The sequence below is a fragment of the Lolium rigidum genome, unplaced genomic scaffold (genome assembly GCF_022539505.1).
Source record: "Lolium rigidum isolate FL_2022 unplaced genomic scaffold, APGP_CSIRO_Lrig_0.1 contig_1215_1, whole genome shotgun sequence".
In the NCBI taxonomy this organism is placed as follows: domain Eukaryota; kingdom Viridiplantae; phylum Streptophyta; class Magnoliopsida; order Poales; family Poaceae; genus Lolium; species Lolium rigidum.
Genome location: NW_025899820.1, coordinates 29719 through 292740, shown reverse-complemented (window position 1 = coordinate 292740; position 263022 = coordinate 29719). Strand labels below are relative to the sequence as shown.

The 263022-nt window shown below is 44.6% G+C and overlaps 7 protein-coding genes across 9 annotated transcripts; 6 read left to right on the top strand and 1 right to left on the bottom strand.

Annotated features, from left to right (window-relative positions):
* Nucleotides 1–19644: 19644 nt before the first annotated feature.
* LOC124680299 (BTB/POZ domain-containing protein POB1-like) lies at nt 19645–22853 on the top strand. The gene is made up of 5 exons (XM_047215370.1): nt 19645–19843; nt 21194–21261; nt 21355–21418; nt 21622–21901; nt 22019–22853. The coding sequence occupies exons 1-5, from the start codon at nt 19645–19647 to the stop codon at nt 22851–22853; spliced, it is 1446 nt and encodes a 481-aa protein (XP_047071326.1).
* An 872-nt stretch (nt 22854–23725) lies between these two features.
* LOC124680298 (BTB/POZ domain-containing protein POB1-like) lies at nt 23726–29511 on the top strand. Its single transcript, XM_047215369.1, has 5 exons — nt 23726–23912; nt 27779–27846; nt 27923–27986; nt 28300–28579; nt 28689–29511. The coding sequence occupies exons 1-5, from the start codon at nt 23726–23728 to the stop codon at nt 29509–29511; spliced, it is 1422 nt and encodes a 473-aa protein (XP_047071325.1).
* A 2043-nt stretch (nt 29512–31554) lies between these two features.
* Nucleotides 31555–40428, top strand: LOC124680308 (BTB/POZ domain-containing protein POB1-like). Of its 3 annotated transcripts, none has more exons than XM_047215380.1 (10): nt 31555–31741; nt 34757–34824; nt 34901–34964; nt 35341–35620; nt 35726–36813; nt 37130–37284; nt 37376–38019; nt 38860–38976; nt 39145–39423; nt 39911–40428. In XM_047215380.1, the coding sequence occupies exons 1-5, from the start codon at nt 31555–31557 to the stop codon at nt 36555–36557; spliced, it is 1431 nt and encodes a 476-aa protein (XP_047071336.1). In that variant the 3' UTR covers nt 36558–36813; nt 37130–37284; nt 37376–38019; nt 38860–38976; nt 39145–39423; nt 39911–40428. The 3 variants fall into 3 exon arrangements, with proteins under 3 accessions (XP_047071336.1, XP_047071337.1, XP_047071334.1); XM_047215381.1 differs by having other exon boundaries at nt 37130–38019; nt 39145–39292; nt 39378–39423; XM_047215378.1 differs by having other exon boundaries at nt 37130–38019.
* Nucleotides 40429–119504: 79076 nt separating this feature from the next.
* Nucleotides 119505–219609, bottom strand: LOC124680297 (BTB/POZ domain-containing protein POB1-like). The gene is made up of 6 exons (XM_047215367.1): nt 219522–219609; nt 219013–219016; nt 195877–195902; nt 195347–195616; nt 167045–167054; nt 119505–120354 (listed from the first exon to the last, which is right to left on the bottom strand). The coding sequence occupies exons 1-6, from the start codon at nt 219607–219609 to the stop codon at nt 119505–119507; spliced, it is 1248 nt and encodes a 415-aa protein (XP_047071323.1).
* A 2070-nt stretch (nt 219610–221679) lies between these two features.
* LOC124680296 (BTB/POZ domain-containing protein At2g46260-like) lies at nt 221680–227053 on the top strand. The gene is made up of 7 exons (XM_047215366.1): nt 221680–221857; nt 223154–223272; nt 223348–223411; nt 225822–226091; nt 226221–226390; nt 226427–226556; nt 226638–227053. The coding sequence occupies exons 1-7, from the start codon at nt 221680–221682 to the stop codon at nt 227051–227053; spliced, it is 1347 nt and encodes a 448-aa protein (XP_047071322.1).
* Nucleotides 227054–237461: 10408 nt separating this feature from the next.
* Nucleotides 237462–242866, top strand: LOC124680301 (galactokinase). The gene is made up of 13 exons (XM_047215372.1): nt 237462–237768; nt 237866–238038; nt 238953–238999; nt 239084–239178; nt 239291–239373; nt 239897–239965; nt 240456–240641; nt 240948–241082; nt 241439–241573; nt 241902–241972; nt 242161–242238; nt 242361–242502; nt 242600–242866. Exons 1-13 carry the CDS (start codon nt 237576–237578, stop codon nt 242708–242710), a joined length of 1518 nt encoding a protein of 505 aa, XP_047071328.1. The 5' UTR covers nt 237462–237575; the 3' UTR covers nt 242711–242866.
* Nucleotides 242867–245536: 2670 nt separating this feature from the next.
* LOC124680295 lies at nt 245537–247253 on the top strand. The gene is made up of 2 exons (XM_047215365.1): nt 245537–245764; nt 246266–247253. Exons 1-2 carry the CDS (start codon nt 245537–245539, stop codon nt 247031–247033), a joined length of 996 nt encoding a protein of 331 aa, XP_047071321.1. The 3' UTR covers nt 247034–247253.
* The last annotated feature ends 15769 nt before the right edge of the window (nt 247254–263022 follow it).

Below are 263022 nucleotides of genomic sequence, written 5' to 3'. Positions count from 1 at the left end.
TTGTCTCACGGTCCGCCTGCAAGGATGGGCTAGGTGGTTGAGCTGTACTGTTACTCAATACATGCTCCACTTGTATATATCCGTGTCCCTCTGGTTCTTCGCAGTTCCTGTCAGCCACCCATCGATCTCTCGCCTATTGTGCAATGTGCAATTAACACATATTCTTCTCCTTTTTTTGTCCGTAACCTCTTGGAAATTAGAGTATGTTGCTACTTTTTCGGATGCTACAATCAATAACCCTTTTTCTTTTATTAAAGAATCCAAATGTGATGTGTCTTTTGTTGGAATTTTGGCCCATATTTGATCAACACAATAAATATTCCATAAATTTCTAATAAATCCTAGAGGCCCACTTGGTCCATTCATGCATGGCAGGGGGTAGGACAAAAGTTTAGTCCCACATTGCTAGTTGAAAAAGAGTTGGAGCAACTTATAAGGAGAGATCTTCATACCATTTGTATGAGAGAAATAATAGGAGGAAATAGGAGCTGACCACACGCGCGCTCCTCCTCCGACGCCGCTCGCTCGCCTCGTCACGTCGCGCCGCGGGTTGCGACTGAGGCATTCCATCCCGTCTACCGGCGTGCACCGCTGGACGGAGAAGTCTTGCGCCGCCGCTCAAGACTTCTCCATCCCGTCTACCGGCATGCACCGTTGGACGGGACATCAGGCCCCCGGAATCCCGTCTCTTGTGATCCTGTATGGGAGAGAGGCGATAAGGTTTTTGGGGAGCGCTCTAGCGCGACTGCTGGCTTCGACATCGACACAGAGGCCGACGACTACTTCCCCAACGACGACTTCTTCCCCGACATCAGCAACCTCTTCAGCAACATGGCTCTCAACGGCGACAACACCACCGCTGGTTCCTCTTCTGGACCGTATGTGTTCTTGCCTTCTTTTTATGAGATCATGATGTTCTTCCTTCTCCTAGCAACATGTTCAGGCTCATTATCAGGAAACACATTACTCTTATCAATCTGTTTAGACTTGTTGCTCCTTTACTCTATGGTGATTTGCATGACTAGTTTAGTCTCAAACTTTTTAGTCATGTTTTATCTACTGTTTTATTTGATTAAATCATGGGGAAATTTGCTAATATATTTAACAATCCAAAAACCTTATAGGCATTATTCCCTGGTTAGCTTTGCTTCATCTCTCAAGCCTCCTCCTTTCGAGGGCGTGAATTACAAGAGGTGGCGTGCGAGAGCTATTCTCTGGCTTACAACCATGAGATGCTTTGACGCCACTAAGGGCAAGCCTGAAGGAGAGCTTACTCCCCTCGAGGAGAAATCTTTTGAGTATGCTGACACCCTTCTGAGGGGTGCTATCATCAGCGTTCTTGGCGAGAACATTGTTTAGTCGTATTTGTCCGTCTCTACGGGCAAGGATATGTGGGACGCAATCGAGGCCAAGTTTGGGGTCTCGGATGCGGGCAGTGAAATGTATGTCATGGAACAATTTTATGACTTCAAGATGCCTAATGAGCGCTCCATCGTTGAGCAGGCTCATGAGATACAGTCCATTGCTAAGGAACTTGAGCAGTTTACTTGTGTGTTACCGGAGGCATCATTGCCAAGCTTCCTCCTTCATGGAGGAATTTTGCTACTTCTCTGAAGCACAAGAGACAAGAGTTCTCCACTACGGATCTCATTGGTTCTCTTCTCGTGGAAGAAAAAGCAAGGGCAAAAGACACACGTGCTCGAGGTGTTGAGGGAGGTTCTAGTGCCAACGTGGTATAGAAGAAGAACTTCCAATCCTACAAGTCCAAGAACAAGAATGATGGCAAAGGAAAATTTGATGGGAAGAACAAGGCCTCACAGTCTACCAATTTCAAAAGGAATACCGATAAAAAGAAAGGAGTAGTCACGTCTGTGGTGATCCTGATCATTGGGCTCCCAATTGCCCAAACCGCTTTGACAAGCGTCAACAAGGAAAGGGCGGCAAGACTGCCAATGTTTTCATTGGAGACACTGAGATGAAGAATGCTGGGTATGGTATATTTCCTACTGTCCTTTCAATATGTCATTCTCCTGAATGGTGGATAGACACAGGTGCCAACGTACACGTTTGTGCTGATATCTCCATGTTTTCTTCTTATCAGGTCGCAGGGACTTCCTCCGTGCTGATGGGCAACGGCTCGCATGCTACTGTTCGTGGTGTTGGTACGGTCGATCTGAAGTTCACTTCGGGGAAGATCGTGCGCCTGAAGAATGTGCATCATGTCCCTTCTATCAATAAAAATCTTGTTAGCGGATCGCTTTTGTGTCGTGATGGCTACAAGATTGTGTTTGAATCCAATAAATTTGTTGTGTCAAAATTTGGAACCTTTGTTGGTAAAGGAGTGCGGAGGCTTGTTCCGCTTATCCTGTCAGACGTTTGTAATAAAGTTGTTAATCATATTTGCACCAACATTGAGACAAATGTTTGGCATTCACGTCTTTGTCATGTTAATTTTGGGTGTATGATGCGCCTAGCTAAACTTAATTTAATCCCGAGTTTCACTAATGTAAAGGGTTCTAAGTGTCAAGTGTGTGTTCAAGCTAAGCAACCCCGCAAGTCTCATACGGCTGCGGAGGTAAGAAATTTGGCACCTCTAGAACTCATACATTCAGATATTTGCGAGATGAATGGTGTGTTGACAAAAGGTGGAAAGAAATACTTTATGACGTTTATTGATGACTCAACTAGATATTGTTATGTGTATCTTCTGAAATCGAAAGATGAGGCGTTAAGTTTCTTCAAAATCTATAAAGCTGAAACAGAAAATCAACTTGAACAAAAGATCAAGCGGCTTAGGTCTGATCATGGTGGAGAGTATTTCTCCAATGAGTTTGACTCATTTTGTGCGGAACATGGTATAATCCACGAGAGGACGCCTCCCTACTCACCTCAGTCAAATGGGGTGGCCGAAAGAAAGAACCGCACTCTAACTGATTTGGTTAACGCCATGTTAGACACATCGAGTCTCTCCAAGGCATGGTGGGGGGAGGCGATATTGACTGCGTGTCATGTCCTAAACCGAGTTCCCACAAAGAATAAGGAGATAACTCCATTCGAGGAATGGGAGAAGAAAAGATTGAAACTCTCCTACCTACGGACTTGGGGATGTTTGTCTAAAGTCAATGGGCCAATTCCCAAGAAGCATAAGCTTGGACCAAAAACTGTTGATTGTGTTTTTCTGGGCTATGCTTTTCATAGCATTGGCTATAGATTCTTGATAGTAAAGTTTGAGGTATCCTACATGCATGTTGGTACAATCATGGAGTCGAATGATGCGACTTTATTTGAGGATATATTTCCCATGAAGGATATGCCTAGCTCATCGAATCATGGAATGCCTAGTACATCTATCCAGGAATTCGCTACAATTCCTGAATCCACCATTCCGATAGAACAACTTGATAATCCCGAGGAGGATAACAATGAAGCTCCTAAAAGGAGTAAGAGACGGAGGACTGCGAAGTCCTTTGGTAATGATTTCATTGTGTATCTCGTGGATGACACTCCCACTTCCATTTCAGAAGCCTATGCATCTCCAGATGCTGACTACTGGAAGGAAGCTGTCCGAAGTGAGATGGATTCCATTTTGGCTAATGGAACTTGGGAGATTACTGATCGTCCTTATGGGTGCAAACCCGTAGGATGTAAATGGGTGTTTAAGAAGAAGCTTAGGCCTGATGGTACAATTGAAAAGTACAAGGCACGACTTGTGGCCAAGGGTTATACCCAAAAGGAAGGTGAAGACTTCTTTGATACTTACTCACATGTAGCTAGATTGACTACCATTAGAGTACTACTATCACTGGCTCCCTCATACGGTCTTCTAATTCATCAAATGGACGTTAAGACAGCTTTCCTAAATGGAGAGTTGGATGAGGAAATTTACATGGACCAACCAGATGGATTTGTAGTAAATGGTCAAGAAGGAAAGGTGTGAAAATTGTTGAAGTCTTTATATGGTCTCAAGCAAGCACCTAAGTAGTGGCATGAGAAGTTCGAAAGAACTTTAACTGCTGAAGGCTTTGTTGTAAATGAAGCTGATAAATGTGTGTACTATCGCCATGGTGGGGCGAAGGAGTCATTCTTTGCTTGTACGTCGATGACATACTGATTTTCGGAACCAACCTGAATATCATCAAGAAGACCAAGGATTTCTTATCTCGCTGTTTTGAGATGAAGGATCTTGGTGTAGCTGATGTAATCTTAAACATCAAACTACTGAAGGATGATAATGGTGGGATTACACTGCTTCAATTTCACTATGTGGAAAAGATCTTGAGTCATTTTGGGTATAGCGATTGCAAGTCTTGTCCAACGCCTTATGATCCTAGTGTGCTGCTTAGAAAGAATAAAACGACAGCTAGAGATCAACTGAGATATTCTCAGATTATTGGCTCGCTTATGTATTTGGCTAGCGCTACGAGGCCTGACATCGCCTTTGCTGTGAGCAAACTTAGCCGATTTGTCTCAAATCCTGGTGATGATCACTGGCATGCTCTTGAAAGAGTGATGCACTATCTAAAAGGCACTGCGAGTTATGGCATTCACTATACCGGGTATCCGAGGGTACTAGAGGGTTATAGTGACTCAAACTGGATTTCTGATGCTGATGAGATTAAAGCCACTAGTGGATATGTATTCACACTTGGTGGTGGCGCTGTTTCTTGAAAGTATTGCAGCAGACCATCTTAACAAGGTCAACAATGGAAGCAGAACTCACAACACTAGACACAGCCACTGTTGAAGCAGAGTGGCTTCGTGAACTCTTGATGAACTTACCCATGGTTGAGAAACCAATACCCGCTATCCCAATGAACTGTGATAATGAAACTGTGATCATCAAGGTTAACAGTTCTAAGGATAATATGAAGTCATCAAGGCATGTGAAGAGGAGATTAAAATCTGTCAGAAAAATGAGAAACTCCGGAGTTATTGCATTGGATTATATCCATACGTCTAGAAATTTGGCAGACCCCTTCACAAAGGGTCTATCATGTAACGTGATAGATAATGCATCAAAGGAGATGAGTATGAGACCCACCGTTTAAGTTGTCCACAGTGGTAACCCATTCTATGTGATCGAAGATCCCGTGAATTAGAACTGGGAGACAAGCTGTATGTCAACTGAGAGGAAAGTATCCTTACTTTTTGTATGATACCACTCCGTAAAAGATGTAATACTTTCCTAATCTGCACGGTAGGCTGATTTATCTTAATGTGTTCTAAGTGGCTTATTTAAGCACAAATGTTGTCCTGCAGAACATTCGTTGAAGAACACACCTATATGAGTTTGGTTGTTAAAACATCGCAACCAATGAGAGTTGGGTGCTCTCTAATAAACTCATGAAAGGCCATGGAGTATGACGCATAAGCTCCACCCGCGGGGAAGCCCTGCGACGGCCTAGTACCGGTCAAGGCTCTTTGTGAAGCTAGATTAGCAGAAAACTTGCAGTTCAAGGCTTAGTCCACTGTTCAAGTAGCAGTCTAGTGTAGCATAGAGTTCTGGTGAAAATTCAACTTAACAGTCTTCACTATAGTACCGGTATATAAAACAATATTTTGGAATCAAATGCAAATTCTATGTGCCTCTAGGATCTGGTGGGGGATTGTTGGAATTTTGGCCCATATTTGATCAACACAATAAATATTACATAAATTCCTAATAAATCCTAGAGGCCCACTTGACCCATTCATGCATGGCAGGGAGTGGGACAAAAGTTTAGTCCCACATTGCTAGTTGAAGAAGAGTTGGAGCAGCTTATAAGGAGGGCTCTTCGTACCATTTGTATGAGAGAAATAATAGGAGGAAATAGGAGCTGACCACACGCGCGCTCCTCCGACGCTGCTGCCGCCGCTCGCTCGTCTCGTCACGACATGTCGCACCGCGGGTTGCGGGAATGCCTCGAGCCGAGAGCCTCTCTCTCTTTCTTTTTTCCACTCATGAACGGGTAATGAACAGACGCAAGAATCTGAAACGTTTTTTTAGTGGGTGATACGTCCCCGACGTATCCATAATTTCTGTCGTTTCATGCTTGTTTTATGACAATACTTACATGTTTTGCTTGCACTTTATGATGTTTTCATGCATTTTCCGGAACTAACCTATTAACAAGATGCCACAGTGCCAGTTCTCGTTTTCTCGTCGTTTTTGGTTCGAGAAAGGCTGTTCGGGCAATATTCTCGGAATTCGACGAAACGAAGACCAAACCTCCTATTTTTCCCGGAAGCGTCCGAACACCGAAGAAGAGTCGGAGAGGGGCCGGAGGGCCACCACACCATAGGGCGGCGCGGCCTGGCCTGGGCCCGCGCCGGCTCGTGGTGTGGCGCCCCCAGTGCCCACCGCGCCGCCTCTTCGCCTATTTAACCCCTTTCGACCTAAAAACACCGGAACTCCGGACGAAACTCCGGAAAGACTCCGGGGCGCCGCCACCATCGCGAAACTCCAATTCGGGGGACGAAGTCTCGTCCCGGAACCCTGCCGGGACGGGGAAGTGCCCCCGGAAGCCATCTCCATCAACGCCATCGCCTCCACCATGCTCCGTGAGTAGTTCCCCCATGGACTACGGGTTCTAGCTGTAGCTAGTTGGTATTCTCTCCCCCATGTACTTCAATACAATGATCTCATGAGCTGCCTTACATGATTGAGATTCATCCGATGTAATCGGTGTTGTGTTTGTCGGGATCCGATGGATTGTTACATTATGATTGTCTATCTACAAAGTTTATGAAGTTATTGTTGTTGCAATCTTGTTGTGTTTAATGCTTGTCACTAGGGCCCGAGTGCCATGATCTTAGATTTGAGCTCTATACTTATTGCTTAGATTGTATCTACAAGTTGTATGCACATGTCACTGTCCGGAACCAAAGGCCCCGAAATGACAGAAATCGGGACAACCGGAGGGGATGGCGGTGATGTGAGGGACACATGTTTTCACGGAGTGTTAATGCTTTGCTCCGGTACTCTATTAAAAGGAGTACCTTAATATCCAGATAGTTTCCCTTGAGGCCCGGCTGCCACCGGCTGGTAGGACAAAAGATGTTGTGCAAGTTTCTCATTGCGAGCACGTACGACTATAATTGGAAAACATGCCTACATGATTAATGATCTTGATATTCTGTCTTAATGCTATTTCAATCCTATCAATTGCCCGACTGTAATTTGTTCATCCAACACTTGTTATTGGAGAGTTGCCACTAGTGTAGATAGCTGGGAACCCCGGTCCATCTTTAATCATCATATACTCGTTTTACATGTCAACTGTTTTCTGGTGCCATTGTTCTCATATTACTACTACTGCTGCTGTGTTACTGTTACCATTGCTCTCATATCATCGCTACTTTCACATCACCCCTGTTGCTAGTGCTTTTCCAGGTGCAGCTGAATTGACAACTCAGTTGTTAAGGCTTATAAGTATTCTTTACCTCCCCTTGTGTCGAATCAATAAATTTGGGTTTTACTTCCCTCGAAGACTGTTGCGATCCCCTATACTTGTGGGTCATCAAGACTATTTTCTGGCGCCGTTGCCAGGGAGGCATAGCTCTACTCATAAGTTCACCTGGGGAGTACACTCTACCTCTCTCTCTTCTTTTATTTTGTTTAGTTTACTTTTGTCTAGTTTATTTGTGCTTAGTTTATTTCTGTCTAGTATTATTTTGCTTAGTTTACTTTTGTCTAGTTTCTTTTTGTCTTGTTTTATTTGTCTCATATACCCAAAAATCCATAAAAATTTGAAAAAAAAAAAAATTAAAAATTGCTGTTATGGGAGAACCAACAACCTACTTGGAGCTTATAGAATGGTATAATTGTTATAGAGAATCAAGAACTGGTAAAATAATGAGTGCTATGATAGAAAAATTGAATACAATTGCTAAAATCTTGCTTGAACGCCATAATATAAACTGTTGCTCTCAACAGGATACTAAACATCTTAAATTTCAATGTGGCTTTAGTGAGGAATTTTTAATTAAGAGCTATAATCGGAATTGCTACATTCATTATGGGTTCGAAGAGGTAGAACAATTTGTCTTATTTATGGGAGCCTCCGAGATAGAATCCTTCATGGTTGAGAATTATGAAACTTGTGTTGTTTGTAAGGACCTTAAAGATTATGTCTCTACTATCCTTAATTCTTGCATAGAATGCTACAGTAGGAATCCTTATATCCTTGATTATAAAGAGAGACACATTAATGCACAAGAATGCACTCACAATTTGCGGGAACTCGTGGAAGAAGAAACTGATGAACCTGAAAGCTCATTGGATGAAAAAGAGGAGGAAATTGTTGAACCTGAAAGCTCATTGGATGAAAAAGAAGAGGAGAGCGACGAACAAAATGAGGAAGAATGGATTAGCTACCCATGCCAACCTTCTAATGAGAGTAACTTTTTATCTCTTACACTATTTGATTGTCCTCCATGCTTACCGGAAGAGGTTGAATGTTATGTTCCTGTGGATTCTCTTGAAATAGTACCTATGAGTAAAACTTGTGAAAATAATTATGCTACTGTTATTTATGATAATCCATGCTACTTTGATAAATCTTATGATAATGCTTTGTTTGTGCCTGATGTCGAAATGCATGGTACTAAAGAATTTTGCTTGGCAAATGTTTATGATAAAGCTCTAGATGATGGTCCTATGTTACTTGACAATATTAATTGTGCTACTAATGAAAATGGGATTGGAGAATTCTTGACTTATTCTATGAGTCCCATATCTATTGAGATTGATCAACTACCTTGTTATATTATTAATAAAAGTAAGTTTGAAAGTTTTAATTCCACTATTCTTGAACTTGATAAAAATTATGTGTTTGGAAATCATGAAAAGTATGCTGCATGTGATAGCTATATTGTTGAGTTTGTTCATGAAGCTACTGAAAATTATTATGAGAGAGAAAAATATGGTTATAGAAATTTTCATGGTACTAATACACCTCTCTATATGCTGAAACTTTTGAAGTTATCCTTGTTTTATCCTCTTATGTTTGTCACTTTGTTCTTCATGAATTTATTTGTGTACAAGATTCCTTTGCATAGGAAGCATGTTAGACTTAAATGTGTTTTGGAATTGCCTCTTGATGCTCTCTTTTGCTTCAAATACTACTTTCTGCGAGTGCATCATTAAAACTGCTGAGCCCATCTTAATGGCTATAAAGAAAGCAACTTCTTGGGAGATAACCCATGTGTTATTTTGCTACAGTACTTTGTTTTATATTTGTGTCTTGGAAGTTGTTTCCTACTGTAGCAACCTCTCCTTATCTTAGTTTTGTGTTTTGTTGTGCCAAGTGAAGCCTCTAATCGAAGGTTGATACTAGATTTGGATTTCTGCGCAGAAACAGATTTCTATCTGTCACGAATCTGGGCTGTTTTCTCTGTAGGTAACTCAGAAAAATATGCCAATTTACGTGCGTGTTCCTCAGATATGTACGCAACTTTCATTAGTTTTGAGTTTTCTGATTTGAGCAACGGAAGTATTTTATTAAAATTCGTCTTTACTGGCTGTTCTGTTTTGGCAGATTCTGTCTCTGTTTTTTTGCATTGTCTCTTGTGGACTTTAAGCGAGGTTTTCTAGACGTAGAGGGCTGTAGCTAATGTTTTATTGAGTTATTGCAATGTGCCACTACAGGAGCAAGGTGGATTCAAATTTTTTTGAGTACTAACCCCTCTAATGAAGTTTATGAGAAGTTTGGTGTGAAGGAAGTTTTCAAGGGTCAAGAGAGGAGGATGATATATGATCAAGAAGAGTGAAAAGTCTAAGCTTGGGGATGCCCCCGTGGTTCATCCCTGCATATTTCAAGAAGACTCAAGCGTCTAAGCTTGGGGATGCTCAAGGCATCCCCTTCTTCATCAACTTATCAGGTTCCTCCCCTGAAACTATATTTTTATTCGGTCACATCTTATGTGCTTTACTTGGAGCGTCTGTATGTTTTATTTTTGTTTGTGTTTGAATAAGATCGGATCCTAGCAATCCTTGATTGGGAGAGATACACGCTCCGCTTTTTCATATGAACACTCGTGTTCTTCGTTTTACTTTTAATGTTCAATGATAAAAGTTGGAAGCTATTGCACTTATTTATATTTGGTTGGAAACAGAAAATGCCTCATCATGTCTTGGGTAATTTGACACTTGGCAATTGTTTTGAGCTCTCAAGTAGATCATGATTAAGTTTTTTCATGTAGTCTAAGCCTATTAGTGGAGAACTACCGTAGAGCTTGTTAAAATTGGTTTGCATAATTGATCTCTCTTAAGGTCTAGATATTTTCTGGTAAAAGTGTTTGAGCAACAAGGAAGACAGTGTAGAGTATTATAATGCTTGCAATATGTTCTTATGTAAGTTTTGGCTGTACCGGTTCATACTTGTGTTTGCTTCAAATAGCCTTGCTAGCCTAAGCCTTGTATCGAGAGGGATTACTTCTCATGCATCCAAAATACTTGAGCCAACCACTATGCCATTTGTGTCCACCATACATACCTACTATGTGGTATTTGCTGCCATTCCAAAGTAAATTGCTTGAGTGCTACCTTTAAACAATTCAAAATTTATCACCTCTGATTTGTGTTAATGTTTTATAGCTCATGAGGAAGTATGTGGTGTTTATCTTTCAATCTTGTTGGGCAACTTTCACCAATGGACTAGTGGCTTCATCCGCTTATCCAATAATTTTGCAAAAAGAGCTGGCAATGGGATTCCCAGTCCCAAATTAATTAACCAAAATAGACACTCCTCCATGGTATGTGATTGTTGGACGGCACCCGAGGATTCGGTTAGCCATGGCTTGTGTAAGCAAAGGTTGGGAGGAGTGTCATCATAATAAAACTAAAATAAAAGGGCACTCCTTCATGGTATGAGATTGTTGGCAGGCACCCGATGATTCGGTTTAGCCATGGTTTGTGAAAGAAAGGTTGGAAGGAGTGCCACCCAAAAATAAAAATAACTCATGGGAGCCGCTCTTTGAAGGTTTGTCTAGCAAGGGGGTTAGAGTGCCCACTACCATTCGTTGACAACAACAAACACCTCTCAAAACTTTACTTTTATGCTCTCTTTATGTTTTCAAAACCAAAGCTCTAGCACAAATATAGCAATCGATGCTTTCCTCTTTGAAGGGCCATTCTTCTACTTTTATGTTGAGTCGGTTTACCTACTTCCTTCCACCTTAGAAGCAAACACTTGTGTCAACTGTGCATTGATTCTTACATACTTGCATATTTGCATTCATCATATTACTTTGTGTTGACAATTATCCATGAGATATGCATGTTACAAGTTGAAAGCAACCGCTGAAACTTATATCTTCCTTTGTGTTGCTTCGATGCCTTTACCTTGAACATATTGCTTTATGAGTTAACTCTTGTGCAAGACTTTTGATACTAGTCTTGAAGGTATTATTCATGAAAAGTTTTGCTATATGTTATCTATTTGTTAGCAACTATAGATCGTTGCCTTGAGTCACTTCATTCATTTCATATGCTTTGTAATAGTATGATCAAGGTTATGTAAGTAGCATGTCACTACAGAAATTATTCTTTTTATCGTTTACCTGCTCGGGACGAGCAGGAACTAAGCTTGGGGATGCTGATACGTCCCCGACGTATCCATAATTTCTGTCGTTCCATGCTTGTTTTATGAAAATACTTACATGTTTTGCTTGCACTTTATGATGTTTTCATGCATTTTCCGGAACTAACCTATTAACAAGATGCCACAGTGCCAGTTCCAGTTTTCTGCTGTTTTTGGTTCCAGAAAGGCTGTTCGGGCAATATTCTCGGAATTCGACGAAACGAAGACCAAACCTCCTATTTTTCCCGGAAGCGTCCAGAACACCGAAGAAGAGTCGGAGAGGGGCCGGAGGGCCACCACACCATAGGGCGGCGCGGCCTGGCACGGGCCGGCGCCGGCTGTGGTGTGGCGCCCCGAGTGCCCACTGCGCCGCCTCTTCGCCTATTTAACCCCTTTCGACCTAAAAACACCGGAACTCCGGACGAAACTCCGAGAAAGACTCCGGGGCGCCGCCACCATCGCGAAACTCCAATTCGGGGGACAGAAGTCTCTGTCCCGGCACCCTGCCGGGACGGGGAAGTGCCCCCGGAAGCCATCTCCATCAACGCCATCGCCTCCACCATGCTCCGTGAGTAGTTCCCCCATGGACTACGGGTTCTAGCTGTAGCTAGTTGGTATTCTCTCCCCCATGTACTTCAATACAATGATCTCATGAGCTGCCTTACATGATTGAGATTCATCCGATGTAATCGGTGTTGTGTTTGTCGGGATCCGATGGATTGTTACATTATGATTGTCTATCTACAAAGTTTATGAAGTTATTGTTGCTGCAATCTTGTTGTGTTTAATGCTTGTCACTAGGGCCCGAGTGCCATGATCTTAGATTTGAGCTCTATACTTATTGCTTAGATTGTATCTACAAGTTGTATGCACATGTCACCTGTCCGGAACCAAAGGCCCCGAAGTGACAGAAATCGGGACAACCGGAGGGGATGGCGGTGATGTGAGGGACACATGTTTTCACGGAGTGTTAATGCTTTGCTCCGGTACTCTATTAAAAGGAATACCTTAATATCCAGTAGTTTCCCTTGAGGCCCGGCTGCCACCGGCTGGTAGGACAAAAGATGTTGTGCAAGTTTCTCATTGCGAGCACGTACGACTATAATTGGAAAACATGCCTACATGATTAATGATCTTGATATTCTGTCTTAATTCTATTTCAATCCTATCAATTGCCCGACTGTAATTTGTTCACCCAACACTTGTTATTGGAGAGTTGCCACTAGTGTAGATAGCTAGGAACCCCGGTCCATCTTTAATCATCATATACTCGTTTTACATGTCAACTGTTTTCTGGTGCCATTGTTCTCATATTACTACTACTGCTGCTGTGTTACTGTTACCATTGCTCTCATATCACTGCTACTTTCACATCACCCCTGTTGCTAGTGCTTTTCCAGGTGCAGCTGAATTGACAACTCGGTTGTTAAGGCTTATAAGTATTCTTTACCTCCCCTTGTGTCGAATCAATAAATTTGGGTTTTACTTCCCTCGAAGACTGTTGCGATCCCCTATACTTGTGGGTCATCAGTGGGTTTTGAATACGAATTGAATACGAAGGCTGTTCAGGTTCGGCTGCTGCCTGTTCGGTTCACCTCCCTGACCCTTCGTTTCATCTCCTTGCTTGGCTTGTCCGGTTCCTCTCTCTGTGACTATAAAAGAGGTCGCTCCTCTTCAGAAACACACGATGAGACACAACACCATATGCGCCTACCACTCGGTTCCACAGCTTTGCGCCGCTCGAGACTTCTCCATCCCATCTACCGGCGTGCACCGCTGGACGGGACAGCAGGCCTCCGGAACCCCGTCTCTTGTGATCCTGTACGGGAGAGAGGCGATAAGGTTTTTGGGGAGCTCTCTAGCGCGACTGCTGGCTTCGACATCGACATAGAGGCCGACGACTACTTCCCCAACGACGACTTCTTCGCCGACATCAGTAACCTCTTCAGCGACATGGCTCTCAACAGTGACAACACTACCGCTGGTTCCTCTTCTGAACCGTATGTGTTCTTGCCTTCTTTTTATGAGATCATGATGTTCTTCCTTCTCCTAGCAACATGTTCAGGCTCATTATCAGGAAACACATTGCTCTTATCAATCTGTTTAGACTTTTTTGCTTTACTCTATGGTGATTTGCATGACTACTTTAGTCTCAACCTTTTTAGTCATGTTTTATCTACTGTTTTATTTGATTAAATCATGGGGAAATTTGCTAATATATTCAACACCTTTAAATTTTAAACTGCTAGTTCCATATATGAGTTGAATAGGAATTGATTTTACCATTTAACTAAGAAAAATAGTAGATAAACGAGGAATATAGGAAATAAATTAGATATGCCATCTACATAGTGCGATAGTATGAATTCTAGACAAGATACAAGAACTAGAAAAAACAACACAATCTCAATTAGAAGATTTTAAGATAACGTACAAGACGTAGAAGAAGACCCGTCCACATTGTCGGTGTTGTCGTCCATGTTGTCGATTAGGGTTGTCGATGTTGGGGAAGAAGTCGTCGTGGGGAAGTAGTCGTCATCGTCCGTGTTGCAGAACATGCCAGAAGTCGCGTAGTCGCACCAGTGCTAGAGCCATAACTGGAGAAAGAGTGGTGCTATCTTAGTTTAAGTGTAAGGAGAAGAGGCATGCACTCAATTTAGTATTAGTGCTGCCTTCATAATCTTTGCAGTTTACACTACAAGTTCAGTACATATTCCTTTAGCTAGTCATCTTGACCTGTGCTATAGCGTCGGTAGCACCGGCCGCAGCTCCACCCCTGAGTCGCGCTACCAAAAACCTTATCACCCTTCTCTCGTATAGGTCGTAAAGAAGCAGTGTTTCAGAGATCTATTGTCCCAACCCGCGGGGCATGCCGCAAGACGGGGTGGGGAAGACCTGATCGGCGATGTAAAGCTCTGGAACCGAGTGACAGACGCATATGTTGTTCCAGAGAGGAGCAACCCCTCTTATTGAGATAAAAAGGAGGAGAAACGAGGAGGTGGAAGGTGAACCAAACATGCGTCGACTGAAGCCAAACAACCTTCGTATTTATTTTCCACTACAACAAAACGTTTCAACTTTGGTGCAACTCTTCAAATTCCACTCATGTGTAACAAAACGAAGTCGAGGCTCGGGGCTCATACCTCCAGCCCACGTCGAGGCGAGGCGTGGCGGAGGAGGAGTAAGAGTAGCGTGTGTCTATGAGTCCTCTTCTCATGAGTGTATAATAAGTAGAACACCCCCCTTAAGGAGGTCCAACTCTTTCTAAACTAGCAAGGTGAGACTGTATTTTTGTCCCACCTGATTCGGAAATACTTCATGGGTATTCCAACGATGTAGACAAATTCCGGCAATCCCGGATGGACCATAGATGGTGGATGTGCCTATGGCTCAACTGGATGGCCCAGTTGCTAATTGACCAAGATGGGGATCCAGGATCAGAAGCTCTAGGTGGATCCATTAGCGTTGTAGCAAGTCAGATCTGCACCGATATAAGTTAGTCGGATCCTTACGTGTAGGGCAAGTTGTACCAATTAGGTTAGGGCTAGTTGAGTCTGACCTGGACTACTCCTTGTAACCCTAGATCCTAGCGCCCTTATAAGCCATATCACGGGAGCTCTTGAGGCAAAACCAACCATCTTATTGTAGATACATACCAAACTCATATATATGACGAGGCAATAAATTTTAGTACTGAAATTATGTCACTCGACTGTAACAACAATCATTAAATATAGCAAAGATGTATCAACACCATACAAGAATATCCTCAAGATAAACAACTCAAATCTCGATACGTATGTATGATTACATGATCAATCCTACCCAATCCCCATCCACCTCACATGCCTACAAAGAACTACTCACTCACTCACGGTGATGGAGAGTGAGCACATAGTTGACGGAGACGGTGTTGATGACGATGGTATTGAAGATGACGTCGAAATCCCCCTCTCCAGCGTGGAAAGCAGAACCATTATGACCCCCGAAATGAAGATCGTGGTGGTTGTCATGGGCATACCATTTCGGTACCCATAATTATTATACCTAGCTCGACCCATTATGGAGATGACCCAACACGATGACTCAATAAAGCTGGACATGCAAGTAATATCGACTTGGTGTACAAGAAAGATGACTCTCAGAAGGCCCAAGAAGGCAACTCCAATACGTAGTGACTAGGACCCTTGTAACCCTAGCTTGGTTACATATATAAAGCCAGGTAGGGGCACCCCTTGGGGCATGCCATATTATATCGCAACATAGATAAGATAGACACAACTCCGCCTATGGCGGCTCCTTGTAACACAATTATGATCATATAATGGATTGCTAGCAGGATGTAGCGATTCTACACCAAGGGAACGTGAACATGGGTACGTCGTGTGCCTACTCTCGCTCCTGGAATCTCCATTGTTGTCTTCTCCCTAAAACCTAAGTCCATGATCCATGGGCATTGCCGATGTCACCCCTCGTCAGTGGCGCTCTGTTTTGCAAAAAACTCTGTCCTACCAGGAGAATAGGTTTTCGGGGTATATAAGGAGGTACGCGAAAGGAGGATGCGAGACGACGTCCGAGGGCTGAAAGAGCGCAGGTGGCACGACCTGGGGTGGGCCCACGCCACCTGCTCTATATCCCATCCCATTGACCTCATGGTGGCCCACTATAGCTTATTTTGTTCGTCTCAAAAATTCCGAAGTGGCCTCTGACCTTGCCCTTTTTGGAGCCCCGTAGCTCCGGTAATCTCAAAACTACTAACATAAGGTTTTTATCCTAGGCAGAGTTAAAACCAAAATAAAGGGACTTTATAGGAAAGTCCCATAAATCATCTAAAAACGCTGAAGTAATGATATATTAATGCAAATAACAATATAAACTATTCGTATAAGTCATTATTATGATGATACAAAATGCACATATGAAAGGGCTAGTAGGGATAGCCGGTGAGGAGAACCTTGACCACAACTAGAATGACATAACCAAAAACCCTAGCTGTGGTACATCACCATAGCCATCAAGGCACCTCTTATTCGTCTTCATGAATCAAGGACATAAAAGCAACACATAGGGGTTTTCCCTCCGGGGACCTGAAGTTGGGTAAATCGTATCCTCTGTGTTGGTTGTACTCCGATGAAACCACCAGCGCATTCCTTCCTCAAAACACAAGTCCATCATCCATAGGCATTGCCGTGTGATACGTCCCAAACGTATCTATAATTTCTTATGTTCCATGCTACTTTTATGATGATACTCACATGTTTTATACACATTATATGTCATTATTATGCATTTTCCGGCACTAACCTATTGACGAGATGCCGAAGAGCCGATTCTTTGTTTTCTGCTGTTTTTGGTTTCAGAAATCCTAGTAAGGAAATATTCTCGGAATTGGACGAAATCAACGCCCAGGAGCCTATTTTTCCACGAAGCTTCCAGAAGACCGGAGGACTTACGAAGTTGGGCCACGAGGTGGCGCCACACTAGGGCGGCGCGGCCCAAGCCTTGGCCGCGCCGGCCTGTTGTGTGGGGCCCTCGTGTGGCCCCCTGACCTGCCCTTCCGCCTACTTAAAGCCTCCGTCGCGAAACCCCCAGTAACGAGAGCCACGATACGGAAAACCTTCCAGAGACGCTGCCGCCGCCAATCCCATCTCGGGGGATTCAGGAGATCGCCTCCGGCACCCTGCCGGAGAGGGGAATCATCTCCCGGAGGTCTCTTCATCGCCATGATCGCCTCCGGATCGATGTGTGAGTAGTTCACCCCTGGACTATGGGTCCATAGCAGTAGCTAGATGGTCGTCTTCTCCCCATTGTGCTATCATGTTAGATCTTGTGAGTTGCCTATCATGATCAAGATCATCTATTTGTAATCCTTCATGTTGTGTTTGTTGGGATCCGATGAATATTGAATACTATGTCAAGTTGATTATCAATCTATCATATATGTTATTTATGTTCTTGCATGCTCTCCGTTGCTAGTAGAGGCTCTAGCCAAGTTGATACTTGTGACTCCAAGAGGGAGTATTTATGCTCGATAGTGGGTTCATGCCTCCATTAAATGCAGGACGAGTGACGAGAAAGTTCTAAGGTTGTGGATGTGCTTGTTGCCACTAGGGATAAAACATCGATGCTTTGTCTAAGGATATTTGTGTTGATTACATTACGCACCATACTTAATGCAATTGTCTCGTTGTTTACAACTTAATACTGGAAGGGGTTCGGATGATAACCTCGAAGGTGGACTTTTTAGGCATAGATGCATGCTTGGATAGCGGTCTATGTACTTTGTCGTAAGGCCCCGATTAAATCTCATAGTACTCATCATGATATATGTATGTGCATTGTTATGCCTTCTTTATTTGTCAATTGCCCAACCGTAATTTGTTCACCCAACATCTCGCTATCTTATGGGAGAGACACCGCTAGTGATCCGTGGACCCCGATCCTATTCTTTACATCTGAAATACAATCTGCTTGCAATTGTTATTTACTCGTTCTTCGCAAACAACCATCATCATCCACACTATACATCTAATCCTTTGTTTACGACAAGCCGGTGAGATTGACAACCTCGCTGTTACGTTGGGGCAAAGTTCCGTGATTGTGTTGTGCAGGTTCCACGTTGGCGCCGGAATCCCTGGTGTTGCGCCGCACTACACTCCTCCGCCATCAACCTTCAACGTGCTTCTTGGCTCCTCCTGGTTCGATAAACCTTGATTTCTTTCTGAGGAAAAACTTGCTGCTGTGCGCATCGTACCTTCCTCTTGGGGTTCCCAACAGACGTGTTAATTATGCGCAATCACCGTGGTACCCCCACCTCAGCAGCCTTCTCTCCATTGCCAAGAGTGATAGAAGAGCAAACAACAAAGTGGCCTGGGATTTGCAATCCTTCGAAGGTCTATTTTGATCATCCCAACTAAACCACGCTGTGTAGAGCCCTTTCAGAAAGTTAAATATTTTTACACTGAGCCCTCCCAACCTTTTCGGTGAGCAAACATGTGCCCAATTTACTAGGCATTTTCTTTCGCTAGTTTCCTCTTCAGCACTCCAAAGGAACCCTCTTCTCAACTTATCAATATTTTCAATTAACCACTTGTCAGCAGGGAAAGCTGTTAGGTGGTAGACTGCAATCAAAGTAATAACAAATCTAACAAGTATTAGTCGGGAGTCCATCAATTTCCCTTTCCACACTTTGAGCTTGCTAGCAATCCGATGCAAGATGATTTGGAGCTCAATTCGCTTTGGTTTCTTTAGACCCAATGGCAGCCCCATATATTTTGAAGGGAAAACCCCAAGTGTGCCACCGAAATCAGCCAAGATCTAGTCAGAGTCGATCTCACCAACTCCTACAAAATAAGCCACACGTTTCTAGATATCTGTGTCTCCAAATAGTTTCAAAGTCTGAACAACCCTAATATCCGCAGCATGCGGTCTAATGAAAATTGCGGTGTCATCAACTTAGAAGCTTGCCCTCATCCTAGATGTGTTTCGAGCAGAGAAGATGGCAATTCTTGTTCAGTAGCTAGCATGATGTGGAACCATTACCAAAATGAATAACACAAGGGAAAGAGGATCCCTTGACTCAATCCCCTCAAATGCCTGAAGATCTTCGCTACTTCCGATTCAGCAAGACTCTTGACGAAGAAGAAGCAAGAAGCAAAGCAACTATGTCTCGATGACGTAAACCCATCCTTTCCAAAATCTAAAGAAAAACCTATAGTCAAAGGTCTTAGCCAAATCGAGCACAACTAACATATTAACTAGTCAAAATTTTGGTAGTCACTCCGATCGATTTTAATTAACTCAGATTTAGTATATCTTGAGGAAACATCGAAAAAGTTATAAATAAAACACATACGCACCAGATTGTCATATCATTTGCAATTCAATCACTTTCTAGGGCCCCCTTGCCAATTTCTTACCTCCTCGGGGGGTTGGGGGTTGCTTCTCCAAAATGAAAAAGGTTCGCGGGTTTTGCAGAAGTCCATTCCTCCTCTCGCCTTGTCGCCTTCTCGAGCTAGGGTTTACCGTACACGCTCCCTCGCCTCGCGTCCCCCTCCCCCGATTTCCAGCGGTGGTGGAGCGCATGGACGGCGCCGAAGGGCCGACGGCGGCGGGCTCGGAGACGGGCCTGGAGCTCTCGTGTGGGGGCTTCGATTTCGCGTTCAACTCGCAGAACTTCTCTGACAGGGTGCTGCGGCTGGAGATAGTCGCGGGCGGCAGCAGCGGAGACGAGGTCGCCGGAGGATCCCTCGCCGGCTCGAAGCGCGGCCGCAACGAGGAAGGTGCGTAAGTGCTGCCACCCCCGCCGTTGGGTAATCGTGGTTGTGTAATTATATGCTGTTTGATGCGATTTGGATGTTAATTTCCGTGGGGAAATTCGCGGCTCGTTTGCGACGCATGCTCGGGTTGATTTTGTTTTCCACGGGGAAGCGGTAGAGGGGAATCCGTGAGTTCTGAGCCTGAGCTGATGTGGTGTTGATGTAAGAGTTACTGAAATTGGAAACTGTCCTCCATTGAGACAATGTAGTGTGGTAGCAAAATGTGGTCCTTCATACGATTGTTGTAGGTGCTCCCTAAAACTCTAGTACTCTTCTGTCTCCATACCATAAGACCATAACCACATTACAAGGTATAAGTTCAAGGTTCAGCATTTAGGGTCAACAACTCAACATCATGCTGCCATTTTGCTTGTTCACCTCTTGTGTGTGTGTGCCGAAATATTAAGGTTATTAGTAGCCTATTTGATAATCGCTTACTTCTAAGAGGTGCAAATACGGAGTGTATGCAGGTATATTTGGTATTGGCACATTATGCTGATAAAAGGTACCTGTTGGTTGCGTGTTCCGCAGTATGCAGAGGTCCACAGACCACAAGCCACAGTATGCTGATCAAATGAACTGCCCCTTCCCCTTTTAGCTATGGACTTGCTTCTGCTAGAAGCACTTTGTATATTCCATACAGCAGATCATCCATTACCGGTTTCGGATTAATTTAATTTAAATCAACAACTTAATTTTATCAGAGGGCCTGTAGATCCATATCCAGACTTTCTGCACGCACTCCTCCACAATCTATTCCACCCCAATCACTGCTGCTCTGCCCATGTAACTCTACCTCACAAAGAGAGCCGGGGGGGGGGGTCTGCAGCCAATGTCTGAACGACCAGATCACATGCCCCATGATTTTCTTTCTGTTCACGCACAGTCTAGTTTCGCTTCATTCAGAGGATCAAGAGGGTAGATGATTCTTAATGTTTGCATCAATATGTGATTTTGGCGTGGAATATGGCTGATTGGTTCATTAACCCACAACCTTTTCATTCTTACTTGAACGCGTTCGTACAGAATTCTATAGGATTCTTGGGGTAACATTTATGAATGCTTCACTGATTGAGCTACATGCTTGCATAGGTCCCTGGATGCAGCTAAGTAAGTTTTTGCATTTTCCTGATGTTATTTTAATCATTTTTCCATGTTGCTGAAGATCAGTTAAATGAATCTGCACCCATAATAGAGCAGAGTGTTCCCAGTATTTTAAACAGCAAGGAACTTGTCTAGTGAATCTACTCTGTACTACATCCTTTCCATGTTTCTCCTTCATTCCTCAGTCTTATCTTTGTATTTTTTTGCCAGTTTTACGAGTAAAGACGATGTATATCAACTCAGCGATTCTTGCTGCAAGAAGTCCTTTCTTTCTCAAGGTTGCCTTCTTAAATACTTTTGCTCTATAATCAGTTCATCCTTTCTAATAAGATTTTTGTAGATCCTTTCTAATATGATTTAGTGCTTCTCAGCTTTTCTCAAATGGCATGAAAGAATCTGATCAGACATGCCCAACGCTTAGGATAGCTGATTCAGGTAATGTGATGACTCAGATGTAACATTTTTTCTCTGGAACCTAATTTTCTATTGTAATAGTGTTACTTATTGAATAGAAAATTATCATTAGTCACACTTACATAGCCATTTACACACCCAAAAGGCTTTCCCTTGTTGTTTAGTTATTTATTATTGAATTTTTTCCTTGATTCGTTTTCCTTTTTGTTTTCATTCTGAAACAGATGAAAATGCCCTTATAGAGCTTTTAAGCTTTATGTATAGTGGAAAGCTTACAACAACTGAGCCCACTTTTCTTCTTGACATCTTGATGGCCGCGGACAAATTTGAAGTCGTTTCTTGCATGAGGCACTGCTGTCAGTTGCTCAGAAGTTTGCCTTTGACAACAGAATCTGCACTGCTCTACCTAGATCACCCATACTCTTTGTCAATGGCAGCTGAAGTTCAGCTTTTGAAAGGTGCTGCCAAGGAATTCCTCGCCAACAAATACAGGGATTACAATAAGTAGGTGATCCCCATTGGATGGAGCCATCTTTTCTTCCTTTTCAGAGAGAAGTGTAGACATTGTTGTCACAAAATCATGTATGATATGTATTCAAGGCTTGTTTTGTCTTATTTCAGGTTCCAACTGGATATGATGAACATTTCTCTTGCTGGTATTGAAGCCATACTTTCAAGTAGTGACCTACATGTGGAATATGAAGATCAGTTATTCTACCTCATGCTCAAGTGGGCCCGTGTGCGATACCCAGAATTGGAGGAAAGACGTGAGATCTTGAGTTCTCATTTGCTCCCGCTGGTTCGCTTCAGTCATATGACCTACAGGGCGTTTCAGAGGATCCTAACTTGTACCGATAATGACATAGACCATGAGCAAGTAACTAAGCTTATCACTGGGGTACTTCTGTGCAAAGCCTATCCTGCACACAAGCCAGGTGCTCTTGCAGCGTGTGCGACCTCTTGTTTGCCAGTTGCAGAGCGAGCTTACAAGTATAGACATCTGAAAGTGGTTGTGTTTGATAAACCCCGCCCGCAGGTTATAGCTTACATGGACCTGAAGCATGAGGAATGCGCCCAACTTCTTCTGTCACAACATATATTCTCGCAACCACTCCATGTTGCAGGTCAGTGTTTTGTTCTTATGGCAAGATGTAACAATCATGAGCAGAGTGGGTCGTACAGATTTGGCCTCTACTTGTGGTTCAACCCGGTGCTGAAGGGCTCAAGGCGTGTGACAGTAGATTATGAGTTTGCTTCAAGGACAATGCCTTCACGGCAGTTTGTGAGCAAGTTGAATGCTAGTCACACCTTCACTGATGATGTAGCAGTTGGACATAGTGATCTCTTCTCGGTTCCATGGTCAACGTTGATGGCTGACGATGGCTTCTTCATCGATGGTGTACTACATCTCAGACTTGATTTGACGGTGGTTGGGCAGATGGAGCCGCAAACGTGATATCTTACTCAGCAAAGTTAGGTTTATGGCTTGCTTGTGATCCTTGCTTAATCCCGCCTGCCAAGATGATTTGAGGTCCTGCCCAAAGAGGAAGAAACAGCCAGGGTCCATCCGCAGATTGCTTAGCCACTGCCAACCGAATGTGGTTCTTCTCCATGACCATGTTCTTTCAATAGTTAAGATGTTGCAGCATTTTTTGGTACATTTTGCTCCTTTGTCTGTCAGAGTTGTAACAGGCAAGACAGTAGCTGGGTTCTATGATCTTGCTGTTCCTTTTGTTGGATATAGGCAAGGGGTTTAAGCTTTTAGCGTACGGCTTGCAGCTGAGTCGTATGATGTTTTACCACCTGATGTGTAATGTAGACCTGAAGATGCATGCCACTTTGCTCTTCTTTTCTTTTCTGTTGAACCCAACTATTAATGGAATCTGTCTATACTTGCTCAATTTTTTTTTTTGGTTTTGTTGTTTGCTTGGAGACATTTTGTGTTTGTGTATGCTTCACCTCCATTGTATATTATAATTTCTTATCATCTTCCATTTTGTCTATTGGCATGATGTAGATGCTACATGTGTCGGCAAAGCGGTAGCTCTGACCGTGATGTCAGATGTTAGTCGCCGCTGGCTCTCCCTAGGATTTGTGCGCAACCAAGCACACAAATGAACAGTGTTGCATATTGTCATGTTCGTATATGAGTATATGACCATGTTGTCTAACAAGTTGCAGACGTAACTGCAATTCATCCACTTTCTGGGGGTCCTCTCGGCAAATATTGGGGTCCTCAAACGAAAACAAAGGCTCGCGGGTTTTTGCGGCCAGGAACTAGGGTTTACGGGCCGCGGCGTCCTCCTTCTTCCGGAGGCGGCGGAGCGCATGGCCGGAGCGGAAGGGTCGCCGACGGCGCGGGCTGGGGCGGAGATGGACATTGAATTCTCGGTCGGGAGCTGGGGCCCTAGCTTCGAGTTCGCGTTCGACGCGGAGAACTTCTCTGACAAGTTGCTGCGGATAGAGGTCGTCGCCAGCGGCAACGTCGCCGGAGCTCGCGACCCCGTGGAGGAAGGTGCGTCGCCCCTTCTCCCCCGCTGTTGGGTAATCCATGGAGTTTCCTTTTGTAATTAAATTATTATATGCCTTTATCGAAAAATTAAATTCTATGCTACTTGATGCGATTGGGATATTAATTCTGTGGGGAATTTCGTGGTTCGTTCGTGACGCATGCTTGGGCTTATTTTGTTTTCCACGGGGAAATGGCCGAGGGAAATCCGTTAGTTCTGAGCCCGAGCTGAATGGTGTGGTGTGGATGTAATAGTTACTGACATTGGAAACTGATCTCCTCTGAACCAGTAATATAAAATCCATTGAGACAATGCAGTGTAGTAGCAAAATATGATCCTTCATACAACTGGGGTAGGTGCGCCCAACAGCTCAGCTATCCTCTATCAAAAAAAAAACAGCTCAGCTATCCTATCTCCACACGATAAGTGTATAACCATTTTACAACTTACATGTTCCATGTTCAGCATTCAAGATAAATATTTGTCTGCCATTTTCCTTGTTGACCTCTGTTTTTTTTTTGTGTGTGTGTGTGTGTGCGCGCGCGCGCGGAAATATTAAGCTTAGTCTTGTTCATAATCGCATTTTAAGTAGCACAAATACATGTGTATGCTAATCAATTTTGGTACTGGCACATTATTCTGATCAAAAGTAGCCCTTGGTTGCTTGTTTTTAAAGTATGGGTAAAATGCCCACAGGCCACGGCATGCTGATCAAAGTGCAGTGGCACTACTCTGCTGTATGGCTCTATGCTTTTCAATTAATTTTTGGCTCCAATCCGAAAACACATATTTATTTGATGTGAAGGTTAAATCGACAATTTAATCTTATCAGATGGCCTGTAGACGTATATCCAGACTCCAGACCACATCGCCCACAATCTCGTCCACCCCAATTACTGCCACTTTGCCCACATACCTCTACACCTCACGGCCAAGCACCATCCCACATGATCTTGCGCTGCCGCTACAACTAAGATAAAGTGCTGCTGATGCTACCTTAGTTGGCCTCTCTTGCTAGATGTCTCCTCCAAAGAAGTTTGGGAGGTTACAGTCAATATCCGATCGACCAGGTCGCATGCCCTGGCTTTCTTCTATTCATGCACAGTCTAGTGTCGCCTCATCCGAGTCCAGTGTCAAGTTTGTCCATGTCTCTGGCAGAGCATTCAAAGAAATGAGCGTAGTTAATTCTTAATGATGGCATCAGTATGTGATGTTGGTGTGGGTTATGGCAGAGTGGTTCATTCAATTGCAACCTTTCATTCTTACTTGAACATTTTGTACAAAATTTTGTTGCATTCTTGGGGTAAGATTTATGATTACTTTACTGATTGAGCTACAAGCTTGCGTAGTTCCCTGCCTGATGTTATTTTAATCATTTTACAAATTGCTGAAGATTAAATAAATGAATCTGCACCCATATTAGAACAGAGAGTTCCAAGTATTTTTGACAGCAGAGAACTTGGGTAGTGATTCTACTCTTTAGCACTTCCTTTCCACGTTTCTCCTTTATTTCACAGTCTAATATTTGAGGTTTGACCAGTTTTACATGTAAAGACAATGTATGTCAACTCAGCGATTCTTGCTGCAAGAAGTCCTTTCTTTCTCAAGGTAATTCTTGGAGCCTTCTTAAATACCTTTGTCGTATAATTAGCTCACCCTTTTTAATGAGATTTGTTCTTATCGCAAGATGTAACAATGATGAGCAGAGTGGGTCGTAAAATCCCACTCTACTCATCATTGTTAAGGTTATTATTAGTCTGGTTGATAATCCCTTACTTTAAGTACTCCCTCCGCCCCAACATGCCCTTGGTTACGTGTTTCCCAGTAGTGCAATATACCCACAAGCCACACTATGCTGATAAAATTCCACCCCCTCCCCCATACCCTTACTCTTTTAGCTATTGACTTGCTTCTCCTACAGTACTACAACATGATCGACTGTATGGAGTATACTGAGTGCTTCTATGATTTTCGACTAATTATTGCACAATCTGAAAGCACATACTGTTAATAAACGTGAAGGTTAAACCAACAACTTAATCTTACCAGAGGGCTTGTAGATCCATATCCAGACTATAGACCAGCTGCATTGCCCACAGTCTCGTCGGGTGGTCTCACTTGCGGGATATCTCATCCAAACAAGATGGGGAAGGCTGCAGCCAATGTCTGAACGACCAGGTTGCATGTCCCTTGATTTCCTTCTGTTTGTACACAGTGTAGTGTCGCCTCATCCAAGTCCAGTTTCAAGATTGTCCATGTCTTAGGCAGAGCATCCAGAGGAACGAGAGGCTAAAGTGAACGAGGGTAGATAAATATTAATGATGCAATCAATATGTGATGTTGGTGTGGGTTATGGCTGAGTGGTTCATTCAATCACAACCTTCCATTCTTACTTGAATGCATTTACATGAAATTCTGTAGGATTCTTGGGGTAACATTTATGATTTCTGTACTGATTGAGCTACAAGCTTGCTTAGATCCATGGATGTTGCTAAGTAAGTGTTGAGTCTCCCTGACGTTATTTTATTCATTTTACCAAATTGCTGAAGACTAATAAAAGAATGTGCACCCATGACAGAACAGACTAACAGAGTGCTCCAAGTATTTTAACAGTAGGGAACTTGTTTAGTGATTCTACCCTGTACTACTTTCTTTCCATGCTTCTCCTTTATTCTTCAGTCTGATTGGTATTTTCGGCCAGTTTTATGAGTAAAGCATGAAATAATTAAGAACAAAGGTATTTAAGAAGATTCTAAGAACTACCTTGAGAAAGAAAGGACTTCTTGCAGCAAGAATCGCTGAGTTGAAAGAGCCCAATGCAATCTGGGAGCAATACGCCAATACCAAAGTGTTCCAAAGGTGGATTACCTTGACTTAGGTCTGCCTCCAGCCTAAATTAAATCAATCCAAGTAAAATGGAGTCCAAGAGTTTACTATGAGACTTCATACACCTTAAAGTTCATAGAACGAAAAGAAATCTTTTGGAGGCCCTTATCCTCATTACGCCTAGCATTTAGTGGGTTGGATATTTACCTTATCAACTAGCAAATCCATAAGGGTTCTATTTGATTAGGCACCTGAATTGGCACCTGAATCAGACTGAACCGACTGTTTGTCAGGCTACTGTTCTCCTATTCTCCAGATCTCTTTCACAAACTCCTCCACATCGTCCACAATTTTATTCACCCCTATCACTGCCACTCTGCCCACATACCTCACAGTCAGCACCGTCACACTTGAACCTCCGCTGGTACTGCAACTAAGCTAAAGTGCTGCAGACACAACCTTGGGTGGTCTCTCTTGCTGGATGTCTCGTCCAAAGAGGTTGGGGAGGCTGCAGCCAATGTCAGAATGACCAGGTTGCATGCCCCTTGATTTCTTCCATTCACACACAGTCTAGTGTTACCTCATTCGAGTCCAGCGTCATGATTGTCCATGTCTTCAGCAAAGCATTCAGAGGAATGAAAGGCTAAGAGGAACGAGGATTAATAATTCTTAATGATGGCATCAGTATGTGATGTTGGTGGGGCTGTGGCTGAGTGGTTCATTTAATCACAACCTTTCACTCTTGAATGTGTATATGCAAAATTCTATAGGATTCTTAGGGTAACATTTATGATTACTTGCTGATTGAGGTACAAGCTTGGGTAGATCCCTGGATGCATCTAAGTAAGTGTTGGATTTTCCTGATGTTATTTTAATCATTTTACCAAGTTGCTGAAGATTAATTAAATGAATATGTACCCATTATAGAACAGAGGGTTCCAAGTATTTTTGACAGCAGAGAACCTGTCTAGTGGTTCTACTCTGTACTACTTCCTTTCCACGTCTCTCCTTTATTTCTTAGTCTGATCTTGGTATTTTCGGGCAGTTTTACAAGTAAAGACGATGTATATCAACTCAGCGATTCTTGCTGCAAGAAGTCCTTTCTTTCTCAAGGTAATTCATAGAGCCTTCTTAAATACATTTGTTTTATAATCAGTTCATGCTTTCTAATAAGATTTGTGTTTCTTAGCTTTTCTCAAATGGCATGAAAGAATCTGATCAGACACATCCAACGCTTAGGATTGCTGATTCAGGTAATGTGAAATGCAACATCTTCCTCTTGTAATGGATTCTAATTTACTACTGTAGATGTGTTACTATTTCTATGTTTTCAAATAAGAACATGATTAGATTTAATAATGAAATGGCTAGTTTCTTCTTCTCTTTAATTTTACCTACCAAATGTATATTTTGTCAGTCTTTACGGACATCTCTCCTGAATATAGAATGACAGTAGCACCCTTAAATAGCCATCTACACTCCAAAAAGGCTTTCCTTTTTTTATGAGGTTTATTGAACTGTTTCCTTAATCCTTCTTCCTTTTTGTTTTCATTCTACTTGAAACAGATGAAAATGCCCTTATGGAGCTTTTAAGCTTTATATACAGTGGAAAGCTAACAACAACTGAGCCCACCTTTCTACTTGACATCTTGATGGCTGCGGACAAATTTCAAGTCATATCCTGCATGAGGCATTGCTATCAGTTGCTCACAAGTTTGCCTTTGACAACAGAATCTGCACTGCTGTACCTAGATCACCCATGCTCTATGTCAATGGCAGCTGAAGTTCAGCTCTTGAAAGGCGCCGCCAAGGAATTCCTCGTTAACAAATACAAGGATTACAATAAGTAGGTGATCTCCATTGGATGGAGCCATCTTTTCTTTCCAGCTTAGAGAGAAGTGCTGACATTCATGTACGTATGAGGTGTACTAAAGGCTTGGTCTTCCTTATTTCAGGTTCCAACACGAAGTGATGAACTTTTCTCTGGCTGGGATCGAAGCCATACTCTCTAGTACTGACCTGTATGTGCAATCTGAAGATTTCTTATACTACCTCTTGGTCAAGTGGGCCCGTGTGCGGTACCCGGAATTGGAGGAAAGGCGTAAGATCTTGAGTTCCCATTTACTTCCACTGGTTCGCTTCAGTCATATGACCTACAAGGCATTTCAGAGTATCCTAACTTGTACTGATAATGACATAGACCATGAGCATGTAACTAAGCTCATCACTGGGGTACTTCTGTGCAAAGCCTATCCTGCACACAAGCCAGGTGCTCTTGCAGCGTGTGCAACCTCTTGTTTGCCAGTTGCAGAGCGAGCTTACAAGTATAGACATATGAAAGTGGTTGCGTTTGATAAACCCTGCCCACAGGTTATAGCTTACATGGATCTGAAGCGTGAGGAATGCTCTCTATTAAAACCGATATTCTCGTACCCATTCCATGTTGCAGGTCAGGGTTTTATTCTTATGGCAAGATGTAACAAGGATGAGCAGAGTGACTTGTTCAGATTTGGCCTCTTCTTATGTATTGATCCGGTGCTGAAGGGCTCAAGGGCTGTGACAGTAGAATATGAGTTTGCAGCAAGGACAAGACCACGGCAGTTTGTGAGCAAGTTCAATGCTAGTGAGACCTTCACTGATGGAGTGTTAGTTGGATGCGACAATATCTTTTTGGTTCCATGGTCGACGTTCATGGCCGATGATGACCTCTTCATCCATGGGGTGCTTCATCTCAGAGTTGATTTGACGGTGGTGGAGCAGACAGAACTGCAAGCTTGATATCTTAGCATGAACCACGAGATCTGCAAAAGAGGAAGAGAAGGCATGGTTCGTCAGCAGATTGTTCATGGGGAAACTACTGCTGCTGTCCAAATGTGTTGTTTCTTCATGACCCTGTTCTTGTTATAGCCAAGATGTTGGGGCGTTTTCTGGTGCGTAATGCTTCATTTGTCTGATGAGAGTTGTAACAGGATAGCAGTAGTTGGGAGCGTTCTGCTGTACGTCTATCTGATGTTCCTTTTGTTGGATATAAGCAAGGGGTTTCAATTTGTAGCAAACCGTTTGCAGCTGGGTCTTCGTGTGATCTATGGACCTGATGAATGCAACGTTTTTCTGTTCTGCTAAACCTAGCTATCAACGTGATCTGTCTATGCCCGCTCTATTATTTTATTTGATGTTCTGCCTGGAGATACCTTTCGTGTATGTCTGTTGTTCCTTCTGTTGGGTGGGCAAAGGGTTTAAATTTCAAGCGTGTCAATTTGCTCTTCTTTTCTTATCTATTGAACCCACCTGCTTCCTCTGTCTCACATAAAGGTGTTTGACTAGATGCCATTTAGTGTGTAGATATATCTAAATGTTCTCTGCTGCTGCTAGTTTTGGGTACATCCACGCAACCAAGCACAAGAAAGTAAAAGCATCTCCGGCTGTCTCCCCGGGAAGGCTCCTATGACGCTTTTTTTTCCATCCGGATGGACGAAAATGGCTCAGTCGCGTTCCCGGTTCCTCGTTTCCCCCGGATTAGACCTTTCATCCATCCGGCGAACCCAGGCCATCCCCAGCCCCCCGGGGTGCGATCGGGGACTCCGGACGAGAGAAAAACGCGGGAACCGTCTGGTGGCCCCGACTTGTCGGCAACAAAGGCCTGAGTTTCTACGGCAATATCCTCGTCTTCCCGATATACGTTTCGGGGGAAATTTTTAATTCTACGGCAATACCCTCGTCGAACAAGAGATTTGAACTCAAGTGGTGCAACATAGACAAATAATATATAAAACTTCGAATGAACATAAAAATTACATATAAAAACTTTAAAACAAACTTAAACTACTTCTTCTTCCTAGATGGCCCCGCCTCATCGTCGTGGCGGCGACGCTTCCGGCTTGTCACCTCCTCGTCGGAGGAATTTGAGTCCTCCTCGTCGTCGAAGGTGGTCGCCGGCTGAGCCTTCGCCTTCGCCCGGGCCGCCACGTCCTCAGCCTCTTCCTCCTCCTCCTCCTCCTCCTCCTCCTCCTCCTCCTCCTCGGCCTCTTCCTCGGCCTGCTCCTCGGCCTCTTCGTCCTCCTCGTCGTCGTCATCCCATTCGTCCTCGCTGGCCCGCCGGCGGTGGGGAATCGTCGCTGCTAGACGATGTAGTTCGATCCCACCAATGGCGCCATCCAGGCGGCTTCCCCTCGCTGTCGGTGTCCGATGGCCAAGAGAGATCGCTCATGGTTGATGACAGAGGATGGTGAGGAGAGAATAGATGAATGGCGTCGGCCGTCGGAGACCGTATATGTAGTTCTATCGACGAAGAGAGCGGCGGTTGCTATTCCGCGGAGTTCATGCTCCATTACGGCGGTTTTCGCGTCGAGGCCACTTCGACCGTTCCCGACGAGGCGTTTGGGCTCTCCAGACCACTTCGCGTACCATTACGGCGGTTCAATGCAACGAGGGCACTCCGACGGTTGTCCTTCCCGGCGACTGCACCGTCGATATGCACACGGTGGGTGAGCGTCAGCAGTTGACCATGGGCTCGCCGTTGGGAAAATGGGCCTCGACCAAACTTTCATCCAATTCGGCGCTAAATAGCGCCGGATTTCGGCCTGGGGAGCCCAACGGCTGGGATGCTCTAAGCAGGCGTGACTGTAATTCATCCATTTTCTAGGGTCTTCTCGGCAAATATTCGGTTCCTGGACCCAAAAAAGAAAGGGCTCGCGGGCTTTGGCAAAATTGAGATTCGAGTGCCCGACCGCCGTCTCGCTTTCTACCCTTACAAGCAGCCGCGGCCGGGAGCTAGGGTTTACGGGCGGCGGCGTCCCCCCTCTTCCGGCGGCGGCGGAGCTCATGGCCGACGACGACGGGTCTACGATGGCGGCGGCGGGGGCGGAGACGGACATTGAATTCTCGCTCGGGGGCTGGGGGCCCAGCTTCGAGTTCGCGTTCAACGCGGAGAACTTCTCCGACAAGGTGCTGCGGGTACAGGTCGTCGCCAGCGGCGACGTCAACGGAGCGCGCCATCCCGTGGAGGAAGGTGCGTCGAGTACGATTTTTTTTTTTGGTTTGTAAAACCGCGATCCATCTGCGATGCCTCGGCATATTTCGTTTCTTCAAGTATCTCGAGTCGATCCTATGTTATGGTAGTCTTTAGGGCGACTGGGAATCCATGTATTTTGGGCTAGTTTGGTTCGTGTCCACGTGAATTCTCGTGTGGCTTGGAGCGTCCCTGGGAGTAACCTGGTATCTGTTTTGTTGCTGTCCTGGAAAAAGCCTGGAATAGCCTGGCCCGGAGTAGAATGGAGCCAGGTTGCTTTTTATTTTACCAGAATTGGAGCCAGCCTGGCCCGGCGTTGCAATTCGATCGCCTGGTGACCAACTTAGGCTGCCTGGGAAGCTAATTACCAAATGTATAGTCTCCTTAGATAGCTCATGGGCTTAAATTGTAGTCCTAATAATTCCCCAGGCCAGGCCACCAACCAAACACTCTTCTGTCTAGGCTGCCTGGCCAGGCAACAATATACACAATATTCAAGTTCAGGCCAGGCAATGCTTTTGCCCAGGCATCCAGCCGTGAACACGAACGAAACTAGCTCTTTTGTGCCTGAGCTCGTGTGGTCTACATGTAATGGTAATCTGACATTTGAAAGATGTGCCTGCCCAATGGAACTTGGACTTACCGAGGAGTAGTTAATTAGCAGATTATGCATTGCCTGTTCATCAAATATTCCAGCTGTTATATCGAGTAGAGTGCTGCCACCCCCGCTGTTTGGTAATCCTGGGATTTTCCTTTTGTAATTTAATTATATGCTTTTTGACGCGATTGGGATGTTAATTCCGTGGGGAATTTCGCGGTTCGTTTGTGACGCGTGCTTGGGCTTATTTTGTTTTCCACGGGGATGTGGTAGAGGGAAACCCGTTAGTTCTGAGCCCGAGGTGGTGTGGTCAGGGGCGGAGGCAAGGGGGGGCGAGCAGGGGTCAGACCCCCCCCAATGGTTCGCCCCCCTCAACAAATCTCGGCAGGTATTACCCTTAGTTCCTTCCAATGACAGTAGATAATCACGTGAATAGTTTTAAGAGCTACCTTAGTCGATGTAGCTTTGCTCATGTGTACCGTGACTACGAAGACCAACTAGATAACTGGCCCATTTACGAAGAATAGGCCATCGTGGCGGCCTGGGACTTGCCCCTTCTTTTACCTATACCAAGCGTGAGTCTGGCCGCCGCCTGGTATTCTGCTCGGATCGATCCAATTTTGCATCTCCAGCGTCTGCTGGCGCTCGGCATCCGCTCGCGCCAGGCGACTTCCGCTAGCGATTCTGATCAAGCCTCCCTCTGGCGCGGTGCGGTTGTGAGGTTGAGACCATCTTGCCATCGGAGATCCCCCTCATCCCCATCCGTATGTGTATCTGTTTACTTGATTAAGCACTCTGTCTTAAAGCCATTGCTGTATACATGTGTTACCGCTGCTAGTATTAGCTTGCTTTTCTGATCAATCACAACCGGTTTAGATACAGACCAGCAATAATTTCTTTACTAATCCAATGAATTATTGTATCTATTCCCCGCAAAAAAGACGTAATGTATATGTATTTAATTATTTTATGCCTAATGATAAAGAGTAAAGCACCAACAACAATTACAGACTTTTTTGATAAATCTCTCACTGTCCCATGAAATTTAATTTTGCGATATATATAGTGATATTTTTCTCCCTTGTGTGATCAAAAACAATTTCGCCCCCCCTATAGTCAAATCCTGGCTCCGCCCCTGGGTGTGGTTGTGTGGATGTAATAGTTCTGACATTGGAAATTGATCTCCTCTGAATCAGTATCATAAAATCCATTGAGACAATGCATTGTAGTAGCAAAATATGATCTTTCATACAACTGGAGTAGGTGCCCAACAACTCTAGAGCTATCCTGTCTCGTCACGATAGGTGTATAACCATTTGACAACTTACATGTTCCATTTTCAGCATTCAAGAGGTCTGCCATTTTCCTTGTTGACCTCTGTTTTTTTTTTGTGTGTGTGCGAAATATTAAGGTTATTATTAGTCTTGTTCATAATCGCATTTTAAGTAGCACAAATACATGTGTATGCTAATCAATTTGGTACTGGCACATTATTCTGATCAAAAGTAGCCCTTGGTTGCTTGTTTTCAAAGTATTGGTAAGATGCCCACAGGCCACGGCATGCTGATCAAAGCGCAGTGGCACTACTCTGCTGTATGGCTCTATGCTTTTCAATTAATTTTTGGCTCCAATCCAAAAACACATATATTTATTTGACGTGAAGGTTAAATCATCAATTTAATCTTATCAGATGGCCTGTAGACGTATATCCAGACTCCAGACCACATCGCCCACAGTCTCGTCCACCCCAATTACTGCCACTTTGCACCCATACCTCTACACCTCACGGCCAAGAACCATCCCACGTGATCTTGCGCTGCCGCTACAACTAAGATAAAGTGCTGCTGATGCTACCTTGGTTGGCCTCTCTTGCTAGATGTCTCCTCCAAAGAAGTTTGGGAGGTTACAGTCAATATCCGATCGACCAGGTCGCATGCCCTGGTTTTCTTCTATTCATTCACAGTCTAGTGTCGCCTCATCCGAGTCCAGTGTCAAGTTTGTCCATGTCTCTGGCAGAGCATTCAAAGGAATGAGCGTAGTTAATTCTTAATGATGGCATCATTATGTGATGTTGGTGTGGGTTATGGCGGAGTGGTTCATTCAATTGCAACTTTTCATTCTTGAACACATTTTGTACAAAATTCTGTTGCATTCTTGGGGTAAGATTTATGATTACTTTACTGATTGAGCTACAAGCTTGCGTAGTTCCCTGGATTGAGCTAAGTGTATTTTCCTGATGTTATTTTAATCATTTTACCAAATTGCTGAAGATTAAATAAATGAATCTGCACACATATTAGAACAGAGAGTGCCAAGTATTTTTGACAGCAGTGAACTTGGGTAGTGATTCTACTCTTTAGCACTTCCTTTCCACGTTTCTCCTTTATTTCACAGTCTAATCTTTGAGGTTTTACCAGTTTTACATGTCAAGACAATGTATGTCAACTCAGCGATTCTTGCTGCAAGAAGTCCTTTCTTTCTCAAGGTAATTCTTGGAGCCTTCTTAAATACCTTTGTCGTATAATTAGCTCACCCTTTTTAATAAGATTTGTGCTTCTTAGCTTTTCTCAAATGGCATGAAAGAATCAGATCAGACACATCGAACGCTTACGATTGCTGATTCAGGTAATGTGATGATTCAAATGTAAAATTCTTCCTCTTATAATGGATTCTAATTTACTGTTGTAGTTGTGTTACTATTTCTATGTTTTTCAAATAAGAACATGATTATATATAACAAAGAAAATACCTATATTTCTGGGTATCTGACACTCTAATTTCCCCCCTGTGCAATGAAATGGCTAGTTTCTTTTTCTCTTTAATTTTAACTACCAAATGTATATTTTGTCAGTCTTTATGGACATCTCTCCTGAATATAGAATGACAGTACCACCCTTAAATAGCCATCTACACTCCAAAAAGGCTTTCCTTTTTTTTATGAGGTTCATTGAACTGTTTCCTTAATCCTTCTTCCTTTTTGTTTTCATTCTACTTGAAACAGATGAAAATGCCCTTATGGAGCTTTTAAGCTTTATATACAGTGGAAAGCTAACAACAACTGAGCCCACCTTTCTGCTTGACATCTTGATGGCTGCGGACAAATTTCAAGTCATATCCTGCATGAGGCATTGCTATCAGTTGCTCACAAGTTTGCCTTTGACAACCGAATCTGCACTGCTGTACCTAGATCACCCATGCTCTATGTCAATGGCAGCCGAAGTTCAGCTTTTGAAAGGTGCTGCCCAGGAATTCCTCGCCAACAAATACAAGGATTACAATATGTAGGTGATCCCCATTGGATGCAGCCATCTTTTCTTTCCTTCGTAGAGAGAAGTGCGAACATTCATGTATTATATGTACTCAAGGCTTGGTTTGTCTTATTTCAGGTTCGAACAGGAAGTGATGAACATTTCTCTGTCTGGGATCGAAGCCATACTTTCAAGTAGTGACCTACATGTGGAATATGAAGATCAGTTATACTACCTTTTGCTCAAGTGGGCTCGTGAGCGATACCCGGAATTGGAAGAAAGACGGAAGATCTTGAGTTCTCATTTGCTTCCACTTGTTCGCTTCAGTCATATGACTTATGGGGCACTTCAGAATATCCTAATATGTACTGATAATGACATAGACCATGAGCAAGTAACTAAGCTTATCACTGGGGTGCTTATGTGCAAAGCTTATCCAGCACACAGGCCAGGTGCTCTTGCAGCATGTGAAACCTCCTGTTTGCTATATGCAGAGCGAGCTTACAAGCGCAAACACCTGAAATTGGTTGCGTTCGATCAACCCTGCCCACAGGTTATTGCTTACATGGACCTGAAGCGTGAGGAATGCTCACAACTCTCCCCGTCACAATATATATTATCACTCCCATTCCATGTTGCAGGTCAGGGTTTTGTTTTTATGGCAAGATGTAGCATGGATCAGAGTGGGTTGGGCAGATTTGGCCTATTCTTATATATCGATCCGAAGCTGAAGCGCTCAACCTGTGTGTCAGTAAAGTACGAGTTTGCTGCAAGGAAAAGACCGTATGGGCAATTTGTTAGTATGGTCAATTCTAGCTATACCTTCACTGATAGGTTTTCAGTTGGACATGGTGATCTCTTTTCGGTTCCATGGTTGACATTCATGGCTGACGATAGCCTCTTCATTGATGGTGTCCTGCGTCTCAGAGTTGATTTGACGGTGGTTGGGCAGACGGAGCCGCAAACGTGATATCTTCTCACTCAGCAAAGTTAGGTTTATGGCTTGCTTGTGACCCTTGCCTAGCATGGCTTGTGAGGCCCCCCAAGAAGAGTTAGAAAAGGGCATGGTTTCATCAGCAGATTGTTTGTACATTAGCCACTGCCAACCAAATGCGTTGCTTCTTCATGACTCTCTTCCTGTTGTAGCCAAGATGTGGTCGTTACCTTTTGGTACTTTGTCCTTCAAAGTTGTAACAGGATAGCAGCAGCAGCTGGGAGTGTTTTTGGTACGTCTGTCTGCTGTTCCTTTTCTTACATGCAAGGGTTTTTAAGTTTCTAGCGTTCAGCTTGCAGCTGGGTTGTGCTATCTTGGAGTGCCTGGTTTGTGCTATAGACCTGGAGATGCATGCCAATTTGCTCTCTCTCTTTTTTTCTGTTGTACCCAACTGTTAAAGAGATCTGTCTATACAGCTGCTATCTTTTTGTTGTTCTTTTTCCTTTGAGATACTCTGTTTCTGTATGCATCACCAAGGAAATAAAGCCTTTCCATTGTAAAAAAACTGATCATTTCAATTTCCTATTTTGGCATGATGTTGATGCTAGATGGTGCCAGCGAAGCGGTAGCTCGGACCGCCATGATGGTTGCCTGGTCGACCACGGCGATCTTTCGGTACATTGTTGGCAACAATTCAGCTGGTCGCTGCGTCCTCAGTTTCGCTCGCGTAGGATGTGGGCGCAACCAAGCACAATAAAAAAAAGTTAAATATTTTCATGTCTATGTCTTCGGCTCATTTGTATTCCTGGTCTTTTCACGCAAAGTAACTCCGTTATAATTTGTCCACTTTGCAGGGGTCTAACGGTGAACATTGAAAGCTCATGGGTTTTCAAAAAGTTGTGACTAATCGATTACTGTTTCGCCTCCTTCCCAAGCTGTTCCTTTTGTTTCTTCAAGTAGCTGGCGTATATTATTTCGTCAAGTAGCTCAGGCCGAGCATCCGTATGTTTCGTGCCTGAGCTGGTTTGGTCTACATGTACTATCTGACAGTTGAAAGATGTGCCCGCTGAATGGAACTCAAATTCATTTAGGAAAAGTAATTAACTAGCAGATTATACAGTGCCTGCACATCAAATCTGCCAACTGTTGTGTTTCCGAATATGACGAGAAGATGAAAATTACTTTATCAAATTTGTTATTGAATTAATTGGTGTGTATTTGGAACTATGGATATATTTGGCGATGATGGAGGGGCTCCTAAATCTTTAGAACTCCCCATTCTCCACAACCATGTTCCCTGTTCCCTGTTCAACATTTAAGAATTTAATGTTGACATTAGTCCGCCTTTTCCTTTGTTCACCTCTGTTCTTTCTGTCTGTTGAAAGATTTAATGTTATCATTAGCTTGCTTGATGATTGCTCACTTTTAACTTTTTATGTAGTACAATTACCTGATGTGTAAAGGCAAACTTGGTACCGGCACTATTTGCTGATCAAAGGTTAACGTTACTCTTCATTTTCCTTTGTTCACCTCTGTTCTTTCTGTCTGTTGAAACATTTAAGGTTATCAGTAGCTTGCTTGATGTGTGCTTATTTTCAAGTAGTACAACTACCTGATGTATACATGTAAACTTGGTACTAGCACAATGTGTATAGGTAGGCTTTAGTTGCTTCTTTCTCAATACTGGTTACATGGCAACTCTCGCATTTGCACAGTCCCACAATGTCTTAGTTAACCCCTTGTTTCCTTTTTTGGTCATTTGACGTGTTAAAATCTGCTGCTAAATGATACTCTGCATTAAATACACCAATTAATTAACTAAATAATATTGTACCAAATTCTGGTAGGACGATCCTTGGGGCTTGAGGTACCATTTATGATTACTTAACTGAGTGAGGTACACATGGTTTTTGAGTCGCTGTATAGTCGCTGAATATTCGTTGTATAGTCGCCGAGTCGTTTTCCAAAAATCATGGCGACTCGCAACTATACAGCGACTTATGGCGACTATACATCGTTTTTCGTCGACTATACATGAGCCGCAGCCTCAGGCGACTCACTTTTGAGTCGCGACTCAAAATCCATGGAGGTACAAGCATATGGCTCTGTTGTTGGATGTAGCTGAGTGAACGCATACAATTTATTTTCGTGATTTTAGTTAATCATTATTACTGTATTGCTGAAGAGTAATTGAATGAATTTGCACCCATAGAACGGTGCTCCAAATATATTTTTTAACAGCAAAGAACTTGTCTAGTGATGATTCTCTGTACTTTTTACTTCTTTTTTTTCCATGTTTCTCTTTTATTTATCTGATCTTGATCTTGGTATTTTACAGTTGATGCGGGACAAAGTATCGAATCTTCCTCAGCCATGGTAGATACCACTGCTGCGAGTAAAGACAATTTATATCAGTTTAGCTATTCTTGCTGCAAGAAGTCCTTTCTTTCTCAAGGTAGTTCTTCTGATATGTTTTTAGAATACATTTATTCTCAATTACTATTCATGCTTTCTGATAAGCTTCATATCTCTTAGCTTTTCTCAAATGGCATGAAAGAATCTAATCAGACAACCGTTTCCTTAATCCTTTTATGCCTTTTTGTTTTCATTCTACTAGGAACAGAGGAAAATGTCGTGATGGAACTTTTAAGCTTTATGTACAATGGAAAGTTGACAAGTGCTGAGCCTGCTCTTCTGCTCGACATCTTGATGTCTGCTGATAAATTTGAGGTTCTTTCTTGCATGAGGCTTTGCAGTCAGTTGCTCGCAAGGTTGGCTATGACCACAGAATCTGCGCTCTCTACCTAGATTGCCCATGCTCCATTTCAGTGTCTGCTGATATCCAGCCTTTGACAGATGCCGCCAAGGAATTCCTTGCCAACCAATACAATGATTTAGCTGAGTGAGTCACTCCTGATGGATCCATCTATTCTTTTCTTTCCTTAGATACAATGAAAGTTTTGTACAATGAAAGTTTTATATTTGCATTCTTGGTTAAGTGGGTTTGTGCGCAATACCCAAAACGGAAGGATAGGCGTAAGATATTTAGTTCTCGCTTACTTCCTTTGGTGCGCTTCAGGCAGATGAGCGGGACTGAACTGCGGAAGATGCACATGCTTCAATATTAATATAGACCACGATGATGTAATCAAGCATATCACCGAGGTACTTGTACAGACTTGACCCATCATGGCAGCAAAGCAATCCCGCAGCTGATTCAACAACCTCTTTGCAATCGGCAGAGCGAGCGTATTTGTACAAACCTGTGAAAGTGGATGTGTTCAATCAACCTTGCCCACAAGTTATAGTTTACATGGATCTAAGGTGTGATGAGTGCTCCCAACTCTTCCCATCAGGAAATAATTGCTTGTTCATGTTCCATCTTGCAGGGCAGCCTTTCTTTCTCCTGGCATGCTGTCAAATGGACCAGCCGAGTAACTACTGCAGCTTTGGCCTCTTGTTGGGAACTGCATTGAGTCAAACAACCCAACATCTTTGACAATAGATCTTGAGTTTGCTGCAAGGATAAAATCTTCAGGAAAATTTGTGAGCAAAGTCGAGGGCAAGTATACCTTCACCAGTCACACAATGGAGGGATGTGACAGCCTCTTCATCAACGGCGTGCTGCATCTGAGAGCCGATTTGATGGTGGTCCAGCAGCCTGAGGAGTTAGAGACTTGATGGTGTCTCACTCAGAAGAGAAGAGATACCTGGTATCGCAAATCATCACTTAGTATCGCACTCATCCTGTGTTACGGTCCTGCGTGCTGCATCAGCCGCTTGTGTGGGATCCTGTTGGTTGCCTGGAAATGTGGCCCGTTTTTGGTTAGTTCATTGTTCTGCCTATGTGGTCTCTCCAAACGCTTTGGCGCCTGTACGATGTAAAGAATTGACCTAGGATATCTCATCTTCATGCTGTACTTGACTCCTTGATCGCCTTGACTCATGTTAACCTGACTTTATGCCACCTATGCTCTACCTGAATTCTGAATGTGCATCCAGTTTTTTGTTTATCTTCTTGTCTAGTTGATCATAGCTATCAGTGGATTCAAGATGTACATGCTTTATTTTCATCATGCTGTGTTCCTTAATGTTTCTTTGCTTGGGTGTCATGTGATACAATCTGAAAACTTTCCGTAAGTAATGCATTGGATCAACTCGACTTGGCTCTGTACATATACTGTGCTTTCGAACCGCACAAGCATGAGGTACAAAAAGGTACGTGTCATGCAGGCAAAGCTGAATCTTTCGCTCTGTCATCAATCATTCCATCCAACAATTAGAAGAACAAAAAGAGAGTATATCTGGTCCATTACCAAAAAAAAAAATCTGTCTTCAAATATGCGTGTGGGATTTTTAAAAATAACAAATACATTCCAGGTCTTTGCAAAATATCTAAGCAACCAAACCCAAATCATTTGGACGTTCATAAGCAATATAGGAAATGACAACTTAATTTTTTGAACAACATATTATTTCTTCTAGAGTGAATAATCTGGCTTTTAGTAACAGCAGATCGTTCCATTCGCGAAGCATTTGGCTTTTCAATACAAAAGTACAAACTGTCAACTATTTTTCAGAAACCTTATCCTAGCACCTACAGTGGCTCTCTTACTAACTACTCCCTCCGTGCAGTAATGTAAAATGTTTTAAACATATTTAAAGTAGACTAGATAAAAATCAAGAGTAAGTCTACATACTAAAAATAGACTAGATACACCCAAAAGCAAGTGAACCTTCAAAAAACCAAAATGTCTTGTAAAACTAGACGGAAGGAGTAGTTCTGTTCAAGCCAAACTGCCTTGAAGACATTACATATAGAAAAGGCACAAGTCAAAAGCATGAATCACCTACTAGCAGGATGTCGTGTGCATCTATGGCCTGACCAAAGGAGAAAATGATAGCACGCAAAGCAAATGAAGAATGTGTACTATGGAAGAAAAATCGATCAGGTTATTTAAGGCCTCCTAACATTGCTTTAGTCAAATAGATGACAAAATTATTCAGAGTTTCATAGTACGATTGCAGGCACATTCAGATTTTACAGAGTATTTTGACAGCAGGTCCTCATGCCTGATACCATTATACAAGACTTTGAAAGCATCTTATAAGCAAGAGAAGTCTGTCATCACATAGTTATTATCACACATTCAAGTACCAATTGTGAAGGCAAACACAAGCAGTTGGATAGTGTCATGCTGAAAGTCTGAAAAATCACAAACTCACAAATCTACAAAATGTTCAGAAGCACGATTTAATCCAGAACATGCATTAAGCACACGTTTTCGGTTAGAATCATCACAAATTCAATTACCAATCATCAAAAACAAAAATGCTTCATCCCCTAAAAAGTTCAGAAATTAGCCCTACAAAGATTATTGAGCATCAGCAGGTTCAGTGGTAGTGGAAGAAAGGCGGGTGACCGTCAACAGCATCTGTGTCCTGCAACGGGAGAATGTCTGGATGTAGAAGGAGGCTTTCTTGGATTGTCTTCAACGAGAAGTAGACGCCGTCCTCGCCAGTATGCAGGACGTGCGGGCGCTGCATCAGATCACTTCGGTCCCGGGCGACGGCGAACACGCCTTGGTTGAGGGCAGCTTCCACCGGCAGACCGACGCGGTACGGGCGGCTCCAGAGGCTGGTGTCGTCGTCTCGGACCCAGACATCGACGGCTCCAGTCCGGGAGATGAAGGTCATAGCGAGGTGTTCGTGCAACACAAACAGCTGGGCGCCCATGCCGACGGGGAAGCGCTCGCCGTCCACTTGGATGGTCGGAGGAGGAATCAAGCGGAAGGCCTCGGCGACCGTGTTGAAGATGAGTATGCCGCGGATGCCCTGGGCGGCCTGCGGCAGCCAGCACAGGTAGACGAGGAAGTGGACGGGCGGGATCACGTAAGAAGGAGCAATGCCGTTGGCCAGCACAAGATCAAGGCCGAGCCCCGGGCCTGCGACCGGACGACCGATGTACCTCGCCGCCGCGTGCGCGTCCACTCTGAAGATCCAGTAGACGCGATCATGCTCCGGGCCGTCGTCGTACAGCACGTAGCAGCCAGTACCTGCCTCGTCGTCGTAGACGCCGGTCGCGTAGAAGCCGATGATGCGGTGGTTGACGTGGAGCGGCGGGAGGCGTGCCCAGCGGCGCGTGCAAGGGTTGCAGGCGTAGAGCCTGTTGCCGAAGGAGAGGAGGAGGATGCCGGCGCTGGAGCCATGGATATGCAACTCCCCGTGGTGCAAGGGAAAGCGCAAGACCGGTCGTGGTAGGAGCACGTCGTCGAGCACCTCGAGGGCGCAGAGGCGCCAGCGGGCGCGCTGGTAGAAGACGAGCGGCATGAGCGTCCGGGAGCTGTGGCGTTGGTGGTCGCGGCGGAACTCCTCCGAGCCGGTGATGTGGCGCCACAGCCTGCAGATCCCGCGGCAGCGGGCGATCTCCTGGGCCGGCAAGCGGAGGAAGGCCATGTAGAGGGCTCGAGTGGGGAGCATTGCGTTGGCCGCCGCCATGACATGCAATCCCCCATTCGCGACCAAGACAGCTCCGTCCAGCGCGTGGCCTCCACCGTTGGCGAGCGCGCCGTCGGCCAACGCGTGGTTCGCCTGGCCTGCTCCGTTGACCAGCGCGTGGTTCGCCTGGCCTGCTCCGTTGGGCAGCGCGCCGTTCGCCAGCGCGTGGTCCGCCGGTGCATGGTCGCCTACGCCGTTCGGCAGCGCGTGGTCGCCAACTCCGTTCGCCAGCGCGCCGTTCGCCGGCGCGTGGTGGCCTACTCCGTTCGGCAGCCCCCCGCCTCCTCCGTTCGCCTCCATGGCCGCCGAGCTAGGCTGGGGTTTGGACTTTGGAGGTCGTTACGCCAGGCTGGCCGACAGAGAGACGAGGAAAACGGAAATGGATTCCGTTGGATTCGATTTGGGATTGGGATTCGGGGATTTCTGTTGGCGAGGTCGGGAGGCGGCCGGCTTTTATAAGGGGGCATCTCCAGCCTCGCGACCCAAATCGGTGTCCGCGAGCGTTCGTTTGTGTCACGCGGTGGACCTGAGAAATACCTTCAGCGGCTCGACGCATTTCCGCGTCGGCATGAATTATGAAGTTTGAAAACAACAAAATAAAGAGTTTCAACGAAGTCATAGTTATTACATCCAAATTTTTAAAAGTCTACATGAAAATAAGATGGTATTCCTCTAGGTATGGTCTTTATGGCCATCCAATGTCCACTGATGCTCAATCAGATCCGTCAGTCAGTCGTTTGCACACGTTCTCGTCAGTAACTTCTACACTCATATGCAGATAGTTCTCCCAAGATAAAGCCCCAGGGAGTGCAACCAGCTCACCTTGGAATTCCCAGTGGTTCTCATTGCGGCCATCAGGACGCTCGTTTTCAACGATCATATTGTGCATGATCACGCAACATGTCATCACCTTATGCATGGTCTTCAGTGACCATGTTCTTGCCGGGTGACGGACAATTGCCCACCGAGTTTGGAGCACATCAAATCCGTGCTCCACATCTTTCCTGCAAGCCTCTTGCATCTTGGCAAACTTCCTCGTCTTCTCGGAGTTTGGATTCAGACAGTCTTCACCAGTGTGGTCCAGTCAGGGTATATGCCATCCGCAAGATAATATGGCTTGTCATATTCATTTTCATTGACCTCGTAGCTCACCCGGGGAGCTTTGCCTTGCATGAGTCTGTTGAAAACCGGTGATTAATGCAACACATTGATGTCATTGTTGGAACCGGCCATGCTAAAGAATGAATCCAAATCCATAAATCTTGAGATATGATAGCTTCAAGAATGACCACTACGGGAAAATGTTTTCTGCTGTGTTTATCCACCTTTGCTGTGTGTTAAGTACCGCGGAACACGGTAAAAAAGTCTTTGCCGTGTATATCTGAGAGAAGGCGCACGGCAAATAAAAAAACACGGTAAAACCAAGAATTAGATGAAGATCACATATGAATGAGCATATATGCGGAAAAAGAGGGGGATAACATCAATTTTAGGATAAAATGGAAAGTCAGGACTCGAACTCGAGACCCTGGGCTTTGATACCATGTAAAGCGTCATCTACTAGGCAACACAACGAAAATTCCGAACTAATGGAACAGGTTAGTACAATCTACTTATACACTTCACATCAACGATTTCTTGGTAGTTATGCATATGCCCGCGGTCTAATTTTGTTATTTTTGTATTTGAATGATGCAAGGAATGGTGGAAGCTTTTATTAACATTCAGAGTTGGCTATAGGGTTGTGGAGCTATCTCAATTGACTGTGAGCTCAATTTCATCAAGGAGATCTTTGTCTTGAAAGTATAATGGCTGCTTTATCACTTTAGCCCCAAAGAAATCTAATGGTGCCTCTGCAAATAATTATAGACCCATCTCCTTATTAAACTGCACCCTCAAGTTACTCACCAAGCTTCTTTTCAATAGACTTCAAAGGGTAATCATACAGTTGATTCATGATAATCAATATGGCTTCATCAAGTCCTGGACCATTCAAGATTGTCTTGCTTGGGCTTACGAATATTTACATCAGTGTCATAAGTCCAAAAAAGAGTTGGTGATTCTCAAGTTGAACTTTGAAAAAGCTTTTGATAAGATTGATCATGGATTCGTCCTTCAAGTTCTGCTAGCAAAAGGCTTTGGGACACATTGGTGTCATTGTATTAGAGATATAATCTCTTATGCTACCTCGTTCTTTCTTCCACTGTAAGAGAGGTTTTAGGCAGGAGGATCCTTTGCCCCTTTACTTTTTGTTCTTGCAGCAAATTTCTTGTAGACTTTAGTCAATCACACAATGCTCCAGGGTCATTTAACTAGGCCTCTTCCCTTGAATTGTAGTCACGACTTCCCAATTGTCCGATATGTTGATGATACCTTGATTATCCTTCTAGCCGATGAAGCGTAATGTTGCATTTGAAGGATTTATTGCTTAATTATGGACATGTTTGTGGCCTCAAGGTCAGTTATGCCAAATCAAACTTGATCCCCGTCAATGTTGATGATGCAGAATACATGGTCTCCTTGAAACTTTTCATTGTCAGAAGTGAAGTCTGCCTTTTACTTACCTTGGGGTGCCTCTCAGTAGCACTAAGCCTAAAAAATAGTTCTTCATGCATCTCCTGCTTAGCCCAAAGGAGACTTTCCTCTTGTTCCATGTATCTCAACTATGGAGATATGCTCAGACTTGTCAATTCAGTTCTATCATCTTTGCCCACTTTTTATCTGAGTATCCTTAGTATGTCAGATGGGTCCTCAATGAATTTGACAAGTATAGGAGGCACTGTCTTTAGAGGAAAAAGGACTTTGATGAAAGGACTACATCTCTTGCTCCTTGGGATCTTGTTTGTCGTCTAAAAGACCAAGGGGGTTTGGGAGCTATCAACCTTTGTGTGAAGAACAATTGTCTTTTGATGAAGCATCTTCATAGATTCTATAATAAGGCTGATCTTCCCTAGGTAAAGCTAGTTTGGGAATCTTATTACTTGAATGATCTGCCTCTTGTCAAATCTAGAGGTGTTTCCTTATGGTGCAAAGATTGCCTTAAATGTCTTCCAGATTTGAAGGATTTATCTCATTGCACAATTCAGTCTTGATCAACTATTCTTCTCTAGAAAGATCTTTAGTCTCAGCACACTCTTCAGAATAGCCCGCCTCACCTTTTTTGTTTCTCTAAGGATGAAGATATCTTTGCTGATATACAAGCTCTAGCCCTCCTCCAAGATCAATTTCACATGCCTCTCTCTGTTGAAGCTCTGGCTGAATTTCATCAATTACAATGAATACTTGGGTTGGTTCCAGCCACTTCTAATCCCGACCAATGGATTATTTTCGGTAGTAAGTTGGTTTTTAAGGTGGCTAAGGCTTGTAAGCACAGTATTGGACAACACATCATCCGTGCACTAAGCATCAAGTGTTCTTGCTTCTTTTGCATGATCGACTGAATACTCGATAGTTCTTAGAGAGGAAGAATTTTTCATGCCCACCCTACTCATGTGAGATGTGTAATGGTGCTTATCTTAAGTCAAGGAATCATCTCTTTTTCACATGTCCTTGTGCTGTCTCCTGCAGGAATTATATTTATCCTGCTTGGCAAGCCCCGGATTCAATGGAAATAATGTCCCTGTTCTCGGTTTTATTGATAGTCTTAAGAGGGTCATTAGTCAGCATTTCTCTCTAGAGATCATTGTGCTTATTTGTTGGGCAATCTGGACAAGTCGAAACAACTTTATTTTCAAGGGCATTGCTCCAAGCATCTACAAGGCTCGTACCATTAAGATGGAGATGGGTCTTCCCTTCAGAGGGCAAAGAGGAAGAAATACTCTAGCATGAAGCAATGGGTGGACAAACACTATTTGTATAGCATATTGTTAGTTTTCTTTTTCTAGGTGCTTTCCTCTAGCACCTCCTTCGTTCTACTTTCAACAAAAACGAAAACAAATAAAAATTATGCAGTGGGAAAACCTGTTCTACATACTTCAAAAAGAAATTGAATGTGAGCTCCTGTTGCATGAGAATTGAATCCTTGGGTAATATAGAGAATAACTGAACCCTGAATGTGTTTGTAGACCAAAGATACCACGTTCCCGCGTTATAACATCAACCAATCCAAACACAAGTAAGTTCAAAAATTATACTATCTCTGTCCATAAATAGATGCTCGAGGTTTGTCTAAATCCATGTATCTAGACGCCTCAAGCATCTATTTATGGACGTTTGGTCTTGACTTGTGGATATGAACCGTTGATGTACAGCTGCAGGCGGCATGTCGAAGTTCTTAAGATGCCATCTGCAGCTGCTGCTGGGATTCTCCTTGGTGACTTGGTACTTTCATCCATGTACACCTGTGTCCATTCTAGGCTCATCAAAGGTACTGAATTCTCCAGCTGGTAATCGATTTTAATAAAAGTCAATTATACTCCGTATAAACATTGTCTTGTTCAGATGAGATGGTATATTTTCCATTAACGAAAAATTCGAGGCAGGCAGAACTAAACCGCCTCTCGGCTCTGTGTGGACTGTGGCTGTTATAAAAGCCGGCTGCCTCCCGACCTCGCCAACCCAAATCCCCAAATCCCAAATCGAATCCAAAGGAATCCATTTCTGTTTTCCTCGTGTCTCTGTCGGCCAGCCTGGCGTAACGGCCTCCGAAGTCCAAACCCCAGCCTAGCTCGGCGGCCATGGAGGCGAACGGAGGAGGCGGGGGGCTGCCCAACGGAGTAGGCGGCCATGCGCTGCCGAACGGCGTAGGCGACCATGCACCGGCGGACCACGCGCTGGTGAACGGCGTAGGCGACCATGCACCGGCGGACCACGCGCTGGCCAACGGAGCAGGCCAAGCGAACCAAGCGCTGGCCAACGGAGCACTGGCGAACCACGCGCTGCCCAACGGCGCGCTGGCGAACGGCGCGCTGGAAAACGGCGGAGTGGTCCCCGCTCAGGCGGTGGCGACGGCCGACGTCCTCTACCAGGTCTTCCTCCGCTTGCCGGCCCAGGAGATCGCCCGCTGCCGCAGGATCTGCAGGCTGTGGCGCGACATCACCGACACGTTCGACTTCCGCCGCGACCACCAACGCCACAGCTGCCGGACGCTCATGCCGCTCGTCTTCTACCAGGAGCCTGGCGTCCGCTGGCACCTCCGCGCCGTCGACACGCTCGACGACGCGCCCCTACCACGACCGGTCTTCCGCTTTCCCCTCCACAACGAGCCGTTGATGATCCACGGCTCCTGCGCCGGCATCCTCCTCCTCTCCTTCGGCAACAGGCTCTACGCCTGCAACCCTTGCACGCGCCGCTGGGCACGCCTCCCGCCGCTCCACGTCAACCACCGCATCATCGGCTTCTACGCGACTGGCGTCTACGACGACGAGGCAGGTACTGAGTGCTACGTGCTGTACGACGACGGCCCGGACTACGATTGCGTCTACTGGATCTTCAGAGTGGACGCATACGCGGTGACGAGGTACATCGGCCGTCCGGTCGCAGGCGAGGGGGCCGTCCTTAATGTTGTGCTGGCCAACGGGATTGCTCCTTCTTACGTGATCCCGCCCGTCCACTTCCGCGTCTACCTGTGCTGGCTGCCGCGGGCCACCCAGGGCACCAGCGGCATACTCATCTTCAACACGGCCGACGAGTCCTTCCGCTTGATTCCTCCTCCAAGCTTCCAAGTGGACGGCGAGCTCTTCCCCGTCGGCGAGGGCTCCCAGCTGTTTGTGCTGCACGAGCACCTCGCTATGACCGCGATCTCCCCGACAGGAGCCGTCGATGTCTGGGTCCGAGACGACACCACCGGCCTCTGGAGCCGCCCGTACCGCATCGGTGTGTCGGTGAATGCCCTCAACCAAGGCGTGGTCGCCGTCGCCCGGGACCGAAGTGGTCTGATGCAGTGCCCGCGCATCCTGCATACTGGCGAATGGTTCTTCCTCTCCATGCACACAATCCAAGAAAGCCTCCTTCTACATCCAGACATTCTCCCGTTGCAGGACACAGATGCTGTTGACGGTGACCCGCCTATCTTCCACAACCAGTGAACCTGCTGATGCTCAATCTTTGCAGGGGATGAAACTAGTTGATGATGCTCAATCTTTGACAGCGACTTAGATGGGAAGTGTAGCACCTCTAGCTCAAAAATTGAACTGTTGCTTTTGTCCAATTCATGAAAGCTTGATGTAGGGATAAGCAACAGCTTGTGGTTACTTTCTCAGGTAAATCTGAAAGGTGTATCTGTCTATGTGTCTGTGATTACTTTCTCAGCGTAGGAACTTCTGTTAACTGAGTGCTTTGCATGTGGTTATCTCTCCATTCAATTGGTAGTTGAACTGTGCTATTTGTTACCTATCCTATGACGTGCCTTCAATTGTCATGTCTGGTTTTTTAAAATCTCAGTCTAATTATGCTACTGCTCCATCTGTCTCTGAATGTTGTTGTGCTTCTGAACTTTCTGTAATTGTTGCTTTTCAGACTTATCAGCACTTTTCTTTTGTGATAATTAGTAGTTTAAATTGTGATGATTCTAACTGAAACGGTGTGGTTCATGCATGTTCCACACGAAATCGTCCTGCTGAACATTTTATACATTGTGTCTCACCTAGAATTCCATCATGCTCTTGATACCATTTTGGGCCGTCCCTGTCCCTAAATTCAGGCAAAATCAACACATATAGATGGCTAAGATCGCTCATAGTTAGTCTTTTAGAAAACTAAATGCGAACGTACGTAGCCCTGTACAAAACTTGTATGCTCCAACTTATTTGTACGAATATGTGCCATACATATAGCTACAGCAAGGTGTATGTACGCCGTTGTGGATTCGTCGGTGGCGACTTTGCTGGGTGGTGCCGGTCTAGACCTGCGGGCGGGGGGCACAACAAGGAGGTTCTTCGTGACTGTGAGGCAATTCTGGCCGGCATGAGACTCGGGAGAAACTCTAAGGTGGCAGCGGCGTGTAGGGAGAGAGGTGCGCGTAAGGCGTGGAGCTTCCGGGACGGCGAGACACAAGTTACCCAGCTTCGGATCTCGCAACAGTGGCGAAAACCTACGTTCTGCTATAATTCACTATAAAGGCAACAAGCATGGACGGATCCAGCTGCAAGGCACGGGGGGAATGCCCCCACTCGATTTTCAGAGCCCCTTATACCTTACCGATAGTACAGCGAGTTGCCCCCACTCAGCCCAAACTTTTTACCCCCACTCAGCCCAAAAAATTTCCCCCACTTAATTTTCTGGTCTACTTTTCAAGGGAAACAAGAAGCACAGCCCATTAAGCATTTACTGGCCTGGTCACGTTACGAGCTGGAGGCCTGGAGCAACACAAACACACGTTCGGTTCAGTTCAGCGAAGGGAGGGAAAGTTTGGCGAGAAAACTAAGCGACGGAAGTTTCGCGAGAGACGAAGCGACTCGGTCCCCGCCTGTTGCCCTTCTCGCCGCCCGCCTCGTGCCGTCGCCTCCGCTCTCCGGCAACCGCCGTCTCCGTCCGCTGTGCACGCCGGCCGGACAACTGGCGACTGTCCATCCTTAGAACTTCGAAGATTGCCTGATTCGACATCAAGGTAAGCCCAACTCACCAAGTTCTTCACCAATTCCTCTTCTCAATCCCTCTGTTATGATTTCTTAATTATTTTCTGTTTCTAATTCCATGTCAGTATTGTATTAGTTCCCATGCAAATGGCTTGACTGAGCCTAGTTTTACTCTCTCGCTATAATTTCTGATACACATAAGAGAATTTTGTCTGTTTGCACTACGGCAGAACAGGGCGTTGCCGTGCAGCCAAAACGCACGGCAAAGGCCCAAAAACGCTCGGCAAAGCCTTTGCCGTGCGGCCTTGCACGGCAAAGAATGCACGGCAACGACCCGCCCGGCAAAGCCACCTTTGCCGTGCGTCGAGCGAAAATCGCACGGCAAAGGCTTTGCCGAGCGACGCTGATTTGCCGTGCGCTGCGAAGTCCTTTGCCGTGCGCACTCCTTTGCCGTGCGCTTGCAGGCTTTGCCGTGCGGCCGGCTTTGCCGTGCGCCTCCCCACGAAGCCGCACGGCAAAGACAAGGCTTTGCCGTGCGCTTCCCCTCAACCCCACACGGCAAAGACTCTACAGGTGGGCAGCTGGGCGGCGCAGTGCACAGCTGGGCACCCTTTGCCGTGTGCATGTGCACGGCAAAGAAAGCCTTTGCCGTGCGGCTTTCTCTTTGCCGTGTGCATGTGCACGGCAAAGGTGCTGAAAAATTTCAGCTTTTTGCTGTTTCCGTTTAATCCCTGCACATATAATTCACAAAATAGACATATATTTCCAGATACATATATAGCACAATATATAGACATTTGCACATCATCAACAACAAAGTTCAACCACTAATAGTCCAACAAAGTCCATACATAGAATGTTCCATACAATCCAACAACAACGAAGTCCACCAACAACAAAGTAGTCCAACAACAAATTCACACATAGAATGCTCCAAGTCACACAACAAAGTTCATACAAGCAACGTCAACCTTCGCCACTTCCTTGTCCTCCACTTCCTTGTCCTTCTCCACCTACTTGTCCTCCATCTCCTTGTCCTCCTACAAGTTCTTATATAGATGCATAAGTGACATGCAATGGCTAAAATTGACATGTAAGAACTAGAATTGACATGGAAGAACTAGAATTGACATTGAATGGATAAAATTGAACATAATCGCTAGAATAGACATGAAATGGCTAAGATTCAACATAATGGCTAAGAATGACATGGAATGACTAAAATTGACATGTAAGAACAAGAATTGACATGGAAGAACTAGAATTGACATGGAATGGCTAAAATTGAACATAATCGCTAGAATTGACATGAAAGGGTTGCCACGCACGGCAAAGGCATCGTTGCCGTGCCCGCGGCTTTGCCGTGCGCCTTGGCTCTCTCGTTGCCGTGCAGATTTCTTTGCCGTGAGCTTTTGGATTCTTTGCCGTGCGTTGCTTGCTTTGCCGAGCGCTGAACTGGCTCTTTGCCGTGCGCTGTTTGTTTGCCGTGCGTCGCCCCGGAGCCACACGGCAAAGAATTCATTGCCGTGCGCGAGGCGCACGGCAAAGAACTTCCGCACGGCAAAGGGCGCTGGAAGCACACGGCAAAGACCCGTGCACGGCACTGAGCTTTTTTCCTGTAGTGTTGAGTATGCGAGATAGTGAGAGTAGAAGAAAATCTATATGAACTCTTTGCCCGTGTATGACAAATTAATTTAGATACAGTATATGCAGAGAAGCTATGGAGCGAATTTATAAGGAAATATGTTCTTTTTGTGAACTTCACTTTCTGAAAATCTGGAATGAACTTGTATAAGGAAATACGTTCTTTTTGTCCTTAGTTCCTATGTTGTTGTGAGCTTGGTTTTTTTTTTTTTGCCCCCACTCATTTTTCATTCTGGCTCCGCCCATGGCAACAAGTGCGCGATTGCAATGAGAGAGTTGGTTTTGCCTCAAAAGCACCCGGGATCCGGCTTATAAAGACATCAGGATCTAGGGTTACGAGGAGTAGTCCAGATCGACCTCTACTAGCACTAACCAAATTGGTACAACTTGCCGTACAAGGATCTGGCTAACCTATGTCGATACGGATTTAGCCTGCTACGGCAATCATGGAACCGGCTAGAGCTTCTGATCATGGACACCCCATCTTGGTCAATCAGTAACTGTGAGTCACCCGGACTTGTCAGAACTAGTCTACATCGTTGTCATATCCATGAAGTATATCCACAACAATAGCTCCCCAGAGTTCTTCAAGTTTCAATATTCTTCCGCCTAACTCGGGTCACACCGTTTCTCTGCCTTGTATCTTTAGAGTGAATAATGCTTGAACGTTGGAGAAGTCCAGAATTTATAGTAGTTTCCGCCTAACAACCTGGACACAATCTTATCTTCTTCTTCAAAGTGGTATCCAACGTCTAGATCATTGGAATATTCTTTTCAATCGATTACTTCGCGGAAATTTAGCATCTTTGAATAGGAATGTATGGGAACTTACCCGGAAGCCGGGGCTAAAATTCCGCTCCACCTAACTCGGCATCAGATCCTAAGGTTCCAACGGTAGCAAATCTCTGCGTCCATTTTTACTGCTAGGGCTTTAGACACGTGTTAGCAATCCACCGGTTGTGACGGTTGTGTTCTGACCACAAGATGCAGATACCCCTCATTCTCTCCATTTGCCCACCATAAAATGCTCTCTAGCTAGCGCCGCCCCCAAGTTCGTCATGCTACCGTCCCGGAGTTTCGCTGCCGTTGAGCCACCGCGTTGTGTTCTTCACTAGTTCTTAACTTCGGCGAGCCATCGCGGCAAAACCTCGTCTCCGGCGTCTTGCTCCACCATGGCTGCCATTCCGGTAGGTTTTCTTTCTCGGAGATGCTGACCTGAGATTGTAGTGATGACTAGGTCAAATAGGTTAGTTGTGGTTCCGACATGCCTGCGTAGTTTTCTGACTAGTTTTTTTTACACTTTTTCATATACTTACAGAAATGGCGTCTCCTCCTCACTCCTCGTTGTCCAGTCCTTTAGATATTCCCCTATATCCACCGCGTCTCCACCTTTATCTCTCTTTTTTCTTGGACCCATCACTTGGGCAAGGTTCCGGCAAGAATTTGGAGGGCTAATCTGACATGCCAGATCTAGCTAAAAAGGCTGGTTCCGAGAAAATGAAGCATAAAGTAGATGAGGTAGCAAAAAAGTCTAAAGTTAAGAGGTAAAAAAACAATGGTGGCCATGCAATGTCAGTGAGAACGAGCTGCAAAATCTGGAGACGGAGGTCTGAAGCCGAAAACTTTGCGCGTGGTTTTGACTGCCTTGGTGCCCGCTCCAGAGGATGGGGAGCTGGTTCTGACCAAGGCGCTGGTAGATTGAGTTCTTGTTTTAGTACAACAACTTCTTCGTCGAGATCCTCACAAAGTATGGTCTTTAGCTGCACAACATTCCGCCTAACAACATTCTTGCTATCTCCAATTACGTGGCGCTCTGCGAAGTTCACCTCCAGCTGGAATCAGATCTCACTTCATTCCAATACTACTACTCCGTGAAGAAGGAGTCAGTTCCCAAGACCAACATGCTTGCCAATTGCAGCATCGTCACCTTCAAGATCCGGCCTAACCGGTTGTACCCTCAGCTAGATCGTCACGAGTTCGTGAGGTACTGATCGGGCGGTTTCTTCTACGTGATGGATGCCAAAGCTCCGGGTCAGGTTCAAGGACTTCCTCCCTTCAAAGACGGAGCTGCCGCGGAGAATGCCACCTGGAGCATCCTCCCCAACCTTGCAGGTCACCCGGGTCGAACTTTGTCAAATTTTTATAGGGCACACGCGCGCTGCACGCGGAAATGAACAAAGTGATGCTGGAGCAGAAACTTCGAATTGAGTATCTTAGCTTGGCTAGGGCAGAAAAGATAAGCTGATTGCCACCCTTGAAGAGCGGCTTAAGATTAGCCAATGTAAAAGTTCTAAAACCATTTCCGCCTTGTCTTCATACTGTATTCATTCTGGTGTAACGACATGTGGTTCTTTATTTGTTGTCAAATTCTTTGTTGAACAAGCCTTCTATTGATGAACTTCCCGCCAAACTCTAGATGCTCGAAGCTGAGCATGAAGCCACTGTGGTGATCCTAAATACCACTGCATGTTGTAGTACGCCAATTATTGACATAAAAATTTCGAAGTACGAATTCGCAAATAGTACGTCCCTTAGAGTGATAAAAAAGAAATGTCAATTAACATTACAAGCCATATATGTACATCATAGTTGAGCTCCTCCTGGTCCAGACAAGATAACCCAATAACTCTACTTTAACTATACCTAGCTTGAGAACAAAGTGGTACAAGTAGACTAAACACCATGACTACTCGAGCAAGATTATTCTATAAAGTTTGATGCTGCCCGACTACTAATTAGATGTGACTTCTACACTTCTTCTTCATTGGTCTCTTCGATGCCATAGGCTATTAGATAGTCCACCCCATTGAAGCTTCCATATAAGTATGGCTCCTCATAGCGGACATCTTCTGTGTCCTCAGCTCCTTCGGTGGTCTCTTCCAAGTTGTTCAGGTAGTCTAAGCATGTGGTTCAAAGAAGAATAAGTACAAACTTACTCAACAAGCTCATTATAGGAAAAGGGGTGTTTGATGCACTAAGTACAGCCATGGACCAGAAATCCTAGGCAATGCAGGTTTTGGTAAACATTTGTTCAAAATGTTGCTTTTATTCTGAAAATATATATCCGTCAGCCTTCACAAGGTGTCTAAACACTTCATGGAGTTCCTTTCCTGCCGTGTTCACGGTTCCTTCCTGGAACAGAGAGTGACAAGGCACAATTCATTACACTCTGCAGAGGCATGTTACTTTTCCCATAAGAGATATTATCATTGCTACTAGTCGTGCGTACTTTCCCGTCCACACTTCCATGGTGTGAGGCCTAGTATAAGGTCCTAACCTATCACTGTTCTTCTCCGTGACCCTACATACCCACACGTTATTATATCCATGACGAGTTTAGGTTCCAACTTCACCTTGGTTGCTCACCCCTTGGCGCATGACCTTCAGACACACCCTGCAACCCATCATAGATACATAGTACCATGGAAAGAATACGGGGCTCCCACCCTGCTAGACGTTAGCCAGCCTCCGATAAAGTTACCCCTTGACGTGCCAAAGGAAGAAGAACATCTGACTAATCCTTCTGATGATGTTGGGACTCCAAGTGCAGAGTGTTGTGTCAGCAGAGTATTTTTTCCACAAGGATAACTCGAGGGTTTATATCGAACTCTCAAGGAATGGCATAAAGAATTGTCTCCTCCTCTCTTCTTCTAGCAATCCTTCAAAATAAAATAAATCATTTTGTCCCCAACTCCACCGTGTGGTCGTCAGACACAAGGTTTCGTGTAAGTAAAAGTAAATAAAGTAGTAACTGAAGTAAAGTAAACTAAACAACCGAAATAAACTAAATAAAAGAGGTAAATGTTTGTTTATTTGGGGGTTTTGAGTGCAAATAAGAAAGATAAATATTTTTGTATTTTCGGATTAAATAGTTCCACAAATAACGAGTAAGATAAAAGTAATGGAAATGTGTTTCTTATGATTAAAATTGGACCAGGGTTCATGGGTTCACTTGACTATTTTATCTTTTACGTTGTAGTGGACAATAACAATTCATGAATGAGATATGAAGAAAATAACTTTAACATGTACACGATAAGCATTCATATGAGCATCACGTCCTAACATAGAGATGATGCAACACATATTTCTTACATTCCACAAGATAGGAATAATTTTAAGCAGTCTTGTATTAAGAATTTACAGAGTATAGCCATAGTTACTTTGACATGATGTGTGAATATGAAATATGCTACCTTGAACAAACAAGATCATTAATTTTGTCACGTAATGAACATATCACATGCGTTCACTTTATCTCTAGTGAGATAGCAAAAGAAAAGGCAAAACCATGATAGGCCATGAATTGGTTTTCACTATTCAATCACTAAAAACATGCTATTCCATCTAACACACACATCACCTCACATACGTTCTTGCATACAAGTTGGATCAGAACCAATACTTAAGAACATGGATACATAATATGCATCTATAAATACATCTTACACAAAGTATTGCATAATCTCATAGTATTATATCATAGAATAAAGATCCACCACATAAGTATTAGAAATATGACCATAATCATGTTGGGAAGCTCATATGGCATTAAGAACTATGAAGAACATGAGAGAAATAGATCAAGCTACTGCCACAAACCCATAGTCCAGAGGTGGACTACCCGGCCCCCTTGATCATGGTGATGATGAGGAAGACATTGTAGAAGGTGGAGATCCCTCGAGAGGCGGCTCCAGCGGAGTTTCCGTGTTGCGAGTTTCTGCAGTGCTCTCCTCGAGAGAACCTTTGGGGGCCATATATAGAGTAATTTTTAGGTTAAAATACGTTGATGTGCGAAATAATGAAGCGATTTGGACGATCGACGATCAAACGAGCCTAGGTGGCGCGCCCTCCCTTGCTGGGCGCACCACCTGGTCTCTTTCGGCCCTCAGGCCTCTCCAGGTGTGCTTCCAGGGCCCAGGGTGCTTCTCCCGATGAAAAAATGATGCTCCAGAAATCCTATCTTAATTTGACTCTGTATAGGTCTCTGAAAGTGAAAAATACACAATACATGGAATTCTTGTTATGCATAGTTATAAACCAAATAAAGGGGATCATTGGTAGATCCCCATAAATCAATGTAAAACATGGTAGTATCATCGTATATGTTACAAATATGTGGGAATTCAATATGATAAAGGAAAAAGTTCATGTATGCATTTTACATGTATCAACAACATAGAATAATTGTAGAAACTTGGAGCGTCTTTGTTTAGTGTTATGTCCAGTTTTCATTGGAAATAAATGAGACCACCATGCTAGATATTTTGCATGCTTAGGAAAGATCTATTGACATAAACTATCCCATGATTGGATGACTTGATTAGAATAAGTTGTGTGCTATGAAAAGAAAAAGGGAATGAACGCAAAAAAGATGAAATTCAATGTTATACTTAATATTGCTTGTGTCAAATACTTTGATGAATGATAATTTGCTAGTGCCTTATTTAGTTCTACCTTTTGCCTCATATACATGGATGCTTAATATTAAGGAGCCTTATTTGATAATTAATGATTAGCACTATGGACACTATGGCATGCTTTCAGATCTTTTTGCTAGCCAAAAATTCTCAAACAAGCTAAGACTTGTATCCAAACACCTCAAACCAAACATCCACCATACCTACCTATGTGGAACTTTCTGCCCCAATTATAATATTTGTGATATGCCTCTAAATACCTCACAATATCTCTTTTTTAGTTTAAAGCTCTTGAGAAAGTAGGGCGTGAGGAGACTCCACTATGGAAAGTTGTGTGTTTGACATTTTATAAGTTGTTTGTTGGCTTAACCATGTTATTCTGGAGAATGCTTTCAAACATTGCATTCTTAGTTGATATCATGTTATTTTTGCTATGGATGCTCATCGATGTAAAATGAAATGGAACACTATGGAGTATGCATATAATGAGAGAGACGTATGGGCCGCAAACCAGAGCCATGCTATGCATCATGGTGGAATTTTACAACATGAACATTTTGTGAAGCCTTTTTATAAAAAGGTATGCAAATAGTAAAGAAAATAAAGTGCTGAGTTGATTCATTTGTCTATTGTCTTGTCTTTTGAAGTATGAATAAGACCCGCTATAAAAAAAGAAAAATGAAAAAGTGCTTTTCCTACTAAGGGGAAGAGATACTACAGTTGACGCTCTCGAGGAAATTATTTGTTTACAATGACAAGCTTAAGTGATCCTAAGTTGATTAGCATGTGGTGTGGGTACTCATGGTGAAGGGGCATGAAACATTCAACTTGTAAGCACATAAACCATATGAATCTTTGAAACAAAATATGCTTAGAACCCCATCCTTATGATAACCCTTGACATGAACTACATATCTCAAAACTTTATTTTATGCTCTCACCTATCTTCTATTTTATTGGAGGACTAGCACATGTATTCCCTACTTACTTTCTATTATCCAAGAGTCAAAATATCCGGAAAAAAACAAATGAGTCTTCCAAACAATTCTATAGGTTCATATAAGTATGCTTTATGGCTTGTAATACTTTTCATTTGTTTGAACACAAGACCACTTATTATTGAGCATGTTTTGGAGAGTGTAAACAATATCACTTTATAGATCACTTGCTTGTTGTTATTCTTTAAAGATTGAACCTTTTGAACTTTGTGTGACAATGAAAAGAAGCAAAGCAACAAACTTCAAAGTCCATGTTAGTTTTATCACCTATATGCTCGAGGACGAGCATAGGTTAAGCTTGGGGATGTTGATGCATGTAAAATGCATGCATGAACTTTGTAGTTTGTTGACACATATTCCCACATATTTGCAACATGTATGATGTTATATCCATGTTTTATATTGATTTTCGGGGATTTACCAATGATCCCCTTTATTTTGGTTATAACCCTGCAGGACAGGAAAACCCTGTTTTGTGTATGTTTAGATTTCAAGGACCTAAACAAATTCAAATGGAGCTAAAACTTTGGGGATGTCAATATTTCATCAAGAGAAGCATCTGGAGCACTTGGACCTCACAAGATGGGTCAGGAGGGCCAAAACAGGCCAGGCGGCGCGCCTAGTTAGGGTGGGCATGCCACCCAATCTCTTTTCCTACTCGATCGTCCGATTCGCTTGATTATTTCGCCCACAGACTCATTTTGACCTAAAATCCTCTGTATAAAGGTTGTGTATGTTTTCAGGAATGAGCCAAAAACATTTCCTACAAATGCTCAAGTGGACATTGTTGGTCGGAGCTTTCTCCACAGACTTGGTGTCGGGCAGCGCCATCTTTGATCTAAGCTACTGCTGTGGCAGGGAGTCCTCCCGCTGGGGTCGGTCTGCTCAGTCGGGTTGTTATCGGGCGGTGCCTGTCCCTCCGTTTTGTTGCTGCTGTAGAGAGTATATCCTATTTTTTCGTTATGTTTACCTTTATTTATTTTCTTCTTTCCGCATTGGTTCATCTAAGTGGATACGTTGTTTCTTTGTGTGCTTTGTCTGCAGTTGAAAGTGCATATAGCCCCCATGTGTGGTTTTGGTAACTAATGACAATCCCTATGGACTAATGGTTGCATTGAGTTATATGTATAGGAGTTATCCATAAGGCAATGCTTGAACGATTAGTTGGCGTCAATGTTGCAATACGAAGAAATGAGGTACAAGTTCAAGCTGAGTCAACTCGAAAATCTCACATGCTTGAAGCTTGCCATTCATATGTGCTCATGGATATGTGAAGACGCACCGAAGAATAAGCTCTCCTATAGTTGATTTTGGGGGAGCAATCCGCAAGACATCAAGCAAGCACAATCAAGAACGACGTCCATTCTTGTTGCGGTCAAGATCTTCATCATCGAGCTCAAGTGGAAAGTGCAAGGTTAAGGTTTTGCTCTTGATAGGGTTTCTTTCTTACCGTTCTCATGGTTTAGTTGGGAGACCGATTTATAGGATAATGGTCGTACTTTCAAGGGGCTCTCGAGTGAGTAACTCGGTCGTATCGCTCGGAGTACGGTCAAACCTTTGCATCCTTGCATCATGTTTCTTGGTTGTTATTTGGATCTTATCCATGTGGTGTTTTAGAGCTTGTGGTTATTTCCATGACAAGCTCTGGTTCACCGAAAACGAATTTCGCATAGATCACTTGTTGTGTTTTAGAGTTTGGTGATTTTCTCGATTTATCGTATTGAGGTGTTGCACCTATAAAATTAATAGAAAATCAACCCCCACTAGTTTCCAACAAAATTGGTTTCGTCTAATTTGGATTTTCCAAGCTCAAGATATTTGCATTTCAAGTTTGAATTTCGAAGAAATGGAGAGGAGGGGCCAGCAGCCGGAGCTTCCACCGGCCACGGCTGGAACCACCGCCCTGCCCTGACCGGAGCCTCCAGGCGAGGTACCGCTCGCGGTACCGCTAGTGAGTAAACCTGGAACTGGATCAGAGTCCAGCTCCATAACGCAGATGTCCACTAGATGTCCAATCTCGGATGGTCTGATCCATCTCCAGTCCACGTAACATTGGCAAACATCCACGTCCGTCCACGTCCAAATAAATATAATGATGGATATCCAAGGTCCATTGGGTCCTAATCATTTAACTAATCCCATTCACTTATCGTATGTCCCTCGCGAGCGAAGCCACCCCACCCTTCGTCAACCTCCGGATCCCCATCCCCAAAAAAAAAACAGACTCTCGATCCCCACTTCTCTGCCCATCCACCGCCCCACCTCGTACCCGGTGAACTCCCCATCACGTGGGGGCTGGTCCCCATTGTCTCGTTTGAGCTCTTGTAGCCGTAGATCCGTGTTGCCTCTGTGGGTTGACATTGGCGAGCCGGCGAGCTGCTCCAGCCCTCCGGTGTCCTAACTCTCCCAGGTGGTCGGCCGCGCCCCCATCCCCATGCCCGCTTTGACTCCGACCTCGCCGTCTCAGGGACCTCCGGCCGCCCGATCCCAGAGGTCACCGGCGGGACCATGTGTGCACAGAGATGTTGGAATCCCATGGCAGTTAGGAGATAGCGACGGCGACCGATCGTGGGGCGTGTATGCCTAAAGCACGTGTCCAGTGGATTTTGAACGATCTGATCTTTAGGTCCAATGTCCATCCAACAACATCGGACCTTAATGTCCATTAATATCCACATCCAATCAGATCCAGTCCAACTGTGTCCTTCAAAATTAAGTCCAAAGTCCGTTGGACTATGCTGATCCAGTTCCAGATTTAGTAGTGAGGCCTGGCTCTCAGTAAGTGTCCAGGGGGGTTGGGGCTTCGGCGGTACCCGGGCCGGTACCTTGGCCGGAGCCTCCGGTCTCCCCTCCCGGCCCGCGCTCACCCTCTCCCATCTCGCCACGTCGCCTCCTTCCCTGCGCCCCGCGCCGACCACGGCCGATAGTACCGGCCCAACCTGGCCGGTACTACCGATCACACCATCCCCAACAAGCAGATTTTTGGGGCTGCCTATTTAAGGTTTTTTCCTCTCTCTCTTTGGCTGCTTCTTCTTCCTCCTCTCTCTCTCAAGCCTCTCTCTCCACCATTGTTGTTCATATTTGAGCTTGAGATCTTTCTCCCCATCCTATGATTTTTGCATCTATTTGAGAGAAAGATTGAGGAGATCTAGATCCACACTTTGACCAAACCAAATCATCTCTTTGTGAGTAAATCTTTGGGATCTAGATCTTGGAGAATTTTGTGTTCTCCTCTTTGTTCTTCCTCTCTTATTAACCCAATAGCTTTAGTAGCTTTGTTGGAATTTGAGAGTGAAGGATTGGGCATCTTTGTGGTGTTCTTGCAATTGCATTTGATGCATCGGTTTGACTTCTCCGCGGTGATACGTGGAGGTGAAAGTTCGTGAGATATTCACTTCGGGAGCTTGTTCCTCTTGGGTCTTTGGACCCTAGACGGCTTAGTGGTCTTAGTGGTCTTTGTGGTGTTCTTGGGGACTCCAATTAAGTTGTGGTTCTTCAAGGGCAATTTATTGGGAGCCTCCAATTAAGTTGTGGAGATAGCTCCAAGCTTTGTGCGGGTTCGGTGACCACCCTAAGGTTCCATAGTGGATCGAGGACTTACCTTTTGGTGGGAATTATCGAGGATAATTCGGTGGCCCTCGTGCATTTGGAGTGACTTGTCCTCCACACCGCTCCAACGGAGAGTAGCACTCGCAAGAGTGTGAACTTCGGGATACATCGTTGTCTCCGCGTCACTTCGGTTATTCCTATACCCGAGCTCTTTACTTATGCACTTTACTTTGTGATAGCCTTCGTGCTTGAAGTTATATATCTTGCTATCACATAGTTGCTTAAATTGCTTAGCATAAGTCATTGGTGCACATAGGTGAACCCTAGTTATATAGGTTTTGTGCTTGACAAATTAAACTCTAGTTTTATTCCGCATTTGTTAAGCCATATTCGTAAAAGTCCGCCTATTCACCCCCTCTAGGCGGCATCCGTGTCCTTTCAACAATTTGTCAAATTTACAGCAAAGTACACCTGTTATTCGCATGGCAAGAAGTGGGTGAAGAGGAGATGTGGTTTTATGCTGGGGAGAATCCGGCATGTGCATCGACCTACTGAAGGGTTGTTCTGTATGCAGATGTTGCTTATTTTTGTTCTTAGTGCAATAATTTTTGAGGATGTAGGCATCACATAGGCTTTACCCATGTTACATACCGTGAAACGTGTCAGGCTGGGGGTCTTTAGTACGATGACAGTGAGTGGTCTGGGCTATGCCACCTCATCTTAGGCATCTATTTGTGTGATATTCTGGCCCAGGGCTTAATAGGATTGATAGGATACTCATACCAACAAGTTGCAACTTCTTTTCCGGAAGCTCATCAGCAAAGAACTCCGAGGTTAAGCGTGCTTGGCCCGGAGTAATTTGAGGATGGGTGACCGACCGGGAAGTAGTTCCCGGGTGCCGCACGAGTGAGGATAAAGTGTGCAGGAAAGACATGTGTTGGTCTGTGTTGGTCTGTGGGGCTAGTCTAGAGATCCTAGAGAGCTGCCAGGGGTAACAGGCCCGGCCGGGGGGGGGGGTGGTCGGGGTGTTACATTTGGTATCAGAGCCGACCTTCGCGGTTACATGGGCGTGTGCGGGTCAGGGGTTCGGGCATGTGGCGCATGGCTGGTGTGGCCCGTCGTGGCACACGGCATGGCACATGTGCCGGCACTGGGCGGTTACACGGGCGTGTGCGGGTCAGGGGTTCGGGCATGTGGCGCATGGCTGGTGTGGCCCGTCGTGGCACACGGCATGGCACATGTGCCGGCACTGGACGCAAATACGTGTGCCAAGAGGGGACGTTCCTGGCTAGGGGCTGATCGACGAGGGCGTCGATCTTCTAAGGGGGATGAGTGTCATATCCTGGCCCAGGGCTTAATAGGATTGATAGGATACTCATACCAACAAGTTGCAACTTTTTTTCCGGAAGCTCATCAGCAAAGAACTCCGAGGTTAAGCGTGCTTGGCCCGGAATAATTTGAGGATGGGTGACCGACCGGGAAGTAGTTCCCGGGTGCCGCACGAGTGAGGACAAAGTGCGCAGGTGTTGCCTGCCAAAACCCACCGGCGAGCATCGACGAGCAACACGGAGAGCCGGGAGGCTCCCAGGACTGCTGGTGGGCCCTGGTCCCTCGGGCGACGGCCCGCAAAACTCCGGCACACGTCCTGGCTAATGCGAGGGCGTGCCACCTGACCTATACCTGGTCAGGAAGGTGATGGATTGCTTCAATTAGTTTCCTGCATGGCATACACGTAAACATTAAATACGAGCCCCGATCGGCTCTCAGGTTACCCTGTGAATCGGCTCAAAAAGCCGATTGACCCATGATTCACGTTGGATTTACGATAACATGGGGATCCTGCTTTATCAATACCAAGTTAAATCAATCTACGACAGTCTAGGGTTTTCACCGCATAACCGGAACATCCTACACGTAGTTGAGCCTGGCAGATACGAAGGATAGTAGAAAACTAGTCCTAAAAGAGGCCTAAAAACCAACACAAAGTCGATATCCGGAACAATCCCTCTAGGATCATCAAACCATACCTTACGCACTACTGGATCGTTCAACCCGTTTGTAAGGCCTAACCATGCGGATATCAAACTAATCCTTGGAGAACAAGGAACAACCATAACATATCAGATCTACTAAATAAAGACCAAGCAAGATACTGCCCTTACACCCAAGATAGGTGCAAAGGCAGCTAGATATTGAGGGGCAGCATAGCTAAGCAAGCATATCAGAAAAGTATCGACGTCAGCCCCAAAACATCTACGGTAACAGTATTGCTCGCCATCAACAAGGCTTCAGTACGAGCAACACCAAACAACGAATAAACTGATACTGCCTAGATCGCAAGATGCGATCTAGGCAGCATGTCGCTTACCCGGAAGAAACCCTCGAAACCAGGGGTGGCGATGCGCCTAGATTGTTTGTTGTGAACGTGATCGTCCTCCTTTCTCAATAACCCTAGGTACATATTTATAGTCCGTAGACTTTCTATCTTTGGAATAAACCTAGATGTGTACGACTAAACTCTATCTCTTAATTCTAAACTAAAACGTGATCTACTATAATGTACAGATACACGGGCAATCTAGCCCAAACTCCCGCACGAGGCCGATTCAGAGACACTTTATGTGCATGTCCTCTAAGCCCATCTCAATCACGGCCCACCTCCTGCTTTGGCTAAATTCTGGTGATAACACATGCCCCCTGGTTTTGGCAATAATAATTCCAAAACCACTATGTTTTTCCTTCATCGGGTCACGCGTTGCAGAGCAGAACCACTTCAGTATCCTTCCATCATGATGCCTTGTCTTCTCAACTTCTCCGTACTGCACGATTGTCAGTTTTGGCACCGCATGCTCGGAAACTGCCCGAGCATTGAATCATCTCCCACTATATCCCCTTTATTTAATCTCACCCGAGCAGTTCGCCTCCTCATCCTCCTGTTCCTCATTAGCCATCGGAAAAAACCCTCCTCTGCAACCATGGATTCCTCCTCCTCTGCCTCTTCGGGTCTCTCCTTCCAATCCTCTTCCTCCAGCGAGCCGGCGCCGGAGTACGACCCGATAGCGGCTGATACGTCCAAATTGCATCACTATTTTATATCATAATTTGCTGTTATTCATTGATATATTTCATATTGGGACACAATACTTATGTTATTTCATCTATTTTGCATGTTTCATGATTATTTGGAGATCGAGCACCGGAGCCGGGATTCTGCTGGAAAAAGCACCGTCGGGATGCAATATTTCGGAAGATCAACTGTGGAAGGAAGTTTTACCAAAAATCCTATTTTTCCAGATGACGGAGGAAGCCAGAAGGGGGAGCCAGCTGGACCCAGGGTGGGCCCACACCATAGGGTGGCGCGGCCCATGGCTCGGCCGCGCCACCATGTGGTGTGGAGCCCCCTCGGCCTCTTTCGCCTCCTTTTCTTCGCGAAACCCTTCGTCCCGAAGACCTAAGCCACAGAGGAATCCTCACGAAGGGTTACAGCCGCCTCGCGGGGCGGAGAACACCGGAGAGAAAAGAGCTCTCCGGCGGGCGAGGAATCCGCCGGGGAAATTCCCTCCCGGAGGGGGAAATCGACGCCATCGTCACCGCCATCGAGCTGGACATCATCTCCATCACCATCATCATCATCTCCACCATCATCACCGCCATCTCCACCGCTGGACATCGTCACCGCTGTAGCAATTTGGGTTTGATCTTGATTGTTTGATAGGGGAAACTCTCCCGATACTGATTTCTACTTGTTGTTGATGCTATTGAGTGAAACCATTGAACCAAGGTCTATGTTCAGATTGTTATTCATCATCATATCACCTCTGATCATGTTCCATATGATGTCTCGTGAGTAGTTCGTTTAGTTCTTGAGGACATGGGTGAAGTCTAATTGTTAGTAGTGAACTATGGTTGAGTAATATTCAATTTTATGATATTTAAGTTGTGGTGTTATTCTTCTAGTGGTGTCGTGTGAACGTCGACTACACGACACTTCACCATTTATGGGCCTAGGAGAATGCATCTTGTACTCGTTTGCCAATTGCGGGGTTGCCGGAGTGGCAGAAAGCTAAGCCCCCGTTGGTATATCGATGCAGGAGGGATCGCAGGATCTCAGAGTTTAAGGCTGTGGTTAGATTTATCTTAATTACTTTCTTGTAGTTGCGAATGCTTGCAAGGGGTATAATCACAAGTATGTATTAGTCCTAGGAAAGGCGGTACATTAGCATAGGTTCACCCACACAACACTTATCAAAACAATGAAGATTAATCGACTGTATGTAGCGAAAGCACTAGACTAAAATCCCGTGTGTCCTCGAGAACGTTTGGTCATTATAAGTAAACAAACCGGCTTGTCCTTTGTGCTAAAAAGGATTGGGCTACTCGCTGCAATTATTTCTCTCGCATTTTACTTACTTGTACTTTATTCATCTGTTACATCAAAACCCCCTAATACTTGTCCGTGAGCATTTACGAGTGAATCCTTCATCAAAACTGCCTGTCAACACCTTCTCGCTCCTCGTTGGGATCGACATTCTTACTTATCGAAGATACTACGATACACCCCTATACTTGTGGGTCATCAAGACTATTTTACGGCGCCGTTGCCGGGGAGTGAAGCGCTATTGGTAAGCGGAATTGGTAAGGAAAACCTATACTTGTTTGTGCTGATTTTATTTCCGCTCTGCTGCTATAAGTCATTATGGAGAGATCTTCTCTTCAATTTCTATTTGGGAAATCTACTACTACGCAACGGTAGTGGATGAGGCGCCGAGTGAGGAAGTAATACCATATAAAATACCTACGAAAATTATTGAACATGTTATGGATAACCGCTATGAAGGGGATGGAAGCTGTCCATCCTGGTGATCATTTACTTGTTTTTGCATGAATTATGCGGGTTATTCAAATGTGCGGTATTGCTATGAATGAAGTTAGGAAGAAGCTATTCTCTATATCGCTGTCTGGTAAAGCGGCGCATTGGTATAAATTGCTGAAGAATGGTGATTCTCTTGATTGGGAGGACATTGTGCCTTTATTCTATTCCAAATTTTACCCTCCAAGTGAAATTCACAAAGATCGGAACCGCATATATAATTTCTGGCCTCATGATGGAGAGAGTATTGCCCAAGCTTGGGGGAGATTGAAGTCTTTAATGCTCAAATGCCCCATTCATGAGCTTCCTGGTAATGTTATTATTGATAATTTCTATGCAAGACTTTCTTTTCAAGACAAGACCTTGCTTGGATACTTCTTGTTCCGGATCATTTACACGCAATAAAGAAGAGTTTAAAAGGGACCTTCTTGATCGGATCCAAGAAAATACCGAAGGTTGGGAGAACGACAAAGATAGAGAATCGGGTATAATTTATGATTATAAATGCATTGAAGCTTTTATGGATACTCGATACATTTCGTAATATGAGTGCTACATATGGTCTTGATTCTCAAGTTGCTTGTAAACCTTTATAAAGCTTTTGCCTCTCATTATGAATTGCCTAAGAAGTATTTTGATAAGTATCATGAACCGTATAAAGATAAAATTGATTCATCTATTAATAAGTGTGTTGTAGTTGAAACTGCTGATCGTGTCATTCCTGAAGCTTATATTGAAAAAACTCCTTTTCCTGCTAAAATGAGGGAGTACTCGTTATAAATAGTGCGGTTCATAAAAGTGAAAAGAAACCTATAGAACCCGAAGAACAAATAAAAGTTGAACCTGCTTGTTGCAATTGTTAAAGATCTTGTGACTGAAAATGTGGAGGATGGTCATATTATTTTACTGTGAAGATGCTTCTAATATTGTTTCACATCCTAATAAACCCAAACAAGCTAGTGTTCTATGCTATCTCGTTAGAATTGGTGATCATTGCTATTATGGTTTATGTGATATTGGTGCAAGTGTTAGTGCTATACCTTATGAGCTTTACACGGAGATTATGCACGAAATTGATTCTTGTGAACTTGAAGATATTGATGTGGTTATTCAGCTGGCTAATAGAGAAACTATTTCTCCAATTGGTATTGTTCGAGATGTGGAAGTTCTATGTGGTAAGATTAAATATCCTGCTGACTTTTTGGTACTTGGTTCTGCTGCTAGTGATTATTGTCCTATCATTTTTGGTAGACCTTTTCTAAATACTTGTGGAGCTATTATAGATTGCAAGAAAGAGAAAATTTTGACTAAATTTGCTGGTGAATCTTATGAGTTTAACTTCTCTAAATTTACCAAAACTCCTTATAAAGCTGATTTGCCTAGTAATGATTTTAAAATGGAGCGAGTGTGCATCTATTGTTCTTGTTCCTAATAATCCTTTGCAGCAACATTTGGAGGATAGCGAGAGTGAAGTTTTTAGGAAAGAAAGAGATGAGCTTGAGGAGATTTTTCTTCGCCAACCTATTCTCAAGCATGATTTACCGGTGGAAGACTTGGGTAGAACACCGCCACCAAAGGAAGATCCTGTTTTTGATTTAAAGCCTTTGCCCGATAATCTTAAATATGCTCATATTGATGATAAGAAAATATATCCTGTTATTATTAGTTCTAAGCTTACAGAGTTTGAAGAAGAAAGATTATTGCAAATATTGAAGAAACACCGAGGTGCTATTGGCTATACTCTTGATGACTTGAAGGGGATTTCTCCCTCTATTTGCCAACATGCCATTAATATGGAAGATGATGCGAAGCCTGTTGTTGAATCTCAGCGTCGTCTAATTCCTAAGATGAAGGATGTGGTAAGAAATGAGGTATTACGACTTCTTGAAGCTGGTATTATATATCCTATTGCTGATAGTAGATGGGTTAGTCCTGTGCATTGCGTTCCTAAGAAAGGAGGAATGACTGTTGTGCCTAATGATAATGATGAGCTCATACCTCAAAGAGTAGTTGTAGGGTATAGAATGTGCATTGATTATCGAAAAGTTAATAAAGTTACTAAAAAAGATCATTACCCTTTACCATTTATTGATCAAATGCTAGAAAGGTTATCTAAAAATACTCATTTTTGCTTTCTTGATGGTTATTATGGGTTTTCGCAAATTGCTGTTAAAGCTAAAGATCAAGAGAAAACCACTTTTACTTGTCCCTATGGAACTTATGCTTATAGGCGTATGCCTTTTGGTTTATGTAATGCTCCTGCTACTTTTCAAAGATGCATGTCTGCTATTTTCCATGGCTTTTGTGAGAGTATTGTGGAAGTATTCATGGATGATTTTTCCATCTACGGGAATTCTTTTGATAGTTGCTTGCGAAACCTTGATAAAGTTTTGCAGAGATGTGAAGAAACTAACCTTGTTCTTAATTGGGAGAAATGCCACTTTATGGTTAATGAAGGAATTGTATTGGGACATAAAATTTCCGAGAGAGGTATTGAAGTTGATAGAGCTAAAGTTGAAGCTATTGAGAAGATGCCCTATCCGAGGGATGTTAAAGGTATTCGTAGTGTTCTTGGTCATGCTTGGGTTTTATAGGAGATTTATTAAAGATTTCTCCAAGATTTCAAAGCCTCTTACTAATCTTCTTCAAAAAGATGTACCTTTTGTTTTTGATGATGATTGTAAGGAAGCTTTTGAAACTCTAAAGAAAGCCTTAACAACTGCTCCTATAGTTGAACCTCCTGATTGGAATTTACCATTTGAAATTATGTGTGATGCTAGTGATTTTGCTATAGGCGCTGCTCTTGGACAGCGAGTAGATAAAAAATTAAATGTTATTCATTATGCTAGTAAAACTCTTGATGTTGCTCAAAGAAATTATGCTACTACTGAAAAAGAATTGTTAGCTGTAGTCTTTGCTTGTGATAAATTTAGATCTTATATTGTTGATTCAAAAGTTACGATTCATACTGATCATGCTGCAATTAGATACCTTATGACAAAGAAAGATGCTAAGCCGAGGCTTATTAGATGGGTACTTCTTTTGCAAGAATTTGATTTACATATTGTAGATAGGAAAGGTGCTTGATAATCCTGTTGCTGATAATTTGTCTAGATTGGAAAATATTGCTTATGATCCTGTTCCCGTTAATGATAGTTTTCCAAATGAACAATTGGCTGTAATAAAGGTGAGCTCGCGAGACAGTCCTTGGTATGCTTGATTATGCTAACTTTATTGTTTCCAAGTACCTGCCTCCAACCTTTTCAGCTCAACGAGAGGAGGAAATTCTTTTATGACTTGAGGCATTATTTCGGGATGACCCACACTTATATAAAGAAGGAGTGGATGGTATTATGCGAAGGTGTGTTCCCGAATATGAACAACAAGAGATATTGAGTAAATGTCATGGCAGTGCTTATGGAGGACATCACGCCGGAGATAGAACCGCGCAAAAGGTTCTACAATCAGGTTTTTATTGGCCAACTCTCTTCAAAGATGCAAGGAAGTTTATTTTATCTTGTGATGAATGTCAAAGGGTTGGTAATATCTCCAGACGCAACGAAATGCCTATGAATTATACTCTTGTTATTGAACCGTTTGATTGTTGGGGATTTGACTTCATGGGACCTTTTCCCTCTTCAAAAGATTCTTTGCAGGGAAATTACTCTCGAAATGGGAAGGACCATATGTTGTTGAGGAGGTGTATCGTTCAGGAGCAATTAAAATTAGCTCTCTCCAAGGCAATGCTACGCAAGTGGTGAATGGACAAAGACTCAAGCATTATATCTCAGGTGATTCTTATAATGTTGATGTTGATATTATTCAAGTGGAGACACCAGAAGCTTTCATCAAAGGACAAATTGATAGTCCGCCAGAACTCGACTTTGAATAGGTAACAGTACTGGTAATGAAAAGTTCGCGATTTACTTTCCGAACATTATTTTTGATGTTTTTGGAAAATATGAAAAATTACGAGATCGAAACGGAGTGGAAAAGACGCACGAGGGGGTGCCACCACAGGCCGGCGCGGCCTGACCTGGGCCCGCGCCGCCCTGTGGTCTGGCCGCCTCGTTGACCATTTCCGACTCTAGTTCGATCTGGTACTTTCCGTTTGTTCTGAAAATTCTTATTATAAAATCCCCCGGACCCCTGGAGGTCCGTATATCGTTTTCTCGACGTGTTTTGTTTCGAGCTGTTTCTGCCAGGATTTGTTTTAGATCTAGAGCCATCATGTCTTCATCGGGAACTCCGAAGGACAACTCCTGCAAGGATGTTGGCAACTTGTACATGGAGGAGCTGAGGATGCATCCAAAGGAGTTGATGCTCGTCGAGGGAAAACTGCAGATCAAAGATGTTCAGGGTCCCAAAGGAGAAGGAAGATTGGAAGACAGGATGGAGAAGCTAGAACAAGAGGTCTTCAATTACAAGAAGATGGCCGAGCGTGAAGTGGATATCTTTCACAAGATTGTGTCTGAACTCATTGCTGGAACACGAGAAGGAAAGCGCAAAGCTATGGGGCGACATCCTCTTACTTCACGACACCACCAACAAACTCCAAGCTCAACTCTATGACATTCATAATCGAACCGTGAGTATGAAAACAGGTTTAAGCATATAAGCCGTGCTGCTAGTTTCAGGATTCCCGAGACCAAGATGTCATTTGTTGATGGAGAGCCTCTATCTTGGAAGTCTGAAGACGGGAATTCATCACCACCATCGCCAAAGGAGTAATTCATCATCGGTATTGGCATCCCCTTGGTTTGTTCCAAGCTTGGGGGAGTGCCGCGGTATCATATCATCATTACCTTTTACTTTTTACTATCAAGTAGTGTCATATCATGAGTAGGGAAGTTATCGTATGAGATGGGTTGCGGTGTGGAAGTATCTCTCCTTTAGTTTGTCTATGTATCCCTTGGTGTGAGTTATCGTTATGGAATATTAATGAGAAGTCTTATCATTTACATATTGCACACCTTATTCTAGTTTGCAATTCCTATTATATGATTGATCTTGATTTTAGTATTGGTACCACTTTGGGAGCATTGAGTTAATCTATTTGGTTTTGGCAAACTTAGCAATGGTCAATAGCAACAACACTTTGAGTTTTAGAAGAATAGAGGAAACAAATGTAGAAGATGTTATTATCTTTCTTATCAGTTCTTAGCTTAGTATTCTAGAAGTTAAAACTGTTTGTGCTTACAAGTAAGATGCATGATTGTTTCTATCACATGTATATTTGTTTGTTTCCCCTCAACTCCTATGCTTGCTATTTAACCTTGCTAGCCAAAGACCTGTACTGAGAGGGAATACTTCTCGTGCATCCAAACCTGAACCCAAACCTATGCCAATTGTGTCCACCATATCTACCTACTGCATTTTCTGCCATTCCAAGTAAATACTTCATGTGCTACCTTTAAACAATTCAAAACTTATTACTTCTTATTTGTGTCAATGTTTTATAGCTCATGAGGAAGTATGTGGTGTTTTATCTTTCAGTCTTGTTAGGCAGCCTCCACTAAAGGACTAGTGGCTTCATCCACTTATCCTATAATTTTGCAGTAAGAGCTGGCAACGGGGTTCCCAGCCCCAATTAATCAACTTTCATTAATAATTCTCTTCACATGTTTTGCCCCGATTCATCAGTTGCATTAGACACTCCTCCATGGTATGAGATTGTTGGAAGGCACCCGAGGATTCGGTTAGCCATGGCTTGTGTAAGCAAAGGTTGGGGGGAGTGTCATCCTTAAATAAACTAAAATACATGTGTAAACAAAAGAGAAGAGGGATGATCTACCTTTCTGGTAGAGATAACGTCCTTTATGGGAGCCGCTCTTTGGAGGTCTGTTTGGCAAGGGGGTTAGAGTACCCGCTACCAGTCGTTGACAACAACAAACACCTCTCAAAACTTTACTTTTATTCTCTTTATATGATTTCAAAACTGAAAAAGCTCTAGCACATGATTTAATCTCTGCTTCCCTCTGCGAAGGGCCTGTCTTTTACTTTATGTTGAGTCAGTAAACCTATTTCCCTCCATCTCAAGCAAGCATTTGAGTTGTTGTGATCAAACTATTATATTGTGATTTGCTTCATCGTGTCTTTACTCTTCTTGTTTAGTACAAGTTTTACTTGAATGAATATAGCTTTGAAAGTCATCAATGATTAATATGATTAAGTATGCAAGTTTACCATAAGCTTTAATATGAGAGCGCTGCTCAATAGATAAGTATAATCTGTTAACTGTTCTCTGACCAAGAACAAAGTTTGCCATCACCAACTATGATTTCTTATGCACCTTTATTTGTGATTACCTTATACTTGTTTCAAGTTGAGTTGTATGAGGAAGTTGTTTACTATAATGTCTTGTGTGAATGAATATGATGCTTCTTGTCCGTATTTTATTTATCGACTCTTCACTCCATAAACATGTGGTCCTGTTTACCGAGTTCAGTTTCGCTTGGGGACAAGCGAAGTCTAAGCTTGGGGGGAGTTGATACGTCCAAATTGCATCACTATTTTATATCATAATTTGCTGTTATTCATTGATATATTTCATATTGGGACACAATACTTATGTTATTTCATCTATTTTGCATGTTTCATGATTATTTGGAGATCGAGCACCGGAGCCGGGATTCTACTGGAAAAAGCACCGTCGGGATGCAATATTTCGGAAGATCAACTGTGGAAGGAAGTTTTACCAAAAATCCTATTTTTCCGGATGACGGAGGAAGCCGGAAGGGGAGCCGGCTGGACGCAGGGTGGGCCCACACCATAGGGTGGCGCGGCCCATGGCTCGGCCGCGCCACCATGTGGTGTGGAGCCCCCTCGGCCTCTTTCGCCTCCTTTTCTTCGCGAAACCCTTCGTCCCGAAGACCTAAGCCACGAGAGGAATCCTCACGAAGGGTTACGGCCGCCTCGCGGGGCGGAGAACACCGAGAGAGAAAGAGCTCTCCGGCGGGCAGGAATCCGCCGGGGAAATTCCCTCCCGGAGGGGGAAATCGACGCCATCGTCACCGCCATCGAGCTGGACATCATCTCCATCACCATCATCATCATCTCCACCATCATCACCGCCATCTCCACCGCTGGACATCGTCACCGCTGTAGCAATTTGGGTTTGATCTTGATTGTTTGATAGGGGAAACTCTCCCGATACTGATTTCTACTTGTTGTTGATGCTATTGAGTGAAACCATTGAACCAAGGTCTATGTTCAGATTGTTATTCATCATCATATCACCTCTGATCATGTTCCATATGATGTCTCGTGAGTAGTTCGTTTAGTTCTTGAGGACATGGGTGAAGTCTAATTGTTAGTAGTGAACTATGGTTGAGTAATATTCAATGTTATGATATTTAAGTTGTGGTGTTATTCTTCTAGTGGTGTCGTGTGAACGTCGACTACACGACACTTCACCATTTATGGGCCTAGGGGAATGCATCTTGTACTCGTTTGCCAATTGCGGGGTTGCCGGAGTGCCAGAAACCTAAGCCCCCGTTGGTATATCGATGCAGGAGGGATCGCAGGATCTCGAGTTTAAGGCTGTGGTTAGATTTATCTTAATTACTTTCTTGTAGTTGCGGATGCTTGCAAGGGGTATAATCACAAGTATGTATTAGTCCTAGGAAGGGCGGTACATTAGCATAGGTTCACCCACACAACACTTATCAAAACAATGAAGATTAATCGACTCGTATGTAGCGAAAGCACTAGACTAAAATCCCGTGTGTCCTCGAGAACGTTTGGTCATTATAAGTAAACAAACCGGCTTGTCCTTTGTGCTAAAAAGGATTGGGCCACTCGCTGCAATTATTTCTCTCGCATTTTACTTACTTGTACTTTATTCATCTGTTACATCAAAACCCCCTGAATACTTGTCTGTGAGCATTTACAGTGAATCCTTCATGAAAACTGCCTGTCAACACCTTCTGCTCCTCGTTGGGATCGACATTCTTACTTATCGAAGATACTACAATACACCCCCTATACTTGTGGGTCATCAGTGGCGTACGAGGCCCGCGCCCCAGAGTGGTGGGACGAGAGGGATTGGGACTCCGCCGTCGAGTCAGAGGACGACGAATCCTTGACCGACGGGGAGGACAACCTCCAGTTCCTCGTAGACGGGGAGTTGGAGGAGGAGAGCGACGACGACGCCTTCTCCTGGGGCGCGGACCTCTCCTCCGACGAGGAGGATGAAGCGGAGGATGACACCTCCTCCGACGAGTACCCGCCGGCGAAGCGCTTCCGCTCATGGTCGGAGGACGACGACGACGACGATGACAAAGAAGCCCCTGCCAACGGCTTCAGCAGCAGCGACGAAGACGTCGCCGGCAGCAGCGCCGATAGTGGCGAGGATGGCGACGACGAGGGCAGCGATGGCCCCTAGATTAGGACTACTAGCATAGGACTAGTAGTAGTACATTAGGCAGCAGATCCTCCTTTTGTGAGCAATCGGCTCTTCTTGTAAAAAACCCCTTTTAATCAATGAAGAACGCTTCCATGTTTGATTTTCCCGATTGTCAAAATAGGTCAACGCACAAAGAGCCGATGGCAACGCATCGGTCTTTTACCAAAAGCGCCAGCAAGGCCAGACTCAGTTACCCCTTTAGACCGGTCCAAGCGGTCATTCCCCCAAATTTCAAACGGTAACCTGTGACCTTCCAACGAGGAACAAACTCAGATCCCCAATTGCCCATCGAGCAGATTCAACTCGCGGCAACGCGAATCCCAGATCCCCAACCGCGCAGATTCATCTCCGCCGGCGAATCAGATGGCGGAATCGTCCAACGCCAACGCAACGGTCTCTGGCCTGAAGGTAATCCTTAACTGCCCCTCGCCATCCGAGCATAGTGTTAGAACTAATAGCAAACATCTGAATTAATGCTTTATTCCACCATTAATTTTAGGCATCAGACATTCTGTTGCCGCATCCTTCTCTTCCAAACTCCTTTTGTCTTGGCCCCCGTTCTGTCGAGAGTCCTGCCCATCTGATTTCTTGCGAGGCCAATAGGATCCCTTTCGTGAGCCAAAATTTAGATCTAACTTCTTGGGCCGACTGCTTACGAGCCTGGCCTAACCCTCCCGAAGATTGGGTTTCCTGGTATAGTAGAGTATCCAAAACTTACCAATCCACATGGGAAACCACAGGAATAGCCGATGCTCTGTCTTTATCATTGTCTCCCCTTGAGAAGCATGAAAACCTTCTAAAAACCATCGGCTACTTCTGTTCTGATGCTCTGAACTGCTTCATGTTTGGCCACGGCCCCATGACACCAACTCTGCTAGATGTGGCAATGATCACTGGTCTAGACATTACATCTCCCAGCCCCTCTGCTTTTATGCTGCCAAGGGTTCCTTTCAAAATCTCTTCTAAAACAGAGTGCACAAACTGGGGTGCTTACATTCGACGTCACATGAAAAATAAAGGCCCCGTAACAGAGAAAGAACACACGGCCTTCCTAAATTTCTGGTTGGAACACTTCATATTCTGTGGCCCTTCACTTGCTCCGACCAAGAATTATCTCTCCTTGGCCTATGAACTTGCCAGAGGCACCCAACTTGGCCTCGGCAAACTGTTCCTTGGAGAGGTCTATCGATATCTCCAACTAATGTCTGTCAAATTATTCTCCCAACAAACAGTCAAAACAGGAGGTCCCTGGTGGTTCATTCAGCTATGGGCTCAGCTGTATTTCCAGAACCATATCCCAAACATCCCACCTTTGGCTACTTGCACCTTTCCAGACGCTAACGGGAAGCAGATCCGATGCACCAGCTACAGCCAAGCCTTGTATAGCCTTCCAGGTAGTAGACTGATCCCCAAGGAAGCATCAAAGTGGTTCAGCATTTTCTTCCAAGGCCTGGACAATCCCCTCTTCTTTCCTTACACGGAGTCTGAAAATTTTGAAAACCCAGTCTCCTTCAGGCTAGACAGCTTTGCCGATGACACCAGCACCCGACAATTGTATTCCACCATGATCCGTCCCTGCTTCCTTCCAGTTGGCATGAGCACATCAAACATAATCATCAAACCTGGTTACGAGTCATATCAGCCGGTCGTAGCAGCCCGGCAGTTTGGTCTTGGGCAGGTGTATCCCCATTTCTTCCTCCACCACTTAACAGAGAGCAGAGCTGACTTGCCCGATCTCCTCACTGGTCAGAGGTGCTACTCTTTCTTTGATGCTCTAGCCATCCCAGTCCCTAACAATCTCTCTTTCACCTCGTCAACCGATGGTTTTGAGACATGGTGGCCAATGTGGAAAACTTATGCCTTCAGGAGAGCTCTGGGACCGTTGCTGAAACAACTCGATGCTGAATATAACATCCCCACAGAACAGGTACTACCACTCGCAAATTTTCTTGAAGTGGCTTACAATGATTTTTATAACCTTGCTCTGTCTCCTTGCAGCAACAAGATGGTCCAGAGCCTACACATGATGACGGCTCCCGTTTTGAATTCTTCCCACCGGTTCCTGTGGTCCTCTTCTGCAAAAGCTCGCCACCTTTGAAAAAGGTTTTGATGCAGAGCCAACCGATCTCACCAAAATCGGCTTCCAAGAGCAAAGTATCTCCCGGGCCAGCTGCCCCCCGAGCCTCAACCAAGGCGAGAACGACGGTGAGGAAAGTAGCCGTCAGGAAAACTTTGAAGCCCCGGAGCCCTTCTCCAGATCAAAAGAGCCTGCACGTACGTTGATCCATGCCTTGACTGATCTCATCTATCCTTGTGGGGCTTCTGCAAACATGCTTGTGCTTACTAACTCTTCTTTTATAGGCCTCCACCGAAGACAACTCCAGCGAGGCAACACAATCCGAGTCGAGGGATTCGAGCTCGGGTAACTCGGGAAAATCACCACGCGAGCCAGCCGGATTTGCCACCATCGGCTTCCGAGAAAAGGCCAGCTCCTGAACCTGCTGCCCCCCAAGTTCCGATCAAAGCGGGGCAAGGCGGCCTACGCACAAAGAGCCGATGTACCAAGAGGACTCGAAAGGAACCGCGAGCCCCTTCATCAAACCAAGAGGCTTCAAATGTAATTACCCTCCATACTCTCCCCAACTTATCTTTCATACTAATCCATTGCTGCTCGCATCGGCTAACCACCTCCTCTGCAGACTGATGACACTTCTAGTGGGGAAGTCGAGGAAGTGCCGATGCCCTCCGCAAGCCTGGATCCAATAATCCATGAAGGTGCCGTTGACAAGGTCGCCAATTTGGCCAAGTCCCCAGCAGAAACACAAGAGCCGATTGCCTCATCATCGGCTGTCCCCTTGGTCTGAGGAGAGGTATACTCCCTTCGTTTGGCTCACCCTTCCTTTCTGCTGCATACTGACGCTGTTTCTGTTTGTCAGGGTGATGGCCTCTTGGGCTTGCTAACGTTCGACCATGAATCCATCGAACCGGCTCCTTCTACGGCATGCGATGAACCACGACCCAGCGCTGTCCTCGGTCAATTTCAGCGTCTCAAAGCCCTGCTTTCTGATGTCTACGTTCCCCCTCCTTTCCTGTAGACAGTGTTGGGCCTCCAAGAGCAGAGGTTTGTAGAACAGCAGCAAGTTTCCCTTAAGTGGATACCCAAGGTTTATCGAACTCAGGGAGGAAGAGGTCAAAGATATCCCTCTCATGCAACCCTGCAACCACAAAGCAAGAAGTCTCTTGTGTCCCCAACACACCAAATAGGTGCACTAGTTCGGCGAAGAGATAGTGAAATACGGGTGGTATAAATAAGTATGAGCAGTAGCAACGGTGCCGGAAAAGTGCTTGGCGTGTAGTTGATGGTGGTGGTATTGCAGCGATAGTAACGCGATAGAAAACAGTAAACAAGCAGTAGTAATGTAGCAGTAGTAACACAGCAGTAGTAAACAAGCAGTAGTAACTCAGCAGTATTTAGGAACAAGGCCTAGGGATTACACTTTCACTAGTGGACACTCTCAACATTGATCACATAACAGAACAGATAAATGCATACTCTACACTTTTGTTGGATGATGAACACATTGCGTAGGATTACACGAACCCTCAATGCCGGAGTTAACAAGCTCCACAATAATGCTCATGTTTAAGTAACCTTTAGTGTAAGATAGATCAACGCTACTAAACCAAGTACTAGCATAGCATGCACACTCGTCACCTTCATGCATATGTAGGAGGAATAGATCACATCAATATTATCATAGCAATAGTTAACTCCATAATCTACAAGAGATCATGATCATAGCATAAACCAAGTACTAGCACGGTGCACGCACCTGTCACCTTTACACACATGCGGGAGGAATAAACTACTTTAATAACACATCACTAGAGTAGCACATAGATAAATTGTGATACAACATGCTGCAATCTTAAAGAGATATAAATAAGCACCTCACTATGCCATTCAATGAGTAAGTATTCTGTGAAATCTAGCCTAAGAGACCCACACGGTGCACACACTCGTCACCTTTACACACGTGGGACGAGGAGTCTCCGGAGATCACATAAGTAAAACTCACTTGACTAGCATAATGACATCTAGATTACAAGCATCATCATATGAATCTCAATCATGTAGGGCAGCTCATGAGATTATTGTATTGAACTACATAGGAGAGAGATGAACCACATAGCTACCGGTACAGCCCCGAGCCTCGATGAAGAACTACTCCCTCCTCATGGGAGCAGCAGCGGTGATGAAGATGGCGGTGGAGATGGCAGCGGTGTCGATGGAGAAGCCTTCCGGGGGCACTTCCCCGCTCCGGCAGGGTGCCGGAACGGAGATCCTGTCCCCGGATCTTGGCTTCGCGATGGCGGCGGCTCGGCGGTTTTCGTGGGTTTCGTCAATTGGTATCGGGTTTTCTGATCCAGGGGCTTTATATAGGCGAAGAGGCGGCGCAGGAGGGCTGACAGGGGGGCCACACCATAGGGCGGCGCGGCCCCCCCTCTGGCCGCGCCAGCCTAGGGTTTGGTGGCCCTGTGGCTCTTCTCTGGCGGTTCTCGTGTGTTCTGGATGCTTCCGGGTAAAATAGGAACCTGGGCGTTGATTTCGTCCGATTCCGAGAATATTTCGTTACTAGGATTTCTGAAACCAAAAACAGCAGAAAACAGGAACTGGCACTTCGGCATCTTGTTAATAGGTTAGTTCCGGAAAATGCACGAATATGACATAAAGTGTGCATAAAACATGTAGATAACATCAATAATGTGGCATGGAACACAAGAAATTATCGATACGTTGGAGACGTATCGGCATCCCCAAGCTTAGTTCTGCTCGTCCCGAGCGAGGTAAAACGATAACAAAGATAATTTCCGGAGTGACATGCCATCATAAACTTGATCATACTATTTGTACAGCATATGTAGTGAATGCAGCGATCAAAACAATGGTAATGACATGAGTAAACAACTGAATCATATAGCAAAGACTTTTCATGAATAGCACTTCAAGACAAGCATCAATAAGTCTTGCATAAGAGTTAACTCATAAAGCAATAATTCAAAGTAAAGGCATTGAAGCAACACAAAGGAAGATGAAGTTTCAGCGGTTGCTTTCAACTTATAACATGTATATCTCATGGATAATTGTCAATGCAAAGCAATATAACAAGTGCAATATGCAAATATGTAAGAATCAATGCACAGTTCACACAAGTGTTTGCTTCTTGAGGTGGAGAGAAATAGGTGAACTGACTCAACAATAAAAGTAAAAGAATGGTCCTCATAGAGAAAAAGCATCGATTGCTATATTTGTGCTAGAGCTTTGATTTTGAAAACATAAAGAGAGCATAAAAAATAAAGTTTTGAGAGGTGTATGTTGTTGTCAACGAATGGTAGCGGGTACTCTAACCCCCTTGCCAGACAAACCTTCAAAGAGCGGCTCCCATTTTATTTTATTTTTGGATGGCACTCCTTCCAACCTTTCTTTCACAAACCATGGCTAACCGAATCCTCGGGTGCCCGCCAACAATCTCATACCATGAAGGAGTACCTTTTTATTTTAGTTTTATTATGATGACACTCCTCCCAACCTTTGCTTACACAAGCCATGGCTAACCGAATCCTTCGGGTGCCGTCCAACAATCACATACCATGGAGGAGTGTCTATTTTTGTTAATTAATTTGGGACTCGGGAATCCCATTGGCAGCTCTTTTTGCAAAATTATTGGATAAGCGGATGAAGCCACTAGTCCATTGGTGAAAGTTGCCCAACAAGATTGAAAGATAAACACCACATACTTCCTCATGAGCTATAAAACATTGACACAAATAAGAGGTAATAAATTTTGAATTATTTAAAGGTAGCACTCAAGCAATTTACTTTGGAATGGCGGAGAAATACCATGTAGTAGGTAGGTATGGTGGACACAAATGGCATAGTAGTTGGCTCAAGTATTTGGATGCATGAGAAGTATTCCCTCTCGATACAAGGCTTAGGCTAGCAAGGTTGTTTGAGGCAAACACAAGGATGAACTAGTACAGCAAAACTCACATAAAAGACATATTACAAGTATTATAAGACTATACATCGTCTTCCTTGTTGTTCAAACACCTTACTAGAAATTATCTAGACCTTAGAGAGACCAATTATGCAAACCAAATTTTAGCATGCTCTATGTATTTCTTCACTAATGGGTGCAAAGTATATGATGCAAGAGCTTAAACATGAGCACAACAATTGCCAAGTATCACATTACCCAAGACATTTATAGCAATTACTACATGTATCATTTTCCAATTCCAACCATATAACAATTTAACGAAGAGGAAACTTCGCCATGAATATTATGAGCTAAGAACACATGTGTTCATTCGAACCAGCGGAGCGTGTCTCTCTCCCACACAAGCATGATGTAATCCAATTTATTCAAACAAAAACAAAAACAAAAGCACACGGACGCTCCAAGTAAAGCACATAAGATGTGGCCGAATAAAAATATAGTTTCGGGGGAGGAACTCGATAATGTTGTCGATGAAGAAGGGGATGCCTTGGGCATCCCCAAGCTTAGACGCTTGAGTCTTCTTGATATATGCAGGGGTGAACCACCGGGTGCATCCCCAAGCTTAGAGCTTTCACTCTCCTTGATCGTAGTATATCATCCTCCTCTCTTGACCCTTGAAAACTTCCTCCACACCAAACTCGAAACAACTCATTAGAGGGTTAGTGGACAATAAAAATTCACATGTTCAGAGGTGACACAATCATTCTTAACACTTCTGGACATTGCATAATGCTACTTGGACATTAATGGATCAAAGAAATTCATCCAACATAGCAAAAGAGGCAATGCGAAATAAAAGGCAGAATCTGTCAAAACAGAACAGTCCGTAAAGATGGATTTTATTAGGCCACCAGACCTGCTCAAACGAAAATGCTCAAATTGAATGAAAGTTGCGTACATATCTGAGGATCATGCTCGTAAATTGGCATAATTCTGAGCTTCCTGCAGGGCAGTGGGCTCAGATTCGTGACAGCAAAGAAATCTGGAACTGCGCAGTAATCCAAATCTAGTACTTACTTTTCTATCAAAGACTTTACTTGGCACAACAAAACATAAAACTAAGATAAGGAGAGGTTGCTACAGTAGTAAACAACTTCCAAGACACAAATATAAAACAAAGTACTGTAGCAAAATAACACATGGGTTATCTCCCAAGAAGTTCTTTTCTTTATAGCCATTAAGATGGGCTCAGCAGTTTTAATGATGCACTCGCAAGAGATTGTATGTGAAGCAAAAGAGAGCATCAAGAGGCAAATTCAAAACACATTTAAGTCTAACATGCTTCCTATGCATAGGAATCTTGTAAATAAACAAGTTCATGAGGAGCAAAGTAACAAGCATAGGAAGATAAAACAAGTATAGCTTCAAAAATTTCAGCACATAGAGAGGTATTTTAGTAACATGAAAATTTCTACAACCATATTTTCCTCTCTCATAATAACTTTCAGTAGCATCATGAGCAAACTCAACAATATAACTATCACATAAAGCATTCTTATCATGAGTCTCATGCATAAAATTATTACTCTCCACATAAGCATAATCAATTTTATTAGTTGTAGTGGGAGCAAATTCAACAAAGTAGCTATCATTATTATTCTCATCAAGTGTAAGAGGCATAGTATAATCACAACAAAATTCACTCTCCATAGTAGGTGGCACCAAAAGACCACTATCATTATAATCATCATAAATAGGAGGCAAAGTATCATCAAAGAAAATTTTCTCCTCAATGCTTGGGGGACTAAAAATATCATGAAAACCAGCTTCCCCAAGCTTAGAACTTTCTATATCATTATCAACAATGGTGTTCAAAGCGTTCATACTAATATTACTACCAGCATGCAAAGAAGATTTCATAGGTTTTTTAATTTTCGCATCAAACAATCCATGTTTTAAATCAGGAAATAGAATAAGAAGCTCACCGTTGTCCATTATGCCAAACTAGTGTAAACAAGAAACAAAAAGATGCAATTGCAGGATCTAAAGGAAATAGCTTTGAGCACACACACAACGGCGCCAGAAAAATACTTTACCTGAGACCGTAGTATGAGAGCCTTTTACCTTTCCTCCCCGGCAACGGCGCCGGAAAAGTGCTTGATGTCTACGTTCCCCCTCCTTTCCTGTAGACGGTGTTGGGCCTCCAAGAGCGAGAGGTTTGTAGAACAGCAGCAAGTTTCCCTTAAGTGGATACCCAAGGTTTATCGAACTCGGGGAGGAAGAGGTCAAAGATATCCCTCTCATGCAACCCTGCAACCACAAAGCAAGAAGTCTCTTGTGTCCCCAACACACCAAATAGGTGCACTAGTTCGGCGAAGAGATAGTGAAATACAGGTGGTATAAATAAGTATGAGCAGTAGCAACGGTGCCGGAAAAGTGCTTGGCGTGTAGTTGATGGTGGTGGTATTGCGAGCGAGTAGTAACGCATAGAAACAAGAAACAAGCGGTAGTAATGTAGCAGTAGTAACACAGCAGTAGTAAACAAGCAGTAGTAACTCAGCGAGTATTTAGGAACAAGGCCTAGGGATTACACTTTCACTAGTGGACACTCTCAACATTGATCACATAACAGAACGAGATAAATGCATACTCTACACTTTTGTTGGATGATGAACACATTGCGTAGGATTACACGAACCCTCAATGCCGGAGTTAACAAGCTCCACAATAATGCTCATGTTTAAGTAACCTTTAGTGTAAGATAGATCAACGCTACTAAACCAAGTACTAGCATAGCATGCACACTTGTCACCTTCATGCATATGTAGGAGGAATAGATCACATCAATATTATCATAGCAATAGTTAACTCCATAATCTACAAGAGATCATGATCATAGCATAAACCAAGTACTAGCACGGTGCACGCACTGTCACCTTTACACACATGCAGGAGGAATAAACTACTTTAATAACACATCACTAGAGTAGCACATAGATAAATTGTGATACAACATGCTGCAATCTTAAAGAGATATAAATAAGCACCTCACTATGCCATTCAATGAGTAAGTATTCTGTGAAATCTAGCCTAAGAGACCCACACGGTGCACACACTCGTCACCTTTACACACGTGGGACGAGGAGTCTCCGGAGATCACATAAGTAAAACTCACTTGACTAGCATAATGACATCTAGATTACAAGCATCATCATATGAATCTCAATCATGTAGGGCAGCTCATGAGATTATTGTATTGAACTACATAGGAGAGAGATGAACCACATAGCTACCGGTACAGCCCCGAGCCTCGATGAAGAACTACTCCCTCCTCATGGGAGCAGCAGCGGTGATGAAGATGGCGGTGGAGATGGCAGCGGTGTCGATGGAGAAGCCTTCCGGGGGCACTTCCCCGCTCCGGCAGGGTGCCGGAACAGAGATCCTGTCCCCCAGATCTTGGCTTCGCGATGGCGGCGGCTCTGGCAGGTTTCTGTGGGTTTCGTCAATTGGTATCGGGTTTTCTGATCCAGGGGCTTTATATAGGCGAAGAGGCGGCGCAGGAGGGCTGACAGGGGGGCCACACCATAGGGCGGCGCGGCCCCCCCCCTTGGCCGCGCCGGGCTAGGGTTTGGTGGCCCTGGCTCCCTTCTCTGGCGGTTCTCGTGTGTTCTGGATGCTTCCGGGTAAAATAGGAACCTGGGCGTTGATTTCGTCCGATTCCGAGAATATTTCGTTACTAGGATTTCTGAAACCAAAAACAGCGAGAAAACGAGAACTGGCACTTCGGCATCTTGTTAATAGGTTAGTTCCAGAAAATGCACGAATATGACATAAAGTGTGCATAAAACATGTAGATAACATCAATAATGTGGCATGGAACACAAGAAATTATCGATACGTTGGAGACGTATCACTTTCCTCCCCGATCGAGACGTTGGTCGAAGACCCCGAGGAAGTGAAGAGTGTTCTTGAAGGAATCCAGCACCACCTCCCGGTAACGTTGCAGGTGAAACTTTGGCCAGTTGTGACTCTGTCTGCCTACAGGTCAAGGGTGAAGTTAGCTCGTCAGCGAATCGATCTACGCCACGCCCAACTTCCATTGAAAGCCGATATTGCAGACAAATGTCAGCGGCTTAATGAGAAAAAGGCGGCCTTAGATGCCAAAGCTGACACCTCTGTCAGCATCGCCAAACTTGAGACCTTGCGAAAGGAACTGGAGGACCTTGAAGAGAAGGTCCGGGCAACCAAGAAGCTTATTCATGATATGGAAGCTCTTATTGCCCGCTCCCAAGAGGAAGCAGAAGGCCTCAAAGCTCAACTGAAAACTGATCTGGCAAAAATACGGGCCCTGAACAAACAGCTAGTGATGGGCGAGGACGAAGATGACGAGGCCGAGATCGCCGAGGTGGATCGTGTCCGTGCTGACGCACTTCGTGCCTTCGAGGAATTTCTTCAGTAGAGCTTATCCATGTAACCTGATACCTGCTCATAACAGCTTGTACCTCTAGAGTCGATGGTTGTGCATCGGCTTTTGTACTGATACCTGCTCGTAACAGTCTGTACTTCTAAAGTCGATGGTTGCGCATCGGCTGTTGTATTCTAAAGTCGATGTTTGCTTTGTATATTTTTTTTACTGGCCGATTTCGTGCATCGGCCCCCATATTTCACTGTCCGTCATCCCATATTAGGTGCCCCCCGAGCCGAATCTTTCAAGTAATTGAAGATATCGGCTCTCCAGTTATCCGATTCCGAGAACGTGCACCGAACATCGGCTCCACCTGCTACGTCCTTGTAGCCTGACGCCATCTGTGTGAGATCGTTCGCCTCTGTATTCTTTCAACAAAGCTATCATCAGGCCCCTCAGATGCGGATCCAACTTTTTGCTGATAAATGTTGGTCGTGGCTTGTCCCCAGGACCAATGTCGATTTCTTCTAGCTCATTGATACGTCTCCAACGTATCGATAATTTCTTATGTTCCATGCCACATTATTGATGATATCTACATGTTTTGTTCACACTTTATGTCATTATTATGCGTCTTCCGGAACTAACCTATTGACGAGATGCCGAAAGGCCGATTCTGTCGTTTTCTGCTGTTTTTGGTTCCGTAAAGGCTGTTCGGGCAATATTCTCGGAATTGAACGAAATCAACGCCAAACCTCCTATTTTCCCCGGAAGGCTCCGAACACCGAAGAAGAGTCGGAGAGGAGCCAGGGGGCCCCACACCATAGGGCCGCGCGGGCCAGGGTCTGGCCGCGCCGGCCTAGGGTGAGGCCGCCCTGTCAGCCCTCCTGCGCCGCCTCTTCGCCTATATAACCCCTTTCGACCTAAAAACGCAATACGAATTGACGAAACTCCAGAAAGACTCCAGGGGCGCCGCCACCGTCACGAAACTCCAATTCGGGGGACAGAACTCTGTTCCGGCACCCTGCCGGAGCGGGGAAGTGCCCCCGGAAGGCTTCTCCATCGACACCGCTGCCATCTCCATCGCCACCGCTGCCATCTCCACCGCCATCTTCATCACCGCTGCTGCTCCCATGAGGAGGGAGTAGTTCTCCATCGAGGCTCGGGGCTGTACCGGTAGCTATGTGGTTAATCTCTCTCCATGTACTTCAATACAATGATCTCATGAGCTGCTTTACATGATTGAGATTCATCTGAGTTTTGTATCACTACTATCCATGTGCTACTCTAGTGATTTGTTATTAAAGTAGTTTATTCCTCCCGCATGTGTGCAAAGGTGACGATGCGTGCACCGTGTTAGTACTTGGTTTATGCTATGATCATGATCTCTTGTAGATTATGCTGTTAACTATTGCTATGATAATATTGATGTGATCTATTCCTCCTGCATATGCATGAAGGTGACAAGTGTGCATGCTATGCTAGTACTTGGTTTAGTCTCGTTGATCTATCTTACACTAAAGGTTACTAAAATATGAGCATTATTGTGGAGCTTGTTAACTCCGGCATTGAGGGTTCGTGTAATCCTACGCAATGTGTTCATCATCCAACAAAAGTGTAGAGTATGCATTTATCTATTCTCGTTATGTGATCAATGTTGAGAGTGTCCACTAGTGAAAGTGTAATCCCTAGGCCTTATTCCTACTACTCGCTGCGTTACTACTGCTGCGTTACTACTGCTACATTACTATCGCTTGTTTACTCGTTTCTATCGCGTTACTATCGCTGCAATACCACCACCATCAACTACACGCCAAGCACTTTTCCGGCACCGTTGCTACTGCTCATACTTATTTATACCACCTGTATTTCACTATCTCTTCGCCGAACTAGTGCACCTATTTGGTGTGTTGGGGACACAAGAGACTTCTTGCTTTGTGGTTGCAGGGTTGCATGAGAGGGATATCTTTGACCTCTTCCTCCCTGAGTTCGATAAACCTTGGGTATCCACTTAAGGGAAACTTGCCGCTGTTCTACAAACCTCTCGCTCTTGGAGGCCCAACACCGTCTACGAGAAAGGAGGGGGAACGTAGACATCAAGCACTTTTCCGGCGCCGTTGCCGGGAGGAAAGGTAAAAGGCTCTCATACTACGGTCGCGAGTAAAGTATTTTTCTCGGCGCCGTCGTGTGTGTGCTCGAAGCTATTTCCTTTAGATCCTGCAATTGCATCTTTTTGTTTCTTGTTTACACTAGTTAGGCATAATGGAAAACAACAAAAAATTTAGTGAGCTTTTTAATCTTTTTCCTGATTTAGAATTGTTTGATGCGAAAATTAAAAAACCTATGGAACCTTATTTGCATGCTAGTAGCGATGTTATTAGTATGAATGCAATTACCGCTAATGCTATGAAGAAGTCTAAGCTTGGGGAAGCTAGTTTTTGTGGTCTTTTTAGCTTCCCATCTTTAGGGGAGAAAATTTGTTCTGATAATGCTTTATCTCCCATATGCGATAACTCTAATAATGCTTCTGATATTTTAAATCCACCTGCTGAAAGTATTCCGTATAAAATACCCATGAAAATTATTGAACGTGTTATGGACAACCACTATAAAGGGGATGGAACTGTCCATCCTAGAGATCATTTACTGTTTTTGCACGAATTATGTGGGTTATTCAAGTGTGCAGGTATCTCTATGGATGAAGTGAGGAAGAAGCTATTCTCTGTTTCGCTGTCGGGTAAAGCAGCGCATTGGTATAAATTGTTGGAGAATAGGCATTCTCTTGGTTGGGAGGAAATTGCATCTCTCTTTTATTCTAAATTTTATCCTCCGCATGAAGTGCATATTGATAGGAATTATATTTATAACTTTTATCCTCGTGATGGAGAGAGTATTTCTCAAGCGTGGGGGAGATTGAAATCACTAATGCTCAAATGTCCCATTCATGAGCTCCCCGTAATGTTATTGTTAACAATTTTTATGCGAGGCTTTCGGGACAACACAAGGACTATCCGGACGCGTGTTCGGAGGGATCTTTCACAAGCAAGGAGGTTGAAGCTAGGTGGGACCTCCTTGATCGGATTGAGGACAACGCTGAAGGATGGGAGAACAATGAAGGTAAAGAGTCGGGTATAAATTATGATTATGAATGCGTTGAAGCTTTTATGGATACCGATAAATTTCGAAATATGAGTGCTACTTATGGTCTTGACTCTCAAGTTGCTGCAAATCTTTATAAAGCCTTTGCTTCTCATTTTGAATTGCCTAAAAATAATTTTGATAAGTATAATGAACCTTTTAAAGAGGCTTGCATGAAGAATGAAATTGTTGTTAATTATTGCAATAAGCATGCTCAAACTCCTAAGAATGCTATTTCCTATAAGCATGTTAATTTTTGTGGAATACATAGACCTTGTGGAATTAATCAAATCAAAGATGAATATTGCATCCATCATGCTAATGAAAAAACTAGAAAGTGGTTTAGGGCTCTAGATGATCTTGGTAAAAAAGTTTGTGCCCTCTATCCTTTTATTTGTGAAGTTTGCCATGAAGTGGGTCATTTTAATTTTCAATGCTCCTCCAGTGATATTTTGAACCCAATGAGTGCTGTAAATGTGTATTGTGATGATGAAATTACTCCTAATCAGCATGATGAACTTACTTTATTTTTGGGGTGTGAAGAACTGTCGAGAAAAATCTCTTTGTTACATATGAGTGATCTTGATATTGATGATGTCCTGCATGGGTGTTTTTCTTATTGCATTGATAATAGCCATACAAATACTTACATACAAAATATTTTAGAAGATGACACCTTGCCAAAATATGATAGGACCGCTGTGTGTTTTCAACTAATTAACGAAAAGGAGGGATCCTCCCAAGTTTCTTCTATTGTTTCTGAAAGTAAATCAGGTTATGCGGACAAGCCACCCTTCAAGCCTCTTCTTCCTGAAGAAGGGAACGAGGAGAAGGAAGAGAAAAAGAAGAAGAAGGGAATGAAGAAGAAGAAGAAGGGGAATAAAAAGAAAGAGGTAACATCATATCCCCGCGTATATGAGATAACAATAGGTAACCGTAAGTATGTTGCTCCTAATGATTATTGTGATAATGAATCTGAATACGATGATCTTCCTATGCCCTTTACATACATTAGCGATCATGATTTGAATGAGCACACTACTTTTGATATTACAAATCTCTGGGAAACTAATTCTGAAAATGATGATAATAATTGCCATAGTGTCAGTGCTATCCATGCTTCCTCCCATAATGATATAGTAAGCTCTAAGCTCGGGGAAGAGGTGTTTGAAAATCCTTTTGCTACTGGTCATTATGTTCTTGATACATCTCCTTCTAATAACAATGATGGTATGGACACAGATAAACCGATCGTGAAAGATAACTATTCTATTTCTTATGATGACACTCGTGCCTCCGATCTTTGATGATTATTATAAAGAATGCTATGATATAGGTTATAACTATCCTTATGAAACTTGTCATAGTCATGATTGGGTTACCAAAAACAATTCCCTTAATATGCAACTTGTTTACCATGTTCAAATTCTTGATAATAATCCTGCTCCAATTACTATTAATGAGAATAACTCTTCTTATGCCAAATTTAATGATACTTCTATGCATATGAACCATGATAAGAATGTTTTAAGTGATGGGTATATTGTGGATTTCATCAATGATGCTACTAAAAGTTATTATGAGAGAGGGAAATATGGTTATATGCATCTTAATAATATTAAGTTTCCCCTCTTTATGTTGAGAATCTTGAAGTTACTCGTGTTTTATCCTCTTATGCTTGTCACTTTGTTCTTCATGAATTCATTTGTGTACAAGGCTCCTCTTCATAGGAAGCATGTTAGACTTAAATGTGTTTTGGATTTGCTTCTTGATGCTCTCTTTTTGCTCCGGATACTATTTCCTGCGAGCGCAACATTAAAACTGCTGAGCCCATCTTAATGGCTATAAAGAAAGAACTTCTTGGGAGATACGGAAATACTTTTGTACACCCACGCATGGGTGTGGGTGTTTCTATCACCATTCATTTATTCCTCGAGATTCGTGCCCACCATGGTAGATAGAAAGATTCCTTTCTCTCTCCTCTTTTTATCCGAATCTTAAAGCACAATGAACGGTGACGGAAACACCCACACCCATGCGTGGGTGTACAAAATCCACTCTCTTGGGAGATAACCCATGTGTTTATTTTGCTACAGAACTTTGTTTTATATTTGTGTCTTGGAAGTTGTTTACTACTGTAGCAACCTCTCCTTATCTTAGTTTTGTGTTTTGTTGTGCCAAGTTAAGCCGTTGATAGAAAAGTAAGTACTAGATTTGGATTACTGCGCAGTTCCAAATTTCTTTGCTGTCACGAATCTGAGCCCACTGCCCTGCAGGAAGCTCAGAAAATTATGCCAATTTACGTGCATGATCCTCAGATATGTACGCAACTTTCATTCAATTTGAGCATTTTCATTTGAGCAAGTCTGGTGGCCTAATAAAATCCATCTTTACGGACTGTTCTGTTTTGACAGATTCTGCCTTTTATTTCGCATTGCCTCTTTTGCTATGTTGGATGAATTTATTTGATCCATTAATGTCCAGTAGCTTTATGCAATGTCCAGAAGTGTTAAGAATGATTGTGTCACCTCTGAACATGTTAATTTTTATTGTCCACTAACCCTCTAATGAGTTGTTTCGAGTTTGGTGTGGAGGAAGTTTTCAAGGGTCAAGAGAGGAGGATGATATACTATGATCAAGGAGAGTAAAAGCTCTAAGCTTGGGGATGCACCCGGTGGTTCACCCCTGCATATATCAAGAAGACTCAAGCGTCTAAGCTTGGGGATGCCCAAGGCATCCCCTTCTTCATCGACAACATTATCAGGTTCCTCCCCTGAAACTACATTTTTATTCGGCCACATCTTATGTGCTTTTTTTCTTGGAGCGTCTGTGTGCTTTTGTTTTTGTTTTTGTTTGAATAAATTGGATTACATCATGCTTGTGTGGGAGAGAGACACGCTCCGCTGGTTCATATGAACACATGTGTTCTTAGCTCATAATATTCATGGCGAAGTTTCTCCTTCGTTAAATTGTTATATGGTTGGAATTGGAAAATGATACATGTAGTAATTGCTATAATGTCTTGGGTAATGTGATACTTGGCAATTGTTGTGCTCATGTTTAAGCTCTTGCATCATATGCTTTGCACCCATTAATGAAGAAATACATAGAGCATGCTAAAATTTGGTTTGCATAATTGGTTTCTCTAAGGTCTAGATAATTTCTAGTATTGAGTTTGAACAACAAGGAAGACGGTGTAGAGTTTTATAATGTTTTCAATATGTCTTTTATGTGAGTTTTGCTGCACCGGTTCATCCTTGTGTTTGTTTCTAACAAGCCTTGCTAGCCTAAACCTTGTATCGAGAGGGAATACTTCTCATGCATCCAAAATACTTGAGCCAACCACTATGCCATTTGTGTCCACCATACCTACCTACTACATGGTATTTTCCAGCCATTCCAAAGTAAATTGCTTGAGTGCTACCTTTAAAATTCCATCATTCACCTTTGCAATATATAGCTCGTGGGACAAATAGCTTAAAAACTATTGTGGTATTGAATATGTAATTATGCACTTTATCTCTTATTAAGTTGCTTGTTGTGCGATAACCATGTTTACTGGGGAACGCCATCAACTCATTGTTGAATTTCATGTGAGTTGCTATGCATGTTCGTCTTGTCCGAAGTAAGGGCGATCTACACCGAGTTGAATGGTTTGAGCATGCATATTGTGAGAGAAGAACATTGGGCCGCTAACTAAAGCCATGTTCCATGGTGGAAGTTTCAGTTTTGGACAAACATCCTCAAATCTCTAATGAGAAAAGAATTAATTGTTGTTGAATGCTTAAAGCATTAAAAGAGGAGTCCATTATCTCGTTGTCTATGTTGTCCCGGTATGGATGTCTAAGTTGAGAATAATCAAAAGCGAGAAATCCAAATGCGAGCTTTCTCCTTAGACCTTTGTACAGGCGGCATAGAGGTACCCCTTTGTGATACTTGGTTAAAGCATATGTATTGCGGTGATAATCCAGGTAGTCCAAGCTAATTAGGACAAGGTGCGGGCACTATTAGTACACTATGCATGAGGCTTGCAACTTATAAGATATAATTTACATGATGCATATGCTTTATTACTACCGTTGACAAAATTGTTTCATGTTTTCAAAATCAAAGCTCTAGCACAAATATAGCAATCGATGCTTTTCCTCTATGAGGACCATTCTTTTACTTTCAATGTTGAGTCAGTTCACCTATTTCTCTCCACCTCAAGAAGCAAACACTTGTGTGAACTGTGCATTGATTCCTACATATTCGCTTATTGCACTTATTATATTACTCTATGTTGACAATATCCATGAGATATACATGTTACAAGTTGAAAGCAACCGCTGAAACTTCATCTTCCATTGTGTTGCTTCAATACCTTTACTTTGAATTATTGCTTTATGAGTTAACTCTTATGCAAGACTTATTGATGCTTGTCTTGAAGTACTATTCATGAAAAGTCTTTGCTTTATGATTCAGTTGTTTACTCATGTCATTACCATTGTCTTGGATTGCTGCATTCATTACATATGCTTACAATAGTATGATCAAGTTTATGATGGCATGTCACTCCAGAAATTATCTTTGTTATCGTTTTACCTGCTCGGGACGAGCGTAACTAAGCTTGGGGATGCTGATACGTCTCCAACGTATCGATAATTTCTTATGTTCCATGCCACATTATTGATGATATCTACATGTTTTGTTCACACTTTATGTCATTATTATGCGTCTTCCGGAACTAACCTATTGACGAGATGCCGAAAGGCCAGTTGCTGTTTTCTGCTGTTTTTGGTTCCAGAAAGGCTGTTCGGGCAATATTCTCGGAATTGAACGAAATCAACGCCAAACCTCCTATTTTCCCCGGAAGGCTCCGAACACCGAAGAAGAGTCGGAGAGGAGCCGGGGGGCCCCACACCATAGGGCCGCGCGGGCCGGGGTCCGGCCGCGCCGGCCTAGGGTGAGGCCGCCCTGTCAGCCCTCCTCGCGCCGCCTCTTCGCCTATATAACCCCTTTCGACCTAAAAACGCAATACGAATTGACGAAACTCCGGAAAGACTCCGTGGGCGCCGCCACCGTCACGAAACTCCAATTCGGGGGACGGAACTCGTTCCGGCACCTCGCCGGAGCGGGGAAGTGCCCCCGGAAGGCTTCTCCATCGACACCGCTGCCATCTCCATCGCCACCGCTGCCATCTCCACCGCCATCTTCATCACCGCTGCTGCTCCCATGAGGAGGGAGTAGTTCTCCATCGAGGCTCGGGGCTGTACCGGTAGCTATGTGGTTAATCTCTCTCCATGTACTTCAATACAATGATCTCATGAGCTGCTTTACATGATTGAGATTCATCCGAGTTTTGTATCACTACTATCCATGTGCTACTCTAGTGATTTGTTATTAAAGTAGTTTATTCCTCCCGCATGTGTGCAAAGGTGACAAGTGCGTGCACCGTGTTAGTACTTGGTTTATGCTATGATCATGATCTCTTGTAGATTATGGAGTTAACTATTGCTATGATAATATTGATGTGATCTATTCCTCCTACATATGCATGAAGGTGACAAGTGTGCATGCTATGCTAGTACTTGGTTTAGTCTCGTTGATCTATCTTACACTAAAGGTTACTAAAATATGAGCATTATTGTGGAGCTTGTTAACTCCGGCATTGAGGGTTCGTGTAATCCTACGCAATGTGTTCATCATCCAACAAAAGTGTAGAGTATGCATTTATCTATTCTGTTATGTGATCAATGTTGAGAGTGTCCACTAGTGAAAGTGTAATCCCTAGGCCTTATTCCTACTACTGCTGCGTTACTACTGCTGCGTTACTACTGCTACATTACTACTGCTTGTTTACTGTTTTACTGCGTTACTACTGCTGCAATACCACCACCATCAACTACACGCCAAGCACTTTTCTGGCACCGTTGCTACTGCTCATACTTATTTATACCACCCGTATTTCACTATCTCTTCGCCGAACTAGTGCACCTATTTGGTGTGTTGGGGACACAAGAGACTTCTTGCTTTGTGGTTGCAGGGTTGCATGAGAGGGATATCTTTGACCTCTTCCTCCCTGAGTTCGATAAACCTTGGGTATCCACTTAAGGGAAACTTGCTGCTGTTCTACAAACCTCTGCTCTTGGAGGCCCAACACTGTCTACAGGAAAGGAGGGGGAACGTAGACATCACTCATCAGCCGATGTAAACCCATATCCTAGCTTCCCGTCGCCTGCTAGATCAATGCTGAACACAGGCAAAACGTATGGTGAGGATAATTTGGGCCGATTGTTGGAATCGGCCCCCCTTTTGATTGCATTGCTCAATGAAGTTTCACAACTTATTTGTGCTCTACTACGGGAGGGAGTTTCCCTAATACGACGACGTGACATGCTTGAAGTGAGATCATTGCTTTTTATTTTTTGGGGCCGATCGCAGGGATCGGCCTTGCCACGTACGTCCAGTGACTTTGCTGTTGCTACTCTGTCAGGCCGGTGGATAAGACCAGCCTCACCCCATTTTTTGTAGCTTCGATACGCTCACAGCCGTCCAAACTGACTCCAGAGAGCGGCCCTTGGTCTTCCGTGTCCCAAATATTCATGCCAGCTATTGAGATCTCGATCGAGTCATCTGCATGGACGACCTCCACTTCATCCCCATCCCATTGTATCAGGCATTGGTGCATCGTGGATGGGATGCAGCAGTTGGCGTGAATCCAATCCCTCCCTAGCAGGACAGCGTAGGTGCTTTTGCTGTCGACGATGAAGAATGATGTAGGGATGGTTTTTCAGCCTACAGTTAGATCCACGTTCAGAACGCCTTGCGTCTCTGATGCTTGGCCGTTGAAGTCACTTAGTGTGACGTTGGTTTTGATCAGATCTGCGTTAGAGCGTCCCAAACGCCGTAGCATGGAGTATGGCATTATATTGACTGCCGCTCCCGTGTCAACCAACATCTTGCCGACAGGCTGCCCGTTGATATACCCTCTTAGGTACAGGGCCTTCAAATGTTTGTAGCTCTTCTCTCGTGGCTTTTCAAAGATAACTGGCCGTGGGCCGCAGTCAAACTGTGCTACCGGCACTTCTTCGGTTCTTGGAGCACAAAACTCCGAGGGAAGTATGAACACCATATTCGTGCCAGCCGATGCCTTCACATCGGCTTTTGTCTGTTTGGGGCGCCATTCTTTCTTCTGTGGAAGAGTCTCCGCCTCCAAAGTTTGTTGAATTTTCACGGCCAGATCGGGTCGCGCTTTCGTCAACGTGTGCAGGTATTGCGCCTCGGCTTGCTCCAAGCTACGTAGCCGCTTGATACGTCCAAAACGTATCTACTTTCCCGAACACTTTTGCTATTGTTTGGCCTCTAATTTGTGTATTTTGGATGCAACTAACACGGACTAACGCTGTTTTCAGCAGAATTGCTCGGTGTCTCGTTTTTGTGCAGAAATCCAACTTTCGGGAAAAACCTCGGAATTTATGCAGAAGGCCCTATTTTCCAACTAACGGAGCCAGAAGGGCAATTGAAGTGGAGGCCCGAGGGCCCCACACCATAGGGCGGCGCGGCCCAGGGGGGGCCCGCGCGGCCCCGTGGTGTGGCCCCTCGGCCGGCCTCCGACGCCCTCCTTCGGACTACTTATTCGCCTCGACCTAAAAACGCCGGAAGAGAAGTCGAAGTCGCCGAAACCCTCCGAACGCCGCCACATCGCGAAACTCCGTCGCGGGAGCCAGAAGTCTCCGTTCTGGCACTCCGCCGGGACGGGGAATTGGAGGAGATCATCACCGCCATCACCGCCAACGCCTCTCCATCAACCAGCAATGTTTCCCCCATCCATGTGTGAGTAATTCCCCCGCTGTGGGCCGAAGGGGATGGTAGGGATTGGATGAGATTGGTCATGTAATAGCATAAGATTGTTAGGGCATAGTGCCTAGTGTCCGTAGATGGTACTTTTATGATATTGTTGCAACTTGTTATGCTTAATGCTTGTCACTAGGGCCCGAGTGCCATGATCTCAGATCTGAACATGTTATTATTTCATCATGATATTCGTTGTTTATGATCTTACCTGCAAGTTGTATACACATGTCGCCGTCCGGAACCAATGGCCCCGAAGTGACAGAAATCGGGACAACCGGAGGGAATGGCAGTGATGTGAGGATCACATGTGTTCACGGAGTGTTAATGCTTTGCTCCGGTACTCTATTAAAAGGAGTACCTTAATATCCAAGTAGTTTCCCTTGAGGCCCGGCTGCCACCGGCTGGTAGGACAAAAGATGTTGTGCAAGTTTCTCATTGCGAGCACGTACGACTATAATTGGAACACATGCCTATTGATTGATTAGTACTTGGACACCGTTTTATTATTATCTGCAAATGCCCTGCTATGATTGTTACATGAGTTTCTCTCATCCATGCAACGCCCGTCATCCGTCCCCGTGCCTACGGTATTTTAATCCTGCTGTTTACTATAATCACTACTGCTGTCTTTGTTACTCTGCTGCTGTCATTTCACTACCGCTATCGCTATAAAACTGTTACTACTCGATAAACTCTTGCGAGCAAGTCTGTTTCCAGGTGCAACTGAATTGACAACTCCGTTGTTAAGGCTTCCAAGTGTTCTTTGTCTCCCCTTGTGTCGAATCAATAAATTGGGTAATACTTCCCTCGAAGACGGTTGCGATCCCCTATACTTGTGGGTCATCAAGACTATTTTCTCGGTGCCGTTGCCGGGGAGCATAGCTTTATTTGGAAGTTCACTTGGATTAATATTGTTCGCTGCAAATTCTCCATCATGGGTAAACCTCGCGATACTAAGATCGCCATATTACCATCCACTACAAGAAAAGGTACAATTCGAGTACCTCCGCTACACTTGATTCACCATCAGTGATTGATAAACTTGTTTCACCGCCACATGCTTCGCATGCGGGTACATCTGCTGAATCTGAACACTCTCATAATATTGATAATGTTTCTGCTGTGCTTGATGATAGTGGTTCATTGGGAACTTTTCTAGATGCTTCCATTGCTAGGTCTAGACAAATTGAAAATGCTGAAATTCCTGATGCTACTACACCTGTTAATTCACCTGAACTTGAATACTCTAGTGATGATCTTGATGAAGATTATGTGGAACTTGATGATGATTTTATTGAAAAATGCAATGCTACTACTGATGCAAGAAAAATTAAAAAGTTGCTTGCAGAACATACTCGTTAGATATAAACTGTCTCCCGATCCTAAATTTGCCACATCTCCTATAAACATTAGGGATAAAGATTATGATTTTTCTCTTGATCTATCTCATATAGCTATTGTTGAGAAAACACCTTTTTGTGGTACTCGAAAAAGAAAGTGCTCGTTGAACACATGACTGAGTTATCTACTTTGAGTAGCTTGTTTTCTCGATGATGTTAAGAAGCGTACTTACTTTGTTGCTAAAATCTTTCCATTCTCATTAAAGGATGACGCTAAAACTTGGTATAATAGTTTGCCACCTGGTTCTATTAAAAGTCCAAAAGAATTACTTGCTTTTTTCTTTCGGAAATACTTTCCTGCTAGTGCTCAACATGCTGCTTTGCAGAGAGTTTATAATTTTGATCAGGGAGATGAAGAGAAATTGCCTGAAGCTTGGGCAAGATTTTGCTCTCTTATTAGAGCTTTGCCAGACCATGATTTGGAAAAGCATGATTTACTTGATATATTTTATAGTGGACTAACCATTGAGTCTAGGGCATACCTGGATAGTTATGCTGGTTGTGTTTTCAGGAAAAGAACTCCAGACGACGCTGAAGAATTATTGGCTAAAATAAGCCGGAATTATGATGATTGGAATACGCCCGAACCAATTCCAACGCCAATAGTGAAGAAGAGGGGTTTAATTAAATTGAATGATGAAGATATGAGGGAAGCCAAGAAGTCTCTCAAGGAGAAAGGTATTAAATCTGAAGATGTGAAGAATCTACCTCCAATAGAAGATATATGTGAGATAATTCCCCCTTCATCCATGATTGAGGTAAACTCGCTTCAACGCTTTACTAGGGAAGATATTCCGTATTCAAAACCTCCTGCGCAATGCTTAGATGAGTTTGATAATTATATTGTTAAGCAAGAAAATTTTAATATAAGAGTAGAGAATCATCTAATGGAAAATTCTCAAGCTATTAGTCAATTGCATGATATTGTGGAGAGAACCTCCAATGATGTTAAGATGCTTGTTAAACATTTTCATATGATTCAAACTCAAATTGATCAACTCACTAAAGTGCAAAATGACTTGTTAGGAAATAATGCTAAAGAAAAACATGCTTATGAAGTAACAACTAGAGGTGGTGTCTCTACCCAGGATCCTCTATATCCTGAAGGGCATCCCAAAAGAATTGAACAAGATTCTCAACGCACTGAACCTAAAGCTCATTCTAAGAAAAAGAAAAAGAAACATAAAAATGTTGTAGAATCCTCTGAACCTGTTAATGATCCTAATAGTATTTATATTTCTGATGCTGAAACTGAAAGTGGTAATGAACATGATAATGATAAAGATAATGATAAGAATGATACTCCTGATAAAGAAGAGGTTGAAGAAGAACCTGAAAAGCATGCTAAAAATAAAAAGTATACTAAAGAAGATTTTATTACTGAGAAACATGGTAATGAAAGAGAACCTTGGGTGCAAAAGCCAATGCCTTTTCCTCGCTAAGAAATTAAAATCAAAGGAAGAAGAACACTATAATAAATTCTGTGATTGGATGAAACCTTTATTCTTGCAAATTCCTTTGACTGATGCTATTAAATTGCCTCCTTATTCAAAGTATATGAAAGATATTGTTACTAACAAAAGGAAAATCCCCAATGAGGAAATTTCCACTATGCTTGCTAATTACTCTTTCAATGGCAAAATTCCAAAGAAGTTGGGCGACCCAGGTATACCTACTATTCCTTGTTCTATTAAGAATAATTATGTTAAAACTGCTCTATGTGACTTGGGCGCCGGTGTTAGTGTTATGCCTTTTTCTCTATACAAGAGACTTTACTTAGATAAGTTGGTACCTACTGATATATCTTTGCAAATGGCTGATAAATCTACTGCTATTCCTGTTGGTATATGTGAAGATGTTCCTATTCAAGTTACTAATAACTGCTTGATATTAACTGATTTTGTTGTGTTGGAAATGCTCGAAGATGATAATATGTCTATTATTCTTGGGAGACCTTTTCTTAACACCGCAGGGGCTGTTATTGATTGCAATAAAGGAAAGGTTACTTTCAATGTTGATGACAAGGAACACACCGTCTATTTCCCCAAGAGGATTGAAAAAGCATGCGGAGTTAATACTATCTCTCATGTGAGAACTATCAAAGTAGGAACTATTGATTGTCCTATATATGAGCCTAAAGAAGAATATCAAACTCTTGTGATTGGATCCATATCAATACAATTCAAGGTAACATGATTGATTTGAGGTTTATTTCTTCATATGCTATATAAAATTTATTTGGTGGCAAGACTTGATCAACCTTGTTAACAAATACCTTTTATATGCATAGAGGAGGTAAACAACATCTCTTTCTTTCTCCACTTGCTTTAGTTGCTGTAGCACTTTTAATTTGCAAAGTTTCTTAGTTGATTTGAGATTTCAAAAATTTTCCTGGCCAGTAATAATAAACTTAATACCCAGAAAATGTGCATTTTTCAAAGTTTTCAAAAATTCGCGAAAATTATACCGTTGGTCCTATTTTTCGACGAGGCACCTGGGAGCACCAGAGGATGACCTGTGGGGCACCAGAGGGCGCCAAACCACAGGCCGGCGCGGCCAAGGAGGTGGCCGCGCCACCATGTGGTGTGGGCCCCTCCTTGCCCCACTTTGCCATCTCTTCCTCCCAGCACCTTCTCTCTCCCGAAAAAACTCGAACCCATTTCCTCTCACTCGCGTTTTTGCTCAAGAACTCCAGATTTCTCGATCTCTTTGCTCAGCTCAGATTTCCTGCTGAAATTTGGCACATTTGCTCCTTGGTATGTGACTCCTCCACCCATCCAAGTAGAATTTTGTTTGGTTGAGTATATCCTGAATATTTTGCTGCTGTAGGTAACATGTTTGGTGAGCTTGCATGCTTGTTCTAATTGGTAGAAATTAGTTTTGATGCATGATTAGTACTCTAGCAAGTTCCTATGGTAGTTTCCCTCAATTATATGTCACCAAATCAAGTTTTATATTGTTTGTTAAAAATTTCAGAAATGGAAGGTGGTAGGTACCAACTCAACCAACATGAGTTGGAGGTGCCACAGGTTATGAGAGTTCACCGGGAAGAAGGAGTATATCCCACTTATTATCCGTGTGTGGATTTCATGAGAAGTGCAGGGATTTTGCAGGACGTCCAAAATTTAATCTCTCGTGCAGGATTGGATGATTTTGTTGACGGGGAACCATGCCAATATGTGAAGCTGACTATGTCGGTAGTGCAAGATTTTAAATTCAATTGGTCACGGTCTAACCCCATGGTTCAGTACAAAATTTATAATAAAACTGTCAACTTGCCATTCAGTGATTTTTGTGCAGCAATCAAAGTGCCGCAATGGGGATCATGCGAGAAGATAAAGGGATCGCCGCAAGAGCTCTTGGACCTCTTCGAGATGATTTGTCATGGAAGGAGTTTCTCAGGGGATGATGGTAAAATCAGTAGTATTCATTTCCCAGCTATTCGTTATTTCGCCTATTTCATTACCAAGTGCGTTCTAGCGAGAAAGATTGGAGGTAAAATAACTATCCCGGATCTAGCCTTTCTAGCTGCTGCATTACAAGGTAATAGGACTTATAACCTGGGAGCTTTGATAGCCAACAGACTTGCCACTAATCGTGATAAGGGAGGAATTTGTGGAGGTCTCATCGCCTCTCGTTTATTAGCTATGCATAATGTGAGACCTCACAGTCTTGATATTCCGCTCCCTATGGAGAAACTTGACATAGCTTCCATGATTAAGCATGAATTTCTTTCTAATTCGTCTAATGTTGGGAACCTGTCTTATAGAATAACATTTTACAAGAAATCTTGGACAAAGACTAAGAAAGTTGAAAAATTAGTAGGATTGCCTGCACCTTCTCTGTTTAACCTTGATTTCAGGGGGGATTGGTCAGTCACGGAAAGTGCAGTTAATGCATATATCGAGGGAGGAAGCCATCGTGCACGAGACAACAGGGATGAGGTCGAGGAACACCTTGACTCGTCATCCGATGCAGCAAGCTCTTCGCATCCACCAGCTGGGTATGAGGAACCCCCACGCTTTTCTTCTGCATCGGTACCTTATTATGACTACTCCACATATGATCCACCGGCGTGGAACCCGGGCCCTCGATGAGATTGAACTCCACTTAGGCCAAAAGCCTAAGCTTGGGGGGAGGTATACCGGCATCACTCATTCTTTGCATATTATGATTGCTGGATACTTGTATATACTTGTTTAGTCTCTTTGAGTGGTTTTCTAATGAGAGGAAGATGATGTTTGGGGAAGTGCTGCCTGAAAACAGATTCTGAGCTGTTACCGTAAAAATTCGTGTGCCCAGCCAGAACGTTATTTTGAGTTGCAAATTTTTGTGCATGTTCCCCAGGTTGTTATCTAACTTTCATTAGTTGAACACTTTTTGAACTGAGCAACGTAAGATTTTTGTAAAAATCGATTTCTGTACTGCTGTCAGGATTTGGCAGATTTCTGCCATCTCGTTTTTTCTGTGTTTCTTTTAGTTTGCTATTCCTTGTTTCCGCTTTGTTTCTTTCCCAAAACACAAAAAGACCAAAAATATTTCTGTTGTTTCTCTTCACCATTTGCTTATTTTGGTTTCTTGCATTTGTTTCGCTTTATTTGCTATTGCTAGTTTGCTATAAGAAAACCCAAAAAGATTTTGCTTTGTTTGCTTGTTTCCTTTTGTTCTTGTTCTCAAATTCGAAAACACCAAAAATATTTGCTGTTCTTCTTTGGTTTGTAAAGTTCATTATGAGTTCAATGGTCTTCGGTGGCTGGAGCGTGGTTTTCATTTCATATTATCCAAACGACACAAGTGAAAAGGCAATAATGACGATCTACGACAATCTGATTGTGGTGAGAGGATGGTATGAACTCTATTTGTTTTCATTTTTGTACATATACTCATCCATGTGAGCATGCTTAGTTGGTTCATGTGAGGTATATGTCATTTAAGAAAGTCTAGTAGTTCATGATCTCTCATGATTAGCTCCAATTTATTAATATGGGTAGCATGTCATGGATGTTTGCTTGCATTGTTTTATTCATAAGTAAGTATGGCATTGTGGTATCCTCCTCTGAATAATTCATTTATATCGACTTGGCACATGCTCACGCATGCATATGACTGAATAAGAGTCAATTAAGCCTCAATGATTTACATTGCTTCAGAGTTCTTGTATCACTTTTATGCCTCGGTTAATTTATTTTGCCGCAAGCATGATTATGACAAGTCATCGCTCTCTTGATTTGTCGCTCCCTAGTCTTTTTGCTAGCCTTCACTTGTACCGAGCGGGAACGCTGCTCGTGCATCCAAACACATGAAAACCAAGTTATTCCGAGTGTCCACCATAAATACCTATGCATGGCATTTCAAACCATTCCAAGTAAATTCTCATGCGCTACCTTTAAAACCTTCAAAATGCATCTTAATTTGTGTTAATGTTTCATAGCTCATGAGGAAGTATGTGGTGTTTAGCTTTCAACCTTGTCATTTACTTTTTACGGACTCTCATATGGACTAGTGGCACATCCGCTTATCCAATAATTTTGCAAAAGGAGCTGGCAATGGGATTCCCAGTCCCGAATTAATTAACTTAAATAGACACTCCTCCATGGTTTGTGATTGTTGGACGGCACCCGAAGGATTCGGTTAGCCATGGCTTGTGTAAGCAAAGGTTGGGGGGAGTGTCATCATCATAATAAAACTAAACTAAAAAGGCACTCCTTCATGGTATGTGATTGTTGGCAGGCACCCGAGGATTCGGTTAGCCATGGATTGTGTAAGAAAGGTTGGAAGGAGTGCCACATAAAAATGCAAATAATTCATGGGAGCCGCTCTTGAAAGTCCGGTTGGCGAGGTAGTTGGTGTACCCATTACCATTCGTTGACAACAACAAACACCTCTCAAAATAATTTTACTCCTATTTTACAAATGAAAAGCTCTAGCGCATGTTAATCCCTCGCTTCCCTCTGCGAAGGGTCAATCTTTTACTTTTATGTTGTGTCTCCATCCTTTCTTTGAGCACTTTCTTGAGAGCACAACTGTCATTCTTAGTATAATATGCTTGTCTCAAAATATGATTGATTGTGGTATAACTTTGATGCTTTTATCTTTGACAATCACTACTTCTAGTCTTTCTATGAACTTCAAAGGTGCCCGGGCATTTATGTTTTGCCAATCAAATACAGGCAAACGAGATACCACTTTATCATATTCTCTTATGAACATTGCAATCCTGCTTATGTACATGAATCTTGATGCTTATTATTAATTGTTGGTACCTCTCCATGATTGACATAGCTGTTAGATGATCTTATTTGCATGTGTCTCATTATGAACTGCTTAAGTATTAGCCATAACATGAGAATATATACATCATATGAGCAAATGTGTTCGTGAAAGTTCTTTTATCGCTCGGTTGTTAACCGAATTGCTTGAGGACAAGCAATAAGCTAAGCTTGGGGGAGTTGATACGTCCAAAACGTATCTACTTTCCCGAACACTTTTGCTATTGTTTGGCCTCTAATTTGTGTATTTTGGATGCAACTAACACGGACTAACGCCGTTTTCAGCAGAATTGCTCGGTGTCTCGTTTTTGTGCAGTAAATCCAACTTTCGGGAAAAACCTCGGAATTTATGCAGAAGGCCCTATTTTCCCAGGAAACTAACGGAGCCGAAGGGCAATTGAAGTGGAGGCCCGAGGGCCCCACACCATAGGGCGGCGCGGCCCGGGGGGCCCGCGCGGCCCGTGGTGTGGCCCCCTCGGCCGGCCTCCGACGCCCTCCTTCGGACTACTTATTCGCCTCGACCTAAAAACGCCGAAGAGAAGTCGAAGTCGCCGAAACCCTCCGGAACGCCGCCACATCGCGAAACTCCGTCGCGGGAGCCGAAGTCTCCGTTCCGGCACTCCGCCGGACGGGGAATTGGAGGAGATCATCACCGCCATCACCGCCAACGCCTCTCCATCAACCAGCAATGTTTCCCCCATCCATGTGTGAGTAATTCCCCCGCTGTGGGCCGAAGGGGATGGTAGGGATTGGATGAGATTGGTCATGTAATAGCATAAGATTGTTAGGGCATAGTGCCTAGTGTCCGTAGATGGTACTTTTATGATATTGTTGCAACTTGTTATGCTTAATGCTTGTCACTAGGGCCCGAGTGCCATGATCTCAGATCTGAACATGTTATTATTTCATCATGATATTCGTTGTTTATGATCTTACCCGCAAGTTGTATACACATGTCGCTGTCCGGAACCAATGGCCCCGAAGTGACGAAATCGGGACAACCGGAGGGAATGGCGGTGATGTGAGGATCACATGTGTTCACGGAGTGTTAATGCTTTGCTCCGGTACTCTATTAAAAGGAGTACCTTAATATCCGAGTAGTTTCCCTTGAGGCCCGGCTGCCACCGGCTGGTAGGACAAAAGATGTTGTGCAAGTTTCTCATTGCGAGCACGTACGACTATAATTGGAACACATGCCTATTGATTGATTAGTACTTGGACACCGTTTTATTATTATCTCGCAAATGCCCTCGCTATGATTGTTACATGAGTTTCTCTCATCCATGCAACGCCCGTCATCCGTCCCCGTGCCTACAGTATTTTAATCCTCGCTGTTTACTATAATCACTACTGCTGTCTTTGTTACTCTGTCGTTGTCATTTCACTATCGCTATCGCTATAAAACCGTTACTATCGATAAACTCTTGCGAGCAAGTCTCGTTTCCAGGTGCAACTGAATTGACAACTCCGTTGTTAAGGCTTCCAAGTGTTCTTTGTCTCCCCTTGTGTCGAATCAATAAATTGGGTAATACTTCCCTCGAAGACTGTTGCGATCCCCTATACTTGTGGGTCATCACCGCTGAACCCTACACTTTTGGGAGTGACTGAGTCCATCAGGGCACCACCTTGGCCGGTGGTATCTATCTTCTTCTTCATCTTCTGACTCCTCAAAATCTTCCTCTTGCGATGACTCAGCTCGTCTGTTCTGACATGGGAGAGGCCCTAGACGCTTGAACACTGAAACCTCACATGTGTCCTTCTTCTGCTGTCTACACTCCGGGCAGTTGTCGATTGTGGGCAATCGGCTCATTCCTGAATCCCAGCAATGCTTAAAGAAAGGACAATCCCAGTGCCTATCCATGTCTTCCTGCTCTCTTGACTTCCCCTTAGCGCGGTGCTCATGTCCTTCGTCGTCTCTATCATATCGACGATATCTTCCATTATCTACGTCAGACCGACGATATCTTTCGTCATCTCTGTCGTACCGCCGACGTCGGTCGTACTGACGCTCATATTTGTTAAGGAGATGCGCGGAGAGCGGACGTTGGTACCGCACGTTTCTCACTTGTTCCTCGGTGACGTACCGTCTGTCATCATATCGGGGCCGGTCGCGTGGGCCGGCCTCCTCCTTTTCCTTGCCACGGGAGTGACCGCTTTCTTCTTTATCCTTGCCATGGTGGAATACAGGCCATGCCATGTTAACGTCGAATGAGAAATCTAGCCGACGCCTCGTGGAGTGATCGAGTTCCACCATGTTGACGCCAGGAAACGGATGTGTGTCCACTTTCATGGCAAACTAACCAAGGATCAAACGGCCTTGTTTTATCGCTGTTTGGATCTTCCGACACAACTCTTTGCAGTCATTGGTGATATGAGTGAACGAGTGATGCTACTTTCAGTTTGGCTTCCCGTTCATTTCTTGCTCCGTAGGGATTTTATGGCCTTCGGGTAACTTCAGCTGTTTTTCCTTAAGCAATAAATCGAATATCTGCTCAGCTTTGCTTATATCGAAGTCAAACCCCTTTGCATGCCTTTGTTGTTTCACACATCTGCAGGACACGGGTACTGCCCCCCGAGCCCATTCAGCCACGGCTACTTCCTGGTCTTCTGCAGAGTCCTCAACTTCTTCTGTCTCGACCAGGCCTATCGGACGCTTGAACTTGTCTTGGTACAATTCTGGGTGATGCTGCTCATACAATGTCCATTTCTGGACCATGTGCGCCAGTGAATTGTATTCCACTTGGAAAGCCATATCCTTGATCGGCGCTGCGAGGCCCAACACTGCCAGATCGACTGCTTCTTTCTCAGTTAAACGAGCCGAATAACATCGGTTCCTGACAGTCCTGAAACGCTGAATGTATTCCGACACCGTTTCTCCCCGCTTCTGCCGCACCTGCGCTAGATCGGCAATGCCAGCCTCGGTAGCTTCTGAGTGATATTGAACATGAAACTGCTCTTCCAGTTGCTTCCACGTCCGGATGGAATTTGGTGGTAACGAGGTGTACCACCCGAAAGCTGGTCCTGTGAGAGATTGCGCAAAAAACCTCACACGTAACGGGTCTGATGCTGAAATCATGCCCAACTGTGCCAAATATCGGCTCACATGTTCAATTGAGCTAGACCCTTCTGATCCATTGAATTTTGAGAATTCAGGAAGCCGATACTTGGGCGGCAGCGGGATCAAATCATACTCGTTGGGGTACGGCTTGGAATAGCCGATTGTTCTCCTCTTCGGAAGGATGCTGAACTGGTCTCTCAAGATTGTACTGATTTGTTCCACGGTATGAGCTGCAGGGGCTGAGCTTTCATGACTCGTTCCGGTGACATATTTAGCTAGCCACGCCTGTTTATCGGCGTCCGCTCCAGAAATTCCTCCTGCCGCAATCTGGTTCGTGCGCGCCAAGTTATTGCAGTCTGGCACGTATGTGCACACGTATCCATGTGGGATTTCTTTAGGCGGCTCGTACAGGAATTGGCAATCGCCAGGATCGCCTCCAACCTTGTAGACGACGTACGCCGGTGAACCCTGTGGCTCTGGAGCTGCAAGTGCAAATGGCAGCGGCGGTCTGGTCTGGAACGGTATCTCTCCCTGGTGAGTCCCTAGGGCAGGTCCTGACGGAGAGTACTGATGCTTCATGATTTCCTGCACCACGCGAACCGCAACGCGCTCGAAAGCGTTCACCAGGCTCTCAGAATGACGGTGTAGAGAATGAGCTACCATGTAGTTAACTTCCTGGCGCAGAGCTCTGGTGCGTTCCTATGAAGGGACAGATAGATCTAATTCATCGAGAAGGCCTTCGGGTGAGAACCCTCTCCACCTAATGCCATGTTGGAGGGTCCTCTCGAAAGAGCCGATGAGATCGGATTCGAGGATGGCTTTAATCTCATCATATTTCTTCTTGTGCTCCTCAGGCAGATCTTCGTACGTGATTGGTTTGTCCGCCATCTCAGCTGCAGATGTTGATGTAGTTGCTGTAGAATGTCCCACCGGACGTGCCAGAATGTGTTGCCTGCCAAAACCCACCGGCGAGCACCGACGAGCAACACGGAGAGCCGGGAGGCTCCCAGGACTGCTGGTGGGCCATGGTCCCTCGGGCGACGGCCCGCAAAACTCCGGCACACGTCCTGGCTAATGCGAGGGCGTGCCACCTGACCTATACCTGGTCAGGAAGGTGATGGATTGCTTCAATTAGTTTCCTGCATGGCATACACGTAAACATTAAATACGAGCCCCGATCGGCTCTCAGGTTACCCTGTGAATCGGCTCAAAGAGCCGATTGACCCATGATTCACGTTGGATTTACGATAACATGGGGATCCTGCTTTATCAATACCAAGTTAAATCAATCTACGATAGTCTAGGGTTTTCACCGCATAACCGGAACATCCTACACGTAGTTGAGCCTGGCAGATACGAAAGATAGTAGAAAACTAGTCCTAAAAGAGGCCTAAAAACCAACACAAAGTCGATCTCCGGAACAATCCCTCTAGGATCAGCAAACCATACCTTACGCACTACTGGATCGTTCAACCCGTTTGCAAGGCCTGACCATGCGGATATCAAACTAATCCTTGGAGAACAAGGAACAACCATAACAGATCAGATCTACTAAATAAAGACCAAGCAAGATACTGCCCTTACACCCAAGATAGGTGCAAAGGCAGCTAGATATTGAGGGGCAACATAGCTAAGCAAGCATATCAGAAAAGTATCGACGTCAGCCCCAAAACATCTACGATAACAGTATTGCTCGCCATCAACAAGGCTTCAGTACGAGCAACACCAAACAACGAATAAACTGATACTGCCTAGATCGCAAGATGCGATCTAGGCAGCATGTCGCTTACCCGGAAGAAACCCTCGAAACAAGGGGTGGCGATGCGCCTAGATTGGTTTGTTGTGAACGTGATCGTCCTCCTTTCTCAATAACCCTAGGTACATATTTATAGTCCGTAGACTTTCTATCTTTGGAATAAACCTAGATGTGTACGACTAAACTCTATCTCTTAATTCTAAACTAAAACGTGATCTACTATAATGTACAGATACACGGGCAATCTAGCCCAAACTCCCGCACGAGGCCGATTCAGAGACACTTTATGTGCATGTCTTCTAAGCCCATCTCAATCACGGCCCACCTCCTGCTTTGGCTAAATTCTGGTGATAACAGCAGGAAAGACATGTGTTGGTCTGTGGGGCTAGTCTAGAGATCCTAGAGAGCTGCCAGGGGTAACAGGCCCGGCCGGGGGGTGGTCGGGGTGTTACAATTTGTCACCATCTTGATGTATTATGATGTGGGAGATGCTCGGCATTTATTTCTCACCATGTTTATGTATTGTGACGTGGGAAATTCTCTAAAGCTCTTTGAGAAGTACTGGAGGTACTTTATTGAAGACATCCTTTATGTTTGGAGGCAGTCCCTACGGAATCAGGAAGACAACATGCCTTGCAGGCTTCCAGTTGAGATATCTTCTCAAGGAGAATGGCTGGTTGTTTGCTAATAATAACGGGCATGCTCTTGCTTCTTATAATCTACCCGATGTTTTTGTGCCAGGCTCGGTTGATGGCAAATGGTATCTTGATCTTCACCTGCGACAGTGACTCAGCCATGGAAGCATGGTGTCTATCTTTTGGCTGTGACGGATGTGGAAAGATGGCGGAAGACATCCCGTAGGTTGCCTTCTCATAGCGAGCTCCAATAACTGAAGTATTTGTTAGTTTAGGTCGTTGACATGGTGATCGCTTTTGTTTTCATACAACTGTGTTCAATTATTGTAGTTACTATACGGTCTAGGGAGCAGGAGAAAGATCACTAGGTTCAGTCTCTAATCTAATCAATAGGGTTCCCTATTACGTTTTCTAGAAATCCAGCAGGGATAGTAGCCGCCTTTTCTAGGGCAAAAAAAAAAACAAGTTAGGCTATCCGAGATTCGCTCTTTTTTCTAGCTTTTTGGAGTGCAAATAAGGAGTGCCCAACCATCTAAAGTGCTAGTCTATGTTCCGCTCCAAGCTGCAGGGTAAAAGGGAGACACAGGTTCAGAGCGAGGGGAAAGGATCAAGGGTGCGTAGTATGCTTCTTACCCGCTTTATCTACTAGGTCTAGGATTGGTTTTGCTTGCAACTAGAGTGATGTCTTCCTATATTAGTAGCACCAGTGTTTGCTTTGTTATATGTGTTAACGACATTGTTTTATCACAATGTCAGTCGAAAATCTATATTCACCGCCTGTAATGAATAAGTTTTTCATCAAACTTTTACAGTTCTTTATGTTGTAATTTCATTTTATTTGTGCGTTTGTTCTGTATGTTCATCACGCATTTCGATCCAACTAACTAGCTTCTGTTGGTGCATCGAGAATGAACGGAATCTGGATTGCCTAACATGATAACTAGAGTAAAAGGGACAGGCGGCGCGGTGAAGCGTGCCTATCCTTCTAGTGAGGAATGGGTTCTTCGTGTGAGTTCCAACTGTTAGCAATTTGGTCCCAACAACTAAACTAAACCGCCTCTCGGCTCTCTGAGGACTGTGGCTGTTATAAAAGCCGGCTGCCTCCCGACCTCGCCAACAGAAATCCCCAAATTCCAATCCCAAATCGAATCCAACGGAATCCATTTCCGTTTTCCTCGTCTCTCTGTCCGCCAGCCTGGCGTAACGGCCTCCAGACCCCAACCCAACTCGGCGGCCATGGAGGCGAACGGAGGAGGCGGGGGGCTGCCCAACGGCGTAGGCGACCATGCACCGGCGGACCACGCGCTGCCCAACGGAGCAGGCCAGGCGAACCACGCGCTGGCCAACGGAGCTGTCGCGAATGGGGGATTGCAAGTCATGGCGGCGCCCAACGGAGTGCTCCCCGCTCGCGTCCTCTACCGGGCCTTCCTCTGCTTGCCGGCCCAGGAGATCGCCCGCTGTCGCATGATCTGCAGGTTGTGGCGTGACATCACCGGCACGGAGGACTTCCGCCGCGACCACCACCGCCATCGCTACCGGATGCTCATGCCGCTCGTCTTCAAACAGGAGCTCGGCGTCGCCGACTGGCAGCTCCACGCCATGGACACGCGCGACGGCGTGGCCCAACTCCGACCGGTCGTGCGCTCCCCCCTCCACCACGGGGAGTTGCGTATCCACGGCTCCAGCGCCGGCATCCTCCTCCTCTCCTCCGGCAACAGGCTCTACGCCTGCAACCCCTGCACGCGCCGCTGGGCGCGCCTCCCGCCGCTCCACGTCGACCACCGCATCATCGGCTTCTACGCGCCTGGCGACCCCGTCGCGTACGTGCTGTACCACGACCGCCAGGAGTATGATTGCCGCTACTGGATCTACCAAGTGGACACGCACCCGTACGCTACGTTGATCGGTCGTCCGGCAGGGGGCGACCTCGCCGCGGTCGGCCTTGATCTTGTGCTTGCCAACGGGATTGCTCCTTCTTACGTGATCCCGCCCGTCCACTTCCTCGTCTACCTGTGCTGGCCGCCGCAGGCCACCCGGGGCACCAACGACATACTCATGTTCGACACGAGCACCAACTCCTTCAGCTTGATTCCTCCTCCAACCATCCAAGTCGGCGGCGAGCACTTCCACGTCGGCGTGGGCGCCCAGCTGCTTGTGTTGCACGGGCGCCTCGTCATGGCCGTCATCTCCCCGGCAAGAGTCGTCGATTTCTGGGTCCGAGACGACATGGACGACCTCTGGAGCCGCCCGTACCGCATCGGTTTGCCGGTGGGTGCCATCAACGCAGGCGTGTTCGCCCTCGCCCCGGACCCAAGTCTTCTGGTGCAGTGGCCGCGCATCCTGATTAGTACTGACCACGGGGCCTTCCTCTCCAGGCACACAATCCAAGAAAGCCTCCTTCTATATCCAGACATTCTTCCGTTGCAGGACACAGATGCTGTTGACGATGACCCGCCTTTCTCCCAGAACGACTGAACCTCCTGATGCTCAAACTTCCTAGGGGATGAAACTAGTTTCTGAACTTTCAGGCGATGATGATGCTATTGACAGTGACTTTGATGGGGAGTGTAGCACCTGTAGCTTTTGTCCGATTCAAGAAAGCTTGTGGTAGGGATAAGGCTCGTGGTTACTTTCTCAGGTAAATCTGAAAGGTGTATCTGTCTATGTGTTTGTGATTACTTTCTCAGCGTAGGAACTTCTCTTAACTGAGTGCTTGCATGTGGTTATCTCTCTATTCAATTGGTAGTTGAACTGTGTTCTTTGTTACCTATGAGATGCCTTCAGTTAATTTTGGATGAATAATACCAGCTCTGATTTTTAAAAATCTCAGTCTAATTATGTCGGCATATTTATTATATTGCTCCATCTGCTTTGCCTACGATTTTTTGTCCTACCATGAAGATGGGGCGTTCAATCTGACTCTGAATGTTGTGCACTTGTGTTCTGAACTTTCTTAAATTGTTGCGTTTCAGACTTATCAGGACTTCTCTTTTGTGATAATTAGCACTTCCTAAGATACATATTTTTTAGGCAACTATTTTAAACTGGAGGAAGTAGTTTAATTTGCGATGATTCTAACTGAAACGGTGTGGTTCATGCATGTTCTCGATGAAACCGTGCTGCTGAACATTCTGTACATTGTGTCTCGGCTAGAATTCCATCATGCTTTTGATAGTATCATTTTGGCATGTGCTTCCAAAGATATCCCAACCCCCAATCCCCGCGTCCCAAAAGAGCCGCTAAACTCAGACAAAATCAAACACAAAAAGAGTTGAGATCGGTCGATACCCTTCATAATTAAGGGCACAATGGTATTTTAGAAAACTAAATGGTATATGTAGCCCTGTAAAAAACCGTATGGTCCAACTTATTCGTACAAATACGTAGCATACATATAGGTATGACAGGGTGTACTACAACGTTGTGGATTTATTGGCGACGACTTCGCTAGCGGCGACCATGCATCCCACCACGAGCTAGCGGTGGTGGTCTAGACCTACGGACAGGAGGCACGACAGGCGGTTCTTGGCAGCTACAACGCGGTCCTGGCCAGCACGAGACTCGACATAAACTCTATGGTGGCATCAGTGTGTCGCTAGGCCAGCGGTGCGGTGTCTCGCCTGACAGGCCGGTGTAGATTAGGTCGGCTAGTCTCCTAAACCTGGGTACATCCCGTGTACATCGTGCCTAATCCTGCATCTAGAAACCGCCGCTTGTCCATTTAGCTCCACTCATCTCTCTTAGACATCACATGGCTACTGCCATCACGATACGATGATAGTGCTTCTCCGACGTCCTTTGGCAACTGCTACATGTGCCACGTGGTGCAGACGTTATTTTCGTAATTGGGCGTGAGCTGGACAATGCACGGGCTAGACAAGGACCCTCGTTGGAAGGACGTCCGTCTTCATCGGCATCGCTCTCTTCGGCCCTACCGACTAGGTCATGTCAGTGCACCTAGGCACCCAGCTTGTGCCGCTCCTCCGCCAGGCCGGCACACTCTAGCTCTGAAGAACTAAGAGCATCTCGGACACATGATGTAAAATCGTCTGTGATGTATCTTCCATCACTTGGTTTTGCTATTTTTCTGTTTTTACAGCACCAAACTCTGTCTTTAAAATTCAGATCAGATGATGTACTGTAAAATACATCACCTCTTCTCTGAAAGTGCTCCAACATATGATGTAAAATACATCGCCACACTTGTCTCTTATCTTCAAAATTACAAACAATATTCGAAATTACTCCCAAATTGCTCTAAATTACTTGTAAATTTGTCCAAATTACTTTGAATTGGGCAAAATTAGGAGCAGGGCAACGTCTGTGCTGGTCGGAAGAGGAGTGCACGGGAGCGAGGCGGTGCGGTCAGAGGACGAGGCGCGAGGCGGCGCGGCCAGAGGACGGACGCGAGGTCGGGAGGCGGCAAGAGCGGGGTTGGGCGCGCGCGCGACCAGAGGTCGGGGCGGCGGTCGGCAGCGCACGGCAGGGAGGAGACGCTCCCACGCGCGAGGCGGAGGCGGAGCTCGACGAGGATGCGCAGGAGCGGCCCGAGCGGAGACGGGGCGGGTGCGCTCGACCTTGGCGGAGCTCGATGAGAATGCGCAGGTGGTCAGGAGGCGACAAGAGCTGCGGGAATTGAGCGGCGGCAAGGGTGGCGGCCATCACCGAAATTTGACCGACGGTAGGCAGTCCAGTCGCGTGGAGAAGAGAGGAGGAAAAGACAAATTGGCAATTATTTTACGATACATCTCCTCCCAAGTTTTTTTTTTTGAGAAAATGTCGCACTTTATTGATTACTATTGATTACTAGTTGAATGCCCGTGCGTTGCTACGGCTGTATTTTGCCGTTACACATGTAAATGTAATCTATCTAATAGTATTGATTGGGTGAAGAAAACAAATGAAGACACTATTATAATCAATATTTCAACGATAACACCATCCAACAGTATGATTTACTTCACTTTTATTTACTCAAGTTGATCTTCTCATCATTGGATTCTAAAAGTTACCTGCTTCTGTTTCACATTGAATTTGATGTTTGTTCTTGGTTCCTAAAAGTACATATGAGAAAAAGTTATACTTTTGGATTTTCATGAATTCCTATTTTTCCTCATTATTCTCTTGATTATGCAGGGGACACACAGCAGACGACTTGAACATTTTCCTGCAATTGTCAAATGAAAACTTGGCGCACAACAAACTAAGAATTTCAGTAGGTGCAAGAAAATTAACAGCTATATTGCTATAGTACCATTCTTAGCACACAAAGATTTTGCAACCTAATAAGTTTCCATGACTCTCACGGCAAGAACAATCTGGAGTTGATTACCAAGTATCTCTAACTTGTACCAAAACCAATAGCTGAACTTCTTTGGAAATACACACTGAACTTGACAAATTATCAAGAATGATGATTATTATGTTGTACAGACCACCGAAGATGCGCAGATGTTACAATGGAAACGAGGCACGCTGTTTCAGACCATGGATAAGGAGAAGCTTCTTATGAAACAAGCATTTGCAATGCTTTTCCATGCTTCTGGAAAAAAGGCCTCCTTCAGAGATGGCCAAACAGCATGCGATAAAACAAATACCTGAAGTATGCACGTGTCGTTAATGATCAAGCAAGTTTATATCTTGAGAAACCATTTAAACCGAACATGTTTCAGATTTTGGAGCACACTTTGAACCTGAATAGACTGAGTTGACTGAACAGGAAATAATATAATCTTATCTATTCTGACACATTGGTGAAATGGAGCTTGGTGATGACCCATGCGAGATGTCAAATAGAAATAGAACTGAGCAAATAATCATGTCACACAAAATGCAAGTAATAATTTAAGAAGGCGAGAAACGACTTGAAAATAATGCTAACAAATATTTCTAGACACGCTTTAGGGCATCCATAACCCTAAAAGAGCAGCATGATAAATTATATGCTTCCTGAGATTCTAAATATTTTCCTTTGTAGATGGGGGAAATTTACTATGTATGTAGATTAGATGCAGAGGTGGCAAAAGCATTTATCAAAACAAGACGGAGCATAGTAATAGTGCAAACCTGTTCCTCCAACATAGAACCGGATATTAATCTGGTATCCCAGCAAAGAGTATTGCGGTTATACCGAAACAAGATATTGATCTCAATGGACGTCTCAACAAACTGAAAAAAATTGTTGACAACAGTGAATACTAAACCTTATCGCAGACTGGTGAGGGAACATCCAGATCAATATTAAACTGGAACAAGATGCCGAGAAGCTTCTTTACAACCGAACAATGTTCAGGAATCAATCATAAAGGATATGAGCCATATTAATCTTGAAACAGAAAAATTCCCAATACAATATTTCGTATGTGGCTCCTTGGAAGTTCGATGCTATTTGATGTAAAATTTGAAGGCTTGGCCGCGATAAGCCATCAGGTCCTCTCCTCCTTCCAAGGTATCACCAAATACAATTATATTTAAATTGTCCTTCCACATTCAGATATCTGAACTTATAGATTCTTCAGCGACAACAAAGGGAATTACACATAGTATCCGATGCTTATAGTCTATTACAGCTTGGCAAGGAAAGACCAACATATGCCTGCCAAGAAAGGGATACCACAAACATAAGAACATGTCGGTGTGGATATAAAATTAAATCTATAAGGAACAATGATGTAAAAGAGGAAAATAAGGCCAAGAAACCACCATGTTCACCAGAAACCATAAGTGGATATGCTAATCATCTTTTCTATTGAAGGAGTTGGATTGACCTTAAGCTTTACAGAATTTCATACTAAAGATAAATAGTATCAAGTAAAAATTATACTTCTCTATCAAGTTTATAATTTAGATTTTCCCAATTGCATTAGTACAAGTCTATTCACTAATAACCAATTCTTCTCCAGATTTTCCTCTAGCGGTTGCGTGGCATGACAATGAATATTTTCTTATAAGTAATCAGGCACTCTTACTTTTTAGTCGAAACACAAAAAATACATCAGCCAGTCCTTGCACAATTCTCAGCCTTGCACATGAAGATAGGGGTATATTAACTCAAGTCCTAGTTATACTCATATAAAGTAAGAGTGCATAAAAGCAAGCTCTAAATATACATTGCCATTACAGAAATAATTGGGCTCACTCCAATGAATTGAAGGAAAACAATTAGCAAACAATATGTTGTACTGAACTAAGAGTGAATGAGATAAAAAAAAATTGGAGTACACCATGCCCATACACTGTAATACACCTCGTCTTGAGATTCAGTGAACACAAATCCAATGGAATAAAAAAGAACTCCACAGAGATCCGTGCAAAAACTGCATCGAACAATAATGGAAAGAACGTTGCAATCATGTAGTAGTAATACATAAAACGAATAGGTAAGCCACCATACAAGATAAGCACACACATGGAAGTCTAGCAATCGGAGAACATGCGACTTGTATTTGAAGACTTCCAATAAAATAATTAAGTCAGAGATCCTCGAAACTTTATTGGAGTTAGAAAGAGCAGCTTAAAGAAGATGACTATGCATTTTTTATACAGATTCATCCATATGATGCATACTAAGTATTCTGAAGAAATGCATACTAACTGATGTAGGAGGAGCAGAATTACGTGCGGTGCCTTCCCTTTCTCGTTGGAGATTTCCATTAATCTGCTGCCTTGATGGATCTGGGGGACGAGCTGCTGGAGGTGGCGGTAAATGACAAATTGGTGACGTCTCAGGAAGTGGGCGCCTTGTCCTTCAGACGGTAAAGCAGCCCACGAGCACTGGCTGGTGCTGGTCATCATCGTGCTCCTGCATCGACTCATTGTTGGTAGGAGACGAAGCGAGCAAAGGGAACGCCGGAAGCTTCCTCCACACCGTCGGACGGATCCAACGGGAGCACGACGGTAAGATCCAGGTTCGTCATCGATTGGGGCAAGCGATTGAAGGACAGGGCTGGTTGGTGGGCTTGATGGCGGAGAGAAGGATGAGTGAGGAGAATTTGATCCTCATCGGCATGAAACCGCCGCGCCCATGGATCCGGTGGAGACTGATGTCCGCAACTGTTCCTCCGCTTTTGTCGGCGCCCGAGCATGCCAGGCTAGATGAGATTGAGATTGTGCAGACCAGGGAGGGAGAATCTGTGGCGGGAGGCGGCCGCTAGTGGACGGCGGCGGCGGTGATGGAGAAATGAAGGGAGAGGGCATATTTCTGGAATCTTTCTACTCAGAGTTAATGGAAAACGGAAATTGCGTTTAGAGTGCGACCGGGCACGACCAACCAAAGAGATTGCTTTCCAGCTTTCTTTAATTCCGTGATTACAGTGATCTCCTAATTATGTCGATTTTGGAAAGTGATTATCGCTATTGAAGAGAGTAGATTGGCGCGTGTGAGGTCAATTGGACGGACACGATGCTCCGAATCTCCTCCACCAAACGCGTTGTATGACGTACGACCAACTGGAATATAATAGTAAAGATAAATAACATTGGTATAAAATTCAGCCCAAATGCAATCCGAGATAACACCAATAGAAAAATTACAAATAGAGCGTTCAGATCAGCGAGCTAACCGATGTGCTATGACATTCAAATTACGACTAATATGTTTGAAAGAACACGTGAAACCTTCCGACAAGGACTTGATATCGCTCACCACAATGCCGACCAATGACCTGTCCCGACCTGGCGAAGAAAATGCGTTGGATGATAGATAAACAATCTGAGACCAATATCGTGTTCAAGTATCCATGGTCTTTCAGCACTACCAACGTCCTCCTAATGGCTAGTGCTTTAGCAAGCTCAGGCGAAGGAAACTCGTCGATACCTTCGTTGTAAGAAAGGTTGAAGCCACCATTGTGATCACGAAGAACTGCCCCCCACCCATCAGACGCTCAGTCGGGAAGAGGGCGGCATCAACATGCATATAGACCATACCTGCAGGTAGTGGACTCCAGCGAGGAGTCGAAGATATGGAATCACACTTTGTCGCAGGATTGGTTTTGAAGCAGAACTGAACGATCATTTCAACATCACCTCCCAGGTTGAGCAAGGCGAGTTCCATGTACTTGTGGTCGTAGGTTCATTGGTATGGTGTGGATGACCTTGTTTTATTTCCGTTTTTTGATCCTCGCCATTGGTGGGTGCATTGAGCATCTTATAAATCTTTGTAACGATGGAGTTATCTTGGCACTTTCTTCCGAATTAAATTTATAGGTTCCTAGTGTGTTTGAGAAAAAGAAATGCACTGCTCCAGTTCTGACTTTACATCAGAGGCCAGGCCATCCACCAAATTTGAGCATGGGTTCACCAGCTTACTTACAATTAGTCGAGCAATATATCAGGTTAGTGATTTTGGCTGTTAATCATGGAGAAGACAACTATATGTATATTGAGAACGTTGAACAAGAAGGAAAGATGCATACGTTTGTTAAGAAAGAAAATAGATAAAAAAAAAGGACTTTGTGCCTCAGTCTCCAACTTCCATTGTAAGGTAAGAGACTGCACCAATTCTCTATAACCAACAAAACCCTCATATTAAAACTGAAGACACACTGAAGCGACTAATGATTCACATACTTCGTACATGAACTTTGCTAAGTAAGATAGTGCCGTGCCTGTAACGTAGGCTGCTCCACCACCATCAAATCAACACTCAGACGCAACACTCCCTTGACGAAGAGGCTGTCGTCAGCAATGAACGTCGACCATGGAATTCCAAAAATATTATAGCATACCTCCGTGCGATCAATGGTGAAGGTAACCGTATCGTCGAGCTTGCTCACAAATTTTCCTGGTGGTTTTGTTCTTGCAGCGAAATCGCAATCTACTGCCAGGAATGTTGACCCCTTCGGATTCTCAGAGGTTCCTAACCGAAGGCCAAAGCTGTGCAACTTACCCTGCTCATCCACTTCACAGCTTGCCTTGAGATAAAAGCCCCACCCTGCGAGATGGAAGCGGTGCAAGCAGATATCTCCAGACGGGAAGAGTCGGGAGCACTCCTCACGCGTTAGATCCAAGTAAACAATAACCTCCGGGTAGGGTCCGTCAAACCCAACCACTTTCACAGGTTTGATCTCGCAACCTTCTCCACAAAACTGCACACATGGTACTGTGCCTGCTGGAATGTAATATGCAAGGTCCGTTTGGTAACCTTTGTATAGAAGTACGTCAGTAACGCGCTTAGTAACATCCTCGTGGTCTATGTCATTATCAGTGCATGTTAGGATCCCCTGCAGCGTTGTTGCTGTCATATGACTGAAACGTACCAGCGGAAGTAAACGAGACCTCAAGATCTCACGTCTTTCATCCGATTCTAAGTATCGCGCACGGGCCCACTTGAGCATGAAGAAATATATCTCATCTTCAGTTTCCACACGTATGCCATTACTTGAAAAGATTGCTTCGATCCCAGCAAGAGAAATGTTCATCACTTCATGTTGGAACCTGAAATGAGACAAAGACATGGCATGAGTACACTGAATACATGATTTCGTGGCATCTGTTAGAGATAGAATAGTTAGTTAGATAGAGCTAAGTTGTTTCTATCTTTATGTTCACACCAAGCATCTGTAGATAAAGATCTTGTGCGGTTTTCCCTCTCTCTATCTCTTGTAACAATTATGTAAATCTCTGCCAATGTTGGCCTATATAAACACGGAACCGAGCCGAGTCCAAGGCATCGTTAAACCAAGAATTATCACATGGTATCAGAGCTAGTCTTCCAAAAACACATCTAGAAACACGAAAAGCCAACCATGAGCTCCTCCTCCTCCACCCTCGGTATGAGCAGCCCGCTACCGACACAGGGCACGTCGGAGAAGCTGACAAGGGAGAACTTCCTGCTGTGGGAGACGCAGGTCCTCCCTGCCATCAGAGGCGCCCGCCTGATGGGTTTCCTCGATGGAACAAACAAGGCGCCGTCGGAAACGATCTTCGACACCATCGACGGTAAACGCACCGAGGTGAGCAATCCAGATTATGAAAACTGGGTTCAAACTGATCAGCAGGTCCTTCACTACCTGCTGGCATCACTGTCCAAGGAGATCCTCGTCTCCTGCATCGGCATGAGGATGGTCTGGCTGGCGATCAAGTCCATGTTCGCCGCCAAATCGCGCACTCGCATCGCCAACCTGCGGGTGCAGCTCGCCAACACCAAAAAGGAGGGCAAAACCACGGCGCAATACTTCGCCGCGGTGAAGGCGATCACCGATGAGCTTGCAGCAGCAGGCCGCCCCATGGAAGAAGACGAGGTGGTGGAGTACCTCCTCGCCGGGCTTGACGACCCGTATAATCCCCTCTTCGCCGCCATTGGGGCAAACCCCGATCACAAGATCATCGTCGCCGAGCTCTACGCGCAGATCAGCTCCTACGGCAACCACATGAATCTCCTCCTCGGCGGCATCGACAATGATCCGAAGTCCTCCGCCAACTCTGCTGCGCGCGGACGTGGCGGACGGCGTGGCAGCCGTGGAAACTATCGCGGCGGCCGTGGCGGCGGTCGTGGCTATGCTCAAGGGCATGGCCAGGGACATCAGCAAGGCGGCCGTGGAGGCGGTCGTCGTGGCGGCGGCAACTAAGGAAGCGGCAAGGACCGCGATATCGTCTGCCAGATTTGTGGAAAATCGGGCCACCCTGCATACAAGTGTTGGTACCGATACTCTGAAGATGAAGATGAGGAAGAAGAAAGAGGTGCAAACGCCGCCTCCTACGGTGTGGATACAAATTGGTACTCTGACACCAGGGCCACAGATCACATCACCGGTGAGGTCGAGAAGCTCACCATGAAAGAGAAGTACAATGGTCGTGAGAAGATCCATGCGGCCTATGGGACAGGTATGGACATTAGTCATGTTGGTCATGCATTTGTTAACTCCCCATCCAAACAACTCCACCTTCGAAATGTCCTTCATGTTCCAAGTGCTACAAAAAATCTTGTTTCCATTCATCGTCTAACATTAGATAATAATGTCTATGTTGAATTTCACCCTTGGTACTTTTATGTGAAGGATCTGGAAACGAAGAAGGTACTTCTTAAAGGTAGATGCTACAGAGGCCTCTATCCATTGGTGTCATCATCATCATCGGGAAATAAACAAGTTCTTAGCGCCACCAAGCCTTCAGCTACACGGTGGCATGATCGATTAGGTCATCCTTCCTTCAAAATCGTTCATAGAATTCTTAGGAAATTTTAGCTTCCTCATTCAAAAGAATCTAGGTGTGAGTTTGTGTGTGATTCATGTCAAAGAGCAAAAAGTCATCAACTTCCTTATACAGGATCCACTAGTATGTCCACTAAGCCACTAGAGTTAGTGTTCTCCGATGTTTGGGGACCTGCTCCCACCTCTGTTGGTCGTTTTTCATACTATGTAAGCTTCATTGATGACTTTAATAAATTTTCATGGATCTATCTCATCAAGAAGAAATCTGAAGTTTTTCAAGTTTTTCAGAACTTTCAAGCTCTTGTTGAACGAAAATTTGATAGTAAAATCATTGCCATCCAAACAGATTGGGGAGGTGAATATGAAAAACTACACCCCTTTTTTACCAAAATGGGTATATCACATCATGTGTCTTGCCCTCATGCCCATCAACAAAATGGGTCAGCAGAACGCAAGCATCGCCACATTGTTGAGGTGGGCTTAGCACTGCTTGCAAATGCATCCATGGCACTGAAATTTTGGGATGAAGCCTTTTTAACCGCCACATACTTAATCAACATGCTCCCATCTTCGGTCATTGACAATGAAATACCTATGACACGTCTCCTCCATGAATCTCCTGATTTTTCATCTCTACGTGTTTTTGGTTGTGCCTGTTGGCCCAACCTTCGACCATACAACAAACGGAAGTTAGCATTCCGTTCCAAACAATGCGTCTTTCTTGGCTACAGTCATAGGCACAAAGGTGTGAAATGCCTTGATGTGTCCACTGGTCGTGTCTATGTGTCTCGAGACGTTGTCTTTGATGAAACAGTATTTCCCTTTGCCAAGCTTCATCCCAATGCTGGTGCTCTCCTCCGGCGAGAAATTCTTCTCCTTCCTTCCTCTCTCCAAAATCCATCGGCATTAGATCAAGGGGAGGAACAATGCATTGATCCAACACCTAATATTCCTGCTGTTATTTTGCCTCATAATGTTCCCCAGGCCCAGGAGTGATGCGTGTAGTTGACACGTCCGTTGGGAACCCCAAGAGGAAGGTGTGATGCGCACAGCGGCAAGTTTCCCTCAGTAAGAAACCAAGGTTTAATCGAACCAGTAGGAGTCAAGAAGCACGTTGAAGGTTGATGGCGGCGGGATGTAGTGCGGCGCAACACCGGAGATTCCGGCGCCAACGTGGAACCTGCACAACACAACCAAAGTACTTTGCCCCAACGAAACGAGTGAGGTTGTCAATCTCACCGGCTTGCTGTAACAAAGGGTTAACCGTATTGTGTGGAAGATGATTGTTTGCAGAGAAAACAAGTAAAACAAGTATTGCGAGCAGATTTGTATTTCGAGTATTAAAGAATGGACCGGGGTCCACAGTTCACTAGAGGTGTCTCTCCCATAAGATAAAAGCATGTTGGGTGAACAAATTACGGTCGGGCAATTGACAAATAGAGAGGGCATAACAATGCACATACATGACATGATAAGTATAGTGAGATTTAATTGGGCATTACGACAAAGTACATAGACCGCCATCCAATCGCATCTATGCCTAAAAAGTCCACCTTCGAGGTTATCGTCCGAACCCCCTCCAGTATTAAGTTGCAAAGCAACAGACAATTGCATTAAGTATGGTGCGTAATGTAATCAACAACTACATCCTCGGACATAGCGCCAATGTTTTATCCCTAGTGGCAACAAGCACAACACAACCTTAGAACTTTCTGTCACTGTCCCAGGTGTCAATGCAGGCATGAACCCACTATCGAGCATAAGTACTCCCTCTTGGAGTTAAAAGTAAAAAATTGGCCAGAGCCTCTACTAGAAACGGAGAGCATGCAAGATCATAAACAACACATGTATAATAACTTGATAATTAACATGACATGGTATTCTCTATCCATCGGATCCCGACAAACACAACATATAGAATTACAGATAGATGATCTTGATCATGTTAGGCAGCTCACAAGATCCAACAATGAAGCACAATGAGGAGAAGACAACCATCTAGCTACTGCTATGGACCCATAGTCCAGGGGTGAACTACTCACTCATCACTCCGGAGGCGACCATGGCGGTGTAGAGTCCTCCGGGAGATGAATCCCCTCTCCGGCAGGGTGCCGGAGGAGATCTCCGGAATCCCCCGAGATGGGATCGGCGGCGACGGCGTCTCGGTAAGGTTTTCCGTATCGTGGTTTTTCGCATCGGGGGTTTCGCGACGGAGGCTTTAAGTAGGCGGAAGGGCGAGTCGGGGGCTAACGAGGGGCCCACACTATAGGTCGGCGCGGCCGGGGCTTGGGCCGCGCCGCCCTATAGCCCGGCCACCTCGTGGCCCCACTTCGTGTGTTCTTCGGTCTTCCGGAAGCTCCGTGGAAAAATAGGGCCCCGGGTCTTCGTTTCGTCCAATTCCGAGAATATTTCGTTACTAGGATTTCCGAAACCAAAAACAGCAGAAAACAGAACCGGCACTTCGGCATCTTGTTAATAGGTTAGTTCCGGAAAATGCACTAATATGACATAAAGTGTGCATAAAACATGTAGGTATCATCAATAATATGGCATAGAACATAAGAAATTATCGATACGTCGGAGACGTATCAAGCATCCCCAAGCTTAGTTCTGCTCGTCCCGAGCAGGTAAAACGATAACAAAGATAATTTCTGAAGTGATATGCCATCATAACCTTGATCATACTATTTGTAAACATATGTAGTGGATGCAGCGATCAAAACAATGGTGATGACATGAGTGAACAGGTGAATCATATAGCAAAGACTTTTCATGAATAGTACTTCAAGACAAGTATTAATAAGTCTTGCATAAGAGTTAACTCATAAAGCAATAAATCAAAGTAAAGGTATTGAAGAAACACAAAGGAAGATTAAGTTTCAGCGGTTGCTTTCAACTTGTAACATGTATATCTCATGGATAATTGTCAACATAGAGTAATATAACAAGTACAATATGCAAGTATGTAGGAATCAATGCACGGTTCACACAAGTGTTTGCTTCTTGAGGTGGAGAGAAATAGGTGAACTGACTCAACATAAAAGTAAAGAGAATGGTCCTTCAAAGAGGAAAGCATCGATTGCTATATTTGTGCTAGAGATTTTATTTTGAAAACATGAAACAATTTTGTCAACGGTAGTAATAAAGCATATGAGTTATGTACATTATATCTTACAAGTTGCAAGTCTCATGCATAGTGTACTAATAGTGCCCGCACCTTGTCCTAATTAACTTGGACTACCGGATCTTTGCAATGCACATGTTTTGACCAAGTGTCACAATGGGGTACCTCCATGCCGCCTGTACAAAGGTCTAAGGAGAAAGCTCGCATTTTGGATTTCTCGCTTTTGATTATTCTCAACTTAGACATCCATACCGGGACAACATGGACAACAGATAATGGACTCCTATTTAATGCATAAGCATGTGGCAACAATTATTCTTCTCATATGAGATTGAGGATATATGTCCAAACTGAAACTTCCACCATGAATCATGGCTTTAGTTAGCGGCCCAAAGTTCTTCTCTAACAATATGCATGCTCCAACCATGAAGGTGGTAGATCTCTCTTGCTTCAGACAAGACGGACATGCATAGCAACTCACATGATATCCAGCAAAGAATAGTTGATGGCGTCCCCAGAAACATGGTTATCGCTCAACAAGCAACTTAATAAGAGATAAAGTGCATAAGTACATATTCAATACCACAATAGTTTTTAAGCTATTTGTCCCATGAGCTATGTATTGCAAAGGTGGATGATGGAATTTTAAAGGTAGCACTCAAGCAATTTACTTTGGAATGGCGGATAAATACCATGTAGTAGGTAGGTATGGTGGACACAAATGGCATAGTGGTTGGCTCAAGGATTTTGGATGCATGAGAAGTATTCCCTCTCGATACAAGGTTTAGGCTAGCAAGGTTATTTGAAACAAACACAAGGATGAACGGTACAGCAAAACTCACATAAAAGACATATGGTAAACATTATAAGACTCCATACCGTCTTCCTTGTTGTTCAAAACTCAATACTAGATGTTATCTAGACTCTAGAGAAACCAAATATGCAAACCAAATTAGCAAGCTCTAAGTATTTCTTCATTAATGGGTGCAAAGTATATGATGCAAGAGCTTAAACATGAGCACAACAATTGCCAAGTATCAAATTATCCAAGACATTTTAGAGTTACTACATGTATCATTTTCCAATTCCAACCATATAACAATTTAACGAAGAAGAAACTTCGCCATGAATATTATGAGTAGAGCCTAAGGACATATTTGTCCATATGCAACAGCGGAGCGTGTCTCTCTCCCACAAAGTGAATGCTAAGATCCATTTTATTCAAACAAAACAAAAAACAAAAACAAACCGACGCTCCAAGCAAAGTGCATAAGATGTGGCCGAATAAAAATATAGTTTCAGGGGAGGAACCTGATAATGTTGTCGATGAAGAAGGGGATGCCTTGGGCATCCCCAAGCTTAGACGCTTGAGTCTTCTTAATATATGCAGGGGTGAACCACCGGGGCATCCCCAAGCTTAGAGCTTTCACTCTCCTTGATCATATTGCATCATACTCCTCTCTTGATCCTTGAAAACTTCCTCCACACCAAACTCGAAACAACTCATTAGAGGGTTAGTGCATAATAAAAATTCACATGTTCAGAGGTGACACAATCATTCTTAACACTTCTGGACATTGCATAAAGCTACTGGACATTAGTGGATCAAAGAAATTCATCCAACATAGCAAAAGAGGCAATGCGAAATAAAAGACAGAATCTGTCAAAACAGAACAGTCCGTAAAGATGGATTTTATTAGGCCACCAGACTTGCTCAAACGAAAATGCTCAAATTGAATGAAAGTTGCGTACATATCTGAGGATCATGCTCGTAAATTGGCTTAATTTTCTGAGCTACCTACAGGGAGATAGACCCAGATTCGTGACAGCAAAGAATTCTGAAACTGCGCGAGTAATCCAAATCTAGTACTTACTTTTCTATCAAAGACTTTACTTGGCACAACAAAACATAAAACTAAGATAAGGAGAGGTTGCTACAGTAGTAAACAACTTCCAAGACACAAATATAAAACAAAAATACTGGAGTAAAAACATGGGTTGTCTCCCATAAGCGCTTTTCTTTAACGCCTTTCGGCTAGGCGCGAAAGTGTGTATCAAGTAACATCGAAAGATGAAGCATCAACATCATAATTTGTTCTAATGATAGAATCATAAGGTACCTTCATTCTCTTTCTAGGGAAGTGTTCCATACCTTTCTTGAGAGGAAATTGATATTTAATATTACCTTCCTTCATATCAATAGTAGCACCAACGGTTCGAAGAAAAGGTCTTCCCAATATAATGGGGCAAGATGCATTGCATTCAATATCCAAGACAACAAAATCAACGGGGACAAGGTTATTGTTAACCATAATATGAACATTATCAACTTTCCCCAAAGGTTTCTTTTTAGCATTATCAGCGAGATTAACATCCAAATAACAGTTATTCAATGGTGGCAAGTCAAGCATATCATAGACTTTTTTAGGCATAACAGAAATACTTGCACCAAGATCACATAAGGCATTACAATCAAAATTTTTGACTCTCATTTTAATGATGGGCTCCCAACCATCCTCTAGCTTTCTAGGAATAGAAGTTTCAAGTTTTAATTTCTCTTCTCTAGCTTTTATGAGAGCATTTGTAATATGTTTTGTGAAAGCCAAATTTATAGCGCTAGCATTGGGACTCTTAGCAAGTTTTTGCAAGAACTTTATAACTTCAGAGATGTGGCAATAATCAAAATCTAAATCATTACAATCTAAAGCAATGGGATTATCATCCCCAAGGTTGGAAAAAATTTCAGCAGTTTTATCACAAGCAGTTTCAGCAGTTTTAGCAGTTTCAGGTAATTTTGCGCGCTTTGCACTAGGAGTAGAAGCATTGCCAACACCAATTATTTTACCATTGATAGTAGGAGGTGCAGCAACATATGAATCATTAGCATTGCTAGTGGTGGTAATAGTCCAAACTTTAGCTACATCTTCTTTTTTAGCTAGTTTTTCCTTTTCTTCTCTATCCCACCTAGCACGCAGTTCAGCCATTAATCTTATATTCTCATTAATTCTAACTTGGATGGCATTTGCTGTAGTAACAATTTTATTTTCAATATCCCTATTAGGCATAACTTTCGATTTCAAAAGATCAACATCGGAGGCAAGACTATCAACTCTAGAAACAAGAATATCAATTTTATTGAGCTTTTCCTCAACAGATTTGTTAAAGGCAGTTTGTGTACTAATAAATTCTTTAAGCATGGCTTCAAGTCCAGGGGGTGTGTTCCTATTATTGTTGTAAGAATTCCCATAAGAATTAGCATAACCGTTACCATTATTATAAGGATATGGCCTATAGTTATTACTAGAATTGTTCCGATAAGCATTGTTGTTGAAATTATTATTTTTAATGAAGTTTACATCAACATGTTCTTCTTGGGCAACCAATGAAGCTAATGGAACATTATTAGGATCAACATTAGTCCTATCATTCGCAAGCATAGACATAATAGCATCAACCTTATCATTCAAGGAAGAGGATTCTTCAAGAGAATTTACCTTCTTACCTTGTGGAGCTCTTTCCGTGTGCCATTCAGAGTAATTAATCATCATATTATCAAGGAGCTTTGTTGCTTCACCAAGAGTGATGGACATAAAGGTACCTCCAGCAGCTGAATCCAATAAATTCCGCGAAGAAAAATTTAGTCCTGCATAGAAGGTTTGGATGATCATCCAAGTAGTCAGTCCATGGGTTGGGCAATTTTTAACCGAGAGATTTCATTCTTTCCCAAGCTTGAGCAACATGTTCATTATCTAATTGTTTAAAATTCATTATGCTACTCCTCAAAGATATAATTTTAGCAGGGGGATAATATCTACCAATAAAAGCATCCTTGCATTTAGTCCAGGAATCAATACTATTCTTAGGCAGAGATAGCAACCAATCTTTAGCTCTTCCTCTTAATGAGAAAGGGAACAATTTTAATTTTATAATGTCACCATCTACATCTTTATACTTTTGCATTTCACATAGTTCAACAAAATTATTGAGATGGGCAGCAGCATCATCAGAACTAACACTAGAAAATTGCTCTCTCATGACAAGATTAAGTAAAGCAGGTTTAATTTCAAAGAATTCTGCTGTAGTAGCAGGTGGAGCAATATGTGTGCATAAGAAATCATTATTATTTGTGCTAGTGAAGTCACACAACTTAGTATTTTCAGGGTTGGCCATTTTAACAGTAGTAAGTAAAGCAAACTAGATAAAGTAAATGCAAGTAAACTAATTTTTTTGTGTTTTCGATATAGCAAACAAGACAGTAAATAAAGTAAAACTAGCAACTAATTTTTTTGTGTTTTGATATAATGCAGCAAACAAAGTAGTAAATAAAATAAAGCAAGACAAAAACAAAGTAAAGAGATTGAGAAGTGGAGACTCCCCTTGCAGCGTGTCTTGATCTCCCGACAACGGCGCCGGAAATTTGCTTGATGCGTGTAGTTGACACGTCCGTTGGGAACCCCAAGAGGAAGGTGTGATGCGCACAGCGGCAAGTTTCCCTCGATAAGAAACCAAGGTTTAATCGAACCAGTAGGAGTCAAGAAGCACGTTGAAGGTTGATGGCGGCGGGATGTAGTGCGGCGCAACACCGGAGATTCCGGCGCCAACGTGGAACCTGCACAACACAACCAAAGTACTTTGCCCCAACGAAACGAGTGAGGTTGTCAATCTCACCGGCTTGCTGTAACAAAGGGTTAACCGTATTGTGTGGAAGATGATTGTTTGCGAGAGAAAACGAGTAAAACAAGTATTGCGACAGATTTGTATTTCAGTATTAAAGAATGGACCGGGGTCCACAATTCACTAGAGGTGTCTCTCCCATAAGATAAAAGCATGTTGGGTGAACAAATTACAGTCGGGCAATTGACAAATAGAGAGGGCATAACAATGCACATACATGACATGATAAGTATAGTGAGATTTAATTGGGCATTACGACAAAGTACATAGACCGCCATCCAAGCTGCATCTATGCCTAAAAAGTCCACCTTCGGGTTATCGTCCGAACCCCCTCCGGTATTAAGTTGCAAAGCAACGGACAATTGCATTAAGTATGGTGCGTAATGTAATCAACAACTACATCCTCGGACATAGCGCCAATGTTTTATCCCTAGTGGCAACAAGCACAACACAACCTTAGAACTTTACGTCACTGTCCCAGGTGTCAATGCAGGCATGAACCCACTATCGAGCATAAGTACTCCCTCTTGGAGTTAAAAGTAAAAACTTGGCCAGAGCCTCTACTAGAAACGGAGAGCATGCAAGATCATAAACAACACATGTATAATAACTTGATAATTAACATGACATGGTATTCTCTATCCATCGGATCCCGACAAACACAACATATAGAATTACAGATAGATGATCTTGATCATGTTAGGCAGCTCACAAGATCCAACAATGAAGCACAATGAGGAGAAGACAACCATCTAGCTACTGCTATGGACCCATAGTCCAGGGGTGAACTACTCACTCATCACTCCGGAGGCGACCATGGCGGTGTAGAGTCCTCCGGGAGATGAATCCCCTCTCCGGCAGGGTGCCGGAGGAGATCTCCAGAATCCCCGAGATGGGATCGGCGGCGACGGCGTCTCGGTAAGGTTTTCCGTATCGTGGTTTTTCGCATCGGGGTTTCGCGACGGAGGCTTTAAGTAGGCGGAAGGGCAGAGTCGGGGGGCTAACGAGGGGCCCACACTATAGGTCGGCGCGGCCGGGGCTTGGGCCGCGCCGCCCTATAGCCTGGCCACCTCGTGGCCCCACTTCGTGTGTTCTTCGGTCTTCCGGAAGCTCCGTGGAAAAATAGGGCCCCGGGTCTTCGTTTCGTCCAATTCCGAGAATATTTCGTTACTAGGATTTCGAAACCAAAAACAGCGAGAAAACGAGAGCCGGCACTTCGGCATCTTGTTAATAGGTTAGTTCCAGAAAATGCACTAATATGACATAAAGTGTGCATAAAACATGTAGGTATCATCAATAATATGGCATAGAACATAAGAAATTATCGATACGTCGGAGACGTATCAAGGAGCTAGATGGAGAAGAAAATCCCATGCAAAACGATGGTCAAAATCAGCCAAACGGCGATGCTCCGGACGTGCCGCTAGACGACATGCATGGCGCGGACTTCAATACAGATACGCCTGAGATCCTGGAAGAATCGCCCTCGGGATCCAGTTCCGCGTCGCCATCCGGTCGTGCGTCAGAAGATGCTCGCGGGCTCAGCAGCAGCCAACGAACGGACGCCACATCACCTGGCTCCTCCGTGTCCGAAAGGGCGGACAGCTCTCCTGCTGCCACGTCCAGCGAAACAGGCCGATCGGCGACAGCGCGTGGGCCATCTGCTGCCGCACCTGCTCGTGGGCTCCCGACCAGGTGGAGAACCGCCAGGCCAGGTGGGCCAACTGAATCGGCTCCCGCGCGCGGGCGCCAATCCTCACGCGACGCGGCTCCTCGACAACGCCATGGGACTACTACAGCACCGGGATCCTCTGCGCCAGACTCGTCTGTTGTACCTGTGCACCGCACCAGATCTACAACTGGAAACAGAAGGCCCAAAACCTACACCGATGGAACGGTTCGGTATGGTCTTTCCACCTTTTCTAATGAACCTGAAACCTTGCAAATGGCATTAGAAAATCCTGATTGGAAGCATGCTATGAATGATGAGTACAAAGCATTAGTTGAAAATAAAACTTGGCACTTAGTTCCATATAAAAGGGGCATAAATTTAATAGATTGCAAATGGGTGTATAGAATTAAAAGAAAAGCTGATGGAACCATTGATAGATATAAATCTAGACTAGTAGCAAAAGGTTTTAAACAACGCTATGGCATAGATTATGAGGACACTTTTAGTCCAGTTGTTAAAGCTGCTACCATAAGACTTGTTCTAGTTGTTTCAGTTTCAAAAGGTTGGAGCTTAAGGCAACTAGATGTGAAGAACGCGTTTCTCCATGGTGTTCTGGAAGAAGAAGTATATATGAGACAGCCACCTGGTTATGAAGATCCACATGCACCTTATCATGTGTGCAAATTGGATAAATCTCTATATGGACTTGATACGTCTCCGACGTATCGATAATTTCTTATGTTCCATGCCACATTATTGATGATATCTACATGTTTTATGCACATTATATGTCATATTTATGCGTTTTCCGGAACTAACCTATTGACGAGATGCCGAAGGGCCAGTTCCTGTTTTCTGCTGTTTTTGGTTCCAGAAATCCTAGTAAGGAAATATTCTCGGAATCGGACGAAATCAAGACCCAGGTTCCTATTTTTCCACGAAGCTTCCAGAACACCCGGGAAGGACCAGAGGGGGGCCACAGGCCCACCAGACCATAGGCCGGCGCGGCCTGGGTGTGGCCCGCGCCACCCTATGGTGTCGCCGCCTCGTTGACCCTCCGACTCCGCCTCTTCGCCTATTTAAAGGTCCCTGACCTAAAACCTCGATACGAAAAAGCCACGGTACGAGAAACCTTCCAGAGCCGCCGCCATCGCGAAGCCAAGATCTGGGGGACAGGAGTCTCTGTTCCGGCACGCTGCCGGGGCGGGGAAGTGCCCCCGGAAGGCTCCTCCATCGACACCACCGCCATCTCCATCAACGCTGCTGTCTCCCATGAGGAGGGAGTAGTTCTCCATCAAGGCTCGGGGCTGTACCGGTAGCTATGTGGTTCATCTCTCTCCTATGTACTTCAATACAATAATCTCATGAGCTGCCTTACATGATTGAGATTCATATGATGATGCTTGTAATCTAGATGTCGCTATGCTAGTCAAGTGAATTTTACTTATGTGATCTCCGGAGACTCCTTGTCCCACGTGTGTAAAGGTGACAGTGTGTGCACCGTGTGGGTCTCTTAGGCTATATTTCACAGAATACTTATTCACTGTTATGAATGGCGTAGTGAAGTGCTTATTTATATCTCTTTATGATTGCAATGTGTTTTGTATCACAATTTATCCATGTGCTACTCTAGTGATGTTATTAAAGTAGTTTATTCCTCCCGCACGGTGTAATGGTAACGAGTGTGTGCATCCGTGTTAGTACTTGGCGTATGCTATGATCATGATCTCTTGTAGATTGTGAAGTTAACTATTGCTATGATAGTATTGATGTGATCTATTCCTCCTACATAGTGTGAAGGTGACGAGTGTGCATGCTGTGTTAGTACTTGGTTTAGTCGTGTTGATCTTTCATGCACTCTAAGGTTATTTAAATATGAACATTGAATTGTGGAGCTTGTTAACTCCGGCATTGAGGGTTCGTGTAATCCTACGCAATGTGTTCATCATCCAACAAAAGAGTGTAGAGTATGCATCTATCTATTCTGTTATGTGATCAAAGTTGAGAGTGTCCACTAGTGAAAGTGTAATCCCTAGGCCTTGTTCCTAAATATCGCTATCGCTGCTTGTTTCTTGTTTTACTTGCGTTACTACTGCTACCATATTACCACCATCAACCACACGCCGACAAGCTATTTTCACGGCGCCATTACTACTGCTCATATTCATTCATACCACATGTATTTCACTATCTCTTCGCCGAACTAGTGCACCTATTAGGTGTGTTGGGGACACAAGAGACTTCTTGCTTTGTGGTTGCGGGGTTGCATGAGAGGGATATCTTTGACCTCTTCCTCCCTGAGTTCGATAAACCTTGGGTGATCCACTTAAGGGAAAGTTGCTGCTGTTCTACAAACCTCTGCTCTTGGAGGCCCAACACTGTCTACAAGAATAGAAGCTCCCGTAGACATCAGGACTCAAGCAAGCACCTAGAGCATGGTTTGCAAAGTTGAGCTCAAAACTCCAAGAACTTGATTTTTCACCGTCCAAAGCTGATACTTCACTGTTTATTTACAATAAGTCAAGTATCACCATTTTTGTGCTAGTGTATGTTGATGATATAATTGTCACTAGTTCATCAACCAAAGCTATTTCTGCATTGCTTCAAGATTTGAGGAAGGCTTTTGCACTTAAAGATTTATGTGATCTGCATTATTTTTTGGGGATTGAAGTTAAAAAGTTAAGAGATGGTATAACTTTAACTCAAGAAAAATATGCTATGGATTTGTTGACTAGAGTTGGTATGAAGGATTCCAAAACAGCACCGACGCCCTTGTCATCCTCTGAAAAATTATCAGCTATGGAGGGAGATCCACTTGGTCCAGATGACAGTACAAGATATAGGAGCATTGTTGGTGCTCTTCAATACTTAACTCTTACACGGCCAGACATTGCTTTTTCAGTAAATAAGGTATGCCAGTATTTACATTCACCTACCACTGCTCATTGGACTGCAGTGAAAAGAATACTCAGGTATATCAAAGGTACTATAAGTCTTGGTGACGTGGGCATTACCCTTCGGGTAACCAATGTTGCCCTACCCTATGTTTCCTAGCTGGAGGCCCATGAAGGTACTCGGTGGCGAGATGGGCCGCTAAAGCAATGCGACGGAAGATATCTTGGAGTACAAGACTCGGAAGGAGCCGAACAAGGAAAGTCTAGAGATAGATCTACTGTAAACCTAGTAGTACTCGACTAGGCCTCTTGAGACCTGGCCTCCTATATAAAGGCCAGGAGAGGGGCTGTCGAGGAACACAATCAATCTTAGCAATCTTAGCCAACAGAAGCTTAGAGCTAGGTCACCCTAGCGATTAGCCATCTCGACGAGATCTCAGCCGAACTATTCGGCACCCCATTGTAACCCATTATCATCATAATCAAGAACAGACAGGCAGGACGTAAGGGTTTTACCTCATCGGGGACCCCGAACCTGGGTAAATCGCTCTCCCCGCTTGTCTGTGAACCGATGTCTCGTGTCAGCTTGCAGGATTCCATCAACCCTAAGCCCCTATCAGAGGGCATTGCCGAGGAGCACCCTCGACAATTGGCGCCGTCTGTGGGAAACCTGTCGGCACAAGATCGGTCATCGGCAGATCCAATCATGACACCGGCGACTTCATCGGCAACTTCATCAACACCGTCATCGCCAAACCTGGGAAGCCCAATTCGGTTCGGCTCCTATGAGTTCACCCCACACAGCGATTCTTCTCGCTCGAACTTCTCAGATCTACAAGGAAACATGGAGATGACTTACGGCAACATCCACTACAACGTCAACGCAGAAGGAATCCTTCGACTGCTGGAATCGCCTATCTCCAGATCGACGAGTCCAAGCGCGTCATCATCACTCGACCTTTCGGCTGGTCTGACAGGCTCGACAAGCTCGCCCGCGCCCTCGGCTCCTCGTTCCGTGTCCTCCATGACGGTAGGATCCGACGATCCCACATCTTCGGAGTTAACCTCATACTACTGCTTGAACTGCGACACCAGGCACGGGCTGGGATCAAGCGACACGCTGTTCATCTGCAACGCCCAGTACTCATCAGGAGAGGACAGTATCGACAGCATCGTCCAAGGAAGAACAGCACATCATCAGGTTTATGCCGCCAATAACACAGGAAACACAAGGCACAGAGGAAACGGAGACCATACTCCTCGTTCTAGTAGGCGGGCAAGTTTCGACAACAGCGCCAGCAACCACGATAGCGATTACACCATCGCAGACGAGGAGTGGGCAGCCGCCAGGGCAGCAGTACTCAACAACACACCGCTCCCCGCAGGAACCTCAGTCGGAACTCTCAATGCTTATCGCTCTATACTAGAGAAAAATCGGGAGCACCTGTCAAAGGAACAAGCCTCTCTCGAGAGACGCCTATCTGCGGCAGATCGATCCAGTGAGCGGCGAAGAGGCTCGCAGGCGGGCGCCTCTCGAAATACTCAAGGGGTAGGCAAGCACAGGTCGAGGCTGTCCAGGCTCTCGGAAGATGATGCCAGAGAAATCACGTCAAACCTGACCAAGTCCTTTATGACTACGGACACAGCAGGCATGCCACGACCGAAAACCGTTGCAGGAGCAACTGCCAACCTTGTTGCATACCTCATCAACCAACGCCCCGAAGGATCCATGGCCCAAGCTCATCGAGGTGCCCTGGAAAGTCTCGCGATACTGGGAAATAATCTAGTTCCACAAAAGGAAAAAACCACGCTGCAGGGCAGCGGCTCGAAGTATCATGCGAGAGACGCCCGGGATGAAATCACCCAGAGCAGGATCGACAAAGCGAGGCGACGACGCGCCGCTAGGAACGAGAACGACAGCGATTCTTCGGATGAGGATCAGGAGTACGACGGTGAGCTCAGGGGAGCCGACTGTCTAAGTCACAGAATCCGCGAGGCGATGCCGCCCAGGAAGTTCAAGCCTACGCCTACCGATGCCGCCAAATACGATAGGCACCAAGAGCCAAGATCTTGGATAGATGACTACCTGCAGACTGTAATACTACACAAGGGGAACCAAATAGCAGCAATGCAGTGCTTACAGCTCTATCTCAAAGATTCAGCGCGTGCCTGGCTAAGGGGGCTACCGAAGGGTTCCATCAAATCATGGGACGATCTAGTAGACGCCTTCGTTGCCAATTTCCAAGCAACATACAAGAGACCCGTCGGGATTGAAGAATTACGGAACTGCCAGTAGAAGCAGAAGGAGTCAATGCGCTCATACATCGGGAGATTCACCAAACTCCTAAACGATGCTGAAGATGTGTCTATCGACAGAGCAATTGACGCCTTCAGCGACGGCGTCCGACGTGAGAGTTACATAGAAGAACTCGGGCGTAAAAAGCCTAAAATCATAACCAAGTTAATGGAAATCGCCAACAGTTGGGCTGATGGCGAGGACAACGTGCGAAGGCCACGACAGCGCAGTGACGACGAAGACGATGACCAGCCGAAGCACGACTCGGGTGGCCGAAGGGATCGCCACAAGAGAAGGAAGAACCGCAACTATGATGACAACAACCTGGTAGCCGCAGCTTACTCTGATCGACAGGATGATCGGTATGATGACAGACAAGACGATCGACAGGACGGTAACCGGAACAACTCCGGGAACTGATACGTCTCCGACGTATCGATAATTTCTTATGTTCCATGCCATATTATTGATGATACCTACATGTTTTATGCACACTTTATGTCATATTCGTGCATTTTCTGGAACTAACCTATTAACAAGATGCCGAAGTGCCGATTGCTTGTTTTCTGCTGTTTTTGGTTTCAGAAATCCTAGTAACGAAATATTCTCGGAATTGGACGAAATCAAGACCCAGGGTCCTATTTTGCCACGAACCTTCCAGAAGACCGAAAGGGATACGAAGTGGGGCGACGAGGCGCCGCCACCATAGGGCCGCGCGGCCGGAGGGGGCCCGCGCCGCCCTATGGTGTGGGCCCCTCGTCGGCCCTCCGACTCGCCCTTCCGCCTACTTAAAGCCTCCGTCGCGAAACCCCCGATGCGAAAAACCACGATACGGAAAACCTTCCGGAGACGCCGCCGCCGCCAATCCCATCTCGGGGATTCCGGAGATCTCCTCCGGCACCCTGCCGGAGAGGGGATTCATCTCCCGGAGGACTCTACACCGCCATGGTCTCCTCCGGAGTGATGAGTGAGTAGTTCACCCCTGGACTATGGGTCCATAGCAGTAGCTAGATGGTTGTCTTCTCCTCATTGTGCTTCATTGTTGGATCTTGTGAGCTGCCTAACATGATCAAGATCATCTATCTGTAATACTCTATGTTGTGTTTGTCGGGATCCGATGGATAGAGAATACCATGTTATGTTAATTATCAAGTTATTGCATATGTGTTGTTTATGATCTTGCATGCTCTCCGTTATTAGTAGAGGCTCTGGCCAAGTTTTTTCTCTTAACTCCAAGAGGGAGTATTTATGCTCGATAGTGGGTTCATGCCCGCATTGACACCGGGACGAGTGATGGAAAGTTCTAAGGTTGTGTTGTGCTCGTTGCCACTAGGGATAAAACATTGGCGCTATGTCCGAGGATGTAGTTGTTGATTACATTACGCACCATACTTAATGCAATTGTCCGTTGCTTTGCAACTTAATACTGGAAGGGGTTCGGACGATAACCTGAAGGTGGACTTTTTAGGCATAGATGCAGTTGGATGGCGGTCTATGTACTTTGTCGTAATGCCCAATTAAATTTCACTATACTTATCATGACATGTATGTGCATTGTTATGCCCTCTCTATTTGTCAATTGCCCGACTGTAATTTGTTCACCCAACATACTTTTATCTTATGGGAGAGACACCTCTAGTGAACTGTGGACCCCGGTCCATTCTTTTATACTGAAATACAAATCTGCTGCAATACTTGTTTCTACTGTTTTCTCTGCAAACAATCATCTTCCACACAATACGGTTAATCCTTTGTTACAGCAAGCCGGTGAGATTGACAACCTCACTGTTTCGTTGGGGCAAAGTACTTTGGTTGTGTTGTGCAGGTTCCACGTTGGCGCCAGGATCTCTGGTGTTGCGCCGCACTACATCCCGCCGCCATCAACCTTCAACGTGCTTCTTGGATCCTCCTGGTTCGATAAACCTTGGTTTCTTTCTGAGGGAAAACTTGCTGCTGTGCGCATCATACCTTCCTCTTGGGGTTCCCAACGAACGTGTGAGTTACACGCCATCAAGCTCTTTTTCCGGCGCCGTTGCCGGGGAGATCAAGACACGCCGCAAGGGAGTCTCCACTTCCCAATCTCTTTACTTTGTTTTTGTCTTGCTTTATTTTATTTACTACTTTGTTTGCTGCATTATATCAAAACACAAAAAAATTAGTTGCTAGTTTTACTTTATTTACTGTCTTGTTTGCTATATCGAAAACACAAAAAAATTAGTTTACTTGCATTTACTTTATCTAGTTTGTTTTATTTACTACTGCTAAAATGGCTACCCCTGAAAATACTAAGTTGTGTGACTTCACTAGCACAAATAACAATGATTTCCTATGCACACCTATTGCTCCACCTGCTACTACAGCAGAATTCTTTGAAATTAAACCTGCTTTACTTGAATCTTGTCATGAGAGAGCAATTTTCCGGTGTTAGTTCCGATGATGCTGCTGCCCATCTCAATAATTTTGTTGAACTATGTGAAATGCAAAAGTATAAAGATGTAGATGGTGACATTATAAAATTAAAATTGTTTCCTTTCTCATTAAGAGGAAGAGCTAAAGATTGGTTGCTACCTCTGCCTAAGAATAGTATTGATTCCTGGACTAAATGCAAGGATGCTTTTATGGGTAGATATTATCCCCCTGCTAAAATTATATCTTTGAGGAGTAGCATAATGAATTTTAAACAATTGGATAATGAACATGTTGCTCAAGCTTGGGAAAGAATGAAATCTTTGGTTAAAAATTGCCCAACCCATGGACTGACTACTTAGATGATCATCCAAACCTTCTATGCAGGACTAAATTTTTCTTCGCGGAATTTATTGGATTCAGCTGCTGGAGGTACCTTTATGTCCATCACTCTGGGTGAAGCAACAAAGCTCCTTGATAATATGATGGTTAATTACTCTGAATGGCACACGGAAAGAGCTCCACAAGGTAAGAAGGTAAATTCTGTTGAAGAATCCTCTTCCTTAAATGATAAAATTGATGCTATTATGTCTATGCTTGTGAATGGTAGGACTAATGTTGATCCTAATAATGTTCCGTTAGCTTCATTGGTTGCTCAAAATTCTAGGCCAAATCCTGCTAATAATAACTCTTATGGTAGATATGTTTCGCCTAATGAGGAAAAGATGTTAGAAATTGAAAGATCCACCAAGAGCTTTATGCAATCACAATATGAGAAAAATAAATTGTTTACTAAAATTATGAATGAGCAATCTACCTTGTTGAAGAATATAGGAAATCAACTTGAAAATTTGAATATGGAGATTTCTGGGTTGCAAACTAAACTTGCAAATGCTGAAGACCGAATCTCATACATGTCTGCGTCACAATCTTCTTTAATTAATAAAATGGCTGCTAAACCTGAGGATATTGAAAATAAAATTGTTACTACAGCAAATGCCATCCAAGTTAGAATTAATGAGAATATAAGATTAATGGCTGAACTGCGTGCTAGGTGGGATAGAGAAGAAAATGAAAAACTAGCTAAAGAGAAAAATGTAGCTAAAGTTTGGACTATTACCACCACTAGCAATGCTAATGATTCACATGTTGCTGCACCTCCTACTATTAATGGTAAAATAATTGGTGTTGGCAATGCCTCTACTCCTAGTGCAAAGCGCGCAAAATTACCTGAAACTGCTAAAACTGCTGAAACTGCTTGTGATAAAACTGCTGAAATTTTTTCCAACCTTGGGGATGATAATCCCATTGCTTTAGATTGTAATGATTTAGATTTTGATGATTGCCACATCTCTGAAGTTATAAAGTTCTTACAAAAACTTGTTAAGAGTCCCAATGCTAGCACTGTAAACTTGGCTTTCACAAAACATATTACAAATGCTCTCATAAAAGCTAGAGAAGAGAAACTAAAACTTGAAACTTCTATTCCTAGAAAGCTAGAGGATGGTTGGGAGCCCATCATTAAAATGAGGGTCAAAGATTTTGATTGTAATGCTTTATGTGATCTTGGTGCAAGTATTTCTGTTATGCCTAAAAAGTCTATGATATGCTTGACTTGCCACCATTGAAGAATTGTTATCTGGATGTTAATCTCGCTGATAATGCTAAAAAGAAACCTTTGGGGAGAGTTGATAATGTTCATATTATGGTTAACAATAACCTTGTCCCCGTTGATTTTGTTGTCTTGGATATTGAATGCAATGCATCTTGCCCCATTATATTGGGAAGACCTTTTCTTCGAACCGTTGGTGCTACTATTGATATGAAGGAAGGTAATATTAAATATCAATTTCCTCTCAAGAAAGGTATGGAACACTTCCCTAGAAAGAGAATGAAGTTACCTTATGATTCTATTATTAGAACAAATTATGATGTTGATGCTTCATCTCTTGATATTACTTGAGTTACACTTTCTGCGCCTAGCTGAAAGGCGTTAAAGAAAAGCGCTTATGGGAGACAACCCATATTTTTACTACAGTATTTTTGTTTTATATTTGAGTCTTGGAAGTTGTTTACTACTGTAGCAACCTCTCCTTATCTTAGTTTTATGTTTTGTTGTGCCAACTAAAGTCTTTGATAGTAAAGTAAGTACTAGATTTGGATTACTGCGCAGTTTCAGATTTCTTTGCTGTCACGAATCTGGGTCTACCTCCCTGTAGGTAGCTCAGAAAATTAAGCCAATTTACATGAGTGATCCTCAGATATGTACGCAACTTTCATTCAATTTGGGCATTTTTATTTGAGCAAGTCTGGTGGCCTAATAAAATCCATCTTTACGGACTTTTCTGTTTTGACAGATTGTGCCTTTTATTTCGCATTGCCTCTTTTGCTATGTTGGATGAATTTCTTTGATCCATTAATGTCCAGTAGCTTTATGCAATGTCCAGAAGTGTTAAGAATGATTGTGTCACCTCTGAATATGTTAATTTTTATTGTGCACTAACCCTCTAATGAGTTGTTTCGAGTTTGGTGTGGAGGAAGTTTTCAAGGATCAAGAGAGGAGTATGATGCAATATGATCAAGGAGAGTGAAAGCTCTAAGCTTGGGGATACCCCGGTGGTTCACCCCTGCATATTATAAGAAGACTCAAGCGTCTAAGCTTGGGGATGCCCAAGGCATCCCCTTCTTCATCGACAACATTATCAGGTTCCTCCCCTGAAACTATATTTTTATTCCGTCACATCTTATGCACTTTGCTTGGAGCGTCTGTTTGTTTTTGTTTTTTATTTTGTTTGAATAAAATGGATCCTAGCATTCACTTTGTGGGAGAGAGACACGCTCCGTTGTAGCATATGGACAAGTATGTCCTTAGGCTCTACTCATAGTATTCATGGCGAAGTTTCTTCTTCGTTAAATTGTTATATGGTTGGAATTGGAAAATACTACATGTAGTAATTCTAAAATGTCTTGGATAATTTGATACTTGGCAATTGTTGTGCTCATGTTTAAGCTCTTGCATCATATACTTTGCACCCATTAAATAAGAAACACTTAGAGCTTGCTAATTTGGTTTGCATATTTGGTTTCTCTAGAGTCTAGATAACATCTAGTATTGAGTTTTGAACAACAAGGAAGACGGTGTAGAGTCTTATAATGTTTACAATATGTCTTTTATGTGAGTTTTGCTGCACCGTTCATCCTTGTGTTTGTTTCAAATAACCTTGCTAGCCTAAACCTTGTATCGAGAGGGAATACTTCTCATGCATCCAAAATCCTTGAGCCAACCACTATGCCATTTGTGTCCACCATACCTACCTACTACATGGTATTTATCCGCCATTCCGAAGTAAATTGCTTGAGTGCTACCTTTAAAATTCCATCATTCACCTTTGCAATATATAGCTCATGGGACAAATAGCTTAAAAACTATTGTGGTATTGAATATGTACTTATGCACTTTATCTCTTATTAAGTTGCTTGTTGTGCGATAACCATGTTTTACGGGGACGCCATCAACTATTCTTTGTTGAATATCATGTGAGTTTCTATGCATGTCCGTCTTGTCCGAAGTAAGAGAGATCTACCACCTTAATGGTTGGAGCATGCATATTGTTAGAGAAGAACATTGGGCCGCTAACTAAAGCCATGATTCATGGTGGAAGTTTCAGTTTTGGACATATATCCTCAATCTCATATGAGAATAATAATTGTTGCCACATGCTTATGCATTAAAGAGGAGTTCATTATCTGTTGTCCATGTTGTCCCGGTATGGATGTCTAAGTTAAGAATAATCAAAAGCGAGAAATCCAAAATGCGAGCTTTCTCCTTAGACCTTTGTACAGGCGGCATGGAGGTACCCCATTGTGACACTTGGTTAAAACATGTGCATTGCAAAGATCCGGTAGTCCAAGCTAATTAGGACAAGGTGCGGGCACTATTAGTACACTATGCATGAGGCTTGCAACTTGTAAGATATAATTTTCATAACTCATATGCTTTATTACTACCGTTGAGAAAATTGTTTCATGTTTTCAAAATAAAAGCTCTAGCACAAATATAGCAATCGATGCTTTCCTCTTTGAAGGACCATTCTTTTTACTTTTATGTTGAGTCAGTTCACCTATCTCTCTCCACCTCAAGAAGCAAACACTTGTGTGAACTGTGCATTGATTCCTACATACTTGCATATTGTACTTGTTATATTACTCTATGTTGACAATTATCCATGAGATATACATGTTACAAGTTGAAAGCAACCGCTGAAACTTAATCTTCCTTTGTGTTGCTTCAATACCTTTACTTTGATTTATTGCTTTATGAGTTAACTCTTATGCAAGACTTATTGATGCTTGTCTTGAAGTACTATTCATGAAAAGTCTTTGCTTTATGATTCACTTGTTTACTCATGTCATTACCATTGTTTTGATTGCTGCATTCATTACATATGTTTACAAATAGTATGATCAAGGTTATGATGGCATGTCACTTCAGAAATTATCTTTGTTATCGTTTTACTCGCTCGGGACGAGCGAGAACTAAGCTTGGGGATGCTGATACGTCTCCGACGTATCGATAATTTCTTATGTTCCATGCCATATTATTGATGATACCTACATGTTTTATGCACACTTTATGTCATATTCGTGCATTTTCCGGAACTAACCTATTAACAAGATGCCGAAGTGCCGATTGCTTGTTTTCTGCTGTTTTTGGTTTCAGAAATCCTAGTAACGAAATATTCTCGGAATTGGACGTAATCAAGACCTAGGGTCCTATTTTGCCACGAACCTTCCAGAAGACCGAAAGGGATACGAAGTGGGGCGACGAGGCGCCGCCACCATAGGGCCGCGCGGCCAGAGGGGGGCCCACGCCGCCCTATGGTGTGGGCCCCTCGTCAGCCCTCCGACTCTGCCCTTCCGCCTACTTAAAGCCTCCGTCGCGAAACCCCTGATGCGAAAAACCACGATACGGAAAACCTTCCGGAGACGCCGCCGCCGCCAATCCCATCTCGGGGGATTACGGAGATCTCCTCCGGCACCCTGCCGGAGAGGGGATTCATCTCCCGGAGGACTCTACACCGCCATGGTCGCCTCCGGAGTGATGAGTGAGTAGTTCACCCCTGGACTATGGGTCCATAGCAGTAGCTAGATGGTTGTCTTCTCCTCATTGTGCTTCATTGTTGGATCTTGTGAGCTGCCTAACATGATCAAGATCATCTATCCGTAATACTCTATGTTGTGTTTGTCGGGATCCGATGGATAGAGAATACCATGTTATGTTAATTATCAAGTTATTGCATATGTGTTGTTTATGATCTTGCATGCTCTCCGTTATTAGTAGAGGCTCTGGCCAAGTTTTTGCTCTTAACTCCAAGAGGGAGTATTTATGCTCGATAGTGGGTTCATGCCCGCATTGACACCGGGACGAGTGACGAAAGTTCTAAGGTTGTGTTGTGCTTGTTGCCACTAGGGATAAAACATTGGCGCTATGTCCGAGGATGTAGTTGTTGATTACATTACGCACCATACTTAATGCAATTGTCTGTTGCTTTGCAACTTAATACTGGAAGGGGTTCGGACGATAACCTGAAGGTGGACTTTTTAGGCATAGATGCAGTTGGATGGCGGTCTATGTACTTTGTCGTAATGCCCAATTAAATTTCACTATACTTATCATGACATGTATGTGCATTGTTATGCCCTCTCTATTTGTCAATTGCCCGACTGTAATTTGTTCACCCAACATACTTTTATCTTATGGGAGAGACACCTCTAGTGAACTGTGGACCCCGGTCCATTCTTTTATACTGAAATACAAATCTGCTACAATACTTGTTTTACTGTTTTCTCTGCGAACAATCATCTTCCACACAATACGGTTAATCCTTTGTTACAGCAAGCCGGTGAGATTGACAACCTCACTGTTTCGTTGGGGCAAAGTACTTTGGTTGTGTTGTGCAGGTTCCACGTTGGCGCCGGAATCTCGGGTGTTGCGCCGCACTACATCCCGCCGCCATCAACCTTCAACGTGCTTCTTGGCTCCTCCTGGTTCGATAAACCTTGGTTTCTTTCTGAGGGAAAACTTGCTGCTGTGCGCATCATACCTTCCTCTTGGGGTTCCCAACGAACGTGTGAGTTACACGCCATCAGGAACCGTGGCAATTATAAACCTCGGCAGCAGAAGGCACCCGAACTACCTTACGCTGAGCAGATCAACGCTCCCTGCTACCTGCACTCGTATACCGATTCTAAGGAAGGAAAAACGAAGTCGAGTCACCTGCTCAGGGACTGTCGGCAGTTCATCGACATGCATAAACTCATCCAGCAGGGAGGCCAGCAACAGCTACCACCACCACCTCCTCCACCTCCGCTGCAGCACCAAGTCCAGCAGGCCCAACCTCATCAACCCAACGAGGCGTTTCCACCACCACGGGGGCAGATGAGCATGATCCATAGGACAGGTGTCTCCAGGAGAGAGATGAAGAAGCTCACCCGCGAGATCAACCTGGCAGAAAGCATCATGGCAAACATCCCCGAGTATGTTGAGTGGTCCTCTCAGAACATTACGTTCAGTCGAGCAGATCACCCGATAACCATACCAAAACCGGGACACGCTGCCTTAGTAGTCGAGGCACAAATTGGGGGATTCAAGATGAGCAAAGTTTTCATGGATGGTGGAAGTGGATTAAACCTGATATTCGTCGACACAATCAAAAGTATGGGGATCACCATGAAGATGTTAGAAGAAACAGACACCTGCTTCCATGGGATTCTCCCAACTGCACCGGGCTACTCTCTTGGCAAGATTTACCTGAATGTCGTCTTTGGCAAAACCGACAATTTCAGGAAGGAGAAGATCGAGTTTGAGGTAGTGAACTGGGAGTCACAGTATCACCCCATACTCGGGAGACCAGCTTATGCCAAGTTCATGGCTGTGCCGCACTATGCATACCTCAAGCTGAAAATGCCTGGGAACAACGGGACAAACATCACAGTCTATGGAAGTTTCTCACGCTCGGACAATTGTGATCGCGACTTTCAAAGGATTGCCGCAAAGTTTGGGCACCAACGAGAAATTGTCGACCCTCTGCCCAAGCTGTCGATACAAGAAATCAAGGAGGAAAAACATGACAGGGAAACCAAGAAGAAGCCTGCCGACCCTGCTATCGAAACTTCGGCAGCCGAAGCTTCGGCAACAAAAGCTTCGGCAGCCGATGGCATAGAAGGCACAGGAGACAGCAAGACGCTGGCAACCACTGCCCAGACCCCTGGAGAAGTCAACAACGCCGCAGCAACCACTAACGTGGTGAAAAAGGCAGAAGATGAGAAGAACCCCTTCCTCGCTTAAGCAATTTATTAGCATTTAATTTTTTCCTTTATATCAATAGGGCCCGCCTTTTCGCCCTCTAGTCTCGTGCTTATCTTATTAATGAGAACTTAAGTTTCGATCCTTTGTTAAGCATTGCAGTATTCCAAAAACATCTAAGCCGTATCACTATGCAAACATAGTACGAGGCAGAAGATCGTGCTCCAAAAGAAAAGCCTCTACGAGTGCTAAAAGATACAAAAACAAACAAAGGTTTTAACCTTTTCCCTCTGCTATAGATGCCTCTACGAGTGCCGTAAAAAGCAAGAGAGTACAACCCACGTTCGATATTTTACTTATGGAAATATCAAAGGACAACGGGCTCACCGGCAGAATCACTGCACCCGAAATATTCGGGAGTGACTGTCGAAATAGACAGCGGTTGAAAGCAAAGTTGCGCATACAACAGGATTAGCAAAACCTGCAACACGAGCTGATCACTCAAATGATTTGCTAACCAACCAGTACACATACACTTAAACGAGCAATTCAGATTTTGCTCAGTCAAAATTTGCCAACGGCATTAGCACGGTAAAAGTACATATACATGTATCTACCGAATAAAAGGGCTACATTACGTAATCCAAACACTTGGATGAAGTAGCCAAAATAACCTATTTACAAACTAACCGTAATCTTTAAAATCACCCTTCTGGAGTCTCTCCTTCTTCAGGTACCCTCGAATGCCCTTCAAGCTTGTCGACGATTATATTGGCAGGAAGCAATACTTTCGGATACAAAGTATCGAAGTCACCAACAGCGTTGGCAATAGCAAGCAGATCTGCCGAGGGGTACCGTGCAAGCACAAGGGAAAGCGTCAACCTGGGCCCTGCGAAAACCTGAGCTTGTACCAAGTCTTGAATCTTCTTGGCATTCCCAAACTCAGACATCAAAGACAGCAGCGCAGGGGGAACTGCGTTTAAAGGGAACATCGTCTTCCAAACCACCCTCATAGCTTTGTAGCACTTGTCAAAGAAGTGGTGGGCTTGCTGCACCCGATCCTGAAATTTTGCGACAGCCGAAGCCTTCGAGTGTTCCCGCCAGAAAATTTCTTCGGATGAGGATAGCTGGGTTAAAGCGTGCACTCGCTCGTGTATCCGCTTGTTCTCTTCCGCACGGTTCAAAGCTATGACTGGCAAAGGAACCAATAAAGAATGAGACAAGGCGTTGTTGGCAAAAGGGCAAAAGGAATCAGGAAGCTTACAGTTCAGACTCTCGGTAGCTTTATGTAGCTCAGTAAGAGCGTACCGCTCCACTTCGGCTGCAATCTCGCTCTTCTTGTTGATAATAGCAGCTAAAGCATAAGTGCTGCGCAGGTCCTTTTCCATCTGAGTGATCCGATCCTTCATACGCTGGATCCGATCACCTTCAGGAAGAGCACCCGAAGAGTCTTCGACAAATGAGGGCACTGGGAAAACCTGCAGGAAACAACGTTAAAAAGAATGACGGATATGGTACAGCTGAGCATCCAAAGTAACTCCCATCGGGAGAAGTGCAAGTAGAAATATCATAACAAAAGTGTGCTAACAACATTGCTAGCACGGAGTTTATTACAAGCATAAGTTTTGCAGCAGAACAATGTTTCACATCAGCTCGAGCATAAGTTTGTTACAAAAATCAAGGGGCTTGGGTCTGAGCCGATAAACTGGGTCCAGCCGACGACTTCCTTGACGAAAACAGCTCAAGGAGCTGGCGAGCACAAGTAAGGGCAGACGATTTAAAGGCGCTTAAGACAACAAACTGCCCGTCTTGCTCTTTCGGCAGCTCCTTAGTCATTTCTTCGATGTCACCTTTAAAGCCGTAACCCATCATAAGCTGGAAGGCAAGGAGGGCACCATAGGTGCGCGAAGTACGCTTGAATACCTCGATAACCTCCTTGGTGTCAACCGGGAAGGCATCAATCAGCTGCCCCAGGGTTTTGTCCTTCTTGATCTTGGGGAAAATCATCAGGTGCATCCGCGCCAGGGCACCTTTTCCTTTTTTTAAGGAGCTTATGCGTAAGCTGGTGGGAGGCAAGAGCCATCGACACACCATTTGCCGGAGAATTGTTTGGAACTTTGTCCAAAGCAGCGGCAGGGATGTTGGCAGTTTCTGCATGAGAGAAGAAGGAAAAAGATCGTTAACAGCATGATAATCAACAGAAAAGTGTGGAAAGGATTACCAAGCAAAGCTAGCGAAGATTGGCGAAGGAGTTCATCTTTTTCGGCTGCCTGAGCTTCGGCAGCCAACCTCGACGCCTCCTCTTCCTTCAGCTTTTCCTTCAGCTTACCCAGTTCCTCCTTTAGAGAATCAACTTCTTGGCGGGCCTTGGCGGCTATATTGACTGCGCCTTCCAGCTTCGAGGAACAGGATTCGACTTCCTTCTGCAGACGAACCTTGTCTGCTGATACGTCTCAAACGTATCTATAATTTCTTATGTTCCATGCTACTTTTATGATGATACTCACATGTTTTATACACATTATATGTCATTATTATGCATTTTCCGGCACTAACCTATTGACGAGATGCCGAAGAGCCGATTGCTTGTTTTCTGCTGTTTTTGGTTTCAGAAATCCTAGTAAGGAAATATTCTCGGAATTGGACGAAATCAACGCCCAGGGGCCTATTTTTCCACGAAGCTTCCAGAAGTCCGAATGAGAGACGAAGTGGGGCCACGAGGTGGCCAGACACCAGGGCGGCGCGGCCTGGGCCTTGGCCGCGCCGGCCTGCTGTGTGGGCCCCTCGTGTGGACCCCTGACCTGCCCTTCCGCCTACATATAGTCTTCGTCGTGAAACCCCCAGTACCGAGAGCCACGATACGGAAAACCTTCCAGAGACGCCGCCGCCGCCAATCCCATCTCGGGGGATTCAGGAGATCGCCTCCGGCACCTCGCCGGAGAGGGGAATCATCTCCCGGAGGTCTCTTCATCGCCATGATCGCCTCCGGATCGATGTGTGAGTAGTTCACCCCTGGACTATGGGTCCATAGCAGTAGCTAGATGGTTGTCTTCTCCTCATTGCGCTATAATATTAGATCTTGTGAGCTGCCTATCATGATCAAGATCATCTATTTGTAATCCTTCATGTTGTGTTTGTTGGGATCCGATGAATATTGAATACTATGTCAAGTTGATTATCAATCTATCATATATGTTATTTATGTTCTTGCATGCTCTCCGTTGCTAGTAGAGGCTCGGGCCAAGTTGAGACTTGTGACTCCAAGAGGGAGTATTTATGCTCGATAGTGGGTTCATGCCTCCATTAAATCCGGGACGATGACGTGAAAGTTCTAAGGTTGTGGATGTGCTTGTTGCCACTAGGGATAAAACATCGATGCTTTGTCTAAGGATATTTGTGTTGATTACATTATGCACCATAGTTAATGCAATTGTCCGTTGTTTACAACTTAATACTGGAGGGGTTCGGATGATAACCCGAAGGTGGACTTTTTAGGCATAGATGCATGCTTGGATAGCGGTCTATGTACTTTGTCATAATGCCCCGATTAAATCTCATAGTACTCATCATGATATATGTATGTGCATTGTTATGCCTTCTTTATTTGTCAATTGCTCAATCGTAATTTTTTCACCCAACATCTCGCTATCTTATGGGAGAGACACCACTAGTGAACTGTGGACCCCGGTCCTATTCTTTACATCCGAAATACAATCTACTGCAATTGTTCTTTACTTGTTCTTTGCAAACAAACATTATCATCCACACTATACATCTAATCCTTTGTTTACGACAAGCCGGTGAGATTGACAACCTCGCTCGTTACGTTGGGGCAAAGTTCCGTGATTGTGTTGTGTAGGTTCCACGTTGGCGCCGGAATCCCTGGTGTTGCGCCGCACTACACTCCTCCGCCATCAACCTTCAACGTGCTTCTTGGCTTCTCCTGGTTCGATAAACCTTGGTTTCTTTCTGAGGGAAAACTTGCTGCTGTGCGCATCACACCTTCCCCTTGGGGTTCCCAACGGACGTGTCAACTACACGCCATCAAGCATTTTTTCTGGCGCCGTTGCCGGGGAGATCAAGACACGCTGCAAGGGGAGTCTCCACTTCCAATCTCTTTACATTTTTTTGTCTTGCTTTGTTTTACTTTATTTACTTCTTTGTTTGCTGCATTATATCAAAACACAAAAAAATTAGTTGCTAGTTTTACTTTATTTACTGTCTTGTTCTCTATATCAAAAACACAAAAAATTAGTTACTTGCATTCACTTTATTTACTTTCTGTTTATTTCATCATGTTTCCTCCTAAGTTCACTCTAAAAGACATACCGGTAGGACATGGGTCTATAATTGGGAGAGATAATATAGAAGATTTTTTCACTCATGTTAGTACCGTTGAAGATTTTGAAGATAGACACCTGGTAGAACTTGCTCCTACTTATGAAATTGCTGTTGCTTCTTTAGTACACATGTTGGAAACTAAATTTGTTAATCTCAATCCTATAATCCAACACATGTTTCTCACACTCGGTGATATGGAAGAAGGGGAAACGAAAGATTTTGTTTTAGAAACCCTTCTTAAAGAATTTGGTGGTGTAGCAAGAGAGGCTAGAAAGGTCTTTATCAAAATACAATATGCTTGGCTCTTATACCAATTTTGTTAGTATCCTTGAAAAGATGGATATGGAGAGAGTAAGGTACACTAATAATATTAATGATGGTGGGGAGATTAAGACAACAATAACTTGTAAGCTCCTAGGAATGAATGACGCTCTCGAGAATAACTATGGTTGGCTTGTTCCTGAAAATTTGTTTGAAGAGGATAGCAAACCTAAGAATAATGAAAATGGAGCCTCTGAAACTCACATAGATAAGATAAAATGCATAGTTGAGAAAACTCCCAACACCTATGTTTGTTGGGGGGATGACCCCCGGTATGCCAAAGGCATGCCAAACCGGATGGTTTGAGCCATCAAGATACCGGTTTAATGTTCGTACCGGAACGTAGAGATAAGAACTTAGCTAAGTGAAGCCGGGCCGGTATCCCCAAGAGGGGTATGCCGGAACCGGATAAGAAGATACCGGGTTACCGGAAAGAAGAGCAGGTCGGCAGAACTGGTCAAAGATTCTCTCCAGAGCTAGAAGACAAGGATGAGCTAAGCAAAGTAGCTTTAAACGAAGGGCTGACGATAAAGAGAAGGATGACGGTCAAAGAAGCCGGAGGACGTCAGCATCCCTGATTAAAGAGGACTCCGGTGTCTTCTATGATTAAAGTAGCTTTGTAAAGTAAGTTTGTCTAGTCAAAGATGCCATTAGGGTTTCTTGCCCTGTAAGCCACCCTCTCCCCTATATAAGGAGAGGGGGCAGCCCCTCTTACGGGCGGACACGAACACAGAAGAACACTTGTACTGAGAAACTTGTAACCTGTTGAGATCAATAGAGAAGATGATCTAGAGCGAGTTCCTCCTTATGTCTTTCCTCTTCAACCTCTAGCCTTGGCTAAGTTCTTGAGGAAACCATCCGGAAGTTCATCCCATCTAATCACAAACCCTCCCCCGAATCCTCTTGCGTCCATTCGGCCCCAACCTAAGCCATCCTATGGCATCTGTTTGTTCACCACGACGACAGTTGGAGCCCACCGTGGGGCATGAAGTGGCGCTTGCTGGAGTACATATTCGGGCGGGCATCCTCGAGGTCGCCGGCGAGCGGATAGTGTCTGCGCTCGTCCAGAGCTTCTACTCCATCGACTTTATCAACGACAACGCGGGCTGCTTCGCCAACGGCGGCATCTTCCCCAAGAACGGCCGCATCATCGAGTTCGGCAGCCACCGCGTCTACTTCGGCACCATCCCCGTGCGCCAGCGCCTCTCGCCGGTGCTGGTGGCACCGGACCCGCCAAGGTGGCTCTGTGCTGGCCGCGCCGCCGGCAGCGTCGAGGTAATGATGGCTGGCGCAGCCGGTGCGGGCAAGGAGGCGGCGGACGAAGTTGCAGGTCGTGCGGCTGCGACCCGCGCGGCCAAGCCACCGCTGGAGCGCGATACCGGCGCGCCGGGAGCGTCTTCCGCACCACCGGCAACACCTCTCCAAGCGGCGATGAACGTGTTGGCAACGCCCATCGCGCAGAACATCGACCCGGCAACGGCTCAGGCGGAGCTGGAGGCGCAACGCCAGAAGATACTCGAGAGCGGCAAGGAGGTCGTCAGGGCGCAGCGCGAGCTGAACCTAACCGTACGTGAGTATAACGCTGCCCATGGCTTTGCTTCTGTTAGCGCTCATGCTGCTAGGGTACCGGAGAACCGGCTTAAGGCTCGCAATCTAGATCAGGATTTGCGTAGGGAAGTTCTTACCGGCAAGAGTACCTCTGCATCTGCTAGCATCGTAGAGAAACCTAAGTACAGTAGCCCGGATAAAACCATAAAAGCTGCTAAGGCTGCTGTAGATCTGTGTGACTCGCTTACCGGAGAAGCTCTGGCAAAACAACAAGAGCGTGTCAGAGAGCTGCTAGATACTGTAGAGCAGCAGAACGCTGAGCAGCTGGCTAAGCTGAACAAGGCTATAGCCTCGAAATCCGCGCGTTCAACAAAGAATGCCGGAAGCAAGTCCCATGGGCAGGCCTCGTCCCCCCATCCGGACAGAAGAAGAGAAAAAGAGGTGAACGCACAGCAGATGACTGTGTATGATCCGGTCCTTGCCGGTAAACAACAAGCCGGGCAACACGATGCCGGTAGAAAAAGCCAAGGGGCAGAGCGAGGCTACGCTAAGGGAGGCTATGCCGGAAACAATCATGCCGGTAGACACGAAACCGGGCAAAACTATCCGGCTGCAAGGGCAGCGTATGATGATGAGGAGATGCCTCCACCAAGGTACCGGCAGGCGAGGGCCGCGGTACCAGAGCATTACGATGAAGCTGATTCAACAGGACTCACCGCTTACCGGAAACCTTTGGGAGAGCGGTTGGGAGAAAGAAACTTGCCGGAACGGGATGCGAGGCACCGTCTGGACAGAGTGTACCTGTCTGAAATGATTGAGGCAGAAGGTCCTCCGGGTCCAAAGTGCTTTGGCCCAAGGATCATGAAAGAGCCACCACCAGTTCGCAACTTTCAGTTGCCCCGTGACACCAAAACATATGATGGCACCACTAAGCCGGAAGACTGGCTCGCGGATTATGTGACCGCGGTATACGTTGCTGGTGGCGGAGGAGTCATAGCTGGAGGAGGAAACCGGCGTTGGGCCGTGAGAATCTTGCCGACGTTCCTAGTAGGACCAGCAAGAATCTGGCTGAACAACTTGCCGGAAGGAAGCATAAATGGCTGGTTGGACTTTGAGGAAGCTTTTGTGAGCAACTTCAGCAGCACCTACAGAAGGCCAAACAGGCCTCAGCAGCTCGCTTTGTGCGTGCAGCGCCCGCAAGAAACAGACCGGGATTACCTGACCCGGTGGAACTCCACCAGAAACTCTTGTGAAGGAGTGATAGAAGCGCAGGCCATCGCTTGGTTTAGCCAAGGATGTCGGCGAGGTTCGCCTTTGTGGCAAAGGCTGCAGAGGAACATGGCAACAACGTTGGCAGAGATGATGCGTGTGGCGGATAACTATGCGTTGGGAGACCCAATGCAACCGGCGATACAAGCTGAGCCGGAACAATCAAACCCGCCTCAGCAGCAATACCGGGATAACCGGAACAACAAAAGGAGGGAAGATTTCCCGGATCGAAGGTATGGCTCGCAGCAAGTTGCTCGCTGTGCAAGAAAACTCGATGCCGGCGGCAGCCGGAGGCAAAGAACCGGATCGCAGCCATGGGCAGGTCCTAAGAAACAGTGGGTCGAAAAGAAACCCTGGGGCCAGAAAAAGAACTGGCAAGAACCCGCGAAATACACCATGGAAGCTGCCATGGACCAACCTTGCCGGTGGCACACGCCGAATCCGGCTCACCCGTCGAACCACTTGACAAAAGATTGTACCTGGACCAAGTACTTGATGCAAAAGGGGGCGGTAAAAGACACCCAAGGACAAGGGGGCAATGCAATGATGCCGCCACCACAAAATCTGCCGCATCAGCAGCAACTACCACCACCACCACCGCTTACCGGGGCAAATGCCTTGCCGGTACACCCTCAGCAGAACAGGCAGCAGTATCAGCAAGTCAATCAGGTGGGAGAAGGCCACGGCCAACCGCCTCCACCGGCACCTTTGGGTCGGAACATCTATGAGGATCCAGATGTGTGCTGTGTCGTGTTCGTCACCGAGCCGACAGACAAGCAAAGCCTGCGCTGTCGTTCCATGGAGATGAACGCGGTGATGCCGGCAGTGCCAAAATACATGCCGTGGTCAGATCAGGAGCTCACGTGGTCGTACCGGGACCACCCTAAAATCATGCCGAACCCGGGTGGCTACGCTCTCGTGGTGGACCCAATCATGAAGGGGCCAACGACTCGCGTCAAGTTCAGCAAGGTGCTGATAGACAATGGGAGCAGCATAAACATAATGTACAAGCACACCATGCATACGCTGGGCATAACAGAAAACATGCTTCAGCCAACTCATACGACGTTCCACGGAATCGTTCCGGGTTTGTCCTGCGCACCGGTTGGAAAAGTCCGGGTGGATGTGTCGTTTGGAGGACGTGACAACTGTCGGGTTGAAAACCTTGAGTTCGAGGTGGTGGACTTAGATAGTCCGTACCATGCATTGCTGGGGAGACCGGCACTGGCGGCCTTCATGGCCTCGACCCACACGGCGTATCTCAAGATGAAGATGCCGGCACCTCGTGGACCCTTGACTGTGGTGGGAAACTACAAAGTCTCACTGGAAACAGCATCTGCCGGATCAAACCTAGCGGAATCACTGGTGATCGCGGAGGAAAAAAGAAGGATGCAAACCGCAGTCGCGCTGGCTCAGTCTTCACAGTTGAGCTTAGCGGCAATGAGTGCAAGTCTGAGCGCTTCAGCGTTCAAACCGACAAAGGAAACAAAGGACATCGTGCTGGACCCGGCTTTCCCTGAGCGTACCGTTCATATCGGTGCCGGTCTCAGTGAGGCATAGGAAAGCGCGCTCGTCAGCTTCCTCCGTGAGAATCGGAATATCTTTGCCTGGTCTACTGATGACTTGGTAGGTGTTCCGAGGGAGCTGGCTGAGCACTCTCTAAACGTCCGGAAGGATGCCAAGCCGGTGCGACAACCACTGCGCCGGTTCGCTGAAGATAGGAGGAAGATTATTGGAGAAGAGGTGACGAAGATGTTAGTTGCCGGTTTCATTGTGGAAGTCACGCATACTGAGTGGCTGGCAAATCCGGTGATGGTCGAAAAGAAGAAAGATGAGAACCTGGAGGCGAAAGCTCCAAAGGTGTGGCGCATGTGCATCGACTACACCAACCTCAACAAGGCTTGCCCAAGAGATCCTTTTCCTTTACCGCGGATCGATCAAGTGATTGATTCCACTCGCTGGGTGTGAGTTGTTGTCTTTCCTGGATGCGTACTCCGGTTTCCACCAAATCCCCTTGAAAAAGGAAGATCAAATAAAAACTGCGTTCATTACCCCGCACGGGGCTTACTCGCTATATCACTATGCCTTTTGGTTTGCGCAACGCTGGTGCAACGTACCAGCGCTGTATGCAAAAATGCTTGTTTGATCAAATCGGAAAGAATGTGCAGGTGTATGTGGATGACATCGTGATAAAAACTAAGGTAAAAGATACCCTAATTGACGATATCCGGCAAACATTCGATAATCTGAGAAGGTTCCGGATGAAACTCAATCCGGGAAAATGTACTTTCGGTGTCCCTGCCGGCAAACTGCTGGGTTTCCTCGTCTCAAGCCGAGGCATTGAGGTCAATCCGGTAAAGATCCGGGCAATTGAGAGAATGACGATACCGCAGGATCTGAAGGACATACAAAAGTTTACCGGAAGCTTAGCATCGCTAAGCCGGTTCATAAGTAGGTTAGGAGAAAAGGCCTTGCCACTTTACGCGTTAATGAGAAAATCCGATAAGTTCGTCTGGACCCCTCAGGCAGACGCATCGTTTAAGGAGCTGAAAACAATGTTAGCTACCGCGCCGATATTGGCTTCGCCGTTGGAAAGAGAGCCGATGTTGCTATACATAGCAGCAACCAACCGAGTCGTGAGTGTTGTTGTGGTGGTAGAAAGAGAAGAGGAAGGAAAAACCGTCCAGAGGCCGGTATACTACCTGAGCGAGGTGCTCTCCCTCTCAAAGCAAAACTACCCGCACTTCCAGAAAATGACCTATGGCGTGTTCATGGCCGCCACGAAGCTCAAGCACTACTTTGAGGAACATCCTATGAAGGTGGTGAGTGAAGCACCCATCTCCGATATCATGTGCAACAAGGACGCTAGCGGCAGGATTGCGAAATGGGCAATACAGATATCACCGTACGTACCGGTGTATGAAAGAAGAGACGCCATCAAATCGCAAGCTAAATTTGGTCGATTGGGCGGAAATGCAGTACAAGCCCCCGGATCAAAGAATGGAATACTGGAAGATGCACTTTGACGGATCCAAGCTCAAGGAGGGTCTCGGTGCCGGTGTAGTCTTAACTTCACCGAAGGGAGATCATCTCCGGTATGTTTTACAAGTGCACTTCAGGGCATCGAACAATGTCGCTGAATACGAGGCTTTGATCCATGGGCTTAAGGTCGCAAAAGAAATCGGTGCACACCGGATCATTTGCTATGGAGATTCAGATCTCGTGGTACAGCAATGTTCTGGAGATTGGGACGCAAAAGATGCCAACATGGCCTCGTACCGGTTTCACGTGCAAAAGATTGCCGGCTTCTTCGAAGGGTGTGAATTTCACCATGTACCGCGTGCAGAAAATGAAGCTGCGGATGCTTTGTCCAAGCTGGGCTCGTCCAGGCAGGAAATCCCTCCCGGAATAGCCTTGGCACACCTGAGGGTACCATCAATTAAGCCGAGTCCGGAGTCGGAATCAATTTTCGTACCGGAGTCACACATTGTACCAATGGATATCGACGAAGGAAACCCGGGGACTGTTCCGGTAAACTCGGGGACTGTTCCGGTAAGATCGATCGCTGCTGCGCCGGTACCGGAAGAAACAATGCTGGTGGACAACATGGACATAGACGTACCGGTGTTCCTAGTTCGGGAGACACCATCGTGGGTTAAACCTATTAAGGAGTTCCTGGTCAACGGCACCCTGCCGGTTGACGAAAATGAATCAAGGAGGATCCAAAGGAGGTCCAAGGCTTACACCATCATCAACGGCGAGATGTACAAGAGAAGTGTTACCGGTGTCCTCCAAAGATGTGTGGAACCGGAAGAAGGAAAGGAGATGCTCGAAGAGATTCACCGAGGAGAATGTGGACATCACGCTTCCTCAAGGGCGCTGGTAGCAAAGGTGTTCCGGCATGGGTTCTATTGGCCAACAGCTTTGGAAAACGCGGAGGATATGGTAAGAAAATGCAACGGGTGCCAGAGGTACGCCAAGCAAAATCATACCCCAGCCTCCGGCCTGAAAACAATACCATTGACTTGGCCGTTTGCAGTTTGGTGCCTAGACATGGTTGGCCCATTCAAAACAGCAAGGGGAAACATGACCCACATCTTGGTTATGGTGGACAAATTCACCAAGTGGCTAGAAGTCAAACCCATCGCAAAGTGTGATGGGCGCTGACAAGGGATTAACTTATCAATGCCTATGGATTGTAGGCTAGGGTTTAGTTAGAAGTAGAGGGCAAGTAGATCTCGAAGGTTTCAGCCGAAAAGTACTCGACGAATATGAAAACTAGGGTTTGCAGACAATGATTCGATGATCTCTTCGTCCCTCGACCCCCCCTTTATATAAGAGGTGGAGCCAAGGGTTTCGTTTTGTACAAGTTACAGAGTCCGGGACGGTTTCTAACTCATCCCGCCGGATTACAAATAACACTTCCTATTACAACTCTATCTTTTCCTTTAACACATCTTGGGCTTCCGAATCTTCTTATTCTTCGGGTAGTGGGCCTTCAATAAACCCCGGGTACTATATTCGGCAGGCCCATTTGGGATGCCTATGTCAGTAGCCCCCGAGATTTTGCTTGAATCATAGAATCAGGGAAAATCTCTACCGTTTATTTTTACTCGAAAACTCTAACTTTCATACTTCTTCTCATAAAATTCTATATTGTACAGGGATATTGGTAATTGGGGCTAGTTCATCTGACGGATCAGGTACTAGTTAACTGCTCTAGTGGCAATCCGCAAAAACCTACTTCAAAATCACGTCCCTGGACATGATCTCGGGATACTGGTGTAAACTTCGACAGGTGCCGCTTAAGGTCTTACCATTCCGTCGAGTCCCGGTCAAATTTATCGAGTACCTAACGCGTCCGTTAGGATTTTTCTTCGTATCCGTTGATACGGATAAAAGTAGCAGAGCGCAGTCTTCGGCGATGCCACGCCCAGCAGAATAGATCCGGGGTCTTACCTTCGCAAATTTGCGGCATTCGAAATTGATCGCAACTTTGGCGTTCGAGAATATATTGTCGAGTGCTTTTCCGGCTGTTGGAATGGCACATTTTATCGAGTCATATATGACTTATATTGCTCTCCCGATGGGAGTATATGTAGAGTTAATTATAACTCGAAATATACTCTTTTGCTGTTCTATTTTTCCTTTGTTAATTTCATCGGGCACGCGAACAGCGTTCCCGATGGGAGTAGCCCCCGAGGCTACAGCCAAGAACTTGTGCTTGGTTGTAGGCTCAACATTTTAGTCCACCTTGTCGCTATATTGCCATTATTTCCCGATATTCTTTCCCTTCTTTTTTTTTTTTTTTTTTTTTATCTATCGGGTGCGCGAACAGCGCTCCCGATGGGAGTAGCCCCCGAGGCTACAGTCAAGAACTTGTGCTTGGTTGTAGGCTCAACATTTTCTATATTGTCATACTCGAAATTTTTACTTTCTGTCAAAGTAGCCCCCGAGCATTTGGGCAAAAACTTGTTTCTGACCAAAAGCTCCCGATGTATTCAAATAACTTATCCTGTCGCCATTCTCCTTTTATTTTTCTCGTCGACATATTTTCCCTTGTCAAATTTTTCTTCAACTCTATCAATGGCCGAGTTTTTCCTGCCTTGTGGGTCCATCGTTTCCACCACGTTGACACGTCGTGTAAGTGGGGGACACACGTCCTCCGCTTTTTCTGGCGCACGTACGGTAACGCCTATCTTAGTAAAAATACTTTTTTGCCCTTGTACCAGAAGATCGATTCTCACCACACGATTTCCTCATCCAACGGCTTTCTGCGACCCTCAATTCTTATATAAACCTGTCTTCAACCTCCGTTCATCCCCTTGCTTGCGCCGCTCACCTGTTCCTCTTCGCAAAACTTTCCCTGCGCCCAACTCTCTCTGATTTCCCGCACTCGCATACATTGCTCTGCCCATTGCCGTTAATGCCACCGCGCGCGCCTGACTCGCCACAGCACTCCAGAATCCGTGATGGCTGCTGAAGATCTTGAGTGGGAGAGATCTAAAATCTCCAATCAAGACGTCAACCTGATGAAAAGGCTTGGCCTTATGAAGAAGGAAGACGCCATCCGCTTTCCCAGCGAAGAAAGCTATCCCAACCCTCCAATGGAGTATCGGGTTAGTTTTGTTGATCATCTCATCCGTGGCCTCTCTCCCCCAATCCATGATTTCCTCCGCGATCTTCTCTTTGTTTACGGGATTCAGTTGCACCAGCTGACTCCCAACTCGATCCTTCATATTTCTATTTTTATCACTCTTTGTGAGTGCTTCCTTGGAGTCGCCCCCAATTGGGCTCTTTGGAAGCGCATTTTCTGCCTTCGCCGCAATGGCGCGCACAACGCCACCTACAACATAGGTGGCGTAGTTATCTGTGTCCGAACCGATGTCGATTATTTCGACGTCAAATTTCCCGACTCTGTCCAAGGATGGCGCAAGAGGTGGCTCTATATACACGAAGAAAGCGCCAATTCCGTGGAACACAACATAGTTCCCTTCGACGGAAACGCGAAGATTCAACGCCGCTACTCTTGGGACGCCGAAGCTTCCGAAGAAGAGAAAAAGGCGACAGAAGCTCTTATGTCTCGTATTCATCAACTTCAAAATACTCGAGGCAAGGAGTTATCCGGTGTCCAAATCACTCGCCTATTTTCTTAGGATTAGAGTGCAGCCTCTTCAGGCTCGCAAAAATCCCCTTTGGACGTACTCTGGTGCCAATGACGCCAATAGGCTCTCCAATGATCTTTCTGTGAAGGACTTGGAGAAGCTTATTCGAAGAATTACTTCGCTGAGTAAGAAGGATTCTATTCCTTCCTCCTGTCGCGTGGCACCCTACAACTCCAGCAATCTTCTCCCCGAGGTATTTTGTCTTCTCGAATTTTATCTTGTTGTGAATTTTCCCTGCATCTCATTACATTGATATCTCTCTATTTTTCCCTTTGTCGCTATTTTCTTGTAGAATCACCCTGCTATGGCTTCCCTTCCTCCTCTTCCTGAGGATGGAGAAGTCGAAGAAATGGGCATTGTTACTGACGAGAATCAAGAAGCTCCGTCCTTTGTGAATGATCCCGTGGATTCTCGAAAGTCTGCGGGATCTTCCGAGGACACCACGTCAGTCCAATCTCCTCCTCCTGCTGTTTCCCCACAAAGGAAAAGGAAGAGGAACGATGTCGAAGATTCCGGCACTTCCCAAGCCGAAGAAATTGTTCCTTCTCCTCCGAAGGCAACTTATGATCCTTATTTTGCATCCCTCGTCAGCTCGTAAGTTCCTCGGCTTCCTCTTTATTTCTGTAATCGAAGTTTTTCCTTGTCTTGCTTTTTATACTATTGCTCCTTACTTGCGGTGATGACGAGGAAGAAGTACCAACTCATGACGTAGCTCCTCGGACGAGCACGTCACATACTTTAGTTATTTCAGAGAAACCTGTTGAAGGAGAAGAATCGTCGCCTCCTCAACAGGATGTTGATATACCTACTCTTCCTTCAAGCCCCCTTGTCCCTTCGCCAAAAAGGGCAAGGGTTGAAATGATCGTTGAGCCTTCTCTTCAAGTGAGCAGCTCTTCGTCGCAGCTTTTGGATGATGTAAGTTTGTCGATGTCTATATTTCTTCTATTTTGCTTTTGTGGATCCTTACTTTTTGTAATGCCGAAGTTTTCCCCTTCTTTTCTTCTTCTTTGACAGCCTATGATCAAGGATCTTATCCGCATCGGGTCCCAATTTATTGGGTACCGCGAGTATGCCAGCAGAACCGAAGGTAACAACTTTTATACTTGCTGTTTTTCCTTGATTTTTTACTCCTGCTGCTTGTCGCTATTTCTGATCTTTCTTCTCTTTCTTTTCCACATCTCGACAGAAAAACTTGCAGAGGCTAACAAACGTGCCGAGACACTTGCTCAAAAACTCGAGCAAAGTGAGACGGCTCACAAGAAAGCTGAGCTTGTCGCTAGTGAAGCTAGAGCTGAAGCTGATGATGCCAAAGCAAAGGCCGCTAGTGTCGAAGAATTGCAGCAAAGGCTCAAAGATGCTGAATCTGCCTTACACGAGCAAAAATCTGCACAGGCTGCTCGTGAGCAGGGGATCATCAAGCGTTTGAAGTCGCAAAGTCGACGTACGCTGAGTAATATCCTCAATTTCTTCTATTTTGTTGCATTTCCTGTATCTTGGTTTTCGACTAATATTTTGTCTCACGTGGCAGCCCAAACAGACCAGGATTTTGATCTGGAAAATCCCGTCAATGACCCTCTCCTTGACGCACTCTCTCTTTTGGAATTGCATGGGCGCGAAATTCGTGAAAGCGTGGCCAATGCCAGTGCGGGTTTGTCGGCGTTGTTCCCCTACTTCTTCCCAAAGAAAGAGGAACCTTCGACTTTCCTTGACCTTGCCAAGCTTTTCAATTCATCGGAAGACCTTGGACTGAAGATGCGCCATGAAAATATGAAGGTGGCTGTTGAAAATACTTGTTGCTGCGGTTGCTGACAGCCAACAGACTCTAGACTGGATGAAAGTTGGCGACACCGAGCAGATTGAGCAATCAAGATGGAAGTCACTGATTAAGGCGGCCAAACCCAATACGAAGAAAATCTTGGCGTATCTCGGGATCAAGCCAACTTCGACTCCTAGCTCCTCGAGGCCGGAGGTCTAGTTGCATGCCTCCTTGTTTCCTTTTCTGTTTCTTTTGCTCTTGTCGCCATTTTAGCCTTGGCGACAATTACTTACTTAGTCCATCAGGAGAACTTTCTTTTGTAATACCCATGTAAATATTCTAGCAAGTAATGAAATTTCCCTTCGTGCTTTTCATTGATCCTGGGCCTTTCTTTTCCAGTTAATATTTGATAACTACTCGACTCCTCCTTGTTCTGCCACTGCTTCACCTGCATCTTCCTTCTCGAAGAAAATACTAGTCGACCCTAGTCTCCTTGAGAGTTCCTCAAGCAGACATTTGTCGGAAGATTTACAAGAACTTCGACAACAACTTCAGTCTATGAAGAAACAAACTTTGGCCATGATGGAACAATCTCGAAAAGCCTCTGAAGGAGAAAAACTTGCTCTTCATCAAGCCGAAGAAGCTCGTGGCTGCTAGGGATGCTTCTGTATCTTGGAAGCAAAGGGAGCCACAACCCGAGAAAATAGTATGCTTGAGCTAATGCTGGAAGCTAGCACAGATATGCTAGGTACGTTTTTGCTTTCTTTTGATGCCTCTTCTTTATCTTGTTGTGCCTTTCTTCCAATTTCTTGCCCTGTCGCTTTTAACAGGCTCAGTTCTTGATTCTGCTGCCGAAGATCAGAGAGTAAATGAGAGGACAAATCTTCTTGTTAATCTCTCCCTTAATCATGGGTGTTTGTTACGGACCACTCCTGAACGAACCCAACAAATTGTTAGGTTCCAAGATCGTGCTTGCCGGGTGCGCGATTTTCTCGGCTTTTGCACGTCGACATTGACCCTTGTCTATAGGAATCTGTTTCCGAGAAACGAGGTTCCAAAAACTCTTCCCGAATTATTGGAGGTATTCAGAGATGCTCCTCGCATCCATAACTTTGTGCGGGCTCAACTCACTGCTGGAGCTAGATTTGCCATGATTATGATAAACATTTGTTACCCAAAGTTGGACCTGACGAAGATTGTTGCTGGTTGCCTGGCCAAGAAAACGCGTCGGAAAAATGATATTGACTCAATCGATGCCATGGTAGCTCCTGTGGCTGAGTCGATGATTGATGAACTTCTTCGGATGGACTCCGAGTTCTTTACCAAGGGTTCGTATGCTGAACATAGAACAACCAGGGGTTTGTCGGTAGATACTATCTTGGGATTTAATTGACTTGTATCATTGTTAGAAAACCTTGTGTCTCCTCTCTCTTTTTTGTATTTCCGAAGGGACTTATTGTATGTTGCTGAGGTCCTCTATGTTGTTGAAGCCCCCGAGCCTGACTAGGCGAAGATTGCACTATTTTTCCTTCCTTAAAATCTGTTTTTTCTGCTGGAATAAAACATCTTTGTTTGTCCCTTGAGTATCTTTGATGTCGAAGTTCTATATTTACATGGCGAGGTTTTTAAACCAAGGCGCTTACGTTGTTTTGATGTGTATACTATATTTATGATTGCTGTCTTCCGATTTTGTTATATTTGGCGAGGTATTAATGTACCAAGGCGAAATATTTCAATGAATCTATATTGTATGTATTTTGAGACTTGGGCGTTTGAGCCCCCGAGCGTGTCGAAGAATAAGAAGTGTATCTCCACTATCTTTATTATATTGCAGCACCACGAGCCCGCCTCATTAAAAACCTTTCCCGGCCCCACTCGGTGCCCCGAAAAAGGAAAAGAGTGCGTCCGAAAACTCGTGGGCGTTTCGGTACATTGAAGTTTTACAAGGACTATATTTCGACTCTAGGCGTAGAACCGCCTAAGTTGCGCCACGTTCCAGGGGTTTGGCTCCTCCACCCCTGTCTTCTTGTCTTTTATCCTGTATGCTCCTCCTCCGATTACTTCCGTGACGATGTAGGGACCAAGCCAGGGTGACTCGAGTTTTTCATGACTTTTTTGCGTGAGCCGAAGAACTAAGTCCCCCACTTGAAAAGATCTTGGCCGCAAACGTCGACTGTGATAATTTTTCAAGTCCTGTTGATATTTGGTGACCCTTGATAATACTTCGTCTCGAGCTTCGTCAAGTGCATCTACATCGTCTTCCAATGCTGTTTTTGACGCTTCTTCATCATATGCTGTGACTCTAGGGGAGTCGTGCTCTATTTCTATTGGAAGTACTGCTTCCGCGCCATGGACTAGAAAAAACGGGGTTTCTTGTGTCGCCGTGTTTGGTGTTGTTCGGATGCTCCACAGCACACTTGGTAGTTCATCAGGCCAGGTATGTCGAGATTTTTCCAAAGGTCCCAACAGACGTTTCTTGATGCCATTGCAGATGATGCCATTGGCTTTCTCGACTTGCCCATTGGTTTGAGGATGTGCAACTGACGCGAAGTTCAGCTTGATACCCACCTCTTTGCAATAGTCTTTGAATTCATTGGATGTGAAGTTGCTGCCGTTGTACGTGACGATGCTCTGTGGGGCACTCCAAACCTGAAGACGAGGCCTTGTATGAATTTTACTGCAGATGCTCCGTCTGGTGAATTTATCGGCTTTGCTTCTATCCACTTTGTAAATTTGTCGACAGCTACTAGCATGTACTCCTTTCCTCCTGGCCATGATTTGTGTAGCTTGCCCACCATATCAAGTCCCCATTGTGCAAAGGGCCACGACAAAGGTATTGGTGCTAACTCTGCTGCTGGAGAGTGAGGTTTTGCGGCAAACCTTTGACACGCGTCGCAAGTTCGTACTATGTCCTTAGCATCCTCAATTGCTTGTTAACCGGTAGAATCCTGCCCGAAAAACCTTGGCTGCGATAGCTCGACTACTTGCGTGGTGGCCACATATTCCTTCGTGTACATCCTTCGGAATTATTCTTCCTTCTTCAGGTGTGACGCACCTTTGCAAGACGCCTGAAATACTTCTCTTATATAATTCTCCCTTAACCACTGTGAAAGCTTTGGAGCGTCGAATTACTCGCCTTGCCTCGACTGGATCGTCGGGTATTTCTTTCCTGAGTATATATGATATGTATGGCTGCATCCATGGTATCTGTATTACCATGACCAGGTCTTGCTCTTCTTCTTCTTCCTCTTGCTTCTCCTTGGTAGCCCCGAGGGTTTCTTCTCCTTCTTTTTTGACTTTGTCAACTCGGTGGATCTCTCTGTTATCTCTTCCCAAAATACACCTGGTGGGACTGCAAGGCACTGCGACCCGATGTTTGCCAGAACGTCGGCTTCGTCGTTGCTCAATCTACTAATATGATTTACTTCGCATCCATCGAACAACTTCTCGAGCTCATTGTATACCTCCTTGTATGCCATCATGCTATCATTGACTGCGTCACATTGGTTCATAACTTGCTGAGCTACCAACTGTGAATCGCCAAAGATTTTTAATCGAGTTGCTCCGCAGGCTTTCGCCATCTTCATCCCGTGTATGAGAGCCTCATATTCTGCTTCATTGTTAGATGCGTTAGGGAACGTCATCCGAAGGATGTACTTCAACTTGTCGCCTTCGGGTGATATAAGTACTACTCCTGCGCCGGCCCCTTCTAGTCTCTTGGACCCATCAAAGTTCATAGTCCGGGTTCTCGATAAATGCGGGGGTCCTGTATTTTGCAACTCCATCCACTCTGCGATGAAGTCCGGTAGTATTTGCGACTTTATTGCTTTTCTTTTTCATACGTGATGTCCCGAGGGAAAGTTCTATTCCCCAAAGGGAGACACGACCCGTAGCTTTCGGGTTGTTCGAGTATATTTGACAAAGGAGCTTCATTGACCACTATGATCGGGTGTGCCGAAAAATAGTGGCGCAATTTTCGTCGTTGTCGTGAACACTCCATATGCTAGCTTTTGGTACTGAGGGTACCTTTGTTTTGAGGGTGACAAGACTTCGCTCACGAAGTATACTGGTCGTTGTACTCCATGGATTTTCCCTTCTTCTTCTCTTTCGACAACTAACACCGTGCTAACCACTTGGGGTGTGGCTGCAATATACAGCAGGAGAGGTTCCTTTTCCTTTGGAGCCACCAGGATTGGTGGTGTCGATATTTTCGCTTCGGATCCTCGAAAGCTCTATCGGCCTCTTCGTTCCACTGGAATTTATCTCCTTGTTTTATCGGCGCATAAAATGGTAACGCTTTTTCTCCTAACCTGGCGACGAATCTGCTCAAAGCTGCGACTCGCCCAGTTAGCTGCTTGTATTTCTTTCAACTTCGTTGGCTTCCTCATTGTTACTATGGCTTGTATTTTGTCGGGATTTGCTTCAATCCCTCTTGCTGAAACTAGAAATCCCAGAAGTTCTCCTGCTGGGACGCCAAAAGAACACTTCGTCGGGTTCAGCTTGAGGCAGAATTTGTCGAGGTTGTCAAAAGTTTCTTTGAGATCCTCGATCAACGTTGCCCCCTTTTTTGATGTTATGACGACATCATCGATGTATACTTGCACGTTTTTCCCGACCTGTGTTGCTAAACACTTCTGCATCATCCTCTGATATGTTGCTCCCGCATTTTTTAGACCAAAGGGCATTGTCTTGTAGCAAAACACGCCGTAAGGTGTAATAAACGCTGTTTTGGCTTCATCATCTTCTTTTAATCTGATCTGGTTATAACCAGAGTATGCATCCAAAAAGGAAAGACGTTCACAACCTGCCGTGGAGTCGATGATTTGATCGATCCTTGGGAGGGAAAGTGATCCTTAGGGCAATGTTTGTTGAGACACGTAAAGTCGACGCACATGCGAAGGACTGTCGTGTTTTTCTTCGGCACCATCACTGGGTTAGCTACCCATGTGGCTTCTGTAGATATCTCTCTGATAAAACCAGCTTCCTCTAGTCGATTTATTTCTGATAGCATGGATTTGCGGTTTGGTTCCGAAAAACGCCGCAAAGGTTGTCTGATTGGTTTCGTTGTTGGATCCAAATTTAGGTGGTGCTCGGCAAGTTCCCTGGGTACTCCTGGCATGTCAGCTGGACACCATGCGAAGATTTTCCAGTTCTCACGGAGGAACTCGACGAGCGCGCTTTCCTATGCGATATCCATGTTGTTTGCAATGGATGTCGTCTTTTTTGGATCCGTCGGGTGAATCTGCACCTCCTTAGAATTTTTCTCTGTGTTGAAAGTTGATTCTTTGTTTGGCCTTCCAACGTCTGGCAGTACGTCGTAATCAGTCATGCTTTTCGACGCCAAGTATTCAGCTTGCATCCCGAAGGTTTCTGATAACCGATGGAAATCCTTGTCGCACTTATCAGCTAAGGCGAAACTCCCTTTGACCGTGATTGGTCCCTTGGGTCCAGGCAATCTCCATAACAAGTATGTATAGTGTGGTACTGCCATAAATCTAGCATATGCTGGTCGTCCCAACAAAGCGTGGTATTGCGATGGAAAATCCACGACTTCGAACTCCAGTTTCTCGATTCTGTAATTTTCTCGGGTTCCAAACTGAACGTCGAGGTTGATCTTTCCCAATGGGTAACTTGGTTTTTCTGGTGTGATGCCGTGGAACCTTGTGTCCGTTGGCTTCAGGTTTGCTAAGGATATGTTCATCTTCCTCAATGTATCTGCATACATAAGGTTTAAGCTGCTGCCACCATCTATGAATACTCGAGAAACGTCAAATCCTGCGATAACTGCTGGCAGTATAAGTGCTGACTGCCCTGGTCGAGGAACCTGTTGCGGGTGGTCTGCTATGGTGAAACCGATGTCTTGCCCTGACCAATTGAGGTACTCAACTGTTGGTGGAGGCATTTTCTCTGCCATGAATACCTGTCGTGAGATTACTTTTTGAGCTCTATTGGATGGCCTTCCCTTCTGAATCATCGACACTGCTCCGTTGGAGTTAGGATCAACATAGGGTGGTGGTGCGGGTGCTGCCGCTATTCTTAGCTGGTGTCGATTGTCCTCTGTAATCGCGGGAGGTGGCGGTAGATGAACTTCGCTCCTAGGCTCCCGAGGGTTTCTCTGTGCTGCTCGAGCGTGAGCGTTTTCTGCACATCTGAACATTGCTTGAAAATTTCGACAATCTTTCTGTAGGTGCCCTGACTGTCTTTTCCCATTGCTGTCGAGGAAGAAGTGCATCTGGCACGGTCCGTTCAGCATTTCTTCGGGGGACACGAAAGGTCTTGGGAACCTTGGCCCACTATTTTGCCTGTTGCGGGAGTCGTCCCTATTATCGCTTCGCTGCTCATTGCTTCTCTGATAATCGTCTCTGTTGCTTCCTCCTGTATTTGCCCGAAATCCTGCCGAAATTTGCCCCGGGGCGTCATAATTCGGATACTTGCCGAGGAAATCGTCGCCTCGATTGATAATTTCGACCACGGTCCTCTTACGGCGACCTGTGTCGTTTATTGTGGACAGCGTCTTCTCCGTCTGCCCATCTATTTGCTATCTCCATCAACGCGGATACTTGTTTTTGGATTGGTCCTTCCCAAGTCCTCGACAAAATCTCCACGCTCGATTCCTGCGACAAACGCATCTATTGCTCTCTCGTCGGATATATTTTCTGCCGAGTTTTTTATGATGTTCCACCTTTGGATGTATTTTCTCATTGACTCATCTGGCTTTTGTCGACACGCCCTCAGCTCTTCTAACGACGCAGGCTTCTTGCATGTGGATCTGAAGTTCTTGACGAATACGTCCTCGAAACTTTCCCAGCTGTCGATGGACCCTGGCGGAAGTTTTTTGATCCAAGATCGTGCGGCTCCACTTAAGTGCACCTGAATACTTTGCATGGCTGTTGCTCTAGTTCCTCCAGTTAGCTTCACCGTCTCGAGGTAATCAATTAACCAGTCCTCCGGATCTTGCAGGCCGTCGAACTTTTTGAAGTGATCGGGTAACTTGAATCCTGAGGGGACTCGAGTTTTTCGGACTCTTCTCGTGAAGCACGGTAGACCGCACATATCCTCGTCATTAAGCTCCGGGGACTGCCGATGATCTCTTCTGCTTTGCCTCGCTCTATCGACCCTTGCTTGTGCTCCTGTATCTCTTGCTCTACTTGGTCCTTCCGGAGCTGCCGCCGTTGCTGCTGCAGGTCGTGGACTATTTTGCCTTGCCGCTTCTTCGGGAGGCGTTGCTACGAACGCTGTCCCCATGGCTCCAACCCCTGCTAACGCCATATTGTATAATGTTTCCCTTGGATCTCCTGGTGGTGGTCTGGATGCAAGGATGTAAGCTTGTGTCGCCATATACCCAGCTTCTGGTGTCTTAGGGATAATATTTCCTCTTGTATCTATCGTCATAAAAGACATGTCGAGGTTTTGAATCAAGTGCTCTCTTTATGCTTCGGGTATGTGTTGTAACCTTGATCTTCCTCTGTTCCGAGCCTCCCTGTGGCTATCACCCGAAACTCTAGATTGTCCACTTAGATCTGCCCTTCTCCTGCTGGATGCAGAAGCTGCCTCCTTTCTCCTGTTCAACTCAGTTGTCTGTTTTTCTATTTCTCGGGCAGTTCGTGCGAGCATATATTGATAAGCTTGCAGTTCTTGAGCTGTAGCTGTCGTCGTCATTGGTTCTGAACCATCTATGGCTTTTGCCGCTCTATCCCGAGGCTGCTCGTGGAAGTTGAACTCGACGCGTGGTGTGGGCCCGACATATTTAGTGCCCATACCTCTCCTTAGATCCGAGGGATCGACAAAAGGATTTCCCAACTCGTCGAAAGCCTCCGATGTTTCCTCTTGATTTTCTATAGCATAAATCCGATGATATTTTGTACTCAGATCTATGTTGGGTTTGGTGACATCATTGTTGAGATTGATGAAGACCTTGCCCATTGTGAGAGATTTGTCGATGAAGTCGTAACTGTCGACATCGCTTGAGCCATCGCTTATATATGAGTCCGCAGATGACTCAAACGATGCGTTGCTGAAGATCTTGGCGAGTTTCTCTCTTGCTCTGATGCTGATGTAACGTGTTGCCGAAGTTTCTTCTTCTGACTCAGTTGACGATGCATAGCTTGAAAAATCAGAATCGACCACCGACGATCCCGACGAAATCGGAATTTCGACACGATACGATCCTTCCTTCTCGACGCGAAAGTGGAACCTTCCGAACGTCATCTCCAAGGGCTCCGCCAGATACGTATATGCATCCAAACGGGAGGGTGGGTGAGGAACAAAATCAACAAGACCAGCGGCGATCTGTTTACCTCGATCCATAGTGTTGCTTCCGGTTGACGATGTCGAAGATCTTGAACGTGCCATCGAGATCAGATCCTTACGCCTCTAATTCCCACGGACGGCGCCAATTGACAAGGGATTAACTTATCAATGCCTATGGATTGTAGGCTAGGGTTTAGTTAGAAGTAGAGGGCAAGTAGATCTCGAAGGTTTCAGCCGAAAAGTACTCGACGAATATGAAAACTAGGGTTTGCAGACAATGATTCGATGATCTCTTCGTCCCTCGACCCCCCCTTTATATAAGAGGTGGAGCCAAGGGTTTCGTTTTGTACAAGTTACAGAGTCCGGGACGGTTTCTAACTCATCCCGCCAGATTACAAATAACACTTCCTATTACAACTCTATCTTTTCCTTTAACACATCTTGGGCTTCCGAATCTTCTTATTCTTCGGGTAGTGGGCCTTCAATAAACCCCGGGTACTATATTCGGCAGGCCCATTTGGGATGCCTATGTCAGGCGCACAGCGGTTAAATTCTTAAAAGATGTCATTTTGCGGTATGGATACCCACACAGCATTATCACTGACAATGGCACAAACTTTGCTCAAGGTGAGTTCAAAAGATTTTGTGAGGACAACAACATCCGGTTGAATTTGTGCTCAGTCGCACACCCACAAGGCAATGGCCAAGTGGAAAGAACAAACGCTTTGGTGCTTTCCGGTATCAAACCGAGACTCATCGATGCGGTGGAAAAATCGCCGGGGTGTTGGCTCGATGAGCTAGCGTCGATCGTTGTGGAGCATAAGAACTACTCCAAACCGGTCTACCGGATACACTCCATTTTTCATGGTTTATGGAGCGAAGCGGTCATACCAACCGACATTCTCCATGATTCACCAAGGGTGCAACTCTATAACGAAGAAGAGGTAAAGGAAGCTCGAGAGAACGATGTGGACTTGATAGAAGAAGCAAGAGAGCTGGCCTTGGCAAGAACAGCTATTTACCAGCAGAACCTCAGACGCTATCACAGCCGGAAGGTTAACCCGAGAGTGTTCCGGGAAGGTGACCTGGTGTTACGCCTGGTGCAGCGCACTGAAGGCCGGCACAAGCTTTCCCCGCCATGGGAAGGGCCTTTCATTGTGAGCAAGGCTCTCCACAATGATGCCTACTACCTTATTGATGCACAGGAATGGAAGAAAGGAAAGGCGGACAGGTCCGGAGAGGAGACCAAGCGTCCATGGAATGTAGCTTTGTTGCGTCCTTTCTACTCTTGAAGTTGTGGTGTAAGAAGGTCCTTTTTGTACCTTATTTGCTATGAATAAAAGATGTCGGAACCTCGAATGAATCTCGGGGACTACCCCACTAAGGTTGCATGTAACTTGTCTATTTTTTCCGTTTACCGGTTGCTTATTGAACGTTTTTTCTTTTCGGTTTAGTAGTGTGCTAAACCCTACCGGAGTCTTCGACTCTGCTGCTGTCCGCAACCCGGCTTCATGGCAAGCAAGATAAACCGGTAGGGGATAAGCACATGAACTGCGAAGAGGAGGAGCGGGAAAGAACAATCCGGAAAAGTTTAACTAACCCCGGTTATACCGGTTTTTGCAAAAAATTCGAGTTATTTCTAAGTTCAAGAAAATGCTTGCTTGGTAAAAGAACTTTGTGCTCATACGCCAAAAACGCCCAGAGAAGGTAGGCAGAGCCAAAGCAAAAGAACCAAGTGTGCATCGAATTGGATGCAGAAACAATTTCGGAATCAATGCAGTGCAAGACCAAAATCAAACCGATGAGCAAAAATTCTAAGTCGCAAACCAACATAACTTAATAGGTTACCGGTGTGCAAGACACCGGCATAAGTTGTACCACAGCCAGATAGAGCTTAAGTTTAACTTACATCATAAACCCCGGCATACCGGGGTAGAATTTAACGGGCATTGTTTAAGACCAACAGGACAAGCATGATACAGGCATCATTCAAGGGTAAGTCAAGCAGCAGGGGCTTCAGGGGGAGCAGCGCCGGCCTCAGGAGCTTCCGGTGGCGCGTCCTCGGCATCTTCATCTTCGCCTCCGTCTCCTTCTTCCTCATCGCTGAGGTAGTCGTTGACGTCTTCAGGAGGGGGGATGAAGGTGCGCATCTCGGCATACTCCGCGATGTGGTACGCGCGATCCTGCCGTTTGGCGGCAAGGACCGGATCCACCTCGGTAGGAGCTCCTTCGCGTACACCGACGAGGGCGTCCAGATCCAGCTCTGGGTACCAGGAGCAGGCAACGCGAAGCGCTGAATCTGCTCCGGCGCGGGCAGCGGAACACTGCCACTCCCGGATCCTTCTGCCGGCACCTTTCAGGCGGTCGCTGATGAGGGAGAAGGTATCCGGCACCACTTCTCCAGGCCAGAGAGTCCTGAAGAGCTGGGCGGCCACCTCCGGAATGTCAGAGACATTCCGGTCCACGCAGCGCATGTGGGCGACCCGCGAGCTCAGCGCGATCAGGTGTTCGTAAGGATCCCAGGCAGCGGCCAAGTCCGTACGCCCTTGGGCACCCCGGTACTCTTCAACCTTTTTCGCAGCATGCGCCTGGGAGTCCGGAAAGAGCCCTACAAGACAACGAAAAGAAGTTAAGTGCATGGTACCGGAACAAATAAGCTTACAAGCAGAAATCGGAAAAGGGAAAAGAAAAACATACGCAGGGCGAGCGCGTCAGTTCGCGTGACCAGAAGGTCGTACTCCTTCTGCTCCGCCTCCAGCCGCGCCACCTTGTCCTCGGCTGCCTTCTGTGCCTTGGCGGCCTCCTCAGCAGCGGCTTTGTGCACCTTGGCGGCCTTGCCTTCAGCTGTTTTCAGCGCGTTGGTGGCCTCCTCCAGCTCAGTCTGCAGCACCACAGTGGCGTTGCCGGCATCCTCCAGCGCCTCGTTGAGCCTAGCCTCCGCAGCGGCTTCAGCGGCCTTCAGTGCCTTAGCATGATCAAGACCAAGCTGGACATGCTGACGCTTAAGCTCCCCGTAGCGGGTCTGCTGGGCGTTTAGCTCCTCCTGGTGCTTCTGGACAAGTTTGTCCTTCTCAGCTAAAAATCGGAAAGCAAGTGTTAGCAAAATTGCACTCATACAATACGATGCGGAGAAAGCAAGTTAACCGGAAAACAAAAAGGGTACCTTGGAGTGCGGCAACCTGGACCTTGAGGGCTTCAAGGGAGGCTTCCGGAATAGCTGTTATGCGAAAAGCTAGTAAATGACAAAGAAGGAAGAAAAGTTTTCGGTGAAAAGATGCCGGAAGAAGAGAAAGAAAACAAACCTTGGCAGTGGCTGTGGGCCTCAGCGAGATCCCGGTGCTCCCACAGAAGCTCCTCAAAGAGCAGCTTCCGGGCATCAGCGGTGCTCTGATCAAAGGAAGGTAATTGTGAGAAAGGAAAAACAAAGATCTTAACCCGAAACTCGGGGACTGGCTATGCCGGTTTTGCGCTTTTCTAGTCAAGTTTCGCGCTAAGAGCAAAGATCTTAACCCGAAACTCGGGGACTGGCTATGCCGTTTTTGCGCTTTTCTAGTCAAGTTTCGCGCTAAGAGCAAAGATCTTAACCCGAAACTCGGGGACTGGCTATGCCGGTTTTGCGCTTTTCTAGTTAAGTTTCGCGCTAAGAGCTGCGCTCTCAACACGAAACTCGGGGACTGGGAGGATAGACAAGATCCGGAAAGAAACAAGCCGGCATCAGCAAAAATTACAAGAAGATTGGAGAAACTTACCACGACATTGCTGGTGGCGTCGTACCAGGCACTGTCGAACTCCTTCACGGCTCGCTTGAGTCGCATGAAGTGTTCTTCAGTGGACCGTGGCCCAGCTGGATCCGGCGCCGGAAGGCGGTCCTTCCCCAGGCCCTTCGTGGCAGCGGAGATGTCCGCTGCGTTCCACTTCTCGGCGTAGGGGAGAAGGTGCCCCAGCTCCTTGCCCTCCCGCTTGAGCTCAACAATCCGGCCGAGGAGGCCGGACGGTTTCTCTGAGACCGCGGCGGCGGCGGGCCCGACGTGCAGCACCAAGGACCGCGAGCCGCTGAGCGCCTCCACAGCCTTTCCGCGCGACTCCCCGGCTGAGGCGCTTACTGGTCTTGGGGGCTGCCGGCGGCGGCATCGGCGTAGTTGCGGGAGGTCCCTGGCTCGGCGGAGGTGTTGGCGTCGCCTCAGGAACAGGGGTTTCCGGCGGCGGCGTTGGCGTGGCGTCAGGCGCTGGAGCTTCTGGCGCTGAGGTAGAGGAGGCCGGCACGGAAGTTTCTGGCACGGCCTTGGAGGGGGAAGAGCGTGAACTCTTCTTCTTCTTCTTCTTTTCTTTCTGGACGGAAGGAACCAAAGGTTCCGACCGCCCGGCAGCTTCTTCTTCGGCGCCGATGTTGCTGGCGCCGGTATCTTGGGTCTCTGGAGGGGAGGTGAGATCCTCCTCCGCGCGGTGATCAGGAGATTTGGGGGCCGCGCGCCCCGAACTTGTAGTGCCCCCGGAGGGGAGGCAGAGATGTTGCCGGCACCAGATGGTGTCGGGCTTGAACGAGGAGGAGGGGTTGAGGTTCCAGCGGAGCCGGCAGAACCCTCAGCCCTAGGCCCAAGCTTGAGCGCAGGGCTGAAAAAGAGAAAGAGAAAGAATTGGAAAAAGCAGTTGGAAAAGACTTGGCAAAAACAAGAAAAGCAAAGGAACAGGTCTTAACCGGAGGAAGTGGGCATCTGTTTGCTCTTGTAGCGCCTCGTGCCTACTTGCTTCCCGGATAAAGGCTCGGTCCGGAAGCGTTTGGCCGGAGGCTCTTGGCTTGGCCCGGCATCCGACGCCGGGGTCTTGTTCTTCTTGCCCCCGACGACGAGGTTGTTCAGGAACTCCCGGCCAACCTCGGCCTGCAGCGGGGTGGCGTGCGCGTGGATCTGTGGGTTGATGTTGGTTGAGGAAGGATCTACAGAGGAGCAATGACGGTAAAATATAAGAGGTCAAATAGAGAAGCTACCTCAAGCATGGTCAGGTCGTCGGACGAACCAGCGGGCTCCGGCGGAGACCTGCCAAGGCGCGAGGCTGGGGTCTTGCCCATCTTCAGATCCCTCCAATAGATGACGGGGTCGGGGTCGAATTTGTCCAAGCCTCGCTTCTGGGCAGGGCCTCGGCGATCAGACTCGATGCCGGGGAAACGGTCCTTGGCCTGAAAAAACAAGAAAGATAAAAGGGTTAATCACAATGCAAAAATTACCGGTACGCCGACCCGAGTTGTGTAACTTCTTACATCTTGGGTCGGGGGGTTAGTGGAACTGAGAGGCCGAAGGCCCCATTCCCAATCCTCCGGCATAGCGGTCTGACAAATCTGGCCAGCCTTGTGGACAACGTCCTTCTTGCTAAGAGGAATTCCGGTGATCTTTGTAGGATCACCGGGACCGTACATCTCGCTCATCTTGTGTATGCGGCGCTTGAGCGGAAGCACCCGGCGCGAGATAAAGGCGCGGATGATATCATCTGAGCAGATGTTGGTGTCCTTCATCAGTTGCCTCATAAAGCGTATAATCCGGTTGGTCTCGATATGAGAGTCCTTCGGATTGTAGCTCCAGTTGGCCCTCGTGGGCGGCGCCGGATTGAAGGGCGGCAGGTTGATAAGGTCCGGGCGCCCTTGTTCTTCACATAGAAAAAGGTCCCTTGCCATAGCCGGCATGACTCGAGACCGGAGAATTTGAAGAAAGGGCTCCCTTGACGGGAGCCGATGATGCAAGACCCGCATTGAACGGGGGGTTTGGGTTTAGGAATGTCCTTGCCCTGAACGGAATTGATCCGAAGAGCAAAGAAGCGGGCGAACGTCTCACGAGTGGGACGAATGCCGATGTAAGCCTCCATGAAGGTGGCATAGCAAGAGAGGTAAAAAATGGCGTTGCCAGGGAGGTGGTGAGGTTGAAGTTGGTAAAAATCAAGGAAGCGCCGGAAGAAATCGGACGCAGGAAGGCCGAAGCCGCGCTCAAAGTGAGCAAGAAAAACAACTCGTTCACCGGGTTCGGGCACCGGTTTGATTTCATCGCGAGGAAGCCGGCAGGTCACTCCTTCCGGAATCCTCCTGGACCGGTAAAGCCAGTCAATCTCGAACTTAGTAACGTTGGAGCCCATCCAGGCCCCTCGGGTGATACCGGAAGAATCCATACCGGAACCTTCACTAGAGCTACCGGATGCGCGATTGCTACCGGACTCAGCGTCCATCCGGGCAAGATCAGCGGAGAGTCCGTCAGAAGATCTGCTACGCCGGCTAGCAGAGGAAGACGCAGAAGAAGAAGTAGAGGAGGATTCCACACTAGACACGGAATTTGGCGAAGAGAAACAAGAATCCCACAATATACCCCCGCGTGAAGATCTACGAAGGAGAGAAAAAAGCAAGAAAAAGAAGAAGTAAATACACTACCGAGTCGAGATCTAGAAAGCAAGCAAAAGAGGAGTAAATCCAGATTAAGCCTAACCTGAGGCGGCGGAGTTGCTGAGGAAGAAGTTCGCCGGAGGAGCGACGAGCCAAGGGCAGGCGAGGTAGTCCGTCGGCGGCGAGGTGAGAAGAAGCTCGAAGAAACACCAATGCCGCGGCGGAGGCAGAAGCGCTGCAGAAGTCCTTCGCGCGACGAAGTCCGGCGACGTCCGGCGAAGCAGTATCGAAGGTTCGCTGGGCGGCGGAGCTCGGGCGGCGAAACGGAGCGGCGGAGGCGCAGAGAGCGAGGAGTACTTGTGCGCGAGGAACTGGAGAATGCGAGGAAAGGAAGGAGAAGAAGCGGTTCCCCCTTATAAAGGAAGAGGGAGATGTGGGCCGAAAACCGCTGGGCCTCAGCGGTTTGGATCATGGGCCGCGACGGTTCGATCCACGGGCCGCCACGTAGCACGGTGATACACGCGAAAAAATAACAAGCCACAGGGAGGTGCCCACGGATCCAGAGAAGCGGTTGGGATTCGCTGCGAGGCAGTTAATGCGCGCGCAGAAGCCGAAGGGAAGTGACCCCTGACACTGGCGCGTCGATCCACGGTGCGCATGTCACTGACAGGCGCGGGGCCCGAGATATTCTCGACTTCGCCGAGGAAGTGTTTAATGACTAAGATGCCGGAGGATAAGACACCGGATAATGTCTTAAGAAGAAGAGATAACAATGACCTGGTCAAAGATGCCGGATCTAGGCCTAAGGCCGGATAGATTAAACCGGTATCCCAAAATAAAAGAACCTGGCATGGTCTGTTGGATAGGATCCGCCAGACTATACCAGCTTCGGGGACTAATGTTGGGGGGATGACCCCCGGTATGCCAAAGGCATGCCAAACCGGATGGTTTGAGCCATCAAGATACCGGTTTAATGTTCGTACCGGAACGTAGAGATAAGAACTTAGCTAAGCGAAGCCGGGCCGGTATCCCCAAGAGGGGTATGCCGGAACCGGATAAGAAGATACCGGGTTACCGGAAAGAAGAGCAGGTCGGCAGAACTGGTCAAAGATTCTCTCCAGAGCTAGAAGACAAGGATGAGCTAAGCAAAGTAGCTTTAAACGAAGGGCTGACGATAAAGAGAAGGATGACGGTCAAAGAAGCCGGAGGACGTCGGCATCCACGATTAAAGAGGACTCCGGTGTCTTCTATGATTAAAGTAGCTTTGCAAAGTAGTTTGTCTAGTCAAAGATGCCATTAGGGTTTCTTGCCCCGTAAGCCACCCTCTCCCCTATATAAGGAGAGGGGGCAGCCCCTCCTACGGGCGGACACGAACAGAGAAGAACACTTGTACTGAGAAACTTGTAACCTGTTGAGATCAATAGAGAAGATGATCTAGAGCGAGTTCCTCCTTATGTCTTTCCTCTTCAACCTCTAGCCTTGGCTAAGTTCTTGAGGAAACCATCCGGAAGTTCATCCCATCTAATCACAAACCCTCCCCCGAATCCTCTTGCGTCCATTCGGCCCCAACCTAAGCCATCCTATGGCATCTGTTTGTTCACCACGACGACAATGTTGACGCTTCGTCTCCTGATGTTACTTGATACACACTTTCTGCGCCTAGCTGAAAGGCGTTAAAGAAAAGCGCTTATGGGAGACAACCCATTATTTTACTTTTGCACTTTATTTTATATTTGAGTCTTGGCAGTTGTTTACTACTGTAGCAACCTCTCCTTATCTTTATTTTATTTCATTGTTGTGCCAAGTAAAGTCTTTGATAGTAAAGTCAATACTAGATTTGGATTACTGCGCAGAAACAGAATTCTTGCTGTCACGAATTTCGACCTGCCTCTCTGTAGGTAGCTCAGAAAAATCTGCCAATTTACGTGCGTGATCCTCAGATATGTACGCAACTTTCATTCGATTTGGGCATTTTCATTTGAGCAACTCTGGTGCCTCAATAAAATTCGTCTTTACGAACTGTTCTGTTTTGACAGATTCTGCCTTTTATTTCGCATTGCCTGTTTTGCTATGTTGGATGTATTTATTTGTTCCATTAATGTCCAGTAGCTTTGTGTAATGTCCAGAAGTGTTAAGAATGATTATGTCACCTCTGAACATGTGAATTTTTGATTATGCACTAACCCTCTAATGAGTTGTTTCGAGTTTGGTGTGGAGGAAGTTTTCAAGGGTCAAGAGAGGAGGATGATACAATATGATCAAGGAGAGTGAAAAGTCAAAGCTTGGGGATGCCCCCGTGGTTCATCCCTGCATATTTTAAGAAGACTCAAGCGTCTAAGCTTGGGGATGCCCAAGGCATCCCTTCTTCATCGACAACTTATCAGGTTCCACTAGTGAAACTATATTTTTATTCCGTCACATCTTATGTGTTTTACTTGGAGCGTCTGTTTGCTTTTGTTTTTGTTTTTGTTTTTTTTGAATAAGATCGGATCCTAGCATTCTTTGTGTGGGAGAGAGACACGCTCCGCTGTTTCGTATGAACACATATGTTCTTAGCTTCATCTTTAATGTTCATTGCGAAATTTGAACTACTTCATTCATTGTTATATGGTTGGAAACGGAAAATGCCGCATGTGGTAAATGGTTTAATGTCTTGAATAATGTGATACTTGGCAATTTTTGTGCTCATATAGATCATGTTTAAGCTCTTGCATCATGTACCTTGTACCCATTAATGAATAACTACATAGAGCTTGTTAAAATTTGGTTTGCATGATTGATCTCTAGAGTCTAGATATTTTCTGGTTAAGGTGTTTGAACAACAAGGAGACAATGTAAAGTCTTATAATAGTTACAATATGTTCATATGTGAGCTTTGCTGCACCTTTTATACTTGAGTTTGCTTCAAACAACCTTGCTAGCCTAGCCTTGTATTGAGAGGAATTTTTCTCGTGCATCCAAATCCTTGAGCCAACTACTATGCCATTTGTGTCCACCATACCTACCTACCACATGGTATTTCTCCGCCATTCCAAAGTACATTACTTGAGTGCTACCTTTAAAATTTCCATTCTTTACCTTTACAATATATAGCTCATGGGACAAAATAGCCTTAAAAACTATCGTGGTGAAGAATATGTACGTATGTGTCTTATTTCTTAATAAGTTGCTTGTTGAGCGGTAACCATGTTTCTGGGGACGCCATCAACTTTTACCTTTGTTGAATATCATGTGAGTTCCTATGCATGTTCGTCTTGTCTGAAGTAAGGGAGAATATCATGTGGTTTGAGTATGCATAATGTTAGAGAAGAACATTGAGCCGCTAACTAAAGCCATGATTCATGGTGGAAGTTTCAGTGTGGACAGCTAATCCTCAATCTCTTATGAGAATATTAACTGTTGTCGAATGCTTATGCATTAAAGAGGAGTCTATTATCTGTTGTCTATGTTGTCCCGGTATGGATGTCTAAGTTGAGAATAATCAAAAGCGAGAAATCCAATGCGAGCTTTCTCCTTAGACCTTTGTACATGCGGCATAGAGGTACCCCTTTGTGACACTTGGTTGAAACATATGCTATGCAATGATAATCCGTGTTAATCCAAGCTAATTAGGACAAGGTGCGAGCACTATTAGTATACTATGCATGAGGCTTGCAACTTATGAGATATCTTATACATAACACATATGCTTTATTACTACCGTTGACAAAATTGTTTCTTGTTTTCAAAATGAAAAGCTCTAGCACAAATATAGTAATCAATGCTTCCCTCTGCGAAGGGCCTATCTTCTACTTTATTGTTGAGACAGTTTGCCTATTCTTTCTATCCCAGAAGCAAACACTTGTATCAACTGTGTGCATTGATTCTTACATGTTTACCTATTGCACTTGTTATATTGCTTTGTGTTGACAATTATCCATGAGATAAATATGTTGAAGTTGAAAGCAATCGCTGAAACTTTATCTTCCTTTGTGTTGCTTCAATGCCTTTACTTTGAATTTATTGCTTTATGACTAACTCTTATGCAAGTCTTATTGATGCTTGTCTTGAAAGTATTATTCATGAAAAGTCTTTGCTATATGATTCATTAGTTTACTCATTATCTTCATCATTGCTTCGAATCACTGCATTCATCTCATATGCTTTACAATAGTATGATCAAGATTATGATAGCATGTCACTTCGGAAATTATCTTTGTTATCGTTTACCTACTCGAGGGCGAGTAGGAACTAAGCTTGGGGATGCTTGATACGTCTCAAACGTATCTATAATTTCTTATGGTCCATGCTACTTTTATGATGATACTCACATGTTTTCTACACATTATATGTCATTATTATGCATTTTCCGGCACTAACCTATTGATGAGATGCCGAAGAGCCGATTCGTTGTTTTCTGCTGTTTTTGGTTTCAGAAATCCTAGTAAGGAAATATTCTCGGAATTGGACGAAATCAACGCCCAGGGGCCTATTTTTCCACGAAGCTTCCAGAAGTCCGAAGGAGAGACGAAGTGGAGCCACGAGGTGGCCAGACACCAGGGCAGCGCGGCCTGGGCCTTGGCCGCGCCGGCCTGCTGTGTGGGCCCCTCGTGTGGCTCCCTGACCTGCCCTTCCGCCTACATATAGTCCGCGAAACCCCCAGTACCGAGAGCCACGATACGGAAAACCTTCCAGAGACGCCGCCGCCGCCAATCCCATCTCGGGGGATTCAGGAGATCACGTCCGGCACCCTGCCGGAGAGGGGAATCATCTCCCGGAGGTCTCTTCATCGCCATGATCGCCTCCGGATCGATGTGTGAGTAGTTCACCCCTGGACTATGGGTCCATAGCAGTAGCTAGATGGTTGTCTTCTCCTCATTGTGTTATCATGTTAGATCTTGTGAGCTGCCTATCATGATCAAGATCATCTATTTGTAATCCTTCATGTTGTGTTTGTTGGGATCCAATGAATATTGAATACTATGTCAAGTTGATTATCAATCTATCATACTCCCTCCGTTCCTTTCTATAGTGCCTATAGATTTTTGGCATTTGTTTCAGAATATAAGGTTGTAGCTTAGCTTTTTTTCAATTACCCCCTCCTCGTTCAGCTCCCAAATCGTTCAGCTCCCAAATTTATTATGGTAAGTTAGGAAGATATGGATTTCCCAAATTTTACGTTGATCTCAAATCGTTTAGCTAGGGGTCTTGTGTAGAAAATACTCTTGCGCTAATTTCCGTGCCAAAAAACTATAGGCACTATAGAATGGAACAGAGGGAGTATATGTTATTTATGTTCTTGCATGCTCTCCGTTGCTAGTAGAGGCTCTGGCCAAGTTGATACTTGTGACTCCAAGAGGGAGTATTTATGCTCGATAGTGGGTTCATGCCTCCATTAAATGCGGGACGAGTGACGGAAAGTTCTAAGGTTGTGGATGTCTTGTTGCCACTAGGGATAAAACATCGATGCTTTGTCTAAGGATATTTGTGTTGATTACATTACGCACCATACTTAATGCAATTGTCCGTTGTTTACAACTTAATACTTGGAGGGGTTCGGATGATAACCTCGAAGGTGTACTTTTTAGGCATAGATGCATGTCTGGATAGCGGTCTATGTACTTTGTCGTAATGCCCTGATTAAATCTCATAGTACTCATCATGATATATGTATGTGCATTGTTATGCCTTCTTTATTTGTCAATTGCCCAACTGTAATTTGTTCACCCAACATCTGCTATCTTATGGGAGAGACACCACTAGTGAACTGTGGACCCCGGTCCTATTCTTTACATCCGCAATTGTTCTTTACTTGTTCTTCGCAAACAAACATCATCATCCACACTATACATCTAATCCTTTGTTTACGAGCAAGCCGGTGAGATTGACAACCTCGCTGTTACGTTGGGGCAAAGTTCTGTGATTGTGTTGTGCAGGTTCCACGTTGGCGCCGGAATCCCTGGTGTTGCGCCGCACTACACTCCTCCGCCATCAACCTTCAACGTGCTTATTGGCTCCTCCTGGTTCGATAAACCTTGGTTTCTTTCTGAGGGAAAACTTGCTGCTGTGCGCATCACACCTTCCTCTTGGGGTTTGATACGTCTCCAACGTATCGATAATTTCTTATGGTCCATGCCACATTATTGATGATATCTACATGTTTTATGCACACTTTATGTCATATTCGTGCATTTTCTGGAACTAACCTATTAACAAGATGCCGAAGAGCCGATTCTTTGTTTTCTGCTGTTTTTGGTTTCAGAAATCCTAGTAACGAAATATTCTCGGAATTGGACGAAATCAACGCCCGGGGTCCTATTTTGCCACGAAGCTTCCGGAAGACCGAAGAGGAGTCGAAGTGGGGCCACGAGGTGCCGCCACCATAGGGCGGCGCGGCCCGGGCCCCGGCCGCGCCGACCTATGGCGTGGGGCCCTCGTGTGGCCCCCACGTTGCCCTTCCGCCTACTTAAAGCCTCCGTCGCGAAACCCCCGGTACCGAGAGCCACGATACGGAAAACCTTCCGGAGACGCCGCCGCCGCCAATCCCATCTCGGGGGATTCCGGAGATCTCCTCCGGCACCCTGCCGGAGAGGGGATTCATCTCCCGGAGGACTCTTCACCGCCATGGTCGCCTCCGGAGTGATGAGTGAGTAGTTCACCCCTGGACTATGGGTCCATAGCAGTAGCTAGATGGTTGTCTTCTCCTCATTGTGCTTCATTGTTGGATCTTGTGAGCTGCCTAACATGATCAAGATCATCTATCCGTAATTCTATATGTTGTGTTTGTCGGGATCCGATGGATAGAGAATACCATGTTATGTTAATTATCAAGTTATTACCTATGTGTTGTTTATGATCTTGCATGCTCTCCGTTATTAGTAGAGGCTCGGCCAAGTTGATGCTAGTAACTCCAAGAGGGAGTATTTATGCTCGATAGTGGGTTCATGTCTCCGTGAATGCAGGGGAGTGACAGAAACCCCTAAGGTTATGGATGTCCTGTTGCCACTAGGGATAACACATTGATGCTATGTCCGAGGATGTAGTTATTGATTACATTACGCGCAATACTTAATGCAATTGTCCGTTGTTAGCAACTTAATACTTGGAGGGGTTCGGATGATAACCTAAAGGTGGACTTTTTAGGCATAGATGCGGTTGGATGGCGGTCTATGTACTTTGTCGTAATGCCCAATTAAATCTCACTATATTTATCATGACATGTATGTGCATTGTTATGCCCTCTCTATTTGTCAATTGCCCGACTGTAATTTGTTCACCCAACATGCTTTTATCTTATGGGAGAGACATCTCTAGTGAACTGTGGACCCCGGTCCATTCTTTTATACTGAAATACAAATCTGCTGCAATACTTGTTTTACTTGTTTTCTCTCGCAAACAATCATCTTCCACACAATACGGTTAATCCTTTGTTACAGCAAGCCGGTGAGATTGACAACCTCACTTGTTTCGTTGGGGCAAAGTACTTTGGTTGTGTTGTGCGGGTTCCACGTTGGCGCCGAATCTCCGGTGTTGCGCCGCACTACATCCCGCCACCATCAACCTTCAACGTGCTTCTTGACTCCTACTGGTTCGATTAAACCTTGGTTTCTTGCGAGGGAAACTTGCCGCTGTGCGCATCACACCTTCCTCTTGGGGTTCCCAACGGACGTGTCAATTACACCCATCAAGCAAATTTACGGCGCCGTTGTCGGGGAGATCAAGACACGCTGCAAGGGGAGTCTCCACTTCCCAATCTCTTTACTTTGTTTTTGTCTTGCTTTATTTTATTTACTACTTTGTTTGCTGCATTATATCAAAACACAAAAAAATTAGTTGCTAGTTTTACTTTATTTACTGTCTTGTTTGCTATATCAAAAACACAAAAAATTAGTTACTTGCATTTACTTTATCTAGTTTGTTTTATTTACTACTGCTAAAATGGCCACCCCTGAAAATACTAAGTTGTGTGACTTCACAACCACAAATAATAATGATTTCCTATGCACACCTATTGCTCCACCTGCTACTACAGCGGAATTCTTTGAAATTAAACCTGCTTTACTTGAATCTTGTTATGCGAGAGCAATTTTCAGTGTTAGTTCTGATGATGCTGCTGCCCATCTCAATAATTTTGTTGAATTGTGTGAAATGCAAAAGTACAAAGATGTAGATGGTGACATTATAAAATTGAAATTGTTTCCTTTCTCATTAAGAGGAAGAGCTAAAGATTGGTTGCTATCTCTGCCTAAGAATAGTATTGATTCCTGGACTAAATGCAAGGATGCTTTTATTGGTAGATATTATCCCCCTGCTAAAATTATATCTTTGAGGAGTAGCATAATGAATTTTAAACAATTGGATAATGAACATGTTGCTCAAGCTTGGGAAAGAATGAAATCTTTGGTTAAAAATTGCCCAACCCATGGACTGACTACTTGGATGATCATCCAAACCTTCTATGCAGGACTAAATTTTTCTTCGCGGAATTTATTGGATTCAGCTGCTGGAGGTACCTTTATGTCCATCACTCTTGGTGAAGCAACAAAGCTCCTTGATAATATGATGGTTAATTACTCTGAATGGCACACGGAAAGGGCTCCACAAGGTAAGAAGGTAAATTCTGTTGAAGAATCCTCTTCCTTGAATGATAAGATTGATGTTATTATGTCTATGCTTGTGAATGATAGGACTAATGTTGATCCTAATAATGTTCCGTTAGCTTCATTGGTTGCCCAAGAAAAACATGTTGATGTAAACTTCATTAAAAATAATAATTTCAACAACAATGCTTATCGGAACAATTCTAGTAATAACTATAGGCCATATCCTTATAATAATGGTAACGGTTATGCTAATTCTTATGGGAATTCTTACAACAATAATAGGAACACACCCCCTGGACTTGAAGCTATGCTTAAAGAATTTATTAGTACACAAACTGCCTTTAACAAATCGTTGAGGAAAAGCTCAATAAAATTGATATTCTTGCTTCTAAGGTTGATAGTCTTGCCTCCGATGTTGATCTTTTGAAATCGAAAGTTATGCCTAATAGGGATATTGAAAATAAAATTGTTACTACAGCAAATGCCATCCAAGTTAGAATTAATGAGAATATAAGATTAATGGCTGAACTGCGTGCTAGGTGGGATAGAGAAGAAAATGAAAAACTAGCTAAAGAAAAAAATGTAGCTAAAGTTTGGACTATTACCACCACTAGCAATGCTAATGATTCACATGTTTCTGCACCTCCTACTATCAATGGTAAAATAATTGGTGTTGGCAATGTTTCTACTCCTAGTGCAAAGCGCGCAAAATTACCTGAAACTGCTAAAACTGCTGAAACTGTCTGTGATAAAACTGCTGAAATTTTTTCCAACCTTGGGGATGATAATCCCATTGCTTTAGATTGTAATGATTTAGATTTTGATGATTGCCACATCTCTGAAGTTATAAAGTTCTTACAAAAACTTGCTAAAAGTCCCAACGCTAGCGCTGTAAACTTGGCTTTCACAAAACATATTACAAATGCTCTCATAAAAGCTAGAGAAGAGAAACTAAAACTTGAAACTTCTATTCCTAGAAATCTAGAGGATGGTTGGGAACCCATCATTAAAATGAGGGTCAAAGATTTTGATTGTAATGCTTTATGTGATCTTGGTGCAAGTATTTCTGTTATGCCTAAGAAAGTCTATGATATGCTTGACTTGTCACCATTGAAAAATTGTTATTTGGATGTTAATCTCGCTGATAATGCTAAGAAGAAACCTTTGGGGAGAGTTGATAATGTTCATGTTATGGTTAACAATAACCTTGTCCCTGTTGATTTTGTTGTCTTGGATATTGAATGCAATGCATCTTGCCCCATTATATTGGGAAGACCTTTTCTTCGAACCGTTGGTGCTACTATTGATATGAAGGAAGGTAATATTAAATATCAATTTCCTCTCAAGAAAGGTATGGAACACTTCCCTAGAAAGAGAATGAAGTTACCTTATGATTCTATCATTAGAACAAATTATGATGTTGATGCTTCATCTCTTGATGTTACTTGATATACACTTTCGCGCCTAGGCTGAAAGGCGTTAAAAAAGCGCTAATGGGAGACAACCCATGTTTTTACTACAGTATTTTTGTTTTATATTTGAGTCTTGGAAGTTGTTTACTACTGTAGCAACCTCTCCTTATCTTAGTTTTATGTTTTGTTGTGCCAAGTAAAGTCTTTGATAGTAAAGTAAATACTAGATTTGGATTACTCGCGCAGAAACAGATTTCTTTGCTGTCACGAATCTGGGTCTAATTCTCTGTAGGTAACTCAGAAAATTAAGCCAATTTACGTGAGTGATCCTCAGATATGTACGCAACTTTCATTCAATTTGGGAATTTTCATTTGAGCAAGTCTGGTGCCTTAATAAAATCCATCTTTACGGACTGTTCTGTTTTGACAGATTCTGCCTTTTATTTCGCATTGCCTCTTTTGCTATGTTGGATGAATTTGTTTGATCCATTAATGTCCAGTAGCTTTATGCAATGTCCAGAAGTGTTAAGAATGAATGTGTCACCTCTGAACATGTTAATTTTTATTGTGCACTAACCCTCTAATGAGTTGTTTCGAGTTTGGTGTGGAGGAAGTTTTCAAGGATCAAGAGAGGAGTATGATGCAATATGATCAAGGAGAGTGAAAGCTCTAAGCTTGGGGATGCCCCGGTGGTTCACCCCTGCATATTCTAAGAAGACTCAAGCGTCTAAGCTTGGGGATGCCCAAGGCATCCCCTTCTTCATCGACAACATTATCAGGTTCCTCCCCTGAAACTATATTTTTATTCGGCCACATCTTATGCACTTTGCTTGGAGCGTCGGTTTGTTTTTGATTTTTGTTTTGTTTGAATAAAATGGATCCTAGCATTCACTTTGTGGGAGAGAGACACGCTCCGCTGTAGCATATGGACAAGTATGTCCTTAGGCTTTACTCATAGTATTCATGGCGAAGTTTCTTCTTCGTTAAATTGTTATATGGTTGGAATTGGAAAATGCTACATGTAGTAACTCTAAAATGTCTTGGATAATTTGATACTTGGCAATTGTTGTGCTCATGTTTAAGCTCTTGCATCATATACTTTGCACCCATTAATGAAGAAACACCTAGAGCTTGCTAATTTGGTTTGCATATTTGGTTTCTCTAGAGTCTAGATAATATCTAGTATTGAGTTTTGAACAACAAGGAAGACGGTGTAGAGTCTTATAATATTTACAATATGTCTTTTATGTGAGTTTTGCTGCACCGTTCATCCTTGTGTTTGTTTCAAATAACCTTGCTAGCCTAAACCTTGTATCGAGAGGGAATACTTCTCATGCATCCAAAATCCTTGAGCCAACCACTATGCCATTTGTGTCCACCATACCTACCTACTACATGGTATTTATCCGCCATTCCAAAGTAAATTGCTTGAGTGCTACCTTTAAAAATTCCATCATTCACCTTTGTAATATATAGCTCATGGGACAAATAGCCTAAAAACTATTGTGGTATTGAATATGTACTTATGCACTTTATCTCTTATTAAGTTGCTTGTTGTGCGATAACCATGCTTCTGGGGACGCCATCAACTACTCTTTGTTGAATATCATGTGAGTTGCTATGCATGTCCGTCTTGTCTGAAGTAAGAGAGATCTACCACCTTAATTGTTGGAGCATGCATATTGTTAGAGAAGAACATTGGGCCGCTAACTAAAGCCATGATTCATGGTGGAAGTTTCAGTTTTGGACATATATCCTCAATCTCATATGAGAATAATAATTGTTGCCACATGCTTATGCATTAAAGAGGAGTCCATTATCTGTTGTCCATGTTGTCCCGGTATGGATGTCTAAGTTGAGAATAATCAAAAGCGAGAAATCCAAAATGCGAGCTTTCTCCTTAGACCTTTGTACGGGCGGCATGGAGGTACCCCATTGTGACACTTGGTTAAAACATGTGTATTGCGATGATCCGGTAGTCCAAGCTAATTAGGACAAGGTGCGGGCACTATTAGTATACTATGCATGAGGCTTGCAACTTGTAAGATATAATTTACATAACTCATATGCTTTATTACTACCGTTGACAAAATTGTTTCATGTTTTCAAAATAAAAGCTCTAGCACAAATATAGCAATCGATGCTTTCCTCTTTGAAGGACCATTCTTTTTACTTTTATGTTGAGTCAGTTCACCTATTTCTCTCCACCTCAAGAAGCAAACACTTGTGTGAACTGTGCATTGATTCCTACATACTTGCATATTGCACTTGTTATATTACTCTATGTTGACAATTATCCATGAGATATACATGTTACAAGTTGAAAGCAACCGCTGAAACTTAATCTTCCTTTGTGTTGCTTCAATACCTTTACTTTGATTTATTGCTTTATGAGTTAACTCTTATGCAAGACTTATTGATGCTTGTCTTGAAGTACTATTCATGAAAAGTCTTTGCTTTATGATTCACTTGTTTACTCATGTCATTACCATTGTTTTGATCGCTGCATTCATTACATATGTTTACAAATAGTATGATCAAGGTTATGATGGCATGTCACTTCAGAAATTATCTTTGTTATCGTTTTACCCGCTCGGGACGAGCGGAACTAAGCTTGGGGATGCTGATACGTCTCCAACGTATCGATAATTTCTTATGTTCCATGCCACATTATTGATGATATCTACATGTTTTATGCACACTTTATGTCATATTCGTGCATTTTCCGGAACTAACCTATTAACAAGATGTCGAAGAGCCGATTGTCTGTTTTCTGCTGTTTTTGGTTTCAGAAATCCTAGTAACGAAATATTCTCGGAATTGGACGAAATCAACGCCCAGGGTCCTATTTTGCCACGAAGCTTCCGGAAGACCGAAGAGGAGTCGAAGTGGGGCCACGAGGTGCCGCCACCATAGGGCGGCGCGGCCCTGGCCCCGGCCGCGCCGACCTATGGCGTGGGGCCCTCGTGTGGCCCCCCACGTTGCCCTTCCGCCTACTTAAAGCCTCCGTCGCGAAACCCCCAGTACCGAGAGCCACGATACGGAAAACCTTCCAGAGACGCCGCCGCCGCCAATCCCATCTCGGGGGATTCTGGAGATCTCCTTCGGCACCCTGCCGGAGAGGGGATTCATCTCCCGGAGGACTCTTCACCGCCATGGTCGCCTCCGGAGTGATGAGTGAGTAGTTCACCCCTGGACTATGGGTCCATACCAGTAGCTAGATGGTTGTCTTCTGCTCATTGTGCTTCATTGTTGGATCTTGTGAGCTGCCTAACATGATCAAGATCATCTATCTGTAATTCTATATGTTGTGTTTGTCGGGATCCGATGGATAGAGAATACCATGTTATGTTAATTATCAAGTTATTACCTATGTGTTGTTTATGATCTTGCATGCTCTCCGTTATTAGTAGAGGCTCTGTCCAAGTTGATGCTAGTAACTCCAAGAGGGAGTATTTATGCTCGATAGTGGGTTCATGTCTCCGTGAACTGCGGGAGTGACAGAAACCCCTAAGGTTATGGATGTGCTTGTTGCCACTAGGGATAAAACATTGATGCTATGTCCGAGGATGTAGTTATTGATTACATTACGCGCAATACTTAATGCAATTGTCTCGTTGTTAGCAACTTAATACTGGAGGGGGTTCGGATGATAACCTGAAGGTGGACTTTTTAGGCATAGATGCAGTTGGATGGCGGTCTATGTACTTTGTCGTAATGCCCAATTAAATCTCACTATATTTATCATGACATGTATGTGCATTGTTATGCCCTCTCTATTTGTCAATTGCCCGACTGTAATTTGTTCACCCAACATGCTTTTATCTTATGGGAGAGACACCTCTAGTGAACTGTGGACCCCGGTCCATTCTTTTATACTTGAAATACAAATCTGCTCGCAATACTTGTTTTACTTGTTTTCTCTGCAAACAATCATCTTCCACACAATACGGTTTATCCTTTGTTACGGCAAGCCGGTGAGATTGACAACCTCACCTGTTTCGTTGGGGCAAAGTACTTTGGTTGTGTTGTGCAGGTTCCACGTTGGCGCCGGAATCTCCGGTGTTGCGCCGCACTACATCCCGCCGCCATCAACCTTCAACGTGCTTCTTGACTCCTACTGGTTCGATTAAACCTTGGTTTCTTACTGAGGGAAACTTGCCGCTGTGCGCATCACACCTTCCTCTTGGGGTTCCCAACGGACGTGTCAATTACACGCATCAGGGTTCCCAACGAACGTGTCAACTACACGCCATCATCTGCCTCTATAGAAGTGAACTGGGAAGCGAAAGCCTCCAAAGAGGAAATAACACCTCGGAGATCCTTAAGGGAAAAAGGATGTTTTGCAAAGAATTGTCAGAAAAAGCACATTCCAGGAAATTCATGATGTATTTTAAAAGGACTTACAGAAGGAGGAGTCGTGGTGGCGGCAGGAGCATCTTTTCCTTTTGAAAGGGAAGAAGCAGTCGATGCCTGAGCCGTGGCAGCCGCCTTAGGAGCTGAAGCTTCAGAAGCAGCAGCGACTGGCGGAATAGCATCAGATCTGGCCTTCTTAGGCGGAGGCTCGGCGAAACCTTCATCACTAAAAAAAAAGGGGAAATGGTCGACAGAAGTTACGAAAAGAATGCGAGGTATAAAGGGACAAGCTATGGCATCGGGGAAGAAAGCGCTTACATGTCGAAGAGATCGTCTTCATCGGCAAAGCCGCCGGTCGATCTCTTCGCGGGCGAAGCCCTGGTCGCCTCCATAGCTGCATTAACAAAGGCATCATGATCAGCGTCATCGTCACACACTGATCCCTCTGTGTCGCAAGCATCATCAGCTGAGGGAGGAAGATCGGTGTGAACAGTTTTGGATTCTATTGGATCGTCATGATCGCACTCTGGGCCAACATGCTTGACAGTATGAAAATCCACAGGTACTGAAGAGCCTCTTCCTTCAGAGGTATCGTTTGGCGAATCATGTAAAACTTCAGGGTCTACGAGGATCTGTCGAAGGGAAAAACGAATGAGAACAATGATGCTTATGTTGACTAAGTGAGAGTAGTATAATAAGAATTTCAAAAGGGAAGTTACCTCCGGCGGTGGATGTTCGGCATCAAAAGGAGTGTAAGAAGATGTCAATGGGATCGAGTCCTCTTGACTAAAGAAAGTAAGGCGACGGACTTCATCGAGCAGTTCCTTTTCCGACAGTTCGGCAGCATTAATCCTGGTCTCATCCTTTGGACCCGAATACAACCACATCGGGCGAACTCTGGCCACGACTGGTTGAACTCGACGTTTCAGAAACACGGCCGCTACCTCTGTGCCGACCATGGTTTGGCCATCAGCTTCCTTGATCCGAAGAAATTTTGCAAATAGTTCATCGGCTGCTACTCTTTCGTCGGGAGAGAGAATATTCTTCCAAGAATTCTTAGGCTTGGCTTCAAGGACATCGGAAAAGCAAGGAAGCTGGGATTCGGGTGACAAGGAATCCTTGACGTAAAACCATTTCAGTCTCCACCCTTGCACGGATTCTCGCATTGGGAAATTGAAGTAATTAACATCCGAACGAGCTACAAATCCCACTCCTCCGGTGACGAAGGATCCGTTACTACTGCTGTATCTCTTCACATAGAAGATCTTTTTCCACAACCCAAAATGAGGCTTAATGCCCAGAAATGCCTCGCAAAGGGTGATGAACACAGCAACGTGAACGATTGAGTTGGGAGTAAGTTGCCATAATTGGATCTCGTAAATTCGCAAGAGGTGGAGGAGGAATTCATGAGCGAGAAGCGAAAGACCCCGATATAAGAACGACAAGAACATCACGGTAAAGCCAGTAGGGGGATTAGGCCGAGAAATCACACCTGGAAAGATCACATTCCCTTCATCGGAGGAGATCAATCCCAGGCTTCGGGATCTCTTCTCGTCACGACTTGGTGACGGTTGAAGCTATCCAATCTCCGGGCTTGGTTACTGAGCTTGGTGGCGCTGGCGGCGCCGGAGCTGGCGGAGGAGCGTTTGAGGCACCCTCCTTCGGAAGAATCGAGGAAGATTTGGTGGCGTCGCCACCGCTCGTGGAACTGGCGGCGGCGCTAGGGTTCTTCTTCTTCACCATCGCAAGATCTGAGAAAAACTGGAAAGCAGTGGTGGCGGCGCAACAGTTGCGAAAGGGAGAAGAGGAAGGACGACGAAGGGATGTTATGACAAATGAAGGGGAAGATTAGGGATTTTCATCCTTTGGGAAATTTAAGGAAGGCCCCGTACTGCTAAGAGGACCTTTTTCTTCAGTTAATGGTTGCAGAAATCGAGGAGGTGCCTCGGTAACTGCGTAAGAGGAGCAGGAATTGCTCGAAAAAAGGGCCGACGGGTCGCATCTTATCAGTCAGAATCGAGGTGTCAGTAAAACGTCATCAATGACGTCATGTGAAATGATTGCACACGAAGGAATAAAAAGCTATCGGATGCTTAATTTGAAGTCTATGCACAGATTGCAAAGCATCTACACCTAGACTCGGGGGCTACTCCCATCGGGAGCGCTGGACGCGCACCCGACAAAATGAGGTCTCAAAGGAAAAACTTGACTCGAGCCTGCACACGGGCGCAAGCGCCCGTGCCCAGACTCGGGGGCTACTCCCATCGGGAGCGCTGGACGCGCACCCGACATAACTTTTTTCGCACTCCAGGATCATGCCCGGGGACTTGATTCTGTGTAGGGTAACGTTGTTTTGTCATCGGCAGTTAACCAACAAAAGTTGGGCACGTTACTTATCATCCCTTGCATAAGGAAAATATATCGGATGATCTACGAAGACCTGCAAACAAACTTCGACAGAGAAAAATGTTCGAGTGGCACAACTTGAGTCTACGCACGGATTGCAAGCATCCGTACCTAGACTCGGGGGCTACTCCCATCGAGAGCGCTGACGCGCACCCGACAGAAGAAGATGATGCGGATTCAAGGACAATCAAGAGAAGAATCTTGGGAGGAGACATGCTTTAGTCTCTACCCGAACTACCTTCGGCTAGACACTCGGGGGCTACTGACGTGGCATTACCCTTCGGGTAACCAATGTTGCCCTACCCTATGTTTCCTAGCTGGAGGCCCATGAAGGTACTCGGTGGCGAGATGGGCCGCTAAAGCAATGCGACGGAAGATATCTTGGAGTACAAGACTCGGAAGGAGCCGAACAAGGAAAGTCTAGAGATAGATCTACTATAAACCTAGTCGTACTCGACTAGGCCTCTTGAGACCTGACCTCCTATATAAAGGCCAGGAGAGGGGCTGTCGAGGAACACAATCAATCTTAGCAATCTTAGCCAACAGAAGCTTAGAGCTAGGTCACCCTAGCGATTAGCCATCTCGACGAGATCTCAGCCGAACTATTCGCCACCCCATTGTAACCCATTATCATCATAATTAAGAACAGACAGGCAGGACGTAAGGGTTTTACCTCATCGAGGGCCCCGAACCTGGGTAAATCGCTCTCCCCGCTTGTCTGTGAACCGATGTCTCGTGTCAGCTTGCAGGATTCCATCAACCCTAAGCCCCTATCGGAGGGCATTGCCGAGGAGCACCCTCGACACTTGGGTTAAGTTTTAAGAGATCCTTCTCTACATTAGTAAGTGCCTTCTCAGATGCTGATTGGGCAGACTGTGTTGATGATAGAAGATCAACAGGAGGATTTGCAGTATTTTTTGGACCTAATCTAATTTCTTGGAGTGCTAGAAAACAGGAAACAGTCTCAAGATCAAGCACTGAGGCTGAATACAAAGCATTAGCAAATGCTACTGCAGAAGTTATTTGGTTAGAGTCATTATTGAAGGAACTCGGTGTTCATAGAGAGAAAATTTCATGTTTATGGTGTGACAACATGGGAGCAACATATCTCTCAGCCAATCCTGTTTTTCATGCAAGAACAAAGCATATAGAGATAGATTTTCATTTTGTAAGGGAGAGAGTAGCAAAGAAATTGCTCGAGATCAGATTCATCCCTTCTCAAGATTAGGTGGCAGATGGATTCACAAAGGCTCTACCAACACGGCAGTTTGAAGCTTTTAAAAACAATCTCAACCTTAGGAAAGGTTGTGATCGAGGAGGGATGTTAGAGATAGAATAGTTAGTTAGATAGAGCTAAGTTGTTTCTATCTTTATGTTCACGCCAAGCATCTGTAGATAAAGATCTTGTGCGGTTTTCCCTCTCTCTATCTCTTGTAACAACTATGTAAATCTCTGCCAATGTTGGCCTATATAAATACGGAACCGAGCCGAGTCCAAGGCATCGTTAAACCAAGAATTATCACAGCATCAATATCGATCTACATTTTCTCAAAAAAGAAAATTATTCACGGATCCATCCAATGGGGCCGGATCACTAACTTGTCAAAATCCCTGCCAGTGTCCTATTCGCAAAAAAAAAATCCCTGTATTTGTTGGCAAGGAATTCCTTTGCTACGCCCATCGCACGCTGGACCTCAGGAGCCGATGAATTTGAGCAAGGATGCTCTATGTAGAGCAGTGCAGATTCTGTTGTCATAGGCAAGCTTGAGAGTATCTCACTGCAATGCCTCATGCAAGTGGGAACCTTCAATTTTTCTGCAGCCATCAGGATGTCGAGCAGAAAAGCGGGATCAGTTGTAGTCAACTTCCCGCTGCACGTGTAGCGTAAAAGCTCCATAACAGCATTTTTCTCTGTTCCAAGTAGAACAAAAATAAAAATTCATAAGGATTACAGAAACAGTTAATAAGGAAGTAACAAGAAGAAGACAACCTTTTGCATCCTAAAGACTGGCCTTTCTTTATCAAAGACAATACAAAGTGGAAGAAGCTATGAAGCATAATCTTCCATTTATCATAAATAATCATGTTTTTCTTAGAAGAAACAAAAAATAATGGCACAGACGCAAATTAAAAATTTGAGGAAGAATGTTAAACTTTATCTATCACATTACCTGAATCAGAAATTCTAAATGGTAACCTTTGATTCAACACCAAAAAAAAGCAGAGGTGGAAAGAAAGAATGCAGACTAATTTCTACCTAAAATAAAGGTGATCGGCACACTGGTGGAAAAACAGGCTTCCGGGAAGCCCCATAAGTCGCGAAGGTAAAGGAACCGCGACTAATGGGGTCTTTAGTCGCGGTTCGTGTGGCGAACCGCGACCAAAGGCTCCGGGCCCGTGGCGCACGGTGGCCAGCCGGTGCACGTGGGAGGCTTTAGTCGCGGTTGGCCAGCCCAACCGCGACTAAAGGTGCTCGAAGGCCTTTAGTCGCGGTTGGCCAGCCCAACCGGGACTAAAGCCCCTCCCCTATATATACCCATCCGAGCAGCCAACACTTAGCCATTTGGAGCCATTCTCTTCACAAACTTCACAAGTGAGTGTTAGGTTTGCTTTTGGTTCCTCTTATGCACATAAGGTGTTTGATGAAATGCCCCAAGAGCATGAAACAAACATGATATGAAGTGTTGGAGTCACACTTGAGCTTTCTCATTTATTTTTTCCTCCTCGATCGCGGTTAGCAACTTGAACCTTTGATGTGTCATTGATAAAATATGCATGTGTGTGTAGTTCATTGTTTAATTTATATTGTTTGTAGCTAGTTAGTTTAACAAATGCATGATGGTTAATTATATATTTTATATTATAATAATGCGGATGAATCGGCAATGGATGTACGGTAACCGACTCTCCGGCGAGTTCGAGTACGGGTTTGAAAGATTTCCTCGTAGTGGCTAATGCGAACAAGCGGGGGGTTTTGTTATCTGTCCATGTGTTAAGTGTAAGAATCGGAAGGGTTACTCTTCCTCAAGAGATGTTCACATGCACCTGCTTCGGCACGGTTTCATGCCAAGCTATAATTGTTGGACCAAGCATGGAGAAAGAGGGGTTATAATGGAAGAAGATGAAGAAGGGGATGATTTCAATGATGAAAGCTATCTTTCTCATTTCGGTGATACTTTCATGGAGGATGCCGAAGGTGAAGGGGAAGGTGAAGAAGAGGCACGTGATGATCCCGTTGATGATCTTGGTCGGACCATTGCTGATGCACGGAGACGCTCGCGAAACCGAAAAAGAGAGGGAGAATTTGGATCGCATGTTAGAGGATCACGGGAAGGCGCCGTACCCCGGATGCGATGATGGTCCGAAAAAGCTGGGCTGCACACTGGATTTGCTCGAGATGGAAGGCACAGGCAGGTGTAGCTGACTCGGCATTTGAAAACTTGCTGAAAATGTTGAAGAATATGTTTCCAAAGAATAACGAGTTGCCCGCCACTACGTACGAAGCAAAGAAGGTTGTCTCGCCCTCTAGGTTTAGAGGTTCGAAGATACATGCATGCATCAACGATCGCATCCTCTACCGCGGTGAATACGAGAATTTGAATGAATGCCCGGTATGCACCGCATTGCGTTATAAGATCGAGGCGATGACCCCGGTGACGATGTTGAGGGCCGAAACCCGGGAAGAGGGTTCCCGCCAAGGTGATGTGGTATGCTCCTATAATACCACGGTTGAAACGTCCGTTCGGGAACAAAGAGCATGCCAAGTTGTTGCGATGGCACAAAGAGGACCGTAAGTCGGACGGGGAGTTGAGACACCCCGCAGATGGAACGCAATGGAGAAAGATCGACAGAGAGTTCAAAGATTTTGCAGCGGACGCAAGGAACATAAGATTTGGTCTAAGTACGGATGGCATGAATCCTTTTGGCGAGCGAGCTCCAGCCATAGTACCCGGCCCGTGACTCTATGCATCTACAACCTTCCTCCTTGGTTGTGCATGAAGCGGAAGTTCATTATGATGCCGGTGCTCATCCAAGGTCCGAAGCAACCCGGCAACGACATCGATGTGTACCTAAGGCCATTAGTTGATGAGCTTTTACAGCTGTGGGGCAGACCTGGTGTCCGTGTGTGGGATGAGCACAAAGAAGAGGAATTTGACCTACGAGCGTTGCTTTTCGTAACCATCAACGATTGGCCTGCTCTTAGTAACCTTTCGGGACTCGTCAAATAAGGGATACAATGCATGCACGCACCGCTTACATGAGACCGAAAGTGTACATTTGCCAAATTGTAAGAAGAACGTGTACCTTGGGCATCGTCGATTTCTTCCGAAAGGTCATCCGAGTAAGAAAGAAAGGCAAGCATTACAACGGCAAGGCAGATCACCGGCCGAAGCCTGCGGAACACACTCGGTGCTGAGGTATTTGATATGGTCAAGGGTTTGAAAGTCATCTTTGGAAAGGGTCTCGGCGGACAATCGGTTCCGAAGGGAGCCGACGGGCACGTAGCCATGTGGAAGAAGAAATCTATATTCCGGGAGCTAGAATATTGGAAAGTCCTAGAAGTCCGCTCCGCAATCGACGTGATGCACGTTACGAAGAATATTTGCGTGAACATCCTAAGCTTCTTGGGCGTGTACGGGAAGTCAAATGATACAAAGGAAGCACGGCGAGGACCAGCAAAGTTTGAAAGACCCCGATGACCCGCATCCGGAACGGTTTCAAGGTCGTGCCGCCTACGCTCCGACCAAAGAAGAGAAGGTCATCTTTTTTGAATGCCCGAGCAGTATGAAGGTCCCGTCGGGATTCTCGTCCAATATAAAGGGAATAATAAACATGGCGGAGAAAAAGTTCCAAAACCTGAAGTCTCACGACCGCCACGTGATTATGACGCAATTGCTTCCGATTGCTTTGAGGGGCTCCTGCCGGAAAATGTTCGAGTAGCCATTGTGAAGCTATGTGCATTCCTCAATGCAATCTCTCGGAAGGTAATCAATCCGAAGTTCTACCACGGTTACGGAACGATGTGATCCAATGTCTTGTCGGTTTCGAGTTGGTGTTCCCGCCATCCTTCTTCAATATTATGACGCACCTCCTGGTTCACCTAGTCGATGAGATTTCCATTCTCGGTCCTGTATTTCTACACAATATGTTCCCCTTCGAGAGGTTCATGGGAGTATTAAAGAAATATGTTCGTAACCGTGCTCCTCCACCTGCTGGTAGGTTAGAGTGGGTGCGGTGGAAGCCATGAGAGAGTGATGAGAGATTGTAGAGATGTGATGCTGGCCAAGCCGGGCTACCTATATGTAGTGACAAATGGCGGGAAAAATGGGAGCGGGAAGACGAGGAGGCGGGAAGAAAGAGGCGGGGAGAAAGTGGCGGGAAGAAATTGGCGGGAAAAAATTTGGCGGGAAGAAAGAGGCCGGAAGAAATTGGGGGGAAACAATTGGCGGGAAGAAATGGCGGGAAGAAATGGCGGGAAGACGAGGAGGGAAGAGGGGGTCGGCGGAAAGAGGCGGGAAGAGGGGGCCAACGAACTTTTGAATTGAATTAGTTTTATTTTTATGAATTTTTTGGTATATTATTTGTATTTTTTACATTTTGAAATGAATTAGTTTTATTTTTCTGAATTTTTTGATATATTATTTGTATTATTAACATTTTGAATTGAATTAGTTTTATTTTTATGAATTTTTTGGTATATTATTTGTATTTTTAACATTTTGAAATGAATTAGTTTTATTTTTCTGAATTTTTTGATATATTATTTGTATTATTAACATTTTGAATTGAATTAGTTTTATTTTTCTGATTTTTTTGGTATATTATTTGTATTTTCAACATTTTGAATTGAATTAGTTCTATTTTTCTGAATTTTTTGATATATTATTTGTATTTTTAAAATTTTGAATTGAATTAGTTTTATTTTTATGAATTTTTTGGTATATTATTTGTATTTTTAACATTTTGAAATGAATTAGTTTTATTTTTCTGAATTTTTTGATATATTATTTGTATTATTAACATTTTGAATTGAATTAGTTTTATTTTTCTGATTTTTTTGGTATATTATTTGTATTTTCAACATTTTGAATTGAAAAGAAAATTGAAAAGAAATTTGGAAAAGACCTTTAGTCGCGGTTGGGGACCCCAACCGCGACTAAAGGGTCTTTCCGGGGAACCGCTCAAATCCCGCGAAAATACCTTTAGTCGCGGTTGGGGTCCCCAACCGCGACTAAAGGGTTACCTTTAGTCGCGGTTGGGGACCCCAACCGCGACTAAAGCCGCCTCCCTATAAATATCGCGCCGCCCCGCGGGCGCATCAGTTCTCGATCTTCTCTCTTCCTCCTCGCGCTCGTCGCTCCGCCGTCACTGCCGCGCTCGTCGCTCACTCGCCGTCGCCGTCGACAGGCTGCCGCGCCTCGCCGTCTCCGTCGCCGCACTCGCCGTCGCCGCCGCCGTCTCGTACGTCGCCGCCCCGCCCACACCTGCGCGCGCGCGCGCCCGTGTCCGTGTCTCCGCCGCCGCTCGTACGTCGCCGCCGCCGCTCGCAGTACTGAGAGAGAGGAGAGGGAGAGAGAGCGCGGCGCCGTGGCCGCGCGCGCCGCTGCTCGCCGCCGCCGAGATGCTCGCCTGAGAGAGAGAGAGAGGAGAGAGGCCGGCCGGCGCGGCGCCGCCCCCGCGCGCGCGCGGTGTGAGAGAGACAGAGAGAGGGAGAGGAGAGCTAGCGCCCCGGCATTTTTTTTCTTTTTTTTTTTAGTTTTTGTTCTTGTGAATTTTAAAACAAAAAATAACTAAAATTTGAGTTAAAAGTTTGTGTAAAATTAAAAAACTAAAATTTGACTTAAAAAGAACTACAATAATTTGACTTAAACGAATTAACGTGTTGTTAATTAAAATTGTAAACTAACTGAAATCTGACTAATTAAGTTTTCTTAAGCTAGTTACAGAATTTTGATCACTAAAATTTTTACTAAAATTTGTTTTTTTAACTTAACTAAAAATTTTATACACTAACAAAAGTTTGACTTAACAAAATTTAACAAATATGTAATATGTAACAAAATTTAACAAAAATTCTAATGATCAAAATTTTAACTTAAGATAACTTAATGATCAAAATTCTGTAACTTAAGAAAACTTAATGATCTCGGTCACGCGGTCACTGCGGCGAGGGTTATGTGTCCTCGGCACCGCCACAGCCCTCTCGGTCACCGCCACACCGGTCTCTCGGTCACGCGGTCACCGCGTCCCCCTTTCGCCACCGCCACCGGTCTCTCGGTCACGCGGTCACCGCGTCCCCCTTTCGCCACCACCACCGTTCTCTCGGTCACGCGATCACTGCGTCGACCCCCTCTCGCCTCCCTCGTCGCCCTCTCTCTTTATATGTAGAAGAGATGTGATAATGCTGGCATATACACAATTAATTTGTTTTGACTACATGTTTTCAGGACTGACATATGGCGGACGATAGAGCTGACCCGATTCTGGACAACTATGATCCGGACGCCGAAGACCATATGTTCGGCATCATAAAAGGCGATATTCCTTTTGTGCCGACCGGAGAAGAAGAAGATGATATCGCTTCTTATCTGAACCTTGAGTGTGAAGATGAAGGGCGCCGTCAGCAAGCAGATGATGCCGAAGAAACGTCGATAAACGACGATCTTCAATTGGAAGTAGCAACCACCTCCGGCGCCGAGGTATATATATATATATATACATATTGAGCGTCTGGTGATACAACTAACTGATTTGAATAAATGTGTGTGTACTAACGCGCGCGACTCTCTTTCTTATTTTAGCCCTCGGCCGGATCGTCGAAAAAATCGAGTACGTCGTCGTCAAAGCGTGGCGCAACCAAGACGATGAAAGCAGGAGAAACATGCACCATCGATGTTGTCGACGAAGCAACCGGCAGGCCGCCGGAGCCCAGCAAGAACGCCACCAAGTTTGTCGGCCAATGCGGAGCCGTTGTTAGAGACAACGTCTCGATCACCCGCCAGGAGTGGAATGAGCCAAAGAAGGCACGTGTTGGTTTCACTTTTGTCGAACGAGAGAGAAAAAAAGATTGCTTCAACAAGCTTATGGAACATTTCGTTCTACCTCCGGAATACCGCAAATACGATGAGGAGGGTAACAAGATTGCGGAAAACAAGAAGAGGCGCAAGCTAGTCAAACAGTTCGCTCTTTCTAGGATGGCCAACGCATTCCGGAAATACAAGCAAAATCTAGCCCATGACTTTGTCAACCAGGGCAAGACTCCGGATTTCAAAGGACAATATGAGAAACTGCAACATGATTGGCCAGAATTTGTGAAGCAAAAGAAATCGGAGCGGTTCCTTGAACTATCGAAAAAAATAAGGAAAATGCGGCCAAGAAGGAGTACAATCATAAAATGGGGCCGAGGAGGGTATCGCTTTTGGCAGCCTAAGTGGGAGAAGATGGAGAACGAGCCGAGGGCGCGAGGAATCCGTCCGAGTACGGAGGGATGGGACCCAAGGGCCAAAAGCTGGTGGTACGGGCATGGGGGATCGCCGAACCCGGAGACAGGGGAGTGTGTTTACCAGGGCAAAATAATTACACCCACCCAAAACCTTATTGAGGCAATGAGGGATGCTCAAGAGGGGAGGATCAGGTTCAACGGAGAGAACGACGCCACGACAAAAGCCCTCGGGAATCCCGAACACGGAGGACGTGTACGAGGCATGCCCGGGGACATTTCGTGGAAACTAGGGTTCCCCGAGAAAGATGACCCGTACGGTTACGGAAGCCGTAAGAGAAAGATGGATCGGGATGCGGATGTTGTGGCGAAGTTGGTAACGGAAATGGATGTGATGAAGAAAACCGTGAGTGTACTAGTCGCCGAAAGAGATGCAGCTCGGGCGCAGCATGAAGATCATCCAATGGATCTCGGAAGCCAGCAGCGGAGAAGAAGCAGCGTGGCTTCCACGGAGGCCTCACCGGCTGGTGCACCGACGATCGAAATTACTGCACCGGAGCCTCAGCTGGTGGTCGAAGTTACTGCACCGGAGCCTCCTCACTACCCCGTGGACGATATGTAACATCCCAAATTTCAAATAAAGGAAGAAGAACAATTTCAATTATCCAAAATTTAGAACCAACAAAAACTTTTACTTGCATATAGTACCCTGCATAGGACTTGTGCATTTTGAGTGCTATGCCATGATGTTTGTTACTTTGTGTTTGTGATGAACTCTAAAACCCTAGAGTGATCAAGTGATCATCATAGTTAAATACCTCAAAAAGAGAAAGAAATCAAATATCACAAAAACCCTAAAAACCCTAATATAAGGTCTATGTCATTTTTGGTAAATCTGATCTTAGACCCATTTGATCTTCACCAATAATTGTGTTATGATATTAAAGAATGAATACAACTTTGAGAATCAAAGATTTACTTTTCAAACCATTTTCAAAATTGAAAACATGATCACATATGATCATGGTCATTTCTGACTTTTCTAGTCTGGTACCTACTTTGAGCCTCTCTATTTCAATTTTTCCAAACCAAACAAATCCAACTCTTGGCATGTCATCCAAGTACTCAACAAGGTGAACAACTTCGTAAAGATCACCATATCAAATTCATCATGGATCAAGAGATAGAAGCATGCCAAGATGAGACTTTGAAACATATGTAACAATCTCCAATTTTGAAATGTGATCAAACCAGGCCACCACTTGCTCACCACTTGACCTAGCATTGACCACAAGACCCTCCTACACCAAACCCATGCCTTGGAACCCCCGGACACGACCAAACACGGCCTAGCCATGGCCATGCCGGCCACGTCGCCCACGACACGCCTCCCTCTCTTTCTCTTCATCATCGCCACGGCCACCATGTCCAACGCGTCGCCCATGATCCCGGGAGATCGCCTCGTACCCGCCGTTGGTCGAGGAGACGCCGACAAGCCCCGGACGACGCGCGCCCAGGACGCCCCGGTACGCCGCCAACGGCATGGCGACGTCACCCGGTGCACGGACACGTCCACGCGGCGCTCGCCGGATCTCGCCGTACCCGACCATATCCGCGCGCCGTAGTACCTCTCTCGCCACGCGGAGCTCGCCGGACACGCTCACGTCACCCCCTAGCGTCTACCGCCGCCGGAGAGGAAGCTTCCTTCCGCCACGGCCGCGGCGAGACACGGACGCGCCCGACCGTCGTACGCCCCCATTTGCTGCGCCGTTGACGCTCGCGAGTACCGCCTTGACGTGGTGAACACGACCCCGTCGTCGCTTAGCCCCCCGGCTCACCGGAGACGCCGCGCCCTTGTCGACTTGCCGCAGCACCCACGGCACCCCTCACGCCCTATAAAAGGAGACCTCCCCTTGATGATCCAAGCACACCACCAGCTTCCCCTCTTCTTCCTCGACCTCCCCAAGCACCTCGCCATGATCGATTAGCCACCGCCGCCGCCCAATCGACGCCTCACTGCCGCGGAAGCCCTGCAGCAATCGCCGGAGAAGGAGGCCGCCCCTGACGACGCCGCTGCTACAGGCTGCTTCGCCGTCGTCCACAACCTCGTCGAGCACATTGCCCAACCCTAGCCGGAGCCACGGTGAGCCTCCGACCCCCTACCGCCGCCGTGCCGGTGAACCCATCTCGCCGGAGACGACGATGGCCCGAGTGCCGTCCGATCTCATTCTAATCCAACGATCCACTTTCAAACATACCGTTTCGGCTATTATGAGTCGCCGACGGGTGGAGCCCACTGTCGGGCGGCCCGCGCGTGCACGGATGCGTGGTGGGCTGGCCTTGGGCCGTTTTTAAACGTTTCGGCCCACTTAGCTTTCCCGCGTAGCCCAGGTAATTCAAATTCGATTTATCCAAATCCATTTAATTTCAATACTGGTTCCAACTTAGAAATTCAATAGATTGAAATTGGCTAAACCAAATCTGATGAACTTTATGTTGTTGGAAAGCTAAGAAAAAGATCTAACCAATGCCACTGGCCCCATGGTCAGATTCTTGGTAGAATAAATGTGATAAAAATAACAAGACAGGGACTTTTACTTATTCAAATAATTATTAAAAATCAACCAAAACAGATATTAAGTTAATTCCAACTCTAGTAGCTCACATTTGACTTACACTAATTGTTTCTGCAAGAAAATAGTGTGGTCACTTTGCATGATCATGCCCTAGTTTAATTAATGGATCATTTGACTAGTTTAACTAGTTGATATTATCCAAAACTACTAAAGTAAACCTTGTGAAGTTGTATACTTCATTTAAATTTGTCTCACATGAATTCATGGGATGTTTGGACCCTGGTTTCAAACTCTCTTATATGAATTACTTGAGATTTAAATCAAATGTAGTGTTATTTAAATAGTATGAGGTGGTCTACCTCATTTAAATCATTTTCTCCAATAAGGATGATGAATGGTTGACTTGGGTCAACATAGGATTCATGTATTGCTGTGGAGAAATTAAATTTTAAGAAGATTCAATGAGAGGAAATTATTTCCCAAACTCCATATGAACCTTACTTCTCACATATGAATAAGAGGAAATCTTTTTCCTCAAGTCACCCACCAATACACTTACTTATTTTATGTGTGTGCTTAGTATAGTTTGTGTGAAGTAATGATGTGTTTAGATTAGCCTTTGAGCTTGTTTGGTGATTATACTTCGTATTCAAATTTAGACGCTAGCACCGGAGATTATCAAGAGGAAGGAGAATTCTACCCCGAAGAAGAAGGAGAAAACCTAGAGAATTACCAAGGCAAGATAATACTCTTGCAAAGTGCAAAGCTCACCTTGAGCAAGGCACCATGATTCTTACTTCTCTTTATACAAGTCTATCTTATGTGTACACCATACAAGTTCTACTTGTTGTGTTTTCCAAGGATGAACTAAAATTGGGATAGAGAACAAGATTACTAGATGAGAAGAGATAGCAAAGCAAAGTAGCACCCCTCATGATTAGTGCTAGTGCTAAAATACTAAAATTTGACTATATTAGATGGGAGCATGTGAATGGTGGATTTTGAAACCTTGGAATGATGAAGCATTCCATTGAAGAGTTTGAAGTTGAAGGTGAACAAGAGAAGATGGTGATTTTTGATAAAAACCCGATATTGGTTTGAATGCGATACCTTTCCAATTTTTGAGTACCCCCACAATACCTGATTATGGGTAGGGCTTAACTCGGAAGTTTATAAATTTTAGTATGAGTTCCCTCCGAACACACATCATAGGGGTTATGCTGAGGCTGCCTCCGTTGTTGAGAAAGGATGTGAATTGAGGTGAAATTGTACGGCCAAGCCCCGTGCGGTTCCTGGGTTAACAGTTGGTTTTCACCGGGAGGCCAAGCTCATGGGGAGAGGTGCTCATACTAGGATGTGTAAGTGAAAGGTTATGGTTGATGATCCGCGTACTCGTGTTACGGTGACTCGGAGTTATTCCGACGGATGAAATCAAATGTTGTGGCACAAGCGTGCAACCTCTGCAGAGTGTAAACCTATTCGAATAGCCGTGTCCACGGTTACGGACGGTTGGAAAGGCCATACGGTTTCCGGTGTCAGATTTTCGAAAGCTTTAGTAAATATGAATGGTGACTTGGTGACTCTTTGGGATTTGAACCAATGATGTGGGAATGACACTAATGTTCCCACTTAAGTTAGTTAGTACATGATCCAGGCTTGTGAACTAAAATTTGGCTTATGCAAGTTAAATTAGAGTTTAGTTTCTTTAATGGGCATTTTACAATAGTATTAGTTTGCAAGTACTTGAAGTACTTACGGCTTTGTCCCTGGCTATTCAAATGGCCAGAGTACGAGGAGGAACGGAACTATCATGAGGATGACCAGCAGGACGCCTACGACAACTAGGGGTTTCTGACGTCAAATGTTGGCCTGTGGACTAGAGAGTCCCGTTACTATTACGCTTCCGCTATGTATGAACTTATGTATGTTGTTGATTTGGAAATCAACTATTTGTGTAATATGAATCATGTGATTCAAGATTGTATGACACTATGGCTTGTAATAAATAATGATCGTGATATTCGACTATTATGCCTCGCAACAACATTATCCCGGGATTGCGATGAATGACATAATAGGCATCCGGACTTAAAAATCCGGGTGTTGACAAGTTGGTATCAGAGCCATTATTTGACCTTAGAAGACCCTAGTTAGAATGGACGTTCATGAAAACTTAACTTTGAAATCAAATGAAATAAATATTTGTGAAAATTTACTCGCATCTTTGCCTTTGAGACTATTTCGAAATTTGATGAATAATGTGCTCTTCTAAATTGAATCTACTTAAAATTTTGCCACACTTGTTCACTCTCTAACTTACTCAACCTTTTCGCTTTCAGATGGAGCCCAATGAACCCATCAACGCGAAGTTCTATCAGCTCGGGAACGGTGGGAGCCTCGTGTTCGAACATGACCTTACCGCTGTCGCTGCTTTCCTTGGTCGACTTCCCCCTGAGTTCCACGGAATTCAGGTGAACGATCAGCCCGGTGGAGAACTCCAGTGGATTATCACTGCAGATGTACGAGGCACGATGGAGTCTCCTAACCAGGAGAGGATTCCGTTCTCATTCCGTGAGAGCAACCGGCTCGACGGACTAGCGAGAGCTCTTCGGGAGGCATTGGCACGCCTCGCGGACAGAATGTGGTACGCCCGCTTGCGTCCCGCTTCGCTCACTTAGTGAGGCGTGATGCCTCAGGAGCACCCATGACTCTGCAGTCGCACCCAGAGCTGCGACACCACGCCGAGCACCTAGACTTTATGCTGTATCATACACAGCAGGATCTAGACAACGCCCGGGTGTACGCGAACCAGACGCACATCGCCCTGGCCACCCATGGCGATGCTATCAAGATGCTATCCAGAGACCGCAACAAGCTTCGCCTAAGGTGCGCGAAGAAGGATGCCACCATCACACGCCTTCGCGCTCAGATAGCGTCACTTGAGGCCACGGTGAAGGCTCAGGAGGAGCAGATCCAGGAGATGGAGGAAGACGAAGCGGGTATCGATATTCAGGGAGGAGGAGCCTTCCTGAGTGACGATGATGACTTCGAGGAGGACGAGTTCACCGAGGAGGAGGACTACGCTTTTCTGGAGCCGGGTCCTGATGACGTCGTTCCTATCGATGTGGAGGATGAGGGTAGCTGCACTTGAGCACTGATGTAGGCATGAGTTGTATCCCGACCTTTGTATCGTAGCATGTGAAATGGTTCTTAAAACCATTGGAGTGTTGAAATGTTAGTTTGTAATGTGTTATGTGGTATGAATGAATGAATGTTTGTGTGTGTCATCCAAAGCATTCAAGTTTTTACAAGTTTTTTTGAACTTATTCAAAATGAACCATAGAATTTCCCTCTTATCTTATAATCTAATGTATATTCAGATGGCCCCTCCCAATCGCAACAACAACGATGCTATGATGCAACTGCTGCAAACCCTGCTGGCAGACAGGGAGACTGAAAGGGCTGAACGTCAAGCCAACATCACAAGCACTGCAAAACCTCGCAACCCAAGGCCATGGGAATCATGATCATCCCGGATCCAAGCTCAAGAACTTTCAGAATACCAACCCTCCGGTGTTCAGCAAGACGGAGGAACCCCTCGATGCCGATGACTGGCTTCAAACCATGGAAAACAACTTGGAGGTAGCGGGAGTGGAACCCAACGAGATGGTTCTGTTTGCCACTCATTACCTCGCTGGACCAGCCCGAGCCCGGTGGATTAGCACACGTGCCATGAATGGAGGTCGAGTTCATGACTTGGGCGGACTTCAAGCTCAAGTTCAAGCAAGTACCATGTACCCCCGGGTCTTATCAAGAAGATGAGGGATGAGTTCCGTGAACCGAAGCAAGGTCGCATGACGGTGGTAGAATACCGCGATAGGTTCCTTACCCTGTCAAGGTACGCCCCCGATGAGACCGACACCACCGAGAAGAGGCGAGGAGAGATTCTCGAACGGACTGCATGATGAGATGCGGATCGTTCTCGTCAACATCCCCTTCGCTGACCTCGAAGCCCTTGTTGACTCCGCCATCCAGATGGAAGGCAAGCTGAACCAAGCCAATGAGAACCGCAAACGTCGCATGATGCACCAGAGTGGGCCTAGCAATGCCCCGAAGTATCGCCCCAGCTCAAGCGGAGGTTTCACTCCGAGGAACAACAACAAGCCCCCTATGCAGAACTCGCGCCCCGGTTATCAGAACCGGAGTGGAGGAAATTCCAGGCCAGGAGGCAACACCAACAACTACAATAACAACAACAACTTCAACCGCGCTCCGCCCAGAGCTTTCAACAACAACAACAACAACAACACCAACACCGCCCCAAGGACTGGAAGCAACGCCATTCCGGTCGCAACCAAGGACAAGTCCACTATCACTTGCTATGAGTGCGGAGTGGTGGGGCACTACTCCAACGAGTGTCCCAAGAGACTCGCCAAGCTCGCCGGCAACACCGCTGCACCTGCTCAGCAGCAACGCCGCGTTTCCACTGGAAAGAAGTTCGCCCCCAACAACCCCAATAACCGCAACGGCCGCCTCTTCCACATGAATGCCGAAGAAGCCCAGAAGCACCGGATGTTGTACTCGGGTATGTTTCCTGTCAACTCGGCACTCGCCGGAGTATTGTTTGATTCCGGAGCATCTCATTCTTTTGTCACCGAAGACTTTGCATCAACAAGTAAAATTCAACCCCTCGGCTTGAAACATGTCATGATAGTTCAAATTCCCGGATCAACCACTAAAGCCGGAAAATTTTGTAAAAATGTACCCATCGGAATTCATGAAGTAGAGTTCTATGCCAATTTGATAATTTTGGGAACCAAAGGTTTACTCGGGAATGGATTGGATGGCGAAACACCATGGAATGATTGATCGTGCCAAGAAAGCCATCACCATGACCAGTAGCACCGGTATCTTAGTGGAACATGTCTCCGAACCGCTACCTAGAAAGTTTACCCGCAACCGCAGCGTAGCCAAGCCAACTCCGGATCAAATCGGGGTCGTGTGTCGATATCCCGATGTGTTCCCGGATGGTTTACCCGGTATGCCCCCAGACCGGGATATCGAGTTTATCATCGAGTTAATTCCCGGAACCGGACCTATAGCCCAGAGAGCCTACAGCATGAACCCAGCCGAGCTTGTGGAGCTGAAGAAGCAACTGGATGAACTGTTAGCCAAAGGTCTGATTCGACCAAGTGCGTCACCTTGGAGATCACCTGTTTTGTTTGTGGATAAGAAGGATGGTGCCAGTCGTTTATGTACGGACTATCGTAAGCTTAACGATGTCACCATCAAGAACAAATACCCTTTGCCGAAGATAGAAGATTTGTTTGACCAGCTGACCGGTGCCATAGTTTTCTCAAAGATTGACCTCAGGACTGGATACCACCAGCTGAAGATTCGAGCATCGGACATTCCCAAAACTGCCTTTACCACCAGATATGGATTGTACGAGTACAATGTCATGTCCTTTGGACTGACCAATGCCCTTGCTTATTTCATGAATCTCATGAATAAAATCTTCATGAACTTTTTGGATAAGTTTGTTGTCGTTTTCATCGACGACATTCTAATCTATTCCAAGTCTGAGGAAGAGCATGAACAACACCTAGAAGCTGTCCTAGAGACCCTGAGAGAGCATAAGCTGTATGCTAAGTTCAGCAAATGTGAGTTTTGGTTGAAGGAAGTTGGATTCCTGGGACATATCTTGTCTGCAGGAGGAATTGCCGTAGACCCCTCAAAGATCAAGACTGTTGCAGAATGGAAAGCCCCAACCACCCAGACCGAGGTCCGCGCTTTTCTTGGATTAGCCGGATATTACCGCAGATTTGTAGAAGGCTTCTCGAGTATCGCTCGACCAATGACCCAATTGTTGAAGAAGGATAAGAAGTTCGAATGGACGGACAAATGTGAAGAGAGTTTTCAACAACTCAAGCTTAGACTGACCACAGCCCCAATTCTGATCATGCCGGACATCACCAAACCCTTTGACGTTTACTGCGATGCATCCAAGATTGGTCTCGGATGTGTGCTTATGCAAGAAGGCAAAGTAATCTCTTACTTGTCCCGGCAAGCTCGAAGCGAGCATGAGCAGAACTACCCCACCCATGACCTCGAACTCGCAGCCGTAGTTTTAGCACCGAAGGTGTGGCGTCATTACCTCATGGGTAATCGCTGCGAGATCTATTCGGATCACAAGAGCCTGAAGTATATCTTTACCCAGAAGGAGCTGAACATGAGACAAAGAAGATGGTTAGAACTGATTAAGGATTATGATATGGAGATCCACTACCACCCCGGCAAGGCCAATGTGGTAGCGGATGCGTTGAGTAGACTGCCGTGTCAGTTGAACTCAATGATAGCAGAAGAACAACCCAGTTTGTACCAAGAGTTTGAACAGTTTAGAATGGAGCTAGTCAGTGAAGGATTCTTAGCTAGCATGGAGCTACAACCTACCTTGATGGGACAGATCAAGGAAGCTCAGAAGGGAAATGCCAGCATCGACGGAATCAAGACCCAGATAGTCGCAGGAAAAGCCCCCGGATTCACTGTAGATGAAGCCGGAGTTCTTTGGTACAAAGGACGTCTCTGCGTACCATCGGACTCAGACCTGAAGCAAGTCATTCGAAGGAAGCCCATGACACCTTATACTCTATTCACCCCGGAGGTACCAAGATGTACCAAGATTTGAAGGAACAATTTTGGTGGCATGGAATGAAGAGGGAGATCGGAAGCTACATCGCCAAGTGTGATATCCGTCGGCCGAGTCAAGGCGGAACATCGGCGACCCGCAGGACTGTTGCAACCCTTGCGGATTCCGGAATGGAAGTGGGACTCGGTAGGAATGGACTTTATCACAGGTTTGCCCAAATCCAAGCAAAGGCAACGACTCTATATGGGTAGTGGTGGATAGATTGACCAAAGTAGCCCATTTCATCGCCGTCAAGACCACCTACTAAGGACCAAAGTTAGCTGAGCTGTACATCTCCAGAATAGTCGCCCTGCACGGAACCCCGAAGTCGATAGTGTCAGATAGAGGATCCCAGTTCACCTCAAGATTCTGGCAGAAAGTGCATGAAGGACTAGGAACCCGTTTGAACTTCAGCACCGCCTATCACCCGCAGACCGATGGACAGACCGAGAGAGTCAATCAGATTTTGGAGGACATGTTGAGAGCATGCGTACTGGAGTACGGATCCAAGTGGGAAGATTGCCTGCCTTACGCAGAATTCTCCTACAACAACAGTTACCAAGCCAGCCTGCAGATGGCCCCCTTTGAAGCTTTGTACGGAAGGAAGTGCCGTACCCCCCTGAACTGGTCGGAAGTAGGAGAAAGCCAAGTCTTTGGACCAGATGTTCTTCGTGAAGCCGAGGAGAAGGTGCACAAAATCCGAGAGTATCTCAAGACGGCGCAGTCAAGACAGAAGAGTTACGCTGACAAGAGACGCCGAGAGATGACCTTCGAGATCGGAGATTTTGTCTATCTCAAAGTATCCCCCCTGAAAGGAATGCAGAGATTTCATCTAAAAGGAAAGCTTGCCCCTAGATATGTTGGACCTTTCAAAGTTCTGAGTCGCCGAGGCGAAGTATCCTATCAATTAGAGTTACCTGAAGAAATGTCGGCTGTGCACGACGTATTTCACATCTCACTCCTGCGAAAGTGCCTGGAAGTCCCCGAGAAGACGGAAGTGTTCAAGAACATCGATCACCGTTCGGTAGATATCAACCAAGACCTGACATACCGCGAAGTGCCGATTCGTATCTTGGAAGAAGCATACCGAACCACCCGCACCCGAAGCATCAAGTTTCTGAAGATACAGTGGAGCAACCATACCGAAGATGAAGCCACTTGGGAGCGAGAGGAAGATATGAAGAAGGAGTACCCCGATCTCTTTAGTACCTAATTTCTTTAAGATCTCGGGACGAGATCTTTTGTAAGGGGGAAGGGTTTGTAACATCCCAAATTTCAAATAAAGGAAGAAGAACAATTTCAATTATCCAAAATTTAGAACCAACAAAAACTTTTACTTGCATATAGTACCCTGCATAGGACTTGTGCATTTTGAGTGCTATGCCATGATGTTTGTTACTTTGTGTTTGTGATGAACTCTAAAACCCTAGAGTGATCAAGTGATCATCATAGTTAAATACCTCAAAAAGAGAAAGAAATCAAATATCACAAAAACCCTAAAAACCCTAATATAAGGTCTATGTCATTTTTGGTAAATCTGATCTTAGACCCATTTGATCTTCACCAATAATTGTGTTATGATATTAAAGAATGAATACAACTTTGAGAATCAAAGATTTACTTTTCAAACCATTTTCAAAATTGAAAACATGATCACATATGATCATGGTCATTTCCGACTTTTCTAGTCCGGTACCTACTTTGAGCCTCTCTATTTCAATTTTTCCAAACCAAACAAATCCAACTCTTGGCATGTCATCCAAGTACTCAACAAGGTGAACAACTTCTGTAAAGATCACCATATCAAATTCATCATGGATCAAGAGATAGAAGCATGCCAAGATGAGACTTTGAAACATATGTAACAATCTCCAATTTTGAAATGTGATCAAACCAGGCCACCACTTGCTCACCACTTGACCTAGCATTGACCACAAGACCCTCCTACACCAAACCCATGCCTTGGAACCCCCTGGACACGACCAAACACGGCCTAGCCATGGCCATGCCGGCCACGTCGCCCACGACACGCCTCCCTCTCTTTCTCTTCATCATCGCCACGGCCACCATGTCCAACGCGTCGCCCATGATCCCAGGAGATCGCCTGTACCCGCCGTTGGTCGAGGAGACGCCGACAAGCCCCGGACGACGCGCGCCCAGGACGCCCCGGTACGCCGCCAACGGCATGGCGACGTCACCCAGTGCACGGACACGTCCACGCGGCGCTCGCCGGATCTCGCCGTACCCGACCATATCCGCGCGCCGTAGTACCTCTCTCGCCACGCGGAGCTCGCCGGACACGCTCACGTCACCCCCTAGCGTCTACCGCCGCCGGAGAGGAAGCTTCCTTCCGCCACGGCCGCGGCAGTACACGGACGCGCCCGACCGTCGTACGCCCCCATTTGCTGCGCCGTTGACGCTCGCAGTACCGCCTTGACGTGGTGAACACGACCCCGTCGTCGCTTAGCCCCCTGGCTCACCGGAGACGCCGCGCCCTTGTCGACTTGCCGCAGCACCCACGGCACCCCTCACGCCCTATAAAAGGAGACCTCCCCTTGATGATCCAAGCACACCACCAGCTTCCCCTCTTCTTCCTCGACCTCCCCAGCACCTCGCCATGATCGATTAGCCACCGCCGCCGCCCAATCGACGCCTCACCGCCGCGGAAGCCCGGCAGCAATCGCCGGAGAAGGAGGCCGCCCCCGACGACGCCGCCGCTACGGGCTGCTTCGCCGTCGTCCACAACCTCGTCGAGCACATTGCCCAACCCTAGCTGGAGCCACGGTGAGCCTCCGACCCCCTACCGCCGCCGTGCCAGTGAACCCATCTCGCCGGAGACGACGATGGCCCAGTGCCGTCCGATCTCATTCTAATCCAACGATCCACTTTCAAACATACCGTTTCGGCTATTATGAGTCGCTGACGGGTGGAGCCCACTGTCAGGCGGCCCGCGCGTGCACGGATGCGTGGTGGGCTGGCCTTGGGCCGTTTTTAAACGTTTCGGCCCACTTAGCTTTCCCGCGTAGCCCAGTAATTCAAATTCGATTTATCCAAATCCATTTAATTTCAATACTGGTTCCAACTTAGAAATTCAATAGATTGAAATTGGCTAAACCAAATCTGATGAACTTTATGTTGTTGGAAAGCTAAGAAAAAGATCTAACCAATGCCACTGGCCCCATGGTCAGATTCTTGGTAGAATAAATGTGATAAAAATAACAAGACAGGGACTTTTACTTATTCAAATAATTATTAAAAATCAACCAAAACAGATATTAAGTTAATTCCAACTCTAGTAGCTCACATTTGACTTACACTAATTGTTTCTGCAAGAAAATAGTGTGGTCACTTTGCATGATCATGCCCTAGTTTAATTAATGGATCATTTGACTAGTTTAACTAGTTGATATTATCCAAAACTACTAAAGTAAACCTTGTGAAGTTGTATACTTCATTTAAATTTGTCTCACATGAATTCATGGGATGTTTGGACCCTGGTTTCAAACTCTCTTATATGAATTACTTGAGATTTAAATCAAATGTAGTGTTATTTAAATAGTATGAGGTGGTCTACCTCATTTAAATCATTTTCTCCAATAAGGATGATGAATGGTTGACTTGGGTCAACATAGGATTCATGTATTGCTGTGGAGAAATTAAATTTTAAGAAGATTCAATGAGAGGAAATTATTTCCCAAACTCCATATGAACCTTACTTCTCACATATGAATAAGAGGAAATCTTTTTCCTCAAGTCACCCACCAATACACTTACTTATTTTATGTGTGTGCTTAGTATAGTTTGTGTGAAGTAATGATGTGTTTAGATTAGCCTTTGAGCTTGTTTGGTGATTATACTTCGTATTCAAATTTAGACGCTAGCACCGGAGATTATCAAGAGGAAGGAGAATTCTACCCTGAAGAAGAAGGAGAAAACCTAGAGAATTACCAAGGCAAGATAATACTCTTGCAAAGTGCAAAGCTCACCTTGAGCAAGGCACCATGATTCTTACTTCTCTTTATACAAGTCTATCTTATGTGTACACCATACAAGTTCTACTTGTTGTGTTTTCCAAGGATGAACTAAAATTGGGATAGAGAACAAGATTACTAGATGAGAAGAGATAGCAAAGCAAAGTAGCACCCCTCATGATTAGTGCTAGTGCTAAAATACTAAAATTTGACTATATTAGATGGGAGCATGTGAATGGTGGATTTTGAAACCTTGGAATGATGAAGCATTCCATTGAAGAGTTTGAAGTTGAAGGTGAACAAGAGAAGATGGTGATTTTTGATAAAAACCTGATATTGGTTTGAATGCGATACCTTTCCAATTTTTGAGTACCCCCACAATACCTGATTATGGGTAGGGCTTAACTGGAAGTTTATAAATTTTAGTATGAGTTCCCTCTGAACACACATCATAGGGGTTATGCTGAGGCTGCCTCCGTTGTTGAGAAAGGATGTGAATTGAGGTGAAATTGTACGGCCAAGCCCCGTGCGGTTCCCGGGTTAACGAGTTGGTTTTCACCGGGAGGCCAAGCTCATGGGGAGAGGTACTCATACTAGGATGTGTAAGTGAAAGGTTATGGTTGATGATCCGCGTATCGTGTTACGGTGACTCGGAGTTATTCCGACGGATGAAATCAAATGTTGTGGCACAAGCGTGCAACCTCTGCAGAGTGTAAACCTATTCGAATAGCCGTGTCCACGGTTACGGACGGTTGGAAAGGCCATACAGTTTCCGGTGTCAGATTTTCGAAAGCTTTAGTAAATATGAATGGTGACTTGGTGACTCTTTGGGATTTGAACCAATGATGTGGGAATGACACTAATGTTCCCACTTAAGTTAGTTAGTACATGATCCAGGCTTGTGAACTAAAATTTGGCTTATGCAAGTTAAATTAGAGTTTAGTTTCTTTAATGGGCATTTTACAATAGTATTAGTTTGCAAGTACTTGAAGTACTTACGGCTTTGTCCCTGGCTATTCAAATGGCCAGAGTACGAGGAGGAACAGAACTATCATGAGGATGACCAGCAGGACGCCTACGACAACTAGGGGTTTCTGACGTCAAATGTTGGCCTGTGGACTAGAGAGTCCCGTTACTATTACGCTTCCGCTATGTATGAACTTATGTATGTTGTTGATTTGGAAATCAACTATTTGTGTAATATGAATCATGTGATTCAAGATTGTATGACACTATGGCTTGTAATAAATAATGACTGTGATATTCGACTATTATGCCTCGCAACAACATTATCCTGGGATTGCGATGAATGACATAATAGGCATCTGGACTTAAAAATCCGGGTGTTGACAAGTTGGTATCAGAGCCATTATTTGACCTTAGAAGACCCTAGTTAGAATGGACGTTCATGAAAACTTAACTTTGAAATCAAATGAAATAAATATTTGTGAAAATTTACTCGCATCTTTGCCTTTGAGACTATTTCGAAATTTGATGAATAATGTGAAAATTTACTCGCGGAGAAGAAAGCCTTGAAGGACGAGGCCGAGTCAAAATTAGAAAGGGGGAAAGAAGTTGCCCAGCTCGGGGAACAAAGTAAACAATCGATCGCCCCGCTCATAGTGCAAGCCGCCGGTCCGGATGCCCCCGATATCATAGCAGCTGCGGCAGCACATGGATTGACTGTAGAAAGTGCCAGAAAACAAGCGGCCGACTTAGGTATCACTCTTCGTGCGGTGTTAGGCCTTGATGAGGCGCCAATGAAGGACGTAGTATTTTCATATGTGAAGAATGGCCCTCTCATCGAGCCTGCGCAGGAAGAGGATCTACCTCGACAAATGAAAGGTCTGCTAAATTGGTACAAGGGTTACATAAAACATGAAAACGCCAAAGACTATATCTATGCGGAAGTTAAATATGTGCATCACTTCAAACGTTACTGGGTACAAATTCCTCCGAGTGAATTGTTCCAGCTTGTTCAATCTGCGCGAGCTCGACAAATCTATCATCGGTTGCTACGTTCGTAAGTGATTTATTAATTTCTACCCCATCTCGTTCATTGCCCGCACTATATATATATATATTGTCCTAACTATCTTGTTGTGTACGCTATATATTATGCGGAATGAAGAAGCGGGAAATGCGAATAAGGAACATCCATGATGTTGGGTTCATTGACCCACACATCGTTAATTCATATGTGTTAGAATACCACCCCGCCGACGTGGAGGAAGACCCGTGGCGGTTTATTAGAAAACAGCAAGAGAAAAGTGATATTCTATTTCCTTATCATTTTGGGTGAGTGTTTCTGTCTTGAGCACATTCTCTTTTGTTTACTCCATGCATGGTATGTGGCTAATCGATGAGTTATGCATGATCTGTGCATGTATCGTGTCCGCAGGTTCCACTCGGATTCTTATGGTAATTAAAGTTCAGACCTCCTCGGTTCTCGTCCACGACTCTCCGAATATGGATCCGGCGCTTTGGGGCGACATGAGAAAAATGATGCAAAAGTAATTATTTTCATTCATTTGCGCTCTATATCGATCGGCCTATTTCGTTCATCATTTCCTAATATCAAGTAACTAATTAATAACTCTCTTGTTTATTTACTTTTCTTTGCCTCGTATGGTTTGGAGACGGTTCGTAGATACCAAGGTCGGTGAATTCAAAAAAGAGCTACATTTTAAAATGGCAGTGCCGACGACTGGGGATACTCAGCCACCGGGGACCAATCTATGTGGATACTATGTTTGTGAGAGGATCCGGAGATACTGCAATGAGCGGGACCGGACGTGTGAGAACAACATCCCGAGGAATAACCTCCGGAAGACGCTTAGTCCGAAGCTCGCTTCCGACCACTTCAAGAGGAACTAGCTGGATGGTTGGCGAGGGAAGTCATCGATCCTAGAGGAGAACACTATTACGATGACGTAGATCTTTATACGCACCGGAATTTGTAACTAACTTGTTCAAAATTGTATATGGTCATCCGATATTGAATATATATTGTATATGGTCATCCGATATTGAATATATATTGTATATTACTCTTGAATTCTTTTTGGTTCTAATTTCAAATTTGTTTGAAATTGTACATTCATATGCATGTATGTATACAGTACCGTAGAATATGTGAAACTCCTTCAAAATTAAAACCCAAAAGAAATAAAATAATACAAATTAAAAAGAAACCAGATTTAGGGGGAGGGGGGCTAAACCCTAAACCCTGCGGAGGCCTTTAGTCGCGGTTGGCCGGAAGAACCGCGACTAAAGGTCCTCCGCCTCGGCGCTCGCCTGCGGCCCACGTGGATGGGCCTTTAGTCGCGGTTCGTAAGGAACCGCGACTAAAGGGGGGGGGCCTTTAGTCGCGCTACTTTGGTCGCGGTTGGGCCACCGCGACTAATGGCAGTTGCCAACCGCGACCAAAGCCCCTTTTTCCACCAGTGGCAGTTTCATTTTCGCTCCAATAAATACATTACATCGAAACAACACACTTGATCATATGGTATTCCTATTTTTGTGTTGCTATATTAAGAAATATAAATAGTTTATAGGTCATGTAGTGTAGTGACTAGTGACTGCAAAATTTCCTCTTTGAATTATCTGACATGTCAATGCCTTAATGTAACCTCACTTAAAACAAGTTTAATTCAGAAAGTTTGCACATTGTAATATAATAAAGTTTTGAACTGCAAGGTTTCATGTTAACAAACTGTGCCGTTTGGGAGAAACATAACAAATAATGAATTTGTATTGACACATATTTGCCACAACTTGTTATTTCTGTATTAGCCAATTTTTTTTCCTCTGACCACCTTTTTTGTGTAAGTTGTATAACTGACAAATTTGGTGTTGTTCTGCTTTTCAGAAAAAAAAAATCATTGTTCAGATAGATCTTAGCATTACCAGCACAACAACCGTGGCCCAAAACTTATGAATTCTACTACAGTATTAGATCTCTCCGTTGTCCTAACCACTAATCCCCGATGAAATTATCAGCCGCATAAAGGGATCGAATCATCAAAGGAACCAAAAAAAGAAAAAATAGCATGAAACATCTTCCTTGACAGCCGTATTCCCACCAAACAGCAGAAAATAACCTAGACAGCATGAACATGTACATCAGTAACCGACGCACCTTTGTCCTTGCGGAGGTCACCAATGGATCCTCCGCCGACATCGAAGCTAGGCACCACGGCGCGGTGAGAGAGGTTCAGCAGCTCCATCGCCGCCTGAGCTGATGCCCCCGCAGCTCCATCATTGCTAGGGTTTGTGCGGAGGAGTGGATGAGGAAGACGAGCGCGGCACCTCCTTCTGTACGCCGGATGCAGGCGAGGGGCGCGGCACGCGTGGCATCACCATTAGTTTGTTGGCAGAGGTGGACGGCGGCCGCTCGGCAGACGAGGCATCGCCATTAACGTGGCACAGACTACCGAAGCGACGCCTCGGTACCAGTGGCGCACCTGAGAAGATGCATCGAGTTTGGATCGCTACCAGACGGGCCCAACAAACGTCCGCCAGCCGAACCTAAATAAGAGCATAGAAAAAAAAACCGAATTAGATGGGCCACGGCCTACTCGCTCCAGCACGCGGGCGGCGGTTAATCAACCCCGCAATTGGGCGATGTATAGGTTTTCCAAAAAATGGTGTGCTTTCTACGCTTTTGCACGTCGGTGGAGCCCAGCCTGCTGGGCTGGATGTCCTCCTTGGTTAGACCAGCCACTATGTTGCTGCAGATCGATTTTCGCTAGCAACTGTTTGATTTCAGATTACAACCACATACATTTAATCTGGTCCCATATCTCCTTGCAAAACCTTCAATGGCATGCGTTTTGTGACTGATTAGTACGATGGCATCTATTGTAGCATTTCCCTTACCATCAAAATTCGAAGTGCATGGACGCAAAAACACACATTTTCTCCTTTAATTGCTTTGTACAATAGTGTCAGGTTATCCACCTTTAATTTTTTTTGCGGGGGATCCACCTTTAATTTATATATTGAACCACTTAAATTTAACACTGTCAGTGTATTCATTTTATGGATGGTTAAAAAAGCAGGTCGCATCCCCAGTTCACCAGAATTTAAACTCTAGATTTGACACTTTAATTTCTCATAACATGCAGAATATTCTTTTAGTGGGAGGTAACGTTCATGTTAACAGCGATGCAATTGCGGTAACTTCGTTAATTTTAAAACCCGTCGGATCAGTTTTCTTGGACCCAGTATCTCGAAGATACTCATAGGGATAGAATATATTGGTGTGTGTGTTTATATGAGTGGGTGTATGTACATATTTGTTTATGCCGTGTTTCGCAAAATAAAATGTTTTGATTTTCCAGAACACCTTTGTCACATGTGTAAGCAAGAGCAAAACAACGCATTTTTCTAGAGATACGTTGAAAAAAAGTAGTATAGATTTTGTCCCTATTTAAATATATAAACTAATCAATAGTCTCTTAGTAATCTAAATTTACGATAATTAATATTTCAATCTTTTTGGAGATTTATGGAGTAAAACAACCTTTGGGGGCAAAAGTTCCAGCGGCAACGCGCATGGCATCATCTAGTTTCTAAAATTTTCTAAACGAGAGCGCAACGGAAAAGACAAATCTAACATAAATAGTGTCACAAAGACAGAGGCACAAATGCCACTATTTACATATCAATTTCTCTTTTTGTTTATCCATGTATATTTTCGTTTTGGTTTTGAAATCTCCATGGATTGTAGAAAACTAGAAATACATCTTGTAAATACTCATAGATATTTTTGATCCATTTTAGAAACTTGTAAGTTTAAATTTTGGGGAGTTTAAATTCTTGGTTCTTGCATTGACATCAGTCATTTCTCATCACTAATATGGAATCTCGGGGGTACTACAAGATGATCATACTGTCATTTCCTTTTAGTACTATGTTAGAAGGGCACATACTTTTTGAGATTTACATTTGACATAAATTTAAACAATAATACCGTGGCATAAATATAATATTGTATATTTGTATGAAACTTTTTGCGCGATGATTTTTTTGGTTATTTAATCCACATATATAGAAATTAATGGTCGCAATTAAATCTTCAGAGGCTAGGAAGTGTTTTTCTAATTTAGGCAGATTGTACGGTCCTCTTTGTAATTCGTATCTTCCTCAAAACTGAATAGGGTTCGCGGGCGTGGGTCTTGCAAAAATTCAGTATCCCACCGCCTTATATATGGAAGAGCCCATTCGCGAGCTAGGGTTTACGCCACGGTCCCACGCGTGTTTCCCGTTCTAGAGGTTGAGGTGCTGAACTGCTGATGGCCGGCGGCGAAGAGATGGATCTGGATTTCTCGTCCTGGGGCGCGGTGCCCAGCTTTGGGTTCGCGTTCAATTCAGAGAACTTCTCCGACAGGGTGCTACAGTTAGAGGTCGTCCCATGCGACGACGTCGGCGGAGAATCCCTCCCCGATTCGGCGCGTACCCCCAAGGAGAAAGGTGCGTATTGTGCCCTATCCCCCCTCCCCCCTCTCCCTGCTGGATGGATTTAGCCGGTTGTGTCTGGCTTGTTGCGCTTCATTTTTGGGGCAATGCGTAGGAAAGCAATAGAGGGAATCTGTGATGCGAGTGAGCTGATGTGGTATATATGTAATATGTGGAGGAACATGTTACTATGAAAGGTGTTTTTGGCTATGGATGTATATTTATAACAATGGAAATTTTGTTTCATCTTTTTTTAAAATGTTGATTCTATGAGAAAATGTGTATCTTTTTTTATCTGAAGTAGAGATGTGGAGAGAAGGAGCTCCATTAAACTGTGGAACTCTCCAGTCTCCACCAGCATGTTCGCTGTTCAACATATAGCCTTTTAAGTCAATAGTAATCTGCCCTTTTCTTTGATCGCCTCTGTTGTGTGTGTGTTGAAACATTTAAGGTCATTATTAGCCTGCTTGATAACTACTTATGTTTAAGTAATACAAATACCTGATGTGTAGAGATAAATTTGGTAGTTTTTGTGAGTGATTAGTGGTTGAGGCAATAGGGAAACAATATAGTGGAATTGTTATTTTTGCGCCTAAGGTGAATGTACGACCAATCTGACAATGAAGTTTGTGCTGGGCTAAATCAACATCCGCTTTATTCAGACAACGACCAACATACCATGTATGTCCAGTGTCTACGCATCTGACTACACTACAACAGATATTTAGTCAATTATTTGGATGTAGCACTGGACTCAAGCAATATCAATCCCCTTATCCTTGCAAAAATAAATAAAATCAATCCATTGCAACTGAGATTAGTCATGGAAAAGGGAGGCACACAACCAGGTGACGTAGAAATTTAGAAACATGCTATTCCAGCTGAAACCTAAAGTTGTACTCCTTCTTGTCCTTTATGGAATTGTGGGTTATGACGTTGTAATCTTGATGTTACAATTCTTGGTCAAATATGAGGTGAAGTATGTCAAAAGGCGTTGCCTAAGTCTGGCTTTTGACAAATAATTATCTGATGAGTTTATACGAAATTCAAGTAGAATCCTTGGGATAACATCTATGATCGCCTTGCTCTGTTAGCTACAACCATGCTTATAGTATTAGCTAGGCTAAATGACATCTCAATTTTTGTGAATTAATTTAACTATTTTACCAAATATCTGAAGATTAATTAAATGAATTTGCACCTTTAACATAGTGTTCCAAGTATTTTACAGAAGACAATCTGTCCTAATTTAACTGTGTACCTTTTACTTTTCTCAGTTGTATTGTATTCACTGACCCTGGTATTTTGCAGCTGATAAAGGACAGAGTATTGACGCTTCCTCAACCATGGCTGGCACAGCAGTTTCAACTGTAAAAACCTTTCATATCAATTCAGCGATTCTTGCTGCAAGAAGTCCTTTCTTTCTAAAGGTAATTTTTATAACCATGTTAAATGCATTTGTTGTATAGTCAGTTCAACTTTCTAACAAGCTTTGTTTTTCTTAGCTTTTCTCAAATGGCATGAAAGAATCTGATCAGGCACATCCACAAATTAGGATTGCTGATTCAGGTAATGTAATATTCTTCCTCTTATATTTTGTTATAGTATGCTATTGTGGTTGTGTTACTATTTATATAGTTTTTAAATAAAATATTGATTATTTGTAGTAAATAATATTCTGTTTTATACCTTTTTCCACTTCTTTTTACTACTAATTAAGCATACTGTGTGGCGTCTCTTTTAGTCATAGACGTGAACAATTTGTGGATTAATTAACTCTCTTAAACGTGGATTATCTGCCGTGGTTCTCTTTTTAATATGCAATTCTGATGTAATTTGCAAGGTCAAACTTAATTTATGAGCCATTTGATCTGATTGTATTGAATGGTATAGATCATTTGGATTCCACAAACTCAGCAAGTATGGGCTGGATAGATATGAAACCCAAACTGAAACTAGTGGAAAGTGTAAGTATAGCAGAATGTAGTGAAGAATGCAGTCAAGCAGAAACTAGTGGAAAATAAAAGAACAAAAAGTAAGTCACGGTTCGGGCATATGGATTGCTGATTACCATGCAGCCCTATTATAAGCCAAAACTCTAGGTACATTCCAGTCCTTCAAGTCCCTTCTAACTACCTCCCCACATGTCAACTTTGGTCGTCCTCTACCCCTCTTTGCATTTTCGATACACCTTAGAATCCCACTTTCCACCGGTGCTTCTGGAGGCCCCCGTTGGACATGCCCAATTCACCTTAGTTTGTGTTGGACAAGCTTCTCTTCAATTGGCGCCACCCCTACCCTATCGAGTATTACTTCATTCCTAATCCGATCTTTTCTTGTGTGGTCACACATCCACCTTAGCATACGCATCTGTGCGACACTCATTTGTTGGACGTGTTGCCTCTTAGTGGGCCAACATTCTGCTCCATAAAGCAGAAGGTCTGAGTGTTGTCCTATAAAACATAGCTTTAGCTTTTGTGGGACCTTGTCACATAGGATTCGGATGCTTGCCGCCACTTCATCCACCCTGCCTTGATCATTGATACCGACATTATTTGCAACATTGATCCTAAGTATCGTATGGTGCCCCTCTTAGGCACTATTCGCCCTCCTAGTCTAACCCCTACGTCCACGCATCTAACAATGCTAAAGTTGCACCACATATACTCAGTCTTCATCCTACTAAGTCTAAACCCCTTCTATTCCAAGCTCTGCCTCCACAACTCTAGTTTTCTATTGGCACCCACCCTACTCTCATCTACTAGTACCATATATCATCAGAAAAAAGCATACACGAATGGATCTCCTTGTATGTCCTTAGTGATCTCATCCATCACCAAGTCAAAAATGTATGGGCTCAAAGCTGAACCTGGATGTGGTCCTTTAGTTATTGGGAAGGTATCAGTCTCAATATCTCCTGCACGAACACTTGTCACAACATTAGTGTGCATATCCTTGATGAGGGGGGTGTATTTTGTTGGGACTTTGTATTTCTCATCACTTGACCATCCTTGGTATCTTGTCATATGCCTTCTCCAAGTCAATGGAAACATATGTAGGTCCTTCTTTTGCACCCTATATCTCTCCATAAGATTGCGAAGCAAGAAAATCCTCTGTATAGTTGATCTCCAGGCATAAAGCCAAATTGATTTTTAGTGGATTTTGTCACTCTCCTCGAGAAAGCGATGCTCAATCACTCTCTACCAAAGCTTCATAGTATGGCAAAATAAGCTTAATTCCCCTATAGTTAGTACAACTTTGATCTCCTTTATTTTTGAAGATAGGTACTAATTTACTTTTCCTCCACTCATTGGATATCTTGTTTGATCGAAATATGTGGTTGAAAAGTGTAGTTAGCCATACTATCGCCATGTCTCCAAGGCATCTCTACACTTCAATGGGGACATCATCAGCCTTTTATCCTTTTCCAGGGCTTCCTTAACCTTGGTCTCTTGGATCCTCCGGATGAACCCCCTGTTGGTGTCGCCAAAGGAATCATCTAATGCTCTCACTCTCATCATTGAACAGCCCCGTCAAAATAGTCTCTCCATCACTTCTTGATCTCCTCGTATTTCAGTAGAACTTGATCGGCCTAGTCCTTGATGCACTTCACTTGGTTGAGGTCTCTTGTTTTCCTCTCATAAATTTTGGACATCCTGTAGACTCCCATTTCACATTCCTTTGTGCGTAGTTTCTCATATAGCTCATCATAGGCATCCCCTCTAGCTCCGCTCACCGCACGCGTTGCGTTCTTTTTGGCTTCTTTGTACTTCTCCATGTTACGTGTGCTTTTATCTTATACCAAGTCTTTGCACTCCTTTGTTCATCCCCCATGGAGCTTTTCTAAGTACTGGAAGTCCTTAGTTTACTTAAACATTTATTTTGGGTATAAAAAGAGTGTCCTTTTTTTTGTTTACTTATCTATTGAACCGTTCTCTTAATCTTTGTGCCTTTCCTGTTTTCATTCTACTTGGTACAGAGGAAAATGCCGTTATGGAGCTTCTGGGCTTCATGTACCATGGAAAGTTGACATCACGTGAGCCCACTCTTCTGCTCGACATCTTAATGGCTGCTGACAAGTTTGAGGTTCTTTCTTGCATGAGGCATTGCAGTCAGTTGCTCACAAGGCTGCGTATGACCACTGAATCTGCACTGCTATACCTAGAACACCCGTGCTCTGTTTTAATGGTTGCTGAAGTTCAGCGTGTGGTAGGTGCAGCCAAAGAATTCCTTGCCAACAAATACAAGGATGTTGATAAGTGAGTGATTCCCATTTAATGGAGCAATGTTTTTTTTTTGGAGAAAATGTACGTATGATGTCATTAAATCATGTATGCAGTGTACTCATGGCATGATTTGTCTCATTTCAGGTTCGGACATGAAGTGATGAACTTCCCTCTTGCTGGGATCGAAGCTATCTTTTCAAGTACTGACATACAAGTGGAATCTGAAGATCATGTATATCGTTTCTTGCTCAAGTGGGCACGTGCACGATACTTAGAACTGGAGGAAAGACGCGAGATCTTGAGTTGTCGTTTACTTCCGCTGGTACGTTTCAATCATATGGCATGTACTACAGTTCAGGAGATCCTAGCATGCACTGATGATGATATTGACCATGAGAAGGTGTCTAAGCTTATTACTGAGGTACTTCTATACAAAGCATACCCAACAGTTATGGAAGGTGTTCTTTCAGCAAACTTAATTAGAACCTGTTGGCCATTTGCAGAGCGAGGTTACAAGACCAAACCTGTGAAAGTTGTTGTGTTTGATCCAAATTTCCTTAAGGCCATAGTTTACTTGGGCTTAACGCGCGAGGAATGTTCTAGACTCTTTCCGCTCGGAAAGATATGGTCGCAGACATTCTATCTTGCAGGGCAAGAATTCCGTCTCGTGGCGACCTGTAAAATGGACAAGATCAGTAACTCTTACAGTTTCGGCCTCTACGTTGAGCTCCTATGGATGCCGGAGCGCTCAAAGTCTGTCATGTTAGCCTTTGAGTTTGCTGCCAGGAAAAATCAAACAGGGAAATTTGTTAGGCAGCCTAACGACTATCATAAAGTGTGCATCTTCAGGGAAGATGATTTGACACTTGGATGTGACAATATCTTTGAGATGCCATGGTCCACTTTCATTGCTGATGACAGCCTCTTCATCAATGACGTGCTGCATCTGAGAGCTGATCTGACTGTGGCGGAGATTTACTTATGACATGACATGGTATCTCAGCAGAGTTAGGTCGTGATGTGCAGCATCAGTCTCTTGCTGGTTGGCTGGGCATATGGTAGCTGCGGGTAGTTTTATTTTCTGCTCTTCTTTCTCTGCCTGCCGCGTGCCGCCTAATTTCTTTTACTTCTGCATCTGTTGGAAACACTTTGGCAACTGAATGATGTAAGGAATTGGTGGAGGCTTTTGCTTAAGATTAAAGCTAGACTAGGAAGCAAAGGCGCGTGGCACGCCACGCCCTTTGCTGTACGTTTTGGCGTTTATGGTCTGTTAATTTACTTGGTTTGGGGTTTTGGCAGTTTATAGATTGTTGATTTCAAGAGTCTGAAAATTTGTGTCGATTGGAATATTTGGTAGAAGTAAAGATGGGATGTGTAACATAACGAGCAATGCTTGTAAGAGTGTTGAGACTTATTGGACTATGTAGCTGATTATAGGCAATGCCGATTCATACTTAACCTAGAAGTCTGGACTGGGCCAGAAGGCGGCAGCACACATATGTGTCTATAGAACTAATCGTGTACTACGTACATAGTAGACGATACTATGCAAGACGATGCCGATTCATATTTACATTGTGCTGGGCCAGACGGGCGCATCACATCTATCTACGGAACTAATCAAGGCGGTAGAAATTCTTCTTCTCTATGATTGAAGTAGAAATACAAATGGAAAAGAACCAAAAAAGTTTGGGTAGAGCTGGATCTAAGTGTTGGCAAGGAATTCCATTTTTTCAACAGGATTCTTACTCAAATTGAAAAATTCTATAACAATCTCGGACTGAGCAAGACGGTGCCTAGCTATTTTCGTTCCAGCTGCTGGATTACACGCTGATTGGAGTATTACAGAGTAACCTACTTAGGTATTGACACGTGTAGACAACAGGAGGCTGAGATGGCTGTCGTGCCTGTAAAGTTGGCCCCATCGCTGTCTTTCCCGTCAGCAGAGATGAGGATGGTATCCCTCTTCGGTCGACGACTGGCTCGGTGATGGTCTTGTCGTCCGGAGTGGTCGTCGGCCGGAGCAAAGCCTGCATGGTCGTCGAGGCGAATCTCCTGCTTGGGCTGCCCAGGACGAGGCCCACATGGCCCAGATCAGGGCCCGCCTAGCTCCAAACTGGGCCGCGCCGCCAGCAACCGCCCTCCGCTGCCACCCATGGCACCATGCCGCGGCATCCACCGCCTCCGCCAGGATCCGCCACGCCTCACCGTCATAGTCAGTCTGCGCTCCAGGAGACCCTAGGAGCACCGCGCAGAACCACCTCACAAATAGGTAAGGAAGGTACCGCCGCCACCGCGCTGGCTTTACCCAATGGCCCCTCGTCACCGGCGGCAAAGGAGGAAGGGAGGAGGAGGGTGGGGCACAGGGAGCTCGGGTTCGCCCAAGTCGATGCTCGCGAGGGCTGACCCGGAGCGGAGCCAACAGAGGGGAACCTAATCATTGGTCGTCTCGAATCTCGAACTACCGGAATAAGATCAGATTGTTGAAAGGGTATTTTACCCTTATTTGTTATTTTGGCTAATGATGACACCATAACTATTTTGTGAACAAATGTTACCTCTAAGTGATCATATAGTTTATAGTTCACAAGTAATGACTGAATATGGTTACATACCTCCCAATCACTATTCAAGAGAAGTGCTGGTGTTTTCGCTTGTTTTCATCTTGATTTAGGTTTGGGTCATAGGAAACAACGCATTATTAATAGGGGTAGTCTTGATGAGCTTATTTGGGATGTTCTTCTAGCCTATAACATATCTTACCACCAAATTTCCATCACACAAAAGTGAGAAGAGTTTAGTTCGGAGAAGAACTCTGTCATTTTGAGAGTTTTCAGCAAAACCGATCGTGTCGGGCTCACCGACGAACCATTTGGCAGAGTGCTAGGAGCTACGCCGATGTCGGCCGAAACACTCTACTGGTTTGCCTTTTGGCTAAGGACCGTAGCCCGTCGGACGTTTCGACGCAGGCCTCGGCGAAAGCCTGGTCGACTGGAATGCTTCGGCCCAGGCACCTGAGCCAGCCCGACCAGTCGGTCTGGTTAGGCATCCAGCCCTGGGCGTCAGTAAATGATTCCGGCGGGCGAACCGACATGTCGTCCTGGTCAACAGTCAGTCTGATAGGAGCTCCGGCGTTGCCAACTTTCTGCCGGACTGACTTGTTGGGATTTCCCAAACGGCTAGTTTTCCCGGTCGAACTATAAATACACCTTGTTCTAGCTTAATAAAGTTAGGTCAACCATTCATCTCATATCTTTGAGCTCTCTTTCTCTCGCTCCATTGTTGAAACACCAAAAGGTTCGGATCTCCCATTCTACCCACTCAAAGCCAAATCCCTTTGGTAGAAAACACGAGGAGGTCCCGATCTATGATCCCACCAAGCTAAACACCAATCCCCCTTGAATTCATCGAGCATGCTTGTTACTACTGGGTTCGCGGGAAACCCTAATTGGCTAGGATCACCCGGAAGCATCCGAGTTGTAGATTTGCTCCAAGAAGAAGTTTCTGAAGTTTTGAAGATTACCTTGAAGTACACCACCAGTGAGCGAGCTATTCCTTCGTAGGATAGGCTTCAGAGAATAATTTGGTCCTTCGTGGCATGGGGAAGTCCTACATGGGACCCCAAACCTCTTCAATGTGATGTAGTACCTTCCTCCAAAGGAAGGGAAGACGAGAATACATCTTCGTCACCGTGTGGTTCGGGTATTCTTAATCGATCTCTTTACTTGTGTTATTTACCTTTGTGATAGTCTTCAGCTCGTATAAGTCTTGGCTTCCAGCATGCTATCGACTAGTTCTGGTCATACTTTGTTACATCGATTGCTATACTGTACGAGCTGTCCATTCTAATTTATTTTGTCCATTTCTCTTACTTTTTTCTCTATTTTTTTTGCATAAGTAAATAATAATTTTATTCTCATGTTCACTTTATTTTACCTTTTTATTTATTTGTATTTATTAAGTCAGTTTCAAGTTGGATTGTGTCATGATTTGTGATAGTACTTATTTTTCTCCGGTTACAAATAGGGTTGTAAGTTGGACTTTTTACAATTACAAGTGAGGCTGCAACTTAGACTTTTTTACAGTTGCAAGACTTTTTATTGTTGCAAGTGGGGTTGCAACTGAGGCTTTCTTCAGCTGCACAAGAGGGTTACAACTGAGAATCTCTCCAGTTGCAATTGGGGTTGCAACTGGAAGAAAGTCTCAATTGTAAGTGAGATTGCAACTGAGACTTTCTCGAGTTACAAGCTGGGTTGCACCTAGGATAAAGTCTTACTTGCATGTGGGGTTGCACACTATTCGAGACTTTTTTCCTCGTTGCAAGTTACAATTGAGAGAAAGTAACTGGGCGAAAGTCTTTGTTGGAGGTGTTCCAAGCTTGTATATTATTTGATGCATACACACGCGTGTCGTGTTGACTTGATTCTAAATGTTTGGTGCAAACGGTTGAACTCATGCTGTAAAGATGTTATTCCGATGTTGTAGTACTACCTTTGACGTTGCATATGCTGGGTTTGTACTTAGTAAATTGTGCAAAAAAATCCCTATGTTTAGTTGAAAACGAGCGCGGACTTGTTGCCAACATAAAATTTTGTTGCATATGCATATGCTTAGAGCTAGTGTTGCAAGTTGGATTGTTGGTATGGTGGTCATATCGCCAGCCCACTAAGGGCATCTCCAACGGGGCGACGCATTTCTGATGATCAAACGGACGCGTGCGTCGGCCGAAATGGTCGAAATCGTCCGCGTGTCCGTTTGCGCCGGGTGGCTCCAGCGGCACGACGCATAATTTTTTTCCCATTCATAAAGTCATAATTTACATTAATAAAAAACATGAAAAAACATGAAAAGGCCATAAAGGCGTGGTAAAACTAGGTACTGCCTACTGGTCGTCGTCGCTGACGAGGTCGATGAACTCCGACATCGTTCATGGAAGCTGGTATGCCGACGGTGGAGGAGGTAGGGTAGGCTGCGGCAACTGCGGCCAGGCCGTCGCCTGCGTAGGAGGCTGTGGTGAAGGTGGTCAGGGATCCCAGGCCAGAGCGGCAGCTGGAGCGCGGTCGTTGGAACGCGTCGGCGTGGCCGGAGGAGTTGCCGGCCTCCCCTGCAGCAGCGCGGACTCGCGGAGCTGGATTGCGAGCCCGTCCCACAAAGCGAGCTTGTTGAGCTCGCTGTTGGCCAGTGCCGTGGCAATGGCCTCCTCCTCGGTAATGTCCCGCGACTGGGTCTCCGGATCCCACGCCAGCCCGCCGTCGTCGTGGTCGTACTCTGCGCGCTCCACCTGCTCGCCCTCGTCCTCGTTCGCGTCCTCCTGGTCACTCTCCTCTTCTTCCGCGGTGATCTAGCGGTCGAAGTACTCGAGGTCCCCGAGGTAGCCAGAGCGGCGGCGCGCGTCGAACTCCCACTTCCCGAACGAGATCCAGTTGTAGGAGTTGAGCGCGTACGCCGGATCTTCTTGGAGATCCGGCGGCAAGATCGCTCGGCGGCGGCGCACCTCGTCTCGACGCTCTCGGCCCTCGCGCGGCACTGGGGGACCGGCACGCGCCTAGAGTTGAGGTACTAGCCTCCTCCAGGCAGGTCTGCGTACGGCCATGGCACCGGCCGGTTTTCCTCCGAAAGGCGGCGCGCGAGCTCGATGCAGACGTACCGCCCGATCCGTGGCTTCTTGCCGGACCACGAGCCGCTAGACCACTCGTTCTTGGTCTTGCGGAACGGCCAGCATTTCTTCCCCATAGCGTCGGCCGGGTGGATAGTGTGGGCTCTAGCAATGGCGTGGTCGGGGAAATGGACGCCGATAGCGTCTCTTTAAGAGGCTCGGACGCCATCTCGCCTTCAATGTCGTGCCACTGTGACGCCGCCCAGCTGCGCACGTCGCGGAAGCCGAGGCGCGCCATTAACGCGGCCTGGAAAGGTTGCGGCGCGCGGTCCGTACGTAATGCCGCGGAAGACGAAGCAGCTGTGCCCCTGCCAGGCGGGCCCGTGCGAGGGCCGGCGGACGACCGCTGCATCCGTGCAGCGTCCGTAGAGATGCAAACCTGGCGCATATTTGTATCACGTTTGCGTCACCGCGGACGGTCCGATCACCATGCGTCACTCCGCTGGAGGTGGTACCATACACATTTTCGGCCTGAGCGAACGCAAACGGTCGCTCAGCGTTCGTACCCATGTTTAACTCGCGTAGGCGGAATACTTTCGTGCATGCGCGGAATATAACGTAGCAGTAGTTGACGCATTTTTGTTTACTAGGACAATGCCCGCGCGTTGCGGCGGATTTTCAATAATATTATCATAATGTCAAAATTATATGTATCGTTCCATCTATATTTAACATATCTCAGTATTGGGCCCCTTTTCATGGACATCACCTCTCCCCTTCTACATTATCCCGATAGGAAAACATACTCGTGTATTGCATTGGGACAATTTTTACAAAACTAAATAGGCTTTTTTTGATACAAACCATTTTATTACTTAATAAGTGTTTAAGCATTACACCCGATCTCTGCATAATGAAAATTGTCCCGGTGCAACGGAAGCATCGTGTTGCAACGGAAGCATCGTTCGTGGCAGGGGCTTGTGTCAGTGCACAGTTGTTGAGCGAACCCCTATTCATCATAAGAAAGTACCACGTGCCTCCTCCATCGTGCTGTCTCTGTTGGACTTTTCATAGAAAGTTAAAGATAATTTTCAATTTTATATTTTTGCATATTGAAAATTATTTTCTGTTTGGAAATAGTTGATGGAAAAAAGAGGAGAACAAATGTGTACACCCTTTTTGGGAAATCTCTAGTGTGGTACAACGTATAGAACAAAAGAAGCATGCCCCACATGTCATTTAACGATTCTGTTTTATTCAAAATAATATTCCATTTAAAAATACCTGATGCAAAATGATGAAGAAAAAAATACATACATGATTTTTGGGATTTGTCTAAGTATTATGACACGTTTAAAGCACAAGAAGGTCTGAATGACACCGTGCTAGACTGCTAGGGACGCATGTGTGGTATAGAGGAAAGAATAAGGTTTCTCTTGCAAAGCGGAGGATGCCCCGATTTCTTCCTCCCCGTCTCCATCATTCTCGTTGACTCGCCAGCAGCAGCCCAAGTCAGGATGTAAATGGCTCAACCGCTGGACATAAACAAAGATACCGCTTCGGCCGCATAGCGCGATTAGCAGTTTTGTGGCGGCCGCTAATTATTTCTGGCGGTTCCGTGCGGCTTAGTGGCGCCGCTTCGGCCGCACGCACTATTTTACTCCGTCACCTGTTGCGTGAATGCGTGATGCCTCTAGGCTCTGTTCGTATGTAGCGTGTGTTCTCATTCTCTGATGCGTTGCTATTTCTACAACGCCTGTATTAAAATATAGCATGAAAGCTAGAAAGTTTTCTGGAAAAATTGGAAAAATCATTGGAAATCACAGCAGAACTGGAAATTATCACTGGAATATAGCATGAACCGTAGAGACTCCAAGTCAATAGGAACAGGAATACTACTTCACACTCTGTCGCCTGTCGCCACATTACTGTTAAACTCAGTTTACCAAAGACACATGGTACTGGTCCTGATACAATCTGAAGCTAAAAACTTGCTAAACACAATAGATTATATAGTCTTGTTTCTGCTCAGCTAGCTCTAACAACAAATATTCTGAGGCATGGCTTCCGTTCATCAGTAGATGACATGAATCTACATCTTCAGGTGCAACCAAGAAGCAGCATGAGTAGGAGTCTTCTCTAATCAGCTCATCGACAAGTAGACTGCAAAAATGAGCAAGTAAAATTAATTTGAAACAGCTTCATGTGTATCATACCAAGCTTGTGAGATCACAAATAAATTGTGAGATCAAACAATCAGCTAACATAACACGCGCGAAATATATTGCCTGGACTGAACCAAACACTCAGGCAGACAGCTTAACCATCGATCAAATGTTTAACATCAGGATGTAAAATAAATTTGGATATTACACACCAGTACACCACAATAAGATAATGATATACTTGAAGCATCACAAATAACCAGTGTTCCGAACCGAAAGTAAGTTTTTGTAGAACCTACTTTTACTTGAGCGACAAAGCTCTACAATGCCTGACCGGAAGTAAAAAATGACACACATTTGCCTGACCAAAAGAAACAGGGCAGGTTTGATAACTTAATTAGATCAAATAAAGATAAACTGAGCAGCAGAGAACAGATCAACTACACCTTCTATCTCTGAATGAAAACATGGCAAAAACAGCTGCATAAAAAGTAAGAATATGCATCTAATTAGCATGCAAACCTACAACACGGGAGTTTTAGTATGCAAAGAAAGACTATGAAAGACATTACAGTACAGAGCTTTATGGGAATAAAACATAAACAACGAAACGAGAAGATAAGAGATGAGAGACTCACTTTCGCTGCTCATCGAGGGCATCCCACACCTGCTGGTCCTCATTGATGGTTTCCCACTTTAGCCTCTGCTTGTCAATATCACCCATGGGATCCAATTCTTCGAGCTCAACCGGCTTCATGGATGGGCCAGCCATTTCTTCGAGGTGAACCGGCTTCATGGATGGGCCAGCCATTTCTTCAAGGTGAACCGGCTTCATGGATGGGCCAGTCATTTCTTCGAGGTGAACCGGCTTCATGGATGAGCCAGCCAATTCTTCGAGCTCAACCGGCTTCATGGATGGGCCAGCCATCCCTATATATTCAAGAACACATATAATTAGAAACATAGTCAGCATCCCAATCTGTTGCATAACTTCGCCAAGTTTAATGTATAATCAGCATGGTCTCAATGAATCATGATGTAATTTTGCAGGGATGGATAAATATTACTCCCTCCGTTCCTATTTAATCGACGCGGGGGGAGAAGGCTAATGAACAGATTCACGTCAATTAAATCCGGACAGAGGTAGTAGGTGTCAGTTCACACAAAAGTTTTAAGTTATATACTGAACATTGAAAAGTGTTTCACGTATTTTCCCTGTGATGTGCTCACATTTTTGTACACTTTGAATTCCTGGAGTGTTGGACTTGTATCGTTTTTTGACCAACACATTGAGCAGCGTCCAAGCAACGGCATGCTTATGAACTGGCAACCGTAGTCGCTCGAATTGACTGCTTGCACTAGCTGGATGCAATAGATGTGTGTATATTTTTCTAGTTGTGGCATATTTCAACGATGAGATATAACAATGCAATAACTGAAATGAAATCCTAGTGAAAATAGGAGCATCATGTGATTTGTCTAGTTTGTTGTCAATCTTATCTCCTTGTACAAGGCAAAAATATTTCTGTACAGTTATGTGAAACCTGAATCTACCCCTGTCTTTTATAGTGTCCTAAATTCTGAACCTAACTCTGCTAGATTCATGGTTACAGTAACACAAAAGCAGGCAACAAAATGCCGGTGACCAGTTAGATTATACATTGACAGCAGAAACGTTGGCAAGCCATTCGCACATGTTTTCTAGCCATCTATACTAGGGGCAAAAGATAAAATTGGGAGTATGATGCCCCGACCAGCAAATATTTCAGACAACGCATAGCCAGCAAATTCGTGCGAAGCAGACAAGCACAGAAGCCTCGAGTGAAGAGGAGAAGTTCCTCACCGTCGAGCACGGACTTGCTCCCGCCGCTGCGCGGGCCTGCTGGTGCTGGAGCGGCCATGGTTGAGGCGGAGGACACGGGAAGGTAGGCGGCGGATACATCTGGTGCTGCCGCTGGAGGTGGTTGGGAGCCGCCAGATCCATCTGCTGCTGCCGCTGGAGGTGGTTGGGGGCGGCGCAGAGGATACTGGGAGGAGGTGGTCGGGGGCGGCACGGAGGATACTGGGAGGAGGTGGTCGGGGGCGGCACGGAGGATACTGGGAGGAGGTGGTCGGGGGCGGCGCGGAGGAGGCGAGTGTCTGCGCGTGTCTGTGCGAGGATGAGCCGCTGGGAATCGTGGGCTTTGTGGTTTTGTCCACCAACACCATATAAATCTCGTGGTGGGCCGCCTACGCCATTTGGGCCGAATTTCGCGGGCGGCGTATGTGGGATCGCGAAACGCCGCTGCCACTTACATCCTGAAGCCCAAGCAGCGGGACAGAAATCTCTTGACCGCCGGATTCCGACCAAATTTTCCCCTTTCTCTGAAACTCCCCCCGTCCGCCTCCTCTGAATTTCAGACAGCACCGGGCGGCCGGGTCCCGGGGTGAGTCATCCGGTCCACCGTCCCCCTGCCCCACCCCATCTCCCGGGATGGCGGTGCTCCATGTATTCTTTACTCATGGCGGTCGCTTCTTTCCCGAAGCATATTTTACACCAATCAATGGTGTTACTTATTGATTCACCTCGCCGATATTCTAGGAAATTCAAACGTATATAAACCGGTGAATCCCGTTCTAAGGGAACGATGTGGGACTAAACTCACACTATGGATGCCATGTTTAATCGATTGATTCGATCGGGCTCTTTGTGAATTTCTGTTTATGGGCCTGATTTGAGAATAAGTCTTGGTCGGATGGCCGCGCCTCCCGCGTGGGTCAGCTGTTTGTATTTTGTTCGCGCGGAACAACGGAGGATTCTAGCGTGGGCTGATTTTTTATTCCCGATCCGAACATTTTTCCCGATTCCCGATTCGAGCGCACGAGAAATTCCGGACCCGAGGCGAGCGAGAGGGTCCCTCGGCGACGCGCCGGGATGTCTCCGGGCTCTCGGCGGCCATGCACCCCCTCCGAGGCGTCATATCGCCCGCGGCACGAGGCGAGGAGCAATTTGTGAGGGCCGAGGATGGGGGAGAGTCCGGTGCGTTGTTTCTGGAAAAAGAAGGAACATAACGGTTCGGTGGCACTGTGCGTAATATGACATTTGGTGGGAGGGCAAAACGGTCCAAGAAAAAGTTGGACGAAAATTTTGGCAGAAACCTTAGCTCCTTTATTATTAGGTAGGTATAGATTGCTCGTGAAGATTTCATGTGGTGCGGATCAGGTAAAAATAGTCCGACACGCAAGAGGCCGATCGGGAGTTTGCTGGTACCGGTCGTCTCAAATCCTGATGTGGATAGAGAAATGGACATGCACGAGCGGTCGGTCAACGACGCAAGAGACGCGATGATCCGGGCAAAATTAGATTAGCGAGACCTATGATTCAGCAAAGCAATCGTTCGACTGCGCAGGAATCAAACGAAACCCTTTTCCCGACGATGATCGCGTCACCACCTCGATCCCGGCAGCCGGCCGTCGTTTTCAGCACGGACAAGTCGCCGAACGAGAACCCGGCCCAACAGATAAGCCCTCTTGAGGAGAGAAGCTCCAACCCACCTAGCTCGAAAAATAGAAAAAAATCCCATCTGATACCTGTATTTGTTACGGATAACTCCACCTGGCAGTTGGCCGCTATAATAGCCGCTGCCCCGAAACAAACAAACAAAAACAAACCCCGTTTGTCACTCCACCCGCATCGCGTTGCAATTGCAAGTCAAAACGCGAGCAGAGCGTCCAAATTTCTTCCGGAAGCAGGGAGAGGCATAGCGATGGCGCAGGTTGTGGTGGCGGTTGGCGGCGAGGACGTGCTGGCCGGCGAGCTGGTGCCGGCGCTGTCGTCGCTGGAGCCGGTCTACGGCGCGGGGTCGCCGCTCGACGAGGCGCGCCTCCGCTTCGCCCGCCTCGGGGACCGCTTCCGGGACGTCTACGGCGCCCGCCCCGCCCTCTTCGCCCGCTCCCCAGGTCCGTCGCTTGTTTCCCGGTGCCGGAGTTGGCTGTGCTCCACTAGCGATCTCGGTGCGATTGATTGGTTGATTGATTTTGCGGTGTGCGCGTGCAGGGAGGGTGAATCTCATCGGGGAGCACATCGACTACGAGGGCTACTCCGTGCTGCCCATGGCCATCCGCCAGGACATGATCGTCGCCATCCGCAAGGCCGACGGCGCCCAGGTGCGCGTCGCCAATGTCGACGGCAAGTACCCCACCTGCGCCTACCCGGCAGACCCCAACCAGGTAAAATCAATCGTCCACCCTCCCCTGCTCCTCCCTGCTCTGCTCTCTTCCCGGATAGATCGGTTTCTGCTTCGGATTCCCGAATATTCCCCTCCATGCACCACGCGCGGCCGTGATTCAAGGAGACGATCGTTATCTGCCAAAAACTAAACAAAAAGGGGTAGCGTCTTTTTTTCCAGCTGTGCGCCGAATTATTATTTTGTTTTCTCCGGGGAGGGAGGAGATAGGGCACGCGGTTCTCGTTAATAACTTAGGATGCGGTGGTTGCATTATCACGCTATAATAAATTCCTAGTAAATTGATTATAGCAAGAGGCCCGTGATGCCTGGCATGGACCCGTTGGCCCGTGAACTGAATAATTCGTGTTAGTGCTCGCGCAGTGGCCTGTGGCACCTCCTGCTTGTGCCCCTGTCGTTCCCCTGCCTCCGATGTGCAATGGGCCGAGCTGACAACCAGTCTTAGGCTGGAGGGGAGCTCAGAATTTTGATCAGTTTTATGTTATCTTGTCCTGTATTTTACCTGACAATTTTGATCACAACACTGAGCACTGCGGGGCACAGCTACATGGTCGAAATTAGACTTGTCTTTCAAATTATAATGCAGAAATTTTCCAAGCACACAGTAGATGACTGATGCAGCAAACGCAATGGGCGTTTGTTGATTCAGAGCAAGTGCAGATAAATAAAATAAGTCCGCCATAATTGAGAAACAAAATAAAGTTAAGCGTGTCCTTATTGTATTTAATTCAGTATCATTTGCGATAGATACTGATAGCACCACCCCTTGGGTTGTAGTGGCAGCAGCTATGCTTTTTTCAATGTTTCTAGTATCTGTGATCATCTTCACTTACTACATGATTTGTATGTTTAACTCCATTGATTCGGTCATTGATTGCTAAGTATTTTGTGGTGCAGGAAATTGACATAAAAAACCACAAGTGGGGCCACTACTTTATGTGTGGGTAAGTTATCTCCATAGAATTCATTTGGTCAACTGCTGCCTAGAAACCTGAACATATCATATATGCTTAATCCCAATTCTGCAGATACAAGGGAGTATATGAGTACGCTAGGTCAAAGGGGATAGATATGGGTGAACCTGTTGCTCTTGATGTTGTTGTTGATGGCACAGTTCCTCAAGGTACTATTGTGCATTTAGTTATGAGTTCTAATGGTTGACGTGAATGATATATATACCAAAGTTTACCATCAATGGTACAGTTCCTCAACCCAGTCCTGTTGCTCTTATTTAGGATCTGGACTTTCAAGCTCGGCAGCATTTGTTTGTTCAGCAACAATTGCTATCATGGGAGTTCTCGGGAAAAATTTCCCAAAGGTATTCCTGACCGCTAATCAAACAGTTCTATTAATGAGATTGCCATCATTCGGTTCATGTGTGAAAAGGAAAATACTTATTATATTGGTTTAAGGTGAACTTTGGATTGATGCAAGCTTTTGATGAAGCTGGGGCCTAAGAAACTGTCCTGGAAAAATTACCACAATAAGCAAAAATACTATATATAATCATGACAGTGGCCTAAGTGAGGAACTTTTAATGTTCTGGATAATTGATATGCTACTTGCCCCACAAAATTTAAGACAAAGAAATTGTTCCTTGTATGTCAAATGAAATGTAATGTTTTCGTTATAAAAGAAAATGGACATGTTACTGAGATAGTGGTGATGCAATAGATGTGATATGTCTGACTAGTCTAGTTTGATAACTCTTAATTGATGCTGAATTGCTTTTATCGATATGATTTCCAACGGAAATGTAACTACGAGTTTGCAGAATCGCTTCCATAAACAAGGTTGTGGCGAATCTTTCCATTCCTAATTGTTCCATTAAAATCATGCAGAAAGAAGTTGCTCAATTCACTTGTCAGTCTGAGCGCCATATTGGGACACAGTCCGGGGGTATGGATCAGGTAATCACCCCATCTGTAACTGTTTAAGGAGTATTCAGGTTTATTTCCCTTTTTTGTTTTGTTTAAACTGTTTATAAGTGAATTCAATGTAGTTTCATAAATTCCTTCTATGGAGCTAGCTTGTAGTTGATTTCCTGCAGTGCATATCTTATATACTCCCTCCGTCCCATGAAAGATGTCTTAACTTAGTCTAAGTTTGGATGTATCTAGACACTCCTGTGCAATCCTAGTAGCAGATTACTAAGTTTGGTGTGCTTTATTCTTTGTATGTCATGCTTTCATGCAAAAAAAAAAACAAAGTGATTCAAAGAATTGTGTTAGGATCTTCGTTATTATTCAGTTAAGCTAGCAAAACTCAATATTTGACTTCATGTAGTGTGCATACTGTTTAAGGTGATTTAGATCACGTTTTGTTAGTTTTTAATTACTTCATTTTTCTTCATACAGTTGACCTTGTACTCTTTTTAACATTTTACTCTACTTTTTCCAGGCTATATCTATCATGGCCAAACCTGGATTTGCTGAGCTGATAGATTTCAATCCAATCAAAGCAACCGATGTTCAACTACCTTCAGGTGGTACATTTGTGATTGCCCACTGTCTGGCAGAGTCCAAGAAAGCAGAGACAGCTGCTACAAATTACAACAATCGTGTTGTGGAGTGTCGCTTGGCTGCGGTAAGAGATTCTTTGGTTTCAGACTGAGCATTTGAAATTGTGAACGATGGATTTCCACACACATTCGGTTGCACCTTTATAGTTAGACAGATATATAGCATTTCTAGAGAATATTTCTAGGGATGGACACAAATAAAGCTCTATCAGTAGATACATATATATCTAGACAAAGTTGAGTCAATTAATAGGAATCGGAGGGAGTATTTCAGTTTTATTGTTGGAATTTGAGCAACAACAACGGAAGGTATTCATCTACATCTTTGATTTATGGAGCTAATATTTTTTCTTCTTCTCTGCTTCTTACAGATTGTTCTTGCCATCAAACTAGGGATGGACACAAATAAAGCTCTTTCATCAGTTACCACCCTCTCTGATGTTGAGGGTTTATGTGTCGCTTATGCTGGCAAAGAAGGTTCTTCTGATCCTGGTGTTGCCGTGAAGGTACAGAACTTCACCAAGAATTTAGGCTGTCTGTGAAATAATGTACTTTTGCATACGAACAATATGTGTACTGCTTCCATCCTCTGTCCAGTCCTTAAAAAAGGTAGACATTGGTTGCATTGATGTGCATGGGTATGCAACAGCTGACATTGCTATGTTGCAGCAAAAATAAAATTTGCTATGTCATTGCGATAATCACTGCATCCACTTGTTTTTTTTCTGCGAACGATAAGAAATCCTTTTATGTTTCGTGCACATAATTTCCAGAAGAAAAACAATGCTTTGCAACAGTAATTTTATCAGAAGAAAAACAATGTCTTACCATGTGCTTATGTGATTGTTGGGCAACTTTGCAGAACCTATTGCATGAGGAACCATATACAACTGAGGAAATAGAGAAAATTACAAGTCAAAGCCTGGCATCCGTCTTCAAGAGCTCTCAAACTTCCTTGGATGTTTTGAGAGCTGCAAAGCATTTCAAGCTATTTCAGGTGATTTTTTCATTTCCTTTATGCATTTTCTTACAGGCATTCATGAAGATGCATATACTCTATTTAGATCCAACTAATTTGGTAACTTAAAAAATTTCACCACCATCAACCTATATTGTCCTCCAAGTCAGCACTATTGATCGGCCTAAAAAAAGTTAGCACTATTGGTCATTTCGCTTTAGTCTAATCACCTCCATTACACATGATATTTTCATGAGTCTAGCACACTTCAGTTAATTTTCACTTTGGCCCCATGTTATTGAAGTATTTTATCTTACATGATGCTATTACAACTTAGTCTAATTTCCGTACGTGGGCTTAATTTCAGCGTGCCTTTCATGTGTACTCGGAAGCAAGGCGGGTGTACGCGTTTAGGGATACAGTGTTATCAAAACTCAGGTGGGTAAACTCATTTTTTTGCGTGGAACCTCATTTAATTCAATTCACCATGTATGATCTGCTTGTTTTTCTTGGCTTTCTTTTACTCTGCATATAGAATTTAGTATGTAAAGAGGCCTGAGCCATCATACACGTACTGTTTCCCTTCCAAATTCACTAATCTGACACTTATTGTTATTTGCTTGCAGTGAGGAAGATATGCTTAAAAAGCTTGGCGATCTTATGAACGATAGCCATTATAGCTGTAGTGTGCTATATGAGTGCAGGTACCCTTTTTGTTTACTTATTGTAAATAAAATCCACAGATACTTCTGTTTTATGAAACAGTATTTAATTTTCCTTTTAAAAGAAATGAGCATACTGATACTGATATATTTAACTTCATTAGCTGTCCTGAGTTGGAAGAGCTTGTAAAGATATGTCGGGACAACGGGGCGCTCGGAGCACGGCTTACAGGAGCCGGGTGGGGCGGCTGTGCAGTTGCCTTGGTCAAGGAGGGCATAGTCCCTCAGTTCATTCTCAATTTGAAGGTACACTTAATTAATCAGTTGTAGAACTACTGGCATTATCTAAATCAGTGGCAAATGCCCAGTGCCGTAACGACATGAATCACTTTTATTCTTGCAGGAGAAGTACTACAAATCAAGGATTGACCGGGGGGTTATCAAGCAGAGCGATCTCGGGCTGTACGTGTTCGCGTCGAAGCCGTCGAGTGGCGCAGCCATATTGAAGTTGTAAACATGCCACCTTACTGGTTCCGTCACCTGTACATTACATGGACACATACTCGCCTACAACTTATATATTGATACAGATGCAATAAAGAGGTGCTCACGTTCCCGAATGTAAAATATACAATGTACCTTATGAGCAGTGTGACTATCGCGTAACCTACATGCTCTCCTCCCAAACGGCCCTTGGCGCAGGCTTAGACCTTTAGATGGAATGAGAGCATAGTTAGTAGTTACACTATAGAGTGAGTCCAGATCCTGTACGTAGGCTTTGATTTCACTACGTTAGCATCCTCGATTTTAAGATCTTCGCCGTCCTATCTGACTATGTCATCTTATCAGTTTCACTTGGATCCGGTTACCATTTCTTCCATCATTCGGGCCTCCTCAAGAAGAAACCTACGGCATGTTGGCATTGCAATTATCCGTCTCCAAGTTCGTGTCCTCATTCTCTTTCACTCGTTGCCACCTTTTCTTGTTGCTTATTGTTGGCAAACTACATCTCCAATTGCAAAACTTGAGCCGCTGTCTCCTGACTCCTGTCATGCATTTCATCAACTCATCGAAATTCTCTGTCATGCCCACGACCTCGGCACATCTCTCCACACTATCTGTTGACTTCATCCTTCCATCCGCCCCTCCTTGCTTATTCCGGGAGTTGAACTCTGACCTTCCATAGTATCTTCATCATTATCTTCATGCTCCAAAGAGGACAAGGTACTTGACCTCGCTCTCTTTGTGCTCAAGCAATTTCTAACAATGCGGAGGAATGCTTCAGCGCGAGTGGCGGAAGATCAGATCGGTGGTCTTTTTCGCAAAAGGAAAAAAACATACAAGTCAACACAAACCACCAAACCTGGCCACGACCACAACATCTACCGATGATCACCTCGTTTGCCACCGGTCATTGATGATGTGGAGAATAGGCCAGGGAAACGCCCTAGAGAACACCAACCCCATAGCCACAATGCACCCCCACCACATCGAGGACAACACCAGATAGATCCGCATTCGCCCAACCACCAGGCCAAACACCCGGAGCACCATCTTCATCCATACGCTGACAGCGTCCTCAAAGATTTGACGATGCTCGCCACGCAACCCTATACATATCCCCTCATAGTTCTTCGTGCTATTATGCAAGAATCCGCGAAAGAATCCGCGAACGGGGACGCCATGCAGAATCTACGAGGTGCTCATATGTTTTGAGACTCTTTGACTTGTTAGTTGATACTCTGCATATACGGTTTGGTCAAAGTCAAACATTCAACATCGATAATATCAAATAAATATTGTTAAAATCATAATAAAATATACTTTCATATAATATCAGATAAGTATTGTTGAAATATATTTAGTTAAATCTAATGGATCTCAATTCTTTCTTTACCAAGGCGTGCATATTTCTTTCAAAGTTCTAACAGAACACTACATATCGTTGTAACTTTTTGTAAAAGAAAAAAAGCAGACAAGCCAATTCCCTCGCAAATCAGTGAAATTCCCTCGCAAACAATTGTTTCGTGGACTTCATCTGCTACGCATCACTTCGGACACGATCATTGACGATGTGGACAATAGACCGTCTTTGGCAACGCCAAACAAAGATCCATAGAGCTCCTCAGCCACATAAAGGATGACACCTGATGGATCCGCCTACTACCAACCACTAGCCCAGGGCCGTAGAACTGTCTTCATCCAAATGCTGACACCATCGTCAAAGATCTGACGAAGCTCGCCAGCCCATGTACATCCCCCACCCCACCCCCCAATTCTCCATGTTGTTATCAGGCCTGAACTTACGATGAAGTGCTCCTACGGTATGAGACTCCTCAACTTGCTAGTTGATGCTCCCTCTATTTCATATTACCCTGCATATAAGATTTGATTAAAATTGAAAGTTGAAAAGCTTGACTAATTATATAGGAAAGAGTCTCAATGTCCATAATATCAAATCAATATTTTTAAATTAAATTAAAATAAAAAATATATATATACTCCTTCCGTTCCTAGAAAAAACTTCTCAATTTTCTCTAGATTTGGACGTATATAGACACATTTTAGTTATAGGTACATCCGTATCTATAAAAAATTGAGATTTATTTTTGAGGATGAAGGGAGTAATATACATTTGGTACCGTATATGTTACTCCCTCCACTCCATTATTCTTGTCGTGGTGTCAGTTCAAATTTAAACCACAAGCACAACAAAAATTGTTAAACTAAGTGAGTTATATTTTTGTCCTATATATTTGGTCACACATTATAAAGTTTGACTTTGACTAAACCTAAACTTTATACGGTTTTGCTATGTCTCAGTCAAGTGAGATTTTCTTAAGTCTAAATCACTTAAAAAAAACTGCTTGGGTTGCACTTTTTTCTGTTAAAAGTGCAATTGCATTTTTCTGCCAGAAATGTGCAACTAAACCGAGTTGCACTTTTTTTTTGAACTGTGGTTGCACTTTTCTAAGTTGAGTTGACTGAGACTTAAAAAAATCTCAGTCAACTGAGACATAGATACACCCAACTTTATATGCATACCGTGGGAGCATTATCCAGATCCCAAACCCTAGCAAGGTCCTACGTATTAGTACTTCGAGCATCAGCGCTCGCTCCATCCAAAAGCCTGGACGACGTCAGCGCTGACAAATGACAGGTGGAGCCTCGACTTCACACTAGCTTCGTCCGTCCGTGCTGCCTCTCGACATCCATCCACCTTCCTTCGCTGCTGCCTCTCAAGTCTGAACCAGATCCCAAACCCTAGCTGCTGTGCTAGCTCCCTCTCCACCCTCCAGATCCCCAGCTCCCTCCCCTCGCTCCGCGCCGGCGCCGAATCATGCGGATCCGCAGGTGCGCCTCCCGGCTGCTCGGTTCCGCCGCCTCCTCCGCGTCCGCCCCCGCGCTGCCCCGATTCGAGCTGCCCCCGCCCTCGCCGCCGGCAGCCCACGAATCCCGCGCCGGCTTCGTGGCGGCGTCGGGGACCTCCCCCTCCTCTCTTGAGCCCTGCGAGCTCAGCTTGTCGCCGTGGGACCTCATCGACCAGCTCCACCCCTCGGATCCCCAGGTAATTAGTTTATTACCTACCCGCCCCCTCGCTAGCTCCACGCTCTCCTTTGCCTGCCATGCCTGCAGTTTGTGATTTGCCTCTAGTATTTGCGCATTTCCGCGCCGCTGCTTGTACCTGTACGTATAGCTTTCTCTGCCGTGGTTTCACTTTGGTTGCTGCTGCACGCGCGCTTGTTAGGGTTCCCGGCGTTTGCTTGCTTGCTTCACAGGGACTAGGGGAGTCGTGTCGAGGTCTAGGGCGCGTTAGCACAGTAATTGTCGCCGGGTGGTGCCGCCTCTAGCCGCTCTAGGGTCCAATCGCCGGCGCGTTAATTTGTTTCCCTCTCAGTAATGTGTGGTGCGGCGGCTGGGATTGACATTGCGGGCGATAACGGCGGCAAGGCCGTCCATATGTAGCCATACCTACATACATGACACACCCACCATTTCAGCACAATAGGTTGGCACTACGTACGGACTGCTGACCTGCTTTTATTTCCCGAATTTCCTTCTCGTTCAGGGGGAGAAAATCTTCTTCGAGACTTACTTCGTGGCTGTGGCGTGGCGAGCTAGCTGGCTCTTCCAACCCAGCATGCCTGCTGCCGGCTCCATCAAGGAAGAGGAGCAGCAGGAGGAGGACATGGCCGCCAGTGTCATCTTTGAACTGCAAGTCCGTAAAAAGAACACTGTGAGAAAGAAGGCGAGAAAGATGAAGCCCAATATGACTAAGGACAAGATTAAGGCAGAGGCGAGCGACGCCACCGCAGGACCAGAAACACCATTGTGGACATGCAAGAAGAACGTTAACGGTGCCAAGAGGTGGACTTGCTGGCGGCCAGTGAGCCAGCCCAACTCCTTCTGCTCTTACCACTCCGATCAGAAGCCAAAACGGAAGAGAGCCACCGATGTGGAAGAGGGGTTCTACTATTACACTGGGTTCGGCCCATCACGCAGCAAGAGGCACCGGATATCAAACAGCAGCGACGGCATGCCGGCGGAGCCTCAACCTGCTAGACAAAAAGAAGAGGCACCGGCCAAAGAGGAAATGCACATTGATTCTAGTGCGCGTCAGGCCCAAGCTGATGGTGCAGACCATCAAGCGGCACCACCAGTGCACATGGACGAGCCTTTGAGCGACGACGGCATTGCCGGGATCGCGGGCTTGGACGAGGAGAGCAGCGACGACGATGTGATCAAATCCCGCGAAATCAAGTCGAAGAGCCCGTTGAAGAAGAGGTGGAGGAAGCCTGTAAAGGCCCGGTCGCTCAAGTCACTGATGTATTCATAGCTAGGACTCGGGTCTTCGTGGCTGCAGAGATGCTCGGTTCGGCTTAGCAACTAGCTCAACTTAGTTTGTTCCCAGTTTTGGCGTGGAGTTGCCGTACGATTTGACAAACTGTATGTCGGTATGTACGTTTTGGATTTATTGATGTTGTAACTGCCGTACGTGCTAGCTGACGTACTGGCCGTTAGAAACAGCTATTAATTTAATTTTCTGTTGTATGTCATCGTGATGGAGAGATCGATCAATGCAACCATTGTTTTGATGCGGGTGGGTTAATTATCAGTCACACGTGTCTGCACGCACGTAGAGTGGAGGAGGGAGCACTCACCTGAGTTAATTAGTCCGAACATTCGTGTGTACTGTACAATACAATGTACCTACCGGACTATCATGTACTATGCCTAATACATACTTGGTCTTGCTCTTGGTCTCCAAAGAGGCACACAAAAGTACCGTCAGCGCTCTCGGCAAATAGAGTCAATGAGATCGCTTGGCGTTGTTGCGGCTTTGCTGCGCTTCAGGCGTATATGTGTACGCAAGGCTTTTGCATTCACAAGTTTGGATCGACCTTAATTAGTATATCACTCTTAGATTCACAATGTTTGCATCAATCTCGGTATCTCTTGTTATTTTTAGAAGGGAAAAATAAGACTTTGTTCCGTTCTTAAGAAGTACCACAATAGTCCAGTACAACTAAATCTATCCTCTCCATCACAGTTTTTTTGTGCGAACCATAGCCATTTCATTTTATAATGATGAGCGGTCGTTTCTTGACATGCTAGGACTGCCAATGTTGGTGGGTCAATAATGCGAGCAAATACGATAGTCGGGGCACCAAAACATAGGCCATGTGTGTCCCGGTAGCTAAAGCTCCGAAAGGAAACCTACCATAAAAGCCATGTCCCGGAAATGATAGCCTTGCACCACTCCATCCTGATTCCTCGAATGGTAACAACCACTTCGTTGAAGTCTTCATAGCTTAGACAATCAATTTGGAGGAAGATCCAAGCCTTTGCTTTTTGACACTGGATAACACATAGATGTTCAGTTATCTCTTCATCGCGACTTGCCGAGACGCACCTTGCCACCGAGCAATTGAGAGAAAAGAAATGATGGTTTCCCATGGTTGAAATGTTGCAAAGTTTGAGTATTGTTGTGGTGCGGCTAATCTTCATACAAGCAGCCAAGTTTAGCTATAAAATGTATTGTTCCTAGTAGAACACAAACATTTTTTTTACCTCCATCAATCCATGAGCCTCACTTGTGTAGAGTGATCTCTACCTCTTCCACATGATCGCATTCACCCCTCTCCTTCTTTGAGCTAATCAATGAACCATCAACTAACTAATACTCTTGAATCAACCATCTAGCTAGTTGTTTAGTGGGTTAAAAGATCAAAGACAACAAAACTCAAGGTAGGAGACACCAATATGGATACTACCATCTTTCAGAGAATGGTTTGAAAAAGAAAACAAGAACATTAAGCTAAATCAACATAAAGAGGTCATTCAATGTCGACATTACCTCAAAAAGTACATTAGCAATTAGAATATAAAAGCATGAAAAATTCTTTAACCATGGAGGACCCAAAGATTGTTGTATTTGGAATTCCAATATAGGCAAACAAGTTGGCCATGATGGACTTTGTGTTAGATAATTCTTCATAAGTACTGGGGAAATAGCCAAAGATGATTAGTTTTGTCTGTTGTAAATTTTATGAAAATAAATTGGACATTACTCAGTTATGAGGTGTTAGTTCCTAAATGGAAGATCTTAATATGAGATAAATGCATACCAATTTATCTCCTTGATGTATTGTTTAAAATTGACACCAAATTTTTTTTGTAAACATGTTAATCAGTATTATATGGGATAATAAGGGCACCCCACATTGCATTTGTTAAATACATGTATTTGCTGGAAGAAGGGGAGAATGTGACATGAATTCCCGATTGAGATGCATGTTAAAAAGAAATCTACAATCCTTCTCAAACTTGAGTTTGCGAAGGACTTTGATACGTTCAAATGAACATTCCTTCTCATAGCTCTTAACATCCAAAGATGAGTGGGCTGTGTGAATAATTACTAGTGGAAAAGTAGGCATAAATGTAATGGAGCAGAGCCTCTACTTTTATACACATGCAACAATAATATTTAAATGATAACACCTTTAACCACTCCTTATTTTGACTTTTTAGTTATCATACATCAAATTCTAATTTGTATGGCACTAAAACAGAAAGTTATTAAATCACTGAGCTCCACATGTGGTTGAGTTGGGGATTGCATTCTACTAATATGCAAATACCACCATCCTCTTGCAAAATGATGGGGAACATGCTAGAAATGTAAAATTCATGTTATATATGTCTCATCAAATGCTAAGATTAAAATTTTAATATTCCTAATAGTGGAAAAGTTCTTGTGATATAAAGATACTGATGTGTTTTTTTGGCAAGAACTGTAGGGCTTATGCCCCACAATATTTTTTTAAGAATAAAACACTGTACAATTATTTACAAAGGAAAGAAAAAAGAGCATTTGAATCAGAGAATCAATCCATCTTGATACTGTTGTGTTTTCCGATATTTAGGAGATCCTTAAATGTTAGGTGGGAAAATTTCTTATGAAATACATGTTTTTGAAGATTCTGAAAGTAGGAAAGCCTCCCACTATGTTTTTGTTTCATTAAAAAGACACATGCTCCACCTTGCAACACCGTGAAGATACTATGTAAAGGAATAATGAAGGAATGCAAAGTATTCTTAGTCCTATTGACTAGGAGCTGAAAATTTGCGCTTGACCTGACCTTCCATGCCTCGTGTCAGGATTGATGCCTTCAAAAAACTGATTATTTCTCTCTTTACATATGTTCGAGGATTCTAGCATAAAAAAATTCATAAACATGAGCTTTCCCAAGGCCTCCTTAGTCTGCTAAATAATAGTCAGTCTATCACCATGCATCTGCCACTGAATGCCAATCTTGTGCCAACAACTCTTACTGAAGCTACAATAAAATAATAAACTCTCAAGAGTTTCTTCAGGTGGACTATCACAAAGCATACAATTGAAATTTGACCGAATATGTAGTGTCTCCTTTTGATCATATTCCTTGTATTTAACCAAGTGATTTTTATTCTTGTTCTTATCCCTGCTCCAAATAAAACATGACCCAAGCATGTCCACTTTATGTTTAATACCGACTGGTAACCTATAAAAGGATAACATGTATAAAAGAATGCTAGTCAAGGAAGAGGTAATTAAAGTGGATCTCCCACTAATAACTATATTCCTCCCTTGCCAGCAACTCAATTTGTTTTCATGCTTTTCCAGGACAAATTTCCATTCATTTAAGCCAAGTTATTTTTCATCAATGTGAATTCCCAGGTATTTCATAGGACATACACCAGATTTGCTAATGAAAATATCCTCAAAATCCATTGACCTATTCTTTGCATCTCCCAGGCATATAACCTCACTTTTGTGAAAGTTTACTTTCAAGCCCAAGACTTGCTCAAAAATGCATAAAATGAATTTTAAGTTCCTGACTTATTCTAAATCATCTTCCAGGAGAAGAATCGTGTCGTCTGCATGCTGTAGAATCGACACTCCATTTTCTACTAGTCTAGATGAAATCCCTTTTAAAATCGCACTATTAACAGCTCTCTTAATCATAATGGCCAAAGCATCTGCAACTAGGTCAAATAGTAGAGGAAAAAGTGGATCTCCCTGGCTTAGTCTTTGATGCATGCAGAAATAAGGACCAATATCATCATTCACACAAATTGCCACTTTCCCCCCTTTTATAGTGTTCATGAGCAAGTCACTCCAGCCATGCGGGAAACCTTTCAACTCATGAATTTGTAAAAGGGAAGTCCAATTTACTTCATCAAAAGATTTTTCAAAATCAGTTTTGAAAAGAACTCTAGGATATTTTTTATATGCATCTCATTTAAAATTTCATGCATTAACACCACACCCTATAAAATATATCTCCCTTCAAGAGAAGTAGTTTGGTAGATTTTAATAAGTTTCCAGATAATCTCAACTAATCTATTGACAAGAACTTTGGTGAAATTTTTGAAGATCACATTCATAAGACAGATGGATCTGTAATTCTGGATGCAGTCAACGTCTTTCCCCTTAGGGATAAGAGTGAACACACCATATTTGAATCTTGCAATGTCCAAATTTGGTATTTAAGCAACATATATGGGCCAACTCACAATGAAAATAGAGAAGATTTCTTTAATTGGATGGCTGAATTGGATTCCTCTTCTTTCTAATACTAGATGATTCTTGGTGATTTTAATCTGATGAGAAACCCAAATGACAGAAATAGAATTGGTGGGGACACAAACAATATGCTCTTCTTCAGCACTGTTATTCAAGCACATGATTTGGAAGAAATACCACTCAAAGCTAGGGAGATCTTATACATGGAGCAACATGCAACAATCTCCACTTCTTGAAAAACTTGATTGGGTTTTCACCTCTGCTGCTTGGATATCTGAATTCCCCAATACACTATCATTCCCTCTATCTAAATTGGGATCTGCTCATATTCCCATCCATGTGCAAATTGGAACTGATATACCTAGGGCAAGTCTCTTCAAGTTTGAAAATTATTGGATTGATTTTGATGGATTACATGACACTGTCAATAAATATTGGGCCTCCTCGGAATATAAAAGTGACTCTACTCTTATTCTAAATGGGAAATTCTACAAACTTAGATATGGGCTGAAGAAATGGAGCAAAAATATTTCTAATCTGGGAAACATTTACAAAATGTAATTTTACACTTGCACTTATTGATGGATTGAAGAAACAAAGATGTCTATCTATTGCAGAATTTTTTTCCAAAGAATTCCGCAAGAGCACACAAGAAAACTGATAGAAGCCAAAATAATATACTGGAAAAATAGAGCAAAAATCAAATGGGCAACTCTGGGAGATGAGAATACAAGATATTTCCACACTATTGCAACACAGAGCTATAGGTGAAATCTTATTACATCCATTAAAGCAAATGATGGAACTCTGATTTACAATCATGATCACAAAGCTGCTATTATATGTGAATCATATAAGGAAAGACTTGGTGTAAGTGAAATGCTCAAATGGCTATCCAATTGGAAAGAATTATAAAGCCCACTGAGCTTACACACCTTGATGCCCCTTTTACGAAAGAAGAAATTGATTCTGTGGTAAAGGATTTTCCTGCAGATAAAGCACCTGGACCAGATGGTTTCAATGGAAAATTCCTCAAAAAATACTGGCCAGTAATCAGAGAAGATTTCTAGAAACTTATAGAAAAGTTCTACAATGAGAAAATCAACTTGGAGAGTGTTAATACTGCTTTGATCAATCTCATCCCCATGGTAGCAAATCCTGAAAATATTAATGATTACAAGCCCATTTCCCTTGTAAGTCTTCCCCGCAAGGTTATTACCAAGCTAATGGCTAATAGAATGCAGAAGGAGATTATCCAACTGATCCACCAGAACCAATATGGATTTATTAAAGGAAGAAACATTCAGGATTGCCTAGGCTGGGCCTTTGAATACTTACATATATGTCACCCATCTAAAAGGCCCATTATCAGCTTGAAAATTGATTTTGAGAAGGCATTTTACAAAGTTGATTATAATGCCATCATTGCCATGCTTACAGCAAGAGGTTTTGGACCAAAATGGGTCAAACTTATCTCCAATATACTTCACTCAGCTTCAACTTCAGTTCTCCTCAATGGGGTACCAGGAAAGTAAATAATTTGCAAAAGAGGAGTAAGACAAGGGGACCCACTGTCACCAATCCTATTTGTTAATACTGCTGATTTACTACAAAGTGCTAAATGATGCTTTGTAGAATGGGATTATTAATCTCCCAATCTTGGATGATTTTGGACAGAAATACCCAATTGTTTAGTATGCAGATGGCACCCTCATGATTATGCCAGCTAACAGTGGAAAACTTATTCACTTAAAGGAAAATTTGCAAACTTTCAGCCAATCCACTAGACTTCATGTAAATTTTCACAAAACCACACTTGTGCCTATCAATATTGACAGTGGCAGAGCTAATGAACTGGCTAATATTTTTGGATGTAAAGTAGAAAGCTTGCCCTTTGCTTATTTGGGATTACCACTGGGTACCACAAGGCCTTCTGTTTCTGATCTTGTACACATGGTCTCTAGAATTGATAAAAAACTATTTGGCATATCAACTCTTATGTCCTATACTGACAAACTCACACTCCTGAACTCTGTGATTCAATCATTACCCATGTATGCAGTGTGCTCATTCAAGGTACCAATAACTATCTTTGTCCACTTTGAAATAAGTGGGAGGCAATTCCTTTGGTCTGATAGAGAAAATAAAATCCAAGGAAAGTGCCTTGCAAGCTGGGATATGGTGTGTAAACCAAAATATCAAGGTGGGTTAGGAATCCTTAATCTTAGAATACAGAACCAAGCTCTCCTTATGAAGAATTTGCATAAATTCCATGGGTTAATTTATTCTGACATGCATATTATTGTAATAGAGGCACTCCTCAATCCATCAGCACAAAGGCTTTTTTCTGGTGGAAAGATTGTATGGCACTTGAGGACAAATATAAAGAAATGACATTTGTGGAATTCAAAATGGAAAATCAGTCATCCTATGGAAGGATAATTGGAATAGTGGAATAAGACAAGATATTTACCCACACCTACATTCTTTTGCCAGAAGCCAAAATATTACCATTAATAAGGCTATAGAGGCAAGCAATGACAATATATATGATATGTTTCACCTTCCTATCAGTACTATTGCACATGAAGAGCTCAATAATCTGGAACATGAATTCTTGGATCTAAGTATCACATATGAACATGCCATTTGGCCGTTTAACTGGGGCAGTAACTTTTCCACAAAGAAGGTATACAGAGAGCTTATTGGCAATCATGAAACTCCAAGCAGTATATCTGCAATATGGAAAGCATGCAGTATACCAAGGCACAAATTCTTTGCATGGTTATTACTTCATGGAAGATTAAATACAAAAGAGATGATGAAGCACAAGAATTTCTATGTTGAATTCTCTGAAAGCATACTCTGTGATACTTGGGCAGAAGAAACCAAAATGCATCTCTTCTTTGAGTGCTCTTTTAGTCAGAGTTTCTGGTGGGCCCTTGGACTACAATGGAATGTGGATATGAACATACACCAGATGATAGATGAAGCAAAACAGAGAATGTCATTGGACTTTTTCATGGAAATTATGATTGCTGGATGCTGGAGCATATGGGATCAAAGAAATGATGCTATTTTCAATGCAATTATTCCCAATATTCAGAGATGTATTAGCAGATTCAAATGCACTTTTACTCTTACAATGCATAGAGCTAAGCATAGTCTTAAAGAAGGGATGCAATCCTTTATTGATACTCTATGAGTGTGTAATAAGTACTACCCATTATAAATATCCCATCCATTATTAATAGAAAATGACATAGTAGGGAGCCTTTTCCTATTATATTTGTGTCAAAAAAATGTCCAAATTTCTAGCATAGAATTTATCGAACATAGATTTGATATCACTTTTAACCAGCTCCCAAATTTTTTGGTAAAATTCAGCATTGAAGCCATCCGGGCTTGCTGCTTTATTTGACTCCATGCCAAACACAGCTTCCTTGATTTCTTCCGGCGAGAATTGTTCCAGCAAAGATTTTTGGTCATCATTAGAGATTTATCCACCCCTTGATGGTATGGTCTAGAGATATCCGGGATATTTCAGATTCCCAAAAAGTGTTTTATCAAACTCTATAATGTATTTGGTTAAGTTTTGTTGCCCTTCAATCACACCCTCTGCTTGGTTTAATCTAACAATAAATTTTTTCCTCAGCATCCATTTCCTTTTTGATGGTATTATTTTGAATTAATGTCTCCTTCTTTTAATTCAAGTTCCTTCGCCTCTAAATCCATTTAACTTCTTCCTTTTTGATTAGCGATCTCAGTTGTTGCTGCAGCTAGATTTAAGTTACTCTATTTTGAGCATTCAACCCATCAAGCTCACTCAATCTATCTAGCTTGGCTATTTCCTCTAAAAGGTTCTTTTTTAATTTTGTGTTTTTTCCTTTAATATTTCTGTTTCATCCTTGCAACTTTTGCCTCATGTTTCTCACCCGATTCTGCCATACGTCTTCAATATTTCTACCTCTAAATTGCTTATTCCACTCACTAGCAATTATTTGCTTCAGATCAGGCCTTAGAAACCAAAAAATTTGAAATCTGAAGATTGTTGGGTGCTTAAACTTTTCTCCCGTTCTCAACAACATCAGGGTATGATCAGAAAGCTCTCGATTTAATTCTGACACCGAAACTAGTTGATATTTTTTTCCTCCCAGGCCAGTAATTAATAAGTGGAGTCGTCTTATGATTATTTGACCAGGTATATTTTATACCACTAAGAGAAATTTCCATCAGTTCCTCTGATCTATAATAGAATTAAAAAGCATACTCCATTTGTTATAACCACCCAGTTTGTTCTTGTCACTCTCTCTCCTAGTTAGGTTGAAATCCCAACAATTAGCATAGGCCATTTTGGTTTATTCATGAACTGAGCCAGTTCAATCAAAAAAGCGATTTTACCAGATTATTGGGCATCGTCTAAAATATGATTAGATTCTAACAAAACTCACTGATTTTGTTACTGAGCTTAATTCTAATACAATAAGTTCCTATTTCTTCCTCTCTCACTTGGAGGGAATTTTCATTGATGCCAACCAAAATAGCCCCTGATCTACCTCTGGATGGGATACTTGTCTAATTAAAATCAAGGTTCCCACAGAGAGAATTTAGAAAACTCTCTGGGCACTCTTGCATAATAGTCTCTAGTATCCCAATGAAATCTACTGAGGAATTAATGGTGGTGTCAGGTATGAAATCTCTTTTATTTACATATCTAACTCCACGACCATTCCAAATGAAACCAGTTAGGATTCTTTTTTTATTTTCCTCCTCTTCAACACAGTTCTTACAAGGGATTTTATATATAAAGCTTCATTTGAAGGGTTTCTCACCAAATCTCCAACCAGAGCTTGCAATTTAGGTGGGAAACAATCTGTGTTGCATCCTCATCGTTATTACCAGTAGAAAGCGAAACCAGTAGCTCTCGAAGAATTGTGTCTACTACAACTAACTATAGTATCACATATTCAGACTCCATGGCTGGTACTTTTTGTTTTTTACTTTGATGACAAATATTTAATCTAGCTTGCTCTTGCGCTCTAATAAGTTTCAGATTGTTTTCTACCATGTCAACCGAGATACCCAAACTAACACCGACCTTTTCCGCTAGACTAAGCAAAGAAGTATCATCAATATTCAAAATGGAAGGGACAGTTTGTGTCATACCTTCGGATGGGTCCAGGTTCCGGGCAGCAACAAGGTTCTTAGCTCTGTCCATCACCGGTATGTCCTCATTGTTTTTATTTGCCAACCCCCCACTGCATCTGAGTGTCTCCTCCTCTGCTAAGCCATCTTCTCCATTCCTTTCTTCATATACTTCATAATCTTCATCCTCGCCCATATCGTCATTAGATAATTTCACCTTATCAGCTTCTTCGCTATCACCAATCTTAGTAACATCTTCAATTCTATCTCCAATCATAATTAAACCTTTGCCAGTTGGTTCGTTGACATTATTTCCAGTCTCCCTTCATAAGCAGACCTGCATCCATTTCATCATGCTGACGCTTTGGCAACTCTCTCTGTAAGAGCTTGATTGGTGTTCTCACTGGTCTATTTTCTTCTAGGTGGCTAGTCTCTATATTATTCCGTCTCTTTGCTTCTCGTTCTTCAATCCCATCCAGCCGCTGATCATCCATATCTACTAGATTTTTGAGCAGTGCGTCATCTTCAACCCAACCTACCTCAATCACTTCCTCAGGCTTGAACCTGACATTGTAGTAGAACAGGTCTGGCGTTGTGTCACACGAGCTATGACTGGGATCAAGTGGTGATCAATGACACCCATCTTAATCCTGACTATATTGAGTTCCTTCACATATTTCATATCCACTTCAATAACATGTCCAATTGTTGAACCGGCCTCACAAATGCCCTTGAAATGTAACAAGGTTAATGGAATCCCTCTTCGCTTGCACCCAAACAGTTGCGATCTTCCCACCTGCATGCATTCCATCATCCCATTACGTCACGTTGATTATCAAATTTGTGCCTCTGAGTGGCACAGAGTCATATATATATATATTGCTGCATCATTTATTCACGCAAGAGAAGGAAAATCAACTAGGAACATGTTGAGTGACACCTGTTGGATCCACGATCGGCCAACCACCAGCCAAACACTCGGTGCATCTCTTCATCCAAACGCTGACACCATCTTCAAAGATTTGGCGATGGTCGCCGGCCTGCCCATGTACATCCCCACATCCCCACAATTCTACATGTTGTTATTTTCAAGAACATGCGGACGGGTCTACGAGCCAGAACGTATGATGAGTTGCTCGCACGGTATGAGACTAGTTAACTTTTTAGGTTATACTCCCTCTATTTCATATTACTCAGTATATAAGATTTGATCAAAAGTAAACATTGCAAAGTTTGGTTATATAGGAAAAAGTGTCAACATCTATAATATCAAAATAATATTTTAAATCATAATAAAATATACTTTTATATAACATATACATTTGGTAAGGTATATGCTACCCCATCCATTCCATAATTTTTTGTTGTGGTTGCAGTTCAAATTTAAACTACAAGCACCACAAAATATACTTCCTCGATTTCACGAAGGTTGTCTAAGATTTGTCAAAATCTGGATTTATCTAAATGCTACTATTGTCTAGATGCATTCAAATTTTGATAAATGTTAAACAATCTTTGTGAGACGGCAGGAGTATGAAACTAAGTGAATAATGTTTTTATGGTATATATTAGTCAAGCATTATAAAGATTGACTTCAACCATACTCAATATGCATACCCGGGAGTATTAGCCAGATCCCAAACCCTAACTTGGTCGTACGTAATACTTCGAGGATCAGTAGCTCCATCCATCAGCTTGGACGTCATCGCTGAAAAGTGACAGGTGGACCCTCAACCTCACACTAGCTTCGTATGTCCGTGCTGCCTCAGGCCTCCGCTCGTCTCGACATCCATCCAGCACACCTTTCCTTTCCTGCTTCCTCTCAAGTCTCAAGTCTCAAGTCTCAACCAGATCCCAAAGACCCAAACCCTAGCTGTGGTGCTAGCTCCCTCTCCACCCTCCAGATCCCCAGCCCCCTCCCCTCGCTCCGCCCCGGCGACGAATCATGCGGATCCGCAGGTGCGCCTCCCGCCTGCTCGGTTCCGGCGCCTCCTCCGCGTCCGCCCCCGCGCTGCCCCCGTCCTCCCTGCCGGCAGTCCACGACGCCGGCTTCGTGGCGCCGTCGGGGACCACTCCCTCCTCTCTGGTGCCCTGCGAGCTCAGCTTGTCGCCGTGGGATCTCATGGACCAGCTCCACCTCTCGGATCCCCAGGTAATTTCCTACCCAACCCCTCGCTTGCTCCATGCTCTACTGCTTCATTCATTTCCGCACCGTCGCTTGTACCTGTATTGCTTTCTCTGCCGTGGCTTCCCTTCGATTGCTGCTGCTCGCGCACGCTGGTCTGGTTCGTCTTCCGCGCTCGCGCTTGCTAGGGCTCCCAGCGCTTGCTGGCCTCCGGACGGCCACATGGATTAATTAGGCGAGTTAGCGCAGTAATCGTTGCCGGGTTGTGCCGCGTCTAGGGTCCAAATCGCCGGCGCGTCAATTTGTTTCCATCGATGGAGCCCTACCTACACACATGACACATCCACCACACCGCAACACTGTTTCAGGGAAGTAGGTTGGTACGGACTGCTGACCTGCTTTTATTTCCCGAATTTGTTTCTCGTTCAGGAGGAGAACATCTTCTTCGAGACTTACTCGGTGGCTGTCGCGTGGCGACCTAGCTGGCTCTTCCAACCCAGCATGCCTGCCACCGGCTCCAGCAAGGAAGAAGAGCACAAGCATGAGGACATGGCCGTAGATGTGGTCGACGGTGTTACCTTTGAACTGCAAGTCTGTAAGAAGAACGCTGTGAGAAAGAAGAAAGTGCTGAAGGTGAAGCCCAATATGAATAACAAGGAGAAGATTCAGGCGGAGGAGAGTGATGCCACCGCAGGAGGAGAAACACCACTGTGGACATGCAAGAAGAACGTTAGCGGCGCCAAGAGGTGGACTTGCTGGCGGCCAGTGAGCCAGCCCAACTCCTTCTGCTCCTACCACTCTGATCAGAAGCCGAAACGGAAGAGAGCCACCGATGTGGGGGAGGGGTTCTACTACTACACTGGTTTCGGCCCGTCACGCAGCAAGAGGCTCCGGATATCAAATAGCAGTGCCGCCGTGCCGGTGGAGCCTCAACCTGCTGGACAAAAGGAAGAGGCACCACCCAAAGAGGAAATGCACATTGATTCTAGTGCGGGTCAAGCCCAAGCTGATGAGCCTATGAGCGACGATGGCACGGCCGGGATCGTCGGTTATGACGGTGAGAGCAGCGATGACGATGTGGTCAAATTCCGGTCGCTCAAGTCACTGATGTACTCATAGCTAAGACTCGGATCACCGTGGCTTCAGCATAGTTTGCTCCCAGTTTTGGCATCGAGTTGCCGTACAATAGACAAACTGTATGTCTGTATGTACGTTTGGTGTTATTGATATTGTAACTGCCGTACGTGCTAGCTGACGTACTGGCCGTTAGAAACAGATTAGTTTCTGGTGTTTATGTTATCGTGATGGAGATATCAATGCAATCATTGTTTTGATGCGGCTGGCTTATTTACCAGTCACGTGTCTGCAAGCACGTCGAGTGGAGGAAGGAGCACTCCCCTGACTTAATTAGTCCGATCCAAACATGCGTGCCTGAATGTACAATACAATGTACCTACCGGACTATCATGTATTATACCTAGAAGGGGAAATAAGTCTTTGCTCCGTTCTTAAGAAGTACCCCAATTGTCCAATACAACTAAACCTGTCCTCTCCGTCACAGTTTTTTTTTTTTTTGCTGAACCATAGCCATTTTATTTTACACTAATGATGAGCCGAATCTGGAAAAAGTTGTAAGCCAAATATGGAAACCCCAATCTAAACCAAGCGCGTTATTTCCTACGTTATATGCATGAGTGTTCACCGATGTCATATAGTTGATGAAAGATATGTCGGTAAAAAGTGCAATCTCATAAAGAACCACAGTATAGCTGCATCTCCTACCCTCCTATATTCCATCGGGAGTGTCTAAGAAAGCTGATGTGATAAACGGGTCGTGAACCTCTAAGTAGAGCAGATGTATGGTCATTTCTCGACATGCTAGTACTGCCAATGTTGCTGGATCAACAGTGCCAACAAATAGGATAGTCGGGGCATGCAAAAATAGGTCTTATGCGTCCCGCTAGCTAAAGCTTAGAGAGGAAACTTACCATAAAATCCATATATCGGAAATAACAACCGTGAACCATGCCATCAAGGTTAGCAGAATGGTAACAACCACTTTTTTGAAGTTTTCATGGCTCGGGCAATCAATTTGGAGGAAGTCCTTTGCTTGGTGACAATGGATAACACACAGATGTTTAGTTAGCTCTTCATAATGCAGTGCCGAGATGCACCTTGCTACTGTGCAATTGAAAGAAGACGAATTATGGTTTCCCATGGTCGACATCTTGCACAGTTTGAATATTGTTCTGGTGTGGCTAATCTTAACAGAAGCACCCAAATTTTGGTATTCCGAGTAGAACACACACTTTTTTAATCTCCATCAATCCATGAGCCATGTACACTTGTGCATAGTGCTCTCAACCTCTACCCCACGCTCATCTTCACCCCTCTCCGTCTTCTTTAGCTAATCAATAAACCATCAACGAACTAATATTCTTAAAACAACCATCTAGCAAGTTATTTAGTGGATCCAAAGATCAAAGGAAACAAAACTCAAGGTAGAAGATAACCTAGTCTTCAGAAAATGGTTCGAAGAGAAAACTGCAGTCATTATGCTAAATCAACATAAAAGGGTCATGCAATGTCAAAATAACCTCAAAAACTACATTAGCAATATTTACAAACAATTTTTTTGTATATCGGGGCTTAAGTTCACAAATGGTCTCCCTTAGTACTCAGGTTACATATGGTTGATAGAATGTAAGATCATGAAAATTTCTTTATTTGGAAATTCACCATGGATGACCTAAACATTGTAATCTTTAGAATGACAATATAGGAAAAAAAGTCCATGATGGATTCCATGTTGACTAATTCTACATAAGTACTCTGGAAATAGCCTGGGGTGATTAAATGCAAGGATGTTAATATGAAACAAATGCATACCAATTTATCTCCTTGACGTAGTGTTTAGAACCGTCACCAAAGTTTTGGTAAACATGTTAATTAATCAATACTATATGGGATGATAAGGGCATCACACTCTGCCTTTGTTAAATACAATTATTTCATGAAGGAAAAGCTAAAGGTAATTTTTTTTGGCGAAATCTTTATTGAGATGAATGTTATGAAGAAATCTACAATCTTTCTCGAACTTGACTTTGAGAAGGCCTTTGATACGTTCAAATGAACATTCCTTCTCCTAGCTCTTAAATGGGCCTTTCATAATTTGTATGGAACTAAGACAGAAAGTTATAAACTCACTTAGCTCCTCATGTTATTGAGTTGGGCTTGAATTGTTTTCATATACAAATAACACCATCCGCCTCTCAATTTAATCATCCTAATAATGGAAAAATCGTGTGATATAAAGATAGTGATGTGTTTGACGATATTTAGGAGATCCTTGAATGTTCTGTGTGTAGACTTCCTATGAAATGCATTTTTTGAGTCTTCTGGCAGTAGGAAAGGCTCCTATTGTCTTTTCATGTCGTTAAAAAGGACAAGCATAATTACCAAAATACATTGGTTACATCGGGCTAAGCCAACGTCAGATCATGTTCCTTGCTTAGTCAGTATTGATACTATTATTCCAAAGGCTTAGTTATTGTTCTGTTTTTAAATTTGTTTGGGTTCACCAGAAAGGCTTTTTTGAATGTGTGAAGGAAGTTTGGGAAAGACCAATTAATCTTTGTTCTAGTGCTGCTATTCTGGGTAGAAAACTAAACTTCTTCGAGTGGCTCTCAAACAGTGGAAGATGAGTTTGTCTAAATTGAAGTTGTTGATTGATAAGTGCAATCTTGTCATTCTCTTTTTTTTGATAACTTGGAGGAGGAGAGAGCTTTGTTTTTGCATGAGTTTAATTTCAGAAAGATTGTGCAACATTATCTTCAGAGGTTGCTCAAATCCCAGTATAATTATTGGAAGAAATGGTGTACTGTGAGATGGATTAAAATGGGACAAGAAAATACTAAGTTTTTTCATGCCATGTCAACAGAGAGGTTTCGAAGAAATAGTATATCGAGTTTGCAGCTAGCTGATGGGCATATTGTGAATGATCCTGATCAAATAGCTACTGAGGCATGGTCCTGTAATAAAACAGAATGGGCAATTCTATTGGTATTCAAATGTTGTTTGACTTACACAGATTGATTCCTAGAATTGATGGTTTGAAGGAGCTTCTTATTCCTTTTTCTACTGCGGAGATGGATGTTGTTGCGTCAAATATGCCCCTGACAAGGCTCCTGAACCGGATGGTTTTAATGGTTTGTTTATGAAGAAATGTTGGAGTATTATTAAGGAAGACTAATATGCTTTGGCTAGGGATTTCCATCAGCAGTCTTCCCCGTGGAAAACATAAATTCCTCCTTCATAACTTTAGTGCCAAAGATAGCATCTCCTGAGATAATTAATGACTATAGACATAATGGGGTGAAATTTCTTTCTAAAATGGTTGTGGATAGACTACAACAAAGAATTATTTCTTGTGTTCATAAGAATCAATATGGTTTCATTAAGGGTAGAAATATTCACGACTGTCTGT

Excerpts from the sequence above, each read along its gene's own strand:
- LOC124680299 (XM_047215370.1), top strand. The coding sequence starts at position 19,645 with ATGGACGGCGCCGAAGGGCCGACGGCGGCGGGCTCGGAGACGGGCCTG. Across the intron at positions 19,844-21,193 it reads GCGCGGCCGCAACGAGGAAG|TTTTACGAGTAAAGACGATG; the intron begins GTGCGTAAGTGC and ends TTTTTTTGCCAG. Across the intron at positions 21,902-22,018 it reads AAATACAGGGATTACAATAA|GTTCCAACTGGATATGATGA; the intron begins GTAGGTGATCCC and ends GTCTTATTTCAG.
- LOC124680298 (XM_047215369.1), top strand. The coding sequence starts at position 23,726 with ATGGCCGGAGCGGAAGGGTCGCCGACGGCGCGGGCTGGGGCGGAGATG. Across the intron at positions 27,987-28,299 it reads GCTTAGGATTGCTGATTCAG|ATGAAAATGCCCTTATGGAG; the intron begins GTAATGTGAAAT and ends TACTTGAAACAG. Across the intron at positions 28,580-28,688 it reads AAATACAAGGATTACAATAA|GTTCCAACACGAAGTGATGA; the intron begins GTAGGTGATCTC and ends TCCTTATTTCAG.
- LOC124680308 (XM_047215380.1), top strand. The coding sequence starts at position 31,555 with ATGGCCGACGACGACGGGTCTACGATGGCGGCGGCGGGGGCGGAGACG. Across the intron at positions 34,825-34,900 it reads GAAGTCCTTTCTTTCTCAAG|CTTTTCTCAAATGGCATGAA; the intron begins GTAATTCTTGGA and ends TGTGCTTCTTAG. Across the intron at positions 34,965-35,340 it reads GCTTACGATTGCTGATTCAG|ATGAAAATGCCCTTATGGAG; the intron begins GTAATGTGATGA and ends TACTTGAAACAG.
- LOC124680297 (XM_047215367.1), bottom strand. The coding sequence starts at position 219,609 with ATGGAGCTGCTGAACCTCTCTCACCGCGCCGTGGTGCCTAGCTTCGAT. Across the intron at positions 195,617-195,876 it reads ATTTAGAATTTCTGATTCAG|AGAAAAATGCTGTTATGGAG; the intron begins GTAATGTGATAG and ends TACTTGGAACAG.
- LOC124680296 (XM_047215366.1), top strand. The coding sequence starts at position 221,680 with ATGGCCGGCGGCGAAGAGATGGATCTGGATTTCTCGTCCTGGGGCGCG. Across the intron at positions 221,858-223,153 it reads GCGTACCCCCAAGGAGAAAG|CTGATAAAGGACAGAGTATT; the intron begins GTGCGTATTGTG and ends GGTATTTTGCAG. Across the intron at positions 226,557-226,637 it reads AGCAAACTTAATTAGAACCT|TTTACTTGGGCTTAACGCGC; the intron begins GTTGGCCATTTG and ends TTAAGGCCATAG.
- LOC124680301 (XM_047215372.1), top strand. The coding sequence starts at position 237,576 with ATGGCGCAGGTTGTGGTGGCGGTTGGCGGCGAGGACGTGCTGGCCGGC. Across the intron at positions 241,574-241,901 it reads AGCATTTCAAGCTATTTCAG|CGTGCCTTTCATGTGTACTC; the intron begins GTGATTTTTTCA and ends GCTTAATTTCAG. Across the intron at positions 242,503-242,599 it reads AGTTCATTCTCAATTTGAAG|GAGAAGTACTACAAATCAAG; the intron begins GTACACTTAATT and ends TTATTCTTGCAG.
- LOC124680295 (XM_047215365.1), top strand. The coding sequence starts at position 245,537 with ATGCGGATCCGCAGGTGCGCCTCCCGGCTGCTCGGTTCCGCCGCCTCC. Across the intron at positions 245,765-246,265 it reads TCCACCCCTCGGATCCCCAG|GGGGAGAAAATCTTCTTCGA; the intron begins GTAATTAGTTTA and ends CTTCTCGTTCAG.